The 239355-nt window shown below is 50.1% G+C and overlaps 5 protein-coding genes and 1 long non-coding RNA gene across 12 annotated transcripts; 2 read left to right on the forward strand and 4 right to left on the reverse strand.

Moving 5' to 3' along the window:
• Window positions 1-10882: 10882 nt before the first annotated feature.
• LOC131578310 (uncharacterized) lies at window positions 10883-14529 on the reverse strand. Its single transcript, XR_009277441.1, has 3 exons — window positions 14427-14529; window positions 13708-13818; window positions 10883-11643 (listed from the first exon to the last, which is right to left on the reverse strand). It is a non-coding gene; the product is annotated as an uncharacterized LOC131578310 (long non-coding RNA).
• Window positions 14530-15382: 853 nt separating this feature from the next.
• Window positions 15383-118649, forward strand: RALGAPA2 (Ral GTPase activating protein catalytic subunit alpha 2). 6 transcript variants are annotated; one of them, XR_009277183.1, is made up of 42 exons: window positions 15383-15566; window positions 20863-20973; window positions 21411-21460; window positions 28819-28876; window positions 30122-30165; window positions 32765-32939; window positions 33860-33975; window positions 35448-35586; window positions 35960-36159; window positions 39076-39312; window positions 40580-40756; window positions 41576-41713; window positions 42262-42410; window positions 42578-42689; window positions 43282-43519; window positions 44022-44186; window positions 45258-45398; window positions 46650-46787; window positions 47338-47420; window positions 48967-49051; window positions 49134-49301; window positions 51037-51230; window positions 51736-51834; window positions 52087-52242; window positions 60302-60430; window positions 62100-62228; window positions 62906-62964; window positions 63260-63368; window positions 64310-64420; window positions 64755-64823; window positions 64983-65120; window positions 65571-65757; window positions 66382-67612; window positions 67880-67951; window positions 68917-69040; window positions 69849-70004; window positions 76900-77058; window positions 80959-81086; window positions 105408-105529; window positions 112436-112473; window positions 116039-116159; window positions 116192-118648. XR_009277183.1 is itself a non-coding variant. In XM_058834901.1 (41 exons), the coding sequence occupies exons 1-40, from the start codon at window positions 15461-15463 to the stop codon at window positions 112438-112440; spliced, it is 6207 nt and encodes a 2068-aa protein (XP_058690884.1). In that variant the 5' UTR covers window positions 15383-15460; the 3' UTR covers window positions 112441-112473; window positions 116039-118648. The 6 variants fall into 6 exon arrangements, 5 of the variants coding, with proteins under 5 accessions (XP_058690884.1, XP_058690885.1, XP_058690887.1 ...); XM_058834901.1 differs by having other exon boundaries at window positions 116039-118648; XM_058834902.1 differs by lacking the exon at window positions 105408-105529 and having other exon boundaries at window positions 80959-81155; window positions 116039-118649.
• Window positions 113450-116032, reverse strand: LOC131577265 (histidine-rich protein PFHRP-II-like). Of its 2 annotated transcripts, none has more exons than XM_058834918.1 (2): window positions 115781-116032; window positions 113450-115563 (listed from the first exon to the last, which is right to left on the reverse strand). In XM_058834918.1, exon 2 carries the CDS (start codon window positions 114111-114113, stop codon window positions 113679-113681), a length of 435 nt encoding a protein of 144 aa, XP_058690901.1. In that variant the 5' UTR covers window positions 114114-115563; window positions 115781-116032; the 3' UTR covers window positions 113450-113678. The 2 variants fall into 2 exon arrangements, with proteins under 2 accessions (XP_058690901.1, XP_058690900.1); XM_058834917.1 differs by having other exon boundaries at window positions 113450-115109; window positions 115451-116032.
• Window positions 118650-120417: 1768 nt separating the features above from the next.
• CFAP61 (cilia and flagella associated protein 61) lies at window positions 120418-212399 on the reverse strand. The gene is made up of 27 exons (XM_058834905.1): window positions 212286-212399; window positions 210339-210494; window positions 209538-209688; window positions 207378-207454; window positions 206871-206938; window positions 205708-205849; window positions 200709-200841; window positions 198602-198755; window positions 194897-194988; window positions 194415-194602; window positions 191288-191327; window positions 190015-190154; window positions 186869-186995; window positions 186485-186562; window positions 185207-185413; window positions 183246-183380; window positions 171130-171257; window positions 161129-161227; window positions 157474-157642; window positions 155534-155690; window positions 147615-147916; window positions 144205-144532; window positions 143887-143978; window positions 142116-142321; window positions 130755-130845; window positions 128188-128323; window positions 120418-121143 (listed from the first exon to the last, which is right to left on the reverse strand). Exons 2-27 carry the CDS (start codon window positions 210479-210481, stop codon window positions 121037-121039), a joined length of 3690 nt encoding a protein of 1229 aa, XP_058690888.1. The 5' UTR covers window positions 210482-210494; window positions 212286-212399; the 3' UTR covers window positions 120418-121036.
• INSM1 (INSM transcriptional repressor 1) lies at window positions 125218-126786 on the reverse strand. The gene has a single exon (XM_058834916.1). It carries the CDS (start codon window positions 126784-126786, stop codon window positions 125347-125349), a length of 1440 nt encoding a protein of 479 aa, XP_058690899.1. The 3' UTR covers window positions 125218-125346.
• A 10-nt stretch (window positions 212400-212409) lies between the features above and the next one.
• CRNKL1 (crooked neck pre-mRNA splicing factor 1) lies at window positions 212410-222498 on the forward strand. Its single transcript, XM_058834913.1, is given in 16 exon segments — window positions 212410-212559; window positions 212783-212935; window positions 213486-213577; window positions 213676-213834; window positions 214174-214340; window positions 214829-215007; window positions 215604-215774; window positions 216438-216629; window positions 217340-217399; window positions 218462-218542; window positions 220728-220812; window positions 220815-220847; window positions 220850-220965; window positions 221230-221334; window positions 221806-222054; window positions 222242-222498. Coding segments are annotated over 16 exon segments (2058 nt in total). The 5' UTR covers window positions 212410-212511; the 3' UTR covers window positions 222410-222498.
• Window positions 222499-239355: the final 16857 nt, after the last annotated feature.

The raw sequence follows: 239355 nt of genomic DNA on the forward strand, positions 1-239355 counted from the left end.
GTTTGTCCTGCGCTGAAGGGAACCCTTATGGAGCCGCAGAAAAAGCGATTGTTTCAAATGCAGGGGCTGAAAGCTCGGGGATGCGCTGGCAGTGAGCAGCTCCTGCTCGCCCCTCTGAGGGGCCACACCGGGAAAATCCTGCCTCTGCACTCCTCAGAGAGCCAAAATTAAAGGCATGACTTGTTCCACAGGGAAAAAAAAAAACCCCACACTTCAATGCTTTTTGGGACACAGCACTGGCATTTCAAAGCCTGACGACTACACACAGAAATGTTTAAAACACCAGAGCGGTCAGGGGCAGAACCACCTGCAGCAGGTGGGCAGAGCTGGGTGTGGGAGCTGTGCCTCACACCCCGTGTCCCCTCACACACCCCGTGTCCCCTCACAGTCCCTGTGTCCCCTCACAGTCCCCGTGTCCCCTCACAGTCCCCGTGTCCCCACAGGCCGCCCATGCCCACTCGGCCGCCTCAAGCACCACGCGAGCCGGAGAAGGGATTCAAGTTTTTAAGTAGTTGCTTTTTCAAGCTTCTGGTGTGAACCGAAGTTCAGATCCTTCACAACTGGTAGGAAAAGATATTATTGCCTGGAAGCGTGCCCAGAAATCCTCAAAGGCGAGTTTCCTGCTGCGTGTGCTGGCTGCCAGCCCCGGCGCTCCTCCGTGATGCCATCTGCTGCCTGGGGCAGCACGGCCAGGGCTGCTCCCGGCCAGGGTTTGGGAGATGTTCCGGGGCAATCAGGGCTCCCGGGCAATGAGGGACAGCATTTCCCTGCTGCAGGACTGACAGTGTCCCAGACTGCAGCGGTGTGTCTGAACGGTGACAGCCACACGGGGTTTGGTTGCTGCCTCCCCTGGATGTGGATTTGCAGCGCTGATATCCCTGCTGATGTCCCTGCTGCTGGAGAGCTGTCCTGGCATGGCACACAGCCCTGCAGTGGGCTCCCGTCCCACAGCCACACACCTGCGGTCCTGAAGGGCCTTTCTGAGGAACAAATAAACCAGCTGACTCCATAAAGAGAAGCAGGGGGCCGAGGATCCTCCTTCCCTCAGAGAAATGGGGCTGGTTTTGAGGCAGGTGTGCTTTGGAGGAGCTTCCAGCAGCAGCTTTGTGTGGGGTGTTCCTCTGGCTGTGGCTGGGGCAGGGGGTGGCCGCTGGCCAGCAGGCCCTGTGCTTGGACAGTGGCCACAGGCGAGCTGCTCCGACTGGCCCCATCACCCTGCCAGGATCCCAGCAGCTCCCGGGTCCCTCCCCGTGCCAGGGGCTGCAGCAGGCACGGCTGGACACGAGCTGGCCCTGGGAGAGCCCAGGATTCCCTTGGCTTTAGCCCCTTTGGCCACCTCCATGGCAGCACAACAGGAAACACACTCGGCACCCTTTTGGAGGAAACATCTCGCAGGACACGGCTCCCCAGCAGCCCTGGGGATCATCCAGCCCTGCCACTCGATTTACAGCGGGCAAAGCCAGTCTGTGGCCACCAGCAGCACCCTGCTGCTTGGGCAGCACACCCGGAGGTGCTGCTGCACCCAGGAACGCTCTCCTGCCCTCACCTCACTCCGCAGGCGTTTCCCACCACACACCAGAGCTGGCTGGGTCAGGGGCTGGAGAGCTCCTGCCCCGAGCAGCAGCAATGCTGTGTTCATAAACCAACGCAGGTCCCTGGGGAGGGAAGGGGAAACACGAGGCAAGATGTTTTCCAAACAATCCACGGGGAGCATCTGAGCCTAGAGCAAACACACAAACTTACTGAGGAAATCCACCAGCACGAAACAACGGGGGAGGAGGAGATGTTCACCCCTACAGCTTCTTTTTTTCAGTCCTGGGAAAACAAAGGTACATTTTTTTTTAAATGGAAAAGGTGCTGGGAATGCTGGCGCAGCTCCTGCGGGAGGCCCGGTGTCCATGCAGGCACATCTCAGGGTGAGATGCTGAGCCCCGAGCAGCAGCAGATTTATTTCCTGGTGCACATTGCCACCTCGTGGCTCTCCCCCGCTCCCAGCAGAGGCTGCCGGAGCCAGAGCTGCAGCCGCTGCATGTGGGAAGCTGTTTGGGAACACTCGCATTTGCTCCATCACAGCTCCATCAGCTGCAGGATGGCCAGGCTCTGAAATCACACCGGTTATAGTTATAGAGCTCAGCCTCCACAGCTTTAATTCCACAGCGATGTTCTCCCCGGCTCCGGTTTGTATTGTCTGACACTGTGGCAGGAGATAAAATCAGGCAGCTAAAGAATTTTACATAGAAAAATCATAAATAATTAATTTAAACCCCCAGCAACTGCATCTTCCGCATTTCTCCTGTTCCCCTGCTAATTCCTGGGGAAGTTAAACAGGTATGTTAGCGGCATAATTATTTGTTTGCAGAGGAGGTTGACACTGGTTTACAGAGTACAGACAACCATGTAATTCCTCTGTAGCTACATGGTAATTATTGCACTATTATAGAGTAATTAAACATGCAAATGAGCATTAAACCAAGGGGTCTGTATGGTTGCTGCCAACAACCGTAGGACAGAAAATCAATAGTAAATCAAATTATAGTGTACTACAGGGGTACCAGCTACAGCAGGTAGTTAAGAGTATCATCTTTTACACTGCAAGCCATTTTTGTAGCTTTTCTGTCTGCACAGGTGTCTGGCCTAATGACCCAGGAGAGATCTAATTTTGCAAGTTCTCTGCGTGGGTTAATCATTTTGCCATCCCATTATGCCTCTCCTTTCCCTGAGGATGGGAACAAATCCATGGCTGATTCTGAGGCTGGTACAAACCCTCCAGAGAAGAGTTCTCCAGAGCACCGAGACACACGAGCCTGGCTTTGCCCTGGCTGGTTTCTTTGAGACAAATCTGAATACGAACATACCCCTGTCCAGCTGGGAGCTCACTGCCCTAAACACAAAGTTCTTTGCTGCACATCAAAGCCAAAATGTCCAAAACATCCCTCAGGACGGAGCTGCAACAAGACCCCAGACCGTGTGTAAGGGTAGGACCTGACAAACTGAAACCTCACATTCATTTTTGCCCAGAGATTCTCCCCCTGCCTTTTTTACCTTTGTGAATGTCTGAGCACCCCCTATCCCTAAAATCAGGGGTGTGTGTATGGAAGAGAGATCACAAGACAGGCTGGGACAGAGAAGTTCCCCCAGCAATCCAGCTGTATTTTCACTCCAGGTTTGTGCCCAAGCCCGTGAGCCAGGCAGGCTCAGCAGGACCTGCACCTTTAACATCCTTTCCTGGGGCGGCTCCTGCAGGCACTGAGGGATCTCTGCCCTGTCATGCCTCCTGAAAGGAATATCTGCCCCAAAATAGCAGCTCCCTTCATTTAGTCAGCAATTTCCACTGCAGAGGCATCTCTGCTATGCCCTGGCTCTGCACAGGGATGTGGCTCCTGCACTAGCCCAGGATGCACTAAACCAGACCTGGGGCCAGCTGGCCTGAGCCGTGGCCACTGCACTTTCCATAACCCCTTGACACAGGTGCCAGCCTTTCCCAGCCCTGGCTCTTAACGTCTGACAAAAATAAATGCCACAAACCATTCACACCTAGGGTCAAACCACTGCAGTTTCCATCTCCTTCGTCCCCTCCAGCAGGGGTTTGCAGGGCTCCATCCCACACCTGCTGCAGTCCAGGGAAGCTGTGCCTCCATCCCAGGGGAGCCTGGATCAGGGCCCAGTGCAAGGCAGGAACTAATGAAAGCCATTTCCCATGCACTATTCTGCAGGGCTCCTCACAGCAGCTGCCCCTCCTGCTGCCATCGCCAGGCCACGGGCACCCTTGTTCAGAAAGCCCAGCACAATTTCAGATATTTGTACACATTCATGCCTGGTGGCCAGCTGAAATGGACATGTTTGTTTCGACCACAGGCAGATTACCTTTGAGACGCATGCCAAGGCTCTCCTGACCCTTGGTTGCCTAATTCTGTTTCCAAACCCAGAAATCCTGCGTGGTTTAAAAGCAGGCTCTTATTACCTTTAATGCATATATTTGTGAAGGCAGCACCACAAGCACAGCCACTGCTACCCTTCCCTCGCTCTGCCCCCTCGCTTAGCAACCACACCGAGTGCTGCCAGCATTATTCTTGGCCTGCCAAGGAAACTATTTCTGTCCCCTGAGTTTCATTTCCTAGCAGAGTTTAATTTATATGTCGGTGCTTTCTGGTTGTCATGAAAACCCTCCTTCCCCTGCTAATGTCAAGGTAGGCTGCAGCCTCCTGCTCCCACCCAGCCTCCACCTCCATCCCTGGCACTGCACCCACGGCTTGCTGAGCATCACTCACGTGTGCCAAAAATAACATCATTCCGGATTTCGTCCATTGGTATCTCAAAGGAGACTCCTCAGGAGTTTTCCTGCCTCTCCACTGAGGACAAGCCCATGCAGCCGGAGCTCCCTGCAGAGGGAGCAGGCTCTCCACGCCGGCCACAGCCGGGATGAGAGGGGAAATCTGCTGGCAGACAAACACAGGGCATCCCTCACCCAGCTTACCTGCAGCTCCTCAGGGTGCCCTGCCCTTTGCATGGGAACTAAACACACTAAACACAGCTCCTGACTCGGGCTGCAGCTCCCTCCCTCTGCACCGCTGGCACGGGGCACACCTGCAGACGGGAAACAACTTCCCCAGCCCCGAAACTCTTCTGGAATATTGGCCAAGTCAGTAGCAGTAAGCTGGAAACAAGAGCTTTGGGTCTAGGGACTCGGAGGGGGCCAGAGCATCCCACTGCCCTTCTTAGGGCGCCCTGCTCCAGCACACGCTGGTCCCTGTGGGCACCCGCAGGAGCAGGGAGCTCCTGAAGGCAGGAATTTCACCTCTTATACCCCAGCACAGAGGGACCCCGAGTCAGGACAGGAGTGCAGGGAGCTCCTGAAGGCAGGAATTTCACCTCTCACACCCCAGCACAGGGGACCCCGAGTCAGGACAGGAGTGCAGGGAGCTCCTGAAGGCAGGAATTTCACCTCTCACATCTCCAGCACAGAGGGACCCTCAGTCAGAGCAGGGAGCTCCTGAAGGCAGGTGGGTATTTCACCTCTCACACCCCAGCACAGAGGGACCCCGAGTCAGGGCAGGGAGCTCCTGAAGGCAGGTGGGTATTTCACCTCTCACACTCCAGCACAGAGGGACCCTCAGTCAGGGCAGGAGTACAGGGAGCTCCTGAAGGCAGGTGGGTATTTCACCTCTCACACCCCAGCACAGGGGACCCCGAGTCAGGGCAGGAGTGCAGGGAGCTCCTGAAAGCAGGAATTTCACCTCTCACACCCCAGCACAGGGGACCCTGAGTCAGGACAGGAGTGAAAGAAGCTCCCACACCCTGCAGGCTCCCGTGAGGTTCAGCTCTGTCCTGCTCTCCACAGCTCATGCTGGGTCACTCCCAGGCCGTGCCAGGGGCATCACCACTGATGCCAAGCAGGTGCCAAAGGGATTTACACCTTTCCAGCTGCCAAGGAGAAGGAAACACCTCTGTAAGGCGAGCCCAGCAGGTGCCACATGCGAGAGCTCACAGCCAGCAGCGCTGGGGTGCACGGGCACGGGGCAGGACCTGCTTTTACCGTGTTTTTACCTGCTTTTTACACCAAAGCGCCTCCTCCCAGCACCCCAGGCTTCTCTGCTGCTCCCTGGTGCTTTAGGGCCCTTCAGAGCACACCAGCCCCAGCCTTGGGTTGTGCCCCTCTGTCTCCTGTCCAGGTAAGGAGGGATGCTGGCACAGCCGGGGCAGAGCAGGGGCAGCTGCAGCCCCTTCCCCTCCAACACAGCTCTCCCTACCCGGGCTGCAGCTGGGCAATAATCTGTCAAGCACTGAACTGCAACTGTGGATAAGAATCATGCTTTTTGTACAGAAAATTGAAAATGAAATAGTGCCCAGAACTGCAGCTATTACACAGCACATTATCTTGGAGGGCTTTGGTGTAATTTAGATAAAACACCGTATCTCTGATTTCAGAAATGTCAACATCGTTCTAAATGTACATGTGTTTTTCCATCCCTTTCCCATGAAGACTTAGAACTCCACGAGCCCCTCTCTCTTGTTCTCTCCATCTTCTCTTTAAATTGGCAAATGAGTATTCCATCTTTCAAAATTTCAGGTACATTGTTATATGTGGGAAAAGAGCGTGTTCAGAGATGGCCCCGAATGGCTCCATTATGGATCTCATCAGCTGTGACACGCTTCCTGAAGTAAAATCCATGCATTTGGATGAAACAGAAAAAATTAATACCAGCACAAGGATGAACCGTTTCACTTCCCTCCTGCGCCCCTGATATTCGTGTCGCACTTCATCCCCAGTGCTCCGCTCCTTTTCTTCAAACCTCCTTCTGAGAGGAGAGCACCCACACCGCAGTACAGGAAATTCCATTCAAGCACACAAATCCCCCTCTTTTTGTTTGTCCGCAGGGGCTGTGCAGGCTCCATCCCTGGACATATTCCAGAGGCAGCCGGGCACGGTCCTGAGCTCCCTGCCCTGTCTGTCCCTGCCCCAGCCCATGCTCAGAGGCACCTGCCGGCACCACAGGGCTCCGTTTCACTCCGGCTTCCTCGGAAAATGCGGGCAACCAGCACGAGTGTTATCTGCTTCTTGCCATCTCCAGCCTCCGGTCGGGTTTCGGGAGTGTCTTACACTGTCCTCCGATGTCTCCACGCTGTTCTCCGGGGAGAGGGGACACAGGGCTGGCACAGAGAGCCCCGGGGACACAGGGCTGGAACGGAGAGCCCCGGGGACACAGGGCTGGAACAGAGAGCCTCGGGGACACAGGGCTGGAACAGAGAGCCCCGGGGACACAGGGCTGGAACAGAGAGCCCCGGGGAGAGGGGACACAGGGCTGGAACAGAGAGCCCCGGGGACACAGGGCTGGAACAGAGAGCCCCGGGGAGAGGGGACACAGGGCTGGCACAGAGAGCCCCGGGGAGAGGGGACACAGGGCTGGAACAGAGAGCCCCGGGGACACAGGGCTGGAACAGAGAGCCCCGGGGACACAGGGCTGGCACAGAGAGCCCCGGGGAGAGGGGACACAGGGCTGGAACAGAGAGCCCCGGGGACACAGGGCTGGAACAGAGAGCCCCGGGGACACAGGGCTGGCACAGAGAGCCCCGGGGAGAGGGGACACAGGGCTGGCACAGAGAGCCCCGGGGAGAGGGGACACAGGGCTGGAACAGAGAGCCCCGGGGACACAGGGCTGGAACAGAGAGCCCCGGGGACACAGGGCTGGCACAGAGAGCCCCGGGGAGAGGGGACACAGGGCTGGAACAGAGAGCCCCGGGGAGAGGGGACACAGGGCTGGAACAGAGAGCCCCGGGGACACAGGGCTGGAACAGAGAGCCTCGGGAGAGGGGACACAGGGCTGGAACAGAGAGCCCCGGGGACACAGGGCTGGCACAGAGAGCCCCGGGGATGCGGCTCCTGCAGAGCCAGGAGCGGGGCAGGGGGCTCGGCTGCCGCTCTCCAGCACGGCCGGCTCTGCTCTTCTCCAGCAGCAGCTGGACCAAAGGAACGGGGCTTTCCCCCAGCGCATCCTCATCTCATTCCCACAGCTCCTCCTTTCCCGAGCGGGAGCTGGAGCACACAGCCCAGCTGCGGGCATCCCCTGGCGCTGCGAGGGCCGTGCGCCCTTCTGTCCTGGAGAAAACAGCCTGGGATGGATCCCAGCCCTGGCTGCTTGCTGTGGCACCCCAGCACCCCGAGCACCTGTGTATGGCATCAAGAAATACAGAGTTTCTGATTAGATTAAGGCTGATCAAAAAACACATCATGAATTACCGTTCTTCTTTTTTACAAAGCCCAACACTTTGTGAGACGAATGCCATTGCCATCTGAGCCCTCGGCTCAGCCTTCAGCAACTCAACCACATCAAGCCTTGCCACTTGCCACTTGCCACTGGCCACTTGCCACTCGGCACCTGGCACTTGCCACTTGCCGCTTTCCGAGTGCCGTGGACAGTTCTGGGCACCTTCGCTCAGCGCTCCTGCACACGCCCACGGAATCAACCCAGGGAATGCTTATAGGGATGCGAGCCTGCAGCTTCAATTTACAACTTCATTAACAGTGTCCCTGCAAAGATCAGGTTTTTTTTTTTAATTGGAGCCCTAATTAGCAATGAATTCTCATTATTTTTCATTGAAATCCCAAAGCAGCTTTGGCACATTCTCTTTGTTCTCCTGCAAACGGGGAAGTGGAGAAGCGTGAGGGAGATAAAGACACAGCTGATGATATACTGGGGGGGTGTTTTCTCCTCCAGCCATTCCTCCACTTTAATACATTTGGCAGCAATTTCCCCTATTATTTATGGTTTGCAGAAATATCTATATTCCATAAAGAGCCACCAAGGCCAGTGTGGGCTGCCCCACCGTTCCCAGCAGGACGTGTCCCCAGGAGCCTGTGATGGGGCTGGCTCTTGCTCCTGTGCTCAGGCAAAGCCTCCACCGAGGTTTCCAAGCGTTTTCCAGGGGTGTTTTCCAAGCTCAGGGACACGAACACAGAGCGTGGCCGTGAGGAAGGGCCCGGGAGAGCCGAGCAGGCACGGACAGCAGCTCTGACAGGGAAATGTTAAGCAGGGCACAGCTTTCCAAAGCCCTCACAGCAGGGATGAGGTCAGGGCTGGAGCAGGCAGCTGGCACTGGCACCGTGTCCTGGCAGCTCCCAGCAGCGGCTCAGGCTCCGAGCTGGCCCCGAAGGTGATGGGCTCCAGAGCAATCCCCCCAGATTTACCACGCTGTGCTTGCCAGGCCCTCACCCTCCGTCCTCCAGAGATGTAAAACTGAGTGTCAAGCAACTATACATCTAATTTTCCCTCGGGTTTGAGCTCTTCCGTGGCTCAAGCGCTTTGGAAGGGCCGCAGTAGGAAAAGAATCCAGCCCAGGAAATCTGATCACTCCTTTTGCTGCAGCCAAGAAGCCAATAATGGAACAGAGACACCAGTTTTCCCCAGAGAAGAGCAGTGCAGCACCTGTGGCACCTCTCCCTCACCCAGCCTGCCCTGCATGCATTCCTGGCTGCAGTGGAGCAGCAGCACAGGCACATCTCCTCCTGGCAGGGCACTGAGCAGCGCAGGCACAGCGAGAAATGGGTGCCCTGTGCCCACCCTGGGGACAGACACAACTCAGCTCCCAAAGGAGTCGAGCTCTTGGACCCTGCTGGCTCCAAACCCAGAGACGTTTCGGGCTCTTGGCAAATCCCGATTGTTTCTTGCCAGAGGGATGGATAATCACCACATTGTTTCCACAGTCCTTCTACAAATTATTTTGATAATAAGGGACCTCCTGTGACATTAAGTACATTTTAATTACAACATTGTCTGTAATGCATATATCTAATTGCAAATAATTATTTTATCGTATTTTGTCTGTAGGCCTGTGAGATGCGTCAGATATTATCTTCTGACTCAGTGGTACAGGTTAATTAAAATTTCTCTTTTAATACCGTTTCAAAGCTAACCACATAATTTCATCTGAACACCAGCTGTGTCGGTAAAAATTTATTTTTTATCATTTTATTGTCATGCTCGTCCATGGAGGAAAACCCAAACCGTTCCTGCAGGCTGCAATTACCGCCCTGCTTTCTGCAGTCCTTCATTTGCACAGGAAGAAAAAGAGGAACACGTGGAACATCAGTGGCCAGTGGTTGCTTTGTGTGCTACTGGTTCGTTCTGAAGGATTTTTTGTTCTCCTCCTCATGTACAAAAAGCATTTGAGATCTTCTCTTCAGAAGGAGAAGGGAAGACGCCACACAGGCTGGTTTGTCAGAATAAACTGCACTAAGACAAGCAGAGTGGTCATTCTGGGTGCTAACAAAGCCCAGCTTTAGGGCCATCCCAGTCAGCTGCTTCCTTCCTCATTTATTGCTCCTTGGAGTGATCAAGAGCCAACACAAGACGAGAGAAAAACGAAAGGACGAACACAATGCTCAGCCAAAACCAAACCAAACCAAACCAAGAGGGGTTTAGGTTAAATACATGGCAATATAAACCCAGGAGAGCCGAGGAGGGGACAAGAGGAAAAGAAAGGCTCTTTCTGCAAGGTGTAACTTGCAGGAAGGAGTGAGCCTTGTTTCAGCCTCTGAGCAGCACTGGCTGGGAGCAGAGCGTGTGTGCCTGTCCCTCAGCTGTTCCAGAGGCTCGCAGCCGGCACGGGCAGGGTTAACAGAGTCCCCTGTTAGAGCAGGGGAAGGGGGCTCTGCCTCCCAGGGCCAGAGGGGAACAGCCAGGAGGAAATTGCTGCTGCAGCTCCTCCGAGATCACAGCGACCTTTCCTCTTGGAGAGGGGTGAAGTAAACAACACTTATCTGGGATTTAGTGCGGGTGAGACGAGCAGCGCTTTATCCCTGTCCTGCGCCACCAGGAGCAGGGGAGCACAGCGATGATTTTCCTGATTTTGCCGTGTAAGCCTCCTCTTAGGCCAGTCTGGAGCTGAAACATCTCCTCATGGAAAGATGGTGGCCAGAGCAGAAGGCTATGGGCTTGCACAACGTGCCAGAAACCTCCTCGTGCAGTTCAACCTCTGGCAAAGGCGCTCCCAGCTCTCCTCAGGGCCGATATTTTTACTCCATGAAATTTCCACATCCTCCACACGGTTTCCTTTTGGAAGGTATCAGGGGACATGCAATGGCTGTTCTTTCTATTTTGGATTTTTTTTCCATCCATAGACATAAATCCTTCCCTTTCCCCCTCCGCACAGTTGGAGATTCTGGCAGAAGGAAATCTGAGAGGGTTTTTTGGCAGTGGGTTTCTCCTGTCTATCATTTTTTACTATAAGAATGATGTCTGACCGCCCCACGTGCTGAAATGGGTGGAAATTTTCCACCGGGTTTTTCCTAAGTAAAACTCCACAGGCCACGGGACAGTGAGAACTCCTTTGGGTGCCAGGTGGGGAGAAGAGAAGAGAGAGCCTTTGCTCCCACAGGCTCAGCCAAACTCCAAACCTTTGCAGAGGCTGATCCATGGAGAGGGGATGGCAGGATCCAGACCTGGAGGACATCAGGCACTCAGCAGAGAGCCAGCAGTTCCTGTGTGGTTTGAAGCTGGAGCAGAGCTGGGCAGGAGCAGGGCTCCGTGCCCGCACGCCCTACAGGAACGCTGGATAAAACAACCCCTGGAAGCCGCTGGAAAAATCTTCTGCACAGGCTTAGTCCCAGCAGGGCAGAGAGGGCAGAGCCTCCCCTCCCCAGGCAGCAGGCTGGGCCAGCACAGGGCTCTGCCCTGAGCCAGGGAGCAGCCAGGGAACCCATTCCAACCCCGGAATGAGCGGCTCAGGTGCCTCCATGGACGTGTGGGACCAAGGCTGTGCAGGAGGACACAAACCCAACCTGCCAGACACAGGCTGGAGCTTTTGGTTGGAAGGACAGAAAGGCAGCACCGGCATTCTGCGCTCAGGAAGGCGTGACCTCACCTGCAGGTCGTTCAGGATGCGAGCCTCCCGTGTTTACTTTTCCCCTAGGCTCAGGATAAAGTGTTATATTGACACAAGCAATTGGAGAAGTTCCGTAATTTAATCTGCGCCATTAAAATTTCAGGCTCCACGGGAGAAGCAGCTCTGCCTGTTCATCAGGTCCAGAGAAATTCAGGTGGCAGCCGGTGTCACATTTCCACAAACCCCACAAACTCCACAGCACCGGGCTGCTGCCAGGCTGGGGGCACGGAGGGAAGGAATTCAGGGAGAGCACGCTGGCCCACGCTGCAAACACACATTAATAATTCAGGCCATTCTATTTTGGGCTGGGAATGCACTGCCCCTCACCTGTACTGCTGGAGGCAATGCCCAAAATAGAAACTCCTGTAGGAGGAGTGCTGCAGTGCCAGCAGCCCCAAAGGGCAGTGCCAGTGGCCCCAAAGGCAGTGCCAGCACCCCAAGGGCAGTGCCAGTGGCCCCAAAGGGCAGTGCCAGCACCCCAAGGGCAGTGCCAGTGGCCCCAAAGGGCAGTGCCAGTGGCCCCAAAGGCAGTGCCAATGGCCCCAAGGGCAGTGCCAGTGGCCCCAAAGGCAGTGCCAATGGCCCCAAGGGCAGTGCCAGTGGTCCCAAGGGCAGTGCCAGTGGCCCCAAAGGCAGTGCCAGTGGCCCCAAGGGCAGTGCCAGTGGCCCCAAGGGCAGTGCCAGTGGCCCCAAAGGCAGTGCCAGTGGCCCCAAAGGCAGGGCCAGCACCCCAAGGGCAGTGCCAGTGGCCCCAAAGGGCAGTGCCAGTGGCCCCAAAGGCAGTGCCAGTGGCTATAAAGGCAGTGCCAGTGGCCCCAAAGGCAGTGCCAGCACCCCAAAGGCAGTGCCAGTGGCCCCAAAGGCAGTGCCAGTGGCCCCAGGGGCAGTGCCAGTGGCCCCAAGGGCAGTGCCAGTGGCCCCAGGGGCAGTGCCAGCACCCCAAAGGGCAGTGCCAGTGGCCCCAAAGGCAGTGCCAGTGGCCCCGAAGGCAGTGCCAGCGGCCCCGAAGGCAGTGCCAGCACCCCAAGGACAGTGCCAATGGCCCCAAGGGCAGTGCCAGTGGCCCCAAGGGCAGTGCCAGTGGCCCCAGGGGCTGTGTCAGTGGCCATAAAGGCAGTGCCAGTGGCCCCAGGGGCAGTGCCAGCACCCCAAGGGCAGTGCCAGTGGCCCCAAGGGCAGTGCCAGCACCCCAAGGGCAGTGCCAGCACCCCAAGGGGCCCTGAACAATTGGGTTCTGGCACAGGCCAGCCCTGCACTGTCCCCTGAAGTCACAGCTTTATATAGATTCCACCTCAGATCCTGAAAGGAACAAATCTCTTTCAGGAAATTATTCCGCCTTAAGCACCGGCTTTCGGAAATGCATCATCTGACTTTCTGGGAAACTGCAGGGGTTGTGCTGTCAGAAAACACGAGTGGCAGGACTGTCTTCTCCTGCCCAGGCTGAGGTCACTGCCCCAGGCTGGCTGCCATTCTCTGCCTTGCGCTGTCCTGCGCCAGCTCCCCAGTGAATCCTCTGAAAAACTGCATTTGGTGATGTTTGAACTCGCAGGGAGAGCAAGGGCTGTCCCAGAGCACTGATTCCAGGCACAGCATCTCTCTCCCCTGCAGCTCTCCACAGCAGAGCTCCTGGCACACCCCAAAGGGCCTAGAGCTCTGCAGTGGGGTGCAAGCACCACGGCTGCTCCTCACACGGGTTATCTGATAACACAGGTTATCAGACACCAGAGCAGCTGTGTCTCCACAATCCCTGCATCTGCAGCAGCTCCTTTCTAACACAGCAGAACACGACCTGGAACGGTCAGAAACCGCCAGAAGAGACAAACCGGGAGCTGTTAGCTTTGTAAAACAATTAAAATAAAAGGGAAGGGAAGGAAAAAAACCCAACAAGGGCAAGCCAAGACGTCAGCCATGTGCTCCCTCAGCCAAGTGCTGAGATCAATTTGTGGCAATGCAAGGGGAGAGCCAGAACAGCCCAATCCAATCTCCTCAGGAAGCTGCAGATGCTGAAATGGCACCATTTGAGACACCTGCTGCAGAACAATGACTGCTCCTGAAGGAGACAGGGTGGCATGGTGTGATGGGAAAGGTGCGCCAAGGGAATTACCTGGGATGGGAAAGGTGTGCAGCAGGAATTACCTGGGATGGGAAAGGTGTGCAGCAGGAATTACCTGGGATGGGAAAGGTGTGCAGCAGGAATTACCTGGGATGGGAAAGGTGTGCAGCAGGAATTACCTGGGATGGGAAAGGTGTGCAGCAGGAATTACCTGGGATGGGAAAGGTGTGCAGCAGGAATTACCTGGGATGGGAAAGGTGTGCAGCAGGAATTACCTGGGATGGGAAAGGTGTGCAACAGGAGTTACTGTAAGCCTGAGTCAGGCTCCAAGGCCAGGGATGATGTGACAGCAGCCAATTTTCTGTGGCTGACTCCAAGCATTCAGCCTTTCCGTGTAAGAAAAGGGATTAATCAGTTTTTTCGTTTTCAATGCTGTGCACCGTCACTCCCCATCCTCCTGACTCCAACAATGACTTGTCACTTGTCAGCAGGGTCTGGTGGCACAGGCAGCCCTGGCTCTGTCCCAGCTGTGCCACGCTCACACGCAGGGTGTGCAGGAGCACTGCCCCCTCCTCCAGCCTCATTTATGTGTTTGTTTGTGCACTGCACCTTCCCCCAGAGCCCCTGCTGCTCCTGCGGGCTCGGGGCCATCCCAGGAGGGATGGAGGAGCTGGGGCTGCCCTGTCCCCAGTGGGATGGATGTGGCCAAGCCTTGGTGACCTGTTGCTCCAGTGACCTCAGGCCTCTGTAGCAGAAACCATCCCTGAGAGGGCTCAGAGGAAGTGAGATGTGGCAGCGCTGTGTTTTCTGCTTCTAGCAACAGTAATTCTCGTGACATTTGATTTTCTGTGCTGATTCGTGGCTGAGAAAATAATTTCTATGTGATGTGTAAACTGGTTTTTAAGTACTTTTGTTAAAAACTAAGAAGTGTACGTGCAAGTTATTTCCCTGAAACCACTTGTGTTCGTTTTAGGACCACAGCCTGCTTGAAAACTTACTCCAGTTTGCTTTTCCACCCAGGAATTTTACTGAGAGCATCTGATGGCCTTTAGCTGAAACCCTGCTGGCTTCTGCTTCTGTGCTGGATTGTGCTTTGCTGTGTACCTACGAGCGTGCTCTTTTACCTTCCCGTGCACAAAGACAGCACGCATTGTCCACACACTCACATATTTATACCCTTACAAACCCTGAGTGTTTTCTGGAGGAGATCTGCACCGAGTACCGGGGGAACTCTCTCCCTGGGAGGGTGGGGTGGCCCTGGCACAGCTTGGCAGAGCAGCTGCGGCTGCTCCATCCCTGGCAGTGCCCAGGGCCGGGCTGGAGCAGCCTGGCACGGCGGGAGGTGCCGCTGCCGGGGCACTGGAGGGGCTTTGAGCTCCTTCCCACCCAAACCTGGGGTTCAGCGCCTCCGGTCCGGCTGCCCTGCCCGGGCCATTCCCGCCGCTCTCCCGGGAATCTCCGCTGCGCTTCGCGGGGCTCCCGGGGCGGGTCCCGGGGATGGTCCCGGCGGGCTCGGGGGGTCCCGGGGGTGGTCCCGGCGGGTCCCGGCGGGGGGTCCCGGGGGTCCCGGCGGGTTCGGGGGTTCCGAGGAGAGTCCCGGGGGGGGTCCCGAGGGGGGTGTCCCTAGGGTCCCGGCGGGTTCGGGGGTTCCCGGAGGGGGTCCCGGCGGGTTCGGGGGTTCCCGGAGGGGGTCCCGGCGGGTTCGGGGGGTCCCGAGGAGAGTCCCGGGGGGGGTCCCGAGGGGGGTGTCCCTGGGGTCCCGGCGGGTTCGGAGGTTCCCGGGGGTGGTCCCGGGGGTCCCGGCGGGTTCGGAGGTTCCCGGGGGTGTGTCCCGGGGGTCCCGGTGGGTTCGGGGGTTCCCGGCGGCTCCCGCGCTCCCGCCCCGGTGACGTCAGCGCAGCGGCGGTGACGTCAGGCGGGGGGCGGCGCTCCCGGCGCTCCCCGCGCAGGGCGGGGGCGGGAGCGGCGGCGGCGGCGCGGGCAGCGAGCGCTCCGGGGCTGCGCCTCCATCCCCGCCGCCCCGCCGGCATGTTCTCCAGGAAGAGCCACGCCGACGTCAGGAAATCCACGCAGAAGGCGCTGGACCCCAAGCGGGACGTGCTGACCCGCCTGAAGCACCTCCGGGCGCTGCTGGGTGAGCGGGGCTGGGCGCGGGGGGAGCCGGCCCCGGGGCCCCGAGCCCCCGCGGGGAGCCGGGCACGGCCCCGGCCGGGGCTGCGGCTGCTGCACGGGCAGGGGCAGCGAGCCCGGGGGAGCAGCTGCCCGTGCTGCAGGCACAGAGCCTCCCCGGGCTCCTCCGGGCGGCTCCCCGGGCTCCTCCGGGCGGCTCCCCGGGGCTCCTCCGGGCGGCTCCCCGGGCTCCTCCGGGCGGCTCCCCGGGCTCCTCCGGGCGGCTCCCGGGGCTCCCTCCCGGGCGGCTCCCCGGGCTGTGTGTCGGGAGTGTGGCTCTGGTGGAAGTCCCGGCACGGTGTCGGTGTGTGTGTGTCGGTGTCGGTGCCGGGGTGTCGGTGTCGGTGCCGGGGTGTCGGTGGCTCCGGGCCAGGGCTGCAGGCGTCCCGGGGCTCCCGGTACCGTGGGAAGCGGCAGCTGCGAGCGGCGCTCCGGAGGCTGGGCTGAGCCTGGGCTCGCTGTGTGCCCGCCCGGTGCCCTGCGGATCGCCAGGTGATGCTGCTCAGCCCCATCGCCGGCCTGCTCACCTGTTCCTTGTGAGCTGCTGATCTGCTCACCTGTTCCTTGAGCTGCTGATCTGCTCACCTGTTCCTCGTTATCTGCTGCTCTGCTCACCTGTTCCTTGTGAGCTGCTGATGTGCTCACCTGTTCCCTGTGAGCTGCTGATCTGCTCACCTGTTCCTTGTGAGCTGCTGATCTGCTCACCTGTTCCTCGTTATCTGCTGATGTGCTCACCTGTTCCTCGTTATCTGCTGCTCTTACGGAGCCGCCCGGGGCTGCTGGCGGTCGGAGCAGGGTTGTGGTTTTTGATGCAGGGTGTTTGTGGTGTGGTTGTGGTTTTTGATGCAGGGTGTTTGTGGCGCTGGTGCCAGGTGAGCGCTGCTCGGGGCCCGGGGCTGTGCCGTGTCCGGCTGCAGGTGGGTGCAGGCGCTGTCCCCGCTGTGTCCCCGCTGTGTCCCCGCCTGTCTGCTCCCGGCAGCACCGCTGGAAGCATGCCAGAGCGGCTTCTGGAAGATGCTCTCTCTCTCTCTCGATGCCCTTGCCAGGGTGTCTTCCGTGCTCCTGTTTGAAGACTCCACACGTGGGAAGAGCCTTTCCAGCAGGTAAAGCTTTGGGTATAAAGGCTCAAAAGTAGCTGGATTTCTTTTCTTCTGGGTAGGAATGTGTTACTCCTGCTTCCCTCGGGCCGCGGTGCCACACGTTCCCCAAATCGCTGCTCCTGCTCTCGTGTTTCCTTGGGAGATGCCAACTCCTCTTCCTTTGTTAGTTTAACTCTGGGAGTTTAGTTGTAAACAAAGCCTCAGTTACTCCTCTGTGACCCCAGCGGTGCAGGAGGATACAGATCAGAGTGAAAGGAATGTGTGTTTCCATAAATAAGGGCTCCTGTGAGCTTTGGATTGCTTCAGGTCCCTTGCTGGCACCTGTGCAGGTTTGTCCAGAGGGAAAGAAAAGGTTCCTCTTGAGCTGGTGTTGGTTGTGACATCTCTCGAGGCTCCAGCGGCCTTTAGGCTCCGAGTTCCTGCTCTGTCCTCATGGCAGGACCAAACTCTACCCAGAGCAGCAGCAGGGCTTCAAAGTGGCTGTTCAGTGCCTTTGAGAAACCAGCAGGACAGTTCCCTTATTTCTCTGTTCCTATGGGGATGCACTCATGGCCAGAACTTCTGTTAACTTAGAGTTCTAAATACAGTTTGTGGAAGTGCCAGTGGTGTGGTTTTGGTTTTGGGTTGTTTTTTTGTTGTTCTGTTTTTAAGATAGACTTAAAAAGTAACAGCCTGAGTGGTGGGGGATGTACAGATGTGGCTCTTCCCCTCTGCCTGGCCACAAATGAAGCCTCTGCTCCTTCCCAGAGTGCTTTCTGTGGGACTTCTGTAGCGCAAAAACGGATCTCTGCGCCTTAAGAATTCTCTTCTGTGGCTCTTTTTGGGTAAAAATATTCTTTTTATGTTGTAATATCTCTTTCAATGGTGTTTCCTCCTCGGGCACAATTTAAGTACTCAGGAGTGCTGCTGCAAACAGATGTGGGATGCTGCTTTATGCAGAGCTTCCAGCCTTTTCCCTGATGAGTAGTGGGAGCCACACAGAGTCCAGTCAAGGCTGAATATGACATTTGTGAGGTTCCCTGGTGCTCTCCCTGATGGGGTCTTTAAGGCCAGTGCTTTTGGGGGAAGCGCCTTGCTCGGGGCTGGGGCTGACAGAGGAGGGTGCCCGGGGCTCGGTTCTGGGTGCCCGGGGCTCGGTTCTGGGTGCCCGGGGCTCGGTTCTGGGTGCCCGGGGCTCGGTTCTGGGTGCCCGGGGCTCGGTTCTGGGTGCCCGGGGCTCGGTTCTGGGTGCCCGGGGCTCGGTTCTGGGTGCCCGGGGCTCGGTTCTGTGTGCCCGGGCCTCGGTTCTGTGTGCCCGGGCCTCGGTTCTGTGTGCCCGGGCCTCGGTTCTGTGTGCCCGGGGCTCGGTTCTGTGAGCCCGGGGCTCGGTTCTGTGTGCCCGGGGCTCGGTTCTGTGTGCCCGGGGCTCGGTTCTGTGTGCCCGGGGCTCGGTTCTGTGTGCCCGGGGCTCGGTTCTGTGTGCCCGGGGCTCGGTTCTGTGTGCCCGGGGCTCGGTTCTGTGTGCCCGGGGCTCGGTTCTGTGTGCCCGGGCTCGGTTCTGGGTTCCAGGAGCACTGCTGGCTGCCTTGGGCTCGGTTCCGGCTGCCTTGGGCTCGGTTCCGGCTGCCGGGCTGGGCTCGGTTCTGGCTGCCTGGGGCTCGGTTCTGGCTGCCTGGGGCTCGGTTCTGGCTGCCTGGGGCTCGGTTCTGGCTGCCTGGGGCTCGGTTCTGGGTTCCAGGAGCACTGCTGGCTCCCCGGGCTCGGTTCTGGCTGCCTTGGGCTCGGTTCTGGCTGCCTTGGGCTCGGTTCTGGCTGCCTTGGGCTCGGTTCTGGCTGCCTTGGGCTCGGTTCTGGCTGCCTTGGGCTCGGTTCTGGCTGCCTTGGGCTCGGTTCTGGCTGCCTGGGGCTCGGTTCTGGGTTCCAGGAGCACTGCTGGCTCCCCGGGCTCGGTTCCGGCTGCCTTGGGCTCGGTTCTGGCTGCCTTGGGCTCGGTTCTGGCTCCCCGGAGCTCCGCAGGATCCTCCGGTGGCGCACGGGCAGCCGGGGATGGGTGATGTCCTGCCGGGGCTGGCTGTCCGTCCGTCCTGCCGGGGCTGGCTGTCCGTCCGTCCTGCCGGGGCTGGCTGTCCGTCCGTCCTGCCGGGGCCGGCTGTCCGTCCGTCCTGCCGGGGCTGTCTGTCCGTCCGTCCGTCCTGCCGGGGATGGCTGTCTGTCCGTCCGTCCCGCCGGGGATGTCCGTCCGTCCGTCCCGCCGGGGATGGCTGTCCGTCCGTCCCGCCGGGGATGGCTGTCCGTCCGTCCCGCCGGGGATGTGTGTCCGTCCGTCCTGCCGGGGATGTGTGTCCGTCCGTCCTGCCGGGGATGGCTGTCCGTCCGTCCTGCCGGGGATGTGTGTCCGTCCGTCCTGCCGGGGATGGCTGTCTGTCCGTCCTGCCGGGGATGTGTGCCGGCTCCTGCCGCTCTCAGAGCCGCTCCCCGCGGTTCCCCGGCCTGGCTTTCAAACCCCTATTTTCCAAATAATGTTGACATTAATTTGGGGCTGTTCCGGTAACGGGCTCTTTCCCGCTGACATACTTCTTGTGAAGATAAGCGAGAATTGTACATTATTTCTGGGGTGAAGGCTGCTGGTAAAAGTTTATCATTAACCGGGGTGTGGCTGCGAAATTGTCTTCGTCTCCTTTAATTTTTCAAGCGCTTGAGGATTAAGGGAGCTTTGAGAAAATGGCATGGAGTGACTTTGGGAGTTGGGGGAGTGAAGGGGGGATTTCTTGCAGGTGACTCTGATAATTTGGCAATTAAGAGGAAAACAGGAGGCGGGTCCATGTGCTAAGGACAGGCTCGGTGGCCCCTTGGGGTTTGTTTTAGTGTGAGGAAGAGCAGTGGGAGTTGGGCAAATAGACTCGGGCTCTTACTGGGTGTTACCCTAAATTTTAAATATTCCCGAGGCACAGGGAAGTGTCCTGGTGAGAAGGCAGCAGGAAGGAGCCCTGCAGTGAAACATCTGTGGGACAGGGCTGTAGGGATGCAGCTCACATCACTCTCACCCCTGAGTCACCACCGATGTGCCACATCCAGCAAAAAGGAGAATTTGCTTTCTTGGTGAGGCAGTTCCTTTCTCCTCCCTTCGCAATTTAAGAGGGAAAGTTTCCTTTTTGTTTAGATTTTAATGACCTCATTCCCTCATATGAAATCCCAGTAAATGAAAGCCTTGTTTTCCCCTGGAGTTGTGTTTAACAGGACGCATTCATGGAGGGGAATAATTGCACTTAGCTTGCAAATTCAGGAGCAGGAAACAAATATCACGTTAAAGAGTTTCCCTGCTCTAATTGTTTCCATAGCACAAGCAGCCAAGCAGAGCCTTGCTGCTGGAAAGGTATTAATTTAAATTAAAATCAACTTGTCCAGGGCTGAAGTTATCCTTTCTTCCATAGTCCTGGGATATAATTGAGCCTCCTAGCTGGAATCAGCTTTGTTTTGGGTAATGAATGGCTGTCCTGCAAGGTGAGGCTTCCATGAGGAGATGTTCATTTCAGCCCTTCACTCTCCTCTGAGCAAAATCACCCAACTTTCCTTCCCCAAATGGGTGGCAGTAAGGACCAAAGGGAGGAAATTAACCTTTATTAATGTTTGGCCAGCGTCAGGCTGAGAAAACATCGGACTTTTTCCTTTGTAGAAAATAAACTTATTTCAAATTTCAGACCCAAGGTAGCACTTAGGAAAGTGCTACGTGCTCGGGTTGCCATTATTCCAAGAAATGAAATGGGAATATGCTGGTTTTTGGTCTGCTTGCCAGATGAAGACAAGAACTGAATTTGCATCCAAAAGCCATTGCTGGTGTTTTTCTCCAGCAGTACCTGTTAGTTTTGATTGGTGCAGAAGCCATTTGGTTCCACAGCCAAGACTCTCCTCGTTTTTTATATTTTTTTAAATTTCTTTTTATTTTTTTTATTTTTTATTTTTTAATGGAAAGCAAGCAAACCAAAGCCCTGCTGCAGACTCTGATAAATTCGGTGAAATTCCTTGCAAGGATGAACCCAGTGTATTTAGTACAGAATACTCAGTGACCTCGTTGAAATAGTTTTGTATTGCATTTATTTCATTCTCTACTGCTAAACTTGCAGAATGCCTGAAATTCTTGTCTTTCTGCTCTTGTGTAATTGTTCTGTTTGTTCCTCTTTTCAGATCTCGTGGATGGAAGTGACCTGAAGCAGTTTTTTGACAACAATTACTCTCAAATTTATTTTATATTCTATGAAAACTTCATAACACTGGAAAACAGCTTGAAGCAAAAAGGTGAGTTCTGGGGTTTTCCCAGCAGCTGTTGGCCAGTGTCCCATAACCGTGCAGGGGTTTGGATTCCATTAGAGCCCATCCTCAGTTATCTGGATTTTCCTGCAGTGCGGGGTTGGTATCATCACCCTAACGTGGTGCTGGCAGGAGAGATGAGCATGGCACGTCCCTCTCTGGACTGAGAGCACAGCTGGCACATTTCTGGGTTTCTTTCAGCATTTACCCAGCTGTGCCCTCACCCTGCAGGGCTCCTGCAGCTCCACGAGGGTGGGCACTGCAGCCTGGGCACTGCAGCCTGGGCACAGCCCGCCCCTGGCACCCTTACCTGGGCTGAGAAATAAACTGAGCAGCACCTCTGGCTTCAGCTGAGCAGCACCAGCCCCACTCTGCTGTCTCCTGTCCCCTGTTTCTGGCAAGCAATCTTGTTTTGTGTCTTGCAGGGAATAAATCGCAAAGGGAGGAGCTGGACTCCATCCTCTTTCTCTTTGAAGTAAGTTTTCCATGCCATGAGAGCTGATTTGTGTTTTAAATGTCGCTGTCACTCCGTGCTTGCTCAGGGCTTTGTGGTGAGGGGTGAGGCCGTGTGTCAGCCACCTGAGCCTGGAGATGTTTCCAGAATGCCTTGGGAATGCAGCAGGAACACCTCTGTGCTGGGGAGTGATGCTCTGAGAACGAGCCAGGGCTTTCTGTGGAATCTGGGGGCTCTACTGCAGCCTTGAGTCTGTTAGGCTTCCCCACAGCCTGCTTTGTGTTGTTTCTCTGGTGTTTTGATTGAACAGGAGTTTGCTGTTGTGTTTTGTGGAGGAGAGCAGCCCGTTCCCCCTCTCTCTCAGTGTTTATTTCACAGCAGGAGCTGGGCTCTGCTCCCCTCACAGCAGCACCCGTTCCCATCTCCCAAAGGACAGGAGCTGGCAGCTGCTGCCCATCAGCTGCAGTCTGTGAAATGCTGATTTCTTTGGGGTTTTTTTGTTCAGTGGAATATCTCTCACTTCCAGAGGTGCATCCTTCCCTCCTTGCCAGCACTGGCCGTGTCTGGGGAGGAAATGTTACCTCGTTAACTTTTGCACAACCAAATCAGGATTGGTTTAATTGCAACGAGACTGGTCTGGGATAGGTTGTTTTCCAAGGTACCCCTTTGACTGGAGTTGTTACCTAAATGTGTTTGGATGTGAGAAAATATCACTGGACCAGATGAAAGCCTGACACATAAAATGTTCTTACAATGCACACCAAAATTCTCTGTTTAAACTCTGCCTGTCTCTAGTCAGAAAGCACTGGCACCTTTAAATGTTATTATTTTAACAGTTGATTAGGTAAATAATTGGCCAGATTTCTCTCTTAAGGTTAAACACACATATCATCCTCTGCTCATTTCTTTCTCTTTATTTCTTTCTCTGTTGCTCCCACTACTAACTTTTTACCTGAGTATTGCATCATAGAAATGTCATTTTTGTTTATATTTTGGGGTTTTTTGGTAGGAAAAAACCCCTTAAACTTTCAGTGGGACTCTAGAAATTGAAGCTAAAACAAAGACTAATTGTTGTCAACTCCCCTCACTCCCCCAGCCCCTCAGAAGTGTGTGGCTGCATGGTTGTGCATTAATGAGTAGCTGCTGGTTGGAATGGGATTTATGGTGACAAGAAGAATGATGCTGTTTAGCCTAATGTGCCTGGAGTGGGAAAAATGGCCATGACAATGGTGACATGGGATCCTGGGGTTTTGTGATCTGGAATTCTCCCTTTGCTGGTTCCCCCCCTCCAGGAGACGGCGTGTTCCCTCTGAAACCCGAGGTGAATTCCTGCTCCTTGTGACATTAGCAGGGCTCTGCTCTGGGGCCGTGCCAGCACCAGCTCAGGGACCTGCCAGGGCTGTTTGGGGCAGGAGAAACACCTCCTCCTCCTCCTCCTCCTCCTCCTCCTGCTGCTGGGTGCCCAGCCCAGCAGAGAAGGTGTCACTGGTGACATTTCTGTGCCTGGGCCATGAATGGGGAACAGCCAAGGCTTGCTCACCTGGGCAGAGGGGAGAGCTGGGCATTGCCAGGGCTTGGAAAGGGGTGCCCAAGCACCACCCCATAATGCTCCCTAAAAGAGGAGGGGGAATGTGCTGTGTGAGGGAGGAAAAGCCCCAGGTTGTGTCTGAAGGGCTGCTCGGGCTCCTGGTGGAGGAGAGAGAGCTGTGCCCCAGGCTGCTCACCCTGGGGACAGGAGATCCCTGTGGGGTTTGTTTGGGGTGATTCCCTTGGTGCTGGGGATCCCTGTGGGGTTTGTTTGGGTTTGGGGTGATTCCCTTGGTGCTGGGGATCCCTGTGGGGTTTGTTTGGGGTGATTCCCTTGGTGCTGGGGATCCCTGTGGGGTTTGTTTGGGGTGATTCCCTTGGTGCTGGGGATCCCTGTGGGGTTTGTTTGGGGTGATTCCCTTGGTGCTGGGGATCCCTGTGGGGTTGGTTTGGGGTGATTCCCTTGGTGCTGGGGATGTGCAGCCCATGGGTGGCTGTCCCTGGCTGGGAGCAGCCCGGGAGCCCCAGCCCAGGGAGTCAGGAGTGCCAGGGGATGAGACATGGTGCTGTTTTCCATGGGAAACACAACTAATTGATTGTTAAGCTCCCCATATTTAATGTGATGTCAGCGGGAGCCGGGGGGATGCTGCATTTTCTGCTAATTAGCTAGCTAGGTAGTTACTCAGGATTAACAAATCCGGAGTCCCCGTGCTGAGGGTTAACAGTTTAAGCACCAATACAAATATTTATGAGGGAATTGCCTTTGCTGGCGGTTCGGTGGCACTGTGCTGCTGTTGTGGAGTGACACCTAGTGTGTGTGCTGGGCAGCAAAGGCTTTTCCCACAAATCCTCTGCAAACTGCCTGAGCAATGGATGGAGGTTCTCATTTTGCACATCAGCTGCACGGCTGGGCTGCATGGCAGCAGCTTCTGGCAGCCTGTTGCTCAGAGAAGAAGTGATACCCAGCAGGGAGGAATGTGAAGGGTTAACTGTTGCAATTAACACTGCAAAATGCTTGGCTCTAGCTCTGTGGGGCGTTTTGGCTTTCCCCAGGTAGATAAGTGTGAAGTGATATGGCAGTGGTACTGTTATTTTATCCCTGTTGCAGCTGAAAGCCCCAAATTGTGTGGCACACAATTCTTTTTCTGCTAAGCTTGTAATTTATTTTTTTTTCTCTATTTGCAGAGCAGGTGACTGCTGTTCCCTGTGTCCCTGCTCCCTTTTGAGGGGCAGCCCAAGAGCTCAGCTCTGAGTGCTGTGTGTCACAGAGCTCCAGGAGTGCACTGTGCTGTTTATGTGCTCCACTCACAGCTCTGTGCCATCAGCTGGTTGGGAGAGTTTGGGGTGGGTTTTGTTAATAATAAAGCATTTTATCTTTCTTGCAGCACCAGGCAGCAATTCCTCTGACGCTGTGGTGTTTAATCTCTAATGAAGTAAAAGCAGGTTGATGGTTTTGAAATCCATGGATCGATTTCTTCCCATTCTCTATAATTTTCCTTCGTTATTTAAGAGCAACTACATCTGTCTTGCTGATGGTGTCATAAATTTCATTCCACTGATGTAACAAGTTCACTGGATGAGATGTTTTAAACTCAGAACTTTTCAGATGTAGAAAAGCTTTCCCAATTCTACGTTTTGTGTGGAGTTTGTGGTTCCTTGAGCCCGGTGCAGCTGTGAACGCTGGGGCTCCAGCTCAGTAAAGTAACAAAGGGGCTTTTTTGTTTGTAGCAGTAAAAGTGCTTTTAGCTCTGCTTTTCTCCACACAGAAGATGACTTTTGGAACCCTTTAGAGTCGCTCTGCCATAACTCCAGTAACAATGCTGCTGTTCTTTCAGCATTCTGGGGTCCATTCTAGCTATTTGTTCCACATCTTTCACTTCAGAGGTCTGCCTGTTCCTTGGTGTGCCTGGGGCAGTGCTGAGCGCCCTGTGTGCTTTGGGCAGGCGTTTTCCCTCAGCTCATGACTGTAAATAATTGATCAGTGCAGTAAGTGGAGTGTCCCTCTGTTGAGGCTGAGCTGCTGTGGGCACGCTGCCTCCTTTGGCCTCTTGGCTCGTCTGACCCCGTGAGCAGGAGCTGGAAAATTCCTGGATTGCTGCAGGTTCTGGTGGTGGAGCAGCCTGAAACCAGCTGAGCCCAGAGGCCTGGGAGAGCTCTTCCTCTTGGCTTGGCTTGATGTGGATCCCCCTGCTCTGCCTGCTGGGGATGCAGGGTTTGCTGAGCCCTTTGGGGTGGCTGTCCTTGGTCTGACACCAGCCCTGCACATCCCAGCGCTGCTGTTCCCCTGGGGCTGGGGAACACCCCTGGGACGTGTCCTGCAGCTGGCACACGGGCACAGAGCTGCCAGGCACGGCAGGATGCAGCCTGGGGGGGACAGCAGAGGGCTTTTCACGAGAAATGGCAGTTTTGGTTGAGTCAGTCTGTCGAAATCCAAACCTCGGTGGTTTTTGTTTTGCTTCGGCGAGAGAGAGACGCAGCATCCTGTGTAAACTAAGATTGAAACTTAACATTATTCCTAGTCATGCAGGAAGTCCAAACGAAAAAGAACTATGGATAATCAGTTAAAAGAACTGACAGATACCCTGATGTGTTGATCAGTAGTAATACCTAATTTCTATTTCAAGTGTGCTATAATGGATTACCATATAGATGCAGCAAAGCACTAAGCATTAAATAGATCTATGTGTTTTCTGAGAAAGCAATATTATTTCGCACTGTGGGGTTTCTTAAGATATTTCTTATTAGTGTAGTGTGAAACTAGGAAGAGGATGTCAATAGCCAGCTCGGATTCCCAGCGGTGTGGCTGCCGGGCTGGGCTGGGGGGGAGAGGCTCTCATTTGTTGTGCAGCAGCAGCAGTGCAGGTTCTGCAGGACACCTGGGGTGGGGAGGGTGTGCAGAGTGTGGCTGGAGATGTGAAGGGAGCAGGTGGAGCTGGGCTTGTGCAGTCCCGTGTGTCTGTGACACCGTGGGTGCGGGATGGGGCAGCAATCACCAGCAGGAGGTTCTGCTGCTGGGGCTCAGCTCAGAACCCTCAGAGCTGATATTGCTGCTGCATCCCTTGGCCCTGGGTGTCCCTTCTGCAGGGCAGGGGCAGGGGTGGGCTGGGCTGTGTGCCTGCAGCCCTGTGAGCAGCCCTGCCCAGCCCTGCACGGCGCAGGAGGGGATGTGGCTGCTGCCCAGGAACCCCAAACTCTGTGGGACAGCAGAGCCCCTGGGCTGGCACATCCCTGCCTCTCCTCACAGTGCATCTACTCACTGTTTAACCTGGATTGGACATGCTGGAGAGGGGAAGTGACTGAAGTGTCTCTGCTTTTGCTGTGTGAGGAGATTTTGGGATGTGGGAGCTTTTCTCAGATGGGAACTTCTGTCCTCTTACTGCTGGCTTAAACCCTGGGATTGTTTTTATCCACTCACCTGACAAGCGTGCTGGAGTCTGTGTTTTGTGGAAAGAGCAGTGAGGGTGGTGTTTTGTGCAGTTCAGAATTTAGGCTTGGTTTCCCCTCTCGTTGAGCTGAGCATTTGTTTTCCTGGATACAACCTGCAGTTTGCTGAGACTTGGATGTGAAAATTGTTACCAAGTTCTTTTTCAAATGGGTCCTTCCTATGGAGCTTTGCACCTTCCCAGCTCACTCAGCTCACACCTCCTCACTTTCCAGAAGGGAACTTCAAATTTAGGTGAAGCTGTGTAACAGACTGGAGCAAACAAATCCCCTGTGCTTCTGTCTGGTTTTCCATGATAAACGTGCCAATGTGTGGAGCTCCCTCCCTGCAGTGACACCTGAGTCCAGCCCAGTTCTCCTTGCTGCTTTGCCGTGGGGTTTTGTTTCCTGGAGCTGTTCCTCACACTCCTCAGGCACACAGCTCGTGGTGAGCCTGGGCACAGACCCAGCTCCCACGCACAGCTCCTGCCTTGGGTGAGGCTGGAAGTGCTCCTGGCTTGGGTGAGGCTGGAGGTGCTCCTGGCTTAGGTGAGGTAAAAAGTGCTCCTGGGTTACCTTAGGTGAGGCTGGAGGTGCTCCTGGCTTAGGTGAGGTCAGAAGTGTTCCTGGCTCAGCATAGGTGAGGCTGGAAATGCTCCTGGCTTGGGTGAGGCTGGAAGTGTTCCTGGCTCGGCTTAGGTGAGGTTAAAGGTGCTCCTGGGTTACCTTAGGTGAGGTTAAAGGTGCTCCTGGGTTACCTTAGGTGAGGTTGGAGGTGCTCCTGGCTTAGTTTAGGTGAGGTTAAAAGTGCTTCTGGTTTGGGTGAGGTTAAAAGTGCTCCTGGGTTACCTTAGGTGAGGTTAGAGGTGCTCCTGGCTTAGTTTAGGTGAGGTTGGAAGTGCTCCTGGTTTGGGTGAGGCTGGAAGTGCTCCTGGCTTGGCTTAGGTGAGGTTGGAGGTGTTCCTGGCTCAGCATAGGTGAGGTTAGAGGTGCTCCTGGCTTAGTTTAGGTGAGGTTAAAAGTGCTCCTGGGTTACCTTAGGTGAGGTTAAAGGTGCTCCTGGCTTGGCTTAGGTGAGGCTGGAAGTGCTTGTGGCTTAGGTGAGGTCAGAAGTGTTCCTGACTCAGCATAGGTGAGGTTAGAGGTGCCCCTGTCTTAGTTTAGGTGAGGTCAGAAGTGCTCCTGGCTTAGTTTAGGTGAGGTTAAAGGTGCTCCTGGCTTGGTTTAGGTGAGGTTAAAGGTGCTCCTGGCTTAGTTTAGGTGAGGTTAAAGGTGCTCCTGGCTTGGTTTAGGACTCCTTTCTGCCCCATGCCAAGTTAAGTAATGATGAATGCCAGAAGCAGTCTGGAGGAGTGGTGGGCTGCCAGTGTCTGAATGTTTAGATGGATAACAATAACTCTTTGTCCATGGCTCCTGCAGTCTGCTTGGCAGAAGCCTGGTGCTTGGCTAACAGGTAAAGCCCCTGTGTGAGCCATGGCCTGGTTTTTAGCCAGTCAGATCCCTCATCCAAGCATTCCTGCTGCCCACGGACAGGGAGCTCGACCTCTGGACCCTCTGCTCCTGGGGTCCTGCTGCCACCACGTGCTGGGAGGGAGCTGGGGGAGTGACACTGGAACAAAACACGGAAAGGACGTGCCTGGTTTGCATTTTCATTCTGGTTAACCTTCCAGAAATGCTAAATGCAGTGTGGGGAGCACACGCTGTGGTGAAGCTGTGGAGGAGGACCAGCCTGTCTGTGAGCCGAGGTCCAGCTCCCTATGCCCACCAACGTGTCGTGACTTCCATCCTCTGCCGTGGAGAAGGGGATGTTCCATGTCCAGAAAGACTGTTCTGAGTGTTGGACCGAGTTTCTGAAGCCCTTTACTGTCCAAAGGCAGAGGCCTGTCCTGCCCCATGCCTGGAGCACACGCTCTGGCAGCGGGGCTGGCTCTGGCCCCCCGTGCCAGCTGCTCTCTGGGCTGTGATGCTTCGGGTTTTTCTTGTGAGCTGCTGTGTGCAGAGCACCCTGGAACGGGCCAGTGTTGCAGAAGTGAGCTGCCATCCCCTTGCACCCTGCATGTGGCATTGCTGAGAGCCTGGAGGTGTTTGTTGAGCAGAATCCGTGCCGCTCCTTTCCTCCCGTAACCGCACGGAGCTCTGGGTGCCGGTCACCCACAGCATCGTTCAGTTCCATTTGCTTTCCAAACTGAACTCTTCTAAACTGCTTTCCCAGTTAAATGGCTCTCCCTAATTTCTTGTTTCAATGGCTGGAGTGTGGTAAGGTGGAGATGTTTCTGTGTGGAGCCCTGCTCTGCCACACCTGCAGCCAGTCCTTCAGAAAGAAACTGTGTACATTCCTCCCCGTCTCATCTGTGTGCTGTGAGTCTGTTTCTCTGTATCCCCTGGTGAGCCACTTTCATTACAGAAAACCTGACTAGTTTTGTTTCCTGCAGAAAATACTGCAGCTGCTGCCCGAGAGGATTTTTTATCGATGGCATTTTCGCAGTATAGGTAAGAAGAAACGGTTTAAAACAAAAAAAAAAGAACTTTTTTAGTAGCTTTTTTAAGATCAGTTTTTCGTTTAATGAGTGATAAGTGAGTAGAGTGATGAATACATGGTATTTGTACACGTTTGGCCCCAGCTCTTTCCCAGATTCTCAGGAAAAGGAGGATTTTCCCAGGGTCCTGTTAGAACATGGCCATGGCAGACACAAGATACCCATGGGTGGCTGCCTCAGAGCAGGACTGTTCTTTCCCTACACCCTGCTGGCACTGGGGCTTCTGGAGGAAGGGAGGGAATGGCAGGAGGCTGGCAGGGAGCAGCCTTGGGATGGTGAAGTGATTTAACCCCATCATTTCCTCTGAATCAAATCCCTGCACTCGTCACTGCTGCTCAAATTCCTCTCCCACCAGTGTGGCACCCAAGGGTTTTTATGCTTCTGGTTGGAATTTTATGGGGGACTCCATTCCTCCCAAGGTGGAGTTGTTTGTTGGGGCTGTTGTGCAGCACTGTCACACCAGCTGCCATTCTTGTCATCAGAGCAAGGAATTGCTGCTGCACAGCAACAATGGGCGGAAGTTAAAGGTCAAGGGAAGGGCTCTTGTCACATTTCCACTCAGCACTGACAAAAACAAGAGGAGACATCTGCCTGGCCACTTCAGCTGAGCTAGTCCAGACCAAATTGGCTCCAGTTGGTTGCTCCGTAGCTGATATTATTATTATTATTATTATTATTATTATTATTATTATTATTATTATTATTATTATTAATGTTTCTAGTGCGTGGTCACAGTGGTGTAATGTTTTATCCGTGTCCAAAAAATGATGTACAGAATTTGGCAGAGCATTTATTTAACACCTCTGCCGTGTGGTTTCCTTCTGCTTAACGTTCCTGTGCCTTCATGTGCATTTCCTAATAATTTTATTATTCATCTCATTTCTGTTTCATCTTGTGAAATGGTGAGATCTGGAGGGAAGGAGCCCATTCAAGGAATGTGTATCATTCACAGATGCTCCTATTAATGGCAATAATTTGAGGCTTGGTCCTCAGAGGGCCTCACTGGGGAGATCCATCCATCCCAGTTAGTCCTGGCTGCTGGTGGCTGTGGCTGCCTTCAGATGGGGGTTCCCCCCACGCTTGCCTCAGAGCCCAGCACAGTGGCCCCAGATAAATGAAAGCAGGCTTCCATGGGGCATTTCTGAGAACACCGTGCTGGGAAGTGGCTGATGGTGTCTGCTTCATTTTCCTCACCCAGGGTCGATTCTGAAGAAGCTTTTGCACACTGGAAATTCTCTCAAGGTATGGCATCACTGTTTTTGTGTTCCTTTTCACTTGAATTCCTGTGGAGTATGCTGCTCTGCAGCTTTCCAATAGCAGTGTTTCCCAGATTGCTTTGGAATTTTTCTTTATTCACCTTTTAATCCTAAATTTTATTATTGTGACCCTTGGTTACTTTCATACGTGTTCTCAGTCATTTTCCTGCTGCTCTAATGACCTTTGTGCAGCTTCCTGGAGAATTGCCAGATACCTGATTTTCTGAGCTTCCCATGGCATTGGGATTATCCAAACCCTGGGAATCCTCTGGGTAGGGAGGCAGGGCTGGGATTATCCAAACTCTGGGAATCTCCTGGGTGGGGAGGCAGGGCTGGGATTATCCAAACCTGGGGAATCTCCTGGGTGGGGAGGCAGGGCTGGGATTATCCAAACCCTGGGCACCCCCTGTGTCCCTGGCAGGTTTTTGGGGTGCAGCCTGTCAGAGCTGTGTCCCTGCAGGGTTTTTGGGGTGCAGTGTGTCAGAGCTGTGTCCCTGCAGGGTTTTTGGGGTGCAGGCTGTCAGAGCTGTGTCCCTGCAGGGTTTTTGGGGTGCAGCCTGTCAGAGCTGTGTCCCTGCAGGGTTTTTGGGGGTGCAGCCTGTCAGAGCTGTGTCCCTGCAGGGTTTTTGGGGGTGCAGCCTGTCAGAGCTGTGTCCCTGCAGGGTTTTGGGGTGCAGGCTGTCAGAGCTGTGTCCCTGCAGGGTTTTTGGGGGTGCAGCCTGTCAGAGCTGTGTCCCTGCAGGGTTTTTGGGGTGCAGTGTGTCAGAGCTGTGTCCCTGCAGGGTTTTTGGGGTGCAGTGTGTCAGAGCTGTGTCCCTGCAGGGTTTTGGGGTGCAGCCTGTCAGAGCTGTGTCCCTGCAGGGTTTTTGGGGTGCAGGCTGTCAGAGCTGTGTCCCTGCAGGGTTTTTGGGGTGCAGTGTGTCAGAGCTGTGTCCCTGCAGGGTTTTTGGGGTGCAGTGTGTCAGAGCTGTGTCCCTGCAGGGTTTTTGGGGTGCAGGCTGTCAGAGCTGTGTCCCTGCAGGGTTTTTGGGGTGCAGTGTGTCAGAGCTGTGTCCCTGCAGGGTTTTTGGGGTGCAGTGTGTCAGAGCTGTGTCCCTGCAGGGTTTTTGGGGTGCAGTGTGTCAGAGCTGTGTCCCTGCAGGGTTTTGGGGTGCAGCCTGTCAGAGCTGTGTCCCTGCAGGGTTTTTGGGGTGCAGTGTGTCAGAGCTGTGTCCCTGCAGGGTTTTGGGGTGCAGCCTGTCAGAGCTGTGTCTCTGGCAGGGTTTTTGGGGTGCAGTGTGTCAGAGCTGTGTCCCTGCAGGGTTTTGGGGTGCAGCCTGTCAGAGCTGTGTCCCTGCAGGGTTTTTGGGGTGCAGTGTGTCAGAGCTGTGTCCCTGCAGGGTTTTGGGGTGCAGCCTGTCAGAGCTGTGTCCCTGCAGGGTTTTGGGGTGCAGCCTGTCAGAGCTGTGTCCCTGCAGGTTTTTGGGGTGCAGCCTGTCAGAGCTGTGTCCCTGCAGGTTTTTGGGGTGCAGCCTGTCAGAGCTGTGTCCCTGCAGGGTTTTTGGGGTGCAGCCTGTCAGAGCTGTGTCTCTGGCAGGTTTTTGGGGTGCAGCCTGTCAGAGCTGTGTCCCTGCAGGGTTTTTGGGGTGCAGTGTGTCAGAGCTGTGTCCCTGCAGGGTTTTTGGGGTGCAGCCTGTCAGAGCTGTGTCTCTGGCAGGGTTTTTGGGGTGCAGCCTGTCAGAGCTGTGTCTCTGGCAGGATTTTGGGGTGCAGGCTGTCAGAGCTGTGTCCCTGCAGGGTTTTTGGGGTGCAGGCTGTCAGAGCTGTGTCCCTGCAGGGTTTTTGGGGTGCAGGCTGTCAGAGCTGTGTCCCTGCAGGGTTTTTGGGGTGCAGTGTGTCAGAGCTGTGTCCCTGCAGGGTTTTTGGGGTGCAGGCTGTCAGAGCTGTGTCCCTGCAGGGTTTTTGGGGGTGCAGTGTGTCAGAGCTGTGTCCCTGCAGGGTTTTTGGGGTGCAGCCTGTCAGAGCTGTGTCCCTGCAGGGTTTTTGGGGGTGCAGTGTGTCAGAGCTGTGTCCCTGCAGGGTTTTTGGGGGTGCAGCCTGTCAGAGCTGTGTCCCTGCAGGGTTTTTGGGGTGCAGGCTGTCAGAGCTGTGTCCCTGCAGGGTTTTGGGGTTCAGGCTGTCAGAGCTGTGTCTCTGGCAGGGTTTTTGGGGTGCAGTCTGTCAGAGCTGTGTCCCTGCAGGGTTTTTGGGGTGCAGGCTGTCAGAGCTGTGTCCCTGCAGGGTTTTGGGGTGCAGTGTGTCAGAGCTGTGTCCCTGCAGGGTTTTGGGTTGCAGTGTGTCAGAGCTGTGTCCCTGCAGGGTTTTGGGGTGCAGTGTGTCAGAGCTGTGTCCCTGCAGGGTTTTTGGGGTGCAGGCTGTCAGAGCTGTGTCTCTGGCAGGATTTTGGGGTGCAGCCTGTCAGAGCTGTGTCTCTGGCAGGGTTTTTGGGGTGCAGCCTGTCAGAGCTGTGTCCCTGCAGGGTTTTTGGGGTGCAGTGTGTCAGAGCTGTGTCCCTGCAGGGTTTTGGGGTGCAGGCTGTCAGAGCTGTGTCCCTGTCTCCCCTGCAGCTGCGGTGTGAGGGGATGAGGCTGTTCCTGCTGTGGCTGCAGGCCCTGCAGTCCAACTGTGGCGAGGAGCAGGTGCTGCTGTTTGCCTGCCTGGTGCCTGGGTTCCCCCCGCTGCCGTCCCCCCGCGGGCCCTGCACGCTGGACAGCCTGCTCAGCCCCCCGGCCCCGCCCGACGGTGAGCCTTCATCATCATCATCATCATCCTCCTCCTCATCCCCCTCCTGTGTGAGCCTTCATCATCCTCCTCATCCCCCTCCTGTGTGAGCCTTCATCATCCCCCCTGGGAGCCTTCATCATCCTCCCCATCCCACTCCTGTGTGAGCCTTCATCTCTCCTGTGAGCCTTCATCATCCCCCTGTGAGCCTTCATCATCCTCATTCTCCTGTGTGAGCCTTCATCCTCCTGTGAGCCTTCATCTTCCTCATCCTCCTCCTGTGTGAGCCTTCATCCTCCTCATCCTGTGTGAGCCTTCATCCTCCTCATCCTGTGTGAGCCTTCATCCCCTCTGTGTGAGCCTTCATCCCTTGTGTGTGAGCCTTCATCCTCCTCTTCATCCTCCTCCTGTGTGAGCCTTCATCCTCCTCCTGTGTGAGCCTTCATCCCCTCTGTGTGAGCCTTCATCCCCTCTGTGAGCCTTCCTCCTCCTCCTCCTGTGTGACCCTTCATCCTCCTCCTCCTCCTCCTGGGTGATCCTTCCTCCTCCTCCTCCTGTGTGACCCTTCATCCTCCTCCTCCTCCTCCTGGGTGAGCCTTCCTCCTCCTCCTCCTGGGTGAGCCTTCCTCCTCCTCCTCCTGGGTGAGCCTTCCTCCTCCTCCTCCTGGGTGAGCCTTCCTCCTCCTCCTCCTGGGTGAGCCTTCCTCCTCCTCCTCCTCCTGTCTGAGCCTTCCTCTTCCTGGGTGAGCCTTTCTCCTCCTCCTCCTGAGCCTTCCTCCTCCTCCTCCTCCTCCCCTGTGTGTGAGGAGCTGGGGCGGCCGAGCAGCTGCTGGGCAGTCCCAGTTTGGTGTCTCCCCGCTGGCTTTTGCCCCTCAGTCCTTCCCAGGTGTTCTGTGTTCCATTTCCCTCTTGTCACCCGTGCTGTGCCCGTTTGGTTGTAGCCAAGGTGTTCCCGGAGGAAATCACCCCGCTGGTGCCGGCTGTCCCTGGGGAGAAACCTGCCGAGGAGCAGACCTGCTACTTCCTGCAGCTGCTGCTGAAATACATGGTCACCCAGGTGAGGAGGGACAGAAATACATGGGCACCCAGGTGAGGAGAGACAGAAATACATGGGCACCCAGGTGAGGAGGGACATAAATACATGGGCACCCAGGTGAGGAGGGACATACATGGGCACCCAGGTGAGGAGGGGAATACATGGTCACCCAGGTGAGGAGGGGAATAAATACATGGTCACCCAGGTGAGGAGGGACATACATGGTCACCCAGGTGAATACATGGTCACCCAGGTGAAGAGGGACATACATGGTCACCCAGGTGAGGAGGGGGATACATGGGCACCCAGGTGAGGAGGGGAATACATGGTCACCCAGGTGAATACATGGTCACCTAGGTGAGGAGGGGAATAAATACATGGTCACCCAGGTGAGGAGGGTGTGTGCTTGAAACTGCTCCTCTTTGGAGGGAGCATTTGTGGTAGAAAATTAATCCTGCACCACATCTGTGCACAGCTGGGTTTTTACCCTGCCCCAGCCCTTTTTCATCTCTCCTTTTCAAATGGAAAATCACCCCAAAGGTGTTTCCTCCTGCCAGTTTTGGTGAAAATAAGAAGTTTGTCGCACTTTTGTGGTAAGAATTAATGTTACCCAGACTTGGGGAATGACTGACTGCTTTATGTACTTGTGGCTGCATTTAGAAAATTGATGTGGGGTAAAGATTGAGTTTGTTCTCTTTGGACACACAGCTAGATGAAAAGGAATGTAAAGGACCACTGGAGGAAGAGATAAAGAGAGATGGCTTCTGTGATGTTTTTAAAAGGATGCAAGTAACAAGTACATAAAATTTAATTAGAAGTAGATCAGATGAATCTGCACAGGAAATAAATTAAGATAATGTATATTTTTAAAAAGTACAAATTAGGCAACATTTGAAATAAAGTGGAAGCTGTGCAGACAATGAACATTAAAGAGCCTTGTTATTAAAAAAAGATAAATTATAATTAAATACTTTGAGATACACTTTCTAGTATGAAAAGGCAAGACCAAAATAATATTTGGAAAGCGTTTTGTCATCTTGAACAAATGCTTTATTTTAAAAAGTGGCTGTATGAAATTATCAGCTTCCTCCACAGCACCCTTTGTTTTGCATATCAGAGTCTCACACCACTCCAGTCAAAACCAAAAGTGTGTCCCTCTTCTCTTTGTGCTCTTGTTACCTGTGTGGGATCCAAACAAAGCTGCCTGGGCTGCAGATCCCATTGCACAGCAGTTCTGATGTTTGTTTATTGTGCTGAAGAAAGTATTTCTAATTAAAGTGAGAAGCAAATTCATGGAGAGCAGCACAAATACACTGGCTTTGGGGGGCTGACCTAGTCTTACTTTCCCTTCTTACTGCACTTTGTAAAGCTGGTTTTGGGGCTGTGCTACTTCTTCTTCTCTTGCTGAAGGGTGTTTGCCTGTTTTTTGTGTTAGAATTGTCAGTATAACACGTTAACTTAAAGCTTTTTGTCTGTTCCTCTCTGTGACGAAGGCTGCCAGCTTGGAGTGGAAGAACAAGGAGAACCAAGACACTGGATTTAAGTTTCTCTTTGCTTTGTTCAGAAAATACTATCTTCCCCACTTGTTCCCATCTTTCACAAGGCTGACCAACCTCTACAAGCCTGTGCTTGGTGAGTAGTGGGTTTTGCCTTTGGAGCAGAAAAAGCCAGAGCTGGCTCTCAGCAGCATCTCTGTTACCTGCTGGTGTATCACTACATGTGCTGTAAAATTCACTTGCACTCTAGCAGGGCTGGCTCTTCCTTCCTTTTTGCAGCCCTCCTCTTCTGCTTTCATTTCTTTGAGGGATGCAAGGATAACCTCAGGGAAGAGCTGTCCCGTTCTCCTGAGGAGCCGTAAGGCTGGCGCAGAGTACAAGTGTCAGTGAAATGAGAGCAGTCATTGCATCTGTTATTTCTTGGCTGAGGTGTTCAGTGTGTTTAGCCAGCATTGGGGGGCAATTAGGAGGATCCCACTCTGTGTCTCTGTTCCCTCCTGTCCCTGCAGACATTCCTGATGTCAGGCCAAGGCCGGTGTACGTGGCTGCAACACGCAACAACGAGAGCGTCTACTGCACTAAAATCCCCTACATGGCAGCTCGCGTGGTGTTCATCAAGTGGCTGGTTACCTTCTTCCTGGAAAAGAAGTATTTAACTGCTGCTCAGAACACAAAAAATGGAGGAGAAATGCTCCCTAAAATTATTCAGGTGGGCTTTAAAGTTTACCTCTCTCCTTGTGTACGTGCTGGCCTGGTGGGTGATGGCGCTGCGCCGGCAGCTGAAGCACACAGAAATGCTCCCAATAGTGAATAAATGATGTGGCTGGTTGGCTGATTTTCTTCCATGGAGGAGGGAGTTTCTGAGCAAAACCCTCCAGTAATTCACTAGAAGGTTTTTTTTCCCCTCATAACTTGTTGCATTACCAGTTCAGCAGTATTTTATTTAGGCTTTTGGAATTTACTCTGTAAACTGTCATACTCGGTGGTTCCATGGACCATTTCCCAGCGACATCAAAGGCTGCTTTGTTTTCCTCTCAGTTACAGCAGCTGTTTACAATAAGATATTGGAGAAATATTTCATTTATAAACTCGTGGTTGAGATTTCTCTAGCATGAGATGCCTCACAGTGAATTGTATAAATCGATGCTTTTGGGAGACTCTCCAGCTTCCTGTTAGGAATTTAGCATCAGTCTCAGCTTGTGTTCGGTCTTGGACTGCAAACATCCCCACTATTAATATCCATTAATAAAAATGGGTGTCAGCTGTGGGCTCTGCAGAGAAACAGCACAGTTTGAGAGCTTTTCAGAGCAAAGATTGGCAAAAAGGTGTTGGGCATAATAACCTGTGGTGCTGCCATCCATCTCCTCCCCAAGGCAGAGGGACTTGGGGATTCCTCTGCACCGTGTCTGCGCCTTCCTTTACGCTCCTAATGTGGAGTGGACAATTGTCAGTTGTTGTGTGCTGTGCAGAGGTGTCCAGTTTGTAAAGACCAAATTCCTTCTTGGGTGGAGTGCTAGACTGAAATTTGCTGTGCCTGCCTGGATGGCAGTGCTATCCCAGCCAGGGAATCCTGAAATCCTGAGCTCTCCACAGGGATCCCAGAGTGTGGTGTGTGCTGTGCCTGCCTGGATGGCAGTGTTATCCCAGCCAGGGAATCCTGAAATCCTGAGCTCTCTGTGGGGATCTCTGAGTGTGCTGTTCCTGCCTGGATGGCAGTGTTATCCTGGCCAGGGAATCCTGAGCTCTCCATGAGGATCCCTGAGTGCAGTGGGTGCTGTGCCTGTCTGGATTGCAGTGCTGTCCCAGAGATGTGTGTTTTGGGGGCTGTTTGGCAGTGCTGTCCCAGAGGTGTGTGTGTGTTTGGGGTGCTGATGGGCTGTGCTGTGCCCTGTTTGGCAGTGTTACCCCAGAGATGTGTGTTTGGGGTGCTGATGGGCTGTGCTGTGCCCCTGTTTGGCAGTGTTACCCCAGAGATGTGTGTGTGTTTGGGGTGCTGATGGGCTGTGCTGTGCCCCTGTTTGGCAGTGTTACCCCAGAGATGTGTGTGTGTTTGGGGTGCTGATGGGCTGTGCTGTGCCCCTGTTTGGCAGTGTTACCCCAGGGCTGTGTGTTTTGGGGGGCTGATGGGCTGTGCTGTCCCAGAGATGTGTGTTTGGGGGGCTGATGGGCTGTGCTGTCCCAGAGATGTGTGTTTTGGGGTGCTGATGGGCTGTGCTGTGCCTGTCTGGATGGCAGTATTACCCCAGGGCTGTGTGTTTTTGGGGCTGATGGGCTGTGCTGTCCCAGAGATGTGTGTTTTGGGGGGCTGATGGGCTGTGCTGTCCCAGAGATGTGTGTTTGGGGGGCTGATGGGCTGTGCTGTCCCAGAGATGTGTGTCTGGGGGGCTGATGGGCTGTGCTGTGCCCTGTTTGGCAGTGTTACCCCAGAGATGTGTGTTTGGGGGGCTGATGGGCTGTGCTGTGCCCTGTTTGGCAGTGTTACCCCAGAGATGTGTGTTTGGGGGGCTGATGGGCTGTGCTGTCCCAGAGATGTGTTTTGGGGGGCTGATGGGCTGTGCTGTCCCAGAGATGTGTGTTTGGGGGGCTGATGGGCTGTGCTGTCCCAGAGATGTGTTTTGGGGGGCTGATGGGCTGTGCTGTGCCTGTCTGGATTGCAGTGCTGTCCCAGAGGTGGGTGTGTGTTTGGGGGGCTGATGGGCTGTGCTGTCCCAGAGATGTGTGTGTGTTTGGGGTGCTGATGGGCTGTGCTGTCCCAGAGATGTGTGTTTTGGGGTGCTGATGGGCTGTGCTGTGCCCTGTTTGGCAGTGTTACCCCAGAGATGTGTGTGTGTTTGGGGTGCTGATGGGCTGTGCTGTGCCCCTGTTTGGCAGTGTTACCCCAGAGATGTGTGTGTGTTTGGGGTGCTGATGGGCTGTGCTGTGCCCTGTTTGGCAGTGTTACCCCAGAGATGTGTTTTTGGGGTGCTGATGGGCTGTGCTGTGCCCCTGTTTGGCAGTGTTACCCCAGAGATGTGTGTTTGGGGGGCTGATGGGCTGTGCTGTCCCAGAGATGTGTGTTTGGGGGGCTGATGGGCTGTGCTGTCCCAGAGATGTGTGTTTTGGGGTGCTGATGGGCTGTGCTGTGCCTGTCTGGATGGCAGTATTACCCCAGGGCTGTGTGTTTTTGGGGCTGATGGGCTGTGCTGTCCCAGAGATGTGTGTTTGGGGGGCTGATGGGCTGTGCTGTGCCCTGTTTGGCAGTGTTACCCCAGAGATGTGTGTTTGGGGGGCTGATGGGCTGTGCTGTCCCAGAGATGTGTTTTGGGGGGCTGATGGGCTGTGCTGTCCCAGAGATGTGTGTTTGGGGGGCTGATGGGCTGTGCTGTCCCAGAGATGTGTTTTGGGGGGCTGATGGGCTGTGCTGTGCCTGTCTGGATTGCAGTGCTGTCCCAGAGGTGGGTGTGTGTTTGGGGGGCTGATGGGCTGTGCTGTCCCAGAGATGTGTGTGTGTTTGGGGTGCTGATGGGCTGTGCTGTCCCAGAGATGTGTGTTTTGGGGGGCTGATGGGCTGTGCTGTGCCCTGTTTGGCAGTGTTACCCCAGAGATGTGTGTTTTGGGGGGCTGATGGGCTGTGCTGTGCCCGCAGACAGCCGCCGTGGGCCAGGAGAAGGGCGCGGAGCCGGAGGGCAGCGCGGCAGCGGCGGGCGAGCAGGAGCGAGGGCACTGCAGCAGCAGCAGCAGCAGCAGCCTGGGGGACAGGAGGCTCAGCAGCTGCAGCCTGTGCAGCGTGGAGGAGCAGCACCGCAGCGTCTACCAGATGGTGCAGGGCATCCTGCTCTCCACGCGTGGATACGTCAACTTCGTCCACGAGGTGTTCCGCCAGGTCACTGCCCGTGCTGCCCTGAGCTGGGGGAGAGGAGTGACGGGCACCCGGGGCTGGGAGAGCTCGGGGCTGGGAGCTGCGTGCCCAAGAGGTCACTGGGCAAGCTGGGGGCTGGTCACTGGGCGAGCTGGGGACTGGTCACTGGGCGAGCTGGGGGCTGTGAGCTGCGTGCCCAAGTGGTCACTGGGCGAGCTGGGGGCTGGTCACTGGGCGAGCTGGGGGCTGGTCACTGGGCGAGCTGGGGGCTGGTCACTGGGTGCCCAAGTGGTCACTGGGCGACCTGGGGGCTGTGAGCTGCGTGCCCAAGTGGTCACTGGGTGAGCTCAGGGCTGTGAGCTGTGTGCCCAAAAGGTCACTGGGTGAGCTGGGGGCTGGTCACTGCGTGCCCAAGTGGTCACTGGGCGAGCTGGGGGCTGGTCACTGGGCAAGCTGGGGGCTGCTCACTGGGTGCCCAAGTGGTCACTGGGCAAGCCTGGGACTGATCCCTGGGTGCCCAAGTGGTCACTGGGCGAGCTGGGGGCTGATCCCTGGGTGCCCAAGTGGTCACTGGGCGAGCTGGGGGCTGATCCCTGGGTGCCCAAGTGGTCACTGGGCGAGCTGGGGGCTGATCCCTGGGTGCCCAAGTGGTCACTGGGTGACCTGGGGGCTGATCCCTGGGTGCCCAAGTGGTCACTGGGCGAGCTGGGGGCTGATCCCTGGGTGCCCAAGTGGTCACTGGGTGAGCGGGCGGCTGGTCACTGGGTGCCCAAGTGGTCACTGGGCAAGCTGGGGGCTGGTCACTGGTGCCCAAGTGGTCACTGGGCGAGCTGGGGACTGATCCCTGGGTGCCCAAGTGGTCACTGGGCAAGCTGGGGACTGATCCCTGGGTGCCCAAGTGGTCACTGGGTGAGCTGGGGACTGATCCCTGGGTGCCCAAGTGGTCACTGGGTGAGCTGGGGACTGATCCCTGGGTGCCCAAGTGGTCACTGGGTGAGCTTGGTGTCCAAGTGGTCACTGGGCGAGCTGGGGGCTGATCCCTGGGTGCCCAAGTGGTCACTGGGCGAGCTGGGGGCTGGTCACTGGGTGCCCAAGTGGTCACTGGGTGAGCTGGGGGCTGCTCACAGCAGCAGCCTTGGAGGTCAGGCTCCTTCCTAGGTCTGTTTAAGGATCAGATCACGGAGCTGTTGTGGGAACTGAAGCTTGCTGCTTCCAGTGGCGGTGTGGGTGTGTTTGTGTGCACCACTTCTGCCTCCTGTGGGGAGTGAAATCTGTGAATTTCCCATTCCAGGCTTTCCTGTTGCCGCCCTCTGATATATCGGCGACACGGAAGGTGGTGAAGGTGTACCAGAAGTGGATCCTGCAGGAGAAACCCGTGTTCATGGAGGAGCCAGACAAGAGGGAGGAGGAGAGCCAGGATGCTGCTGCTCCCTTGGAAGACTCCTCAGTGCAAACAGACGGTAAACATGTATGGCATCTCTGTTCCTTACTTTGTCCTCTGCCCTATGGGGCTGTTCACCTCACTCTGTAGAGGAGTAACAATTTCAAATGTGTGGGGAATGGGGCTTAAGAAATGCTTTTATTCAAAGGCTCACAGTTGAAATAGTTGCTGAGTAGTACTTGGAGTGCAGGGCAGGGTTGCAGCTGGTTTGAGAGACATCATTTGTGGTTATTCCCCGTGTGTAAATATGACAGCAGGAACTTCATGGAATGAACACTGATGGGTTCTGCAGTGCTAAAATTGGCTGTCTGCTGGCCTAAGGCATGGAGAGCTGTTTCCTTTTGGTGGTGCCTAAAAATTGGACAATATGCATTAATCTGTGTCTACTGTAACTGGGCACCTTAATCTAGACAATTTAACTGCAGATACGGTTCCTGTGCATCCCTTTCATTACCCTGTTCTGAACCATCAGTAAAAGTGCACTGTTGACACGGTGACACTGTTGAAAGGGGAGTTTTCTAGTACTGAGTAAGAGGTTTGATCTGTAAAACAGCGAGAATTACAAGGTTTTTACTTTGTTTGGCAGAGAATTTATAGTTTTGCCAGACTTAAATTCAAGGGCTGCTACAATCAGTGACTAGGAAAAGCGGTGTAAAATATTTTAAATAATATACCTTGTAAAACTTTTACGAGCCTGCAAGTTTGGAAATGAAGAAAGGACAGGCAGGAATTCCCTGTGGGAATGAGTGTGTGCCACAGCAGTTGCCTGGCTTTTGCTGCTGGGCCAGGGGTGGCCGGTGTGAGTCTGGAGCTGTGCCCTGTGGCTAACCAGGCTGTGTTTGGCAGCTCTCCTCGGAGCCCTGCGGCCACAAGCGCTCCTCCAGCTGGGGCAGGACCTACTCCTTCAGCAGCGCTGTCAGCAGGGGCTGTGTGCTGGAGGATGAGGACAGGGATGTGAAGGCTGGAGCTCAGGCTGCGCTGCAGGTGAGCTGCTGGAGGGGCACACCTGGGGCTGCCCTGCCCTGCCCTGCCTGCTCAGGTGGGTCACTTCTTGTGCTGCACGGTCTCTCACCAGCCCTGAGGTGCAGGGGAACCCGGGCTTGGTTGGCTTTGTAAGGCACAGTTTGGACTCCATGTGTCACTCTGAAGCACATCTATTAACCCAGGTGACCGTGTCTCAGAGCCAGAGATCTGTGTTCTAACACACAAGGGTAATTCCTCTCCTCCTGTGGGTACGAGGGATTGATCAGAACCATGCATTTACTTTTGCTGAACTTCACTTCTTGAAAATGCTGCTGGCTGTTTGAGCATATGATGGCAGGAAATGAGTGGCTGGAGGAATGTCCACAAACAGCCACAAACCCTGCACGGAGCCTTGGTGGGTCTGTGGCTGGAGCAACACAGGAAAATCAAGTGATGGGGAAGCATGAGACCCCCTGGAAGGAAAGGGCAGGGTTTAACTGAGGCAGCAGGAGTATTTTGCTGTATTTCTTGCCTGTGTCCATTCCTTGCACACGGCCTGTCAATGCCAGGTGTTCCTGACCAACTCAGCCAACGTTTTCCTGCTGGAGCCGTGCACTGAGGTCCCTGTGCTGCTGAAGGAGCAGGTGGATGCTTGCAAAGCCGTTCTCAGCATCTTCAGGCGCATGATAATGGAGCTGTCCATGAACAGAAAGACGTGGTAAGGGAAACACAGCGTCACTGGGGAGGAAAAGCTGCTGCAGCCCACAGCCAAGCAGGCTGTTTCACAGATGATGCGAGGTGTGACCGCATCCTCAGGAGATGAGGCTGTGCTGCAGCATTAATGGGCAGCTACAGCTAACAGAACACCTTCTGTTTTGGCATCAGGGAGCAGATGCTGCAGGTACTCCTCAGGATAACAGAAGCTGTGATGCAGAAGCCGAAGGAGGGCCAGACGAAGGACACGTTTGCTCAGAGCATGGCAGGGCTGCTGTTCAGGGTGAGTGAGTGAGTGAGTGGGGATGCTTGCTTTGCTCTGTCACAGCTGCCCACAGCTTTGGTTGAGTCCTGTGAAACCTGCTTGCATTCCTGTGCAGAGGGGTTCACTCCTGTTCTGCCAGCAATTGTTTTGTAAACTGTTTCTGGCAGAGGGGAGAGCTGGGTTTGCCCTGTCCTTCAGGGCTCTCTCACAAACTGTGGTGGCACAGACAGGATGTTTTCAGTGAGTGTGTCTCTAAAGTGTAGAATTCAAGTGCCTGTTTTTCTAAGTCCAGCAGAGAAGTCAAAACTGAGTCAGGCTGAGTGAGAGAGACATTTCTGCTTCCTACTGTCCTTCCACTGGGGAGTGTGGCTGGGTGTGTAGAGCTGCCCCAGAGCTCAGCTGCTGCAGTTCTGTGGGTGTGGGACACCCCTTAACACCCAGCCTGAGATTTCCCTGCATTTCCTTCATCAGGGGGGTGTTTTTGAGGGAAGGTAGCGCTGCACATCAGCTGTGCCTGACCAGGCTCCCGTGCTGCTGTAGAGTCGGAGCTGTGGGTTGTGCTTGGAGCTCTGAGCTCCTCAGCCCTGCCCGAGCTGGCCCTGTTCCCCAGACCCTGCTGGTGGCTTGGATCAGAGGCAGCCTGAGCGTGTTCATCTCCCGGGAGCTGTGGGACGAGCTGCTGAGCGTGCTGTCCGCCCTGACCCACTGGGAGGAGCTGGTCACAGAGTGGGCCAGCATCATGGACTCGCTGACAGCCGTGCTGGCCAGGACTGTGTACGGCGTGGAGATGACAAACCTGCCCCTGGACAAGCTCAGCGAGCAGAAGGAAAAAAAGCAGAGAGGCAAAGGTTTGTCTTTGTGCTTCGGTGCTCTCCGTGTCAAACCGGTTAAATATTGAGGCTTAACCTTAAAAATTAAATTAATGTTGAACACGACTTCATCTGGTGTAAGAACCTGTTTAATCAGATGGGAAGCACTTGGGGTTTGTGTGTTGTCATCCTTCAGCAGGGAGGAGAGCTGGTTGGGGTCTGCACCTACAGCCAGGGGTTTTTGGGTAGCAGAGGTGAAATGTGGTTTCCTGTGCTGTTGGCTGGCACTGGCAACTCTATAAAAATGCCTTTCCCTGTGTTTTTAGTGCAGTTTCTAATTGAGAGTGTTTTAGCTGCATTTCCATGCCACCCTGAAATCGATGCACGTAGCTCGATGTACCAGCTGGTTTTTATTAATAGCAAAAGTTAACTTGTGTTGTTTAAAGTGTTCATATTTGCCATGTGTGAGTCCACTCGTGCTTCAGTGAAAATACATGCCAAAGCACCCTGTGACAGAAAGTTTTGTGTCCTTTGTCCTAAGGTGGTGTTTTAGAGCCCCAGAAGACAGCTGTGGTGGGAAGATCTTTTTCCTTAAGCTGGAAAAGTCACCCTGAAGTTGTGGAGCCGATGAGGTTCAGAAGTGCCACGACCTCTGGGGCCCCAGGAGTGGAGAAGGCGAGGAGCATTGTCCGTCAGAGAGCCACAGGTGAGAGCACAGCCCAGTGCTTTGGTAGCCAGACACTCACAAACACTCAGCCCAGTCTGCCTCTGAGGGGGGCTGCTGCCAAAAGCAGCTCAGTAATGAACTGCCCCAGCAGAGAGCTTGCATGGCCATGGCTGGATGTCCTGGCCAGTGTGAATCACAGGGTATTTTGGGACATTCTCTAAAAGCTTTTAGTTGCAGGACGTTATTGTGAGTTAAACCTGTGCAGGTGAGGGGTTTTTCTGGAGAGGTGCACTGCTATCTTTATTGGTTCCTAAGAAAGCATTTATTACTGTCAGGCAGGTAACAGATATTGATACAGCTATTCCCTGGGAGTGCAGGGTAAACCAGGTGTTCAGTAAATGATGTTATTGCTTTATGTGCTCTCTTTCCCTTGGCCTGGGGAGGTTTTCCTCTTCTGGGAAGAGGAGAGCAGGAGGGTGAGTGGGGTGAGGGCTGCTGGGGCAGCCCCCAGGCATGGAGCAGGTGCTGGTTTGTGCAGGCATTTCAGCAACCTGCCTGTCCTTTATTCCATGTCAGTGTGTGTCCCTGTGCCCGTTCTGGGCCAGGCTCCCGTGGCCATGCCCTGCTTGGGGCAGGAGCTGCTGGGAGGATGCTCAGGGTGTTTTGTGGCTCTGTGGCTGAGCCTCAGCCTCCAGCCTGGGTCACTCTGGCAGCAGAGCCTCTTCAGTCTGAGTTTTATTTCTGAGTTCAGGGAGTCCTGTGTGTGCTGCAGTGGAGGATTCTCTCTACTGCTGCAGCGTTTTCCCCTTTGACACCCTGCCAGAGCAGCAGGGAGAGCCTGGAGTTGTTGATCCAGGGCTTTTCTTGTTTGTGTGTGTTTGGATTAAAGGCCCTTCCACACTTGCTGTGGATCAGAAATCCCTGATTATTGCCCTTTCAGTGTGAGAGAGTGTTGTACAGTATTAACTTACATCTCAGGGGCTAAACCCCTGGGCTTGCTGCTGTAGAGCTTTGTCCCAAAACATGGGGCTTTGTTGTGTTGTGACACTCAGAACTGCAATGTTTCACTGTGCTCCTGATGTAATTATTGCTCTATTTTTTTCCTGGAAGCTAAGCGAAGCCAGTCTATCAGCAACTGTGTCCATCTCTATGAGGCTTTGCCAACCACTAAAAGTGTTCCTCTTCTGCTTCACACTGTGAGCTCTCTCTTCCCTGGTATCTCTTACACTTCTTGCTCTCACAGACTGTCAGGTACTGTACTTTAAAGTCATCTTTGATATCAATGTCCCTTATATTTTTAAACTGCTCTCTGTCTGTTCCCTTTCTCTCTGGTGGGTTCGTCTCAGGATGTTTGCAGCACCGTGGGCAAAGCGGTTTTCATTCACTTTGGTATTAAAGATTGCCAGAAATTGCAATTAGATCTACATTGCCTTGTAGCTAAAGTAAAAATTCCCACCTTTCACTCCCTGGGAGGGATTTGTGATTCCTGAGTCCTGCCCAGAGTCATGACCTGCAGCAGCAAGGGAAAGGAGAGTTCTGGACGTGGTGCTCTTTGGCCCCGTGGGGATTCCTGCTCAGTGGAACATCTTTGGAGTGTTTCCATCTCCAGTTATCTTGGGGGGAGAGCTGAAATTGTTCCAGTTAGTGAATTGCATTGAATGTTCTATTTTATTGCATTTGTAAGACACTGGAAGTCATTAACACCAGAAATGCTAGTTTTTGTGCACGTGCTCCTGAGATAACTTCCTGAAACACCTACAGTGCTTATTAAGCAGTAAAGCAATAGTAAAACTTACACACTGCTGGATGGAAATGCTGGAGTGCTACTAGCTTTTTTTTGGGGTATTTTTTTCCCAAATGCTAAGAGAAATGCGTTTCTAAAAGCTCTGTGCTGCTCTGCAATCTCAACAGTTCCCATTGCTCCTTCCCCAGCGTGTCACTTTGCTTCCCCTTGGGAATTTTCATGCCTCTCTCTCTCCTCCTTTTCTTTCTCATCTGCACTTACAGCCAAACCAAAAGCTGCCTGCTTGGGTTTGTCCTCACAAGCCAAACCCAGGTTATACCCAGCTGTAACCCAAGTAGCTCAGAGGTTTTTTTCCCTCTGAGTTTTTGCCTTTTTTCCTCCTCCCTTCCCCTCTCTCTTGGAGGTGCCTTCTCCCCACGCTGCATTCAAGGGAATTTTGTTGCCTCTGCTCTTTATCTCCAGAATGAACAGGGGTCTCCAGCACTGAAAACCCAGCTTGGTTCCTGGCACCTCCTCCTTTCTGTTAACTCCCAAAATCACTTATTTTTAGACCTTTTATGCTGCTCATGCATTTCCCCCTAAACTTTACCGTTTTTCTAAGGATATTTTATAGAATTTAAATTAAAACTTGTGAATTTTACCCTGGGAATTTTAAATACTTGCCAGGGTCACTTTTTCATGGAGCTTTCTTAGGCAAGGAGTTCACAGATGTACACACGAGCTCCTGCAAATGTTTTGTGTTGCAATTAAATCGACAGAAGTTGAAGAATCTCAACAGCTGGAAAATTCAGAAGGAGCAGAAGCTGCAGGCCCATTTGCAGACCAAGAGCAGCAGCTAACTCGAAGCAGCAGCACTTCAGATATTGCAGATCAGATTCCATCTGAGTTTTTTCAAGGTAATTTTAATAAAATACAGCAATACTGTGTTTTTCAAGGAAAAGTGTTGAGGCTTGTTCAGCCTCACAAACGCTGCTCTTACTTACTTTGATTTCCAGCTCTCCTCTAAAACGTTTATCTCATTTTCTTAGTCTCTCATAGTTGGTGAGTTCTTGAAAGAACTTTCTTTTAAGGAGTTAGACCCCACTAATGCAGGATGAGACCTTTTCTACAGCAGGGAGGCCAGAAATGAATCCTGGAATGTGTGTGTGAATCCTGGCATTTTGTGTGTAACTCTTGACTTTTTTTACACCTGACTTCCATTTGAATTGGGTGTGTTGAAGCTACTGTTGGAGTTCAGTTCCTCTCCTGTATCTTACGCTTCCAGAGGACTTTCCAAAGCCTCTTGTGTCCCACTGAAGTGTTGTATGGCCCTTAACTATAAATATGAATATAAATATGAACTATAAATATAAATAGTGTCAGCATCGCTGACGTTTACATGAGGCTTGCTGTGTGCTTTGGTCCCGCAGATGTTTACAGTTCTTGTTTCCTTTCTGAAACTTCCAGGTAAAACTGCTGGAAATTCAGCTTCAGACTCCAGATCACTTCAGGAAAATAGGGGATGTGCAAAGGAGCAGGAAGCCGAGCAAGTAAGGCAAAGGCAAAAGTCATTTCTGATAGGGTCCTAACAGTGTTTTCTTTCTAATCAGACACCTTTCAGCATTCAGGAACTCGAGGAGGGGAAAGTGTGGGCAGTGATTAATCCCATTTCTGGTGTGCAATGTGGAAGTGAGCTGTGGCAGGGTATTGTCCTGCTGGGTGTGATCAGTCTGTGTCTCCTCATCAGCTGCTTCTGCAGGTGTGTCTGTTCTGGGCTTACACAAGGCTTTGGTCCTTTCTTGAAATATTAAACATCAACAAGAAGTTTGTAACTTTTAAAAGATGAATAATTCATGGCTATTACAGAGCTGCAGTAGACTGGAATAAATGTTTGATGGTTTAAAGCACTGATGAAAATGCTTCTCTTCAGCACAGTTCCTCTCACCAGCCGTGCATGGCAGATGTTAGTGTGAGTTGACATTAGCACAGGCAAACTTCATGCATTTTTAATGGCAACTTTTCAGCAAAGAGTTGAAACAATAAATGACTCAGCCTGATCATCTCTGTAAAACATGAAGGCTGAAAGATGATTTTATTTTTTTTTTAATACCTTAAATTATTTCAGGCGTGTTTGAAAAACAGAGGTAAAAAATCCTGGTTGTTGGTGTGAAAACGGAGGGAGGGGAGGGTAAAGGGTGAAATGGGACACCTGATGTGTTCCTGGGGACACTGACAAGCCCTTGGGTAGTGTGAATATTGATGAGGATGTCGTGGCTGGGCTGGCGTTGGTCTCTGATGAGGGTGGGTGTGAGATGTGCCGGGATGTGCTGTGGTGCTGAAGGCTGGATGAGCCGAGGTGAAGGGTGTGGGATGATGTTGGGATGATGTTGGGATGATGTTGGGATGAGCTGGGATGAGCTGGGATGAGCTGGGATGTGCTGGGATGTGCTGGGATGTGCTGGGATGTGCTGTGGTGCTGAAGGCAGGGTGAGCAGAGGTGAAGGATGTGCTGGGATGTGCTGGGATGTGCTGTGGTGCTGAAGGCTGGATGAGCCGAGGTGAAGGGTGTGGGACGTGCTGGGACGTGCTGGGACGTGCTGGGACGTGCTGGGACGTGCTGGGACGTGCTGGGACGTGCTGGGACGTGCTGGGACGTGCTGGGACGTGCTGGGACGTGCTGGGATGAGCTGGGATGTGCTGGGATGTGCTGTGGTGCTGAAGGCTGGATGAGCAGAGGTGAAGGGTGTGCTGGGATGTGCTGGGATGTGCTGGGATGTGCTGGGATGTGCTGGGATGTGCTGGGATGAGCTGGGATGAGCTGGGATGTGCTGGGATGTGCTGGGATGTGCTGTGGTGCTGAAGGCAGGGTGAGCAGAGGTGAAGGATGTGCTGGGATGTGCTGGGATGTGCTGGGAAGAGCAGGGATGTGCTGGGATGGGCTGGGATGGGCTGGGATGTGCTGGGATGTGCTGGGATGTGCTGGGATGTGCTGGGATGTGCTGGGATGTGCTGGGATGTGCTGGGATGTGCTGGGATGTGCTGGGATGTGCTGTGGTGCTGAAGGCAGGGTGAGCAGAGGTGGATTTTTCCCCACAGGTGCCGATGTGGAGGAGCAGCAGCACGGCCGAGCTGGGTGATGCGAGGGCAGACTCGCAGGGCTGTTACAGAGACAGGGAGAAAAGTGAGTGCTGCTGTGTTTGTGTGGAGCCCAGCGCTGTGCTGCTGTTCTGGGGCGTGCTGTGAGCAGGCTGTGCTGTTTGCAGGTGAGAGCCTCAGCAGTGACACGTCCCTGGGCTGTGCCACCGACGTGGACGCGGCTCTGGTGGCCTGGCAGGCGGCCGAGGACGAGCCCGAGGCTGGGACAGGTGTGGATCCTGCAGCACCACGCTGGCTCCAGCTCAGCCCCTCACAGGAGCCTGCCAACCTCACAGGTACCCTGCAACCAAGCTCACAGGTGTACAGGTACCCCTCAACCTCACAGGTACCCCCCAGATACCCTCCAACCTCACAGGTACCCCCCAGATACCCTGCAACCAAGCTCACAGGTACCCTCCAGGTACCCTCCAAGCTCACAGGTACCCTCCAAGCTCACAGGTACCACTGCACCCCACCCCAGAGAGGAGCTCTGCTCCCCACTTGGCTTGTGGGACACCCCAAACGTGTCCCCCCAAACGCTTCTGCAGGCCTGGGGCAGAAGGGACCTGGACCATCAGGTGATCTGCTGGTAAATGATGGTCCAGAGAGCCACCTGAAAACAGCAGGGCTGCTCCCAGTGCCCAGGCAGTGCTGGGTGCTCCCAGTGCCCCCAGTGCTGAGGTGCAGCACACTGACTGGTGTCTGAAGTGACCAGGTTCTGTTCCATGGTCTGAGGAAATGCCTTACTGTGGTTTTTGGCTGATGGGAAGTACAGGGTTCATTCTTTGCCATCTGTAAAGGTCTGGTGATGTGAGGCAGACACTGGGTCAGGAACTGAAGGCTGTACTGTAGGAATATCTCACAGGCTGCTTTCCTAATGGATACACCATTCCAAGGGTACTTTTTCATGTCAACTTTTCCTTTGAAATGTCTGCTTTGGTGAACCAGCACAGCCAGTCCAAGCAGGGGGCTGCTGCTTGGAGAAGGTGACGCTGGCAGTGGTGAGGGTGTGAGGTTTGATAAATGGAGTGTTTGTGGCTGTGGTGCAGGACAAAGCCACACGTGCTGGGCTGGCAGGGGTGGTGTCCTGGCCCAGCAGAGCCTCTCAGGCAGTCCCAGCTCCCTGTGCTGTCGTGGGCTGAGGCAGAGCAGCCCTGGCAGCACCTCTGAGCTGCAGAGCTGCCCCTGCCCTGAGCACAGGGCTGCAGGAGGTTATTCCAATGTGCTTAATGAGTAACATCTGCTTCAGCACCTCGGGACTTTGTAATGCTACAACAGTGAAACAGGAAAAAAGAACTCCCAAAGCTGTTTTGTAAATACATTCAGACATAAAAGCACCTGGAATGCCTTTTATTTCACTAACCTTCCTTGAGTCCTGAGAGGACAGGAGGACATTATTTCCTGTGCAGGGTTTCCTGCAGGCTCCCTGCACACCTGGGACAGGAGAGCAGCTGCCAGCTCTTGTCACTGAAATCTGCACTCCAGAGAGCCTTTGGACTGTTTAATATCGACTCCATTCCCCTGGCTGCCTTCTCCAAGCCCTGCTCTCTGTGCTCTCTGCTCTCTCAGGAGCTGCTCTGGCTGAGTGCTGATGCCTGAGCACATTTCTCAAGGCTCTTCAGCTCTGGGTTTTTATTCCTTTGTCCACTTGCATTGCCAGGTCTCACTACACTGTGTAATCTTAAACCAAGAAAGAAAGGACTTTTATAAACATAGAAATGTTACCTGTAAGAGCCAGTTATTGATGGAATAGATCCCTCAGGCACCTGAAGGTTGCTTTTAGGTGCATTTGCCTCCCTGCTGAGAAGCCCTGGGTGTGCTGTGCCCTGAGGCTCTGTCACCTTTGCCTGTGTTTGCTGCCCTGGTTTTCTTTGACTCAGAAGCAGCTCCAGCAATGAAAGAGATTTGGGGGAGAGAATTCTTGTGGGATGGAAGATGGTTGGGAGGAGTAATGACCAGATTTTGTTGAACAAATTCGTGCTTAGGCTGCATTTCTAACTTGTGGAAATGGACCTAAATTGGAATTTGCAGACAGCAGTGAGTTCCTGGCTGATGACTGCAGTATAATTGCTGGTGGAAGCCTTGTTGGTTGGCATCCTGATTCTGCTGCCGTGCTCTGGAGGAGGATCCTGGGAATTCTTGGGGATGTGAACAACATACAGTCACCCAAAATCCATGCAAAAGTTTTTGGCTACCTTTACGAGCTGTGGTATAAACTTGCCAAGGTATGTGGTACTTCCAGCTAACGATAATGACGCTGTCATTAGCATTTCTTTGGTTGTGGAAATGATCATTAAAGGGGATTCTGTGTTAGCACCTGGAGCATAAGCAAGGTGTGGGAGGGCTGTGTCATAAAGGAAGCTTTGTCTTGTCTGGTTTCCAGCAGCTAGCTCCAGCAGAGAACCCTGTGCAATGACAAGAGCATTGAAATGGTAGCAAAGAACAAGGTAGTGCAGACATTGTGTTTGTGTAAGGGCCTCAGTGTGACTCAAGCAGGTGATGTTTGCTCTGGATGGGGAGCAGCAGCACAGAACGAGCTCTCCTGGTGGCTTTGGCTGCGGTGTGGACTCGGTGTAGCCCAGGCTGCTGTGCCCGAATGTAAATAAAGTAAAATTAAAACATAACCGTGCAAGGAAAAGGAGCATTAACAAAAATCCTGATTTATTAACAAAAATCCTGATTTATTAACAGAAATCCTGATTTATTAACGCTCTTCTTTAACCCCATCAGATCCGGGACAACCTCGCTATCAGCGTGGACAATCAGTCAACTCCCTCTCCTCCCGTGCTCATCCCTCCCCTCAGGATATTTGCATCCTGGCTGTTCAAGGTCAGTCCTGGGGCTGACACAGGAGCTGCAGGGCCGGGTGTGGAGCTGCAGGGCTGTGCATGGAGCTGCAGGGCTCTGCAGGGCCGGGCGTGGAGCTGCCTCTGTGTGCCTCGCTCTTTGTGCCACTGCTGGCCAGGACAGTGGTGCCTCTGGCTGGAATGCGAGGCAGGAGCTGCAGGGGCTGGGATCCAGGGGAGGCTGCAGGGGATGCAGGGGTGCTGCAGGGGTGCTGCAGCTGTGCTGTCGTTGCAGGCTGCCACGCTGCCCAGCGAGTACAAGGAGGGGAAGCTGCAGGCCTTCAGGCTGCTCTGTGCCATGATGAGCCGGCGCCAGGACCTGCTGCCCAACTCCGACTTCCTGGTGCATTTCTACTTGGTGCTGCGCCTGGGGCTGACCAGCGAGGACCAGGTACGGGCTGGGCTCCTGCTGCTGCTGCTGCTGCTGCTGCTGGTGCTGCTGCTGCTGCCAGCACCCAGCACAGCTGCGGGCACTGTGCCTGCCCTGCGCCCCCCTGGCCTCGGTGCCAGGCGAGGGAAAGGCTTCACCAGGCTCTGAGGTGATGATGGCTGTCCCACAGAAATGGCCCGCTGCTCGTGGGAACCTGAGGAAATAATCTTTGTACAAATTCAAGACTTATCTGTGAGCACTCCCAGGTTTTTATCGCTGTAGGAACCAGAGCAAGGGCTGCAGCTGTGCTGGGGGTGGCAGCAAGGAAAGTCTGGGAGTTACTGGTGGTGCCTTTAGGAAATCAGCCAGGTTGGATTGTTTGAGATGGAAGAGGGAAAGAAGGAATTGTTACCAGGCTCCTGCCCCTCAGTTTCCCTCCTGGAAAGTTAGAGCATTTGGAAAACACTCCTTTTAAACAGGTAGGAATAGAGGCAGGGGTTTTCTTCTGGGAGATCCCAGAAATCCTGCTGCAGCTGCACATCCCTCTGTATTTCCCTGGATATTTCCATACTGCAATCCCTCCATGGTTTCCCTGGGTATTTCCAGCCCCACACTGCACTCCCTCCATGGTTTCCCTGGATGTTTCCAGCCCCACACTGCAATCCCTCTGTATTTCCCTGGATGTTTCCAGCCCCACACTGCAATCCCTCTGTATTTCCCTGGATGTTTCCAGCCCCACACTGCAATCCCTCTGTATTTCCCTGGATGTTTCCAGCCCCACACTGCACTCCCTCCGTATCTCCCTGGATGTTTCCAGCCCCACACTGCACTCCCTCCGTGTCTCCCTGGATGTTTCCAGCCCCACACTGCACTCCCTCCGTGTCTCCCTGGATGTTTTGCAGACTCTGCTGCTGCTCTTTGTTCTTGCTCTCCACTCTGGTGGCTGTGTTTGCCTCTTGGTGGCACACTTGACCGCAGGTTGGCTGCTGTGTGTGTGTGAGTGTGTCCTTCCCTGAGCTGTGGAACATGGTGAGGTGTTAACTGGAGGTGCCTTGGAGCCAGGTGATGATGGGAAGCAGGGTCCTTATTCCTGCTCCTGTATTTGCAGGGCCATGGGCTCAGGGTGCTCGCTGGCTGCTCAGAGTGCCAGCCTTTTTGTCACAGGATACTGGAACAGGGATCCTAGCGTGCTTTCTAGGATTTCAGAGATAAAATAAACTTGGGGGTGGCCTTTTTAGCACAAAATGGCAAATTTTGGCACAATTTGTCTGCTAGGCACTGGCATAAATGTCTCCCTTGTAAGGAATGTTCACAGAAGGAAGGGTGGGAGCTGTCCCATGGAGGAATTTTCCTTCTGTGTGGGTCACTAGTTGCAACTTGTAGCATTTATGTGGGAAAGCCACAGAAAGACAGCCCAGCTCCAGGAAATCACCTTGGCTGCTTCAGAAGAGCTTTTTAGGTGGTTGCATAATTAGTAGAAGTATTACAGTGAGGAACATCTTTGACCTGAATGGTTTTCAGTATTTTGGTTTGCATGACAGGTGTTTTTATTGGAACTGCATTTCTCTTTTCACTCCTCGCTCACTTAAGGATGTGAGAATAGGAAATTGCTGCTGTGTTGTGTAGCTTTCAGGGCTGCTAGAAAAACAAAACAATCAGGTTTTGAATATGCTATCCAAGAGTGCAGTGTCATTCCAGCTTTGCAGCAGGGTCTCGGGGGTGCATAAAAGAGCAGTGTGAGGGTGGATTTTATGGGAGGCTCCCGTGGCTGAGCCCGGGATGGAGCAATTAGCTCAGCAGAGGAGACAGCAGGGTAATGAGCTGCAGCTAATTTGTGCTTGTGGAAGTGTCTGACAGCAGCCATCCCTGGAGGAGTGAACAACTCTCTGCAAGGCTTGCATCACCTCTCCAGGTGGGAGAAGCGCTGGCAGCGGCGGCCAGGGAGCACAGGAGGGGTCAGGGGCCGAGGGAGGTGTGTGGGAGCCTTCCTCCTGCTCTGCTGCAGCCCTGGCACTGCTCCTGCACTGCTGCAGCCCTGGCACTGCACTGCTGCCCTGCCCTTTCTCCCTGGCCCTTTCTGAGCAGGGTTCTTTGGGGCTCACAGCCTCCCCTCCCTGGCCTCCAGCGAGAAGGGAAGGAGCTGGGACGTTCCCTACCCAGCTGGGGCTTAGGGAAGGTGCTGCACCAAGCTCAGGGGCTTTGGAAATCAGGAAATGTTCCTGGGGTGGTTTGTAGGGATGCTGGGGATAACCTGCTGCACTCTGGCTGGGCATAGCTGCCTTCTGCTGCCAGCTGAGGCTGGTGCTCAGAGCACTCCTGTCCAGCAGCTGCAGCCAGGCATGTCTTTTGGTTTGGGTGATAAATGCAGCTTCTTAACCCAGAATCACACTGCAGTGCACAGGTTTTACAAATAGCCAGGGAAAGAAATGTATTGTTATTATTGCTGCTTACTGTAACAGTGCTTTTTGCTTCATTCACCTGAAAAAGTCAATAAGCATCTTCTTGCTCCACATCCTCCTCCTTTTTGCTGAATAACAAAAGTACCAAAACACAATCCCAAAAAGCTACAAACACTTCTCAGAAAATCAACTGTTGGCATAATTGGGATTCTTTAGCTCAGGTCGTTCTGGCACTTAAAACCTTTGAGTTTGCTGGTGGTTGTCTCCTAAGAATTAATTCTGTGGACTTTTGTATCTTATTTCTGTCTGAATTTCTGCTCATAGTCTGAGGGGAGGAGGCTGTGCAGGTGAGGTGCTCACCTCGTGGGACACTGTAAAAAGAGGCAGGTTTTTAATCCTTTTTTGGGTTTCTACTCTCCCCTCCCCTGTTGTTTTTTAGCCAGTCTCACCCTGTCACCAGGTGAGCATCAGGTGCTGTGCCTGGTGTCACCTGGCACTCAGGTTACCTGCAAAGGGAGCAAGGGAGTCTCCTGTATTCCTGACTTTGGAGTGAGTTTAACAGATTTAATTGAGGTATGACCATAGTTACTTGCCAGAGGACCTCTGGAGTGGGATACTTGAGTTTTTGGAGCACACAGTCAAAGGTGGAGTCTCCAGAGGTTCTCTGTGGAAAGGACAGTGGACAGCCAAGGAAGGAGACTCTGCTGGTGCCTTTGTCAGTTCAGTGATACGAAGAGCAGAGCAAACTTTAAATATGGAATAAGAGGGAAGTCCCAGCAGTCCAGCTGAGCTGGCAGATGTCCTGGGTGATTAAATGTCAGCACAAGCAGCAGGCCTGCCCTGGAGCACAGGCTGCCTGCAGCCAGGGCACTCAGCAGCTTTGCTGTAGCTCAGTTCCTTGGAGCAGTGCTGGGATGGATCAGCAGCTCTGTCTGTGCCCATTGTCCATAAACCTCTTCATTTGTTCCAAAGGCCCTGGAGGTGATGATGGCAAGGGGGCTGCAGCAGCTCTGAGCTCTGTAGAAACACCCACTGGAGCTCTGTGTGTGTGTGGGAAATGGCTCATTTGCAGTAGGAAGCATTTTTCAGCAGAGCTGCTGCCAGAGGAGTCATTAATTACCTGTTTGTATTAACACTGCTCTGACATTCAGAGAACCCCAGCATCTGTGGATCTTTGGGTGCAGTGCTCACTCAGCAGCTGTGCAAAGGTACAATAAATGAGTAGTTTTGCTTTTGTCCCGTGAAACGGGTGCTGCTTGCCTGGATTTCTGCCCGATGGTGTTGCACTTGAGGGCCCTTGGTTGTACAGGAACCATCGTGCTGTTTAGATTCTTTCCCAGGCTGCCATTTAAAAGGAAATAACCTCAATGTAGTCTATTAAGGCTTGGATTCCCCTATTTTAGCTTCTCGAGACTTCTTTCCACTGGCTCCCTCTCTTAATCCCCCCCTTATCTCATTTTCTGTAGAAGATTTGCCTGTGTGCCCCCATGATGTGCTGTGAAAAAGTGTTCACAGACAGCACATTTCCAGTAGGGACAAACAAAAGTCCAAATGCCAGGGTCTCACAGGAACCCTGACATCCCCTGTGAGTGGGAAGAGTGAAGAGCTGGGAGATTCTGGCAGCGAGGGGGAGCCAGGTGCTGCCAGCTGCAGGAGCTGTGCCTTCAGCAGTGCTTTTGCTGGTTTTGTTCTGTTTGTTTCCCTTCCTCAGTTGCATCCACGCTCCCCAGTTTTGCTGGTTTTGGTCAGGGCTCTGTCTGAAGTGACTGCAGGGCTGTGCACCCACAGCCTGCTCGGGGAGTGCCCTGTGCAGCCACAAACCTAAATATTAAATGTTTATTCCAGTCCTTTATCCCAGTGCTCTCCCCACTTGTGAAAGTATCAGATGTGCTCCAAAATGGGAGAAATCTAAAAAAAACTCCTCCTGTTGTATTCCAGCCTCCAGGGACTTGGGCTACAAAATGTACCTGTTCTGGGGTTAGGTTTTACCTGGCACCTTGAAATGGAGCTTTTTGATAAATTAACCCTCAGTCTCCCAGGGCTGCCAAAATACTTCATAAATTTGTGTTGGAACTTTATTTTTGACAAATTAACTCTTGCCTAAAACGTCACGGTAGGTAGGTAGGAAAACTTGGCACAAGTAACTGGAAGCATTTGTTCCTTTAAAGTAGAAAAGGCAAGTCTTAAATCTTCTGTAAATAAATGATCTTCCCCGTGCCGTAGATCTCAGCTGCCGGTGAGGAACAGAGTGAACTTTGAGTGAGAAATCCGTGTTGTTCCTGTCGAGGGACAGTTGGGAACGTGAGGAAGGCAGCTGGCAGGCTATTTGGTTACACCTGTAATCTGCAAAAGCTCGAACAAAAATTAGGTAAAGAATATTTTTGCAATTGACCTTTTGGTGAACTTGCATAAATTTATTTTGCTTACTCGGTGGATGTTTACGACCTTATAATTGGAATGACTAGATTAAGCTATGCTGAAATATGATGCCGTTTATAGGGTTAATGCATTTGAGAGGGACATGCATGCGATTGCCCCCTCCTCTTCCCCAGCTTTAACACCACAGAGCATCATTCTGAATTGAAATAGTCCATAATGGTCCCCGTTTTCACTTTTCTTTAACAACATGAACGCTAAATTATAGCTGTGCAATTATGTAAACAATGGAAATGCTTCCAGAATGAATACTTCCTTTTAAATTTTCATTTTGTGTAATTGCTGAAAGGTTTGGAGCCATAATAAACCAAAATTATTTTACACATTTATCGTTCTAAAGGTCAATTATGAAAGAAGTAAAGCAACAACAGTGTGTGGAATGAGTAAACCAATTTCCACGGCCATCACCATATGTTTTTCTTGTGGCTTGTGTTTTCCAGTTGCTGTGTACACAGCATTCAATTAGAGTGATTCATTGGCCGGGCTGGGAGCTGCTGCCCGCAGTTTACGTTTGCAGGGAGGGCAGGAAGCGGGGCTGTGTTTGAGTTACCTGATTTTGCCCTGTTGCTGATAGCACAGATGGCCTGGTTCCCTGTGCTCCCACGAGCCTCTCGCTGCTGAGCAGCTCTGGGAGCCCCTGGGCCCAGGGTGAGAGGTGCTCAGTGCCCAGGGTGAGATGGTGAGTGCCCAGGGTGAGGTGTTGAGTGCCCAGGGTGAGATGGTGAGTGCCCAGGGTGAGATGGTGAGTGCCCAGGTGAGATGCTCACTGTTCAGTGCCCAGGTGAGATGTTCAGTGCCCAGGTGAGATGCTCAGTGCCCAGGTGAGATGCTCAGTGCCCAGGTGAGATGTTCAGTGCCCAGGTGAGATGTTCAGTGCCCAGGTGAGATGTTCAGTGCCCAGGTGAGATGTTCAGTGCCCAGGTGAGATGTTCAGTGCCCAGGTGAGATGTTCAGTGCCCAGGTGAGATGTTCAGTGCCCAGGTGAGATGCTCAGTGCCCAGGTGAGATGCTCAGTGCCCAGGTGAGATGTTCAGTGCCCAGGTGAGATGTTCAGTGCCCAGGTGAGATGTTCACTGTTCAGTGCCCAGGTGGATGTTCACTGTTCAGTGCCCAGGTGAGATGCTCAGTGCCCAGGTGAGATGCTTGGTGCCAAGGTGAGATGTTCACTGTTCAGTGCCCAGGTGAGATGCTCAGTGCCCAGGTGAGCTGGTGAGTGCCCAGGGTGAGCTGGTGAGTGCCCAGGGTGAGCTGGTGAGTGCCCAGGGTGAGATGTTCGGTGCCCAGGTGAGATGGTGAGTGCCCAGGTGGGATGTTCACTGTTCAGTGCCCAGGTGAGATGTTCACTGTCCAGGTGCCCAGGTGAGATGTTCAGTGCCCAGGTGAGATGTTCACTGTTCAGTGCCCAGGTGAGATGCTCAGTGCCCAGGTGAGATGCTTGGTGCCCAGGTGAGGTGCTCACTGCTCGGTGCCCGGGGTGAGCCCAGCCGAGAAGGTTGTGTCAGGAGGTGGTTCCTGGGTCAGATGTTCACTGCAACCAGCAGCCCATGCTGGGAGTTCAAAGGGAAGCCAAGGACCCCTTCAAGAGCTTTCCAAAGGGAATTTCTGGCAGGTTTCTCACTATGGAAAATGGTTTATTTTCAGTAGCACTGCATCTCAGAACCGGCGAGTCGGTCCCTGCAGCCTTTGGGGCCGTGAGTGCCATCATGGTGCTCCAGCATGGCAGGAGCTGTGCTGTGGCTCTTCCTTGCCCTGCCATGGGAGTGTTGAGCACAGGAGAGGGGCTGGGGCCCTGCTGTGTGACGGGTGGGAGCCCTGGGTGAGCCCTGGGTGAGCCCAGGGCTTGGTGCAGCAGCTCCCTGCGCTGCCACCGCCTCCCCGGCCAGGTGAGCCCGGGCTCCTTGGCGGTGGCACGTGTCAGCAGCAGCCTGCTCCCATCTGCTGCCCTGCTCAGAGGCCAGCCCAGCCCTCACTGGCCCTGTGTACAGGTGTGCTGTGCCTTAATCAGCCCCTCCTTATAACGAGCTGCCTCCTTTGTTCTGCGCCGAGCCGGAGCGTACCGCCCGCTTTATGAGCGGCTGCATCCATCTGCTCTGCTTCTCAGTGTTTGCACTGACCCATATTGACTCAAAATGTATGAAAGGAAGTGATTAAAACAAGTTTAAACATTAACTTGAGTGGCATTTTAGCTTATTCAGGAAAGTGAAAGCATTATCTGCTACTATGTTAAAAAGGAATACTGTTTATTTGAATGTGCAGCAGTTATTGCATGGGATGCTGGTGTTGCAGACAGTGCAGCACTGGGTAAGGGCTGTGCAGGTGTTGAGCAGGGCTCTGAGAAAATAGTGCTGGTGTTAAAGCATCTCTTTGTGGAGAGAAAATTGGATTCATCAGCTTTAGCTTCTACTGTAGGGACTGAGCACATGGACACGTTCTGGGGGTCTCTGGTTCAGGCTGTCTTTGACACATCGTGAAACCAGTAAGGATGGACATGGAAAAGGGTTTTCCTGTGCAACTTTTCAAAACTTTACTGAATGGAAAATAATTACCTTCTCGGTACAGAAATAGCTTGATGTAAGTCTTCAGCAAATACAGTGTCACTGGTGAGGATTATATAGATTTTTGTGCCTAATTTTAAACCTGCTGAAAGCTTGCAGGGAAGAAATCTTAAATATAGGAACTTCGCTATGGTTTGGAGAGACTGTGAAGACTTGAAATGTGGAAGGATTAAAGATGGAATTCTCTATGTACTCTGTACCACAGGGTGATGGCAAGCCAAGCTGGGGCTGCTGGTCTGTTCCTTCAGGGAGCAGGCCTGGGGGACAGCTCGTGTTCTTGTGGCATGGAATTCTGAGAGACTGGAGGAACTGGCTCCTCTGGGCTGCTGCAGCGCTTCATCTTAAATCCATTATGTGTTTGCATGGTTGGGTCCAAGGTCTTGTTCAACAGAATGGCTGTGCTTAGGCACAGAGACAGGAATGGTGGTGTGGCCTTTGAACAGGAATTTAGGGGTCCAAATGTTACCAAAATACCAAATGCACTTTGGCTGCTCCACACCCCTGAAGTGGGAGGTGGTGATGATGTGTAGGTCAGCTGGCACACGGAGCTCTGGGAGTGTGCACCTCCATCAGTGTGGGACTGGGGAACCTCAGAGATAAATCTTGTCCAAGCTCAGAGATAAATCTTCTCCAGCTCTCCCTTTTGCTTTTGGGCTTGCTGGCTTTGCTGACAGCTGCCTTCTCTTGCAGGACATCCTGAACACTGTCATAAAGCACTGCCCACCGTGGTTCTTCTTCCTGGGGCTGCCTGGCTTCACGATGCTGATCGGGGACTTCCTCGGCGCGGCGGCGCGCGTGCTGAGCACGGACACGCCGGAGGTGAGCACGGCACAGCCCGCTGGCCAGGCCCTCGGGGTGACACTGGGGGTGTCGGGGGCTGGGAATCCCTGGGATGAGGCCACCAGGTGCTGCAGGGGTGTTTGATCCCAGAGGAAAGCGTGTCCCGGCTGTGGCCAGTGAACGGCGAGAGCGGGGAACCCTCTGGGTGACGCAGCGTCCCTGGATAAATGTCAGCACTAACAGAAATGTGGCTCCAAACGATCAAATTATCCAAGGATGAGTAAAACAGCAAATCAATGAAGGGTTGCCAAAATAAAGTTAAAGGTCTGGCGGTCCTGGGAGAAACAGGGGAGCTGAGCTGCGTGTGAAACAGCAGCTCGGGGGAGACCTTTCTGTCTGTTCTGGCTCAGCGCTTCTGCTGCTGCTGCTCTTGACATTTGTGTGGCTGAGCAGGTGGCCCTGTGCCGGGCCACAGCCCTCTCCTGTTTCAGCAGAGCTGGGATGGGGAGCCAGCCACGCCTCTTCTCTTCCCTCAGCTCTCAGAGCTTGGTCAGCCTCACTGTTCAGCCAAAGCTTAAATGCTAATAAGAAATGGATGCTGGGTTTTCCATGGAAAGAAAACAAACCAAAACACCCCCTTCCATTTCTCCTGCATGCATAAAACCAACGTTGCACAGCAGTTAGTGTTTGTAGCTCGTGCCCTGGTGCTTTTCCTGGAGCAGGATCTCTCTGCACATTGGTGTCACCTGTGCAGCCAGCATGAGTGGGTTCTGTGCCACGGGACCAACCCATAGCACTGCTGCCTTGCTGCTTCACCCCCTCACTCAGCTCTTCTTCAGGGGCTTCTGTGCTTTCTGGTGGCATCAAATGCCTGATTTTCAGCTTGGGTAATGAGGGGAAGCATTAAAGATGTAGATGAGCTCAGGAGTGGGGCCAGGTGCCAGTGGAGGGGCAGCTCAGCCTCACCAGGGGAACAGAGCAGCACAGCAGAGAAAGCACGGGCAGGAAGGTGTGTGTTAGGTACTGCTGGCACCCAGCTTGTGCTGGAGCTGCAGAGGAAAAACTGCTGGGATGTGTTCCTTGGGGTGGCTGGGTGCTGGGATGTGCTCCTGGGGGTGCTGGGTGCTGGGATGTGCTCCTGGGGGTGCTGGGTGCTGGGATGTGCTCCTGGGGGTGCTGGGATGTGTTCCTGGTGCAGCTGGGTGCTGGGATGTGCTCCTGGGGGTGCTGGGATGTGCTCCTGGGGGTGCTGGGATGTGCTCCTGGTGCTGGGATGTGCTCCTGGGTGTTCTGGGATGTGCTCCTGGTGCAGCTGGGTGCTGGGATGTGCTCCTGGGGGTGCTGGGATGTGCTCCTGGGGGTGCTGGGATGTGCTCCTGGGGGTGCTGGGATGTGTTCCTGGGGGTGCTGGGATGTGCTCCTGGTGCAGCTGGGTGCTGGGATGTGCTCCTGGGGGTGCTGGGATGTGCTCCTGGGGGTGCTGGGATGTGCTCCTGGGGGTGCTGGGATGTGCTCCTGGGGGTGCTGGGATGTGTTCCTGGGGGTGCTGGGATGTGCTCCTGGTGCAGCTGGGTGCTGGGATGTGAATCCAGCAGGCTGAGTACAGCAGTGTTCCCTGGAGCTGGGGACATCTCCAGTGTGAAGGGTTTTCTGTGAGTATTTTAGTGAATTTTTTAGTGACTGTTTCTGCCTGCTTGCCCTTGGCCAGGCTCCCCGCTGTGAAGCTCACACCATCCTTGGTGCTCTTGTGTGCTTTCCAAACACCTATCAAGGAATCCCGTGGGTGGGACCCGTCTCAGAAGGCAGTGAGAGCATCACAGGGAGTGCAGATATGAAGGTAAAGTCACATTTATTGTAAATCCTTAGGTAACCTAACCTGGTTTCACTGTGCAGTGACTTCATTTCTGCCCAAGTGGTTGCCCTGGCACAAGCCTCTGTTGCTTTTGATAAACTTGAGGCACTGCAGTGATGCCCTGCTCAAAATTCGGGGTGGCTGGGGAGGAATCTCTGAGTTCCTCACGTGGCCTGAGCAGGCAGGACCAGAGAGGATGCAGAAATCCCTTCACACGCTTGGCTCCTGTTCTTGCTTCTTCATCAGGCCTTGGACAGTCACTGGAGGTGTCTTCCTTCTACAGTTAAGACAGTTCTGTCTTTTCTGTACTAAACAATACACTAAATTTTTTCATAGCATGTTTTGGTTAGAACCTAAACACTACATAGAGTATGGTGTGGAGTGACCAGCACTTGTTGTTTGTAACTGCCCACTGTAAAAGAATTGATTTCCTCTCGCTGCCTGTACATGAGTTGTAAGCTGATTTGATTTCTCCACCAGGGCCTGTATATTTGAGTTGTAATTGGTGCTTCTCCCTTGACAAAATGCAACTGGCGTGACGTAAAGATGCTTTAGCAACAGATGGAGAATTAGTGACTTCACCTGTAACTATGTCAAAATGAAACAACTTTAAAGTAGATGTATGAGAAAGATTCTTATTCTAATTTATTTTGTTATTTTAGTATTGCCTCATAAATATTTTATTGAAGAATGCTACAGAGGAGCCAAGTGAAGCTGCAAGGTAAAATACTGAGTAAGAGAAATGGGAAAATATCATAGAATAGGTTGGAAAAGACCTCTAACATTATCGAGGCCAACCATTTATGGGTTGGAAAAGTCTCTCTTGCTGCTTATCTGCTGCTGCTGCCTTGTGGTTTGGTCCTGTGAAAGTTGAGCCTTACTCTGCACCGTGACGGTGCTGGCCTGTCGTGTTGGAGGGGAAAGAGAGATCTCATCTTTGTGCATTTTTTTCCTTTTTTTCCCCCCTGAATATTCCTGTGAATCTCCTGACCCTCTCTGTTTCCCTCTGCCCAAAGATGCATAGCCATCTGTGGCCTGGGCGTGTGGATCTGCGAGGAGCTGACGCAGCGCAGCAGCCACCCCCACGTGAAGAGAGCCATCAATGTCATAGGTGTGACACTGAAGGTATTGCTGTGCCGGGCTCTGGTCAGCCAGCTCCGGGGCAAAAAAGGCATTTTGGCTTTGCAGACAGTCCCTGATGATCTGAGGCACAGGCTGCAGCTGTGCAAGCCTGCAGGGTGTTTGCAGAAACAGCCCCTGTGCCTGCAGACCCCTTCCCTGTCTCGTTTGGGACTTTTGGATTTGGGTTCTTTTTCCCTTTGAACTGAAGATTGACGAGAGGGAGGCAGTTTTCTCTTGTTGGGTCTCAGTTGTTTATTCTTTTCTTATCAGCATTACAAGGTACAAGGAGCTATGTGCACTATGATGGAAAAGGGGTAAAATGGCTCACAAAGATCTTCTTCAAGGTCTTTTATATGTCCATTTACCCAATTAACAGATGCCAACTAAATTATTTTTCTTAGTGACCCAATGACCCAACACCTGTGTGCTGCACTGTGACATTTTCTACCCAATCACCTACTACTACCCAAACACCTCTAGGAGAAGAACATGAAGAAGAAAGAAGAAGGACAAGAGACAACACCCTAAATCCTCCATCTTGTCTCTTGTTCTCTAAACTACTTTTTCACCCAGTGATTTAAGAAACTTTCTAATCTACACACTTACACTTTTAGCTTTTTTCATCTAACTTTAACATTTGTTTTCATGTATCACCATGAAAACATGCTCATGAATTTCATGTCATATGAAATTCAGTGTTTCCTTGAATCCTAGAACTAAGTATTAGAAACAAGGGCACACAGTCTGTATCTCAGACTCCAACACTTTCCCAGCAAACTCACCCAAGAGATCACATAGGTCGTGTCCGACCTGCTGGTTCCTGATGCCAGCAGTGTGATTGCACAGCACTAACCTTGTTTATTGTCTGCAAAGATGCAAAAGCTGAATGCAGTGTATTGGAGCTGGACACTTTATTTGGCTCTTAATCACCTTTTTTCTTCCAGTTTTCCAACAAGCTGGTAGCTCATGTCGCCTGTGATGTCCTTCAGCTGCTGGTGTCGTACTGGCAGAAGCTCCAGGAATACGAATCCTCCCTGTGCCGGAAAATTACTGAAGTACGTCAGATTCTTTAAAGTGTTTGTATGGAAATCATGTGAAAAGTTGTCTGAATCCCCTCCTTGGGCTGCTGTGATTTTGCCAACTCCTGCTTTTTTGTATTGTTAGGGGGGTACTTGCTGCACTCCCTGGAGCAGTGTAGGTCCCTCGTTTGTAGGGACTTGTTTGCAAAATGCCCAGGAAAACGTTTTCTTTCGCTGGGATGTTGATTGTCACGGGCAGCTGGATGCTCCTGGGAGAACCTGACCTGTTCCACAGCCTGTGCAGTGAAGGTCTGTCTCTGCAGAGGAAGAAGCTGAGTGCCTTTCTGACTCTTGGTTTGTTTGGCTGCAGATCCTGGTGGCCACCATCGCGTTTCTCCTGCCCGGTGCCGAACACTCCTCCCTGGAAGCGGATAAGAAGGTGTGTCGCTGAAAAGAGCCCTCTCCATTCCTCGTGCTGTCTGAGGGGGATTTAAATCAGCTTGCTCCCAACCAGAGTTGAATTTTAAGCTTTCCAGCTCATGCCCTAGAGTCTGGGTGAATTTAACAGAACGTTCCTAAATGCCGTGTTCTCGTTCAGTTCATAGTTTCTCTGCTGCTTTGTCTGCTGGACTGGTGCATGGCACTGCCCATGAAGATGCTGCTGGAGCCCGTGTCTGCAGCTGCTGTGGAGGATCAGCATGCATCCAGAGCTCCTCTGCTGGATTATATTTACAGAGTGAGTAGGGGGAAGGAAGGTGATTTACTCTGCCTGGCTGTTTAAAGATGCCTTTCACACACCCTGAAGGCACAGAAGCAGCTTTGTCAAGCTCTGGAAAATCATCTCATCCAGGTGAGAAGTTACAAATGCAGAACGTTAAGAAGGTGAGATTAGAGATGTAGAACAGACAGGGGATGGTGAAGACAAAGGTAAAATACTTAAAACAACGAGCTGGGGAAATAATCTTTGCAGGGATATTTGGATTATTTGCAGTGGGCGGTTAGGATACAGAAGAAGCATGAAGCGAGCTGCTGAGGTACAGAATGGGTGCAGATGGAGATGGTTAATCTGGAACACTGAATTTGGGCCTGGGTGGGCTGTGTGGTGTGTCAGAACCGGGCTCTGCTGGCTGGGTGTGTTGGGATTACGGGATCTGCCCGGGGTTGCTCACTGCTCCGTGTCCTGCAGGTCCTGCACTGCTGCGTCAACGGCTCCAGCACCTACAGCCAGCAAAGCCACTACGTGCTGAGCCTGGCCGACCTCTCCTGCTCTGACTACGACCCCTTCCTGCCCCTGGGGAACGTCAGGAGCTCCTCAGAGCCAGCCCAGTGCCCTTCCTCCACCGACCTGGGGAACCTGCTCACCGTGGCTGAAGGTGAGGTGTGCCCAGGGCTGGGCCAGCCTGTGTGTGCAGCACTGGGAACTGTCCCAGGCTCTGTCTCTGTGACAGGATGCTTGAGCTCCTTCCCAACGCTGCTCCATAGAACAAATTTACCTTTAGAAGATGTGAAAGGAAAGGAAACACTAAACCAAAGAGAAATAGTTTTACACTGAATATGAAAAAACCCAGAAGTTAGGGGGTTTCTGGCTGTAAGAGGAGTAGCATTCCCGTGGGAGAAGTGGAGGTACAGCAGAAGCTCACGAGCACAGTCACTTGATGAAATAGCTGATGGATGTGCCTGTGCTGAGGGGACCATCTGGGCATCCAGGAAGTCTCTCCCTGCCTCACCCGAGACCTTCCCACCTGCCAGGGACAGAGCAGCATTTATTTGCAGTCACATCTCTGGTCTGCCTTGGCTTTTCTGCTGATGGCTGTGGGGATGTGGTGAAGTCAAATAAAGCTGCGGGGCAGGTAGGATCTCTGGGAAAGCTGTTGGAAATATTTCTGTGAACAGGAAGGATCAGCAGGTCACCGTGGGGCAAGAAATCTGCACGTGCTCCCTCTGTATTGCCTCTTGCTGCTCCTGCTGATCCGCTGTGTTTTTCTCGGTGGTTCCAGAGAAGAGGAGGAGGAATTTGGAGCTGATCCCTCTCACGGCGCGGATGGTCATGACTCACCTGGTGAATCACCTGAGCCACTACCCGCTGAGCGGGGGCCCCGCCATCCTGCACAGCCTCCTGAGCGAGAACCACGACAATTCCTACGTGGAGTCCTCCGAGCTGTGCTCGGAAGTGTTCCGCAGCCCCAACCTGCAGCTCTTCGTGTTCAACGACAGCACCCTCATCTCCTACCTCCAGATCCCCGCCGAGCACAGGCCGGGCGCCGAGCCGGCCGCGGCGCCCTCGGACGTGCGGGTCATCGTCAGGGACATCTCGGGGAAGTACTCGTGGGACGGCCACGTGCTCTACGGGCCCCTGGAGGGCCGCCCGCCTCAGTGTGGCACTGCCACCGTCACCGGTGAGGCGCGGCAGCTCGGCCTGTGCCAGGACACCTTCACCGGTGAGGCGCGGCGGCTCGGCCCGTGCCAGGACAGCGAGGTGCAGCAGCTGGGCCTATGCCAGGATGGCTTCACCGGTGAGGCGCGGCAGCTCGGCCTGTGCCAGGATGGCTTCATCGGTGAGGCGCGGCAGCTGGGCCCGTGCAAGGAGAGCTTTGCTGGTGAGGCACGGCAGCTGGGCCCGAGCCAGGATGGCTTCACCGGTGAGGCACAGCAGCTCGGCCTGTGCCAGGACGGCTTCACCGGTGAGGTGCGGCAGCTGGGCCTGTGCCAGGATGGCTTCACCGGTGAGGTGCGGCAGCTGGGCCTGTGCCAGGATGGCTTCACCGGTGAGGCACGGCAGCTGGGCCCGAGCCAGGACAGTGACACACGGCAGCTCGGCCCGAGCCAGAACACCTTCACTGGTGAGGCATGGCAGCCCGGCCCGAGCCAGGACAGTGACACGCGGCAGCTGGGCCCGTGTCAGGACGGGGCGGAGGAGGGCGAGGACGCGCTGGACCAGCTGCTGGAGCGCATCGGGAGCAGCAGCCCCGAGTGCCTGCCGCACCCGCAGCGCAGGCTGAACGAGCCCGCGCCGCCGCCCCGCGGCCTCAGCGCCGAGCAGGAGCGCGCCCTCAGCGAGGCCCTGCTGCGGCAGAGCGCCCGCGAAAGGGACTTCGTGCTGAGCTGCGGCTCCCGGCGCCGCCTGAGCCTGGCCTGCCAGCAGCCACCGCCGCCAGCACAGCCACAGGCCTCCTTCTACTTCTGCCGGCTGCTGCTGGACGACTTGGGAATGAACTCCTGGGACAGAAGGTAGGAAGAGAGAGCAGCCAGAACGTGCTTAGGGTGCTCGTCTCAGGTTTTAAACCCAAATGTGCTTAAGGAAGCGAGGATCGCGTAGCTGAGGTGAGAGCGGAGCTCTGAACCTCAGTGATTATTTGAAAGAGATGTCAATGGATTGTGTAGAGCAGTAACTCTGGGAAATCATACTGGGTTAATTCTCTTAGCTATTTGGATGATGAAATACCGTGTCTGCGCTGTGTTGCGTTTGCCTTCAAACCCTTCTTTATTTATTTTCAGAAAAAGCTTTCATCTGCTGAAGAAAAATTCAAAGTTACTGCGAGAACTGAAAAATCTGGATTCCCGCCAATGGTAGGTGATGTGTACTCAACACAGCATTGATAAGGTTTGTGTGTCCCAAGGAGGAACGAGTCACCAGAGCCAAAACTTCATTCCTGTTGAGTCCAAGTACTGGTATGGCAATTGGACTGGTTGTTTCTCCGGAGTTCTGTAGCCTGAATGGAGAAGCCGCCTGTGCTGGCACATTCTCTGTGTACAGAGAGCTCCAAATCACTGGCAAATAATAAAACAGATTTTTCTCAAGTTTGCTTTAGCTGAGAGGAGAGCAAATCAAATTGCTAGTGACCTGGGTTCAGCTGACGGGGTTTCCTGCAGGGTGATCCCTGTGTCAGGAGCTGTACTTTGAGGGCTGATCTACCCAGATCTGCTCCCCAGCCAGGAAGAGGCAGAACGGAGTTCTGAATGCTGCGTTTTATTTCTCATTGCTTGACACAGAGCTGCTTGAAAAACATCTGCAGCATTGCAGAGTTCTGAGTTCCTTCTGTCCCAACAATTTCCACATCCAGTGCGCTCTCCGTGTTTCCAGAGAAGCCAACTGTCCCTGTCAGCCTTGTAAAACTCTGCCCAGGGTCTCAAAGCCAGTAATGTTTCTTCTGCCTTGTATGTCATCACCCTGTAATTAAAATTCTGTAGGTCAAATTATGCTCCCGTTAACACCTGTGCCACCTTGCTGTCTGTGCAGGGCTGCACAGAGCAGAGTCATTAACCCTGTCATTGGAATTTGGGCACCAGTTGTGTTGTGTGGCTGGTGCACAGGAGGACAGGGCTTGACGCTGCTCTCGGAACCGGGGTGTCCCTGCAGTGAGGTTTTGGTGGCAGAACAACGGGGGGAGGTCTGAAAGCGAGCGATGTGTTTGTGCAGGAAATGGACATATGGGGCTGGCTGTGGCACCTGGCCATAGGTTTGGAGTGCAGGGGGACCTGGAAAATAATTCTGAGCTGGTTTAACCTCGGTTTCCTTTTCCATCCCGTGGCAGCCGTGAGACGCACAAGATCGCTGTGTTCTACATCGCCGAGGGACAGGAGGACAAGTGCTCCATCCTGGCCAACGCCAGGGGAAGCCAGGCCTACGAAGATTTTGTGGCTGGGCTGGGCTGGGAGGTAAGAGCCATAATTTAGATAACTTCTCATGTTGCTGGTGGCACTGCACAGTTTTTAATTCACACACACACAGAACAACCCCCGCTGCACACCGATGCTCGTAGCTTTTAGCTCCCGAGTGTGAGCACACACTCAGCACAGGTGTTCTTTATGACATGTGTGGATTTAATTTGCTTTGTCAGAATGGTGTGTCATAATCTAAATGCCACGAGCACTTTGGTGTTTGGGAAATCCAGAGTAGCTTCATGTCATATTTAAGCATCCAAGTGCTGCAGGGGGATGCAGCATCCTCAGACTGGTGCTGTTGGGAAAGCAAATGAGCCTTTGGACTCAGCCTTGACTTCAGAGAGGTGTTTCCTCAGAATAAGCTTCTGGAATAATTTCTTCTACGGTTTTTATTTCTGTCCAAATCTTCGGTTTCTTGTGCAGTTTTTCTGGTTCTCTTTCTCTCTGCCAGTTGTGATGCTCCTGGCAGTGGGAGCTGTGAGCCCCACAGAGCCCTGAGTCACAGAACGTGTGGCAGTTGTTTCCTTGCTGCTGTTTGCAGGAGGAAGGTAAAATAGCTGGGCAGATAATGACTCAGGAGCTAGTTCAGAGAGATTTACTTGTAGTGAATGTCAGCTACAGGAACGGGAAAGACAAATCTAACAGAAGGATTGCAGAGCTGTAGGGGAAGGCTGCTTTTTCTCTGGGATGGATGGCTGTGGGAACCTGGGGTGGTGATTTCATTCATCTTGGTACAGAAGCAGGTGCTGGTAGCACATCAGTGTTTTCAGCTGGCTGCCGTTCGTGCCTTTGGCTCCCTCAGGTCGACCTGTCCACGCACTGCGGGTTCATGGGCGGCCTGCAGCGCAACGGCAGCACGGGGCAGACCGCGCCCTACTACGCCACCTCCACCGTGGAGATCATCTTCCACGTGTCCACCAGGATGCCCTCCGACTCCGACGACTCCCTGACCAAAAAGGTAAAGGCTCTGCAGGCTGCTGCAGGCACTGCTCCCGTGGAAGAATGAAGCGAAAGCGGCTTTTGCTGGCTGTCCCTGCGGTGCCACGTGGTGCTCTGCAGCTGGGTTAGCTGAATTAAATGGCATCTAAATTCTGGGTTCTGAAACACAATTAACATTTCCATGGTAGCCTCAAATGCCACCGTGAGTAATAATATTAGCAATAATTTCATTTGTACGTTGTCTGCCTGCCAAAACTGCTGTAGGTTGGTAGAACAAAGCAACCAAAGGCAGCGTGGTAAAACCTTGGGTAGGGCTCGTCCCGTGTGGAGCAGCAGGGAGAAAGGGGGCTGGAACCCAAGCAGCCAGCTCTGAGTTCAGGCCAGTGGCCAGCTGGGCACCAGTGTGACAAGCAGCCTCTGCCTCAGACAGCCAGAGCCCAGCCCAGAGTTCTGCTGGTACCGCTGCTTCATTGTTTGCCTTTCCTAACGAGGAGCTGTTTCTGATGATGCTGTTTGCCAGCTGCTGCTTAGACTCAGAGAAGGTTTTTGGGGCATACCAAATCTCTGTCTTTTCAATTGGGATTGGCAGCTTGTCCTGCAGAGGTTGTTAGCATGCATCAGTAATGCTGCAGCAGCCATGCAGTGCAGCGGGGGCTCTGCTCTGAGTGCTGGCTGTACCTCTGTCCCTCAGTGTTTGGTGCCCAGTTGGTTTCGGAGGGATGTGTGCTTTTCTTTCAAATATAAAGGTGGAATCTCTGATTACTGGTTCTGAAAAATTGCCCAGTGTTCCACACTGAAGTCTTTTTTTATCTTGTCTTTTTTTTATTGTGATATCTGTCATTTAAGAAAAAGTCAGCAAAATGGCATGTTCCTCTTCCTGTGTGTAACTCTGTACCTTCATAGGCACAAGGCTATAGAAAGAAGTACTCTGAGTGCTTCAGAGGGGGACAGTGGTGTTGTAGGACAGGGCTGTAGAGTCTCTGTGACCACACCAGGGTAGGACTGTCTGTATTTTTGCAGTTCCTGACCAGTATTTGTCCAGCTGCTAGACCAAAACTCCAGTGATGAATGATTTACAGTTTCCCTAGGCAACATACTCCGTATTCCTATGCTCCACTTCATGTACCATGAAGAAAATCTCTGGTAGTGCCTACTTGGCTTCAGTTTATGCCCATTGATTCATATTTCACATGGATAGGAGGGGCAGGTTGTTTTGCAGCACACTTATGCATGTCTGAGAACGGCTGCCACATCTTTCCCAGACTTCCTTTTCCTACACCAAGTGTGGCCATTTATTTAGTGTCACCTTCCCTTTTAAGCCCTGGGTTTTGTGGGAGCCTGGCAGAGACACTGGGCTATGGTCTGGCTGTTGAGTAATTCATCACCTGGGAGGAGAGCACGGTGTGGCAGAGCTACCACAAGGGGAAAAACGGGGTTTAGCTGCAAACAGTCCACTTATTCTGCTAATTCTCATCTATGTTAGGGGTTATCACAGACCCTGAGGGTCTGGTTATTGTGTTTGCTCCAAGAGAATTCTCTGTGAGAAACAGAAACCAAAAGCATTTAGTAGCTGTCAGTCTCCAAGTTGTGTAGTGCCAGGAAACCAGGCCAGCTTCAGCATACGCTGTCTACAGAAAATAACTGCAAAGGAATTGCTCTAGGACCTTCTCAAAAAACCTGAGATCTGCTCTGGGAATGGGGCCCTGCAGGGATCAGTCTGGGAATTCTGGTGAAGGACAAGTGTCTGAGCAAGCTCATGGACCCGAGGAGCTGCAAGCAGTGGCTCCAGGTGACTTCCAGAGGGCTTCTCAGTGTGTGCTCGTCCATGGTTCCACACACAACAGTTTCATTCAGTTTGTCACAGCTCTGTTGGGAGCAAACATGCAGTTCTGTGCAGATCAGCACAGATTGTTGACAGATTTTACAGAACTGCAGCTGTGAGTGCAGAAAAGGTGCATTTCAGAAGCACTGAACTTTCTGGAAGGTGGACAACTCTCTGGGCTTAGGTCCTTGCCTCACATTGTTGGGGCAGAATGTCCAGGTTAGAAGGATTATTTGATATTTATTACTTCTTGCCATCAATGCTTTTGTTCGTGGGAGTGTGGGAGAGAAAGATGGAAGCCCTTGGCATTCATTCTGTTCCTGCTCCGTACCTGGTGATACAGGAGAGTGGTGCTGGGAGGGGAAAACTTCATCAGGATGCAATGGGGGCCCACAGCTCCTTTTTTCCTGCCCTCCCTCTGGGGTCTGAGGTCCTGCTAATCTCTGAAATCTTTGTGATTGCTGGGTTTTTTCTCTGCTTATTTTGCCTCTGACCAAGAGAGGCTTCATCCCTGTCAGCACGCTCCCAGCTGAGCAGGACTGACCACCTGCTGGCCTGGGGGACCAGAGCAAGGCCGTAAATTCTGGGGGCTGGGGATTCAGCAGATGCAGTAATTTTACTTAAATATGTTATTATGGTTCTTTATTTTTACTGAGCACAAGGATAAATTAAGTTCTGGTATGAATTCCCCAGAATAAGTGTGTTTCCACTGGGGATGAACCTGGCCCCTTGTCTTTGTGCAGTAGAGCTGTCATTTGCAGTCTGCATTTATTAATTTGAAGTATATGCTGACATTATGTTGTTAATTCAGGTGGGAAGAAAGGGGGAAAAAAAGAAAGAAAGAAAAACCCCTCTCCAAATAAGTCTTGGCCCTGACAGAAATCTTTTCTAGTGAAGTAAACAAAATTCAGCTGATCTCTTTTGCTGCTGTAGGGTTCAGCATCACTGGTTCCAAACTTTATCTGCCTGTCTTGTGGCAAGAGTGAAAATCAATCCCAGGAATGGCATCCTACCGTCCCTGTCTCGTTCTGCTCAAATTGTGCTTAACGGTTTAAAGATGTGCTGTCGAATTTCTCAGTGATTTATTCCATCCTCTCCATTGTCAGAGCAGAACTTTTTCAATTCAGAAATCTGGTTGCAACCCCATACTGAACTCTTGCTCCTTTGCTGCAGAAATTTGTTAGCTGGGGCTAGATTAGATTTTTAGCAGCTAATCTGACTGCTGTAGGGGTTTGCAGAGTGGGGACAGAGCTGTGCTATTGGATTTGTCCAATTCATTTGACTCCAGGACTATAATTGCACTTATGTCTTACAAGGCTTTTATGGCCTCAGGCTGGCGAGCAGCAGAAAAACAAATTGGCAGTGATACAGTGAGAGTGAAAGGGAATGAAAGGCACACATTATCAGTCTCCAGGCAGCCCTGCTCTGGCAGGAAGTTTCTCGGTTAATTTACAAATAAAACTTAGATTTTAGGATGGGCGCACAGTCAGCCAGACAATGGGGATGTCAGGCCCCACTGTTACTTAGCAAAAGTAGCAGCCATGGCTCCCCAAAAGCAGGAATTCTTCAGTCAAACAGACGACTCCTCTCTGGAGCCAGCTGGCTGTGTAATGCAATTAGCAGGGAAAGGAGGTCATGCCGGAGGTGTGCACCGTGACCAGCGCTGCCCGCCGGCCCAGGGATGGGGATGTGGGGCTGGGGATATGGGGCTGGAGCTTTGGGGCTCTGGGGATATGGGGCTGGAGCTTTGGGGCTCTGGGGATGGGGCTGGAGCTCTGGGGACGGGGCTGGGGCTCTGGGGATGTGGGACTCTGGGGCTGGATCTGGGGATGTGGGGCTGAGGCTCTGGGGATGTGGGGCTGGGGATATGGGGCTGGAGCTTTGGGGCTCTGGGGATGGGGTTGGAGCTGGGGCTCTGGGGATGGGGTTGGATTTGAGGCTGGAGGTCTGGGGATGGGGTTGGATTTGAGGCTGGAGGTCTGGGGATGGGGCTGGGGCTGGAGCACTGGGGCTGGGGCTCTGGGGATGGGGCTGGGGCTCTGGGGATGGGTTTGGAGCTCTGGGGATGGGTTTGGATCTGGGGCTGGAGCTCTGGAGTTGGGTTTGGATCTGGGGCTGGAGTTCTGGGGATGGGGCTGGAGCTCTGGGGATGGGTTTGGAGCTCTGGGGATGGGTTTGGATCTGGGGCTGGAGCTCTGGGGATGGGGCTGGAGCTCTGGGGATGGGGCTGGAGCTCTGGGGATGGGGTTGGATTTGAGGCTGGAGCTCTGGGGATGGGGCTGGAGCTCTGGGGTTGGGTTTGGATCTGGGGCTGGAGCTCTGGGGATGGGGCTGGAGCTCTGGGGATGGGTTTGGATCTGGGGCTGGAGCTCTGGGGATGGGTTTGGAGCTCTGGAGCAGCACAGTGGGGCTGGCTCAGGCCTGGGGCAGTGTCCCAGCCCCGTTAGCCAAGCCCCAGCTCCCGTGGGGCGGGGAGGACACGCTGCAGTGCACGGCTGCCTTCCCTCGCAGCGGGTGCAGAGCCATCGCCCCAGACCGCTGTCAGGGTTTGCTCTTAAAACCAATCTGATTTCCTGGCTGCTGTGGCATTTTTTAATGCAGCTTTTTTCTTTATTCCACCCACCCCTAAACTGGGAGGAGAGCACAGCCTGGAGCTCTGGCTCCGCACGCCTCGTCCGTGGGGCTTTGGACATTTCAGCACAACTTGCTGAAGTCCTTTGGGGCACTGAGTCTGCCCCACAGCTGCTGTTCTGAATAAAAAACACAGGGAAATAGCAGCTGGCTTATTGTCACTGATGAGATTATCCTAACGGCTTCTTATCAATGGAGTTATCTCTCAATAACAAATATTTTTGATTAATGCCAATTTTTCCTTTGTAACGTTATACCTCCTAAGTGTGCTGCTTAAGGATGTGTGGCTTCAGAACAGGGGCAGTAACTCAAGCTCTGAAACAAGTCTGGCACACGCTGGGGATTGTGGCAGGCTCGTGAGCACAGCAAGTGTTGGTTCAGCTAAGTGCCCTTCTTCACTGAATTTTGTTCTGAAGGGAGGGTGCAAGATCAATACAGAGTGTTTGATTATCATCAGAACAGCTCCTTGGGATTTTAACAAGGGTCCCTGGAGCAGTATTTGGGCATATTTTGATGAGTGTTTCTGTAGCAGCATGTGCTGTTTCTCACCCCAGAAGCCACAGGAGGCATGGCAGCAGCACAGAGCCTTTCCTTGAGGAGCTGGGCTGGGTTTGTGAGTGGCCTCTGCCTCGTGGAATTCCATCTCCACAATGATTTCTTGGGCTTCCTGCAGCAGAGGCTGCCGGGTGCCACCACCGTGGGCTCTCTGTGCTGGACCAGAGCTGGCACTGGTGGGCACTCCCCAATGCCTGGTGGGGCTTCCTGGGGCTGGGCTGGGCTGATCCTGCCGTGGGACAGCCTGGCCAGGCACCCCCAGCACCCAGGACCTGCTGGGCACAAATCCTGCTAAAACAGATGGGTTTCAGGCTGTGTAAGACTAAACTTGACATCTCGCTTCTGATGGCTTTGGAGGTGACCTGGCTGCACCTGGTCACGGAGAGCGAGGTCAGGGTTTTGTCCTGTGTGTAAATTCCTGCTGCCTTTGGTGCCTGTCAGTTCGTGGTGGCATTCCCAAGGTGAGTGTTTTCCTTTGTGCTGCTTGGTTTTTACTGAGCTTCTGCACAGATATCAGGGTGGCCAGAAGAACAGCAATTTCTGCTTGCTTTGTACATGTGAGAAGCTCTGCTAATAGTATTGTTAGTGTTCCTGTGTTTTTCCAAGACAAAAATGGTTCATGTTTCCTTCAAACAGAGCTAAAATTACCTTTTATTCATGGGTGTAAATAAATCACAATTATTATCTTCTGTTTTGTTTAAAATAAACTGAGAATCTCAGTCCTTCTGAGATCTGAGCTTTACTTCACTCTGCTGGAACATGAACTGTTACACCCAAGTTCACAGCTGTAACTTCTTTTTTATTTTTCACAAGGTGTTGGTTTTGCCACATTTCTCGTGACTGAGGGGGTCCAGTTTGCCACCAATATGTAGGAGTGAAAGTTTTTCCTGGTTCTGAATAGGGAAGATTCATCAGCACAGTGTGGGCTGATCCAAAGCGTGTTGGGGTTAGTTGTTATTTACCAGTGAAAATCACCACCTTCTTCTCCCTTTTTTCTCTCCCCCCACACAGAGTGAAGTAGCAGAGCTTCATTTTGGCTTCTTTGTTCGGTCTATTGTGCACATTGTTCCAGGGGTAGCACCAAATTGGAGGGTGGGGGGTGTCTTTTAAGCTTTAAGTGGGACTTAAATTCTCTTTATGCTCGGAGCTGGCATTCTGCGTGTGGATTACATTTTAACTTTAAAGCTTACAGTTGAAACCATTGTGTGAGGCTTGTACGTGATTGCCAAATAGTTTTTGCCATCTGTTAGATCACCTCCAGCTCCTCCAGCAGCAGAGCAAACACACACACACACACACAGGCTCTCGGATGCTTTCTGTGTGTTCATGTTTCAATTTTATCTGTATTTCATGCAGCTCTGCTCCAAAGGGAAAGGTGTAACTCCCACAGTATCTCCCATTCTAATGTACTTCACGCTGCCCAGATATTTTGCTGACGTTTCAGGCAGGAGCCCCCTCCAGACACAGTCAGAGAGGAGATGTTTGTGGATAATAAATTCAGTTATAGTGGCTCACGACAGGCAGTTTCTTGTCGTTCTGAGTCAAGGCATTTCATATTTCTGTGACAGCTGCCTTATTTTAGCTGGAATACGATGCTCCGTTGGTTAATGCTTTGTTCCAGTAATTCAGTTTTCCATCTTAAATCACTGTAGGTAATGTACATTTACATATCGTGCTAATGGCTAGTTTGATAATGACTTAATTAAGCCATCAGACAACAATGAGTTCTAAATGAAGCAAATTATTGAGCTGATGCTTTCATGAGCAACTGGAGAAAAACAATATTTTAACTTTTCTGTAATGAAATATTCCTGCTATCGAGCATTGTAATTCAATTTGCGAGCCGTGACCCCTCGCGCGGCGCGGTTATCGCGCGGATTAATAAAGAGCCAATTTGCCCTTGCAGCTCCGTCACTTGGGAAACGACGAGGTTCACATCGTGTGGTCCGAGCACACCCGCAACTACCGCCGGGGCATCATCCCCACCGACTTCGGGGACGTGCTCATCGTCATCTACCCCATGAAGAACCACATGTTCTTCATCGAGATCATGAAGAAGCCCGAGGTGGGTCCTGGCTGCCTCTCTGGGGCTGCGCGGGGAGCGGCGGCTCTGGTGCTTTAAGCCAGGCCCGGTGGTTTCGTTTGGGGGTTGTTTTTTCCCCAGTGAGAAGGAAATCAGGCTGTCCCTCTGGGCTGGAAAATGAGCTGAGCCGTGAGTTAACTCTAAATCTGGAGTTCCTGGGGGTGATCAGAGTGAGCGCTCATTCGTTTTGTAGCCATCCTTGGCGCTGAGAGAAACAGCTCAGAATTCCCAGCCCGCAGAAGTTACGGGGCAAAGAGCAGCATTTGAAGCCTTGTGAGTTTCCTCTGAGGCACTGCAAGCAGAGCACTCGTGATCTGAGTTCCTCTGGTGGTGTTGGGTCACTGCTGTGCCCATGGCATGAGCAGAGCCTCACACGTCCGTGGGGCTGCCACCATCACCTGAGTGCTGGGATGATGCAGGCATTGCACATCCTGTCATCAAACAAACCATGGGAGCTTCACACTCGAGATGTTTTTTGGAAAAAAAACACATTTCTTCTGCAAAATGTCAGAGGTGTGTGTACGTACATCTGTGCTTGTGTGCGAAAAAGCCGCTTCAGTAAATGCTTGTCTGGTACATTATGGATGCAAAAATATGCATAAAATATACTTTGTGAAAGTAATCAGTGTGATAAATACCTTTTGCCTTATGGGAGGGACACTGTTTGTCCAAGGGAGTGGCCAGCTGTGGTAAATGCCTCCATCATATCCCATATTGACCAGCTGTAGACACTTTTTGAGTTGTGAATGATGGAGCTGTTGGATATTGACACCCAGTGCTTTGTCAGTTGACGTTTCAAACTTGAAAATTTTCTAATAGTGGGTCATTGGTTTTGTTTATTTTTTTTAGGCTTGGTGTTGAGCTGTGCAGTTTGGTGTTCTCACATTTTAGCTTTTAATGTTCCATCAGGGAAATGAGAATTTAGCGCTAGGAACACGCTTGAGACTTCTCTGGAGCGATGGAGAAAAGCTGTGTCATCTTACATATTAGTCAAAACCCCCCAACGGGCAGCCAGAATAAGAGCTAACTGGAAATTTAGTGTTATCCCTACATTTAAAGTACAAACCATTACAATGTAATAAAATTAATCCAGACATTTCCAGGGCAAGTGTGGCTGACCTTTTGTTCACCAGCTACTGACCCCAGGGTGAATGAACGAGCCTTGCAGAGAGAAATGTCTGTTGTTTGGCTTCAGTCCCTGGCATTTAAATTGCATTCCCTAATCGAATGAAAAGGCTGTCCTCTCTATCAGGTTACAGAATCCATGGCAACATTTGGCCTTTTATATCCATAATGTTAGCCTTTTTGTTTGCAGCCAAGTAGAGACACCTGGAGCAATGTTAACATTAACCGCTTTAGCATTAATAGCTTCATTATAGAAGAATTTCTGATCAGATAGCTGTTACTTTTGTTATGTTGCTTCAGCTTGTATTGTTTTCATTTTTGATCTCCCTGCTTGGCAACCGGGCAATGATTTGCAAATTTTTTTTGTCTTGATTAATTAAGCAATATAATTATCAGGAACCGTGCTGCAGTCTTTGCCCGACAAAGCTTGGGAGGGAAGACAATAGTAAGTCTGTTAGTGTGAATGCATTCCACGCGTCACAGATGCACGAGGATATTGGGAACAATGAGAGGAAAAGCTGCCTGCGAGAGGGGACAAAGCATGCCAGGCAGGCTCCGCACTGCACATACCGCCAGGGACATGCTGCGGGTTCCCTGGGACACAGATGCCTCGTTAGATTGCAGCTCGTCATCAGAGATTAATTCTCAGCCATTTGGTACAATAATTTACCCATTCCCCACTCTTTTAACTAGTGCTGCTCGCTGTAGAGGGGGAGTCTTTGTGCTCCCAAGGTTTATTTAACCTTGCCTACTTTTACTGCGAGCAACAGAAATAATGATTTTGCTGTCGGAAATTGGAACGAAGCAGGTGTTTGCAGTGGGCCGAATATTCATTTTTGCTTCACGGATAACTTGCAGTGACATTTGGAGTGCTCACAGAAGGGGATTTTTCCCTCTATGTATTTTTTTAATGATTCCTGTCAGAGCAGGCTGTTTGTTTGTGGTGGCTGCCGAAGCCCTGTTCTCCCGGGCTGGGTGATGGGTGCCGGGTGCGGAGCCGGGTGCGGGGCTCCCCCGGCCCTGACTGGGGCAGAACCCCGTGGGAATGAGTGAAGCTGGCTGGGTGCAGCTCCCCTGGCTGGGTGCAGCTCCCCTGGCTGGGTGCAGCTCCCCTGGCTGGGTGCAGCTCCCCTGGCTGGGTGCAGTGACCCTCAGCAGGCCCTGGGTGAGCTGGGGAATGGCTCATCCCCACTGCTGCTCTCCCAGGCTGGGACACACGTGGGTTAAATGTGTGAATCCTCTGGTGACACAGCCTGCCCCGCTCCCCAGCTCCTGCCGGGTGTGAAACCCTGACTGCAAGTGCTGTAAGCAAAACCCACTTGTCCAAAAAGGCCAGCAGGGAATTTCCCTGCCCCAGCAGCATCTGCTGATCTGACTTTACATTTCTGGTATTTGTGTGGTGGTCTCACTTTAGGACACGCTCAGCCTCCTTATCTGTACTTTTACATCGTTTTCTCTTGCCGTCAATGCTTCTAGACAGTGAATGGGATGAAAATTTCACTTAAAAACGTTACTGCCTAAAGAGGCAAAAACTTGATGCTCCATAACATTATCATTTTGGTGGCGTAGATTTTCCTCTGTCCCCTTCCCTTCCAACTTCTCTTCCTGGATAGTAATGCCAGCAGTAAATAAACAAACTGAAAAGAAGGCAAAACCACTATGGAAACATATTACACTTTTCTGGGTTTTTTTGGGGGGTGGGTAATTATTTTAAGTAAAGGAATGACAGAATAAGTGTGTGCAGAGACAGCTGTCATTTGCAGATGTTACATTAAACCCAAATTTCTTCTGTAATTCATTGCCACTTCTAATTAGAGGAATTCCCTAGATGCAGGGGATTTATATTATTCCCTTTGTCCATTTATTGAATGACTGTCACAGTCACCCACAAGCAGTTGGAGAAGAATAATAGAGGGTATTTATTTATGTGATAAGCCTCTGTACAGATGGAAAAAATCCATAGCTTAAATATTAATAATTGCTGCTGGCTTCTGTCTAGGGCTTTAGCTGGGGGGTTGGTTTCTTCACTTTGAGTCTGTGAGAGGGAAATGAATTTGAGTACTTGTAAGTACTGAAAGTTATGTATTTAAACATCAGCATTTTCTGGGTCTGCAGTTGTGGACATGGTTTACTTTTAGGAAGTGTCTCTTGTACCTAGTGCAGTCTTTATCTGCAGAGCCTTAGGTCACCAGAGGATGTCACACAGGGGTTTCCTGTGGAGGTGGCCCTGAAGGAGCAGCATTTGGGCACCTTGACCTGCTGGGCTGGGCCCTTTGTGCCTGTCCCAGCCCTGCTCTCTGCCATCCCCTTTGCCTCCTTATCCTGGACCAGCTCAAGGCTTTTTTCTCTCCTGTGAAGTCCACGGGAGGAGTTTATAGAGGATTATCTGAAGTAAATACGTCTTTGAAAAACCTCCTGCCAATGTTGGAGTCAGGCAGTGAATCAGGGTCTCCTGTTGGGATCCCAGATGGGAAGCAGCTCTTAATATCCCCTGCCAAGGGCATATTGATTGCAGATTCAGAGATGGCCTCAGTTTTTAGGTGTACCAAGCTCTTGCTTAGCCAGCAGAATGTTCTGAGACGTGTGTGTGTCCGTGTAGCGTGCTGAGGGCAGTCATGGGCGATTTCAACGCTCACCAGCATGGGGGATGAATGTCTCAGTGTGGGAAGCAATGTGGTCACGCTCTTTGGTGTGAAAATGCTGTACCAGTCTCCTGCCGTGGTTCTGAAGCCTGCTTTTCTGTTTTGGGGTGCCCAGGTGCCGTTTTTCGGTCCCCTCTTCGACGGCGCCATCGTGACCGCGAAGCTGCTGCCCAGCCTGGTCTGTGCCACGTGCATCAACGCCAGCAGAGCCGTCAAGTCCCTCATCCCCCTCTACCAGAGCTTGTATCCTTTCTCCACGGGGCAAGGCCCCCCTTGGCAGGGCCCTCACTTGGAGCATCGTCCTGCAGAGAGGTAGGCTGGCATGGAAACCCTTCCTGTTTGATTTCACTGGCAAAGCTCGGGGCTTTCTTGGCGTCCAGCTCGATGTTTTTGGTGGTTCGCACCCAGCCGCTGTCCGGTGTTTTCCAAATGGAATGGAAATGTCCCAGGAGTCTCCCTCCAGTGGCTTCCATCTCCCTGCTGCTGGGCTGGGGCTCAGCACTGCTGCTTTGCTCTGTGAGAGGTGGTATCTCCTGTCAGTGGGAAAGCAAGCTGGAGGTTGTGGGCTGTGCCTGCCAGGCTGGTAGCCAGAGCTCAGCCGTGCTCTTATCCATTCCAATTAACCTCACTCGGACTCATTGCATTAATAAGACAGGTGGGATTTGTCCTCAGATACAGATGTTGCAGGTCCCAAATTCCAGTTTCGCTCCAGCCACGCCTGTGTTTGGGCATTTTGAAAAGCAGTTTTGCAGCAGTGTCTGGAAGGTGGCTGGAGGATGTGCTTCTCTGGGACAGGAGTTGTGACACCGACACAGACCCACGGTTTGCACCCATGCTGGGGTCTTCTCATAATGCCATGGTGCATTTATTCCATAGCTTCTGCTGCTAACCTCATCACCTACCCCAGGACAAACACTCACCACACTTTGCTTTCTCTGGGGAGTGCCTGATTTCAGTGTTTTTCTAATTGTGTGACTTTGAGAAAGAGGCTGTGACATGTTTTGATCTTTGAAAGAAGACTGAGGAATCAGTTTGAGATGCACATTTTTAAAACAGGATATCCTCAAACTACTCGTTAGGGGTTTTTTAAAGGCTAAATTTTATCCAGTGTACTTTGCAAAAGTCCTCAGAAATTAAAACTAGGATTGAGGTTACATAGATTTGTGTTAATAACTAATTATTTACTCATTGTAATGGTAGCGGTTGTGCAAACTGTGGTAATGCCTGGCAGGTGAGTCAAGGCTTGTTATGTTTTCTTCTGTTTCTTGAGAGAAATCTAACAAATTCCTGGAACAGAATTCAGCTTGGTCTGTTTCTCAGTGTTGAATACTGGAGTAACAGTGCAGTGAAATGGCCTGAGCAGCAGCAGTTGGAAGAAGGGAGCTGTCGTGGCCCCTCACTCCTCCTGTGTTTTGGCCTTGAGCATTTCGTGTGTGAGCAGCGCTCCTCAGCTGGCCGTGTCCCTGAGGGTCCCAGGGGTGTCCCTGAGGGTCCCAGGAGTGTCCCTGAGGGTCCCAGGGGTGTCCCAGGGGTGTCCCAGGGGTGTCCCTGCGGGTCCCAGGGTGCAGAGCTGCACAGACACCGCAGCACAGGGCTCTGCCCCGTGCAGCTCAGAGCTCATCTGGCCCCGCATTCTCATCTGCCTTTTTCTGCATCTGCTTTTGCACCAGTGCTGTCCGTAGTGAATCCACTGCCACTTGTCTGTCTGATAAATGAAAGTGGACTGGGAAACTCCTGAGGTGGTACAAAGGGGATGTGGTGGGCAGATCCCATCGGGGCGATGCTGGAGCAGGGCAGAAAGCGATCTGTAATTCATTCATGGACAATGCAGACTGTGGCACACTGAGGCCAGCGGTTGCAGTGTGAGTGTGTGGATGTGTAAAGGTGATGCTTGGGCCTGTCCAGGGCAGATCCCAGGGTCTGTGACGCTCACCCTGTCACAGGGTGAGTGCCTCAGGTCCGGTGTTTGCTGTGCCAGCTGCTGCGAGCAGGACAGGAGGCAAGCAGACCCAGCAGTGCAAGTGAAGTAAATGAAAGTGCCTTGATCGGACCAGAGGTGGAAATAGCTCAAAAAATGTCAGTGGGAGGGAGAAATAGAAGGCAATGTTCCTGGCCAAGTGAGGGATGGTGTTTGGTACACACCAGTCTTGACTGTGGTTGGGATGAGAGCTTCTCTTTGACACGTGGGTCATGTTAAAAGGCAGCATCCCTCCGGGGGTCGGTAGCTGAAGAGGTTTGGATCAAACACTCCCTCTGGTGCCTGTGGTTCTGTGGGGAGCAGTGCTGGAGCCCTGGCAGGCTGTGAAGAGCCTGCAGGGACTCACCCCTGCTCTGCTCTGCCCTGCGTGCTGCTGGGGAGCCAGCAGCGTCCTGCCAGCAGTGACAGCTGAAGTCACTTGTTGGAAAGTCTGGAAACTCCGGCTACAGCTGCACTTGTCAGGGGCTGTAAGGGAAGTGTAATCAGCCACAGAGATTAATTTGCATCTCAATTAGGAAAGAGTCAGGAGGAAGCTGTAGGGTCTGTTGCTGGAAGGTTGTGGAAGAAATCTCATCAGGCACAAAAGGCTCCCGACTTGGTGCTCCAGCGAGCGGAGGACAATATCCGAGTCCGGTTTCCATGGGGACCGGGAGCGCAGAGCCGCGGGAGCATCGCGCTGCCCGCAGCCGCCTGCTCGTGATGACACAAATTCCACTGCCCAGCCCAAATACAGCTTGCTGGTGGAAATCTCCTCCAAAATCTAGAAGGTAACTACGGCAGACCACATCAGACTTTTTCAATCTCTTTTTTTACGTTTCCATAACGTTTGTGGTTTTAAGGAATTCACTAGGGCAAGAGTTTTAATTAAAAAACAATTAACTATTTTTAAACTTCAGTTTAGAGCCGTTCTGGCTGCAGGTTCTTTGTGTCCTGCAGTCTGCAGGAGCCAGCCCAGGGTGCTGCAAGCACAGCACAGCTGTCTCTGGAGCAGCGCTTCCATGGGCGGTGATGATTGTGCGTCAGTTTGTTCCAAATTCCCATTTTATTCCTCCTTGGTGCCACGGGGCACTGAGGCTGAGCGCTGCAGCCCTGCTAACTGGGACTCTTGCCATCCTTGAGTACCTGCTGAGCATGAGGCAGTGTGCTCCAGCAGCCAGCAGGCTGCTTGTACAGGCACTATCTGAACCTTAAATGTGACTGGGACTTACAGAAATCATAACTAATAAAGGTGACCTAAATTTTACAAGAATGTAAAATAATATTTAAGCTTCCTACAGTTGTTGTATTGAAAGGAATATATTTATGCAGGTATTGAGCACATCCAAGCCTCCTTTGCATGTGCTGAGGAAAGGAAAGAACAACCTCTCTTGCAAATGAATTATTACATGTCATAACTAAGCAAGGGTCTGTTCTGGTTCCAGCAATGCTGATTTTTACAAAAACTGCTGGGAGTGGGGCTGTAAAAGTGCATCTCTGCACGCTCTTCTGGCTTGTGCACAACAAGCTGTGTGCTGGGAAGGATTTCTGAACACTTGTGTAATCTGGAGTGCCCCTGCAGCACAGCTCCTCTCTGGAAGCTGCTCCTGTCCGAGGATGAGTACTGGGGGAAACCAGGGTTTGGATAGAAGTGTTACAGGTCTGATTGATTGGCAGCTGCTCTCTAAGCTGACAGTTTGTAAGCTCAGGTGCTAGTCAACCTTCAGACATGAAAATGTAGCTAGTTTGGCAGGTGTCAGGCACTTTAGTTGGCTTGTAATTCAATCCCAGTCTCCAGAAAGACTTGGAGATTTGGGGATGTCTGATCAAGAAGCTCCTCTTAGATTCCCTAGAGAAATGCAGTTCTCACTGCCCAGGTTATCTTTCCAAATGGAGCTGTTTCTTTTTTCCTTGGATTGAATTGGCTTAATTTAAAATTCGTTTTGGTGTTATTTCTAGTATTTTACCACTTTGGGTTTTTTTTTCCTCCACCATTGAAAATAACTCTTGTACTCTCAGTCCTTCCTGACTGGGATGCCAACTGAATTTAGAGAAAAGCACAAAAGATCCCAATGTGTCTGAAACGTTACCTCAGCTTTGAAGAGCTCTTTGTAATCTGCCTTGCAGAGGGTGGAACCTGTCCCATGTGCCAGCACCACTGGACTTCTTCCCTGTGTTTTTCAGTGATTTCTGGTAGTCTTTAAATTATGTTCTTAGCAATTCAAGCTACTGCATGTACTTCCTGTGAATGAGTAAGTGGGGAGCTAGTTCTTGCTGGGGTTTAATAACACACTGATTATAGAATGATGTCTGTGCACAGTCTCACTTTTGGGATGAGTTGGTTTGCAGAGGGGTCTGATCTGGCTGTGCCTGTCGCCTCCTGCCCTGGTTTGCTGTGGCATCGGGCGCTGCGGGTGTCTGTCCATCGGAACAAGCACAAAGGAGCACGGCGGGGATGAGAACTCCGTGCGTAATATCTGAGCACTGGATGTCACCATTTCCCAGCTCACAGTTGGCACTCCTTTTTGTGGGACTGAGGAAAACACAGCCCTTACGCTGGAGAAGTAATTTGATACATGAGTAACTCTCTCACTCCTTTCTCCGCTGTAATGGCAGTGGTGTGCCTGCTGACCTGTGCCAGCCAGCAGCTCGGCAGGCTAAAGCCAAAACTCCATCTAAACACTGAACAAAAAAGACATCCATAACTTTAATTCATTGCATCTCATCCGGATATTGACACACTAATATATCCTAGATGTGTTAATATCTGGAACCAAGAAGATTAAGCAAAGAACATCAGCTTCAAATTCTGAATTAAATCCCTTTCTTGGCTTAAGCCAATTTCTGATTAACCTAATAGAGAGTGCCTGATCTGCTTACCTGCTTTATCTGTGAAAGAAAGGTATTTGCTACGATGGACTTAATTGTGTGAATGGCTGTCAGATGTTGCGGAGGCTCGTGTGGTGTCGGGCGTGTTTTGTGTCCCTCTCAGTGTGTGTTTTGTGGCACTGGCATTTGGAGCTCTGCTGTGGCTACGAGGCAGTGTTTGATCCTGCCGGGAAAATGATATGGAAAGCCTGTTACTCCTTTCAGAGAGGGTTCACAGTTTGTCCCCTTTATTTCATCCCCAGAAGCGGTGCCCTCCAGCTGTATCGGTGCTGATAGAAGCGGCTGTGAAATTCTAAAGCGCGTGTCCCAGGAGCTGTGGCCGTTTCTGTGACACGGCACCTGACGCTGTTCTGCGGGCAGCCAGCCCTGGCTGGCACGAGCTCCTGTCCGTGGCCAGCGGCCGTGGGGAGCAGCAGGTCCAGGGGTGGCCAGAGCCGAGGGCCCGGGGCTCTGCCCTTCATCCCCCGCCGCAGCCGATCGATGGCCGGGCTGTCTGTCTCCTGTGCCTTCCCTGCTCACAGCCAGAACCTTCTCCAGGCAGCGATCGATGCCTCTAATCTGCTGCAGCCTGTAATAAGTCATGCGAGGCAAAGCTTTTAGGTGGCATTACACGGGATTGTGGAGGCGGCTCCTCAGCTCTCATTCATAGAGCTCTTCATGGACTCGCAGAGAATCCACTGCGTCCCGCCGGTGCATATCTAAAGAGTATAGAATGCTTCTGCAGGTCCCAGCTCCGCACTCTGCTGCGCTGTGCGGGCACAATGGGATCACATTTCCCTGGTTTCTGTTTCGTGTCCATCCCTGAGCCTGCTGCAGGCCCTCGCTACACACACAGCTCGTGCCCGCCTTGCTGGGTGGTGGGGAGCAGCCAGGGAGGCTGCAGGGCAGCACTGCAGTTCATTCTGGCTCTGTAACACCAGGCACCACTGTCCTCCCCCATGGCAGGGAGCAGCCAGGGAGGCTGCAGGGCAGCACTGCAGTTCATTCTGGCTCTGTAACACCAGGCACCACTGTCCTCCCCCATGGCAGGGAGCAGCCAGGGAGGCTGCAGGGCAGCACTGCAGTTCATTCTGGCACCATAACACCAGGCACCACTGTTCTCCCCCATGGCAGGGAGCAGCCAGGGAGGCTGCAGGGCAGCACTGCAGTTCATTCTGGCACTAGAACACCAGGCACCACTGTTCTCCCCCGTAGCTGGGAGCTGCCAGGTTCGCTGAGGGCTGCTGAGAGAGTCCCAGGCTGATTCTGACACACACTTTTAAACTGCTGATCTCTGGGCTGCATCTGTGCTCTTCGGTAGCACTAAATAAATGCCAGCAGTAGTAGAGGCTCTTTCTCTGCTGGCTGATGCAATGGAGAGTTCCAAAAACAAACCTGGAGTGGCATCAAGAATATAACATGGTTTTAAGTGAAAAGTGAATTGACTGTGTGATATGTGTCAGGAAAAACATCCCCAAAAAACCCCCTCAGTCTTGGATTTCTAAATGACATGTCTACTAGTGTGTGTGTACTGGTTGCAAGCAAGGGTCCTAAAACAGCCAGCCACAGCTCTTTAAGCTTTGCCAGAGATGGGGAAGTTCTGATCTTGCTGGAAGTAGTGTGGTTTGTGTGGTGTAATGGTGCCCTGCCAAGGCACTGCCCAGGATGAGGGGTGCCTCGCTGGCAGGGGCACGCGGTGCGGTACAGGGCTTTGTTTATGAGCAGTGAACATCCCTTTCCTGGGAAGGAAGGTGTACACAGAGGTGCAGACACCTGTCCTGCGGTGCTTAATGTTTTCTCCTGGATTACACAAAGAGCCCCCAGCTTGTGTTTCATGAGAGGCACTCGCTCGTTCTTTGGTTCTCTGACAGAAGCAAAATCGGTATATTCGGGTTACTAATGAGTACTTCATCCCATCTTGTTTGTGGTGGTTCTTGCAGGTTTGCAAGGGCTTCACGTTCCATGGCTTTTCAAAGTAATGTTGGATGATTTTGCTGTTTCCCCCCATTAACTTTGAAGGGATGTGCATAGCTAAAGCTCCATTGCATCTTTCGGAAACTTTGCTGTGAATTTCCACTCACAGGGTTGTTTTTGTTTGCGTTTTGTTGCAGACGGGTCAGTGAACAGCAAAGGGAGTTGGGTTTCTGTGGCTGGGCTGTGCATGAGTAAGGCTGGCAGAGCAGGGAAGGCAGTGCCATTCCCTGTTCCCCTCACTGTTCCATTCCCTGTTCCCCTCACTGTTCCATTCCCTGTTCCACTGGCGGTGCCAGTCCCCGTTCCCATTCCCCGTTCCCATTCCCCATCCCCGTTCCATTCCCGTTCCCCGTTCCCGTTCCCCGTTCCCATTCCCCGTTCCCGTTCCCCATTCCCATTCCCCGTTCCCCTGCTCCGTTCCCCTGCCCCGTTCCTGTTCCCCATTCCCATTCCCCGTTCCCAATCCCCATTCCCAATTCCCATTCCCCGTTCCCATTCCCTTCCCCATTCCCCATTCCCCGTTCCCGTTCCCTGTTCTCCGTTCCCATTCCCCTGCCCCGTTCCCCTGCCCTGTTCCCCTGCCCCGTTCCCATTCCCCGTTCCCGTTCCCCGTTCCCGTTCCCATTCCCCGTTCCCATTCCCCATTCCCATTCCCCGTTCCCATTCCCCGTTCCCATTCCCCGTTCCCTTCCTCGTTCCCATTCCCCGTTCCCGTTCCATTCCCATTCCCGTTCCCCATTCCCATTCCCCGTTCCCCTGCTCCGTTCCCCTGCCCCGTTTCCGTTCCCCATTCCCATTCCCCGTTCCCTGTTCTCCGTTCCCCTGCCCCGTTCCCGTTCCCCATTCCCATTTCCCGTTCCCGTTCCCCGTTCCCCTGCTCCGTTCCCGTTCCCCATTCCCATTCCCCGTTCCCCTGCTCCATTCCTCTGCCCCATTCCCGTTCCCCATTCCCCATTCCCCGTTCCTGGTCCCATCCCCGTGCGGGGCGCGGGCCGAGCCCTGGCCCGTCTCCCCCGTGTTCGGGGTCGCTCCCCCGGGCTGGGGGCTTTGTGGGGCCGGGCTGGGGGATCATTAGCATGCGGCCCGGGCTGGGGGCTCTGCTGGCTCACCAGCTGTTCCTGCTGCTCCCGACAATGTCCGGCGCTTCGGGCCGGCCGCGCTCCGCCAGCCTTTCCGCTGGGGATGCCCACGTGGCAGCGCAGCGCCGGCCGGCCCCGCATGGCATATGGTGTCTGGATTCATACAAGATGCAAAACTATTCTGCCGCTAATGCACAATGACTCATAGCATTGCTAATTTTTCCAACAAAAGCACGCTTCCACACCCACACTTTTAACCCCTCAGGCTAAAAAGCCTCTTCTTTAGTTTCAAAGCCATGGAAATGTAAGGAGGTGGGTTCTGGATCAATATCTGAAACCCTATATTTATTTAAAGCATATGCACGCTTATTTTAAATTTCAGCGAAAGCCGGTTTGCAGATCGCCGCTCCGTCCTGCGGCAGGTTTTTGTGCTCCAAAGTGGATTCGTTGTCAAATGCTGGGATTTTAAAATTTTGCGGTAGTTAACGTATTAAAAAAAATAATCGGAAGTTGCCACCACAGAAAATAAAGAGTTATTTTCATTTAAGAGGAAATAAATCCGAGTGTTGTAGCCAGTGGATCCACGAGGATTATGTATTCCGGCGCGAGTTCCCAAGCCGCTCGGTGTAAGCAGCTTGTAATATTTGGGGATCTTTGCTATTTACTGGCTCTTCAGGGACAATAATAATGCACTTTCCAACTAGAGGGAGCTGCTGGTATCCCTGACGCTGATTCTTAACCTTCCAGTCTAATTCCTTTGTGCGACCGTTCCGACGTTTTAATAAAATCAAGTTAAATTACCCCGAGTCATTTAGATTAAAAGGATGCGTCTCAGTCCTCGCAGCGTAATCATCAAATTAAACTGCAGAATTCGGGGGGAAGCGAAGCAGCTCGCGGCTGCTTTCTGTGGAATTCTGTAGGTGATGAAAAGGCTGGCTAGGAGGGAGTGAGGAGCGGGGGCTCCGAGACAAAAAGCGGGTGGGAGGCAGGAGCGGGCCAGCAGCGGGGAGCTCCGGCTCCCTCCGCGCAACAAAGGAACAAAGGGACCTGTGGCCAGCTCCGTGGTGGCCCAGCTCGGGCTCCCCGGGAGCCTCTTGTGCTGGGGACCCCGGGCAGCGCTGCAGCAGCTGAAGGCTCCTGCCAGCAGGGATTTGGGGAGAGCCTCTCCCAGGGATGGTGGAGGGCTCCTGGGGGTGGGTCTGCTGGGACGCCCCGTGTCCTCGCCAAGGCCCGGCTGCCAGCCCTGGAAGGGCACTTTCCATCCAGCAGGGCTGTTCTCTCCTCCCAAAAACGGGGTGGGAAGGCACAAAAGCTGCAGGAGAGCAGAGCCACGCGTGGGCACTTCCACAGGTACTTCCCCAGCGCTCCAGGCACTGGTGCCAATGCACACATGCAATCGCCAGTACAGGCTTAGGTCATTTTTCAAACTTCTCTTTCTCTCTCTTGGAGAGGTCCTTACATCACTGTGTGATTTCCATGAGCTATACATGCTGAAATTGCTTAATTAAAAGTTAAGGAATAAGTTTCTAAGCAGGAAAAAAGGTTTTTAGGCTTAGAGTTGGATTTTCTTTATGACTTTGTTTCTCGGTTATTGAAAATGAGTGGCTGAGTTGAGCGCTGGCCATGCTTTGAGGAGATGAGACAGATCTGACTCTGCTTCAGCCTCACCAGCTCCGTGCAGCTGGCACCAAAAGGGGGGAGGCACAGAAATTTTTGTGCCCCTCATATAAAAGATACTTTGATGGGCAGCACCATAGTCTTACATGGTCCTTTAGAGAGGAAAGGCTTCCCCTCTACCTGCATTTGAAAAGCTCTGAAAGCCATCCTGTTACTGGGGACATGAACATGGTGACATCAAGTGAGAGGAATAGGAGAAAGCTGCTTTTTGTCGCAGGTTTTCTGGCTGGCATATTGAATTTGTGGGGTTTTCTTCCTCAGCATCGTAATTCTGTGTGTACTTCCCAGTGCTTTGAACTGTCAGGGTTCTGCTGTATGAAGAGCAGCAGATGGTTTCTGATGATTTCTTAAATCTAATGGTTAGTAACAATCTAGTGCATGTACAGTATTTCCTGTTAGACAATGTCTCAGGTAACTTTCTGGGTTTTAATACTTCCCTGAACTGCCCTGGGCCAGTTTTTGTGGAGAACAGTAACTTGTGCCGAGCAGCTGGGTTTGTGGCACGTCCTCAGGGTCATCCACCTGGCTGATTTTCACCTGTGAGACACTCTGGGTTATCCAACATCTTGCTGGCCTTGTGGCTTCCTGAAGCAAAACCGGCCTTCCCCTGCACACCTTGCAGCTGGCAGGGCTGGAGGGCTGCTCAGTTATCTCACTGATATCTCAGTGTTACCTGTGTAACAAACCTGGGGCTAGCTCAGCATCTCTGCAGAGCCTCCACACCAAGGATGCACCGTGGCAGCCAGGGACAGAGCTCCAGCTCCCGGCCCCTTTGCTTTCCTGGCTTGCTCAGGCTCTTTCCTGAGCTGCTGCTGTCCCTGTGACCCTGCTTGGCTTCTTGGTGTTGGGAGGGGGCTGGTGAGGGCTGTGCTTGCCAGCCTGGCACCCTGCAGGCAGTGTGGCACAGAGCACCTTGGAGAGCGAGCCCTGGAGCTGATGCTCACACACTCCCCAGCTCACACATCAATGGGGCTCTGCACTTGGAATTTCTGTGTCCAGCCCACCACTGCAGTCCTCTCCTCACTGCCAGCCTCCCTCAAAGCTGGGAGATTTGAGGCTCTGAAAAGGCAGCTCCAGTGGTGAGAGTGGAAGGTTTTTCTGTGCTTAGCTGTTGAATACCCGTCTGTGTTGTGGGCAGGTTTTGAATTGCAGGAATAGCAGTTGCAGCCACACATGGCAGGCTGAGCAATGCCCTGCCCTGCACCCTTGGAGGGCTGGAGTGGGGACAGCACAGCCCTCACCATCAGCTCCTGAGCCTGGCAGGAGGGAGGCACTGCTCCAGGCCGGGACAACTGCTCCAATTCAGAAACCTTTCCTTTCTAGGCTTCTGCAGAACCTGTGGGGTTTTGTGCTCCCGTGTTTTATGACTTGTTGCCATGATAATTCAGCTCATCTTACAGGTTTCTCTAATTGTGATTGATGTGTAATCATTCATTTTATTGAACCTCATTAAGGTCTGTGAACCTCTGTCCCAACTTACAGTAATTAGAGCCCAGATAGCCATTCCATCTGTTCCCAAGCACTGGTTAATTAATGAACTTTTAACGTGTTCTTTGCCTTGTAAAAGCCCTCAGTATTCTCAAGTTGCTGAATAGGATTTGCATGCCAGCATTTCCGTTTGTTTTAAATGCCACAGCAACGTGCAGTTTGGAATCCCAAAAGTCAACACACAAAGTCCTGGGATCTCAGAAAGCAAAGTGGAGAGATTTTACTTTCTGTTCCCACTTTGTGCATCAATTACAGTATCTGTGAAACTGGGGTTTGCAAACAAACGCCTCACAGGGTCTCCAGCGTTCTTTCCTGCCCAAACCTACGGGTTTGGATCTTCCCTTGTTTTGCTAAAGAAAACACACAGAGATCAGTAAACCAAATGTTTCATTTTTCATGTTAGTACTTACTGGGAGAAGATTAGAAACACGATACCTGCAGACACACATTTTCCTGCCCTCAGATTTCATCCTTTTGTTACATCTGGAGCGTCAGGCCTGAGACAGCTCTGTTAGTTTTATGTAGCATTCACTGCAAGGAGGTTTTTAGGATGGAGCAGACTCCACCACTGCTGCTGGAGTTGTCAGGGAGAATTGTTGTGGTCCAGGACTGGGAGAAATCAGCAGGAGCCAAGCTCTTGAGTATTGAGACTTTCTCTGCTTCACCTTTGTGCATTCTGCCTGTGCAGTAACATGCTGAGTCAGTGATGTGTGCAGGCAATAAATCACTGCGTTTTTTAAAAATGCATTCAATTTCTGTTTGCCGGGCAGAGGGGAGAGGCAGCATTTCCAGTGGCAGGAGTTTAAAGGAAACCTTGGGGTTTTTTGCATTGTTGCATTTGTGATCTGCTGCTGGTTTTTGCGCACAGCGTGGTGGTGTGGGGCTGTAGCTGTGCTCTGCCTCCTTTGGATTGATCTGTGTTTACCTCCAATGTTCAGGACAAGAATTAAGTCATACTACTCAACTCCCTGAAAATCCCTTTCAGCATCCAAAGGCCGACCATCTGTCCGGTCCAGCCATTCTTTCCTCCCCCAGTATGCGTTTTAGCCGGGGCTTTGAGCAAGGCTGTATCCTGGAGAAGCAAAATATGAAGGGAAATAAAGGTCTTGGGCCTGGGGCCATGTTTAGCAACGCAAACCCTGTAAATTGCAGATGGTTTTTGTGAAACGAGTGCAGAGAGCCCCTGGTTCTGTGGTATTTCAGTGTGCTGGTCTGTGGCACTGTGGGTGTCCAAGGCACAGACAGGCTTCTCTGCGGAGAGATTTCCAAAACAGCTACTTTTAATTCCTTTTCCAATATTTATGTGTGCCAGTTCATCATCTCACCACTGAGCCCACACTTCAAACAGCCCACTTGGCAAATCCACGCGTGCTCCCCTGCTTCTTTTTGGGACTGAAGCGTTTTAAGTTTCTGGCAGATCTGCAAGAAAAATTGATTTTTTTCTCGAGCATTTTGGAAGTGCAGCAGTTTTGTCTGGAAATGTGCTGGTTTGTGTGCAGTGTCAGGTGTGTGGGGCTCAGCACGGTGCTGCCTCTTCTCCATTGCTGATGCTCTGCAAGTCCAAGGCTGGGATCTTGTTGAAGTTCTTCCAAGATGTTGTTCCACCAGCTGAGATTGACTTAGGAACAAATCCATTCAGCATTTACTAGGGCATGTTAGTAAATCATGCCTCCCCATTACAGCTGATATTTAGGGGGTGCAGTTCTGTTTACAGGAAGAACCCTGGGATGTTCTCCCTGGGCAGTCCCTCTCCTGCTCTCTGTACAATAATAATACATCTGTATTTGCACTCTGTTATCAGATTAAAAAACCTGCAGATGTTCTTGGTGAGGCCTGAGTAGCAATCAGGGCATTCTGGTGAGGGAATGAGAGGAGGGACCAGACTCTTGCCCCTCTCTGCTGGGATCGTGCTGTTGCCTGTACTGTGGTTTTCTGCATGTGCAGAGATGTCCCCAGTGTTTGCTCCTCGGGGCTGATGGATGTGAGTGCTCCCAGTGTGAGGAGACCTACAGGCACAGATCTCTGCCTTCATGCAACAGAGTGAGTTCAGATGCTGCGCATTTTAGCAGTATTTTCCTTTAAACTGTAAGCAGGGGTTGCATTCCACCCTTAGCTAGCTAAATGGGAGTGTTAATTAAGGGAATTACACTTAAGGCTGTTCTCTGTCAGGTTTTACACTGTCAGATTTCATACAATAGGCATTTACGTTAAGATTTCAATATTGCCTGTATTTTGTTTAATAGTAACTTATTTTTATTTTTAGATTAAAATATTTTTAGCAGCCTTTCTGTAGGTTGCCTGTAAAATGTTTGATGTTATTTGGGTTTATTAAGAGAGATAAGAGGGATGTTGTTCTATCAGCTGTTAAATATTATTGCATGTTAATCCATATTTTAAAAGTTCAAAGCCTGTGCTAGCTCGTGTTTCTCTGTTCTTGTTGCTGTTGGTACAGACGTGCTCTTCCCATTTGTGTGAAAAACAGAATTCAGCTCAGGCCATGCATAGATTGTCAGAAAGATTAAAGTGTGCATCGTGCAATTTTTCCTCTTTGAGCAAGGGGCCTTTGATGTGCTAATGTTCACTTTCTCTCTTTCATGGCGAAGTGCTGGGCATTGTTTCGGGCTGCAGAGCAGTGTCTGCTTCAGAGGCAGAGCCAGGCCCAAGGTAGCAGCATGTGCAGGGACACTGCTGCCACCGGCCAGGGGATCAGATAGCAGTGTGCCTGCACAGATAAACACCAGGGCAGGCTCTCAGGAGAGCTGCTGCCAGGAAAGCCAAATATTTAATATCCAATATCCCACTGGTGTGTGCCAGTGTTCCTGCAGTTGCACTGAGTCACACGCTGCAGGTCCAAAGCGGGAAGCTTGGCAGTGCAAGAGGCGCTCGCTGTAGGCTCTGAAATCGCACCCAAACACAAGGCTCTCATGTATTTCCAAAGTTAATTGGCAAGTGAAATTATCTGGATGGGCTCATCTTGGGTTGCAGTGGGCATTTTCCAGCTAATGGATAAAATTGTGCAGGCTGCTCGCAGGACTAGCTTGAGCTGACGTAGCAGGGGCCTGATGTGGGTGGTGACAGGCACAGTGACAAAAGTGTGTGGAGAATGAGCAGCTATGAGCAGCCTTTCTTATGCCAAAAGACACCAGTTCTCCTTTTGTAACTGACTGGGAAAGAATGGTTTCCTGAGTTCCTCAGAAGTATGGGAAGAGACAGTGTGTAACTGGGCAGGAGTGAGTGGAGCGCTGGTTGTGTTCTGCAGAAGACGGATTAGTTGGTAATTGAATGATAAAAGCCTTCCTTTTCAAACTGGGTGACATTTGAGACAGAAAATGAAACAAAACCTGGAATAAAACTTGAACACAGGAGAACCTGACAGCAGCACGCAGTGTCCCTGCTGTGTAGCTTCTTCCCCGGGTCCTTGTCCCTGCATATTCCCCCTTCTCCTTTTCCTCCAACTGTGATGCTTCATTAAAAATTCATCCTGCTCCGTGCCTTCTCTTTGGGATGCTCGAGGTCTCCTTTCATTCCCGACGTGACTCAGCAGTTAAGGATGTCAAAGGACTTGAGCAGTTCAGCTCCAAGGGCGCTGGCTGGAAGCGGCAGTGAGGACGCTGAGGAAGTGAAGAAGATTCCTGGGGGTTGTGCTCAGGCTGTGTGTCCTGGGCAGCAGGATGGAGCTGCTGGGCACACAGGCTCCCTTGGCTCCTTTCGGTGCTTTAGGCGCGTGCCGGGGAAGGGTTGGCCGGTCCGGTGGCCAGTGGTCACCTCACCAAGGAGCCCCTGCGCTGGCTGAGCGTGAGCTGAGTCTCAAGGGCCTGGCAGCGAGCAGCTGGAAGGGGCTGTGTGGGGCAGAGGGTGCAGGGCTGTCGCTGGGGCCTTCGGGGCAGGTTTTTGGTGGCCTTGGAGAAAGGACCGGAGCAGCTGGCGTGTTACTGCCACCCCTCCTGCCTGTGCCGGCTCGCGGGCACCGGAGACTCTCCTGCAGGACTCCCCCTCTCCCAGCACAGCTGCCTCTGCAGCAGCACTGCCTTGCTCCTTTGCCATCTCAAATCAGATTAATTGTCTGTTTAACAAAGTGCTGGCGCTCTGCGAGTCGGCCGTAATCTCATCGCGGTGGAAGTGGGTGCTCCATAACCCAGACACCTCGGGGATCAGGAGCGCACGGCCGCCGTGTGTGCACAGCACAGCTGCTCACTGCTGCTCTGCCCTGGTCTGCCTGCGTGCCCCCAGCTGGGACGGGCTCCAGCAGCACCTCAGCTGTCCCTTGGGACCACCTCGTGTTTTGTCACTCCTTGTTCCTGTCACATTTATTCCTATAGGCAGTTTTCCTTTTGCACTGTTCTGGGGTTCAGCACTTCTGTTCCCATTCCCCATGCACTGATAGCTGTGTAAAATATACATCTGTATGCAGTATGTGCCTGTACACATTAGCCTGGTTTCTGCTCTCATTCTCACTCCCTTTCAGAGCTGGTTTCAACCTGGCCAGTCCTGGTGCTAAAGCTTGGCTGTGCAGCCAGCCCAGCAGCTCTCCCACTGCTCTGTCTCCACTTCCACCATCATTTCTCTTGTGCTTGGGTTTAGAATTTGGTTGTTTAATAGTGTATTGTACCACTGACTCAGGAACTTGTCCTGTAATTAATTGTAACGATAAGACTTCATGGCCACCCTCAGTTACTTGAAACTTACGGGGTAATGTTTTCAGAAACAGTAGAACATTTAGAAGTTGTTAACAGCAGTGAAACCAATGCATTGACTTGCCCTTTTGTGAAGGAGTCACTTATATTTTCAGTTTTGCTCGCTCTCCACTCGCACATCCCAACTCATAAGTTAAAAAGAGCAGATTTCATAAATATGCAGCAGAATTTTAATCTACTTCTCTGGGGGAAATGGGGAGCCATCACAGCATCCACACTGGCTGAGCTGTGCTGTGGAAGTGGAATCCAGTTCACCTAGTGGGAAGTCACTTTCAGGGGGAAAAAACCTGTGATTTTAAATGCTGACTTAATCATCTGCTGCTGGGGCCGAGGCGGCCAGCAGCGAGCGCTGCTCTACCTGTTGAAAGGCTATGTTCATTTAATGGATTTTAAGCAACATTATTCTAAGATCCACAAAAGGCATTCTGCGTTATATGAATAAAAGATTTGCCCGTGCTCCTCGTTAACCCTACAATGCCAGGCAGTGTGACTGAAGTGCAGCCACCTGGCAGGGAGCTCCGGGCTCAGCTGCCGCAGCGCGGCCGGAGGCAGCGCCAGGTGCTGCGGGGCCGGGGGGACCCGCTCGGGGACACAGGTACAGCGTGGAAAGGGACACCGAGAGATGGAGCCCCTCCAGAGCTCCCTCACACCCACGAGCTGTTTGTCCCCATGTGCCACCCACAGCCCCGGGCAGCCCACGCTCAGTCCCCGCTTTGGAATATCCTCAAAGCTGCCAGGTGATCATTTTAAACCTCCGTCCTCCTTAGAGTGGTTTCAGTTTAAAGCGGGGATATCCCCGCTGGTTTCTTGCTGGGCTTTCTCTAATTTGTTCTTCCTTCCCACCCTCCAACATCCAGCAGTTTCCCAGCCTGTCTGACCGAAGCAACAAGTCTGTTTCGTGTTAAGCATCTTGCAAATGGTGTCACTCATAATGGATGTGATAATAAGCCCCAGTTACCTGCCCCTGATTGTAATAAATGTAAATTACCAGCTATAATAGACCTGAAACTGAGCCATTTAGTGTTAGACCCAGAAATAATGAAAATATCTGTAATAAACTGGAAGGGGCAAAATTACTTTGTGTAATTATATTTTGTTCTGCTTGTAGCTGCCAGATCATCATACTCTTATCAAACTGACAGGGTTTGGTAACATTTAGTAGGTGAGAAACTATATTTATAAATTGAAAAGACTTGTTGAGTCAAACTCACTTAATGAGTGAGTTTGACAGTCCATCGGTTATATCCAAAGCACAGAGGTGCCCCTTTCTGAGATATCATTCCACTGGCTGTGATTCAGTTAGAACTAAATGAATTGAGCTCTTTTAGGAACAAATTCATTTGGCATGTGCATTTATATTCCATATAGTTCCAGGAATCCTTCTGTGTGCTGCTCAGCTCCGTGCCGCTGGTCCCCTGAGCACACAAAGCCACCTCAGTGTCAGTGCAGTTGTTCCATGGGGTGGGAATCACAAATCATTTTTTTCGTTCCTCTGTCTCTGGCGGTGTAGGTTCAAAGCTGGGCATTGCAGAGGCTGGCACCTTCGGGTTTTCAGTGGTTTGGAGTGTGGCATTATCCCAGGAGATTCCCAAATGTACCTTGGCCTGGGTACTGCTGTGATGGAGCTTGAGCTGTCCCTTGTCTCCAGGTGCACTGTGGAGCAGATCTCTTGTGGCATGTGAATTCTTTCAGTGACATTTCTGGCTTTAGAATATCTTGTGTTTGGGCAGGGGAGTAGCATCAAGTGCAGGAATGTTAAATGCACGTGCCTGTCAAACTGGAGACACTGCAGGTCTGTGTGTTTGTGTATGTGCAGTGACCAAAGCATAGCAGCACCAGTTCAGAAACCTTTATAACCCACCTTGGTTTGGTTTCTTTTTAATTGTAAAATTTTAAGATATAAGGGAATACCAACAGCATTTTGTCATTAGCTGGTATAATTCATAAAATAAACTCGCAAACCTTGTTGGGAGGTCTGCACCTTTCCTACCTGCCTGGGACAGGAGAGGAAGGTGCAGCTGGCCCAGCATCCCCCTGCCAGCAGCTCCTCTTCATTGATGGTGGGAGAATCTCACTGCCCAGCTGTCCTGGCTGCACCACCTTGGGGTCTGGAGTTTGGCTGGGTCCCTGGGAGCTCCACCTGGAATTTCACAGGGGAGGGAGGTAGTGTGGACCCTGGCTGAGTGCTCACTGTGCTGCCAGCATGGGCCCTTGCTCTCCCCAGTGCCTCAGGAGAGGGGAGCTCCCCATCACTGCTCTGGGGCACTGGGAAGGTGGCTTTCAATTAGACCTGAGAAACTCCCGTCCCTTTATCTCTCAGGACTGAGTAGGGAACTGTATGGCCACCTCCAGAGAAAGTATATCTGGGGGCAATCACGCCCCACTGATTTGCTGGTGAAAACCTTGTGCCCAGGTGTCACAATACAGAACTTTTGATAGCAGCCTCTGGGTGGTTAGAGCTCGGTGTGCCCTGCGGCTCTGAACTGGTAACAGGCCATCCTGTCATCATTGTAATTGAAATACTTCCATCCAAGCCGTGTTAGGTCAGTGGTAAGCATGGAATGGAGAGGCCAGCTGCACCTTGGATGGGCAGAGGGCTGGTTGCACCATGCAAAATAGACAGTGCCATGTTTTGGGCACAGTTGTGTGTGGTTTGTCACCTCTGTAGCGCATGAGGAACGTGCTGAATGGGAAAAAAGTCAATAAAGGGGATGAGGCAGAGGCCTGGCTCTTTTCTCAACAGAACAGGTCTGTGTGCAAAGAGGAGCAGTTGGGAGGAGAGCATTGCAGGGACTGTGGCAGCATTACAGAGCTTTGGGTGGGGATGAGCTGGAGTGCTGTCAGGGTTCAGAGTGCTGCGGGAGCAGCGGTGTGAGCGCTGCGGAGCGCTCGGTCTGTAATGGTACGTGTGTCTGCCCCCGGAGGCTTCCCGCCTGCCTGAGCGCTCAGAAATTAAGATGAAAGCTTGTTTTCTGCCTTATTCATAATAAATGCAAGATTCTCCCCTGAAGCACTTGGCATGACTAATGTGCCACATATTCTTGCTATCCCAGAGCAGCAGGCGAGTGCCTCTGCCAGACGGGTGCTCACAGCACACCTTGGGCCACGCGCAGCGGTGGGAGCCACCGAAGCCTTTGCCTCAGGGCACCTTCAGAATGGCTTTGCTGTTACACTGCTTGATTTCCACAGAGATGCTTTGAAACAGTGTGAAACGTGTTTCTGTTGTTGTTTTACTGCACTTTCCCCTTTAAAGCAATTACTGGCGACCGTCTGCGCGGAGCCGCCGTATCGCACCGTGCGCGCGGGGAGATGCCGTGGCAGCGTGCCCTGGGACTCGCAGCACTCCCAGGCTCTCGGGGACCTGAGGCCCATCTCCATCAGTCAGCACCGAGGTTCTTTTGTGATCCTGTGAGGGACCCGGGCCCCGCTGCGGGGAGGGAGGTGGCAGAGCTCCAGCCGTGGTGCCGAGGCGCTGGGCAAACGCTGTGCACAGGAGGGATCCCTTTGCAGACCTCCCGGTACCTGTCGGTGTCAGGGAGAGCCGTGTCCCTTCCACACCAGGGTGTTGTGGGCTCCAGCCATCCCCCCGGCACAGAGGGCTGCCTGTCAGTGCAATTGGTGGCGCAGCAGCAGAAAATTATGCCGCAGAGAGGATGAGCTCTTGGTTTTGGCAGCAGAGGACGGTGTGCCTGTTCTGGATAAGGAGGAGGAACAGCAGCCCTGGCACAGGCTGGGAGCCCTGGCTCTCGTGGCTGCGGCGTGGGCAGATGGCTGTGACGGGGGCTGGCCGTGGGGACAGGGGCCCACAGAGCCCGGCGGCCGCACGCGCGTCTCACACGTTACACGGAGCGATTCAGGCGCCGCTGGAGTTTCCATCCTGCACGCTTTGGTTTATAAAAAGCACCTAAGTCTGGGGTGGCTGACAAGTACAGTTTAATTGCACCTGTTTAGTGAAGGATATATGTTACCAAAATTCCCCCGAAAGTTCTGGGTGAAATTCGTGCGGCGTTGGCGGTCACTAGACCGTAAATGATGGCGAGCCCAATCAAGCAGATTGAGTTTCACACCAAAGCTGCCTAACACCACATTTTAAAAGCACAGTAACTCCATCCTCTTCAGAGCTGGGGAGGACAATTAGGTGCAGAAAGGTCATCAGCCAACACATCTCTGCTAACCTCGGTTTTATGGTCCTGGCTTTATTCTGCTTTGGTAAGTCCCAAACATTCATGTTCTCGTTTGTTTTCCAAACTGCTGTCACAGTTTCAGGAGCAAACCCTTTTTGTGAACCATCTTTGGGCCCTACGATACAATCAGGATGAAACTGAAATAGATGTTTCTTGCACTGAACAGTAAATTCAAAGATTTTCTGCAGGTGTCCCTAATTGGGTAGAGAAAGAATTGGTATGTGGACATGTAGCCAGCCTTAGTGTCCAACGGGCTGGAAAGAACTGTCTCCCTCTGTGCTTTGAGCCTCTCCACTGGCCCGGTGCCCCAGAAGCCTTCTCTGCACGTGGCAGATGGGAGCTGCAGCAGGTCCCTGCCAGCATCAGGGTCCCTTTGGAGCCGCAGGAACAGGCTGCACTGCTGCAGCGAGTGCTCTCCGTGGGCCCTGGCGGTGTCCTGGGTGCCAGTCGTGGCCCTGTGCTGTTGGCACGGCCCGTGGAGAGCAGCCAGGCACTTCTCCCCAGCCTGGCCACAAACCCACAAACACTCCTGTTTTTATTTGCCAACTGCGTCAGCAGAGCGCATTGTTCATTCCGTGTAGCGGTGACGGTATATAAATGCTGCATGAATGTTTTTATTTTCAAACAGTAGCGTGGGGCAGGAGGGGCTGGCCATTGCCATCAGCAGGAGTGGGGCCCTGAGATTGAGGGTAGCAAGGAGTTAAGATTAATAAGCCAAAGTTCTGTATTTTCAGGATCTGCTTGAGTCACCATCTTCTATATTCCCTTGTTTCTCAGCAGGGCAGCTTGATGTGGTTTAGTCATGTGTGTGTGTGTGTGTGTGTGTGTGTGCAGGGAGGGAAACAGTGGGCAGGTCTGGTCCTGGGATGGCTCAGGGCACCTGCAGAACCCAGATGATGAGGACTTTGAAGGGTTTTCAAGGTCATTATGTTTTGAAAGCGGCTCCATGTTGTAGAGGTTAAACATAGAAGTGATGCTGGTGGGTGAGAGCCAAGTGCTGGCTGGTACCCACCTCTGGTGAATTTTCAAAAGCTTCTGCCTTTTGTCTTTTGCATCCTCCATCTGGAAGGATGTCCTGTGTGTTTCACTCTGCAGGTCATCCTGCTGCTGCAATAAGTTTCTGTGGTTTATTGCAAATAGCTGATGTTCACATTTTAATGTATTGGGGTTTTTTTCAAACTGCCTTCATTGTGTGGTTGACATGTTAAAGTAATTGGTATGCTGATAAAACACTACTAGAAGCTCATAATACTCCAGTATTGAGATTTGTTGGTTGTATTCAAATAGGACCTAAATTCCTGCTCTCCCACAGTTTTATATATGTTCACGATCTATAATTCACACCTTGTCATGGCCCTCCATGTCATTATTTCATATGAAATGAAAAAAAATAAACCCGTTTGTGTCTGTCTAAAATATTTTGCTCTGGAGTTCTGCCTTGGCAGAAGCAAAATGTAAAATAATGCAGCCGTGGAGGGGTGGGTCAAATTGCCGTACGTATTAAAAGAGGAGCTTTTGATCAGCTCCTTGGAGGGTCTGGTGTAAGTGCATTTATCTGCAGATCTCAGGGGATGCCCCAGGCCCCCAGCTAACTGGGGGTTTGGTTAATCAGGGCTGCCAGCTGTCCAGCTTTGCGCTGGGGTAGGGTTCAAGCTCCCAGCCCATCCTCTGCAGCCAGGCCTGCCGCAGCAGTGCATTTGTGTGCTCCCTGCAGCGCTCCAGCCCTGAGGCTGCTCCAGGAAAGCCAGCCAGGCACTCGGGGCTCCCTCCCAGCCCTGCTCAGAGCCCAGAGCTGATCCATGCTTGCGTTTTTAAACCAGTAGTTTATGTGGCACATCTAAATTCTGCTTGGTGTTGGGGGCACCTTGGTGTCAGGTGGGCTCTGCCCAAAGCTCACAGGAGGGCTGTGACACAAAGGTCAGGTTAAAGAGGTTTGGTGTGAGGTTCTGATGTGTGAAACTCGGTGATATTTCGTGGTTGGCTCTTAGGCTGAAGGCACAGCACATTTTTCCATGGGGCAGCTCTGACAGAAGTATTGCTCCAGGGATTGTCGGGACAGACGCGTTCCTACAGGGCAATAAATAGAAAAGCTCGTCATGCTTTTTTTACAGGATGGAGGTGTTTTTTGGAGGGTTCTCTTCCAGATTGTTCACAATGCTTCCACATTGAGATTCCTAAACTTCAGCAAAATTTTAGTTGACTTCTTCTTTTTTTAATGAATCCCAACTGTTCTCCCAAATGTGCATATGTACTGAGACAGAGGTAGCAGGGAGTTTAATTTCAGTTCGCTGGAGTCACTCGGTTCTGTTGTGATTAAGCTGTGAGTACAAACGAGCTGGCTGTCCCCACGGCAGGAGCAGGAGCTGCTGTGTCCCCGCTGCTGTGCTCGGGGAGCACCGATAGGAGCTGGCTGCTGGTGGAGCTGGGCTGTGCAGCCCCGGCCTGCCTGCGCTGGGCTCCTCTCTGCCCGATCTGCGGGGCTCTCCACACCTTGCCCTGTTCTCCCTCAGCTGCCTCTCCTGCTCAGCCGCTTGTCCGGGCGGGTTTTCCCGGTGTTTTGTGTGCTGAGCAGCATCCTCCGGCTCCTCAGCGGGATTTTACCGGCGGCAGAGCAAAGCCGGGCGGCGTTTCCGTGCGGCTGCTGCTGCTCCTGAGCTGTCCGGAGCCGCTCGGGACCCGGCAGGGCATTCTCGGGCAAGCCTGAGGAGCCTTTGCTCGTCCCCCGGGCCTGGGTGGAAGCCCAGGAGCAGCCGGGGCCGGGGCCGGGGCCGGGGGGTGGATGGAGCAGGCTCAGGTGCTCGGCAGCCCCCGGTGTCACCGAGCCCTTTGAGCCATTTGTCACGGCCGGGGCCGCTCCCGCTGCGGCAGCACGTGCCGGCTCCAGAGGGCTCAGCCCCGGGAGCACCGGGAGCCACGGGAACCACGGGAGCTCCAGGAGCCCCGGCAGCCCCGGCCCGCACGGCCCTGGCAGGAGCCGAGCGCCCGGGAATCGCCATGTCCATAATGAGCGCTGAATGGCATCCGTCAGTCCCTTGCCGGTCGGGCCCGGGCGTGTGGCTCCTCTCGGAGAAGTTTGGCAGCCGTTCATTCATCAGCCGGAGTCACCGGGAGTTCAGCCCATGGAGGGAGGGAGGCAGCAGCCCCGCGCTGCCGGGAGCGCGTTCTCCCGGCCAGGGCAGGCAAACCGAGCAAATAACGCTGTCAGCAGCTGCAAACGCTGAAATGCTGCCTATTGATTTCCTTTCTGCAGGCTTCCACGGGAAGTTTAGAAGAAGATTTATCATGTATCAGTCGTTCTCTATGAGCGTTAAACGCAAAATTCTTCCTTTCTTTCTCTTCCCTTTGTTGCCACCGTGCCCGCAGGAACTCGCGTGCGATGAAGACGTGCTTTGCTTATTCCCTTCGAGGTCGACACCAGACCGTCGTCTTCTGGCTTTAAGCGCTGCTTTTATCTGATTTATTTTTTTTTTTTTAAAGTAGTGTTTCAGAGTGGTTTTGTTAATGTACTGCAAGTCACAAATGGCACTTCAATATTAATTAGTAATGCTTTTCAATTCTAAATACCCTCACCTGCATTCTGTTGTCACTGGTGTTATTCTCCTGCTCCTAATTTCTAAATTCAGCTTGGCCTTTGCTCCCACCGAACAGCCTTGCAGAGCTCGAGTGCATTTCCCCATAACAGAAACACAATGAGGCGCTGAAAACTTTTGTTTTCGCTGAGGAAACGGAGAATGAGATGTCATCCTGGCTCCTGCGAGCCCTAATTCATAAAGTCATACGTGAGGCTCTCCAGCCCATTGTAGGTTTGTCCCAGGCGTTATCCTGTTATTGGAAGTGTATGATTCACCTTCTGAGCAGACAGAAGCTGCACACAAAAGGGGAAGATTTGCTTTCTCCGCTGTGAAAGGCTGCCGCAAGCAGGGGTCCTATTAAGACAGCTGGAAAGTTGCTTCAGCTTGTTACGCTTGTAAGTTTTATTGGTGACTGGTTTTTGATTACACATTTGAATGCTGTGTGTTCCAGGTTGCCGAGTTTTAATTAAAAGGCAATAGTCTCGATGTTAGCTCGCTTTGTTGCCTGCATTATTCAGGCCATAATGCATGCAAGTTGTGGGCTGGGTTCGTCCACTGTGCATCGTTTATTTGGGATACATAAGGTTGCACCTTCCAGCACCTGCCCTAAATATAACCGTCACGCTTTTGCAATTGGTTTATTGTGCTTAATTTTGTCTAAGAAGTCCAGTAATCAAATGAATGGGGAGGGGGGGGAGGTGTATCCCTCTGTCCTGTAGGTTTTTTCCTCCAATCTATTACTTTTCTGGCCATTGGAACAGGAATATTGCGTGCCAGGAGCTTCCCATAGTGCCACAGCCTGTGCATGACGGTGGGTTTTGATCTGGGGCTTTTGCTCCTGTGCTCAGCAGCTCCCAGGTCACAGCTTAGTCAGGAAGCTCAAAAGGTGTTACCCTGAATTTCCAGGCCTGAATGTATCTATCCCCTCTTTGTTGCCCCCATTCAGAACCCTTGGGCAGTTCTGGGCCAGTTCCCTGCCCGTTCCAGCCCGGTCAGCGGATCTGGGGCTGCTGCTCGGGGATGCCGTGACAGCCTCGAGTTCTGCACACACCTTTCCTTAACGGGGCCTCACAGCTACGAGGAGAGAGCTCTGTACCTCGAAGCCATCATCCAGAACCACAAAGAAGTGATGACGTTTGAGGATTTTGCCGCTCAGGTCTTCTCTCCCTCTCCCAGCTACTCCCTCGGTGGAACTGGTGAGTCTCTGCACATTATTCTTCTCTGTAGCTCCAAGAAGCACTTGAGCAGCAGATGTACACCTGTTTTTTGTAGATAAATGCTTGCAAATTTAAGAAGACTATTCTTCCCCTGAATCAACTAATGAATATCAAAAGGAATGATGACATTCATTTTAATTTGTTTTGCATCAGAGCTATTCACACTGCTCCTTTCTTCAGCTATCCTGTTAACCCCCAACTCCGGCGAGGTTAATGAACTTTCTCGCAGTGATGGGCTCGGGCTCATTCAGGACTCCGGGTTCTTGCTGAGCCGGGAATATTGTGTTCAAAAGCGAGGCCTGAATCGGGGCTCACTTATCAGAAATAGTTCCTCGCAGGGGAAGCTGCTGCTAATGCTAAATGGGGATTATGCTGCTGAGCTACCAGGGTCAGGGATTAATGCACAAGAGCCGCAGGAACGGGGTGCCGTCAGGGACCGGCAGCGGCGCGCGCGATGCGGCGCGTCCCTTCAATGCCGGCGAGCTGCCCTGCAGCACCTGGCCCGCAGCCTCTGCGGGGTCTGTGATGGGTGTGTGGGGTGTGTGTGTGTGTGCACACGTCAGTGCTCATCAGTCATCGTCCTGCTGAGAGCTGACACTGTGCCCAACTCCGGGAATTCATCCCTTGTGTGCCGTGTGGAGGGTTAGCTTAGTGTGCAGTCACAATCGCTGTCTGGCGGCTTCCACTGAGTTTAAGTGAACCTCTCCTGAAAGGGAACTTTGGCTCTGAAATGCACATTTCTAGTGCCTTCAAAATGTGGTTTTTTCCAGCATCCAGAAAGTATCTGGTCACCGTGTGCTGGACTCCGTAACAAAGATTCCTTAATCCGTCGTTGACACTCCGAGGGTGACACTGGCACTTTCTAATGATTCCCTGCTTCTCTTTTGGATTGTTGAATAGATTATTTCCAACCTGTATAAACGTTGCAGGACATCTGCTCTATTTCTCTTTAGCCCTACTCGTTAGCAGATATCTTCCATCTAAACTGAAACACTGAGGGAAGAAATTGAATTTGCTCACATAAATCACTTAGGAATAGAAGCAGGCGCGCAGCATTGTCTGGCGTTGCTGGCTCCGATCCTGGCGTGCTCGGAGCTTTGTGAGGAGATAAGAGGCCCGTGCTGGCCGGGCAGTGGTGGCCAGGAGCAGCAGGCAGAAGGCTTTGGAGATAAGCGCTGGCAGGAGGGGGAGGAAGCCGGGGGCATTTACATAATCGCGCCTCTGCGTCCTGGAGAGGCGTCAGGGAACACGGGATGGATCTATTGATCTCTGCTGAACTGGAATACTAAACAATGCTAGGAAAGCTTATAACTTAAAGCTTTGATTAATGTTTCCTACATTAAAAAGTAGAACAGCTGTGCATTAAATTCTTTTATACACTCTGCCAAAAGTCTGAGACAAAAAAATTGCCCATTTCAATAGCAGCGCGGCGCGTGCCCAGGGCTGGTCGTTAGCACTTGAATCGTTTATCTGTCCACATATCAGCAAATAGGAATGTGGATCTAGAGATCTGTTTTAAACGCTTTGCTCGGTGTTTCATCTTCACTTGTTCTTAGCGCACAGTGTTGTGTCAGAGCCCTCGGCAGCCCCACTTTCCGAAGGATAAGCTGTGTATGCCAAACACATTTAAAAAAAAAATAAAAAAAATAAAGTGTTTCCCAGCAGCTGAGGATTTCAAAACACTGTGAAATCAGGAGTACCTGGGTATGATTTCATTATTTTAATTGCTTGTAAGTGCAAAGCCTCCCCCAGTCCGGTCCCAATTTTCAGACTTCTGAGCCTCAGAATTAATTTCCCGCTCATGAACTGGAGGCTGGCCATGACTTCTGGTGTCAGAATCTCCGCTTCAGAGAGTCTCTTCACATTACCTGCTGATTCTCCTGCATATTCAGTGAGTGATGAGCAGGGCCAGTGTCAGCTGTGGCCATGGGGATGTGTTTTCCATCAGATGCCCCTCGGCAGTCGCAGGGATGCTGCACACAGCCCCGGCAGCTCCGCTGTTCCCCAGCCAGCCCTGCTCCAGACACAGATCCACCCACACTGCAGGAATCACCTGTCTGCCAGCCAGCAATACAGGGGGCATTTCTCTCTTCTGAAACAGAAAAAGGGAGTCAGGGAGCAGTAAATGAAGCACTTCTCCCTGAAGGAGTGGTCAGGCACAGGCTGCCCAGGGAGGCACTGGTTCCCCGTATCTGGAAGTGTTCAGGATGCGTTAGGATCTGATCTTGTGGTGATGATGGTTGGTGCTGGATTGGCCACTGGACTTGTTGATCTCTTCCAGCCTTGATTCTGTGGGATGTATGGAGCTGGCACAGGTGGCAATAGAAGCCAGCTGGTTCTGCTGAGCATAAACTGCTCAGGGAAATGTAAGATGAATTCTCATGTGATGTGATTGTTATAATGCCCCTCAGGTGTGATCCTGCGAATACCTGTGTGCAGCAGAGAGGGGCAGGGAGTGAGGGTGCTGCTCATCACAGTGCAGCACGTTCTCAGGAGTGATGTCTCCCACAGCGTGGGGAGAAATCAAGCACAGCTCTCGGTGATGCCTTACTGAGGTGTCACTGGCTATGAGATAATTATTGGAACTGGATGTTTTTGTGTTTTCTGATGCTGCCCCCGGGGGTGCATCCCCAGACTCACGTGGGGTGTGGTTTTCCTGGCCTGGCTTAGTCTCCCTGTCACCAGTCTTGCAGGTGCTGCATTTTCTGTAGGAAAATTGTCCAGTTGATCTCCTTTGCTGTTTTGAGGAACAGAGCCTTAAACTCCCTGTATGGATCACAGATAGCCCCGATATCTTCAGCATTGAAAATGCAGCCTCACAGGCAGAATGGCCATCCCCAAACTCATTTAGGGGATGTGCAGATTAGGAACAAAAGCTGGGAATACGGCCCTTTGTTGTTAAACTGGTGCATTACATGCTGTATTTTAATTAGGCAGGGTTTGAGAGGCAGCCCAGGAAATCCTCCATAATCCAACACTATTGAATTATTCTCATTCTTTCCCTCTGCAGATTTCTCTCCTTTTAGTGGATAGGCTTTAAGCTGCTGTTCTCGCTCCTTCAGCCAAAACCAGAAATAGTTATTCAACAAAATACTGGTGTGTTCTTTAAAATAATTGGTGAAGCTGAAGTGGGAAGAGCAGCGCCCCAACTTCAGCCACCTCTGTGGCTCATGAGGGTTCCCTGAGGCTTTGGGCTGTTTCTGTGGCAGGTCAGCAGCAGAAGCACGGTGTTAACCTTGGGAAGTGGAAGGGGCTGCTGGATATTGCAGAACAACTCTGCAGTCACAGCTTTCCCAAGGATTCTGTCTGAGGGGTTTGTGTTTGCCCTGGCAGGTTCCTGCTTTCCAGGGAACCCCCTGTGCAGCAGTGCCGCTGGCGCCTCAGGGGTTAATGGCAACGGGCACACTTGACTGCTGAGAGGACTGATCTAATCACTGCCATATCCAAGTGCATCTGTTCACCATGAGGTCATTCTTGTGCATGCTAATGACTTGGAAAATAAAGCACAATGCTCAGCGTTATCAGGGAAGATATAGTGTAAATCTTGGCTTTTTTAGTTGCTAATGGATGGTGTGGAGTGGGCAGAGAAAGCATCTCAGGTTCCTGTGTTCCAGCTTAACGTTTTTAAAGCATCCTTTTCAGTAGAGCAGCAGAAAAACTGCTGGAAAACTTGGACATGTGGTATCTGTTGATAAATGGATTCTTTAATGAATATTATGGCATTGCCCAGGAGCAACACTTGAGTCGAGGAACTATTGAGGTTTTCAGCATTCCCTGGTTTTAAAGCCTCGGGAGCTGTGCCTGCTCATTTACATAAAACCGAGATTTTGCAACCTTTTTGTTGCAAAGGTGACACATGCTTTTCTTTTGTGTCTGGACTTTTACATGCCCAAAGTTCTTGTAGAAAACATTTGAATGTACAGTGAACAAGATATGGTTTATTTTAAACCACTTTTTGTTCAGTGCTGGGCTTTATCTTTTCCACTTTAAAGCAAAAGGATTATCTGAATTGGGCATGCAGATTTAAAATATTTTTTTGACAGAAACAAAACCAAACCCAGACTAATTCTTGTTTTAAACAGGACTGATGCTTTTTGTAACAGTGTTTGAGCCAAGGATACCTTTTGTTTTGGTTTGATTTTTCTGGGGTTTTTATACTACTTTGGGGGTTTTGTCCTTTTGTCTTTTTCCTTGAAGCTCTGTAGGGTGTTCTTTCAGATCTGTGTCTGGATTCTCTCTCTATATATATTTTATTTTTGCCTGTTTTCCTGGGAATATTGAAATCACACACATCTGAAACTGAGTAACTGCCACTGTATGGGAGCACATGCGGCGTGTGCCAAGGGTTGGGTTTGATCGGTGTGTCAGTGTTGCCTGAAACTGAACAATTTGTTTCTAATCTATGGGATCTAGGAAATTGCTGAGTGTCCTGGTTACTCGTGGGACAGGGAATTGTTGCTCTGCTGGGCACGGTGCTCAGCAGGTGAGGTGGACACTGTGCAGCCCTCGCTGCAGCTTGTCCAGCAGTGAACAAAGAGGAAAAGCTGAGGGCAGTGGAGCAGAGGTGCCAGGACAGTTAGCACAGGAGGCAGGACTCAAGGGCTTCCTCTTCTCCCTCCTTCCCTGTTAGGACTATTCAGGATGAGGCACAAGGAGCTGTCTGGCTTCCCCTGTCCAACCCAGGTTGTTCCTCATCCTCAGCAGACTGGAGCCTGCCGCAGCTGGGCTGCCCTTGGGGAGTTCCTGCAGTGGCACCAGCGGAGGCAGGAGCTGCTCCTTGCCCGTGTGCTCTTGGTTTTCAGTGCTCTGCCCATAGTTTCCCTGCCCTTTTGGCAGGGCTGCTGCCCACGTGTCCCTGTGAGGGTCAGGAATGGTCTGGCATTAGCAGGGCAGGGTCAGAGGTACCTCCACGTGTTGGGGGCAGCAGCTCTGTCCCCGCTCCAGCTCCTGTGGCCGAACAGGCTGATGAAGGGATCTGCCCAGGAGCCCAGGCCTGGCTCCAGAGGGTCCAGATCCCTGAGGAAGTGGCCACCTCTGCACAGTGTGCTGGGGCTGTCCCTTGGGCCACCACTGGGGGTGGACAGTCCAAACTTGTCCTCTGAGGCTGGGCAGGTGCTGGGACTGCTTTCCCCTGGAGCCTGGTGTTCCCCTTGGGATCCCAGCAGTGGAGGGGGTGAGAGGCACATCAGGGCTCTCAGCCTGGCCCCTGCCTTTGCCATGGCTGGCTCAGAGGGCACTCCCCTCTGTGCTGTCCTGGAGAGGAGGTGGGGAGGGACAGCAATCCCAGCTCTTGGCATGGGTGAAGATGATAGGAGCTCGATGGGCTGTGTCCTCTGCCGGGTGACAGCTCCAGCTGCTCGAGCTGACGGAGAAAGCTCCAGGCACTGAGGCCCCTTTGCATTTTCCCTCTGCACTGAGGTGCCAGCAGAGAGCCAGGGCAGAGCAGAACCGGGCCAGAACCGTCCTGCAGCTGCGTGCAGAGGGCTTGGGCTGCCCTACCTGTGACACCCACATAACCCCCAGCACCTGCTGGGGTCCCTGGCTGAGGCTGAGCCTTGCAGAACTCATCAGCAGCTTCTCCAACTTGTGAGTAATTAAACTTCATTGTGTACTTTTCAGGCTTATTTCTGAGGCCCTCAAACTGTGAAGGCCCTCAGTGGTGCCAGGCACTCCCATCTGAGCTGTGGGTGCTGTTTGAGGGTCAGTTCTGCCCCGGTTAACAGGTACTGTCAGAGTCTCTTTACTGTGTCACAGCTTTCCAGGCACTGCAGGACGTGATTAACCCAGCTTTAGTTATCCATGGGTTCTTCCACGCAGGCTCAGGATGCTGCTTACAGTGCACTTGGAGTATGAATTTGGGAGCTGGAAACAGGAATGCTGTGCAGATTTACTACAGTGATTCTATCTGGAATTTTATTACCTTTGCATTTTCTAGGAAGGAAAACAAAGATTTCCACAGATGTGGATGAAAGGTTAATGGGGGGCTGGAATAGGTCACAGCCCATGTGAAAACTTACTGGTTCTTCTCAAGTACCTGTCTTCAGGATCCTCACAGGCCATGGTCTTACCCACCCTTGCTGTCAGGGGTGTTCAGCTGCTTCACGAGCAGTGGCTAAAAGGCCATTCCCAGAGCACGTGCCCTGGGGAAGAAACCAGGTTTGTTCTGTGGACTGGATTTAAGATGCAGTACACCATCTCTCTCTGGCTTCCTGCAAGGTAACCCTGCATTTAAAATGCTTTCATCTATATTTTGTTTTTAGTCCCTCCTGCAAGAAATGTGTTTTAAAAGCTTAGTGCTCTCTAAGCAGCCTCAGCTGTGAGAGGCCCTCCAGGGTGTGTGGGTGTGTGTCTCATCTGAGTGCAGGTGTGTGTCTGCTCATGGACAGGTTTTATGCACTCAAGGACTTCTTTCCTCCTCTGGGAAGTTTATGTGGCACCAGGATCACTACGCTGCTCACTTCCTGGAGTTTTAACCTGGCTATAGTGTCACAGAGGTTTTGGTCTCCATGAAGCCTCAAATTTTAGCTGGTTTGAAATGGTGTGGCCAGCAACAGTGCTGGACGTGGAGCTGAGGTGTGAAGCAGCTGCATGCCACCACTGCACAGCAGCAGGTTTGGCAGAAGATGAAGCACCATGAATAATCATTCCAGCTTTTGCCAGCGTTCCCTCCCTGGTTTGTTTCAGTCCTCAGACCCCAGGAGGAAGTGCACGGGTCCGTCCGTGTGTCCGCAGGTCCCTGAGGGAAGCTCCCCTCCCGCCTTTAGCAGGGTGTGCTGTGTTGGGCTGGTGCAAGCGCAGCAGTCACAGGGTACAGCTCCTGCACTGACTCGGTTTTGTTCCCCTCCTTTGCTCCTGCACTGACTGGGTTTTGTTCTCTCCCTTTAGATTAGAGTGTTAATGCTCTCGCTACAGTAACGGCACAGGTAAGAGTGACGCTTCCCACTGGCCGCTCTGCTGCTGTGGTTCATCACTAACAGCTCTCCTTCCCCTCCTGCTCCTCCTCCTCCTCCCTCGCTGCCTCTGCTCCATGTTCAGCTCTGCCTGCCGTGCTCCACGTTTGCCTCACGCCTGCTCTGCCTCCCATGCTCTGTGTGTGCCTCATGCCCCCATACTCGGTGTGCAGCTCTGCCGCCTCCGCTCTTCTGCCTCTCACACTCCTGCACTCCACACGTGGTTCTGCCTCTAGGGCACACTTCTGCCTCCTGGAAACACGGCACTAAAGGCTCCCGTGTGCAGGAAAGGCTCCAGTGTGCACTAAAGGCTCTGTGCACTAAAGGCTCCAGTGTGCACTAAAGGCTCCTGTGTGCACTAAAGGCTCCAGTGTGCACTAAAGGCTCCAAGTGTGCACTAAAGGCTCCAGTGTGCAGTGAAGGCTCCAGTGTGCAGTAACATCTCCAGTGTGCACTAAAGGCTCCAGTGTGCACTAAAGGCTCCTGTGTGCACTAAAGGCTCCAGTGTGCAGTAACATCTCCAGTGTGCACTAAAGGCTCCAGTGTGCACTAAAGGCTCCCGTGTGCACTAAAGGCTCCAGTGTGCAGTAACATCTCCAGTGTGCACTAAAGGCTCCAGTGTGCAGTAACATCTCCAGTGTGCACTAAAGGCTCCAGTGTGCAGTAACATCTCCAGTGTGCACTAAAGGCTCCAGTGTGCAGTAACATCTCCAGTGTGCACTAAAGGCTCCAGTGTGCAGTAACATCTCCAGTGTGCACTAAAGGCTCCAGTGTGCAGTAACATCTCCAGTGTGCACTAAAGGCTCCAGTGTGCACTAAAGGCTCCAGTGTGCACTAAAGGCTCCAGTGTGCACTAAAGGCTCCAGTGTGCACTAAAGGCTCCTGCGTGCACTAAAGGCTCCAGTGTGCAGTAACATCTCCTGTGTGCAGTAAAGGCTCCAGTGTGCACTAAAGGCTCCAGTGTGCAGTAACATCTCCTGTGTGCAGTAAAGGCTCCAGTGTGCACTAAAGGCTCCAGTGTGCACTAAAGGCTCCTGTGTGCACTAAAGGCTCCCGTGTGCACTAAAGGCTCCTGCAAGCCGCGTGGGCTAATGCCCTCTGGCTGTGGCGTGGAGTCCTGTGATGTGTACACTAATGACATGATAATGGTTTCCATGATCCACATAAAACAATGCCACTCACATGTGCCCAGCAATGATTCCCGCAATCCGCGCGCGGTGAACGATTCCCGCGATCCGCACGTGGTGAATGATTCCCGCGATCCGCACGTGGTGAACGATTCCCGCGATCCGCGCGCGGTGAACGATTCCCGCCATCCGCGCGCGGTGAACGATTCCCGCCATCCGCGCGCGGTGAACGATTCCCACGATCTGCGCGCTGTGAACGATTCCCGCGATCCGCGCGCGGTGAACGATTCCCGCCATCCGCGCGCGGTGAACGATTCCCGCCATCCGCGCGCGGTGAACAATTCCCGCCATCCGCGCGCGGTGAACGATTCCCGCCATCCGCGCGTGGTGAACGATTCCCGCCATCCGCGCGCGGTGAACGATTCCCATGATCCGCGCGCGGTGAACGATTCCCGCCATCCGCGCGTGGTGAACGATTCCCGCCATCCGCGCGTGGTAATGGTAACGGATTCCCGCGATCCGCGCGCGGTGCACGATTCCCGCGATCCGCGCGCGGTGAACGATTCCTGCGATCCGCGTATTTTTTATTTTTATTTTTTTTTTAATTTTACTTCTTTATTTTCCTTTTCCCCTCTCTCTCTGAGTTGCCTCAGCTTGTCCATTTGGAGAAACCTGCATTATTTTGACCATCTGCCATCCTGCCTCACTGCAGGCATGCCAAGCACAACACCTCCCTCACAGCCCTTCCCTCCCCCGTGCCTTTCAACACAGTTAATAGCACTACAGGTTTTGTTTTAATCCAAAATTGACAGTTCTGCATTTTTCACAGAAAATGCCTTTACAGGCTAAGTCACACTTTCCACCTTTTCAAAATGTGCAATTTCCCCTCAGTCAGTTTCCTCAAAGGCCCAATCTGCTCAGGGCTGTGGCTGGGATGCAAACGCACGGCTGCAGCAGGCCGGGGGGGTTCACACTCGGGGCTGCTCTGCTGCTGTTCCGCTCCTGCTTTCAGTCACTCAGACACTCTGAGCTGCTCAAGCACAGGTTACACCTCACCTTGGGAGTGCAGTCCAGAGCCAGGGTGGCTCTTTGTCCTCAGACAGCAGCTGAGGGCTCATCCTGCTGCCACACTGACCCAAGGCCATGTCCCCACCTGTCCTGCAAGGACAGTCCCCTGCTCACCTGTGCCTCAAGGGACAGCTCAGCCACGGGCAGCTTCAGCCAAGGCCCTGGCCGCCCTCTGGGGCATTCTGCACACATTTGAGATTCACCTGGGCTAGGAAGGTGAAGGGAGGATTGAAGAGCTGTGGCCTGGCCAGGCACAGCTAGGAATGGAGTCAGTTGTTGCACTGGAAGTAGGTCTTGCTACTACACCCCCATCCCTCAGGAGGTTCAGAGCAGGTGCCACTGGTGTGCCAGCCTTCTGAGAGGGGTCGGAACTTGCTCTCCCTGCCTGGCTGTGAGGCTGTTCCTCCCTCCCACCTGTAATAAAAACTTATGTTTACACTTGAGGAGAGAATTGCAACACAGTTTAAAAATACTGTTTCCTGAGGGAGCTGATGAAACGCTGTTCCCCTGGGAAATGCTTTGGGAAGAGCAGGGAGGGCGAGTCCCTCACAGCAGCTGCAGCTGGTTTTGGTCATTAGTGTCTCATTTAATGACCATGTGCTCACCTGTTCCCCCTCAGCCAGCCTGGGCAGACCTGGCCTCTGGGGAATGACCAGCAGGTGACTCCACTCAACAACAAAGTGTAACCCCCCTTACCCACAGCCCCCCAAGACCCTTCCCCAGTGGTGACCATAAGCCAACAGTAACAAGGGTACCTGTAATATAGTGTAAGAAATCATGATTCTTTAGGATTCTTCCAGAGGTTAAGGCACCTTCCAGGGAGAGTTCTGTGCCAGCCCTCACACTGGGGATGCTCATTTCCAGCTCTCTGTAACAGGCCAAATATACAAGAGCAGTTTAATGGCACACAGCAAAAACCAGTTGTGTATCACCCACAGAGAACTATTTTATGTTGGAGCTTCAAGTGAGCACGATGGGAGCTTCCTGCCTCCCTCCCATGGGACTGTTGGGGCCCTGAGAGCCGTGGGGAGCTGCAGGGGCTGTGCAGACCAAAAGGGGGTGATGGTGGGGGGCTCAGTGCTCACCTGGACACTGACAGCCTCACTGCTCCTCACTTCTGGGAGCTGGCAAAGAGAAATCCCTGATTTCTCTGGGAAGCACAGTATGGCAGTTCTTCAGCAGCTGCAGCAAACTCCTCCTCTGGTGGTCAAGCTCACCTGAGTGATGCCCAGGAGAGGCTGGGAAGAGGCAAAGGGGAAGGGCTGTGCTGTGCCACGTGGTTATTCTGAGGACACAGGCTGTTTCGTGCTGACTGGGGTTTCCCTGCTCACTCTGTCTTCCAGGCTGCCTCACCACAAGTGCAAGCACTGACCTCACTGACACCGCTGGAATCGAGCTGGCAGAGCCACCCTCAGCCCCACTGCCACGTGCCTCCAGGAGCAGGGTCTCTGGGGAGCTCCACCAGTGCCCTCAGCCCCACTGCCACGTGCCTCCAGGAGCAGGGTCTCAGCAAGGCGTCCACCTGAGGCCCTGGAGCTCAGAGCTGTGGCCAGGGCAGCCCACGGCACCTGAGCACAGATCACAACAGGCAGCTCTGGGTGAACACGTCTTGAAGAGCCTGGGTGAGGAGTTTGCTCTGTGAAATGGCCTTTCTCCAGTCTGGACAGACATAGCTGGGGACTGGATGTCACCTGTGTCACTGTCACCACTGCGCTGGCACCATGTGAGCCAAGCCCCTGGGCGCAGGTGCCGCAGCCAGAGGTCATGAACCAGCTCTGAGACCAGTTATTTAATGTATTTAGTGTACTAGAGCACTGCTTTAGTCATTCCAGGCAGCACTTACCTGTGCATTAGGGAATTTCTGCTAAAGAGAGGTTTTCCTGTGACTAGCCCGGTAGCAAACGTTCCCTGCTGGAGCACAGGTGGATGAGGGATGTCCCAGTGCGGGAATTCCGTGGCTTTTCTGCGGTGTGTGTGATGGCTGTGCACTGGAACTGCTCCCTAGAGAAACAAAAATAAGCAAATCACTTTTAGAAGAGCAAATGCCACACACCTGCCATGACCCCTTTCCGGCACAGCGTGAAGAACTGAGTAACCCCCTCACCTTGTCCCAGCAGGGACCTGTCTCTAGCCAGAGGACAACTCAGCTAAAGGTTTCTGAGGACTTAATTCCTCCTGGCACCTGCTGTCGTGAGCAGAGCTCGTGTTGGCAGTAGCTGAGGTGTTTTGGTCTACAGGTGTCATAGGTTGATGGGGTTAAATATCAGGTATTTTAAAGCAACAGAACTCTGAGCTCAGCAGCCCCAGAGCCCTGTCCTGCTGCTGCTTGGTTGCTCCTGGGCACACACAGGCACACCTCCCAACAGAATGGGAGTTGTTTTGAGCAAAGGGACTGCGTTTTTTGGGAAAGGCCCCGTTGGGCCCCCGTGTTTGTTTCTGCACTTGCACTTGGTATTGCAGCTGTCTGTCCATCTGAGTGCCAGCACCTGCCCAGGGGCCACCCAGTGCCTGTGGGGCACATTCCAGCCATGGCCAGTGATGCTGAGGTGGCCCTTGGGCTCTGCCTGTGCTCTGTGCCTGAGGGGCAGCAGCTCAGCCTCAGTGCCTGGCAGGAACTCACCTGGTGCAGCTGCAGGAAGGAACCTCTATCACTGAGAGCTTGGGCAAACCGGTTTGATTTTCTGCTTCACAGCTGGGTTTTGCTTTCTATTGATTTTCTGTCAGTGAAGGAACCTGGGAAATAAAACATGTATTTTAATTTATTTTACATTCAGGGCTGGACAGGCAAGGGTGTCTGGCACATAGTTATCCAATAGCTGGTCTGAAAGAATTTCAAAGGCATCCTTCTGAGTAAGGAGCCTTTTCTCCTTAGAGCAATATGTACCTCTAATTCAGGGAAGAATTAAGACATCAATGAAAATCGTGTTTTCCTGATGTCAAAAAACTATTAATTTGTATAAACTCCGCTGTGGTTTTGCACCCTGAACTGGATGACAAAGCCACTCTGTTACCCCTCACAAAATTAATAAATCTTTGCTCACAATAAAGTTTCTCCCCAGAGCAATAAAAGGTGGTACCTGTGGTGTGTGTGGCGGTGGGAGGGAGGTGCCTGGGCTGGAACTCCGATGCTGCTGCGGGTGCCGTGGGTGTGCAGGGCTGGCTCCCAGGGGACAGGGACAGTCCCTGCTGGATGTGGCTTCAGTCCCTCTGGGCTGCGGAGCAGGCAGCGGCGTTCCCAGCCCGGAGAGCTCTCGAGGACTCCACACCGCGCCGTGACTGACACGGAGCCACCTTTGTCACGCACTGCGGCCCCACATGGCGGCAGTGCCCTTGGCCACCCTGCAGGGTGGCACCTCCTGCCAGCCCGGCCCTGCCCGTGGCACCAAGCACAGTGACAGCCCTTTGGGGCCCCCAGAAACCACTGGGCAATTCCCTGCAATGCCTCGTGGTCCAAGCAGCAGTGTTAAAAATAAGAGGTTTGTAATGGTGATTTTCTCCTCTACAGAGGAGCATTCCTAGAGCAAATGCAGGGGGCTGCACTCAGCTGTAATGATGTCTGAAAAGACAAAGGAAATCTCCCTTCCTTTGCTGAAGAGCCACACCAAAGTCCTCTCCTAAATTGCTTTCAGGTGCTCTAACTAGAAATGGAGAGTTAATCCAGCTAGCTCCAGATAAGATACTTACTTTGCAGAAGTGAATGTGCACACACTAAGGAGCTGTTGGGAACCCGGATTCCACCTGCCTTTCCCAGCACCAGCACCCTGGAGCGGGTGGGGAGCAGGCTGTGCTCACCGCTCAGGGGCTGTGCTGGCAGCGCTCTGAGCCGGCAGTGCCCGCCCCAGGGCTGGCACAGCTGCTGTCCCCGCTGCCCTGGCAGCAGCAGGTGCATGTGGGACAGGCTCCAGACAGAGGGCAGGCAGCTCCCACACAGCTGAGAGCCTGGCACCGGCACCATGGGACTGGGGGCACCCATGGGACCAGGGACACCACAGGACCAGGGACACCATGGGGCTGGGGGCACCCACGGGACCAGGGACACCACGGGACCAGGGGCACCCAGGGGACCAGGGACACCACGGGACCAGGGACACCCAGGGGACACCCACGGGGCCAGGGGCACATGGCCCCACCAGGCAGGACACAGCCCCAGCCACGGGGCTGCAGCAGAGCTGGCAGAGCCAGCCCAGCACGGGGCAGGAACGTGAACCCAAGGCACCCCCAGCCCAGCACCTGTGGCTGCAGGCATAGAAATGGCATGAAAAATAATGTACTAAATGAAATAAAATATAGACTAGTTTATACTTACCATGGAGTGCCAGAATGGATTGTGTTGGAAAGGAACTTAAAGCTCATCTCATCCCACCTTTGCCACGGGCAGGGACACCTTCCACCATCCCAGGTTGCTCCAAACCCTGCCCAACCTGCCTTGGAACACTTCCAGGAACGGGGCAGCCACAGCTTCTCTGGAAACCTGTGCCCTGCCACCCTCACAGCCAAGAATTTCCTCCAAATATCACCTCTAATTAATTGTACCTTCATCCAGCTTTAAAAGGCTGCCTAACATTTTTTACAAACATTTGTATAGGTATTATCTTATTCCTATGCCTATTAATATGATCTCTTTAACTATAGAAAACACATTAGGGATTATATATTATATATATATATATATATAATATACATATATATATCTTATGTTCTATATATTACATGCTACAGTATTTCAAATTGCATATCTAATATTTGATGTTATGCATGTCTGTATGTTTCTATTAGCTAGAGCATATGTTATATGCATTAAATACAGATACAATGAGTATATATTATTACATTAAGGAAAATATATGCAATCTGTGATCTGTAATTTAGGTATAATACAAGCTATATAATGTGATATGCATTATATAGTTTACAATGTATTATATAATATATGCACTATATATTTTATCTTATTAATACCTTGTTTTGAATATTAAATAATGACTATAAAGGTAATAATTCTATTCAAAAATTGGTTATAGGTTAATACAACATAGTACCTTTATATTATACAGGTGTATCTACATGAGCACATATCATCCTTGGTATATATTCTAGCTATATGTACATATGACATAAACTATAACATTACTTTGCTAACTGTAATACTGTGTGCATATATGTGCAGTACACTTTTATTTAAAAATGTATATAAGAAAAGTATATAAAATCATATCAGTGATGTATGAATTCTGTATAACATGATATAATGAACATGCAATATTTGGCACATATATGATGTGCATCATGAAATATTCAGTGCAGTATATAGATACAAAACCTGTATTTCAGACCATGTATGTACAGTGGATATGCACACATATGAGCACCTACACTGTCCTCCACAGCACACAAATCCTGGCTGCAGAGCTGACAAAACCTCCTGTTTTCATTCAAGAGTGTTTCATTACATCAACATTGGTGATGTATCAGTAATTATGTATAATGCATATATGATATTATGTGCTGTAGATAATATATTTAATATGCATTGTCTAAGTGGCAATATTTAACAGACATATATTAGTATCTATTGTATAATATAATATGCTTTGATATAATACAAGTAATATACACGATCTACATATTCTGAATTCTACTTATGTAGATCATCTATATAGAATATACTGCTATAAAAGGAATATATTTTTAACATTTCTTTTATCACAGAATCCTAGAATAGTTTGGGTTGGAAGGGAGCAATAAAGTTCATCTCATTGCAGCCCCTTGCTGTGGGCACCTTCCACTATCCCAAGTTGCTCTGAACCCCATCCAACCTGGCCTTGGACACTTCCAGGGACCCACGGGCAAATGCAAAATAGAATTTATTGTATGTAATAAATTCTGATTTTCTTCTGTGTGTGTAACTAAACCAAAACCTCCCAGCTCAGATGCCCCCAGCTGTACATCATTTTCCTCACATTTGTCACTGAACTGGTATTGCACTACAGGCAATTTCCCTCTAAAACACTGTAAAATGAGCCAATAAACACAGCACGGTCCCACACCCTGAGAAAGCAGAACTGTTTTAACCTGCAGCTGAGCCATGCTCCCTCTGTGCCCCGGCCCAGTGCCCGCAGCAGCAGAGCCTTTGCTCTGGTTAAATCCTCCCCATCACTCACCTTCCCCACTCCCTGAGGAAGGCTGGAAAGCCTCAGCAGGCAGAGTGCACAGCACAGGAGCTGGGCTCTGCATGCCCTCGCCTCCAGAGCTGCCAGGGGACTCGATTAGACCTTTCAAAGAGCGCTTTATTTCTGAGAGGAACAGGTGGTTTAAGCAGCCCTGGCTGCTGCAAATCCCAATTACCGTGTCGGGAGGATGCGCTCCTGGGAGGGTCCCTGTGCCGCTGCGGGGCTCCGGCTGCTGCCGCTGTGCCCGGCTCTGCCCGGCCTCGGCCCCTGGCTGCCTGCTGAGGAGAAAACAGCACGGTCAGAGCAGCTCTGCGGGCAGCCCAGCACCTGCACCCCATGGCACAGCTAGGAACCAAGCCTGCTGGTGGCTGCTGTGGAGCCAGTACCACAGGACAGCCCACGCCTGGCATGTCCCATCTCAATGATCGGTGCATCCAATGTTGCCAGAGGCAGACCTTTGTTATGTGGGACCGTAAATGACATTTTATTAAAACCATTTATAGCCCCAATGAGGCTTCTTACCTGCATGGAAGGATCTGAGGTGTTTAATGCCACATGCAGGATGTACCTGCACACCTGGATCCTTCACCGAGGGGAGCTGCCTGGGTGCTTCAGGGAACTGCTGTCCCACCCAGCCCAAAACACCCCGCAACCCAGCACCCCTGAGCCGGGAGCGATGGGGGTGTGTTAGCAGCAGCAAACCACAGCGCCCTGTGGCACCCTGCAGGCACTGCACGCCCCAGAGAAACATCCGTGACTCCACCAGCCATTCCCCAGCTCATCAACAGCAATGCCGCTTTTTAAACAGGCTTGTCTTGTGGGAGGAAGAGTCTGAAATCCAAGGCAAAAGCCCATCTTTGTCCTGTTTCCAGGCTTGCCCCAATCCCATGGATACCTCGCAGCTGCCCACCCTAAAAACAGACCGGGAGGTGCTGGGCAGGTCCCCACAGCCTTCCCCTGTGGACGGGAGCAGCTCTGAGCTCTGGGGCAGGGATGGTGTCCATGCTGCATTTCTCAGGAGCCGGCAGCTTCCTCTATCTCATCTCCCAGTTTCTTTCCCTGTGCTCACAACACTCGGTCCCAGAACACACCTTTGGCTCTCGGTGTGCTCAGAGAGGAGGAAGGCCCCGAACGCACAGAGCGTGAGCAGCCTGTGTGCCAGCTACCTCCACTGCATCACGCTCGGGGCAGGATCGGTGTTTTCCATGGTGCCCAAAGCCGTTCCTGCTGGATGCACCGAGAGCCATCAGCGATTGATCTGTTGGCTGACAGCAGGAGGCTTTGTTTGCGCAGCGCTGGCCGCAGTGCTGCCAGGACCTGGCACCCACCAGGCAACACCTGCATTCCCAGGGGCTGCTGCTGAGAGCGCCCCGGCTCCAGCCGCGCTGCTCGGCCCCCGGGACAGCCACCGAGCCACACCTGGGCTTGGGCTTCACCGGCACAGAGCAGGAGACAGAGCCCAGCACAGGCCCAGTGCCGGGGCTTACAGTGGGATGGCGCAAGGCAGGAACCGGTACGCGGCAGGGACAGATCCACCCCCAAAATGCTGTCCAAAGGATGCTGGTGTGAGTGGGAGGCTTTGTGATCTCTCCCGGCATCTGCAATGCCCTTCACTGCCAGGTGGCAAAACGGGGATGCTGATGGCTCCCTGCAGAACCCCTCGGGCAGTCTCACCCTCACAAGGAACCTCTCCAGAACCCCTCGGGCAGTCAGGGCTGGCCCTCACAAGGAACCTCTCCAGAACCCCTCGGGCAGTCAGGGCTGGCCCTCACAAGGACCCTGCGGTGCAGACGATGGAGAAAGGCTGCAGACACAAAGGCACAGCAGCCCTGGCCAAGCTGCTGCAGCCCCGGGATGCCAAAAGCAAATTACGCCCCTTTTACAGGATGTTTGTGAACAGAGCCGTTTCCAGTGTACTCCACCCTTACTCCTCCCCAACACAGGAGTCTCCACTGATCGCCCTTTCTGCTCGGCGGGACATGCAAGAGTCGGTGCCTGGTTACCAAGAGAGTCCAAAAATCCTGGGGAATTCAGGCCCCCACAAATTCCAACTGGTTCTTAGCAGGACAGGCGTGGATTTATTTGACTGTTAGGAAATGGACAGCGGTATGAAGCTGTCATTTTGTGTCCTGTTGGCGCCACAGGCTTTGAGCACGGATTTCAGCAGGGACACTGCTGTGACAGTGGATGGAGCCATTAGGCTTCTCCAGAGGATGCGGCGGGCACAGCTCTGGAAATGGTGTCCAGTGGCCCCGGAGGACGGCCACATGAGCTGGCAAAGTCCCCTCAGGGAGCGGAAAGCCTGTTCCAAGGACAGCTGCGACACCGTCTGCGACAACCCAGGATCTGGGGCTTTCCAAGGCCAGGGAAGCCAGGAAAGGCAAAACTGAACCTCTTGCCGGGCAGGCTTTGCTGCCTGTGTCTCTCAGACTGTGCTCTTTTCCAGTATATCGATTTACAGCTACAACCACAGCTCTGCCTACGCCTCAAGTCAGCCCTGGCACTACCAGTTTTGTTTCCTAGGAGTCAAGACACCAGGAGCAGACCCATGCACTGGTACTGTTCATCCTGACAGAAGAAGAAAAAAACCAAAGCTTTCTCTAGGAAGATGTTCTCTCTCTACAAACTTTGCTTTATCATAGGATACTCAGCCAGTTCCTGGGAAACTTTTCTCCAGGAAGCTCCACCACCTGCCCTTCCCACAGTGAATCAGGGTTAGGAGCCTTTAGGTGAGAGGAGATGGCAGAAACAGGCTGGAAATCTCTTCCAGGGAGCCAAAGCCTCAAAGGCATTGCCACCCCAGGACAGAGCAGCCTCTGTGCTCACACCAAGCCCTCACAGCCCCCTGGCCCGTCATTCACCAGAGTCTGGGAACAGGGATTTGCTCTTGGGACTGCCAAGCAGATTTGCATGCCATGAAGTTGGCTCCGTACCTGCTCCTGCTGGCAAAGGGGGAGGATTATACAGGTGCATACAACACCTGTCTGTGAGAGGGGTTTCACAAACCCAGCACACACCATCCCCACTTACACAGATTTTACTACAATTCTGACCAAACCCATCAGATCCCCACGTACAAACACGAGCCCTGGAGATGGATCTATCTGCACAGATACGTACATATCTATATACAGTTACTGAAGGATGCTGCAGAAACCCCACTGCAGGGCACAAGGACCAGGCGGGAGCCGGCTCCAGCCCTACCAGGAGACAGAGAAATGCCTGCCCTTCCTTGCACCAGGCTCACAGCCGACAGCCAAAGCAGGACGCTGCTGCTCTGCTGAGCCCCACACCTCAGCGCCAAGCACACGCAGCAGCCACCCAGCAAACAGCACAGCCCTCCTAGGCAGGGATTTCTACCAGCTCTCCGCTCACAGCTGCTGCCTCTCCTCGAGCCTTCCCTGCAGCACCTTCCAGGGAAGGTCCTGGCAGCTCTCGCCAGCAGCAGAGCACAGGGCAGGCTGTGCCCGGTGCCGGGCTGGGGTTCCAGCCCACGGCCAGGGGACCCCTTTTTGCTCCGAGGGCAGCCTTCCCCCCGAGCAGCCACGCCGCACCCTGCTCTTCTCCTCCCTTTAATTCCTTTTTAATTAATCTTGTCAAGCGGCGCAGAGCAGGCTGGTGCCTACGGAGGCACCCTGCCAGCTGCAGTGCGGAGCCGGGTGCCAGCCCCCCCAGCCCCCAGGGCCAGCCCGGCACAGAGAAGCACAAGAGGTGGGGGCACGCTTGAATTTGAAAATATTTTATTTGAATAGTAAATAATTATACAGTTGAAACAGTTCTATCGAAGCACTCTATAAATAGCTAACAGTTAAGAAAATAATGTGTGTAGAAAAAGAGATTGCATCTAAAAGTAAGAGCTGTTGGTTGCACAGGATAAAATGGTTAAGATCATGTGTTATTCTAGGTATAAAAGTTAAAACCTTTTTAGCAGATCTCTTAAGAAAAAAAGATCTTCTAAAACGCACAGTGAAATGGCAGGTGGGGAGACAAAAAAAGCACTTTAGAATATCTGCAATCAAATAATATCAATCTTCATAATTAATATAAATAAATAACGAATAAATAACATAATTACTCAAACCAACATATACAGATAGACAACGCATGAGCTACCTTAGGGCAAAACGAACAGAAAGTTGGCATGTCACAGTTAAGGCAGTTTCTACAGCATTTTCTGGAGACCATCAACAGCAGAGTCAAGGCATTTGTGGCTACACTAAAGGAAACGCTCGTTTCTCTCGAGCAGTTTGATCTGTTCACATCGATAAAAACCAGAGCGAAGAAACAAAATTTAAAAAAAAAAGCAAAAAAAGAAAACAAAACAAAAAACAAAACAAAAAAAAGAAAAAAGAAAAAAGAAGAGAGAGACCCCGGGAAGGTAAGTGTAAAGCCAGATTCCAGCAGGTCACAAGCCGTATTAAAGCTAATCGTGTGGCTGCCCCGGGGGAGCGGCGCGGGGCGGCGGGGAAGGCACGGGCGGCTCAGCAGGCGGGGCGCAGCGGCACCTGGAGCAGGATGACCTGCCGGTTCTCCGAGGGGTGGCACTTGTTGATGTGCCGGGTGAGGCCGGGAGAGCTGTAGAAGGTGGCCGGGCAGTACTTGCAGGGGAAGACCTGGGCGGCGTGCAGGAGGCGCAGGTGCCGCTCCTGGCTGCTCTTGCTGGGGAAGGTCTCCCCACAGACGGGGCAGAGGCGGCACTCGGCGGCAGGCAGCTCCTCGGCGCTGGGTTCCGGGGCCGGGGCGGGTGCCGGGGCCGGTGCCGGTGCCGGTGCGGCGTGCCCCAGCAGGTGCTTGCGCAGGTAGGCTTGCCGGCGGAACCGCTTGGCGCAGCGGGGACACTCGAAGAGCCCCTCCTCGGAGCCCGCCTCCGAGGCTCCGCCAGGGCTCGGCGTGTCCCGCTCGCTGCCGCTGCCGCCGCTCGCCTCCTTCGGCGTCTCCTCCGCCGGGGCCGAGCCCGGGCCCGCGGCCGGTGCCCGGCCCGCCTCGGGGCCGCTCTTGGTCGTGGGCGGACGCGGTTTGTGCCAGCGCCGGTGGGAGGCGAGGTTGGCGGGGCAGGAGAAGACCTTGTCGCACTCGGGGCAGCGGTACTCCACCCGGACGATACGGGAGCAGCGATGCTGCGCCAGCGCGAAGGGGTCCCCGTACTCCTCCTTGCAGAGCTGGCAGATGAACTCGCCCAGCGGACGGGCGCAGCCGCCCCGTGCCTTGGCCGGCGCCTCCACCGGACCCTCCTTGATGCGCAGCCCCAGCACGGGAGAGGTGGTCACTTCGTCCTCGAAGGTCAGCTTGCGGATCGCCTTCGTCTTCTTGCTGGACGGAGCCTTCTGCCGCCCGGCTTCGGACGCGCCCGGCGGGCGCTTGGCGGGCAGCGGGCGGCCCGAGGCTGGCGGCGCGGCCGGGGCGGGCGGCGCGGGGGCTCCACCGGGGCCGGGGTGGGCGGCGGGCGGCTCGGCGTGGCCAGCAGCGGCCCAGAGCTTGAGGTCAGCCGGGGCGAAGAGGATCGGGTCCATGGTGCCGGGCACGGCCGGCGCGGGGAAGGACTCGGCCGAGACGGGCGAGCCCAGGCTGAAGCCGCGCTCCAGGTACTTGTCCCTGCTGACGGGCCGCGTGGGGCTGTACAGCGCCTGCACGGCGGCATCGGGCGTCCCGAACGGCACCGGCGGCGGCGAGTCCCGCGGCGGGGGCGGCGGCGCGGCGGGGCAGGCGGGCGGCGGGGCGGCGCCGGCCGGGAGCGGCGGGCCGGCGGCGGCCTCGCGGCAGCAGCGCGCCCGGTAGGACACGGGGGTGGGCCGCCGGCTGCGCTTCACCAGGAAGCCCCGGGGCATCTTCGCGCCGGCTCCGGGCCGGCGGCGGCCGCGACGGAGGGCTCCTCGCTCTGCCCGCGGCGCGGCCGCCGCCGCCTTTAAGCGGGCCGGGGCCATTGTTCGGGCCGGCGGCGGCGGCACGGGCCAATCAGCGGCGGCGGCGGCGGCGCGGCCGCACCTGAGCCCGGAGCGGCACACGCCCGGCCCCGCCCCCGCGCCCGCCCGGCACGCGCGGCCTTTGTGTGCCGCCCCCCGCGCCGCCAGCGGGGCGGGCAGCGGGGCCGCCGGCAGCCTCGGCACCGAGCACCGTCCGCTCCCGGCCCGGGAGCGCGCTGCTCGCGGGGGCGGCCGGCACCGGGGTGCGGGGAGAGGGGAGCTCGGCGCAGGAGGAGGCGAAAGTGGCGCTCGTGACGGCGGCGGCACAGAGCGGAGCGGTGCTGCCCGCCGGGGGTGATGGCCAACGGCGGCAGCAGGTGGCCAGCGACGCGTTTGTCCGAGCGGGAGAAATAACGAACGGGTCATCGGGGCACGGCCCAGCCCGGTAACCCTGCGAACGGAACGGCTCCGCGCTACTGCGGGGTCGGAAGCAGGCGGAGCGACAGCCCCGGCCCGGTGGTAACCGAACCTGTTACTCTTAACTCTAACCCTAACGGGTCCGGCCCGGTTCCCGGAACGGGCGAGGGACGGCGACGGCGGCGCTCGGTTTCAGTCCCAAACGCTGCGCGTGGGGCAGAGGGTGCCCGCTCCCCGCTCCCCGCGCTTGCGGCGCTCGGTGTCTCGGCGAGCCCCGAGGATGCGGCAGGTGCAGCCGCGGCGGGGCCGGCCCCGGGCCGGGCCCTTTGTCCGCGGCGGCGCGCGGGGGCTCGCGGGGCCGCCCGCAGGTGGCGGGAGCGGGGCGCGCGCGGGCAGCGCCCCCCGCCCCCCCCGGGCCCTTTGTGGGGGGCGCGGGGCACGCGGGCGGCACGCGAGCGAGCGGGGCCCCCCCGCGCGCGCCTTTGTGCGCGCCATTAGCATAAAGCTGCGCGACCCTCGGCACAAAGGGCGGCGAGCGGGGGGCGCCGGGGGCCGCCGCTCCCCCGGACACCCCCCCGCCGGGCCGGGCCGGGCGGCGGAGGGGGGTCGAGGGGCCGCCCCGCCCGCCCGCTGGGACAGGCGTGCGGCGGGGCGGGGCCGCGGGACATTAGCATACAGCTGCGGGCCCGCGGGCACGCGCCGCCGCCCCCCCGCCGGGGCTGTGCACCGAGACCCTTCCTCACTGCGGGGCTGAACACCGAGACCCTTCCTCACTGCGGGGCTGTGCACCGAGACCCTTCCTCACTGCGGGGCTGAGCACCGAGACCCTTCCTCACTGCACGGTTCCACACCGAGACCCCTCCTCACTGCGGGGCTGTGCACCGAGACCCTTCCTCACTCCAGAGTTCCACACCGAGACCCCTCCTCACCGCACGGCTCCACACCGAGACCCCTCCTCCCTGCACAGTCCCCCCCAGGCCCGAGGCTCCCCGCCGTGTCTCTTACCTGCAGCCGGCAGTCTGTGGCGGTCTGTCGGGCCGTACATGGGCAGCTGGGCGCGGTGCTGGCGCAGGTAGCGCAGGACGGGCTCCCGAAGCGCCGGCTTTGGGCCGGGTTTGTGCTCGGGGCTGTGGCCGGGCACCTGCGGGACAGAGCGGTCAGACAGGCCGCGGCACCCGGGCCGCAGTGCGGGGGCACGGAGCGGACAGCGGGCTCTGGAAACACGCCGGGGCCGGGACACGGGGGCACCGGGGCACGGAGCGGGGTCACACCGGGGCACACTGCGGCCAGTGGCGCTCCACTGCTTGTTATCCTCTCCCTCCCTCACCACCCGCCACGGGTGCGAGGGCTGTGTGGAACGAGCCCGTGTGGAGCCCCCGGCTGTCCCGACACGGGCTGCCACAGGGGTTCCGCCAGAGGAATTCCCCCGCTCCCTGGCCGGTATTTACCGTGCCTTTTAACCGAGCCTCGGCACGGCCCAGCTGTGGCCGGAGCAGCAGGCCATCCATCCATCCATCCATTATCCTGCCGGACGCCAAGCGCTGTTCCGGAAGGTCTGGCACGGCTCGTGTGCCCCCGGCGTGCGGCAGCATCCAGCAGCTGATGGAGGTGCAGCCCCAGCCCTGCCATCTGCGTGTTTGCACCGCCGCAGCAAACACAAGGCTGCGATCCCCGAGGGGTAAACACGGCCCGCGCCAGCGGCCCTGCCGGAGCCACCGCAGCCTCGGGTGACAATTCCAGCACGGGCTGAGCGCCCCGGAACATAACCGGCTTCTCTGTGCCGTTAGTGCTTCCATCAGCAAACATTTCTGTAAATACCACCCGTGTGTGCAGGACACTCGTTTCCACTTTCTCTGGAAACTGACCGGAAATATCTGACTTCTCTGCGCTTACACCCACAGCTCTTAAGCATCTCTACCCCTCATTTTTACACTTCATTAGTAATTTTTCTGCATGCTGAAATGAGCTAGAATATGAGCAACAAGAGGCAAAGATAGTAGGTCTCTTAATTCAAATAGAAATACAGCCAGTCCTGAGGCATTTAAGAGGCACTGCATGAGCACATGGTACCTACCCTGGATCTGGCAATGTGCACAGAAGTAACACCCAGTGAAAACATAAAAAGTGACATTTTGCAAATATAGTTAAAATAATTTTTAGTAAATCTAGTTGAAATCACCGTGAAAAAAAATAAAAGTCCAAAATGCCAAATTTTCATTCAAATGCAGATACCATCACCTGTGTCCATAGGAACAATCCTGACTCACACAGAGCTGCTCCCAGTCCATGCAGGGAGACTGACTGTGTCAGGACTGCTGCCACAAAGACAGGGTAAGGCAAGTGAGTCCTTCATTTTTAGGGCACAAATTCCCCTCTCACTCAAGCTGTTCAAACTTACAGCATGAGAAATATGTTTGAATGACGACAAGAAAAACACTTCAAATCAGGCCACTCATTCTGCACAGAACTTAATTTTGTAAGCTCCTTTGGAGATGTCTTCCAAGAGAACCCAAATCAAAGTGCACCAAGGCCCTTTCTGGGTCAGGACAACAGGAGGCAAACTGCTCTGAGCCCTTCAGGGAGGAGGCAGGGCTGAGCACCCGTGGCTGCAGCCAGGATGTGGCAGCGTAGGGCCCTGGAGATGGGTGAACCACGGGCTCCATAACCTCTCTCCCTTCCTCCTGCCACCCTGCCTCCATCTACACGCAATTCTGTTTGTTTTCCACGCAGTCAAAAACTCCATGAGCGCATGTTTAAAAGCCAGTGCCACCATCTGGAACCACACGGGGTTAAACAAAGGCAGCAGCAGTGTGAGCAGGGGCAGGGTGAACTGATCCCAGGTAGTGGGTTGGAGCCGAGATCATACCACAAACTCGGTTTGGGATCGGCCACAGGTTCCTCAGGGTGTGAGGGAGGCAGCTTTGGGGGCTGCTGGACACCTGCTGTTATTAGTTCTCCCCATGGAGCACAGTGACTTTGGATTTTGGGCAGGCAGTTCCAGGCTGCTGAGCCTTTATGCCTCTGTCTGTGGTGCTAGGGCCAAAGCTATAAACAGCATTAGCAAACATTTTCATTTCACCCTTATTCAGGAAATCCACTTATCGCTGAAAAAGCCAGTTGCTTTCACCCTTTGGATTACAAAAGCCATGCCCTGTGGGTAGGTGTTGAAAAATCTACCCACAGGCTCAGCTGAGACAGGTGTAGGATGGCCCATAGCGTGTTCCTATTAGGGAACACTCCTAAACCCAAGGGGATACATGGACAAGCCAGGCTCCAGATTCCACTGGGTACTTGTACTAAATTGCAGCTATAATGCAAAAATGCAGTGAAGGACAATAGAGTGAGTTCAAGTTTACTGGCAGATTTGAGAATATGCCCAAACAAGAAAACTCAACACTGTGCTGTACGTGGTGACCCCCTCTGTGAGGTACACAGTGCTGCTCAGGCTTCCCCGAAGAGAGAGGTAAACAGAAACACAAAGCTTCAGGAAAAAGATGGGAGAAGAAACCAAAGTGAACAACACTAACAAATTACCTAAATAATAAAATGCACTCGCCAGTCGTTCTTCTTACCTGTTCTGACATCAGGGTTTGGCGCAGTTCCTTCTGCAGATCAATAAACCGATCGTGATAGATGGCCATGGACCAAGGTTCCCTGAAGTAGCTGGGAAAAAAAAAGAAGAAATTTAGTTATCTTGTGAACCTCTCATTAACCACTAATAAAGTATTTACCTGCTTTTTTGCCTTTATAAATTACAGTTCTGGACCCATCGTGATCGTTTGTTCATAAAATGCCTCCTTGTAACAGCATGGTCAATCAATTCTTTTAATGGATGTTCCTGATGTACAGCCAGCTTCAGTAATTACATTTAAAGTGGCTTAATTCAGAGCTGTGGCAAGACCCAGTGAAGAATCCTGATTTTATCAGAATTTAAAAGCCTGAAGACCTGTAAAGAACGGTGTCTCCATTATCTGTCCTCATTTGAGAAAAGCAGATTGCAGGATTAACTGAACTGCTGCATAAACAAATTAAATTTGTGTAGACAATGACACAAATGTTGTTCATCATTAAGGTTTCTGGATTAATAAAAGCCAGAAAAACAGGCCACCACAGCGCTGCAATATGTTCTTTGCACTAGTGTGACGAAGCTAAATAGAACCGATTTGAGGAGGAAGCTCTTGTAACTTTTTCTTTCAGTGACAGCATTCACAGCAGCATTCTTCCATGAAAAAGGAAGAAAAAGATGCAGAGGACACTGCTCCCTGTAGAACCTCCTGGCTGTAAATGTAACCGAGGGCAGCCAGATTACAAAGCTGTAATTTACTTCTCTTTATAATGAAAGATCATTTTTCCAGCTCGGGTGAGATGCTCCGAGTGTAATTCTTGTTAATGCTCGCTGCGGTCAGGAGGTGCCCCCGCTCATCCTCGTAATGACCGAGCAGATGTCAGCGGGCTCACCCGGGAGCTTGGGAGAGGGGGGCATTTGTGTGCCTGCCACCAACCCTCACGCCTTGGGAACGGCAGCAGGACCCTGGCACTGCCCTCACCAGCACAGGAACTTTCTCACCTGCTTCAGCTGTGGGGCCTTTAAGGGAGCACCTGCATAAGGCAATTTAAACACGCTCCACAGATTTAATCATCCTGAGATACCTGTCCACAGACAACTAATGTGCAGTTTCCTCTCTGCAGATTTTACTTCCTCCATGTCCAAGGGCAGGATTTCCCCCTCCTGCTCTGAAAGACACCTCAGTTCTCCCTTCACACCCATTGAAATAAATGCTCTGTGCACCCGGCTGGATGTCCCTGTGCTTGGCCCCTCTCTGCCTCGGCACCCCGTTCCCCTGTGCATGCCAGGCTGGCTGGGGCTGTCTCCAGCACAGCAGGGCTCTCTCCCACACACCTTTTCACAGTATCAGTATTTATGGACACCATTCCAAGCACCACATCCTTGCTGTAGCAAGTGCCCAGCCCAGGAGTTTCTGGGACTGACGCTTGCCTGCTCATTCAGATATGCCGGTTAGAAAGGATGAGCTCAGCTTTAAGGATCCTTGTTTCAGTAACTGCACACCCCAACGGTGTGCAGAGAGCTGGAGAAAAACACAATGTCCCATAATATTTTAAACCCCTTCAATTTCAGAAGAAAAACCCCACCCAACACAAACCTTTAACTCACTGTTGATAATAAACAGCAAAGAGAGAGAAAAGGAAGTGTTATACAAGAATACATTAAGGTAATTAAGGACTCTGTCTTTCCTGATATGCTCTGGTAAAAGCTGTGTTCCACTGGCCAAATGTTTTGTCTTCAAGCTGGCGTCTTAATTTTGACTACAACCCTGAGCAGATGATTTCCTCTCTCATCTGAGGTGCAGCCTTCCCAACTGCCTTACCTCAGTTAAGGGGCTCACCTGCCTCACCAAGGTGTTGCACTTAACGCTCTTTATAAATGTTTCAGGGGCACTACATATTCCTGTTATTGTCACCAGCTCCATCTATAACCACAACTTTACTGTTCCTGTCCATATCCACAGATTTGGAGCTCAAAACCTGAAATGTGCCACCCAGTTTGGAATCTTTAATGCCAATAAAATGCCTGGTTTTGGGAGCAGAGAATGCCTTGCCCATATTTTCTAGACAGACTGCCAGAAGGAGCTCCTAGTAACCAACATTTACTCCCAGACTTCCTTCACTTCCCTTCACCTGAAGAACACCAAGGGCCATTTGGAGATTCAGCTCACACAAGCAATTCACTTTCTTTGCTGGCTCTGTGCTTCCATTTATCTTTTCAGTTCAAATCACCTTTCTCCGGGGGAACACGGTATTTTTGACAGAGCAGCTCTACATATGGCTGCTAAAGGGAAGCTTAATAATGAAAAACCCCATTTGAAACCAACAAGTTGACTTTCTGAGGCTCATTCTGAATTTTATTACCACTTCAGCAGCAGTCCCTCAGGGCAAGCCGTGGAAGGCTTCAAAGTATAAAGCTCTTCAGTGTACGAGACAGAGCTGGCACGCTCCCAACAGGGGCTCAGCGCTCCTCTGCCATCACGAGGACGGCATCTGCCACATGTGTTTGCACCATTTAGTCTTTCATAACCTGCCAGAGCGATCAGGCTAAATATGTACAAGATGACAGTGTCTGCCAGCAGCAGAAGGGGTGTGCAAACTTGGTCACTTCCTAGCGGGGATCCCTGCTGGAACAGCCTTCATGGCAGTGGCAGCCACCGTGGGAAGGCTGGCTGGGATGGAATGGGCTCCTGCAGGAGACAATGAACAACATCCTTCACACTGCTAAGGAGCTGGTCTCACCTTTCACTGACAAACAACATTTCAAGTCTGTTCTGCCTCACTTGTGAGGTGTAGCCTACATTAGATGAGAGGCAAGGAGGAAGCAAATAGTGGTGTCCTGTACAGAAGGCACAGAATCCTTCCTTTTGCAAGAAATAAAAATAAAATGGACAGAGTTGGGCACTGCTAGCAAGCAAAAATGGAGCATGCACATGGCTGTCCATCTGAGAGCTGCCTAGAGTTACCCTCCATTGCCTGTGCACCACGTTGGGATAAAAAGCCCCTGTCCCTGTGGAATATGGTTCTATGTCCTGGCAGCAAGGACCCAACACTGAGCTGCCATCTGAGTCAGGTCTGGTGGCACGGGCTATAGCACTGGCAGCAAGGTGTGAAGCCAGAAAATCTAAAAACCTAATGAAAAACCTTCACAATAACCCCCTTGTTTTGTACAAGGACAAAACAAAAAGCAAGTTATAAAGATAAAAAAAGAGATGAGTAATTTCAGCTGTGTGGTACATCTCCTGCCTTCAGGGGAGTTTGTCCATGCCCAGTGCCCTGTGCTCCTCTGGCCCAGGGTCAGTTCCAGGGATCAGCTGTGATCCCTGAGCTGTGCTGCTGCTCTGCTGCCTTCTCGCTGCAAGGAGCCTGGGATCAGGAGAGGATTTTCCACTGCTCAAAGGGCAGGTGGCACCCCGTGATGGTGCCTTTGAAAAATCCCTCTGCAGACTGGCAGTGAGCACAGGTTGGGAGGATGATGTGGCTGTGGCTGTTCTTACACTGCTTTGACTCCTCACATCCCTCCTAGCCCTGTTCTCCCACCAACACACACATGCTCAGGGGAAGTTCAGAAACTCAGCTTATGATGTGGGTCGAGTCTGCAGCTCTCAGTTGACATCTCTAAGCAATCCTGGACACAGATCTCCTGAAATCCCCTTTGTTTCTTCCCAAAGCCATGCACGAGTCACCGGTGCCGTGCCCTCGGTGCCACTAAGCCCGGAGGCCCTCTGGTGCTGGCTGTGTCCTCAGCACCAGCACTGTGAGCACACAGAGCAGCTTTTAGTACAAGCACCGTGGCTTTTAGCACACAATACAGGCACAGTCACTGATCAACCTAAGCTCCTGGTAATCTGTGAGGAGTGGAGGATCTCCTCTCCTCTCTGGAGCTTCCTGAGCTTTGTACAATGTGGGGAATTTTTAAGATAGATGTTCACTTTCCTAGGTTGAAATTTCTTTTCTAAGAAGAAATGTAATGCTTGAAATGGAAAATTCTCCAGGATGTACCAGCTGCATCTGGAAGCCACTCTGTCCCTTCTCAAATCCTCAGACCTCAAGACATACAAAGTCTTTCTCCAGCACGTGTGGATGGCTCTGGTGGACTCTGGAAGCCGAGTCTCAGCGGAGCCTTTGGCACACGATGGCCAAAGCTCCAGTGCTGAGAGCCCAGCCAGGCAGAGAAAGGCTGCTGCTCACACATCCCAGGAATCACCCCAGCACAACAGGCAGAGAGGAGATGGAAGCCATTCAGCTGACACGGGCTCAAGTGGAACACAATTATGCCAGGAGTGCCTACACAGGGACTTCCACTTCTCAAGAGTGGGAAGAGTAAAGTATTGTGGAGGGACAGGATGCAATGCAATTTTAATTTTCAGGCCATCCTGATAATACTCCCCCACCACAGCTTGCAGATGAACAAAAGTCTTTTCTCTGACACAAGCACACAAGATGGAACATCCCATCTTGCCAGGAAAATTCAAAATGTGTTGTTTTGAGAACAATATATGCATGTCTTTAAGACTCTTAATTATGAAGATATGGTAATACCAGCAAAAGATACAAAATATTTCCTGATATACCTTGGAGAGCCGGACCAGGAATAATAGTATGTTAATTTGAAGACAATATAAATAAATGAGCATTTCCTGCGTTCATCTGACCGATAATTTCAAAAGATAGCTTGTTTACATAGGTAAAAAGCAAGACCAGTTTGTGTAAAATCCCCTGGAGCACCACCTGACAGCATTGTTCTTCAGCACAAAGGACATAACATATTCCCTGACCTGCAATTTCTTGACATTCACCTACAACTGCTGAACAGCAAATGTGAACCAACAGCAAGAAGGGTCTTTATGTCCTTGCTCTGCAGCTCTGCTCCCTGAACACCTGCTTGTCCAGGTGTTTGAATATCTTCTGTTAAATTCAGCGATCCAGGACTCTGATACTGCTCTGACCTGGTAATTAGTGAAGTGAAGTGAAATAAAACAGCCTTATAGACAACCAATCTCTGAGCGAATCCACTAAACAGTTCACAAAGTCACAACAGTGCTCACAAATTCACAAGCTGACATTTCTTTTGTCCCTTTTGAGAAGCAAACCCTGGACAGGAAGCCTGTGCTCTTTTACCTCTTCTCACAGAACCTGCAATGTCTTGTCTTTGGAAGATGACTGGTTTAAACCCCGTGGTTTACAATCCCCTTTTGAACACAGCTGCAATGGCAAACCAGAGCAAAGGACAACTGCTTTACAATTCTTGTTCTGTAAAAATGGCCACTAGACTCCAGGCCTCCTTGAGGGTGCTGCTGCTCCTGCTGGCCCCCGGGGCTGCTGCAGGGACCTGCCGATGGCAGGGGGTGACACTGCAGCACTCACCAGCATCCTCCCTTCCAACACACCAGTGATCCATCACCACTGATAAATCAGCTCTGCTTGCTGCAGTTTTAATATCCTGGAAATGTTACAGCACTGTACCCAGAGGCACCTTCAGAAAGCAGATGCTGGTTTTGAGATAATGCAGCCCTTTCCTGTTCTCCTAAGTGTCCTCAGGAGAGACTCTGTGATTTCAGCACTGGCATTTGGTGAGGTTTAGACACCTCAGTAGATCACAGCAGTTGTGTTCTACTGACTCTCACTGAACTGCTCTCTGAACTTTCTAACCTCTGCTCTCTTTAAAGCTGCCACAGAAGCACTGCTGTCTGTGCTCTCTCTATGAGCACTTTGTGGCTCACCCTGAAATCTGGCTTCCTGCATTTTTTTCACATAGTACCATTTCACACATAATGCATTATGGAAAACAATTTAAAGGAAATTAAACCCGAGGCACAAAATCATCAAACAGGTTGTGTGCAGGGGTATGATTGCTTTTCTGCAATTGTTTATGGATTCAGAGTTCAGCCATTCATAATGGTTTGCATAAGAACTAATACGAATCAGCGAGGTTCAGCTGCAAATTAATGTGGCAGTGCTCAGCCGACAAGCTTTAACTTACTAATTTGAACGTGGGGTTTCTTAGTAACATGTCTGTTCATTGGTGAGTTAGCTGCTCCTTTAAAACTACATTAATATCTGGAAATCTCCAGCCATTTGTATCGATTTGCTCTGGAAGTGCAGCTGTAGCAGTGCAGCGCGGGGTTAGCGGCACACAGCTAATTCTGGAGAGAAAAAGCCGTTAGTGCTTTGATATCCCTTCAACATCTTCCTCTTCCCTTACCCTGTCTCTCTCTTCAGGAAAAGCACACATTTCCCACTAATTAGGCTGCAGAACGTACAGAGCAGCACTAGTCCCTCTCAGTCGTGCTCACAACCTGCTACAGTTCCTTTCTGGTCTTTTTTAACTCTGCAGAAAAAACATCTCACCGTCTGCCTGATGAAAAACAGCCTAAGGTGGAATCCCTCACATGTAATCCCAGTGTGCTAATGGTGTGGGATCCAGCAGATTCCAGCCAGCAGCAGGGCATTCTAGTGCTCCTCTTAACAAACAACCACTCCTCATTTCACAAGGCCTGGGTTAAAACCAGCTTTTCTATGTAGCATACATTTCATGTTTAAATAATCACTGATTATCCAGCCTGTAGGTAATGAAGTTCTCTCTACCTTTTAACAGTAATGCTGAAAACACAAAATGTTCTTCTTTTCCTTAATGCATCTGTTACATTGTGAGCTTTATTAGCGTTGAGTCAATAAACAGTCCAGTGTGGTGTTTCTGCTTAACAGTCTCACTGAACGACACTGCTTAACACATCACCTTCAGCCTAATGTTAACAGCACCAGGATGTGGGAATTGAACTTCAGTGGAAAATCCTAAATGGTTACTTCAAAATAAGTGAATGTTGTTCATGCAGCTCAAAGTGCTTTCGAGCATTTAGCTTGTACAGCCAATATGAAAACACAATGTGAAAATAAAAGGGTTTGAAGAGAGCAGCCAAGGAAACATCCGGCGCTGTTATCCATGTTTACAGTGTCTGGGCAGAATTTCCAAAGCCTGTCAGGAAAGGGAGCCTGAGTCCTTTCACATATTCCTGCTGCATGTTTGGCAGCCTCGTGCTCTGTGGGCACTTGGTGTCATTCTCTTCAGGGTGCCCAGCTCCTGGACAGCAGCACACAGGCACGTGTGCTGAGAATCCATGCCTGGATTGCCTATTCCCTTCCCCAGTCAACACTGAATCCTACCTGCATTCTGGCACTGGGAAAAACATCCCTTTGTGACTATAATTCACCTAAACCCACGCACAAGCGCTGCCATAAAACCCACTCTCCCAACTCCCTGCCCAAAAGCTCTGGTCACGTCTTCTGGGGGCTTCTCCCCACTCATGGTGCCCAAGACCCCTTGCAGAGCAAGCAAATTGTCCTTAAAATGCTGGAAACAAAGCTTTTGAAACAAAAAATGACAAATAACAGTGCCTGGATGCCAGTGCCTGTGAGGTTTGTCTGCTCCTCGCTCATTAAAACGTGCCCTGCCTTTGTGCACTGCTCCCCAGGCCTGACCCCGCGCCCCTGCCCGTGCTGCCACTGCCCCACGACTGAGACACAAGCAGCGACTTCTGCAGCCCCTGGCTCACACTGAGCTCATTAATACACAATTACAAAAGCACAAGTAAAAGCCTCTCACACCTCATTTGCAAAATGGGCTCCTTAAGTATTTTAGAAACTAGTGGGTCAGATTTTTATGCATTTATGTTAGATTTGATTTTCATTAATGCCAAATGAAGCTTACATCAAGCACTTCCACCTCATATTAAAGGCATGATGCCAGTGAGCATTCGTTTGGTTGCCAAGTACCAGGAGACCCCTCTAATTATCTGGTTTGTACTTAAGATGCAGCAGAGGGAGATTCCAGTGCTCAGAGGAGATGTTCCATAACTTGGCAACTGCCTTGCAGCTGCCATCAGCGCAGGAGGACACAAAAGGGGGTCACTAGCTGCTTGCATTCCTCCTCTGTGAAGCAGTGTGGAGGACTCATGACCAGTAAATCTATAAACTTAAAAAGGAAAGAGAAAAAGCTTCAGACCTTTCTCCCCACCCCTCTCTTTTATCTGCTGCTAGGGCAATAATAATGGAAATAATCTGAAGGCCTTTCAGCAAGCGAGGGGGGCAGGAGCATGGCACACAGCACGGGCTGTACATCCCTTCAGGGCACACCACTGGAATTTGCTTCCTTTTTCCTTCAGGAGAAGACTCTCCACAAGAAAGAGCCTTGCTCTTGGGGACTCAAATTCTAGTTGACTTTTTGAGATGCAGCCTGATGGGAAATGAATAAAAATTGCAGAAACTCCTTCCTGAAGTGGATTCCAAATCCAGTGAGTAATGCCTTTCAACTCACAGGTGCCGAGTCTTTGGCTCCTACGTGTTTTCCTGGCCTGGCACAGAAGAACTGCAGTGTCAGGCCCCTGTGCTCAGGAAGGCACTGGCTGCAGGCCCAGGGGCAGGGAGAGCACCCTGCATGGCACGGGGTGACAGGGAGAGGGGGCAATGTGTGCCCACTGCTCCACCTCCTCCAACAGCCAGCTACTGGGGCAGAGCAGCAAAGCTTCCTTTGCTTGTGGGTCAAGTCCTGCAGCTCTTAACCCCACTGAACTCATACCCAAATCAATGGAACTTTTCTCCAGACAAAAGGAAATGTTGTTTCTCTCGTTATTCCCATTAGCTGTGGCTCCAGGCACACGACAGGAAGGGGTGACTTTGTCAAGTTTGCTGGATCTCGGGGGCCTGTTGTTAAAGCTAATTTGAGAATGGCTCTGGCACATTCTGGCCAGGAAATCCGGTACCATGGGGTTAACTTTCAGCTCTTACACTGAACACAAATCAGTGAGGAAATTCACTGCTAGGTGAAGTCTCTAATTATTTAAAAGATAATTTGCATGCTACACAGAAATAAATTAGCTCCCAGGTGACAGCTGTTCCACTGTGTCCATTCCTGGAACGAGATGCCACGCTGGGAAATCTAAATGCAGACCAAAAGATTAAAACACTGCACTTTCTTTCCTCGCAGGAAGGCTCTTCCCAAAAGAGAGGCATAAAGAAGAGAGGAGGGGAACAGATGTTTCAAACTATCAAGTTTACAAGCTTAACTAGCACACCACATTTTCACAGTCTATATTTTCTTTTCACTAAGGGCACTTCACATCTTACCAGTAGACGTGGATGCAAGCGTAACATACTAGTTTAAAAAGAAGGTTTTGAAAGTCAAAGAGAGGAACTCAGTCCTAACATCAGGTTTGTACTCATGTGGGATCCTTACAGACCACACAAACAAGGCCCAAAACAGTTGTTCTTTTACCACACACACAGGAATCAGTGAATGCATTTTCCTATTCTGCACCAAAAGCCAACCACTTTTTCTCTACATAGAAGTCTCGGGACAACTCACAAGAGATGCTGAACCATTTTTCAGTGTAATGGTTTTCTAACAGTCTTCTCATGGCTTGCTTTTAACAGTGTCTATTGCACCCTGCACACATGTGTGTGCATTTTATGTGACACTGTGCTGTGGGGATGTAGATGTGATATATGATGAGAATACATTACACTGCCAGCCTTCCTCTGCTGCTCCACGTCCTCCTGAAAGCAGCAAATTCCTGTGCCAGCTTGCTGTGTTCCAGGACTGCTCCATGGGGATGCCAGGCAGTTTACCTGTTACACCTGCTGGAGAATGCTCCCTCCTCACAGGATGGACATGTGTAACAGGAGCACCAAGCTCTGTGTGTGTGTGAAAGTGGATTAAAGAGCAGCATATGTTCACTGCTGCAGAGCAACATATGGGATTTCATTCATATGACCAAAGAGCAAGGAGAGAAGGAACAAACCTATCTAAAGATAAGGTAGAAAGAAGACTGAAAACGACTGGAGGCAATAAAACAACCAGATAAGAAAAACCTGGCAACTGTAATTCAGGAATTCTGCCACAGTCTAATGAGAGGTAAGATAAAATAATGAGGCAAAAGGTCCCAAACAACATCACTGTCTAAAGGCTGTAAAAGACAAGTCCAAAATTGGTTCATCATCCCTAATTAAGGAGAGCTGAAGGGATGTGATGAGGCCCTGATAGGTGGTGTCCCTCCGTGCAGCACCAGTGATCCTTTGGTCAAGGTCAGGAAAATACTGCTATCTGTGCTGCAGGCTGAAATCCCAAAGCAGGATGATTTATTCCTCCAGATGCTGCGACTGGTGTGAAACTTGCTGGTGCATTCAGCAAGGTGCCCTGACCACAGCTCAGTGTGGTTCACAGAAAAGGTGAGCTCACAACCTGTAATGCCCCAGGAAAGGACTGATGGCACCTGGCCACAACCTGCCTAGGGAGTTCTTCCAGAGCTCCAGATGTCTGATCACCCTGAGCTGTGACAAGGAGATGGAATCACCTTCTGTCTCAGCCCATCTCCCCTGCACTTGTGTCACCCTCCGGAACACTCACTGGCAGAGGGCTGTTCAGGTGAACTTCACTTCTGCTGTGCCCCATTCCTCTCTTGCAAAACAGCCCCAACATTTGCTAGAAATGGTAATCAAGCCCTTTGGCAGCAATAATTCACAAGCATCTTCTGGACCATAGCACACCCTTCACAACAAACTTTTACAAACTGTTACCTAAATGATGTTTAATCTGAAAAATTGGCTACCATTTGTGCCTTTCTTCTAATCACTTCTAAACAGAACAAAATCAAAGCTGGAAATGTTTCAGACACCACTGTCAGCTTTGTATCACAATAAAAACTGATCATTTGTTCCTGAGCCTGGCTTTCTGTCTCTACCCAGCTGATGTAAAGCAGCACTTCACTCCTCCATCTGTGACAGTTTATGTTCCAACACACCATTCGTGTGAGATTTCTTTAAATGAAAATCAAAAGCAATGAAGCATTCTCTCAGAGGAGATGGCACATGACTAGGACTAACCAAGCCCCCTTCAGTCTCTCTCATCAGATCAAAGTAGGCAAGTTGTTGAGCATGACTATCACCATGAGTTATTTAAAATCTCCCTACAAACCTTTGGCTTAAAAACTTGATTCAAAGCAACAAAAATACTTTTAAAAAGCAACTTTTGAACACGAGTCTTCAGTAATAAAGGATTGTTCAGCTTAATGATTAACCTACTGAATATTCTAAACAAAAGTGACAAAGACACTGAAATGCTCATTCAGATAAAAGATAGTCAAATAAAACACTGCTCCTCCTCTAAGTAAATCTCAAACACACAGCTCTTTCCAGGAAGGTCTCCAGGACTTGCATTTTTACCAAGAATTTTGCTAAGTAATGGAAAATATTTTAAATTCTGTTTTTCTACCTCTTTGTTCCACGGGAAAACAGCCAAAAGACAAAGCATAATAAGGCAAACTTTAACTTGTGGCAGAAGGTAGATTTTGTGCACGAGGACGAGCTCCTCTCACCTGTAGAGGTCTGAGAGCTGCCCAGCCCTCCAGCGGTAGCACAGGTCATTGAGCAGGCGCTCGTGCTGGCCGTACAAGCACAGGTAGTTGGAGACAGGGAAGGGTTCCTTGGCAAAGCAGGTGATGCTGTCCACCATCCTGTACCTGCTCAAGTGCACCCTGAAGTAATTCCCGTCAGCAGCCTCCCCGGTCACCATCTCCACGCCCTGGAACAGAGAACAGCAGCAAAGCTGGGGGATGGAGGTGCTGACCTGGCACACACCCGGAGCTCTCACTGCTCCAGCCGAGGGCCATGGGGCACACCGCTGAGCCTGGGACACAGACTGTGCCTCCTGCCCCACTGCAGACACCTGGGGAGCGTGACACCGGATCCACGGGGACCTGTGACCTCCAGGAACAGCAGCTGGAGGCAGGAGAGAGCCCTGGGGCATCCCAAACAACACTGGACAGCTCTGATGGGTGACTCAGTTGAACTCTGTTCAGCCTCCTGTATGACACGGAGCACACACACGGCGATCACGTCTCATGTCAATAAAAGAGCACCAAGATTGCATGTTCATGCTCAAACTGCAGCGTTTAGCTTCAGATACTGAAATCAATCACTTAGACAAAAATGTAAAAATTTGCTTCAAACCTCACATTACTGTGAGATGATCAGATAGCTTGAAGCTATTTTTTCTAGCTGTATTCCTGTCACAGTTTTATACATTTCTACAACCTGTTGCTAAGCTACAGGAACCTTTAGTATTTCCACATCTAAGCCAGTACCTTTCACTAGCTTCTCTTCTTCCTTAGAAAATTCTTTTAGGATTTATATGAAGTTTCTGGAGTGGCTTTAAAAATATGGTCCCTTTTCAGGTAATCAGCAGGTAATCAGAGTGGCAGCAAAAGAATTCTAATCCTATTCTAGCAATTTGGAGTAACAAAACCAATTCCTCTCTCTGATAGTCTTTTCTGCTCTCCACTACATGCTGCTTTAGATGGATCATCCTGGATCTGAAAAGCAAGGTGAGCCATGCTTTGATTCTTCTCCCTAAACCCTTTTCTTTTTTAAAAACCCATTTGTTTCATTGCTGTTCAGGTTTTAAAATCAACACTGAAGTGGCGTTTTAAAAGCTGCTCTTTAAATCAACTGCAAAAGTGGGCTTGATGCAGAAATTCCCAAGGAAGAAGGTACAATCTGTGTGAAAGAGGATCTGGCCTAGGTGGAAAGTCCTCTCTGGCTTTAAAAGACATTAATCTAGTCCTTTTCTTGCCTCGAGTCAGGCTCTCCAGTGAGAGAAACACCTTCACATTTGTATCCTGGGACAATCTCCCACGTAGCCCAGTATGGGGAGTGCTTCCCCATGCCCTGTTCCAGGACAACTCTCACACTTGCTGTTTTCTAGCAGCACAGAGCATCTCTTCCACAGTACTTCCTGCTCCTGTAGAAACCAGCTGAATTTCCCTGCCAGACCCCCATCGTCTGCATGCCCCTGCAGCACCACACCTGGGGCAGCAAAGAGGCTCATCACAAAGACTGAAAGCTGAAATCCTGCTAACACTGTCCTGTGTCCTCTGCATGGAAACCAGGTGTCTTTGGAGAAAGCCAAGTACCAGGAGTGTGGAAAGGAACAGCCAAGAGGTGCAGTTAGCTCCGTGACTGCTCCTGGTGCTCTCTCCAGCTGTACCTGGTGTGCATGGTCCCTCCAGGCCCAGCTGTCCTAAACAGGAACATCTTTTCAAACAAACAGGGGGGATGAAACAAGAAAAGTACCATTATTTAACTTACATGATCACACGGGTCATGTTCTACATCCAAGGGCATAGGGATTCCAGGCTTGGAAATATGCAAGTAGTGATAACCTCCAGGAAGAACACCACCTGCCATCAATGAAAATATGAGATTTATGAAATCATTAACAATGAAGAAAATAATGTTATTTATTTGTCTTCCTTCTGTCATCGTCTTTTTCCAGTACATAAGGAGTTTTGAATGCTGTACCACCATGAGATGGCACCTGAGGCAAGAGGGACCTGCCTGTACTACAGCAGAACAACCTGTACCTGAGAGGGGATGGAAGTGTGGCAGAAATCCAGCTGGACATACCTTGAACTTTACACCTTCTGTATACGGGGATGAGTCTGTCTGAGCCTTCTGGTGCCTCACAACTGGGCTGAGGGGTTGGATCAAAGAGACTCAGCATGGAAGCAGCAAGCTCAAAGCCAATCTCCTTGGAGTTGAAGTTGCTGTGTGTCACATCATCCCTAAAGTATCTCCTGGAGAACTTTGTCAGAGGACCTGCTGCCCTGATGCTGGCATCATTGGTGTGGAATTTGGCATCAATCACAAGTCTTCCATCAAAAACAAGGCAAGCATCACTGATGGCCTTAAAGGTTTCATAATCCAGTGTCCTGTAGGCAAAGCTAAAAAATGCCTAAAAAGAGATGTAAATAAGAGAAGGTAACTGTATATTAATTACTGGCTGATTCCATATATCAAAACCCAGACTTTATTCTGAATGTTATTTTAAAAAACAAGAATGTGAAACACAGTGTGATTTTAGCAACACTGTCACAGCAGAGAGATCCTTCTGATCCAGCATTTACAGCTACCAAAGTTAAAACTAAGACAGCAGAATGGGGAATTACTAAACTAGACTCAGCTGGTCCTGGTTATTAGATATTATAAAAACTCCAACATTTGCCACATCAAACAGCCTGAATGTCTGTGCTTATTTTCTGTGTTAGTCCAAGCATGGAACATAGACCTAAACCTCTTGTGAAGTTTGTTTTCTTTCAAATGTTCAAGCCAACATGAAACTCCAAGGAACAGAAAATCACAATGTAGTTGGAATTTAGCAAGATAATTGTGCATTACAAGTGTTTTCCCAACTGTTGAGCCTGTTTACTCACAAAATGAGTTACTTTGGCTAACTGGCACAGGGACAGTCAATGAAATGGAAAGATCAGAAATTAAATTTGTTTAATGATGAAATGTCATCCTCATTCCAGCTATAGCAATGGAATTTCAGTCAGTGGAAGCTGCAAAGGCCAAGGACCCATAATCCATAAATTCCTGTTTTAAGTCCCAAAGAGAAAATCAAGCAATAATTCTCTTCTTTTGTCCTTTCATGGCACGGGCACAGTCCTTCTCCTGAGGCACAGGGAAGCAGAAGCTGGGGCAGCAGGAGCAGCACTGCAAGGCAGGCAGAGCTGGGAGCAGCCAGCAGACGTGGGGGAAGCAACAACCATGAGCAGCGTCCTCGAAGCTTCCTCTGGCCAAGGATAAAGCAAGAGCTGGCAGAACACGGTCCCCAAAGGAGGGTAAGACAAGAGTGCCCACTGGACATGGAAGGGTGGAAGGAATAACAATGACAAGGTCCAGAGATGTTTTGAACAAGACCACAGTCGGCCAAGGGCCCAGGTGAAGACTGAATCTCATTGCTCCAAGGGTTTGTGAAGCCCCAGAGCCCTCACACAGCTTTCCCCACCATCAGTGTCCTCAGTTTTTAAAACCATCAGACAATAAGTTGCTGCCCCTTCAGCAAGAAATATTCCTTTACGGGCAGAGGAGAGGGTGCAAGGGTCTCAGAGGAGCACATCTTCCCTTGCTGCCTTCATCCTCAACAGCCCAAGACTAAATTGTTAGGCCAAAGCAGCATCTGTGATCTGTCCTTCCCTTAGCACCAGCTCAGGACAAACCTGTGATGGGGGTAAAGGGGTTACCCAGCTGAGAGCTTTCCTGGGGACCAAGGGCAGGTGTCAGATACTCCAGTAGCTGAAAGGAGAGGCGCAGGGAGCTGGACATTTCAGCAACGCTGGCGCAAGCAGGGATGCGGCAGTTGAGGAGCCAGAGCCCCTGGGCTTGTTCGTAGATAAACTGATGAGCTATGCACAGCTAAGGGAATTTTGATCATCTCAGAGATCCAAACATCCAGGAAGCTCTGGCCACGAGGGCAAGAGGACCACACAGCCCCACATCCCGCCGGCTGACAGGCAGGACAGTGTCACAGGAGGGGAGGGGAGGGCTGCAACCTCCAGGCGGGAGCCATCTGTCAGCCCAGGCAGGAGGGAGGGAGGAGGGAGGCTGCTGCTGCTTTAGGGAAAGAAGAGATTTTCTCCTGTTGTTTTTATCCTGCAGGACTCAACAAATTAAGTCCCCAAGAACTGCCAATCAACAGTTGATACTGGCTGAAATCCCAGAGCTGCTGCAGAGACGATTCCTGCAGAGCCTGGTCTCTCGTGAGTGCAGCTGCCTTCCTGGTGGAGCTGCTCTCCAGAGCCCTCTGCTCCTCTGAGTCTGATTCTGGAGGCAGATACAGGAGCCTTGCACGGCAGCTGAACTGGGTTTGGAGAACACAAAGCCCTTGACATCACAAGTAATTGCAGTCTTTCATCTTAGAGGCTGTGAAAGAGAGACCTCCACAGGGAAGGACTGTGGATGGAGGAAGGATGAGCATGGGGCAGAATGAGCAGGAGAAAGAAACCCCAAGGCAAGGGGCATCTGAAGGAACAGTGCAGGCCTCACAGACACAGTGGTGGGGAAAAGACAGGGGGCTGAAGGGGAGCTGGTCAGTGGATACCAAGTTGCAAAAACAAGAATCATATTGAGATCTTTTTGGAAGGATGAAAATAGAGTGATGACAAGGAAAAAGGAGAGAACTTATAAAGCTGCATACAAGGGGAGAGCAGGATGAACATCACTACTATCACTACTGATAGGGAGTCAGGAGACTGCTACAGATAAAAGTGCTGTGTGAGGTCTTCACCCGATGATGAAGGGTTTAACCATCCCTGTGTGAAAAAGGACAGGGCTGCAGGGAGCCCACACCTGGGGAGCTCTCTGGGAGCAGCACAGGGCTCACCCTCTCCACAGTTAACCCCAGCAGCTGCACAGAGCAGGGCAGCACAGCAGGAGTACAGGGGGGCTTGGTGGCTCCCTAGGGATGCAGGTCTGGAAGTGACTCACTCCTATGGATTATCCCAGTAAAGGGAAACACAACTATGCTGACCCTTAGGGAAGGCTAGAACCTGCCCCCAGTCTCAGAGCAGAGCCACACCTCTGACATGACAGCTTCCATGAGATATTGGTACTGGAAGTGAAAAAAACTGCAATCATTGATGTAGAGGGAAAGGAACCTGCTTAAAATATATTTTCATTAAGTTACAAACTATCCCAGTGTTTTTGGCTTCTACTATGACAATCAAATGCACATAACTATAGACAGGAGTAATTGCACATTTAAATAAGAAAAGTATTTCTGGAATTACTTCAGAAATGAATTAAGAGTATTTGTCACTCGGCAGTGAACAATTACTTGTGTGTCAGGTGACTTAAATACATTTTAATCCAAATCAGTCAGGGCATTAACAATAGGTTTATTTGGATTTTTTAAAAACCAGTTGTTGAGACTGAGGGATGTTCAGTCTCAGAGAGGCCGTGAGGAAGCAGATCAGTGTGTGAGGGAGCAGGTAAATTGATGTTTTGTGCTGAGGGCCATTGGAAGGGGCACTCACCGAGCAGGGCAGGCACAGCGGCTCTGCGGCTGCGCTCTCGAGCGGTTTGAAGGCAGCCCAGGCGATGTGGCCGTGCTCATCCTGGCCCCACTCTGCCAGGACACTCTCAGGGTACACGGCCACCCCAGCCTGTGCCAGGGCATCCCCCACCACACGCTCCAGGGCGGCGTCCCCGAGGCACGGACCGGCAGAGCTGAGCGGAGCCCGCACGAGATGGATGCAGGAGCCATCAATCCCAAGGGATAAGAGGGTTTCTACCGTGGTGTAAATGTCAATTGTATTCCCATACACAATGACGTTCCCTAAGAGGAAAAAAAAGGGGGGAAAGATTTCTAAGACACACAATGAAAACCTTATTAGTATAACTCAGATGATAATAACATGGAATTGCTCTCTTTGACCCTCTAATTTCTCTGATGCTATGAAGCAAACAATGTTACCTAGCAACAGCAGCTAAGATAATTTAGTGAAGAATCTGTACAAAACATCCCACAAAGTAGGCAAGTACTTAACACAGAAGTATGATATTCATCCCGACCCCATAATCTGAAATTATTTTGATTGAAAAGCCTCTAGGGGAAATAAATAAAGAAATCACCATTTTTATTTTGTTCTCCCCTCTCTCCCTAATTTTGCTCATTCAAAGGACGGATGGAGTGGGGAGCGAACAGAATCAAATTCAATACATCATGCAGAAAACCCCCACAAAGCACAGAAAGGCCAAGGCATAGAAAAACAAGCCCTTGTGCCACACGCAGGTCACCAGTGCCACCGCTCCCTTCTGCCAGAGCCTGATCTCCAGAGAATGGGGATGGCCCTGCAGAGGGACCTGTCCCTGCTGGTGGGGAGAGCTCAGCACCACTCTGAAGGCAGCTGCACATGGCACAATGCCCAGCCCAGAGCCAGTTCCATCCCTGCCCACTGCTGGGAGCTCAGCGAGCTGCAGGCATCCATCCATCATCCATCCATCCATCCATCCATCCATCCACCCATCCATCCATCATCCATCATCCATCATCCATCCATCATCCATCAAACCATCATCCATCATCCATCATCCATCCATCCATCATCCATCAATCATCCATCCATCATCCATCCATCATCCATCCGTCCATCCGTCCATCCATCCATCCATCCATCACCCATCCATCATCCATCATCCATCCATCACCCATCCATCACCCATCCATCATCCATCATCCATCCATCATCCATCCATCATCCATCCATCATCCATCCGTCCATCCGTCCATCCATCATCCATCCATCATCCATCAATCCATCCATCATCCATCATCCATCCATCCATCCATCATCCATCCATCATCAATCCATCATCCATCCATCCATCCATCATCCATCCATCATCCATCCATCATCCATCCATCCATCCATCCATCCATCATCCATCATCCATCCATCCATCCATCATCCATCATCCATCCATCATCCATCCATCCATCATCCATCCATCATCCATCCATCCATCATCCATCATCCATCATCCATCCATCATCCATCCATCATCCATCCATCATCCATCATCCATCCATCATCCATCCATCATCCATCCATCCATCATCCATCCATCCATCATCCATCCATCATCCATCCATCCATCATCCATCCATCCATCATCCATCATCCATCCATCCATCATCCATCCATCCATCCATCCATCATCCATCCATCATCCATCCATCATCCATCCATCCATCATCCATCCATCCATCCATCATCCATCCATCATCCATCCATCATCCATCATCCATCATCCATCCATCCATCATCCATCATCCATCATCCATCCATCATCCATCCATCCATCATCCATCATCCATCATCCATCATCCATCCATCATCCATCATCCATCCATCCACCATCTATCCATCATCCATCCATCCATCCATCATCCATCCATCCATCATCCATCCATCCATCATCCATCCATCATCCATCCATCCATCCATCATCCATCCATCCATCCGTCCATCCATCATCCATCATCCATCCATCATCCATCCATCATCCATCCATCCATCATCCATCATCCATCCATCATCCATCCATCCATCATCAATCCATCATCCATCCATCCATCATCCATCATCCATCATCCATCCATCATCCATCCATCATCCATCCATCATCCATCATCCATCCATCATCCATCCATCATCCATCCATCCATCATCCATCATCCATCCATCCATCCATCATCCATCCATCATCCATCCATCCATCATCCATCCATCCATCATCCATCATCCATCCATCCATCATCCATCCATCCATCCATCCATCATCCATCCATCATCCATCCATCATCCATCCATCCATCATCCATCCATCCATCATCCATCCATCATCCATCCATCATCCATCATCCATCCATCATCCATCATCCATCCATCCATCATCCATCATCCATCATCCATCCATCATCCATCCATCCATCATCCATCATCCATCATCCATCATCCATCCATCATCCATCATCCATCCATCCACCATCTATCCATCATCCATCCATCCATCCATCATCCATCCATCCATCATCCATCCATCCATCATCCATCCATCATCCATCCATCCATCCATCATCCATCCATCCATCCGTCCATCCATCATCCATCATCCATCCATCATCCATCCATCATCCATCCATCCATCATCCATCCATCATCCATCCATCATCCATCATCCATCCATCCATCATCCATCCATCATCCATCATCCATCATCCATCATCCATCATCCATCATCCATCCATCCATCCATCATCCATCCATCATCCATCCATCATCCATCCATCATCCATCCATCCATCATCCATCCATCATCCATCAATCCATCCATCATCCATCCATCCATCATCCATCCATCATCCATCCATCATCCATCCATCATCCATCCATCATCCATCATCCATCCATCATCCATCATCCATCCATCATCCATCCATCCATCCATCCATCCATCCATCCATCCATCCATCCATCCATCCATCCATCCATCCATCCATCATCCATCCATCCAAGCAGCTGCTGTGACAGCAGCATGTAGGAACTGCTGCTCCTTCTGCAGAGCATCAGCACCAGCACAGAAACCACTCCTGAATCCAGCTCCAGCCTCCTACCCTGGGCAAAGGGAGCTCAGACCTGACCCACCCCTCCTGCCTGGCACTGCAGAGCTGCAGGGCAGGGCCCTGCTCATTCTCCTCCTGATCTGGTGCCACTTCAAATGGCACAGTCAGAGCTAAGCAGGAACACGCGGAGGGGACAGGGTCTGCTCTGTGTGAGCATAACAGGACTCTCCAGTCTAAGGGCTAAAGTCCTCCTGGCAATAAGAGAGGCAGAGCTGGGAGGCAGCAGTGCAGCTCTGTGTTTTATCTCAGGATGGTTTCATATAAAACACATCAACATTCCTCTGAGCAGGACTGAGACTTGCTCCTTCTCCTCCCCATTCCCTGTGCCCCCTTTTGGAACAGCAAGCATTTGTCTGCTGTGTGATCCACTCAGGCTTTGAGCAGCCCAGGTGCAGCTGGCACAGGGAGCTCCTCTCTGGGGCTAAGGACCCTCACCCCAGGGCAGAGCCCAGCCCTGCAGGCTCTGTGCACACCACACACCCCACAGCCATGCCACACTCAGCTGCCCCAGCCCCGTGTCCACATCAGCTTCTGTGTTTCAGATCTGACCTGGCAGCACAGGATGCCTCAAAAGCACCTTCCCAGTGTTTTCATGTTCCTCACCTGGGCAGTGCTGCCAACAACTCGCATGTTTATCTAGAGTGGCATTTCTGCCTCGCCACAAGTGACAGCATCCCCTGTGCCCTGAACTGTTTTATTTCATGGGCTAAACTAATCTCACTGGACCATGTTTTGCTGCATGAGATGCAGGGCAATACCAAATTGAGCATGAACACAGCCCCAGCTCCCAAGAATATTAATGATAAAAACGTTAACAGATGTTCTACTATTCCCCTTTGACTACAAGGTTATTTTATTCGTCCCCATCAGTTTGGCTACTTGTAGCTGCCAAAGAAACATCTCTCTTCATAGCTGCCAGAGAAAAGATTTGCCCCATGAGTACGCTGCATGTCAGTGACAGAATACATGTTTTTGCTGTTCACAGCAATGACCCAAGGGACAGAACCATTTTACCTGCAAATCTATCAACTTGAACACAAAAGAAGCAAGAGATCTTCCTACTTCCATAAATATCATATAGCATCCAGGAATGCTGCAGTGTGTCCATCACTGAGCAGACTTCCTAAGCCAGAAGAACCTGTCCCACAGCTTGTGCCTGCAGCTGCACTGGCCTCAGGACAGTGCCAGAGGAGAAGACAGGTGTACACCTGATTGTTTTTTCCCCACTGCAGCAGGGTGTAATGCAAGAAGAGCCCAGCAGAAGCCGTGGGTAGGTAAAGGCCAGCTTTGCTATACTCATTTTTATTAAAGCCAGGTGCTGACAGTGCAGGCCAGGATGTGGTGTGCAGGTGCTGACACCTCATGCTACATTTACACGTTTTCAATTTGCAGGGAGTGAAATGTATGAGGATTGAAGAGGATGCCGTGGCTGTGGCTGGAAAAGGAGGATGAGGAGGGCTTCCCTGAGGCAAAGCTCCATTCTGACTGCAGGGCAAGGCTGGGCTGAGACCCTTCACCCTTGGGCAGCACAGCCCCCTCAGAGAGAAGCTCAGTTCCTGCATTAGACACTGGCATTTAGAGATGGATAAGATCAGATGAGAGCCCTACATTTCTCAAGGAAAATTAAAATTCTGTTTTATATGGTAATATTAAATACAACTGCATTAGATCAGGGAAAACAATGCTCCTTTATTGACCCCTTGTAAATCAACAATTTACTGCTTCTGCTTATTACAATATTAGTGGCTTTTTAGACGACAGTGCTAGTAGTCTAGGAACTGCAGATATTCATTATGGACTGAAATTATGCCTACTGAACAGAGAGCAGTTCCTCAGGATGCTTTTATTATTTAACTTCATGAAAATGTATGTATCTGTGAGTAAACATAATAACGTTCTCCAGAAAAAAACAGCCATCAATAAAGATCATTACAGTAGTTTTATCGTTTATTACCTGAATGTCAGTGTCCTGCTGCAGAGCAGACTCATTAATTTTCCACAAGTAGAAGCACAAGATTTCGGTGACCCTAAAGTGACCTGAATCTTTGCAGTTTGCAAAAGCTAAAGGAGAAACCCAGTATGAGCTAAAGCATTGGTGGCTCCAGTCAGTGATTCATGCATTGGAATTTTAATGCAAGAGTATTCCTACAAACACGCTTTTAATAAGGCAGTAAACTATGCTTAGGTGAAGAGAAAAAAAATAATTGCTCCATTTTGGGCCATTAAAGCATTTTTGTTCCTTACTTTACTTCCATCCTACTTTTATTTTCATGGAAAGTGCAGAGCTAATAGGAGATGAGTTTCAATTAGTCCCAATTACAGCTGTAATAGGTTCCATGCATTAGGTGGCTGGGTTTCATCAGTGAAGCCACAGAGGCAGCCACGGGGCCAGTGCTCGCCCTGCTCCCAGAAGCAGCAGAAAGCCCTCCCAGAGCCCTGGCACAACTGCCAAGAGTGAAGGAATGATGTTTGAAAGAAACACAGCTGGAGAAAGAAGCAGAGTGAGGAATAAGAGAACCTGAGATCAGTGGAGGAAGACCTCTCCAGCTGGGCACTCTGCACAGCAGCAGAGAACTTCATGGAAGAGCAAGAGGAGGGACCTGAAGCCAGAGCAGGGGGAAAGGGGATGGTGTCACATCTCTCCTTGACCACATCTCCAGAAGTTCCCCCAGAGCAGCCTCACAGGTGGTGTGAATTCACCTTCTCTAGGCATGAAGCCATGCCAGGGCCTCACTGAGAGAGGCAGCTGCAGCCTGGAGCCAAGGCCAGCAGCAGTGCCAAGTGAGGATGACCAAACCCTGAGTTCAGCCTCGTGCCAAGGCAGGTGAGACACGGCGGCTGTGCCGTGTGCTGCGGGGTGACCGATCCCTGGCACGTCCCTGAGCAGGGAGCACCTGCCAGGATGGGCACACAGGGCACACATCAAGCACCAGCTGCAGCAAAAGGGAAAGCCAGCACCCTCGTGTCTGTGCAAAGCCAGCTGCTGTGGCAGCCACACACCAGCTACGGGCAGGGCTGGCACCAGGGAGGACAGGACAGGCAGGGCTGGCACCAGGGAGGACAGGACAGGCAGGGCTGGCACCAGGGAGGACAGGACAGGCAGAGCTGGCAGCAGGGAGGACAGGACAGGCAGAGCTGGCACCAGGGAGGACAGGACAGGCAGAGCTGGCACCAGGGAGGACAGGACAGGCAGAGCTGGCACCAGGGAGGACAGGACAGGCAGGGCTGGCACCAGGGAGGACAGGACAGGCAGGGCTGGCACCAGGGAGGACAGGCAGGGCTGGCACCAGGGAGGACAGGCAGGGCTGGCACCAGGGAGGACAGGACAGGCAGAGCTGGCACCAGGGAGGACAGGCAGAGCTGGCACCAGGGAGGACAGGACAGGCAGAGCTGGCACCAGGGAGGACAGGCAGAGCTGGCACCAGGGAGGACAGGACAGGCAGAGCTGGCACCAGGGAGGACAGGCAGAGCTGGCACCAGGGAGGACAGGCAGAGCTGGCACCAGGGAGGACAGGACAGGCAGGGCTGGCACCAGGGAGGACAGGACAGGCAGGGCTGGCACCAGGGAGGACAGGACAGGCAGGGCTGGCACCAGGGAGGACAGGACAGGCAGGGCTGGCACCAGGGAGGACAGGACAGGCAGAGCTGGCACCAGGGAGGACAGGACAGGCAGAGCTGGCACCAGGGAGGACAGGACAGGCAGAGCTGGCACCAGGGAGGACAGGACAGGCAGGGCTGGCACCAGGGAGGACAGGACAGGCAGGGCTGGCACCAGGGAGGACAGGACAGGCAGGGCTGGCACCAGGGAGGACAGGACAGGCAGAGCTGGCACCAGGGAGGACAGACAGAGCTGGACTGCTCTGAGGCCAGGGAGCTGGCTGAGAAACACTGCCACCTTTATCACAGCAAGACCTGCAGGATGCTAAAGGAATTTCCAGTGTTTTTAGAAGTTCCCTCAAGGACTGCCAAGCAGATGTGAACCTTGCACCACACCGAATCACTGCCAATTCCCATGACACTCCACAAACACATCCTCAGGAGAGTCCTGCTCTTGCACTCTGCCAGCAGCAATTCCCCACAAAGACAGCTTTCCTGCTCTGAACTGTCCTGGCTCAGACACAGCAGGAACTGACACCTGATCAACTCACTGACCCTGCTCTCTGTTTCTCTAGTTCAAAGTTGGCTCAGGAAGCTGGATGGTGCTGAGTGTCCTCCACAGCGCATGCACAGTGGATGAACCAGAGAACAAACGAACAGAGCACACACAACAAGGCTGAGGAAACACAGGGATGGTGCACATTGGCATAAACCTCTGATTTTAAGGGTTAAAAAGTACCAGGAACTTGCAGTCCTGTGTGAAAATCTGATGCAACTGAATACAATGCTGACAGACACTTCCTAATTTAGACTTATTTTCTTTCTGTTATGCCACAAATCTAGATATCTTTCTATACAGCAGAAAACCACATCCAGTAATTAAATTATTATTTCATTGGCTAATTAATGACTCTGGACAGATTTGCATTTGGGACTCATTCAGTTTTATATAATAACTGCAGATAATTAATCTATCTCAAACCTTTCTTTCCCAGCTAAGCATGCTGGGTATCAAAAATAACAAAAAATTGTAAATTAATCTGGAAAACAAAGCACAGCAGATGAAAGACTTTGTTAGAATTCATCAGGCACCAATTATAGCAGGGAAGAGAGGAACTAATAAGCCTAAGAAGCATTTCTGTAAGTGCAGGTACTAAGGGAGCCCCTCACCTCTGGAGCTGACGAGGTTTTCCTGCAGCCAGCGTGCTGCCTCCAGGCAGTCCTGGGCGCTGTTGAGAGTGAAGTGGTTGGAAGGGACTTTCTCTGTGAATCTCTGTGGCCACTGACTCGTGACTTCAGTGCTGTCTGCTCCTGTGGGGGCCAAGGCCTGCAGGAATGAGGCAGTGAGTGGATATAAGGCACGGACCTTGGAGATGGTAAAACACACTCTCACTTTGGCTACCCCAGGGCTGCTGTTCTGGCACATCCCAGGGTCACTCTCAGCAGCAGCAAACACACCCATGGGCACAGGGAACACTGATCCCACTGATCTGAGTGTCCACTCAGAGCATGTGCTCCCTGTTTCCTGCGGGATGTGGCTCCAAACAGCGCTGCCAGGGCAAGTGGAGGCACATGGCAAACAGCACAAATGTCCCAACACTCAGCAGGGGATCCCAGCAGCTCTCTGAATAACAGATCACTTAAAATGGCCCTTGGAAAGTCTTTGTGAAGCACACTGCCTCCACCTTTTGTCAGCAAAAATCAGCCTTCTAAAATGACTGATTTTGTCCCAGAGAAAGGGATCAAAACCTGCTTGATGGTTCAAACGTGAAGATTCAGTAACACAATCACTGTGTAATGCTGCTCTACAATAACAAACTGGGTCTGAGCTGTACAAAGCAAAAAGGGAATCTTGTCTCTGACTTCCTCAGCACCACTGAGCCACATCCTGAACCCTGTTCTCACTGCCAGCCAGATCAACTGAAATACTGCTGGGTCGTGTAAAACCAGGCGTGACACCAAAAGATCTTACTCAACAAGTAAATCTCTAAATCATAACACATAATGTTTTACTAAGCATTAATTTGACTGCTTACCAAATAGGGAACAGCTTATAAAAAAGGATGGACTAGAGCTCTGTGTAATAAAACAGAAGCCACTAATTTCTTATCCTTTTGTATAGCTTGAAAGTGAGAACAGATGATGATGAGATTTCTTCTCAAAGGCATATAAAACCTGCCTTTTCCCTTGCCATCTTTATCTTTTCTCCCCCCGTGCAGTTACTTGACATAAATTATTTTGCAAGTCAGAGCTACCTCTGAACACCTTTTCCTAGGAGCACTTTTCCAGCCCACACTTTGGCTTTTGTTTCATCCCTGCTGAGCAGTGCCCATGGGCTGCTGTTTAAGCATGGCTGTGCCCTGAGAAGGCTCCCAGGCACACAGGCAGCCAGACACCGCTCTGGGATGTGCTACAGCCCTGCAAAGCTGCAGACACTGCTCACACCCATCTCCTGATTTCAAAGGCAAAATGCCTTGCTCCCAACTCCCACCCCAAACCAGCCAGGTAAGGCAAAGCCCTGCAGCAAGGGGGCTGCATCAAGCTGCCTGTTTGGCTGTATCCCCTGATGGCCTCGTGGGGATACAGGAGCCAAAAGCCACCCTGCCCAGGGAGTCTGAGTGGAAGCTGACTCCAACATCTTACATGCAGCTAAGGGTCTGCTTCAATCTCACTGCAAACTCAGCTGTGTGCTGAGCACCGTGGATGTGCCTAGGCATGGCCATCACGTGAGATGAGTAATTAATTTGATAAGGAATTCTCTCCATTTCCAAAACTAGGTCAAATGGTGATGGACCAGCTGGAGTTAAGTCTCCTGTGGCTGGGACCACATGTCAGCTGAGCCTGCTCCTTAGCAGGTTTAATGGTTATGGTGGCAAAAACACTGGCAGCTTTTCCTCCTGGCCAACCCTGAGCAGTAACTGCTGGTGGGAAACTCTGCCTGACCCTCCTTTCCTCTCCTCCAGCAGCAGCACAGCCCAACCAGCTGCACTACAGGGCTGCAAACTGCTGCTGCTGCCCTGCTGAGGCTGCTTTGCCTAACCTCAGGAACACCACTCCCTGTGGAAAACCTGGGAACAATCCTGTGCTGCTTCCCTCTGCACACAGCTCACCTGGTAGCTCTGGCCCGTGCACAGAACCAGGTAGTCGTAAGGCACTTTCTTCTCCTTGGAAACAACAACGTATTTGGCACTGCGGTTTATGCTCGTCATTTTCCCAACCACAACATTAACCCAGGAACAAAGTGACATCTGTGCATAATCGTCATCATTAAAAGAGTGGCTGCGAAAGAAGAATATCTGTAAGTGACATTTCGGCAGCTGACAGCAGGCATTAATTAGACATCTGGTGAGCTGGGCTCGGGCCCCCAGTGGTTCCCCCTGCTCCCTTGCTGGGAGTTTAGGGCAGTCTACGGTAAAAGATTAGGCATTAGGAGATACTCAGTTACAAATTGACAACTTTCTGCTGAAACCAAACAAGCCCTTCCGGCACTGGGCCTTACAATCACATAATTTAACAACAAAGTCAGAAACTACGCTTTACTCTGCTTTTCCTTTGCAGGCTCATACGAGGTAGAAGCTTTTGAACCTGCAAAGAAAATAATTCAATAGTCCAATTCTTTCTCCAAGATTTCCTTATTCAGCTGTTCCCCAAGTTTCCTTCCTTTGCTATTCAGCTTCACCAGTCACAGCTAAGGTGAGACATAAACACAGGGAATGCACTCTACCATTTTAGCATCCCTATTCCAAAATATTAGTCCAGAAAATTTAAAAATAAATAGAAAGCTAGGAAAATGGTTGTCAGAGCTTTAAGTCTCCTGTTGGTGACCCTCTTCTGAAAGAACTTTTCCAAAATGCAAGAATGACAAATACTGCACACTAAACCTGTCCTGAGTGGAGTGCTCCAGGATGTTTGGGGTGTGCACGGAGCACACATCACAAGCAACGTGCTCTGACAGTGTGAATTCCATGTCAGTACCCTAAAATCACGCCTTGGCTTTGACAGTCTCAGACAAGGTTTGCTTTTCTCATGTTTTAGGGGTGTTACAGCTTGTTCCAAGTAAAAAGCACACCCCAATGTGTGAGAGAAGTATCAAAGATCTGGAAGCTGCTATTTTAAAAAGCCAGTTTTAAAGCAAAATCCAAATGGAACAAAACCTCTTTTATTGCCTCAGTAATGAAAATTACAATTATTTCCAAAGGTCTTTTAAGGCTTGGAGTGTGCCCCCACCAAGTATGTCTGACCAGGTAAATACCAGGACATCTACTTATTACTGCATTTGTACCACCCTCTCTGTTTAACAAGAGCCTCTGCAAAGACAAAGACTCCTGGAGATAAAACACTTTTATACAGACATGCGACATCGCTACAAAACGTGAGGAGAAGCAGAGAGAGAACATTCCCAGCCAGGTCCATGGTGGCCCCTGAATGTCACTAAGCCCAGCAGTGACCCAGCAGGAAACGCACGAGAGGTCACTGGCCACTGCGCAGATCCAGCTGGGCTCAACCCCATCCCTCCCCAACACTGAGAACCTGCACCAGCCAAAGCCTGGTCACTCAGCTTCTTTCCATACAACTGGACAAACACATTGCACAGCAATAAACCCACAGGCTCCAGTGAAAAAGAATGCAACAGATTTAAAACGAGCAAAAAAAAGAAGGGCTCACCAGCCCTTCCCACAGGTGTCTGGTTTTGTGAGACCACAGCAGCACAGCAAGAAAAAACACTGAACAAACTACTGAAAGGAGCAGAGTCTCACCCCTGCCAGGATCTCAGGAGGGGAATGGCCAGTACAGAGACCCTGGGCTTCAGCCAGGCTGTCAGCTCAAGCCACCACAGAAAATACATTCCACCTGTAAAACTAAGCTCGTGGCCTTTTCGAGAGCCAAAACTTGACTTTCTAGGTACACTTAGCAATGAAAACTATTCCACTTTCTCCCACAGGCCTCCAAGTGATTAAACAGAAGGTGCTGGGCCATTCTCAAGCATTGGATGCATTTCTGTGGCAGCAGCAGCTGCAGCAGAGAGCGCAGGCAGAGACCAGCACTGACAGCTGCTGCTTTGCCATTAACACCAAGCCACGCATCCCCGCAATGTGCTCCTGGTTCCACGTTAATCCTCGCTACCAAACTCCCAAAACTGACAGTCAGGATGCCACAGGAACAAACACAGGTTGATTTCACAAACCAGGGGAATTTCAGGATTGAATTGCCAGGCTTTCTGTGATACCCTGCATCCTCTGTACTCGCAGATACCAGAGGAAAATAAATAAGGCAAGAAAACCACTGCCAATTCTGAGCTGTAATAATGCAGAGATCTATAAATAAAATGGACATTAAGGACAGAGGAAGGTTTTCAAAAGCACCTCTATAATTGAGGTGCACAGCTCCCAGGAGACTGACACTGAAAATCACAGGGATGCTTTCAGAAATCATACCCTGCAGAGTTCAATTTTCACTCTTAATCTGCTTTCAGATTTTAACAGCTAAATCTGGTGAGGCAGCTCTGAACTGCAACTTTCTGTCAAGGAGGATGCTTTGTTAGTACAACTCTTTTCTACAGTGAACTTGGGAAAAAGACTTTGTGCATTTATGTGAGAATGTAATTCCTTCATTTGCCACATTTGCACTTGAACACACCCTTTCTACAGTACAAAAAGTAATACAGGTAACTACTTACACAAAATCCCTTGTCAGGGCAAAATTCCAAATGAGATCAGAGAGTTTTAAACAGGTTCCCACTAGACTATTTTCACATCTTTGTGGAGATTTCATTTGTAAGGTTCAGCAAGCAGACGTGGAGCTGTTTTGTCATTTAAAGAGCTAGCCCTTTAGTGCACTGCAGCTCACTGAGGAAAAGTTTTGGTAAAATACAATGTGAAGGCTCCAAAGAGTCACATGCCAAATCTAAATAACTTATACTAAGTTCATTCCCCAACTGTTCAGAATAACTGATCCATTTTAATTCTATGCTTCTCAATGTTCAAAACAACCATGATCAAGTCCACGGTGATGATTTATTCCAAAATAAAACCCACAAATATTGTACTTAAATGAGAATTACACACTGTGAATTTTAAAGAGATAAGATTTTCTCTGACTAAATGGAAGCTATTGTATTTATTGGCAAACAAGGAAGCCCTAAAAGTGTTTGACAGTCCCTAGACAAGGCTCTTCCACCATTTCCCTTCAGCTGTACCCAGCGCTGTGCCTGGGACTGAGGGCAGACTGGCACGAGCAGACCATGAGCAGCAGGACTGATGCAGAACAGCTCTGCCAAACTCATCAACAGCAACAGCAAAATCCCCACCACCACTGCTGGGCTCTGCCTCCCACCACATGCTGCTCTGAGTCAGTCTCTGCCACGTTACCAACATTAACTCTTGTATGCTCTTTGGTTCAGCATTATTTACAACAAAACTCATGGAAGCTAAAAGCCAAACAAGATTTAAAAAGCAAGCAGACATCTTGTGTCATTTGTCATCAACCTGGAAATTGAAACAATCTAAAAAGCCTCAGAAAACAGAGCCCAGGTACTGTCCAGGTGTAACACAGGGGATTGCTGTCCTGAAGTCACTGCTTTGGCGCTGTTTCCCTACTCAGAATTCTGTCTGTCTCCTCCTGTAGGTGAGAGCACCCAGGATAGACAGACTGCAGTATTCCGGGGCTCTCTACGGATGTATCTAAAATTTAGGACAAGTTCACAAGAATTACAAAGTGTGATGTTTTCTGCAGGAGCTACGGAAGTGTTTAGATGTGAAGTCAAACCTGTTAATTAAAAATCTTCTATACTTGGAGCTCTGTGGGTCTTTTCCTGGAAGGCCATGAATGGAAATCAAGGTCAGGTTGTTGAACTTCAGACGTGGCCTGTGGGAAGAAAAACAAACAGCCCCAGTTGGAAAAAATTTGGAGGGCATGTCAGTGGAATGGCATAGCTCAGAATTCCATGTTCAGAAGGATACAGAGAGCAATTCCTTTACACAGGGACAGAGTGTTTCACTCTGCTCAGGTGCAGGTGTCTCTGGATACAAAGAGAAGAACAATTTCCACCACAGTTTCAGTGATGCCGGGGCGAGGAGGGGGACAAGACTGACAGGATGTTGAACTAAATGTGATCTGACATTTGAAAACAAATAAATATTATGAGTGATTAAGCCTTCTAATCTTCAAGGCTTTCTCTAAGTTAAGGATGGACCGATGCAAATGGTACAAAGGAATCAGAATGTTTTTTATCAACCAATGTTAATTTGTTATTCATACATTTAAAAAATATATTCAAACAAAGTTAAAGGTCATACTTAAACCAAGGAATTTCAAGGTTATGGCTGCCCCTCTCAAAATGCATATTAATAGTTTAATTCTGGATTATGGATTATCTGTGGTAAATCTCCATGCATACTCAAGCCAAGCACAAAGTAATAAATAACCTTAATGTAACAGAGTGCATATATTTATACAGATTATGGGCCTGATTCTCATTTAAATTAAGGTCACTCTGCAGAGGTGGATGTAAATAGAATTTGCTTTTCATTTATGGCCACCTTATGCTGCCTGAGTGATACAAAATGGTCTTTAATGTAAATGAGAGTGAGCCTGATCCAGGAAGCTGAAAGCAGAGTGTACGAGTGATGCCATCTGCACACCGGGAGCGCCACGCATGGGGTGTGAACAACAACTACAGGAACCTCACACACCCACAGAGCACAGCTCCCTGGCACTCCTTTACCTGGGATAAATGACAAACATCCTACACGTCCTCCCATCCTCATAGCAAGGAGATTGCCTTGCAGGGTGGAGCTGAAGTCATCTGTACACACTGCATGGCCTCTGGCCAACAGGTGCTGGAATCCAGGGGCTACAGTAACATCATGTTTAAATATTACTGTTTAGGATGGAAACCTTGTGAGCCAGCATCACAAACACGGCAGAATCCAAGTTCTAGGCACCATGAATGTGCCTCTTTTGCATGAGTGCACGATGATGCACTTTATTGATCTGGTCACATGCCATTTTCCCCTGCAGATGCTCTAGCTCTATTGAGTCCACACGCAGGCATCCAGGATTTCCCCAGTCATATGGTATTTGTTCCCTTCTTCCCCACTGAGCAGCAGGCTTCAATCAGACCTTGCAGTCAGTACCATTTACTGACGAATGACTTACTTCTACCTCAGCGCTCCCACGGCATCCCCATATGCCCCAGACATTAATTCACGTTTCCCACTCATCAAAATGTGGATTAGCATCTCCTTGGCTGCAAGGAGACGAAACCAGTCGTACCTTTGCTTTTCCCTTCAGCCAGAGGAGCAGCAAGGCCTGGAGCAGGGGGGCTGGCATTCCCAGGGCAGGGCTGGTGCCCAGGCACAGCTCCCGGCACAGCGCCGTGGCCACGCGCGGTGCCACAGCTCAGGCAGGGTTTGAGCACAGGCTGCCGGGATTTGTGCAAATTATCGGAATCTTTACCTAAGTAACAAATGCTGTGTGTTGTGTTACAAAGGCCTGGCTCCAGAAGCGTGGCTGGCACGCGTAACCGCGGGATTTAAAATGCATTTACACGCACAGAGTCGCTCCAGAGGGGAGCTGAGGCTCCTGCTGGCACCAGCACAGCCACCACGGGGAGACAGGTGGGGGATTCTGAGCTTTATTATTTCTAGGTTAACAAAAGGATGGCTCATTTACTACAGCTTTTGACTCCTTGCTGGTGCCGAAAAGCTCTTGACTGAAGAAGCACCAAGGTCCTGGGATGAGGGCAGTGCTGTCAGGACAGGGGCTGACTCAGATGCTGCTGATAAATACAAAAATGCCCGACATGAAACAGGGCAAAGTGGAGTTTGGCAAACGGGAGGTTCCCGCTTGGTGAAAAAAGTCCTCAAGTTAAGAGCCTGAAGCAGTGCTAAACAAGTGCACCTGCATTTTAGAAGCAAATAATTCCAGCAGGGATTCACGTTGCTGTGGATACAGAGGGAAGAACAGCTCAAAGATACTGGTAAAGCAGGGAGGGATTAGAGTATCTAGGGAAATAAGTAAAAGGTGTTGGGTTTCAGTGCACAGCTCTAGAGGATGGCTACAAAAAGAGTCTCAACACCCTTGTCCTCAAAATAAAACAGGGTTACCAATTTACTGAGCATAATCAAAAGGACACAGAAAAGTTTTAGTCCAGTTTTCACATATATCCTGGTGGTTGTGAATCTGTTAAAGTATTCCTTGCTCATTTTGCTGGATGTTTTTGCCTGATTTCTTGCTACCTTTTTTTTTCCTTTCCTTCTGTGTGTGGCGTAATGATGGAGGCTTAGAGATGGTGGAAAATTGCCTGAACAAATAATTTAATTAATTGCTTTCATTAAACTACTCATTATCACAAGTCAAATCACTTTTGATACAAAAAAAAGTGCAGTGAAGTAGTCTCCATGAACCTGAGCATTTCAATTTATTTCAATTTATTTGCATTTCTTTGCATTTTTATTTTTTGTTTGCAAATCTTACATTTAAGATTATTTTCCCAGTCATCAATAAAAACTATAATAAAGGAGTGACAGAAGATGATGCTTTATCTGCCTCCTAAAATTGCTAACTATATGAACTGTTCTCTTGTGTACATAATCTTTAAACAATAATATCTGAAATTATAACCTATCCAAAAGTAAAGTCTTAGTGACACTGGATCCTCAGCCTCACTACAGCAAAGCCCTTATAAAAATGGCTGCTTAAGATCATTCTGAAAATGGTAAAAAAAAAACAAGAAATCTGATTTCAGCCCTAAATGCTGAAAAGTAGGATGTGATAGTCTTGCATTAACACAACTTTTAAATCAGAAAAATCTCTGTCCTGAAACAAAGGAGGAACACTGAGATTTTTGTGGGGAGGAAGGAGCCCAGAAGCAGAGATGATGATCAAAGAGTCCCAACAGGCTCTAACCTGTGTTCAAGGCACAGGAACTCGCGTGTCCAGGTGTCACTCTTGTACAAGGCAGATGGAGACAAGTTCTCCTTTCCACTGAAAATGTAACAATTTATCCATTTTAAGGAATCATTTCAAGAAAACAGCAGTCAGGACACAACTTGCAGAGGAGACTTCTCCAAGAGGAAAAGGTATTCCAAGAGATTTCCCAGCTCCACACCAAGCTGCAGCTAGAAATGCCCAGCTTCACAAAGGCTGCCCATTTGAGTAACTAGAAAGAAACCATGCTCACCCAAGCTGTCCCTCCAGGATAAATGTGCTGCTCAGCACCACAGCCGGGCTCAGATCTCCTTTCCAAGAAGCAATGTCGCTCCCATGCTGTCTCTCCACCCAATTCCTTCCCCAGCCCCAGCTCCTTCCTTTCCCTCTGCTGCCTGTGCCTCCCCAGACAGCCGTCCCTGGCTGCAGCAGCAGCACAAGGGTTTGTTGTTCATATCAACACCTACCAGAAGCACCTCTTCTCCAGAACCTTCTCTGAGGGCATCAATTACAGCCCCCAGAGCAGGATGCCAGATTCACTGCTGACCAACAGATGTCCATCTCCAAGTTATCCCTCTCCAATTACCAGTAAACAGAGATTAGCCAGTTCTCCCTTGGATCAACCTTAGGAAAAAGTGTTAAGATTGTGAATGAATTTGCTCAACAAAGGAAGGGATAACAGCACAGTGTTTACTGGGACACTTGTCAATGCAGGGCTCAAGGAGGGGCTTTCCACACAGCCTGCTCCACCACAACTCTTCCTCTCTCAGCAAAATATTTCATCATGCTCCAGTTGCTTCCTTCTGCTATTAAAATAACAAGGTCTCTTTTAAAACTTCTATTTTGATAAAACAGTGCTTAGTGAGGTTTTTTTTATTGGTTTGTTTTGGTTTTGTTTTTTTGTTTTGTTTTGGGTTGGTTTTTTGTTTTTGTTTTTTGTTTTCAGAAACTTCCTGCCAGGTTTATTGATAATTTTATCAGATGCTGTCATCCTAAGAAGAGCAACCTCTAAGCCCAGGCCACTGTCACCATTTTTAACATCTTAGCAAGAATCCATTAAGGAGCTAAAGAACATTTCCTTCACCCTTTGGCTAACACCCTTGAAGGATGCTGGGAGTGCTTCTCTCTCCTCCACTGGTAGCTGGGTCTCTCACCGAACTTTGAACTTGATGGTTCACTATTTAGTAACAATTACATCAGTGAGTTTTCAACAGTATTCTCATACTCAGTCCAAACACAGCTGCTAGAAAGAAAATTAACTCAATCCCAGCCAAACCCAGGGCAATCCTGCTCAGAAGCTGTTCCTCTCCAGTTAAATTTGGATTATCCTTCTAGGTTATATGAACTACTCTTCTCACTCTTCCCCCTTCAAGTGATTTCCTTCTCTGTGGTTATTTTACTGTGCTTATATTGCTTGTCTCTCATCCTCTGTGCTGATCCACTTCCTAGAAATGTAATTAAACACACCAGCAACTCTGACTCTGTTGCTTTCCAATTCCTTTACTAATGCCTAGCTTTTTGGGTGGCTTTACATCAGTCTACAATCTTGATTTCTCACTGAACATTGCCAAACATGTCTTGTTCCAGTTTCTTCTTTTGAACTCCCATCCACCTTAAAACTCATTGCTCTGAAACACCTCAGCCCCCTCCTATGGCTGCCACCATTTTTGTCCCTTCCAGTCACCTCTCACTTCCCAGCAACTGATTTTGCTTACAAAAACTAGTGCATCCACTCAAGATCTGTGGCATTCTCAAATCTAGGTTACTAAAATCAACATAGCAAGGTTCCTACAGTATGAATTGTTCTGTAACTGGGCAAGGAAATCTAAAGAGCTTTTTTCCTTGCCCACTCACAGAGCTAAATCAGACCCATCCATATCCTTCCACAGCTACAGCACTCACAAGGGCACTCCTGCCATCCCAAATCTAAGTTAGCTTTGAGTCTAATCAAAGCACCATCCAACCACTGCTTCAGTGAGAGCACTTCCTTCCTGAAATTCCAATTTCCATTCCACAAGTGCTCCAGCATTTCATTTTCTTCAAAAACGACAATTATTTTTCTAGACAGAAAATGAGGGATATCTGATGATGGCCTTGGTACTTACAGCCTCTTGCTGTTTAATGACCTTGCAAATTCCAAATCACAGCTGAGAGACATCAACACCATTTTCCACAAATAAAGGTACTATAAACTGGACAGTAAAACTAAAGTGTGGTAGAAACTTCACTGCTTTGCCCACTGCTGTGTGAGTGCCTCAGTGAGTAACACACAGTGCAGACACCAGCTTGTTAATAGGACATTTTCAATATTATTGGCCAATTATCCATGTTTAAAGCTAAGGTGGTGGGGGTTTATGGCTGTATACTAGACTTCAATTTTCCAAACTATTACAGAGGAGAAAAGTATTCTGCCTTCATGATGTAGCCTGGTACAAATCTGGCAATGCTGCCTTCAGAGTGGGTACCCTTGAAATGTTCCCAGATGCCACCAGGCAGACCGCCCTTAAACCAGGCAGGTTTGAGCTTTAACCACATGTGCTCATCCTACCAGCAGGAGAACACAAAACTCATCAAAGTTACACGTTCTGAGGCATCCCCCCAGTGCCAGGTCCTCACAATGTAAGTCCTGGCAGCCCAGGAAGAACAGGGACACAGCTGGCAGAGGAGTCAGCTGGGCCAAAACTACTGATGCCAAACATCCATCCTTCAACTAGCGACCTCCACACGTCAGTACCCTGACTCTGACCCTCAGCATACACACACACACACACACAAACAGGAATCAAATCCACGCTAATCACTAGTGGGAAGGATCACAGCTTAGCCACACAAGTCATTTTTTCTCCACTGCAGCAGCCTGCTCAGTCTGCTGTGCTTCCAAGCCGACCCTCAGGCGGCCTGAGACTGCTCTGGAGGGCTCAGCACTGCACCTCTGGGAACAAACTTCAAACCACGCTAAATATGAACACAAGAGGAAGGGGTGACATCTCCTCCATGGCTTTAGCAGAGAGCTGGAGACTTGGAATGCTGCTGTGTCTGCTCTGAAGTGCATCCAGCAGGGGTAGCAGGTTACAGGCTCAGAGCTGTGCATGTCCTGCTGAGTCACCAGGAGGGGATGACGGATGCAGCCCAGCATTCTATAAAACCCCTCGTGACTCATTCTGCTTCTGAGCAGGCTTTCTATGAGAAAACAACTATTTCCAAGATCAGCTTTAACACTCACCAAGAAGTTAGGAGTATTCAAGCATTTCAAGAGAAAATCTACAAATACCTACAAATTTCAAGTGTGAAAGAACAGTTTGGGTTCAGAGAAGTGTTTGCATATGTTCAAAGGGAAAGTATTTCAAGTTGAAATAATCTTCTTTTGAACTGCAGAGAGTCTCAAAAGCAAGACTGTAACTATGAAATAAGCCCATATTGATGCTAATTGAGTCTCATTTTCTGGCAGAGGCTGTTGGAAGGCTGATCCTGACCCACAGCCTCTCCCCTGTTTACATCTGGTATCAGTCACTGCCAGCCTTCATTGTGATGCCGATCTCTGTCACAGCCTGAGCTGCGCTCACCGGAGGCGATGGAAGGCAGCAGTGAGCGAGGGACACGGTGACACCGAGCACACGGCCCGGGCTCGCCTGGCTCTGCAGGGATGGCACAGGGAAGCACACGTGTGTCAGCTCATGTGGCACAGACAGATAGGACACAACAATGGCCATCCCTAACCCATTCATTGCGTGTTAGCTCTGTCATCAGCAAGTAAGCACTAACTATTTAATTAGTCAACTAATTAGTGACAGGCAACGTGGAAGGCTTCAGATGTTCCCAGACAAATGCAAAGATAAAAAGCCTAATTAAGCAGCAAGCATTACACTAACTAGAGCCAAACAGGCCAGATGTGCAGGATATTGTGTGCCCCGGTGCTGGCAGATAAAGGGCTCGACAGGAACCCTGTTCAAACCCTGCACCTCGGAGCTGATCCTGGCTAGTCCGAGCTCCCCGTGGGAGACACCGTCCTGCAGCCAACAATGCAGGCTTACTGTGCTGGATTCCAATCCTACTTGGAGAAAAAAATTCACAGCTCTGACAAAAATGTACTTTAATCCATCTGGTTCTTAAATGCAATCATTATTTTAATGCGCCCACAGGGAGAAGGAAATAGATTTCATAACAGTTTCATGTGCAATATTGTGATTTTAGGCACCATTCATTTATGGCTATCTCATGTAGCATGTTATGTCTATTCCAGCATCCTCAGAGAACAAGTCATTGTTTACATCAGGGCTTGGATTAAGGAGGTTTTCAAAACCACGGATTGAAAACGGTTTTCCCTATAATCGAAGACAATAGTGATTTCCACAGCTATATGCAAAGAAGTAAATAAAAGCCAATGGGTTCCTTGCACTGGAACCAGTGACAGGACACTGCTGGTAGCAAGCTCCAAGATCCTTAAACCCAACTTCCATCCCTGCTGCCTGGGTTTGCATTCTGCTCCAGGAACCAGCCCCTGGGATTAACTGGAAACTGGGGTTTGTAATCCTGTGTCCTTCTGGTCTAACCCTGCTGCCCTGCCCATCCCTTTGAAACCAACAAAGGAATGAAGAAAAAACAAACCCAAACCAACCAACCAAATAAGAACCCACCCACTGTCACCCCTGCACCCCCAGAGCCACTGTCACACTCCCAGCTGGCCAGGCACCAGGCTCTGCCCCTGCAGCAGCCACCCGGCCCTCCGCTAGAGAAACCAAAAAACCCCTGTGCATCCTGGGGAAAAGCAGCTCTGCAGCTGAAAACGTGTACCTTGACACATGAAAAACCTCTGTGCATCCTGGGGAAAAGCAGCTCTGCAGCTGAAAACGTGTACCTTGACACATGAAAAACCCCTGTGCATCCTGGGGAACAGCAGCTCTGCAGCTGAAAACGTGTACCTTGACACATGAAAAACCCCTGTGCATCCTGGGGAACAGCAGCTCTGCAGCTGAAAACGTGTACCTTGACACATGAAAAACCCCTGTGCATCCTGGGGAACAGCAGCTCTGCAGCTGAAAACCTGTACCTGCAGACCCTGCCCGAGCAGCATGGAGAGGGCTAGAGCTCCTTTGGGGTTTGGTGGGTGAGCAGCGGTGCCACGGCAGCTCCGGGATGCGCTGCCCACCCACAGCACTCACTGCCAGGTCATTTCTCTGCTTAAGGAAACATGTGTCTCTTCGGGCTCAAAGAAGTTGAAAACACTTGCAAGATCCAGTTCAAATAATTGTCACATCGGTAAGTGAATTACATTTGTGTGTTTCCATGGTGACTGGTAATGTAAAATAATTAAGTATGAAGAATAACGATGAGAAAATTACTTCCTCTTTTTAAGGATTAGGGCTCACAAATTGATTCAATCCAGCTATTTTTAGTGCATGTAACCTTTACAGGGAATATTAGAAAATTATGAGTAAATTAAACTAAATTGTTTTAAAAGGCCTTCACATTGATCAGAAGGCTATTTGCTGCTGATGTGAAAATTAAAAACTAATCTTTCCCAAATTTATACCTCTATTAATATAAATTCTGTGACACTGCACTAAGTGCTGCCTGCTGGCTCGGTGGGTCTCTGAGCAGCACCCCATGTCTGAGGCTGGTGCCAGGACAGGCTCAAGGAGGACATTTCCTCCAGCAGCTCTGCCAGAGTTTGGTTCAAAGTCAAGCCCTGCAGAGGCTCGGCCGAGGGAGCTCCGAGGGCAGCTCACTCCAGACAGACTCAGCTGGCACACCTGGAGCACAAACACGCTTCTGCTTCCCCACAGGGATTTAGAATGAAATAGCAGCAACCAACAGCACGGGGTGAGCAGCAAGAAATGGCTTAGAAGCTCTAAAGGACAGGTTTGACTGAATTTGGGGTGGAACTGAAAGCCTAAAGGGTGCTGAGAAGAGGAAGATGAGAGGAAACTATTTACTCTGATATTTACTCTGGGATGCTTTACGGGAAGTCAAGAACTAAGAGAAGGGCAAGAAGCAGAAATTTTCTTCTGCACTGCTCCAGCAATACAACATCTATAATGCACTTCAACTTATTCCTCTCCTGATGTATTGAAAATATCATTTGTGATGTTATCAATGGTTGTTGTAGAAATACAAACTCCTGGCTTAACTGAGACAAGAAAAAAAGGTGGAATTTTCCATTCTCCACCCCCCCTAAAAGCACCAGACTCTCTCAGTTCTTGTTGCACCTTGTAAGAATCATGTTCAGCTTTTGAATTTTATATTCATTTCTGCAAAGTCTTTCATGACATTTCTAGTAAGTGTGATAAAACTGCATCAAGGGAACTGCACTCTGACAGTCTGACTCCCCAGTAAGCCCCTGGGGAGTAACAGAGTGAGACATCAGGGAGAGCACCTTGTCCTCGTGCTGGGAAGGCTGTTCCACAGCAGAGCTCATCCACAGCTTTCCCTGCCCTACACTCAGGGAAGGGGGGATTCAGAGAGGTTTGGGAACCCACCAGGGACGACTGGATTTAGAGGTGATCACTGCTGGGGAACACACACCAAGGGCCACTGACTCCACCTCTCCCCACATGACTGTGCTTGAAGAACCATGGCCAAAGCGTCTTTAGGTGTTTTCAATTCTCACTTTCAGTGTGCCTTCACCTTAAGGATCCACGTGCAGCTGGGAGCTGCTTGGAATCCTGTGAGTCCCAGGATGCACCCAGGATGCCAGCACCCATCCCTCCATCTGCAGGTACTCAGGTATTTAACACATTGAGACAGACCCAGGGAACGCTTTAAATGCAAGAAACAGCCCCCTTCATACAAGAGGGAACATGTTCTTTTCAGCAAAGGAAATAAAATTAAAAACTTACCAAAAAACCAGCGTTTCCAGAAAAGAGATTCCAACATCAGATGCACCAACCACCACAATTCTACTGTTGATACACACTTTTGATTCCAGAACCAGTTTTCGATTTGTGTGGTTCAAAGAATATTTCAGCTGTAAGACACAGAAATACATTAAAAACAATAGTCAAAGCCTGTTAGGAACCAAAATCTCAGTGATGCATTACCTTGCATTCACACAAAACTTCTTATGGTCACTGACATGACTAATACCATTTTTCTGTGCATGGCACCAGGTAAGTTGTACTAAAATATGTGGAATATGTGCACATTTAATAGGTCACAGAAAATGACAAGAGCTGAATGGTCTGGCTTCTCCAGAGCAAGATGCTCTAGAATCCTTGCAGGAGAAGACCAAACACTGCCTCTGCTATCACTCACTGCCATTTATCAAACACCTCAAGAACTTGTATTTACATACTGCTAAGGCCATTTTTATACCTCCTACAGCAATCTTTACTCTTGCTGGTTTATTTATGGAAATGGTTTTACTTGCAGATTAATTAGGAACATCTATTTCAAGTGGTTTTGTGTGTTTAATTGAAAACTCCCTTTCCAAAAGTTATCCATCTCTTTCCTAAAATACAGAGCAGCTACCTGGAAAGCCAGGCTGCCACATGAGTAAAGCAGTACCTCAATGCCACTGGGACCAGCAGTCCAGCCACAAATCTTACTGCTACATTGGGAATTACTAATTTCAGCTTCCACACCACTTCCTGCACATTCCAACTAGGGGAATAAACTCCATGGTTTTTCTTTCCATTTTTTTTTTCCCCAAACTCCATTTGTTTTTTTTCAATGTGTCTCTAGGTCTCACTACCTAACAGAGATTGTCAAAACAAATATGCAGCTAAGAGACAAGACATATTACTGCACTTGACAGGTTTTTTTTTTTCACCTTAACTATATTTAGCTTTCAAATTTCTGATGAAATTTGAAAAGGAAATACTTTCCATCTCTTTGCATTTTTCCTACTGCTCAGGGTTGCCTACGTTCCCATTTCACAGAATGGGTAACCGAAGGTTCATAAATGCCCTGGGAAGACCAATACAAAATGGAGCTGCTTCTGTTATTTGTCAGACACTTGTATAAATTCCTGCTGTGGCACTTTGGAAGGAAGCAATCTAAGGCTTCTAACAGGTTTTCCTCCACTACAAATAGGAGACAGCACTAATAAAATTAAGTCCTCTAAACTCCTTCTATGGAAGTAGAGTAGAAATATATTCTCTATATATCAGCTGACAGAGTAACTCAACAGATGAAGAGTGAGTACTTACTTTGAAAGCTGTGGGTAATTACATGGGCTTTCTCAATAAGTACATGGCACATTGAGATCCCCAAGAGATCTTTTATGCCATGTCTTTGCAGTGGTGGAGCTCCACAGCTGAGGCTTCAGCACAGCCCCACCACACTGTGGAACTGCAGTACCAGAGTGCTGTCCTGTCCCTTAAGGAAGCATTACAGATCAATTCCCTGCCCAATGGTGCAACTGCACAGCAAGTCATTCAGAATGAGGAAAAATTCAATCTCACCTTTGGCCAGGCAACATTATTTTTTACTGCCAGATAAATGTTCTTTGAGCTGCAGTTCACCACAGTGCAACAATGACATCCAGTGGTGAGCCACATTCATCTCAGGGGCTGGACTGCCCTGGGAAAATTCCAGAAGATATCTCAAAAAGTCTGCCAGCCCAGGGTGGGTGCTTGACAGAGGTCAAGCCCACGGGGAAGAATGCCTGGGTGAGGGACAGAACCACCCACCCTGCTGCTCCAAACCAGGGTTACACAGGACAAAGCCAAGTCCCTGCAGAGAACCTCCAGAATCCCATTCAAGCCCAGTGCTCTGGAAAGGGTTGAACACCCCTTACACAAGGATCTGCCAGCAAAAAGAGTTTTAATCATAAATTAAATCATACAGACTATAACACTTCCACATTTCAGAAACTGAAAAAGCCCCTTGTATTTCCCTGGAAGTGTACATCTTTTGAAGAGATTGTAGGAAATGAGAAGAATACAGTGAATGCAGTGCCAAGTATTACAGACATCCCCCACTACCTCAAATCAAACTCTGACACACTAAATGGTTATACCCCACTGCTCTGCCAATGCTGACACGTGTGGAGCTCTCCCAGTCCCACAGTCAGGTGTGGAATACTCTGTGCCCTCACCTTGGTATTCACATTCCTGGGACTGGCAGACAGCAATTCCAACAGCCTGGGTCTTGCTGCACACACAGACTTGCAACTTTCTAGAAAAGCAATGACTTCTGGAGGAAAAATGATTCAGTGCTGTTTGTGCTGAAATGCAGCTCTTATTCAATTAATAAAATGGTAAAAACCATGAAAAGAAACTACTGGTAATGTACCTAATCAATGAAAATAGGTAGGAATGCCATCAGCATAAACCCAACAGGCCTTAAGGCAATGCCAAGCTCAAACACCTCCTTGTACTGCTGTGCTGGTGGTTTATTTTAATGCACTGCAGCAAAGAAAGCGGGAATACAATTTCCCTGGGAAGAGTTGTGTCTAATTTATGAAATGGCCTCTGTATCAGTGACACAAAAGCAGCCTATGAGCAGAATATAACCCGTTTTGTTCCCCACACAATGGCCCCAGCACCAACAGCTGTCATGCTCCAGAAATCACCTTTCTACAGCTAAGTACACTAAACGGCCCCGGGGAGTGAGGAATTAGGGGGATTGGTCCCATAATGCCACGTATTTTAACAAAATGTCAGGACAAATGACTACCTGTGCTCCCCAGAGGGGTAATCAGACATCATAATTGATAGGTCAATAGCAAACTAACATGTTTATTTTGTATCCAATCTATTAAATAAACCAGCAGTCATTAACTAACACAAGGTAAAAAGCATTAATTGCCATTGGTAGGAAAGGCACATGTAGCCCAGGAAGGAGAATTTTCTTTGGTTATTAAATGGTTATTTGGGGTACTGGCACCCCTGCCCTCCATGCTGTTCCCACCTGGGGGCAGAGGGACAGCAGAGCTGGCAGGGGTGACCCTTTGGCACCAGCCCACGGGGGACAGCCAGTGGCATCACTCAGAGCAGAGCTCATTAAAACACTGACAGCACACACCCTGCACAGAACCACGGCTCTCACTCCCCATCTCAGCACAACGTGGCCACAGAAAGATTTATCTGTGGCATCCAGAACTCACACATCCTTCTGCCCCAAGCAACCAATGGAAAAAGAGTCGTGAAATATCGATTAGCTTTCAGCAAACACAGTATTTCCTTTGCACTTTCCAACCACATACAGCTTCGTGCCCAGCTTTCCTGTTTGCTCTGCACATGCCTTGGGAATGGATTCATGGTACATTTACCCACAACTTTACATTATATGTTGACAGTACAAACTCGCATCCAGAATATTTTAAGGCCCCTTTTAGTTCTGTTTTTAAACATTGGACCCTGGGCTAGCTGTAGGTTTTCTATGTATGTTTATAATAATTGTTCTACAATAGGTCAGGGTTTATAGTAAACATTAGCTTCATTCTAACAAACAAAACCAAGGAAATTGAGCACCCCAAAATGTAAAAAACAAAAATTTGGACTGTGTATTTCAGCACTGACAGGAAGAAAACAGCACTGTGTTCTGAGCACTGCAAAGTCTATCCCAGTAACACTCACTGGTGTGTCAGAGCTGCTGCAGGTTCCACTGGGGCTCCTCATGCAAAGGCTCCCTAAGGCTGCAGAATCTGCAGCATCACAGCATCCTTTCATTTGGAAAAGACTCCTAAGGCCACCAAGTTACCACTGAACTTAGACTTTATTAGACCCTGAGCACTGCTCGGGACAGCTCAGGGAAGTGTTGGCTGCAGTTCAAGCAGCTGGCAGTGGCCCATGTTCAGGAGGGCTGCTGGGGCACTGCATGGCAAACACAGGGCAGCCTCCTTTGTGCTCTTGGCATCTTCACTGATCCCTCACCACCTCCTTGGAGGGGCCCTGCCAGCCCTGGCCTGTGGGATTCTACATCTGCCTGCAATGCTTTTGTTTCACTTCAGCGTTTGTTAGTGAGAAAGCCCAGCAGATAGTTACACCACCTGAACTGTTACTGCAAAAACCATCAGAAGCAGTGACAGCAATTAACAAACCTGTTAGGAGAGGAGTGCTGAGCTCAGCGACAGTGGCAGGCAAACAAGGAGGTGAGCAAACACAGCTATTTTAATTTCAAGCTCCATTTGAACCACAAGTTAAAAAAAGAAACATCAATGTTTACCAAGGTGATATGAACAAAACCGATTGGAAAATGCACGCTTTTTCAGCCTGCATTAGGAATTGTTTTCTAAATACTAGCTGCATTCCAAAAAGCCTCATTAGAAATCTCTGCAAACATGTTTTCAAAAGCTGTTTCCAAGCATTCACAGATTCATACAAACACCAGAAACAGAAGGAAAAGAAAACAGAAAAAGAAACAGTGATGAAGAGTGCAGCCTTAATTGTTTTGTCTTTGTCAAAGAACCCTTCTTTGGGAACTGTGGCTCGGACAGATAATACCTCACCTTTACCGAATATTTTCATCCACAGTTCCCCAAGGTTTTTATGAATGAAGTCAGTATCATTACACCATTATTATGCCTACGTGGGTAAATGCTGATCTTCAGCTGCTAGAAAAAGTCACCTCTATATTCACAAGCAATTGGATGCCAGTCCCTATGGCTCCGTACGAAACCAGGCATTTCTTGTTTAACTCCAACCAGCAGCAGAAGAGCGCAGAGCACGGACACATCTATTTAATTTCCTCTGTTACCATGGTAAAAAGCTGCTCTTTTTCCCTCTGAGCACTGACATTTGGATCCCCAGCCCAGAGAGGGCCGAGCAGTTCACACTCATGTACGGACCTGGCAATTGCTGGCTGCTCTGTTTCAAAGGCCAGAGAAATGAACTCTGAATGGTGCCACTTGCAGACAGCTCAGCTCTCCCCCGTTTTTCTGGGAAGAAAAGGAAGGACAGGAAGGCACAGGAACTCGATCAAAGCATTCAAGCTGGCAAGGGGGTAAGGCACATGGCTGGCTCTAGTCTCTGACAGCAGTCACTGCTGCCCAGGTCATCTGGCCATGGCTTATTCTTCTGGGCAGGAGGAGAGAGCAGCAAATACAAACTGTGCTTTGGCCAGGGACTGAGCCCATAAACTCCACATCCCTGTGAGAGAGGAGCACAGGGAAAGGAGCCCCTGGTCCGAGCACAGGAGAGCAGGCACAGGTCTCTGGGCACCCACCAGCAGCAGGCACAGGCACCTCAGCCACAGACTCAGGGTGACAGAGACAGCCATCCAAACACACCCAAGCCACTGGAAAACATCACACAGGTATAAAGTGACAGAGACAGCCATCCAAACACACCCAACCCACTGGAAAACGTCACACAGGTATAAAGTGACAGAGACAGCCATCCAAACACACCCAACCCACTGGAAAACATCACACAGGTATAAAGTGACAGAGACAGCCATCCAAACACACCCAAGCCACTGGAAAACATCACACAGGTATAAAGTGACAGAGACAGCCATCCAAACACACCCAACCCACTGGAAAACATCACACAGGTATAAAGTGACAGAGACAGCCATCCAAACACACCCAACCCACTGGAAAACGTCACAGAGGTATAAAGTGACAGAGACAGCCATCCAAACACACCCAACCCACTGGAAAACATCACACAGGTATAAAGTTAAAATCTTGAAAAAATATAATAATAATCACTACATTTTATACTGAAAATAATGAACGTGAGATAACAAATAATCATCCAGGATACAAGGGGAAATTGATTTGTAGGGTCAAAGAATTGTGTTCTAGTGAAAGCAGACATCATTCTCCATTTTATAACAGCAAATATTACTTTTCTGTAGCAAAAATATCTGTTCACTCCTTACAAGCTGGAGTTACCAATCTACCAAATGGCTTTGGAAAAGCTTTGAGCCAAGTCTGACCTGTTTGTAAGCAGAAGTGCCTATTTCAGTTTACTGCAAATATCATTAACACCTGTACAGCACTGACACCACGCTTTCAAAACAAAGATAGGTCATCTTACTTTTAATTTCACACATGCACATAAGTGGTAAACATTCCTGTTAATGATGCCATCTGGTGCCTCCCACAACGGTGTGACACTCAGCCTTCCAAACAAAATGTAATGGCAGCATTGCACAAACCCCACTGACATTTACAGTGAGGAAATTTGTTATCAGCCTCACTTCAGAACGCCTGTTTGTGTGTCTGCTGGTGCCATAAAACCATCACCTTCACCAGCCAAGGGCAAGAACAATAAATAATGGATTTTCATCCATGCACATACTACAAAAGCATTAAAAATTCATTACTCGAGCACATGAGCATCTTAAGCAACAGTTACTGCTTTAAAAATTAATACTACTCCCCTGGTTAAGTGAAAACTATCCACACCAAGCCTTTGTTTGTAATTCCACACACAAGCTGTAACATGAAGGAACTCTGCCATTTTAACTTTGATACATGGGGTTGGGTATTTTTAAAATGTGGGGAGCTCTCTTGCCCATCCTCCCTTGGCTCTCTGATGTAATTGCTCTCTCTTAGTAGAGGCCTAATGATGAAAATAAACCCCAAAGCCTGAAAAACCTCCCATATTTTAGCCAAATTCAATACCTTCCAGTGCTTCAACTGAACATAAATAGAACTGAAACTGACGGAATAAACCTTGAATTGCTACAGGTACACACCTGGCTGCAAGGCAGACAGTGAGAGGGTAAAACAGCAGTAACCCCTTCCCCTGAGTGACTCGAGGCTGTTCCAGAAGCAGCTCCAGGAGCAGAGCTGGCTGTTCCTGTGGGCATTCCTGCACACCAGGAGGGGAACAGTCACTGTCCAGGATGGGCACACGCTCCAAAGCAGAGGCTCTGGTGCTCCACAGCACTTGTCCCTCTCCCTCTCCACATTCCTGACAATTCTCTGCGGACAAGGTGACACACCATGCAGTCTGCACTCTCAGCTGCAGTCAGAAGCAAAGATTGTTCTGGGGCAGCCCCTGTGACCAGCCTCTTGCCCATGTTTGAAAATTTAAGTCCTTGTTTTTATTACAACTGAGCTAAAATTTCCAGGCTGTAGCCTGTGGAGCGGCTGGGTCTGGACAGTGAGGTGCTGTTTACAGTCAGTCCATCAGTTCTGAGTCCTTTCTGCTCCTCTGCCTGCACGGGTCAAGGTAAAGCCTGTACTCTTTTAAAGTACTGCAGTTTTATAGTGGACATAAAAAGCTCACAGAATAGAGAATCATCCAGGATGGCTCCTACATTCACAAGTTATTTGAGTATGTAGTTGTGAATATACACTGCAATAGAACAAGTTCTAAGTTGAATCAAAAAGCAAGGATGTGTTTTCTTCTCATGTTCTTATTTTAATTACGATTTTTAACTGCCCTCTGGCTGTTTATTCATAGCCTTTACCATCAGCATCATCATGGAGTCAGACAAACACACAAAAATACCTCCACACTGCACTGGAAACTGTTGAGTTTGCAGTGCCTTGGCCTCCATTTTCTATTTCAACCTCACACTGTACTTACTAAATTTATACAACACTTCATGGGCTTCTGCAACTGTTCTGTCTCTTTATGAGCTGGAGCAGAAAAAACAATTCTAAACTGTGCAATAAAGCCTGACAGCTTGAATGCAGCCATGAAATAAAAATGTAATAAAACCAATAGCATGAATAATAATAAAAGGGCAAAAACAAGGAAATAATTCAACAGATGTGTGACATTTTTGTTCTTCATCGTGGATCAGTTATTCTTGTTAATTATATCACCTATTCTTCCCTTACCATTGATAATTACATGAAGCAGATGGAGAACAGAATGCTCCCAGATGGTGAGAAAGCAAACAAGTTTATAAATTGTTTATTTATGAAGAAATAATTAAAAATTATTTCATTATCTGTAGTTTTCTACTCCACCAATAATGACATGCACCGTGAAGGCCAGCAGCACTTGATAAGATATTCAGGATTCTGTTGTAACCGACTGTTTTTCGTGTAACATGACTGCAATGACTGACAGATGTGCAAACCAGAATAATAATCTGATCTGTTCTAACGCTGAGGGAATTAAGAGTTTGGATCTTTGAATCTCCTGCCAGTTGGCGCTTCAGCACCGGTTGCTGATCCAGAATACAGAAATGAGAGATTTCCTTTTGCTTTGGCACAGCTGTACAGGGTTTGATCAGGTCTGTGCCCTGAACCCCAGGGTGGCAGACGTGTGGCCACTGCAATTCTGAGCCAAGACACGGCACCTCTGCCACAGCTGCTGCTCAACAGGCATCCCAAAGTCTGGACACCTCAGCAACAGATGCAAATCAACAACTGTGCCATTCCAGAGGGCTGCAGTGGGAGACTTAATGGGAGGCAAGCTTAACATCTCCTGCTTTGTGCCTTCTCACTCCAGTCTTACCCAATTTATCCAAATCTCTTCAGCAGAGACTTTGGTAGGAACGGACACACAAAATCAGAAGCAAAATGTATTTCCAATCTCAAAGCAGAAGAAAAAGCAAGGAAGAATTTACAGCCCTTTGGGAAGTGGAGCCACAGGGTTTCTGAGGCAAAGATGAAGCAGCACAGAGCTGTGATTTAAGAGAACAAGTGAGAAAACATGTGATGGCCTTAAAACCTATGGCAAAGCATTCATGAAAAGGATGGCAAATAGGGGAGGAGCAGGGAGAACTCGTAAGCTCTGTAATTCTCTGGAGTCACAGTAATTTTAGCAATAAGCCAGGACACTCACCAAAAGCCTGTCTCAACCCAGAAACAAGACTGAACCAGGGGAAATGCCACAAGGGCCTGGAGAGAACAGGGCAAGCAGAGAACTGCAGGTAAATGGCCACACAGGTAACAGCTGGCTGTGGGGTTATAGGGGGAGCTCCTGGAGTTTAAGAGCACCTTTCTCCAGCTGCCAGAGAGCCCACAGGAGGAAGGATCTGTGCTCCCTTTAAACCATGAGACACAGCTCATGCTCCCTGCACGAGACGGGAGGGAGCAGGCCAGGAATCCATGCGAGGGCATCCCATGGCACTTCCCCTTTGGTGCTTTTTCCTGACACCACAGAAAAACAGAGAGAGTTGACAGAGGGACAACAACAACAAGTTACCACACATTGTGTTCATCTGTCTGTAACAGCTGATGCAGACCTGCAGGAAAAGCACCTCTCCAGCACAGATGAGATCCATCTGGACCAACAGTGCTCAGGAATTAGCTGAGAGCAAAGCTTCTGTGGTTTAGATTGCCCGTTTCTCTTCTGCCTTTGGAAGAAGAAAGCTGGAAAGCCTCCTTGCGTGCCCTGGGTCTGTATCTATGGGTGAATTCCCTTCATGCTCTAAGTAGGCTGGAATGTTCTGGGGAGACACAGACTGAAGGAGCCCCAGGGCTCCCACCCGCACTCGCTGAGATACGGAGACGCTGACAGCCCACAGACATCCACACACAAACCAGGAGCTGTGCCCCCACAGAACGGCTGAGCCGCTCAGCCCCAAGCTCTTCCTTGGAAAAAACACACTCTGCAGCTAGAAAAGGGGAGCAAGAGCTCCAGAAGGGCTGGAATAAGAGGAAAGCAGCTGAAAAAGCAATAGATGAGAGGCAGATGTTGATTTGTTGATTACTAGATATCAAGGGGCATCTTGTGGGTATCAAAGCAAGAATACCACCACAATTATCTCAATTACAAGCAACAGATACTCAAGCAAGCAATTAGAGCAGGCAATCAGCAAAAATTTTACATTTCTGAAATCAACTTGCATTTACAATCCTCATCTGGTAGTTCATGTGACAAATCCTGCCACTACTGCAGAGCACTCCAAAGCAGCAATCACAGTGATAAGGTGCCCTCCAGCTCACGGGAACAAAGCGGGCACGGATTCACCTCTGGAGGAGCTGCTTCCAAACAGGAGAGGGCAAAGCCCCCTCTGTTGAAACCAGCTTGGTGAGCAGGGAGACATGGGATAAAGAAATGAAGAATGGTCTCAAATGCTTGGAATCCCTGCTTGCCCAATCTAAACATCTTACAAGATCCTGCCCTGATCTTGTTTAAAACCACCAAAACAAAGATGATAGGAGACATTTTCTCCTTACTCCTCTGCAGGTGCTGGCCTCAGACATCTTCCCACTAATTCCTACTCCAGACTCTTTGCTGCCTTTCACCTTTCTCCCTCTCTTCTCCACACTTTCCTCACAACATTGTTCTCCCATGTCCTTTTTCCTTCACTTCCCAGTCCTTCAGCACCTTCTACAACCAAAATGTGTTTCACTTTGAGTCACTGTATTTCATAAGGTGACAGTTCTCAGCCTTTCCATTCTGCAGAGCTAGCACATTTATCTCCTTGGTGGGACAGGTTGTCCTCTGCCTCACAGATTGCACCTTACTGTTTACAGAAGGTCTGAGAAGCCTTTTAATCACTACAAAAAGGCAGAAAGATAATATATAATACTGAAACTTGGTCATATTAATTTATAAAATACACCTCAGTTTATTTGTAACATCACGACAAGATTTGGCAGGGTAGTACCAGATTGTTGATGAGGATCAATCTTCCTTTTCAAGGCACCTGAGCAGAGTGAGGGCAAGTGCCCAAAGTCTAAAAGCAGCAGCACCTCTTTACTCAGGAGTACACTCAGCTCCCCGTGGCAGGCTGCTCCTTGTGTTACACAGCTTCCCAACGTATGCTGGCCAAAGGTCGCTGCTTTCACGCAACACAAGAGTCAATTTAGCTTTACATGGTTTCAAGTTCTTGGTATTTCAGAGAAGCCAGCAGCAGCAGCAGACTAGCTTTATCCTCAAGTTACCATGCAGCACTTAGTGCCAGATGTCCATTCTGATAGAGCACAGTCTGTCAAAAATCTATAATTCATGCAGAGGCAGATGCATGGATACTTACACAGCGGCTGGCCTTGAGCTGGGGTTTTTCCAGTAAAACTTCTTAGCAAAAATTTCACCCATTCTGTTAAGTAGAAATTTGAATCTGAGATTTCAAACCATTATGCCAGTACCTACAGAGAAGCTCAGAACACCTCAGGAAGAACATAAGCAGACAAAAGATTTGCAAATCTTTCAAACACAGGAAGCCTGTGATTTTCCAGCTTCAACAAAAATGCCAAGATGAGCTCTTTCAGGAAGAGCACAATCACTTTAAAGATGAAGAAGCAGTTTAAAGAAAAGCATCAGAGTTCATTCTGCAGAGAAAAGAAAGGCAGGGATGTGCATGTGCAGGGAAGGCTGTTGTTGAACAAAGCCAAAGCCAGACCAACAGCCTCAGACATGTTCTGGACTTCGCTTTGCCAGCTGCTGCCTAATTAAGAGTTTTAGGTGCCAAAACCTACTGACTAACTGAGAAAAGGACAGCACTAAAATATTATATGGAAGCCCATCTCAGCCAACTGGAAGTTAGCAGACAGACATAAAGCTCCCTAATTATGTTTCTCCATGAAATTACAACTACCTACTGAGAGAATCCATCACTAATAGTGTTTTTCCTAATATTTCAGCTTCACTAGTTACTCTTTTGAGGAATCACCTTCACATCAAATTTTAGTTACGTTAAAAAATGGAAGAAAATTGAGCGTAAGTTATTTTAAAAATGAAATTTTAAGACACTTTTCATTTAGAACCTCCAGGCTGCACCAGTTCTTTGCGAGTAAAACCGTTTGCTAGTGAAAATAATCTTTTCCTTTGCTGTTAAGTCACTTGGTGTTTTAAGGGTATCTCATGCATGGAAGAAACCTGACTTTGGGACTGAAAAATAAAATGTACTTCAGCAATCTGGACAGAAAGAGTCAAGAGCACGACAGTGTTTTTTCTCCACTCGTGGAGCTCGACACCTAAACAAAGGCAGCAGGAGCAGGGGCTCAGCAGCAGGCAGAGCACGGGCCAGGCGCTGGAGGCCGTGACGGAGCGGGAAGGGCTCTGCTCCGGTGGGCGCCGCGTGCGCCGGGCTGCGGCCGCTGTAATTAAGGAGCAGCCCTGGGAGGGCAATGCCAGCCCATCTGCCAGGCCCTGTGGAGCTGGCACCGTGCCTCCCGCCTGCTGCCGCCGCTGTCACCCACCTGATCCTTGGAGACCTGCTCCGACGGAGCGCTCGCGCCAAGCTCTCGCAGAGGATAGACAATCTGTCGTCTCGGCCGCACGGGAGCCATGTAATGAAGGGCAGATGTCAGGGAATGGGCACGGGGACGCTGCAGCTGAAAGACAGCGATCCATATTTCAGCAGAGAGAATGTCAGAGCAGCGCATCACAGATGTCTGCTGCACGCCTTCGCAAACACACAATTCTTAGCTCTGTTGGCTAAATCTGAGACAAAAATCAGCAAATAAACAAACATACTCAGAGCAGAGGAATGAATTGCAGATAATTCCTGACACTAATGAAGATAATTATGAGAGTAATTACATTACTATCTCTGTGGGAATGACAGATAAACAAGTGGTTTGGTTTATGGGATTTTTCAGCACAAGTATTTTCCCCAGGAGGATATTTTTCTCCATAGTGATCATGAATCAGCTTGATTTGACCTCATTAAGCTGTGTTATCTGCTCACTGCTAACCTTTGCTCGCCTGGCAAGCAACAGAGATGAATTTATATAGAAATTCTATACCAACTGAAATGTCTGGTTCATCCAAGTGATAAATGTTAATAAACTGGCAGAAATTTGAAATGAACAAAACCCTAATGCTCATCTGAGCAGCCTGGATCATTAGAAATAGCTGTATCTGTCTATTACAGCATGACTGGCTCTGGCACAACTTACAACATGAAAGGGAAGAACAGGATTAGAGGAAATACAGAATGAACATTAATGCAAACTAAATTACGCTCAAGTACCATTCCATCCACAAATATTAAAAACTTGGAATTACTATGTTGAGAACTTTGTAAAATATCATACTTACCACTTATTAGACAGTAATATTAGATAAGCTACAGTAACTTAGAGTAACTCTAGCCTGGTAGCCTGGAAACAGTCAAACCTGGAACCACTGGTAAGAGTAAGACTGAGCTTCTCTTCCATCCAGTGCCAGTGAACTGCATTTTTGTGAGTTCCTCTTCAGAATCTGAGAGCCTTGGTTCCTCACAGGAACACTTAGAACTCCACAAAAGTGCACAGGAAAACACATCCTTCTGCAAATGCACCCAAGTCTAACCTGTTAAGAGCTCACACGTGAAAGCCAGTGATGGTTTCAAAAACACCCAGGTCACCAAGGACAGAACCCATCTCAGTGACCATCTAAACACCAGGTGCCCAAGTCCAGCCTGCCAGGCAGAAGCCAGAGCTGGAGATCAGTCTCCAGGGAAAAATTCCATCTGTCTCGAGCCAGGCAGGTACGACCGACAGGTGAACTGCCCTCGCGATGCACTGTGTGTTTCCATCCGTGCTGCCAGCAGCCCAGGTGATTGCCCGGGCCAGACAGCAGCCTCAGATGGCTGCACAGGCTTGGAAACTCTACCTTGTGTTCCCTTTTCTGACATGAGACTGATGACAAAACACATATGCGAGTGTTTCTAAATTCCATTCTTCTCAGAAATGGATTTTCTCCATTGGAAGTTCAGTTCTTACGGTTCTGCCGTGACACTTGCAGGAACACCAGCTCCCCTCCAAAAGCCAATGAGGTGCCCAGGTCCCACTGACTTTTGGTGAAACACAGTCTAGAGTACCTGAATCCCTTTGGAAGAGTTTCTGTGAGCCACCTGGAGGTGTTTAGGATGATCCCCTTGCATTTACTCAGGCTACATGACCCTTGTGCTGGGAAAGGAGCTAAGACCAAGGCCACTTCCACTCTCTGCTCCCCACCACACTTCCTGAAGACACTGGTGGACACCACAGATTGGCCCTGCTTTGCAAGAGCTGTGTCCATGGGTCCAGAATATGTCAGGAAGGAAGAAAAGTGCAGTTTGCTGCAGACTGACAAGAAAATCCCTGTATGCAGTCGTTCATGGAAGCAAAGAAAAAATAAAGCGAGAAAATGTGGCAACATTTGATACAAGAAATACAAATTACTTTCTCCTTACCTGGGCCTCCACGTATTCTGGATAAATAGGGTAGTAAAGAGAAGATTTGTGACCCAAGCGAAGAATCTCCTTTAGAAAATATTTTGTATAGCGATGAAATGCAGGATTCAAGACAAAGTGGCAAAGATGTCCATGTTCCTCTTGCTGGTGGTGATTAAAATGAATGAATTCCTCAATGTTGTAATGTGATCTAATATACTCAATATCCTGGAAAATTAGGAATTTGTGAGTCAGCAGTGGTCAGCAGCTACCTTGACAGGATTTTAGCAAATACCAACCAATGAGTCACTTTCTATCCATCAAGGAACGACACCTGAACACTGAAATCAAGTGTCTTTGAGAGATGTCCTCAATTGAAGGGCACTGACTGAACAGATTTTTCTCAAAAATCTTTTCATTGTATCAAAACCTCTCCTCACAGCTTGCCCTTATTTACACAGAATGCACACCCAACCCTTTCCCCACAATGCCTGATAAAAAGGTTAACAGACATTCAAGGGGAAGGAAAAACCTCCCACCTGTTTTTCTGTGTTCAAGGCACAGAAGCCCAGGCTGTCCTTCTCACCAAACTCCAGCTGAAAAGAGGAATTCCACAGAGCAGAGCTGTGTAAGAAATGCCCTCCAACAAGTCTTCCCTGTTGAAGTGATAAGCTGATATTTTTGCACATTTATTCACTCAATCTATCCTCTTAACTCTTAATATAATCAAGAGAATTACTCTCAGGAGTGACTGTTCTATTGTAAAAACTCAGCATTAGAACTCTGAACAACCTAAAATCCACCTTTTCAGTCCTAGAAGAATGCCACAAAAGTAAGACTTGGAGAATGTTTACTTGTCTTTTTTTACTCCAGCAAGGAATAGGCTTTTGTTTTCAAGTGCATGATTCACAATCACTTAGACTCCACTGTTGGAAAAAAGTTATGAAAGCAAATCTAGAAGAATTACTGCTCTTTGCAGGATTTGTGACAAAGCTGCTTATTGACTTGGAAAGTAGAAGGCAAAGAGGTGATTAAACACCTATTTAGAGGCAGAATGCCTTTGTGCTAAAGCACAAAAAAGTGCAGGAGGAAAACTTCCAGGACATGGCAGCAGCTCCTCGAAAGTAACAGGATCATTTTTTTTTATCTGTATGTCAATCATTATCTATGAGCAGAGAAATAATCCAGTGGGCATAAACTAGACACTTTGTTAGGCACACGTACAGTGCCAAGCACAAAACTCAACATTAGTGTGAGGACCAAGCACCACAGAGCTCACGGAACACGAAGTGAATTTACCATTTCATCCCTAGTGACAGAAACACCAACGATTTGATCCAAAACTTCTGCTACGAAAGCCTGCACTGGCATCCCATCCTGCAAGGTAAAGGCAACAGATGCACATTTCCTGTTGCAGCAGAATCTCTTTCTAATGGTAACAGTATTCCCCCACAGAGTCCCAGTTAAAACACTCTCCTCTCAGTTGAAGCAGCCCCCTCCCCACCAGGGTGCTGTTTGAGCCAGGTTGTGGCTGGACTCTGGACCACACAGACCTTTCCTCACTGACACTTCAGCTTGGCTACAGCTGCTGCAGGAGTGCTGCAAGCTCAGCCACTGCTTCAGCCCTGCCTTCAGTCCTGATCTCAGGACAGAACTGAACACATGCTAGCAACAAATACTCACTGGATCCCTGCGAGCCTCAGTGAATATCTTTGAGTCGTTCCATATCTTTTCATTCAAGCTAAGAGTTTCAACAAGCATTTTGACACCCTCTAAGTCACTGGTTGTTGCTTTTCTTACATTAAATGACCTAAAAAAGGACAAAAAAAAAAATATTAAAGTTGACTCTGTGACAAAATAAGGACAATTGTCAAACTCAAGACAACACACCCTTGACAAGTACCAACCACACTGTTCAGGAATTGTAACTGATTGCTAAATGACACTTGTTCCAAAGGCAGATATGAATTTATTGCACGGTAATAGCAAAAATCAGAGCATCTACTGGAGACAACTCCAGAATCCTGCTTTATCTGCTATTAAACACCCAGCCCAATCTATGAGCCCAGGTATCACCTGTCTTCAAATGAGTAAAAGTCAGCAATAAAGGGAGGCTAAGAACCATAAAATGAACGTGGAATCTGTAGCTGAACACTGTGGCATATGAGGAAAAGAGCAAGATAAAAACAGGGAAAGGCAAGAAAAAATGAGAAAAGGACAGAGAAAAATAAAAAGGAGCCAGCTGTCATGGTACCAAGTAAAGCAGGAACATCAATTTCTTCGAGAACAAAGTACTAATTTTTGCTTTAAGCATTGGTGCCTCAAGCAGTGACACATGAGGATAAACTTCCATGACTGCAGTGCCTGTGCTAAGCGTGGAGTGGCTGTCAGTACTGACACAGCAGTGACGTGGTACCAGAATGCCAGTGCCACACATGGAACACCTTACCTACAGACAGCAGTGACCTGGCACTTGGCTCATTTACAGACTGTTAGCAAACATCCTACCTACTAGTGAGGAAGAAAATTCACTTCACACCGACTGTCTACAGAGCTGAGGAGCTCTCCCAGTGTCTTTCAAAGGCAGCAACCCCTTCCTGGTTACACACAGCTCATGCAACCAACACTTGTGGAGTGCTGTTTGAGAGGCTGAACCACAGCTTCAGTTCCAAGAAACGAGTTCCTTCACCCACAGATAAAAAGTTGTGATTCACGTAGTATAATTTCTTTATTCCCGTTCTTCTCGCTTTCAATTTAAAAGTGGATGTGCTATTCTTCAGCCTCAGTCACACTGAGAGGCATCTTGTGGAATATCTTGTGGAATATGGGTTTAATGAATAGCACTGCACCTTAAAAAACACAAATCTACCAAGATTCTGGTATGAGAAATTTCACAGCTGAATTCACTGACCATTTTTGAGTGCTGAAAAGCACACATTTGATTACTGAATTACAAACTAATGCTGGCCTTGTAAGCAAGCATCAGCTGAGTTTCCTCAGCCTCTGGCACGTTTCCCCTGTTGACTGCAAGAGCCAGCAGTGCTGAGGACTGCGGCTCACTCTGCCACAGCAGGATTGTGCCCTCCTCAGCCCAGCCATGCCCAGGAGGCAGCTGCGCCTGCAGGGACCTGCATCTCAAACGTGACTAAAACAGAACATGGGAAAAGTTGGAACTGCCTGATCCACCTGCTCCACTGGGAGTATGGAAGAGAAGGAAGGATATCCAAGGTCTGTACTCGTTTCTCTCCCAGCAATGAATTAACTCATTCTAGATGCTCGAGTCCTTTGACTGCTCAGAGACAAGGACACTATTATTATTATTATGCTTTTTAGTGAAAATTGAGGCAAAGTACCCATTAAGAACCTCAGCCTATGCCTTGTCATCTGTTATTTTTTTCTCCTGCACTGTTAAGTAGCAGACTCACAGTTCCATTTGCTGCACTCTTGCTTTTTGTGTACTTAACACTTTTTCTTATTCCTTTTACTACCTGTGCTAATCAGGAGCTCATTTTGTGCCTGTGCCTCTTCTGACTTTGCCCTTTCATGTCTTCGTATTCCCCTCCTCTTACCCTGTTTTTCTTTTAGTCCATTTTCTGTGACTTCCTTTTCACTTCCATGCTTTTGAAAGCCGTAGGTGCAAGTACAATGTGTTGATCTTCCACTTTCACAGATTTTGGTTATTTCCAAGAGAGTATCTGCTGTTGCACCCTGTGGGTTTTGTTCTGCAGAAACTTTCCAAAAGCTTACTCTGGTTTCTCCCAAAGCTTTTCTGACCCTGAACCTCAGTGAGCAGCTATTTTGCCATACTTTCCTGCAAAGCTGCAGGTGGATTAGGAAAATGCTACTGATGATCCTATTTTGTTTTTATGAGAGGACTGGTGTCATTTGGAACATGCACAATGTAATCAGGATGGTAACTTTTTTTTAAAGAGCCTTGATAACAACTTGAATTTTGCCCAAAATTGCAAGAGGACATATGACTCCCACCCCTGCTGGAGGATTACTGAGCAGCTGGACCTGAGATTACCAGGAATTACTCCAGCAGCTCTCTCTCCAGCCAGCTGGATTTTCACTCAGGACCCAGAAGCAAAAAGCTTCTGCCTAGGTCCAAGAGTGGCTGGCCAGTTCCTGCATGAAGTACTTGTGTACCACCAAAGGTGATCAGGTACACAATTAAACCTAGAAGTATTTTGCTAAAACCACACTGTGTATTTAGGTACATTAGGACCAAAACCAAAAAAAGGAAAATCTCTAACTATGCCACAATTTAAGCTTGGTGTTTGGGCCAGAATAGGTTTAATACACAAGTAAAGCACTCATTGCACGTAACAGAGGTCACAGCAAGAAAGGTTTGGTGTTCCAGTTCATTGATATCTCACCCTACAGAAGTGTCCAGAGCATTGCAGAAAGTGAAGGCATAAAATAAATATTCAACACCAAAAGTAAAATAGAAATTATATAGAACAGACACTCAATGACGTTCCTGCTGTGATCTGTATGTCCCAGAAACACATGACTACAGTTCTCTTCAGAAAGCTATAGCATATTTCCAAGAATTAAGCCGACACCAGGCTATCAGGTGCCAGTGTCACACAGCCTGACCTGCATCCCCAAGGCCAAACACAGCACCACATTTCTCTGCTGGCCTTGGCCTACAACCAGGGAACTTGGAGCTGCTGGTCTGTACCGATGTCCATCTTCACTCCCCTCGTTGTACCCACAAATCCCAACTGAATCCTCTCCCTGTGCCTGGGTGTCCCTGAGAGGACATGCCCTACAGGGGCTGGCAGGTGTGTCCCACAGCAGGGCTGTCCCAAAGCACGACTCACGTGAGCAATCCCGCCCGGTGGAACACGTACAGCTCCCGACCCAGCCTGGACGTGCAGGAAGGGACAGCCCGAACAAAGCTCTGGAGCAGAGGGAACTCTGGCACGTGATGTGGCACCAGGATGACACACAAGTCTCTGTCCTGAAAGACATTGGCAGACAGTAAAAGCATTCTCTAAGCTTTACCCAAGGCCAGAACATGGGCTTACACTGCCCACCTCCAAGCACTGCTCTGCCTGGGCACCACCAAGGAACTGACAGCTCTGAAATGGCTTCGTTTTAAGCAAACTATGGGATGAATCTTCCTTACTATGTCTGGTGATTCCATCACAACACTTCATTTCAAAGACTGACATTGCTGGATGAATAAACTATGTAAATTTTAACTGCTTCCTGAGTCTGCTCTCTCTAGGAAATTGCTTTGGTGGTAAGCAGTGTTTCTGAGTGCTGGTTCTTAGGGCCAAACCAGTCTCTGGTACCCAGGGCCTATCTCTAAGGCACACTGTCATGCAGTTATTTGTAACATAACTTTACAACACTCTGGTGTGCATTAACAAAGTCTCAGAAAGTGGACTTTGTTACCTCAGACAGTGATCACACAGGGCATGAGTAAGAAATAGCTACTGCACTCTGAATCCACAGTGCCACTGTTCAGTCTGTAGGCAAATACTATGAATCTCCCTAATACCACTGTTTTTATAGGTGTTAACTCCATCTCCTTTAATAAATTTTGCTCATTTTGTTTTTAATTTAGGTACAGTCTGGATCTGTCCATGGTTTTAAAGAAATCTGAAGCGTTTTATCAACTAGGGAGACTACAAGAGCACGCAGTGCCAGGGAAATGCCTTCACACTGACAAAGAGTAGGTTTAGATTACATGGTATGAAAAAATTCTTCCCTGTGAGGGTGGGAAGTCTCTGGCACAGGTTGCCCAGAGCAGCTGTGGCTGCTCCATTACTGGAAGTATCCAAGGCCAGGTTGGACAAGGCTCAGAGGAACCTGGTCTAGTGGAAGGTGTCCTGCCTATGGCAGGGGTAGAACTAGATGATCTTCAAGTTCCCTTCCAGCCCAAACCTTTGCAGGATTCTAGGACAAACAGAGGACTTAGGTAAGCATTCCATGCAGCCCAGCCAAGGAGGGGAGCAGCTCAGCCCAGGGTAACCAGGCCCAGCACACCCGGGACAGACTGACTGGAGCAGCAGACCCACATCCCCTGGCTGCCAGCTGCACTGCTGTCCCACCACACAAAACAATTCCAACTTCTGTTATACTCACTGGGAAAACGCTGAAAGCATACTGCAAAAAATCCAGTGACCTGCAACCAAGAGCAAATATTGGCAAATAAAGCACATACCAGCATGATCTGATACACTGCCATATTGACATCCCTACAAGTGCAGGAACATTTATTCGGAGCAGATCAGAATATCCCAATAGATCACCAACAATCAACTGCTGATGATGCATGCTGCACAGCAATTTCTGACTTCTAGTGCTGAAAGCATCATTATTAACAAGAATAACCAGGATGTTTGACATAACACATAAGCTCCTCACTAAAAGGGCAGGGGGGAGGAACAAACAAAACATTAGATCTCGTGTTGTTGACTCCAGCCTCTTCAGAAGCCATTCCTGGCCTATCACAGCAGCATTAGTATACAGCAAATATTACTTCAGGTTACAAACAGTTGTTGCTATGTTCCACAGTATTTTCAGCCAGCACCAAGGGCTCTGTGACTGTGCACTCAGGAAAACCTGCCCAGTGTGCTCTGACAGACTAACAGGAACATCAATACTTGGAATTGGTTTTGAACACTTCTTTCCACTTCTCACCCACTGACTTAGAGCTATCCCAGTCTCTTTTCCATGGTGACAGCAAATTGTGACATTTCAGTTTAAAAAGACCTAAGAAATCTCACCAAAGCCCTGCTGTTTCTCCCATGTGTAAGGATATCAAAGAGCTCAAAACCCAGTTAAGCTCAAGTTTCATAAAACACTTTTCCACCACACAAGATGTATCTTTTGAAGAAATTCATACAGATATACATTACCTATAAATACTGATAAATCCTCTCCTCATTTCAGAACTGTAATTAAGCTCCCTTTAATTGCCTCTTTAATAATATTACTTAAAAGAGAAATAATTCCTAATTGCAATATCTATGCTTGAATGTAAACTTAAAGCTGCAAGTACAGATCAGGATCGGGGTATAATATATTCACTTATATAATACATAACTAAGACTAGTCAACAGAATAGCTAATCAGGGGAAAGGAAAATGCCATTGCAACTATATTGTGTTTTAATTTTCTCTCTGGTATCCAGGACCTTGTTGGCAGCAAGGACCACAAGAATTGAGGTGGGAGATTTTTCAGGGGGCTTAGAAAAGTATCAGATATCAACAGACAAGCCAGCAGTTCAGTTCCTTCACATTTCACTCTCAGTGCACTAACAAGCCACGTCTCAGGTCTGGGTTTTAGGAGATGGAAACATTCAGCAGCTTTAGGGGGTAACAAGTCCCAAGGAGCAAACTTCCCTCGGGGCTGAGATGCAATCACACCTACAACTTCAGGCAGCTGCTATTTCTGGGTCTGTGCAGTGCAAGGCCAGCAGGAGCTCCCTCAGGACAAGACTCCAGGCTGCAGCCAGTATCACCTCATGCCCTCCTCTACAGATATTTGCTTTGCTAATACTTCTTGAACAGGCAGGTGAATCAAGCAAAGCCAGACAAGCATACAAGCAAAATGTTCGAAAACACCAAGATCTACAGATTCCTCAACTCTGCATGAGGTAATCTTAGGAAAAGCCTTCAGACAGGAATGCTATCTCCTCCAGATACCCATCTTGGAATCCATACTGCTCTGCAGATATCTCCAGGTAAAAAAGACTGGGAGCACAACATTGAATGATAAAGGCAGTGAGAAATGTCTTGAACAGAAACAACAAATAAAGCACAGAGCTCAGAACAGGGCAAAAAAGGGACAGATCCTTATCCTAAGCAGGAAACTATGAGCAGAGAACTCAAGAAGTCTACAGTCAGATTATTTCCTAGATAAATGTCTATTACAGCTCTGAACTGCTGTTTCAGTATAATGGAGTCATTCCAGAGCAAGCCCCTCTGATATTTTAGAATAAAGCTTTCTTATTCTGCAATAATTATCTTGCTTGAATTTTTACACTAGATTGTCCCTCAACTGTTCCAGAAGAGCCTCTCTGCAGTGCAATTGTTATCAGACATTAGTTGGTCAATGTTTCTAAGTGCACCACAGATCTTCTGGGTTGACTTCCTACATTTCATTAATTAAACTAGCTCTTAATAAACTTCAGCTATGTTACTGGGTATATCACTTGGGAAACATGTACACAAAAGGCAATGTCTTTGCTTTGTTTTGGTAACTTTGGATATTTGCATTTGCAGCAGATTCAGTGTTCAATCCCCTTGGGTAGGTGTCCTCCTTAATCAAGAAACAGCTCAATAAATAGAACCAATTTTCAAGGAATTCTCATTTTTCTTCTCAGTGAAGTTTACTCTTACACATCCTTTAAGCCAGAGAGTTCAGAAGTGGCTACTCACCAATGACTACTACTACAAGTAGACAAATGTTTTTTCTAACTGTAGTACACATGTTCAACTTATCTATCAAATCCTTACTCCTGATGCCTGATGTCTGCAGACATGACATGGGTTTTAAAGTATGGAAGATCCTGGGTATGCCCAGCTGTTTCATCTATTCTGCATCTTCCTTTCTAACAAAAGGAAGATTGAAAAGGGAAAAAAGTTCCTGGAGAAGTTTCTGATGATGTGGTCAAATACAGGTTTGCTCTTCAAGCATGGAGAGAAATTTTGGAAAAAAAAAAAGTCTAAACACCATTTATAGCCTTATTCTAATCCACCAGGATCTAAGAGTGCAAGGTCAGTAGCAGCAACTGTGTTAAGAGAAAATCCCTTTGTCTCTCCCAACTGTACACAATTCCAGAAAATAAAATCATTTTTTTCAGTGGCTGGAGACAGTGTTTAGAATGGGAACATTTAGCTGCAGAGCTAAGAACAGCTTTATTGCCCCATGCAGTGAGATGAGAACTACTGTAACACGTAGGTCCTCTTGCAGCTAGCCAGATTCAGAATGAGTATCTCCATAGAAGGAAGAAGCAGCCTTTTCCCACATTTCTTCCAACGAAAATTAATTCTCGACATTTTCCCCCATAGATCTGTCAGAGCCAGGAAGCTGCAAGAGGAGGTTGAAACAATATTACTGAAAGTCAAAGAAGGAGACAAAAAAGAGGTCAGCAAAAAAATCCCATCTAACCATTGCAGGTGCTGTCACTTTCTGATTTGTCCTGAAAACATAACCTTGACAATGGTTATTAACGGCAAAGCAGTGACTCTTCCTCTACACTTACCTAGTTTCATACTTCTCATTGATAAAGAACAGACGGATACAGAAGACATTTGGGTCTCCTCTGTACACGGGGTGTAAATCCCCCTCCTCATCAGTCTCCAGGAGAGGTGCTGCTGAGCCTTTAGAGCCTGTGCTGCTGACATCACCCACTGGCACTTCAGCCTGGGAAAGGGCCACTGCTCCGTCCTTCTGCAACAATAACAGGGAGGGCTCACTTACAGCACTTGACAAAGTGTTTTCATGAGTTAAGCCCTATCCTTTCTCTCCTTTTCTTCCCACCCTGCTGGCTGCTCGTGGGGAACTGGATGGGCAGACTCACCCTGACCATTAACTCTGACCCCCTCCCTCCAGACCCCAGGCAGAGCAGCTTCCAGCCCACGTCCCACAGGAGGGGATCTCAGCGGTGCTTGCTCATCCTCATCCCTGCCAGCCTTGCTCCACATCAGCTGAGAGCCATGGGCACTGCTGGGGCAGCAGCGTTACCTGCACAGCTGCATCTGCACCAGGAACATGTTCCAGGTCCTGAGAAGAAATGGGCTCTGCCTTTGAACTTGTTTGGTCACTTTCATCTTTATCTGAGTACAGTAAAAGAGAAAGTGCATAAGGTTTTATGACATCAGCTTTACCCTCAGAACCACAGCAACAGCTGGAGTGGGCCAGGCTACCTCTACCAAAAGGTTTCATTTTAACAAGCACAGTTAAAACAGACCCTCCTTGTGTTACTTGGCTGGAGCTTCATTAGACTAATTGATTTCAAAGCAAAAAAAAAATCCAGGGAATTGGTTCTAAAATAAGACCTGAACAAGACAGTTTGGTCTGTGTGTATCCTTATGCCAAATCTTTACCCTGTCTGAACTGAAAAACAGGAGTCAGTGTATTGACTGGTATCTTAAAGCCTGTGTGCTGCTAATTTGCTTTCTGGTGATTACAAGGACAAGCAAGGGCTCTTCATTCTCAGATTAGTTCTCCTAAAAGAACTGAAATCCAGGTTAAATCCCAGTCAAGCCAGAGCTCTTACTGTGCAGTAAGAGACAAGAAATAAGGGTTATAATTCCTTTATAAATTTTACACATTGAACTCTTGAGGTATACGTGTTGCTGCTGAAGAAAACACATCAAGCAAGGACATCCTTGCATTTGGAAGATCCAGTAACATTAAGGAAGTCAAGGTTTCTGAGTTCCAAGAAAAATACAAAATAGGCTTCAGAAAACAACAGAATTCATCCCTTCTCCCTCAGAACTCTGCCTTGGGACACCCACGTAAGCCACATTCACAGACAGAAGCATTTCCTCACACAGTAATGGGCACTTTTTAAAAAAAATACCTCCAAAGTTTAAAATAATTTAGCCAGAAGTATTTAGAAAAATAACTTATGTCAAAACTTGTTTCTCTGCCAATAAAAGAGTGCAGATGCAATGTGCAGGGCAAGAAGAAATGTGGGGGGTAGGAATCACGGGTTCTCTGGGGGTATCACAGATGTGAGCCTTCACAGAAATGATCAAATGTCATCTTGATTAACCAGCTCCATTTCTCATTACCAACAGCCTTGCAGGTGTCAGAAGTTAATTAATACAAGTCTCCTGTTGTCATGTAAATATTGATATGTTGTTTCTGACTTTATAGTAAAATGCAAATCCTCCACCATCCACTCCTGTCAGACATGGCTGCATTGCTGTTTACAGACACGCTGTACACGAGTGATATGAAGAACTGCAATATTGTCACTAAATCACGTAAAGACCACAAACAAAGAAAATTAAAATAATTCTGTGATTGCTGGGTTGTTAGCTGAGGTACAGTCAGCAGGATCAAGAAGCCAGTTCACCATGAGGCCTGATGAAAAGCCCTTGAATCATTCCCACTGCATCATGTTTTCTAGCAACTAATTCATGACACCATATAGAGTAACAACCAAATTACTGTAATTACCCTGAAACCTAAGTGGCATATCAGTACAGACTGTCGTACACTCTTTCATTATTATTCAGCATTACATTTTGAAAGGAAAAAAATATCAACCTGTGGTCTCTACTTAAAAGCTAAAGAGCTTGAAAAAATAACCTTTTTATATTGGAACGTAAAATTACAAAGGAGTGCAGCTTGCATTTTAAAATTTCCAGCCTTCAGATTCCATAAAGCCAAGTCCAGATCTTGTATTGATGTCAGGTCACTGAGCCTGCTCTGCCCTCCCAGCAGGGCACGGTCCAGCAGCAAGTTTTCAATGCAGTCCCTACAGCAGCCTTCATGAACGGGCATGGCTTTGCAATATCCACAAACACAAACTAAATGGGACTAACACCACAACAGATTTCAAGGACGTGGGCTGGCCCTTATGTTGGAAAGGCTTAACATTGGACTACTGGGATGCAACTCTTCTATTCCAAAATGTGCAAAGCTACAACAAAAATTTTAACTATTATTCCGTGATAACAGAATTTATGTGCCTGAGCAGCAAACAGACAACTTTGATATTAGGTTTCTAGTCACTCCTCTAGGAATGGCACCAGAGTCAGGCTCTCATCTTATGGTACTCAAGTTTCTCCTCATATGTCCAAGATCATTAATGACTTGCACTCAAGCTACCTAAAAGTCTATAAATACTTATTTTTCCCCAGAGCTGCCCTTGTCATTCCAAATAAAGAGATACTACTACTTTAAAAAGTCTTACTGAAGGCAACCCACAGGACTGCAACTACTACCAAAACTAATAAAGTTTTTAAATGAAGAGAGAAAAGAAGGGAGACAGATTCACAGGACTGCTAACCATGCTGATTAAAACATTTACAAAAAGCACCCAGACGCCAGATTCTCAAGAAACTGAACTGAACAGCTGCTCATGCTAAATTTTAACACTTAAAACAAGTCCTGTAGATCTCCCAAATGATAAAAAACATGTAACATCTGTATTCTCAAACCCTGGAACCACATACTCACTGAAAAGCTGAGCAGCACAGAATTTGCCACAAAACAGACCTACAGCTTGCAGTCTCTGCAGAAGGAGAGAGGACACCAGAAGCAGGAACAGCCCTGGGATGGGTGAGGCTGGCAGAGAGCCCTGCTGCTCAGTCACCCTGCCCATCCCCTGCTCCAGCAGGGTGACCCAGAGCAGACAGCCCAGGACTGGGCTCGGGCCAGAGCCATCTCTCTCCCTCTTCAGTCTCATTCCTCCTGCTCCCCATGTCTGTCACCTCTTCTGAACTAATGCTCCTGGAGCTGCAGGAGCCCAGGATCTAACAGGAGACAGGCAGCTTCCTCCATCTCCTATGTGCAAGATGCTTCCTTGCAGGGGAGAGGAAGTCCATGGGAGCAGCTACCAGACCTGTTTCTCTCCCTTTTCTGTTCTGTGACTGACAGCTTCGAGGTACCAGCTGGTGACAGCCCTGCAGCTCCCCGGTTGCCTTTTTTGTCTGCTGCTTTGTGTTCAGAAAAGCAGATACGTAACAACCTAATGGTGGAGGGGTTTTTTTCCACTACTGATAATTACTAGATAGCAAATTGTTGCCCTTCTGCACAAAAAGAAAGCCCTTTGACACTGAAAACTAAAGACAACAACTGTAAATCATTCACATGACACTTCTGCTCTACAAACAGGTGACATATCTGTGCTACTGGTTTTTATCACTCACAGGAAGGCGGCTTGCACATGTGTTGCTGTATCACGCTCAATATAAAAGCAGAATAAAGAGACTGTCCCTGATCTCCCAAAATCTTGTAACCCAGGAGACTGCAAACAATAAGCAAAGAGCAGAAGCTGAACCACAAGGAAAAAAGATGACATGAGTCAACAGGACAACATAACAGGCACAGTTAGCCAGCTGCTCAGCTACTGACAGACCTCACCTCACCGCTAGATTCCACAATCACATCTTCCTTTAACAGCACAGCTGTATCTGATAGACAGTGTACCTCACGCCACAGCTTTCTGAAACATGAAGCCCACATTCATCCCACAGCTGGTACAGGCCAGCTCCCCACAAACAACAGCTGCTTCTGAGTCAGAGACTAGGGCTATCAAAATTCCCCCCCTCAATTAAAAAACACCAGGCATCCTACTTCAAATACAGGTATGTTAATTTGTGTTTTCTTGCTAGTAAACCTACATATCCTCTTCCAACCCCCTGCAGAACCTACCCAGATGCTAGACACAAACACACCTTGAATTTATTTAGCACTTTAGAATAGAGATACCTCCTTGAACGCTTGGCTTCCGTGGCACTTTGAGAATATCCTCTGGATGTGGTTTACAGAGTCCATGGAAAGGCCCTAAGTCAAAACACTCTTGAAACAAGGAAATATTCACGTGAGAACATAAGCTCATGAATCCTACAGCAGTGCCATCAACCTGGAAGATAAAAGCCATGTCAGACAAACCTGTCATTCTACATCAGGACAAAGAAAAAGGAAACAAAAAATTTCTGAAATATCAACTTTTATGTTCCATCTGTGAATAATGGAAAATTATAAAGGAACTATTTCAGCAAAAGTCAAAGATCCTCTTTTATTTTTTCTTTTTAACATATGTGTTAGGACCCCTACAATAGATATTCTAATTATTTTTTTTTAGCTATGACTTGCAAGAGTATTAGATTTAGATATTTGGGCCAAATAATGATCTGGAGTTTCAGTAAAACATTTGTTATGGCAAATACACAACATACTTCCAAAAACAGATCATTGTGTTTAAAGTTACAGTGCAGCTGAAGTAGAACCTGCATCCAGTTAGCTGTAATAGTTGACTCATTACTGGACACTGATTTGGACCCAAATTGGGCTTAAACTGAAGAGTGTATTTTATTCTCCTAAGTAATTAACAATTCGAGAAATTAATTATGTATAATATAGGGAGCACCTAATGCAATATGTATTATTTGCAGCACTTTCAAGCTCCACATAATTCTGTGCTCAGAAAAAGTCCATGAGCTAGTGTTAAAACCCAAATGCCCTGTCAAACATGAAAGTGATGGGATCCCTGCAATGCTGGCACCAATGGTACACCGGATGCCTGATTGCTGCTGGAGCTCTCAGCAAGCTGCAGCCCTCAGCAAGACACACACACTGGAACCAGGGAGAGCTGGCATGCTGGAGAGCTTCTGCCTTTAACCTGAGACGAGTCTAGAAGAAGGAAGCTCTTAAATTCTTAGTAGTGTATGCAACTTTCTGGTGAAACACATCATCTTTCCTCCTCGATACACATAATGAAAGCCTTTATAAACCTAATGAAAACTCAAAGGCTGGATTTGTACAGCTGTTTTATCAGGCCATCAGCACTTCAATAAAGACTTTAGAAAGTGTGACGTTTAATTTTTCTGCCCTCAAACAACAAGTGATTGTTTGTTTGCCTTGTTTGCGTAACCAACAAAGCCGGGGCGCCGCGGTTGCCTGGCTGCTGTGTAATTTCAGGCCCAAGGCTCAGCAGAGGCTGATTAACCAATCCATCTACCATATGTGCAAAAAGAGGCTGCCAGCTTCCTTCTCCACAGGGAAAGTTGGCATCCATCACGGTTTGCATGGAGGTGCCTTCCCAAGCCGCCGCGGCAGCTCGGATAAACTGAGGGCCTGGAACACCTTTTGCTGGTCTCACATCCAGCTCTGAACGCGCCACTGCAATGTATTATTTACAGCAATGGCCCTCTGCAATGTGCCATTACACTAATGGTGCATTGTTTCCCATTTGGCTCCCAATGGCAGTGATTACATGTTGCAATCTTACAAAATGATCTGCCACAAAAAGCAGACTTCAGGAATTAAGGAGGTTATATCGCCCAGCAGCTTGCACTGCCATGCACAATTACCAACACATGAAAATCTTAACAGGAATTTTCAGCAGGCTAACTATTACCACTCCTTTCTTATTTAAATTAATTCCTGGCTTTGTCTTCATTTCAGCAAAAAAACTGTTTGAACCAAGAGAAAGAAAAATTATCTACAGGACTTTTAAACTGTGAAAGGATTGCTGCCTTCTCATATGCAGTATTACCTTCCACTGGGAATGAAAAGAAGTCACCTATAACGCAAATGTCTAAAATGACAACATGGCTTCATCAAGATGATCTGTCCAAATTACTTGAAAATAGTCTGCACAAGAACTGGGAATTGCTGCTTCATTTCTGAACTGGAAACATCACTCCTGAGAACAGACACAAACTACATTGACAGGGGCACTGTGTGGGTATAGAGGAAGAATTCTGCCTTCCACAGGAGGGCTGCTGATTTTATTCCCTCAGCTGAAGTGAGCTGTCACACAGGACATCATTAAGGCTACAATCAGACAAAACTGGAGCTCATGAAGACTGACCTCACAAACAGCTGCCTGATTTTCTTCACCTTCACGTTCTATGAGATCAACAAGGAGATATTCACCATAGGTTTCCTTCAGAGTCTCACTTTGAGGCGTCCAGATTAGCATGAGATCATCATAATCTTCCATCCTACAAAAAAGAGATTAGGTAACATCCTAAGGCTCTGCCATTAATAGGCCCAGATACTTCTGTTCCACTCCGTTAACATATGGAAAAATATTACAAATACTTGTTCCAAAGCCTGCACCCACAAATCACTTCACCTATGACACATCCCCAGTGCACACTCAAGTGTCAGCACCAGAGAGACAACCACACCCAAAAGGCAGCAGAACCCACCAAAATCTGCACCGAGCAGTGAAGATGCTTCTTTCCCTAAGAAAATACATGGGAATCCCAGTACAAAAATTCTCCTGCCTCACTCTCTTATGACTGTGGTGGAGCACTCATACAGGTCCCAACCTACATGGATTTTTATTTAAACAGGCAACAGAGACTCCTTCCCACTAGACTTCTATTTATAGCCAGGATCAATGGAACTCTGAATAAGAAAATCCAGCACTTTTACCAGAACAGTGGTAGAATTCAGTCACCCATGCTGAGACTGTGGTACAAAGGTGGGCGGCAAACCAGCTCTAACACTCAACTGCTATCAGTAACATGAAGCCACTTGAGTTTATCTCTTGGAAAAACGCCGGAATTGTGCGGTGCAACCAAGAGCAGCATAGAGGAAACTGGGGCTGCCAGAAGGAACAACTGAAACGAACTGCAGGGGAAACCCTCCCCGCTCCGGGCAGGGAGCAGGCGGCTGTCCCGGCGATCACACCAACACCCGGCACGACCAAACGCCCGTGCTGGACCGTCCCGACGAGCCCGTCCCGGTGACACCGGAGCTGCCGGAGCCTGGAGGAGCCTGCCGCGGTCTCTGCCGCCACCCCGCGGCCCCGCCGGGCACGGCCGCGGCTCCTCCGGCATCTCCCGGGATGGAAAATCCTCCTGCTCGGGCACCGGGACCGGCCCGCGGCTCCTCCGGCATCTCCCGGGATGGATAATCCTCCTGCTCGGACACCGGGACCGGCCCGCGGCTCCTCCGGCATCTCCCGGGATGGATAATCCTCCTGCTCGGACACCGGGACCGGCCCGCGGCTCCTCCGGCATCTCCCGGGATGGATAATCCTCCTGCTCGGACACCGGGACCGGCCCGCGGCTCCTCCGGCATCTCCCGGGATGGAAAATCCTCCTGCTCGGACACCGGGACCGGCCCGCGGCTCCTCCGGCATCTCCCGGGATGGATAATCCTCCTGCTCGGACACCGGGACCGGCCCGCGGCTCCTCCGGCATCTCCCGGGATGGAAAATCCTCCTGCTCGGACACCGGGACCGGCCCAAGACAATAAATAGATTCTCAGTGCCGCTCTTTATGTGTTTCTGGATTTGGCAGGAGCCTTAAAGAAAAGGCAGCTGGGCAAAAGAGGTTGTTCCTCATTGTATCAAACACCGTCTGAGTTCCCAAGCACAGGAGAGGTGGCCAGGGGGGTCTCTGGTGCTTCTCCTGCACTCCAGAATGGATGTGACCACCTTTTCAAGCAAGGCTAGGGACCCCTGGGATTCTGACCCTGTTCCTGCTTTTTATTTTACTCCCCCCCCCCCCCCCCTCAATTAAAATGAGGCTCCAGCAACAATAAAAACTCCATAAAAACTTAGAGTAACTCATTCTTTATCCCTCAAACCAAAATGGTTACCTTCATTTCCTTCACAGGAAGTATCCCAAGGGGAAATTTGCAGTGAGGTTTTCTATTATCTGAACCTCATCACTTAAGCACAACTAATTAGTACAGCAGATCTGTTAATAAGCTATCAAACCTCAAACAAACCAAATGAAGAGGGGTATCAGAATATGACTGTAAGCTAACTGACCCTGTTATTTTGTGGGGTCTGTAGCAGACACACACCTCCTCCAAACACGTCGTGCCAAGTGCTTGGAGTGCCCTGCATCACTCCGCTCTGTGGGACACGGGACAAGGCCACACACAAAGGTGCAGATGGCAACTCCTGGAGACTGACCCTGTGACAGTCAGTGGGACCCTGCACACGCCCATTCATCTCCCTGCACACTACACTGCAGCAACACAACCATTTCAACTTTTTTATTTTGCTTTACTATCTTCCACCAGTACCACAGTATTTTAAAAAGTAAAGAAACCCTCCAAACCCCAGTAAGCTTTCCATTATAAAAACACTACAAAATTCCTCTACTGTGAGAACAAGCACAGAGCTGCAAATCTGACTTTTGCCTACAGGGTACAAACCTAAGAATGGCAGGATCCAGCCAAGACACCAGCAAGAACCTTAAACATCAAAGCTTAGTGGGGGCTGCATTTTGGCACACTGCTGACAGCCCAGGCTTCGGGATGGTTAAACCAACTATCAGTTTACAGCTGCTTTTCCCCTCTGTAAGCAGGGAAGAGGGGACAGAGATTAGGGTAATCGCCTCTCACTGCCCCAGAAGATGTTGCTAGGCAGGTGGCTGCGCTCAGCATCCACAGAGCAGTCTCTAAGGGCTCCACTCACTGTTACTATGGATGCCAGAGAAGCACAGAGGCGAATGCAGAGGGAAGGGAAAGGCAGAGCTCCTTCTGCAAACAGAAATTAGCCTTACCCGTTATCTACTGATAGACAACACTGAAGTATGAATTTTATATCACCACTGTGTAATTTCAGAGGAAAATCAGTTTCCCAGTTAATTTTCTAGTAATAACAAAGCTAAAGAAATTTTTACTTTTTATAACAAAGTACTGAAATCCCAGACAAAATGGTAGCTCTCACCAGGAATATTGCTATGGCCTAAGTGACATTTCCAGTCATGCAAAAGAACGTTTCTATTGACAATATCCAATGGCCATTAAAAAAAAATAGTTTAAACTTTAAAAGAGGACAAATATGATAGTCTGAACCAAGACATATTGAAACACCTTAAATCTTCAGGCATTAACTCACCTACTGATACCTTCTCTGTATAAAAGTCCATTCACTTAGTGATAGGTGGTTGACAACCCAAAAGAAACACTCAAAAAACCTAACAACTGTACAAGTGAGTACAAAAGAGTTTTTTAACACATTGAAATATCCAGAGCTACAGCAGGAAGATGAGAACTGGCAAAGGTCAGGCCTCATTCTTAAAATGCTCAAAAGTCAAGCAACAGGAGGAACACAAGCTGCAGGTTTGCTTCAGACCCATGTGATAAAATTCAATACAGGCAATAAAACACCTCTCAGAGACAGGCTTCTGTCTGAATGCAGCCCAAGCTGGCAGCATCAATCAGCCCATAAACAAACGGCGTGGCTTTACCCAGCAGACACACTCAAGGTGGCATCATCATCCCTGAGCACCGGTCAGTACAGACCACTCACACCACACTCACAGCATGTGATAGTGTCCAAGGAAAATGCTTCTCCCTAAACTCCAGCCCTCACTGCAGGCATCAGAAATGCTAATTTAATCACCACTCTGCTACCTAGCCACAGAGCAACACTTACGACATGCAAAAACACCTCCAGAATAAATCAGAGTTAAATCAAACTACTTCATCATAAAACATTACCCTACCAGCAGTCTTCTCATCGTGAAGAGGACAATAAACCCAAAATTTGATGGATACATGTTCTGTTTCAACCACACTACACTACACACTACAGCATCTCCACAGCAACACCAACAGGAAAATCTCCAGGGCCCTGGGTCAGAAACTCGGCATTTCTCATGTCCTGGCCACAACACTGGCACAGAACACATGTGGCAGGAAAAACCAAGAGTGGCAACAGTCACTGCACAGGTAGACAGAAGCTGCAGGGAAGTGCACGTCTGCCTCCCACACTGCAGGCAGCTGTGCTGAGGGGAAAGAAGAAAAATAATTCAGTTTCACATTTATAACGACACTTATGACTAGGATCCCACAGCAAGACCAAAGCTCTGCTGAAAGCACTGTGTGGGGATGTCATATCTTTGCTCCAAACTGGGCCCAGAAAAAGGTAACACAATGGAAAGAGAATTGTGTTACCCCATGATTTTCTTCAGCTCCTTCAGCAAGGCCAAGGAGGCTGCTGCCCCAAAACACAGTCAAAGCTTAGGCAAGCAGCCCTGTCGCACTCTATTGGGAACGGCGAGAAGCACAACACGGACTCTCTTGTGAGTTGAACAGGAGAGAGTGAGGTTTATTACCCCAGATCATCTTTTATAGACCCATATGCAAAGGTCTGGAAAGGTAAAACCCTTCTGGTCAGTGAACTAACACAGCACCATCATTGGTCAGTGGGGTACACCACCCTCAACCTTCTCTTGCAAGAAAACAAGGAACAGACAAACAGCACCTGCAAGGCTGTGTTCTGTCTCTGAGGATTGTTTTAATTCCTCCTTATGATTTCCCAGGCCACTTTCCCAGGCAAGACTGAGAAAGTTATGCAGCCTGCTTTTCCACAGACACTGTGCTCCCTGCTTGCCTTTAGCATCCATAGAGAACTTCCACAGGAAAAACTGTGCAGAACACAATTACTTTTCATGTCTGAAAGATTACTGGAAGTAGGGATTCTCTGGTCTTATTTACTTCTTTTAGGTAACAGGCTTTGCTATTCAAGCTTTGCTTGACTGTTCAGCATGAGAAAATGAGAAAACTAAAAACATGTTGGAAGAGGCTACAAGAAACCCGGAAACCACATGCACTCCCTAAAATATGCAGTGGTCTAATTCAGCCAGCAGACCACAGAATAAACATCACTGACAGAAAACAGTCTTCCTGCATAGCTAAAGAGTGTTCAAAAAAATATTTCATCTGGTGATGAAATAGAACAAAATCATCACAATCCTAGAACTACCGAGTTTGGTTAGCACAGAAAGTCAGAGCAGTCAAGCTAAGCTCCTGCTGCTGCAAGCCAAAGAAGGGAAATGCTGCAGTTTCCCCCAGGCAGATGTGCTATTAGCAGAAGCGAGGAGCTGCCTTACCTTGCTTGGCGCACGTACAGCTGGGGGTGACACCGATGCCTGGGGCAGACCAGCAAGGTGAAACCTCTCTCCATGCGTGAGCCAGGAACAGGCATCATCCTTTCAAACACATTCCCCATGGCCAGCTCTGAATGACTAAAACCTGGCAGGGGCAACAGAGAATCTTCATTATGCAAGCTTTAAATCAGCAGCAAAACTGTCTGAGGAAAATGGAGTTTCAAAATTAAACCACAAAATGCCCCAAATCTTTTAAATTAGGCAATGAGGCTGAAATGACAGCAGTATAAACATGTGAGAATCCTCACCAAAGTAATCTAATTAATCTAGCATTCCAAATCTGAATGAGCCTCAAAGCAGTCAGAAATCGGTAGAATCCAATCCCTATAAAAATAATACAGACAATTCTCTGTGACTCTGAAGAACCTCTGTCAGCACTCCCAATGCTCAAGGAAAGCTGATGTTGGTTGCCAGGATGGATTTGACAAAACCCTTCATTCAAGCCCTGTTTTCTGTAGTTGACACATCACTATAGTCTTTCAGTGTGACTTGGAACCAACCTGTTTAGAAGCTGGCTTATCAAAAGAGTTCCAGCTCCTTTCTCAGCTCAGTTAAGTGATGCTTGGTTTATTAGTCTGAATTCAGGACCAAAATTCCAAGTCTGGCGCTGTTCTCTGATTAATATGTATATTCTCCACCTTTGTACCTCTGTTCTAAAAGAAATAATCCGAGTTTCCTTCCATCTCTCCAGCAGCCCCTTTGAGTCTCACCAAGGAGTCCTCTTCCAATCTGTACTGGCTTGACTATGTAAGATAAAGTGCCAAATTTCAAATCTCTTGGCTCTATTCAACCAGAAATCTTCACACACTTGTAGAGATTGATTTTTGAGATCTTTACTGTTTTTTTGATGTCCTGTTTCTGGCAAATTTAAAGATTGCAGGGAATGGACAGACTGCTGAATGGCTGCTGGAGTGAGCATGGAACCACAGGTACCTCTTGCACATGGGATCTTCAAAAGAAGATACTTTTAGATCATTTTCCACATGTCTACAAACTGATAACTGTTCTCAGTATTAAAAAAAGAACACCACAACAACCTCACAGGCCATATTTATTAGGTTTGCAATTGCTCTCACTTCAAAAATAAAACAGCATTAAACTCTTACCTAACCTCTCCTCAGATGGTATAAAGAGGAGTATAAACTGCAGTTCTGGTAGTAAGATGAAAGCTCTCCTGGACAAATAACAAACATACTACATATGTATATATAATATTACATATTATAACAAACATTGACCCATCAATGACAGACAGAAGCTAGTTTTTTAATATATACATTTTTTTTTTCTCCAGTGCCTTTAACCTTCTTTCATATTCCAAATGGCTCAACAATTAAAACATCTGTGATAAACAGTATCATGTGAAATTCATCCGGGTAAATTTTTTTGCTGCTTTGACTGTTTTTTCCTACCTCGTTTATTTCATATTTCCCAGTCTTTACATTTCAAACAGCCTCTTGTTTATAGCAGTTTCCCAGTGGTGAGGTATTTAAGATAGCAGGCCTCTGCTGGCAGATCTCTGGCATGGCATCTGGATGAGATGCCTTGACAAACGTGACTTGACAGCAGGAGAGGGCACATGCTTCACTAGCCAAGGCTGCAGAGGAACTCACCTAACAATTTCTTGGGAACATCCAGCTGCATATTCTTCCTTTGCCACAAAGAGATGCACAAAGAGAGTGTTCAAAGGCTACAAAACAAGGAGTGAAAGTCTATACACCATGCAGCTCATGTTTATTCCATCAGCCTAAGTATTAGTATGCATATGCATTTCCAACATACATGATCTGCACTCAAGGAACAACAAAATATACATTAGTGACTTCAAAGCATGTGTGGGTAAAGTTAAGTGACTAAAGTGCTTTATATCATTTTGTACTTCTGCAATATTTTTTCTTTCCACTCAGTTTACTATTGTTTGCCTGCAATATACACTATACATTTCATATTGAACAGCATTAATTCTCGACTGACAACATTCAACCACATTAAACACTCAACATGTGTCTGACAAAGACATTCTTCTTAGGTTTAAAAAAAGCCTCAAACCAAAAGCTCACATGCTTCTCATAATCCTAAAGTGGTTTTTCTTTAAAGATAGTACAAAAATTACAAATTTTAAGATGACATCATTAGACAAATACCAGACAGAGAAACAGGCCAGACTAGCAGACAGCTTTATCTTATGCATCTGCAGTGTACATGGAAAAGCCCTGTGCTGGAATGGTAAGGGCTATTAAATCAGTTATTCTCTGGCATATTTATTAGAAGTGCTGGGTCACTGAAGGTCTGCTGGTAGATAAAAATACTTTAAATGGAAAACCTGAGATCTTCTGAATAGTATTTATTGTTTATATATTGTTTATATTAGATTAAAACGCCATAGCTAGAGGCACCAATAAACTTCAACAATTTAAAAGCAAGAACAATTTCAACAGAGGCTGCAGTACATGGACCAGCATCAGGACAACCAGCTACTGTAGCAAACATCTAAAGACATCCCTAAAAATCAGGCTGTTTGTTTTTTAGAAGCAAAAGGAAGAAACAAAACAAAAGAAGTATTACTGGTTCAGGTCCAAGAGGACACCAAGTAAACCAGACTTGACTGTAACTCTTTCTGAATAGTGCTGGTAACCAGACAATCCAGTAAAGCATCCTCACTTATTCCTTTCTGCACAAGTCAACTCCCACTTCAGACCCTGAAATTACTTCTGTGCTCTAGGGAAAAGACAGGTCAACTAAACTTCACAGAAATCCTATGTTCAGATGAACTCAGTTTTGGAAAGCACACCTGCATGGATTTAACCTGGAGTTTACCAACGACATCTCAAAGTTATACCCCAGAAAACGTTCAGGGCTTCTGCCAATGCAGAAGCACAAAACACTCAACCTTCTACACCTACTTTAGCAAATAAACTATATTCTAGAAAAATAAGAGCTCTGCTGTCTGTTTCAAGGTATTTTTCACTACTGGTTCTGAGCAGTAATTTATTTTTCTTGTCTTTTCTCTGTAGGCCCCTGCAGCAGATCCTATGGAGCCACCAGACAGCCCAAAGGAGGTCAGGGCACAGCAGAACCCCCAGAGCAGCTGCAGCTGTACCCTGAATGAAGTGGCTGTGCCTGCCCACAAAGTGCCACTCCAGGGACAAACAAAGTCCATTACAAAGAAATCCCAGGTCCTTTTTGTACACTCCCTTTGGCTGTTTCCTCCAAGAGCACACGTTTTCAGATGCTGCTTTGGTCAGTTTAGCTCCAAGCCATTGCTTAACATCACAGAAGACCCTGGAGCACTGATGAGCACAATGCCCAGAGGTAACTGCAGCACTGTTTATATTATATAAACATTATATTATATAATTTATATTATAGCACGTGCTGCTATATGAGAGCCTGGAGTTTAACATTTTCTGTATGTTCTCAACAATCACACAGTTCCCAGGTGGGCTCGGTGATGGGGGAGCTTTTGAGTGCTAAACTTGTAAGGGCCTGTTTCAAGTCCGTAGCTCCTACCAGAAATTCACAAGCTCACCCAAGGAGCCTGTGTGAAAGTCACCAGCACACAAAGCAAAGAGCAACAGTCTCCCCACCTGCACCAAACAAGATCACTGCCAAAACAATGAGCCCGTGTCAGCACAAGGGTTTCACCAGGAATCCATCACCTCCTGCATCCCAAATGCCTCAAATCTACCAGAAATAGACTGTAGATGCCCATGTGTATTTCCCATACCTGAGCCTTAAATGAAAACTCAACTAAAATCACACCATTTACTTACAGTGCACTTATTGTTAGCATAGTTTTCATGCAGGAATGCTTCCCATTCAGCCTGATCAGTGATATTCCAATTCGGATAGTCCAGAAAGGCAGCATGGGCTAGAACCTCATTCTTCTCATTGCAGAGTGTCAAAGCAAGATTTGACAATCCTCTACGAAAACAATTTAATTTTGCACAAGTTAAAGAAACTCTACACAGAAAAGTGACTGACTGTGAATTCAGCCTGCTGGAACAGCAAAATTAGTCACATTCAAGAGAGTTCCCAGGATCAGGCCTTAATAAAACTTCATCGTCCACATGCTAACTTGGTATTGTTGCTTCCACAATATTTGTGTTCTAACACTATAAAAATTCAGGTGGATTTTCAAATACTCAACCATATTAGCAAACTTGAGATGCAAGACATTCCCTTCTGTTTATATGTTTCTCAACACATCTCTTTTTTTTCCCCAAAAGAGCTGTTATCTGAGATCTTTGCTATGAAGGGGGAAAAAACCTAAGTGACCCACCAGTATCTGTCTGTGACACAGACTGTCTGCTGATAGTTTTATCAGGTGCTATTCAACAGCATTTCCTCTGAGCTTTAGCAAAAGGAAGCTAGTATAGAATTAAACCTTCCCCACCATGACAGGGACTGAGGTTTGCACAGTCGTGCATGTAACAGACATGAAAGTGAATTTTCTTTCCTTTTTTAGAAAGGGCACAAAAAGTCATTATGTCACACCATGTCAAAGCTCAAATGTTTTCTGCCATTTTAAGTGTGATGGCCTGAAAGGTGATAACCTAAAATACGTTACTTACAAAAGGTAAGTGACATCAATTCTTCCGAAGAGGTCTTCTGTGACAGGGCTGAAGAGGGTGACAATGTCCGGGACATCGTGTGACTCAGTCCTTCTAGCAGTGACCACCTCTGTATTTCCCCTCCAGGAGGTTACTGTGGCCATCCCACAGGCTGCACTGGAACCAAGGAAAACACTTCTGCTCCAGCCATCCCCTGCCCAACACGCTCACATCAGGGGTTCTCACAACTACTCTAAATTGGGGTAGCTCCTGTGGATTTTGGTGCCTGATTCCTGCATACACACAGATAACACACCGCCTGTACAGTGCACACCTGAAATGCAGCAGGCAATCACTCCTATTGTCTGGAAACAGAGGAAATCAATAGTTTTAATAGGCTACAGCTGCTTTCCTATTTATTGATTTGCATGCTAACCAGCTCATCACCAAGAAATTCAAGCTGCAAAGGCTTTCAGTGGGAGGCTCAGCTGTGGGCAGTCAGGGGAAGGAGGCTGGAGGCTCAGCTGCAAACAATCAGGGTAACAAGGTCCCGATTAAACAGCAGCTTCAGGTGAGTTAACTGTCTTTGGTACAAAACTGCTCCTCGAATTTCTTCTGAGGTCAACAGCAGGGCTTAAACTTCAGAAGGAATTCAAACTTCTGTGGCTATTCAAAGTTCTACTGCTTTCCTAGGTAGAAAAAATAAAAAAAAAAAAAGTGTTTTTTTTGTGGTTCCGCATTTACAGAAGGTGCCAGGCACAAGTGACTTGTTGATTTGCCCAGAACACTCGGGCAGCCGATACTCGGAGCACCTGTGCATGCCCTGGGCTCCAACACCTTCCAGCTGGGTGCCTGCTCAGTCCTGCACGCTGCTGCGACCCAGCCAACAGCCAGGCTGGTGAAACAAAGCGACCCAACAACGGCTTCCCGCAATGCCTTAAATAAAACTACAAAATATAGCAGTACTAACTAAAAAAAAGAGTCTAAAACAACAAACCTAGAGCAGCAGAGCAATTTCACCACTCCGCCAAACACAGCAGCCACTTCTAAGTGACTGCAAACCCAAATGCGACGCTCACTTTCAGGCACCGCATTTCCCAATTCAAATGAAGAACCAAAAGAAACGCAACTTTTCGCACCTTTTAAATACAGATAAAGCCGCATGTACTCTTACATCTTTCACAGACAAACAAGGCATTCCAGCTCCAGCGCGGGGCCCGAAATTAACCTAAAGCAACACATCCTCTGCAAACACGCCTCAGCTTCAAAAGGGAAAACTAAGGCGAACTCTGAAGGGCCATTCATCAGCTGAGGCTCAGCACTACGGGGACTTCAACCGCGGAAAACCATTTGCCACACTTTCACAGTCACTTGTTTTAACTCAAAACTAAAAAACACACATCCATCTCCACCAGCTCCCCTAAACGCTCTCGCAGGGAGCTAAAGCAGCACTTACACAGTAAAAATATACCATTTTCGTAGGGAAACTCGCTGCTCGTACATTCACCCCACGGAGCAGCATCCCAGAGACGGCGGCAGAAGCAGCGGAGAGAGGCGTTCCCTCCCGCCTCCTCACACAAACACTCCCGCAGCACACGCAGGCTCCCACGCGGCGCTTTTTGCTGCTTGTGGCCCAAAAGACACCAAACGCGAACATACCTCGGGAAAGCTGCTGTGGGGAGCCGCTGTGGGCTGCTGCGGGCGGCGACGGACCGGCACCCCCGGGGGCTCGGGAGGGCGGGGCCGGGGGCGGGACTGGGGCCGGGGCGGGGCTGGACACCGGGGGTGTGCACCGGGATTGGGCACCCGGGCTGGGCACCCGCGCTGTCCATGGCCGCATCCGCAGCGGCCTCACGGAGCCGGGGCGCGAGCGACCCCTCAGGCCCGCGGGCCACGCCCACGCACGCGGACAGAGGCACTCCGCCCAGCCGCCAGGGGGCGCCCCGCGGCACAGCGCCGCGCTCTCACCTGCCCTGTCCCCGGCGCGGAGCGGCCACGGAGCGTCCCAAGGACGGGACGGACGGGACAGATGAGCCCGCGGACGAGACAGACCGGTCGGACGGTGCCACGAACGGAGCGGACTGTCCCACCGCCCGCCGGGGACGCGTCGCCGTTACCGCGGCAACGGCGCTGGGGCGGGGCTGCGTGAGGTCAGGGGTGCCGGGGCGGGACCCGCCCACACAGCGGCGGCAAGATGGCGTCTACGGCGGCCGGGAAGCAGCGCATCCCCAAAGTGGCGAAGGTGGGGGGCGAGGAGGGCGGCGGGGACCCCCCGGGACCCCCAGAGAACCCCCCGGACCCCCCGGGAACCCCAGGGACCCCCCGGACCCCCCGGGAACCCCCCGGGACCCCTCGAACCCCGCTCGGCCCGGGCCGGCGGGTCCCGGCGGGCTCCGGCGGAGCGTGGCCGTGGCGGTGCCGCGGTGGGAAACGCGAGCCGAGCCCCCCCTGCGTTTGCCTTGCAGGTGAAAAACAAAGCACCCGCCGAAGTTCAGATCACAGCGGAGCAGCTTCTGCGAGAGGCCAAGGAGAGGGAGCTCGAGCTTCTCCCGCCGCCTCCGCAGCAGAAGATCACAGATGTTGAAGAGCTAAACGACTATAAACTCCGCAAGAGGAAGGTACGGTGAAAAGAAGCCAGGTGTACTCTCGACGCTAGCAAAAAAGCATTAAAATTCCTGTGGTTTTAGCTAAACTAAAGATGTAATCTGTATTCCTCGTGGATTTCCCAGGTGGACACCAATTCTTTAAAACTCCTTTTTTATGCTATCCTTTTGCAGAAGCTGTAATTTACAGATTTGTTGCTTGACAAAATCTGGTAGCAAGCAACATCTCCCCTGTGCCCATGTTCAGAACTCTGAAAGGGTAATTATTTACACAATTAACAGGTGTTTTCTTCATTACCACCAGTATCTAGCCAGCCACTATAGAAGAACACAAAACAGAAAAAACCCCAAAATCTTTACAGTAATGCTGAGTTATAAATCTTCTTTTAAATTAATTGCTTTGCTTGTACAGGTTTTACCCACAGTTTTGCTTGGCTTTTTGCTTTGAAAATGCCTGAGCAAGGCAAGCATATTGCTAATGGTTATAATAATACCCCATAAGCCATTTTTGATGTGAATGGTCTGCAGAAGGATTTCTGACTTACAGATGTCGTTTTCTCCTCAGACTTTTGAAGATAACATAAGAAAGAACAGGACTGTTATCAGTAACTGGATAAAGTACGCACAATGGGAGGAGAGCTTGAAGGAAATCCAGAGGTAACGATGATGCTGCTGCAGGCATCCCTTACGAGCCTCTTCAGACACAGCAGAGCCTGGGAGGCACGTTTTACCTGCCCTGTACTTGTGTTTTCCAGAGCCCGTTCCATTTACGAGCGTGCCCTGGATGTGGACTACAGGAACGTCACCCTCTGGCTGAAATATGCCGAGATGGAGATGAAGAACCGCCAGGTCAACCACGCCCGGAACATCTGGGACCGGGCCATCACCACCCTGCCCAGGGTGAACCAGTTCTGGTACGGTGGCAGAGCAGCGAGATCCGCTTTAGCCCCAAAAAACCCCACAGCATTTGGCTGTCCTGGGGTTATGCAGATCATCCTGTTTCTCTAAGTCTGAAAAAAAAGGAGGACGGCTGAAGTTTTGGAAAGGTTTTGAACTTTTTAAGTGGCAAGAGCCTCGGGGGAGAAGGATGTTTGTGTGCCTGGATGCCACCAGCCACTGCTGTGCCTACAGGCATTTCTGGGGTGTGAGGAAATAGGTGGGGGGAGCTGAGGGATGCTCTTAGGAGGCACTCAGGAATCCCTGAGGGGACGTGTTCACCACGTGAGTGCAGAAGCTCGGTGTCCTTTCCCCAGGTACAAGTACACGTACATGGAGGAGATGCTGGGGAACGTTGCTGGGTCACGCCAGGTGTTCGAGCGGTGGATGGAGTGGCAGCCAGAGGAGCAAGCCTGGCACTCCTACATTAACTTTGAGCTGAGATACCAGGAGGTGGACAGAGCACGAAGCATTTACGAGAGATATATCCTTTTCTGAGCCTTGTGACTCCTGCCTGGGTTAAGGTCTCCGTTCTTTATTTCCTTCCCAAGTATTCAGTGTCCAGCAGTGTCCCTGTGCATTTTCACTGTGGTGTGCTGGGAATGAGCCACCACTCTGGGAGCCAGCAGGAGGTGTTAAAAGCATGTTTAGGGAAAGCCTCCAGACTGAGTGCAGTGGCTGTAGGTCCTGCCACAACAGCGTGTGTTTACCTGCACTACTCATGCACCCCGCTCTTTTGTAGCCATCGTTTGTTCCAGGTTTCTCCTCAGATTTTCCCTGGCCCTTGCCCCTTTTTAAGTTGTCAGTAAGGCAGAAAGCCTTTGCATGCTTAGACCTGTGGGTGTCTTCTTCCCAGCTGCATTTATTGTGTGCCATCCTGGGGGCTGTGTGGTGTGGTCCTTGAGTCCTCCTGGGAGGAGCAGAGCTGGGGATGTGCCACTCAGCCAGCTGTTTCTTTAACAAGAGCTGTACTCGTGCTGGTTCACCCCGAGGTGAAGAACTGGATCAAGTACGCTCGCTTCGAGGAGAAGCACAGCTACTTTGCCCACGCCAGGAAGGTGTACGAGAGGGCGGTGGAGTTCTTCGGGGAGGAGCACATGGATGAGCACCTGTACGTGGCTTTCGCCAAGTTTGAGGAGAACCAGAAAGAGGTAAGGTCTCCTTGGTAACACATCTGAGTCATGCCAGTGTTCCTCCTTCAGTATCAAAACTTAAGGCATTTAACATTTGCTGCAGTGCTCGTCGTTCCCAGCACCTTGTGATTGTAGTTTGAGTTAGAGAGACGGTTTTTTGCTCGCCTCTAGTTGTCTTTTGGTGACATCAATGAAACCTGCTCTAAGGGAGATCTGCCCAGCCCAAGACCAACAGCATTGGCTCAAACCTGTATCCTCAGACTGGAAAGGTTCTGAGAGGTTATAGGCCTGCATGATAGAAAACTGGATGGGTCCAGATGTTTTTCACGCTCTCTAAGGTTCCCAGGCTGTTAGGAAATTGAAGACCTCTTAAATTGGTTTAAATATTCTAAACCTGTAAATGAATAAGAGATGATGGGGACTGACATTTTCAGGTTTATTTTTCCCCCCCTCAGAAGTTTACTCTTCAGAGAGATCTGCGTTAGTCCTGTTCTAAAACAATCACTTACATTGGGATGTTCCACAATTCTATTAAATATTGCCAAAAGCTCATTGAAAAACTATGGGGGAGGACAGAAACTGCTTTGTAAATATTAAATATTTAATGTTTTCAGTTTGAAAGAGTGAGGGTTATCTACAAATACGCCTTGGATAGAATTCCAAAGCAGGATGCCCAGAATCTCTTCAAGAATTACACCATCTTCGAGAAGAAGTTTGGAGACAGGAGAGGAATCGAGGACATCATTGTCAGCAAGAGGAGATTCCAGTATGAGGAGGAGGTGAAGGTACGTGGGACAGGGACCCTCCAGGCTCACTGCACAGCCAGCTGGTGCTTAAGGGACACGAGTATTTTGTGACAGTCAGGGCTGATGAGTTTCACATTACCCTTGAGTCAGTCCAAAAACACACCCAAGGGAATGTTCATTTTAGAGCCAGAATTCCATCCCTGGGGAAGAGAATGATACCTGCATTCACCACTTTTGTTGTTTCTGCTTTCTAATTGGGTTGTGCAGGTTTTGGATTGAACACAAAGCTTGGTACCCTTAGGGATAATGCAGTTTAGCTTGTAGTTACTACTGTAGTTAGGGAATAGCTGTTGCAGGATACCTCACCTGTGCATAAATACCTTTTTGTGACAAAACAGCTGTGCCACACCTGTCTGCTGTTGTGCCACACTGCAAATTTCATCATTCCTCGTCCCTTCTCACACTTTACTTGGATTGCCTTCATTGAGACAATGCTGAGGGCAAAATAAAAACAGGAAAATTTAGAGCAAAGTCACTTATAACCCGAAAGCTCTACCAGAAGCATCCCCAAGACTGACAGTTTTTGTTAATGTTCCAGTGATCTATTTGAAAGGGGAAATTCTGACCAATAAAGGATGAGGCTGTGTTGGTTTTAGTGACTGCAGTTTGTTTGCTGTTGCCCCGCTCCCCTGTCTCTGGAAGGCAAACCCCCACAACTACGACGCGTGGTTCGACTATCTGCGGCTGGTGGAGAGCGACACCGACGCCGAGACCGTGCGGGAGGTGTACGAGAGAGCCATCGCCAACGTGCCCCCCATCCAGGAGAAGCGCCACTGGAAGAGGTACATCTACCTCTGGATTAACTATGCACTCTATGAGGAGCTGGAGGCAAAGGCAAGTGCTGGCAGTTCGGGCGTTTCCCTTTCCAGATAGGAAATTGCTGCTGATATTTCAGTAGGAAAAGCGAGAACTGAGTATTCTTGGTGTTGCTAGTTTTGTGTAACATGCTGCAGGATTTGCTATTTAAATGTAGAGGATTTTTATTCTTCTGGGTTTTCCCTCCTCTGCATAAGGGAGGGAAAAAACCAAACTCATTTTACTCCAATTCATTCAGAACCGCACTGATAACAAAAGCTGGAGTGGGTATTTCTGGTGGCCCCGGCTGAACTGCCCATGGCAGACTGTTACCTGAACTTGTGAAATAGTTTTATATCTACCAGAAACTGTTTGTGAAGCAGCCACGTTGCTGCTATAGTGGCCTTTGAGGCTGTGCAAGCATTTATTCTGTTTCCAGTTGTGGAACACTAGAGCTGCTCTGAGTACAGAGCAGCTTTTTGGTGTCTGTTAAAGGAAAAGAGATATTTTTCCTCCCACACCCGGGACACTCCTTGTTCTATTGTCAGCTTCCTAGCACTAAACCTTGCTTTGAAAAGGTGAGTCTTGCTGATTCAGAACCCATCACCTATGAATTGTGCACACTAAGTAGATAAGCATTCCTGATTCTAACCAGCTTGACTTAGATACTGTTTTGCAGTCATTTCAGGATTCAAATTCAGCAGAATCTTAGCAGTAAACAAAGTATTTAACACTGCCTGTCCTTACAGGATGCAGAGCGAACCAGACAGGTGTACCAGGCATGCCTTGAGCTCCTGCCCCACAAGAAGGTATGGCTCCTTCAGCAGTTTGGCTTGAGTTTTGGGTTAAAATGCCTTAGATAAGATCCTTTAGTTCTCTTCTCCCCCAACATTCAGGGATGTCAGCAGCTCCACACAGCTGCTAGCAGGTTCATGAAGGCTTTGCTTAAAACTTCAACCATCCCTTCCAGTTTCTCAAAACATCCACCTTCCAAAATGGATGGGGAAGTTTTCAAGCTGGAGTGCAGGATGTCTGTCATTTGTATCACAGAGGGAAACTGCAGGGCAAGCACTGGTGTCAGGATTTCCTCGTACACAGGAGACACAAGAGTTTTTTCAGTATTTTCAAATTACAAAGTAGTTGCTAAGTAGACTGTAAGAAGATGAAGTTACAGGTAGTCAGAAAATAGGGAGGACCACTTAGCTTTTGCTTGCTTGCATTCCTCCTCAGGCAGGATGCTGAGTAGCTGCTCACAGCCCAGTCTCTTGCAGTCTCTCTAAGGCACCTGAGGCTCTGTTTAACTGGGTTAACACCTTTTATAGCATCCAGTGGCCTCCATGGTCACCCCTGAGGCCGCTGCGTTGACAAAACAGCTTTCAGGTCTGTCTTCCCCATTGCAGTCAGTCTTCAGGGCTGATTGATTGGGATTTTGTGGGTTTATTTTTTGCTTGTGAACTTTGACCTAAAATATCCATGTGGCCAAACCCCTTACAACTGCATTGCCTTGGAGTGTTCAAAATCCTTGTTCATGTTCTTTTCCTAGTTTTGTCATTCATTGTGTCATCTGTCAGATTAATGTCTCATTATTAAGAGCTAATTAGATATTCATTGATTCACAAATAGCTGATGTTTTGCCAGTTGATGATTGGTTAAAAATTGTTTCCTCCAGTTTAGAGGACTTCTGTCCTGGCCATTTTTCCTTTCACCCCAATATATTGTCCTGTCATAGAGGTTGTTTTAGGTTGAGTTCTAAACCTTTCAGCAGGAAAACACTGAGATCAAATGAGATCACCTGTAGTAGTAGTCATGTCTTGTATAGACAGAATGCTTGACTTTCCAACCTAAATAGCACTTTGTTCTTTTTCTTCCAGTTTACATTTGCCAAAATGTGGCTGCTGTATGCACAGTTTGAAATTCGCCAGAAAAACCTCCCCCTTGCCAGAAGGGCTTTGGTAAGCTTTTGTCAGAGCCATAATTGACTTCACTGACAAATAGTAACACAGGAATGGCATTAGAAGATCTTAAATTGTCCTTTTTTAAATTGGTGGTTTAATCCAGTTAAAATAAAGCATCTGAGGAGTCTGCAGGGGCTAGCATTTACAGTCATCTATGATTTAAAAGGAGATGTAGCTTGTTCTGATGAATTAGCCCCAGGCAGAAATGACAGAGCACTCCTCTGAATGCAGAGCACCCACATCAGCTCAGTGCTCTTACGAGTTCTCTCTGCTGCTGCTGCTGGCTTCCACTGATACTTGTTCTAACAATGGCGTTTTAAAAAGCATTGTAGATGAATGGAGAGGTCTGTGTTGAGGAAGTTAGGACCTTCCAAACTGTGTGCCAGTCCAGCTGCTGACAGAAGCAATCACAGGAGCTTCAGGCAGGCTCAGGAGCTGGTGAGCAGGTTCACTCTGTGAATGTCAGCACATCAAGGACAGCAGGGTGTGATGGGGCAGCAAGAATGGTATCTGTTGAAACTGAAAACTCCCTTTCCTTTTCCCCTTTTCCCCTTTTCCCCTTTTCCCCTTTTCCTACTCCTTTTCCTTTTCCCCTTTTCCCCTTTTCCCCTTTTCCCCCTTTTCCCCTCTTTCCTTTTCCCCTTTTCCTTTTCCCCTTTTCCTTTTCCCCTTTTTCCCTTTTCCCCTTTTCCCCTTCTTCCCCTTTTCCTTTTCCCCCTTTTCCTTTTCCCCCTCTTTCCTTTTCCCCCCCTTTTCCTTTTCCCCTTTTCCTTTTCCCTTTTCCTTTTCCCCTTTTCCTTTCCCCCTTTTCCTTTTCCCCTTTTCCTTTCCCTTTCCTTTTCCCCTTTTCCTTTTCCCCTTTTCCTTTTCCCCTTTTCCTTTTCCCCCTTTTCCTTTTCCCCTTTTCCTTTTCCCCCTTTTCCTTTTCCCCTTTTCCTTTCCCCTTTTCCTTTTCCCCTTTTCCTTTTCCCCCTTTTCCTTTTCCCCTTTTCCTTTTCCCCTTTTCCTTTTCCCCCTTTTCCTTTTCCCCTTTCCTTTTCCCCTTTTCCTTTTCCCTTTTCCTTTTCCCTTTTCCTTTTCCCTTTCCTTTCCTTTCCTTTTCCCCTCCTTTTTCCTTTTCCTTCCTTCCCCTTTTCCTTTTCCTCCTTTTCCTTTTCCTTTCCTTTCTGTCTTGTATTCTTAGTAAGCTAAGGATACCATCATGCATTTTGAGAGAAAGCCAGTGTCGGTAGCAGTTGAGGTGGTTCGACTTTAAAGAGCAAACTGATGGGGTTTCCACTCAACAGTGATGGAGGGCACATGGAGAAGAACTGAGCATATTCTGAAATACCAGTGGCATCTGTAGAGCTGGAGGGCATAACAGTGACCAAACTGACAGTCCCAAGTAGTGGTTTCCTGCATTTTAATAAATTCCAAGGTATTAAACACGTAGGAACAATGTGCAGGAGAACTGTGCTAAGGGAATTCCATCACAAATTACCTCACACTGGCTTGAGGGAGCAAAAACCACATTGCTTAGTAAACAATACTTGTCTGTAGAAGTGACTCCAAGGCCAGGTTTACTACAGCCTGTCTCAGGTATGCCATTGTGAACTCTTGCTGTAAGAGATTCCCAAATTAAGAATCCAGATTCTCTCATTTGCCTCTCACAGCTTGGCTCAGGACAGACAGTTTTCTCAGAGACTGAGGTATATCAGAAAGAAAATACTTTGTAAAGACATTATTCTCCACCTGTCCATTGCTGGCAGCGTGGCTGGGGTGGGCAGCCATTCTCTGTGCCAGGAGGAGCAGTGTGGGGCCCACAGTTTGTTTGTTTGTTTGGTATCGTTTGTTTATGGGATGCTTGGGAGCTGCTTACCTGGCTGGCACTGTGCTTCCTTCAGATGCTCAGCTGATGAACCAGGGTGGGTTCCACTTCCCCTCCGTGGGGAGCCCACATCACGTAAAACAATGACAAGTGACAGATGTTTCTGCTTCCGGCTCTCGGTGTTCACAGATGCACATTTGTTCTGCAAACACGGGTTGATTTGCTACTGGCCCTGAACAAGCTGAATCAACAGTGCAAAACAATGAGTTGTAGTTCAAACACTTAGAAAATCGAGTGGGGGTTTTATTCTACTGCAAGATCATTAAGGGTTTGTTTGTTTGTTTGTTTGTTTGTTGTTTGTTTTTTGCGTAACAGGGGACATCCATAGGTAAATGTCCAAAAAACAAACTGTTTAAAGGTTACATTGAGCTGGAGTTACAGCTGCGTGAGTTTGACCGTTGCGAAAGCTGTATGAGAAATTCCTGGAGTTTGCACCGGAAACTGCACGTCCTGGATCAAGTTTGCTGAGCTGGAGACCATCCTTGGGGACATCGACCGCGCCTGGGCCATCTACGAGCTGGCTATCGGCCAGCCCCGGCTGGACATGCCGGAGGTGAGCGGGAGGGGACTGCCTGAAGGGATTTATTGCACAGTGTGCCTGATGAACACGTGAATAATCCACCAGATAAAACAGGAGGTGGAAGAGGAATGCTTGATGGGCACCAGGTTTGGTGCTGCTCAGCCCTAGTCCCAGCCTGTGCCACCAGTGAACACCCTGATCCCTGAGCCTTTTCTCAGGGAAAGTTCACCTTTATCCGTTCTCTTCCCCCTCCCAGCGTGCTCAGAATGAACATGATGAGGGGCTTCTCTGTTGCAGGTGCTTTGGAAATCCTACATTGACTTTGAGATTGAGCAAGAGGAGTATGAGAAGACCAGGAACCTTTACCGGCGGTTGCTGCAGCAGCGCACGCAGCACGTCAAGGTGTGTGTGGGCACCCAGAACACAGAGCTGGGCCTGAACCTGGCCCGGGGCAGGGGAAGCCTGGGCAGCCTTGGCCCAGATCAGCTCAGGGTCAGGCCTGTGCCTGTGCTCTGAAGGGGAGAGGGAAGTTCCTGAGTTCTGTACAGCAACAGGCCTGTCTCAGGTGAGAGACGCTGTTCTGAGCAGCTCTCCTTGCTGAGCAGCTTTGGGATCTTGGTTGCTGAAACATTGCAAGGAAAAGGGTGATTTTCTAGCTAAACTAAACTCACAGATTTCTCATGGCTTGATCCACGTGCCTCACGTGGATGTTGCATCCCGCTGAAGCGGGGAGATCTCACTCCTGAGGAACAAGGGGATTCTCTGGGCACCTGCTGGCGTTGGCGTTTGCCCTTTCTCTGCTGCTGTGTTGTTTGCAGCCTGTGCCCTGGCCATGGAGGCAGAGCAGGGGCTGGAGCTGTGCTGTGCCCGCAGGTGTGGATCAGCCTGGCGCAGTTCGAGCTGTCGGCGGGGCGCGAGGAGCGGCTGCCGCGCTGCCGCCAGGTCTACGAGGAGGCCAACAAGGCCATGCGCAGCTGCGAGGAGAAGGAGGAGAGGGTCATGCTGCTCGAGTCCTGGAGGAGCTTCGAGGAGGAGTTCGGCACCGATGCCACTAAGGAGAGGATAGATAAACTGATGCCTGAGAAAATAAAGAAGAGGAGGAAGCTGCAGGCCGAAGATGGGGTAAGGAAAAGCGCTGGCAGTGGTGGCTGTGAGCCCTCAGTGCCTTTGTGCTTTATGGGGTCAGCTCTGGGCAGGGGATGGCAAACACCGGCTTGAATTTTCTGTTGTTTCTCTGATTTGTTATTAGCAGCACCTCCTAATAGCTGACATGCACATTAAACTGGCTTTGTGGTGTTTCTCTCTCTAGTCTGATGCTGGATGGGAGGAGTACTACGATTATATTTTCCCAGAAGACACTGCCAACCAGCCCAACCTCAAACTTCTGGCTATGGCAAAGCTCTGGAAGAAGCAGCAGCAGGAGAGCGAAGCTGCAGCCACGGATCCTGACAAGGACATTGATGAAAGCCAGACCTAATGCCTTGCCTTTTCCCATCCCTTTCCTGGGCCATTGTACAGTATTTTCATTGGTGATAAATAAATGTGTTTGGAGGGTTTTGGTATTACTGATGGGAGATGGATTTGGTGTGGAAGACGAGCGCTGCTTCGGGGTCGATTCCCTTTAACAGTCCTGTGGGTGTCCATCACCTAAAGGAGAGGTCCTGGGAGCAGTGCAGGGGTCTGCAGCTGTCACCAGGGACAGGAAAAACTGGGAGAACTGGCTGCTGAGTTTGATTTTACCACAGGCCCCGTCCAAGGCTCCCCCAGCCTATCCCAGCACTGCTCAAGGGCATTCGTGTGCCAGGGCAGCAGACCTGCTGTGAGTGAGAGAGGTCTCCAACCATCATCCCTGATGAATTTAACAGTAATTCTGTTAAATATGAGGGTAGGAGAGTAGTTGAAAACAAAAACCCCTGTTGATCACAACCTGGTCAACTTCCTGTGCAAGGATACTTTTATCCCAGGAAGCTCTGAGGGGAGACACTGCTAGAAGTTCAATAGAGTGGAAATAGTTCCTAGAGGACAAAGCTGTAGACACCAGCACCACACAGTCACTGTGTTTGAGCACTTCCATGTCCTGGCAGACACCAGCAGGGCTGTGTCACTGCTCTGGGCTGGGCACCACTCTGGCCAGAGCAGCCTTTTCCTGCCCCCCTGAGCCTCCAGGAACATGTGCCTGTCCTTCCCTGCCCGCTCATCCCTGAGTGTTCCTGCTGACCTGTACCCCATTGGGCTGTAAATCTCATTTCTGCTTTCCTTCTTTCAATCCCTCCTGCTGCTCTGTGCCTCGCTGCTTTTCACACTTTCTTTTGATGTTTCCCTCTGTCCTACTCCCTATCTCTGTTTTTCCATTCAATTTCATTTAATTCTACTCAGTTAAATTTAATTCAATTTAATTTTAATTTCATTGAATTTGTTACAGAGTTTTCAGAGGTGGTAAGACTCTTGTGTATATTTTGATGAGATTTTTTTGTGGTTTTTATTTTGTGTGTGTGGGGAGAGGTTTGTTTCTTTGCTGTTGTATTGTTTCATTCTCTGAGCACTGCATTATCTCAGGAAATCCTTTTTTGAAGATGGAGCCCTGCCTCTTTTTTTGCCAGCTTTCCTGCATACTATGTAAGTTGGTGATATTTTCTCTCATAATAAGGCCAGTGTTGAGTTGTCAGCAGGGCTCAGGTGAGCATCTTGTCTGTGTCTGCAGAGAGCTTTAGCAGTTCTGCAGAAAGCAGCAGGGCCACGAGGCACAGGGTCTTGCAGGGGAAGAACCATTGTTTCTCCCAGTTAAAAGACCAGACTTTAGGGTTTTCAATTTTTTGGTTGATGATTGTGGGGTGGTTGTTTGTAAGAACAGGATTTGGAATTTTTTTTGCCTTTTCAAACCCTGAAACTCCTGTGAGGAGTGATCTGGGCTGACACCCTGATGGCAGCACTTCCAGGGGTAAAACTGTTCCCCCTTTGGAGCAGCAGTGGGACAGAGTTGAACAGATTTCTCCTGCCACAGCCACATTCCCACCCTCCCTTTACAAGCCCATCTTGAAGAGGGCAAACAAGGTTTTTATTCCCTTACAAGCAAAGCAAAACATATCTGCTAATGTGACTTCTGGGCAGTGAATGGTTCCATGGATGAAGCATTCCTTGGGGAGTGACAGTGAGCACAGATTTCTTCTCTCTTTCCCTTTGGAACGCGTGAGGCACCTGTGAAGCAGAAGCTTTGTGCCAGAGATGCCACACTCTGCAGCAGCACCTGGCCAGACTGTGCCTCTGTTACACCAAGCATGAACCTGAAGTGCTTCTTGAACAATTTCAGCATTAATCTTTTGCACACTTCCAAAATGGGGAAGCCAAGCTCGACAGGGGGGCTCAGTTTTCCAGGGATCTGCAGCAATAGTTTTCCCTCACTCAGATTTTACATTGCTGAACTGAAGAAGGAAGGAATTGCTCCCTGTGAGGATGCTGAGGCTCTGGCACAGGGTGCCCAGAGCAGCTGGGGCTGTCCCTGGATCCCTGGCAAGGCTGGATGGGGTTTGGAGCAGCCTGGGACAGTGGGAGGTGTCCCTGCCATGGCAGGGGTGGCGCTGGATGGGCTTTGAGGCCCCTTCCCACCCAACCCATTCTGGGGTTCTGTCAGTGCTTTGTGCCCTGACCCCCAGCAGCCTCTGTCCTCTCTGAGCTTGTTCTCTGGAGCAGGAGCTGAGATGTTCCTGCCCGGTTGATTCCTGTCCACTCCTCGCTCCTGCAGAGCTGTGGGCTCTCAGGTTCAGGTTATGGAGCCCCAGTGCCCCCCTGGCTCATGCCTGGCCTGCCTGGATTTATCAGCAGCCCAGGAGGAAGAGAAACACTCCTGCTGGGAGCAGAGAGGAGAAGGGGGACTCCCCTCTGGAGAAACGGCACCCCAAGGTTTAGCCCCGGGGCAGCCTGATACCTCAGGGGCTTTGGGAGTATGGCATGCTTTCAGATCCTGCAAAAATCAGGTTTTCATGTGGAAGAGGGAACAGGGAAGGTGGAATTGTGCAGTGGAAAGGTGATCAGTCGACTGCTGCCTGGCAGAGGAGGGTCCACGGGTGGGCAATGGAAAAGATGTTGGGACTTAGGATGCCTTTATTCTGGGATAGCTATTTCAAACCACATTTGTTCATGGAATTGCTTGTTTAAGAGAGGGCTGACTCCATCATTAAGTATGGAGTAAACAGATTTTATGCTCTGGAGCTTGTGTGGCACAACTTAAGCTGTCCCTGTCTCCCACCAAGTGAGCAACAGCTGCTGCTGGACTGGGGTCTGGAAATTAGTGAGTTCACAGGCTGCAAACTCCCTTGGGCTTTAGGGAGCGTATTTTTAATTTCTTGACTCTGTTCTGCACAGTGTATTTTGTGAAGCTACCTTTTCACCTGTTTTTACAAAAAAATATCCTTCTTCGTGCAGATTTAAAGTGTTTGTGTTCATTCCTCTTCTGTAGATACCATCAGTCAATAAAATGCTGCACTTGAATGAAGATAAATGCTTGTCTGTGCTTGGAAGTTGTGTTCTATTAGTGGATGGTTTATCTGCTGCTACAAGAGCTCAGAAGTGAGATGGATCTGACACCACATATGGAAAATATCCTTCCCCAGTGGGAGCTGAGCCCAGTGTGGGTGGGGGCGAGGGTTTCTGTCGCTCTGGAGCCCTCCTTGGTGGCCAGAGGGCAACCTGAGCTGTTTCCTCCTACCTGTGCCACAGGCACGGGGTGGGCAAATCCCTGGTGGACACAAGGACTCCTCATGTCCAGGGAAAGAGGAGGAGCTCAGCAGTGAGGCTGCAGGAGGCACCCCGGCTGAAATCTTCCCTTGAGCTGAAATGGGGAAAACTCTGAGCTGTTTCATGGGAATGTGAGGAAATTGGTTGAACATGTAACGCTGGAAGAGACAGAATTCAGGATAGCATGGGTTGGAGTAGTGCCCCTGTTGTGGCTGGGGGAGAATTCCCAAGAAGTCATCCTCCAGAGAGGGGTCAATCAGAGATTTCTTTTTGCTCCTGGCAAAAAAAGATGTTACAGAAAATGTAACATCTGTGTTAATGGTGTGCAGCAGCTTTGCAGTTCCCAGCATTGCTCTGTGAAGTGGGTGCAGAGAATGCCTTTTGGGAGTCAGGTGTATCCACTGGAAAATCCTGATTTTCATGGAGAAAGGCAGCAGCTGTGGGATGGGAGCTGGATGGAGGCAGAGGCTGCAGCAAATGTCTCTGCTCTGTCCCTGAATGGCCACGTGGTGCCCAGCTAAGGTCAGCTCTGCCCAGGGTGAAGGTTCATTCCTCCCATTTGGGAGTGGTGGAACCTGTCTGGGTTGTGAGCAGCTTGTACCCACCGAGAAGCAGCCAGGAAGAAAGGGGAGAGAGAGAGGTTGATGAGGCTCCTCAGGAAAGTGACATGGTGACATCTGAAAAGAGCAGAAACCTTTGAGAGCATTATGGATAATTATGAAATTCAAATTGGGAATGTTCTGTGCATTTTTCATGTCCCTACCAGGAGGAGTATGGCAGTTCTAATGTTTAATGCATGTACAGTAATAGAAGGCTGAACTGATCTCCACAGGCCCGTTTGTTCCATTACTGTCCAGAAGGAAATAAATTAAATTCTATTAAATTCTAAATTCTATTCTATTCTATTTGGATCCAGATGCTGCAGAGGGGGAGATCAGCAGAAGGAAAGCTGGGCTTTAGAGGGTTGAGGTTTGGGTGATATCAACACAATGTGCCCAAGGTGCAGCTTAGTTAAAACCAACACTGGTGAGTGCTGCTCTCCTCTGGGAGTGTGCACAGGACCCTTAGGCCAGGCTCAAAGCCTAAAGGTTCTTGAGAGGAGCCATTTTATCCATAAGAGGATTTTACATTTGGTTGGACTGACATGCTTGGTGCCCAGCATGCTCCAAGCCCCAGAACTGGAACGATGGGAACATTTTGGAGATAAATGATTCTGCTGCTCAGTCTTGAAAGAGCTTGGTAGAACAAACCTGGGTTTTCTTGTTGGGTGCTGTGACTGAGACTGTCGAGAAGAGTTTGCAGAGTTGTCTGTGGAGTTCTGATCTCAGAACAGGCATCAGCTTGCACAAAGAGACCAGAGGAGATTTTGGACAGCTTGGAGTATTTTAAAGCATGAACTTCTGTGCCAGTTTCTCTGGCCAGACAGAGGATCTTCTCCAAGACAAGCAAATCACCCTTTTATACACACTTGTCTGCCCCATTTTAATCTTTCTTTCCCAGTTATGTAAATAGCACCAGACTAATATTCCCTGTGTACCACTGGTAAGCTGATTCACTCGCTCCACGTTATCAGACACAGAAGCACTGCAGGGCTGGTTTGTAAATTGAGTTGGATTTTTTTTTACATCTGTGTTATTCCAAGCTCTTATGTAAACACTTGGAAAGCAATTTCTATATATACTCAGTTTGTTATGCAACTACCCTGGGCAGTGATGCCTAAGGGATTTAATTTTCTTATCGGTGGTTTTTGGAAGAAGTGATCAAGCATTCTTTCTGTGGAAGGCTCAGGGAGTCATAAAGTGAAAACCAATAATAAATGGAGAAAACAAGGGCAACTACAAAATTAAAAAGAGGGAAAAAATTAAAATGTTCCTGAGTTACAGAATTATTTAGGGGGGATTTCACTGAATGCCTGATTATTGCTCCAGTGTGAGTTGGCTGCCTTTGTTCTTTATGGAAATTATTGAATGGTTCAGTCCATACATCTGTGCTTCAGCCCTGTGTGTGTGCAATCGATGAAATGTCTTATTTAGAGCAGATGTTGTTGGGCTGGCCACTGCTGGCTACTGCTGGCCACTGCTCTCCCAAAATCCCCTTGGAAACCAGAAAACTCCTTCCCATAACTGAAACCCATTTAATTTTGCCATGATTTAATGTGTTGGTGCTGAAAAGAGAACACTGAGGGCAAAACAAGGGCTGAAGCACCGAGTGCTGAGGCTGCAGCATCTGAGCTCCCGGAGCCCCAGAGGACTTTTCTGCCCGTCCTGCAGCCATCCCCACAGGGGCACTGGAGAAAGGCAGCCCTGGTTGCCAGCAGGCTCCTCTGCCAGGTGCAGCCAGCTCCCTCCATGCTCTGCAGCTGCTGCTCTGGAGCAGCTCCCCTGCAGCTGGTTCGGGATGTCCTGTACCCCAGATCCTGCTGCTGCCCAGGAGCACGGCTGGGCTGATCCTGCTGCTGCCCAGGAACACGGCTGGGCTGATCCTGATCCTGATCCTGATCCTGATCCTGAGGAACACAGCTGGGCTGATCCTGATCCTGAGGAACACGGCTGGGCTGATCCTGATCCTGATCCTGATCCTGATCCTGATCCTGAGGAACACGGCTGGGCTGATCCTGATCCTGAGGAACACAGCTGGGCTGATCCTGATCCTGAGGAACACGGCTGGGCTGATCCTGATCCTGATCCTGATCCTGATCCTGATCCTGAGGAACACGGCTGGGCTGATCCTGATCCTGAGGAACACAGCTGGGCTGATCCTGATCCTGATCCTGAGGAACATGGCTGATCCTGATCCTGATCCTGATCCTGAGGAACACGGCTGGGCTGATCCTGATCCTGATCCTGATCCTGATCCTGATCCTGAGGAACACGGCTGGGCTGATCCTGATCCTGAGGAACACGGCTGGGCTGCTCCTGCCGCTGCCTCTGGGCTCCCCGTGGGCTTTGGGCTCCTCCTGGAGCTCAAGGGGACAACGAGGAGACGCTTTCACCAGAAGATGAGCTTTGGCCACTGGCTGATTTAGTTTAGCATCTTCAGGTGGATTTGCACAGCTCCGGGAGCCCAAAGTCCAACACATCCTTTGGCAGAAAAAGCAAATATTACACAAAGTGGATTTTAGAAATAAATGTCCATAGTTTTGCACGTTTCTCTTTTCAAAGTAACCATGCAGCAAAACCCGGGTGTCTTTCACCCCCAGAAGGGGTGGGAAGAGGACAGAGCTGCATCTCCTGCGCCCTGAGGGGTTCTGCCATTTTGGTTCGTGGCTTTTGGGCCTTGTGAAAGCAGCAGAGGCGAATGCAAGAGCTCCTGGGCATTAACCACAGAGATGATCTGACATCTGCTTCATCTGAGCGGGCTCTGCATCCCCGCTGGGAACGATGCTGCAACGCCACGTCACACAATCAGACTTCTTCCCTCTTTTCATTAGGGATGTGCCTCATCCAAATGCTGTTGTGTAAAGCTGGGGGTGCTCCTGGGGTCACTTTATGGCTGTGCAGAACCCATAGCTTATTTCCTGGTTTACATAACGTCTCGGAGTCCCGGGACAATCTCTGCAAACTCACATGTCTAAGTTGCTACAGGCTGTGGGCAGGAAATAAATCTTCTTGCTCCTTCTCCAAGCTGATGTGAATTTCATTCAAATGAGAACTAAAATTATTTCTTTTTAACTTCATTGCTCAGTTAGCAGTTGGACTCTATGGTTTTACATGTCTTTTCCAATTTGAATGGTTCCCTAACTCTATAAATTTCTGTATTTGAAAAAGGAATACATTGCCCTTTTACCACTTAAAAATGCTGTTCCTTCTGCATTTTGCTCTGTTTCAGTAATACAAATAATGGCATTAATTTAATTTTGTATTAATTTTCTCATGCATGTAATGAAATCCGGTTCCCTTGTTAATCCAGCAATTTAAGCAAACACAGTATAGGAGCATTACAGGAGAACACTTAATCCCCTCTCTTGTTCCTCTCTAATGTGCTTTTGACTTTTTTTAAGGGTGAAAGGAGAGTGTTTCTGTGCAGACAAGGCCAGGTATCACCTTTCCACACTTACTACAATTTAAGTTGGTGATGTGTTGCTGATACAGACCCAGGTGCTGGTGCTTTCTGTCTGCACAATTTTGTGTTCAGGTAACCAAGCTCCTGCCAAGGGGCTGGCACATGTGAGTTTCAGACTGGGGAAAAAAACTGCACCCACTTCCCAGAGAATCCTTGTTGGGTTGGGTTTGTTTGCTTTTTTAAAGTTCTGAGCGGTTTTGCAGAAGACAAAGGGATGCTGGAGGTGTCAGGAGGTGACATCGCTGTCCCTGCAGAGATCCTCTCCGAGCGCTGCCAGGCTCCCCACGGCAGCGCCCGGCTCCCGGGGCTCTGTGTTCAAGGTCTTGCCCACTTGCAGGTCCCTTCTGTAGCTCTTAAACTCTGAAATCCACAGCCTTTGTTAGCCCTGCAGAAGCCAGTTTGACCCCGTGGGACCTCCCCCTGCAGATGTCTGCTGGCCCCACAGGGGGTTCCAGCCGTGCTGGGTTTGGGGTGGCTCTGGTGGGAATGGGAGGGATGCAGCAGATCACAGAGACCAGCCAGGCTGCTGGGGTGTCCCAGCACAGCATCCACGGTCCCCTGAGGAGCTGTTGATCCTCAGTGTCCCTGAGCCCCCTGTGCCCCACTGGGGCTCTGAGAAAGGGGGCACAGCTGCAGCTGCCTGGCCCCCCAGCATCACCCCCACCCCACATCCAAAGCACAGCCCTGTACAGCTCATGAGAGGAAAACTACCCCAGCCAAACCCAGGACAATCACAGGAATCATCTCATGGAGCTGTTTTATCGCTGCATGCACTGGGAGCCTGAGCTGCCATTTTTATACAAATGCTAAAATTCATCATTTCTTAAATCTCCTGCGAAGATGTGTTTATTATCTTCTACATTTTCTCCTTCTCTTTTCCTGGTGCATACCTGATGGACCTGAGAAGTGGCAGCAGAGAGGAGAGAAGAGCAGAAGGGAGGGAGTGAGACACATCCCTGGCAAGGGTGACCTCAGCCCAGCAGGAGCAGGTGTCACTCGGCCAGGACACTTGGACAGAGCCCCAGGAATGTGTCTCTCTCCCCCTCTCTGCACTGAGGCAGCACCTGGAGCCTGCAGAGAACTCCCTGGGATGTGCCAGAGGGTGAATTATGACAGTGCTGCTGATTGTGGGCTGGCAGCAGGGCTGGGGCAGCTCCCCTCGCTCTGACATCTCCCTCTGCAGCTCCTGAGTTGGACACCCAGGCACCACATGGGCTTAGTGGGGTTTGGGAGTTTTCCCCCTTCTCCTCCTGACTCAAAACTTTGTTTCCAGGGGTCTGGGCAGAGAGGAGCTCGGGACTCCACGCCCTGGGAAGTGAGCTGAAAAGCCCCTGTACATTCAGCATGTCTCAGGCTATTTTCTCATAAATAGTGAATTGTGTGGATTTGAGGCTTTCTCTCGAATCAGAACATCTAAACCTGGGCACTCAAAATGTGATTTAAACTTCAAATTTGAAGAGCATTCATGCTCCCATCTAATTTTAGATGTTAAACTTGTTCCCACCTGCTCTTTAAAACCAGTGGAGATGCCTGAGTGGCCTCTCCTCTGCTGACCCCAGAGCAAGCCCCGGGGTGGGCTGGAAGCAGGTGCATGACCTCGGGCAGTAAAGGAGAGCTGTGTATTTCAGACACTTTAAAAAGCCTCTCAGCTCCCCGAAGTGGGTGAAAGGAGATCTTCCTTTCCCCTGTTCTTTGCTAACGATGCCCGTGTGTTTCCCCTCATTGGTTCCCTCCTTTGGCATCAGTTCTGCCCGATGACTCATGTCAAAAGCTCACAAAGCCTGCAGTAAACAGCCTCCTGTTCACCAGAGCCATTGGGGAGCTCCTCCTGGGATTGTTCGTGTTCCAGCCCCAGGGGTGTTCCTCTACTGCTGCTTTCAAAACCTTTGGAAATCCTTGGGTGCCCTATATTTTTGTTCCTCAGGTGTCTGAGTGTGATGTTTGGAAATTAAAAACTACACCCCTTTCCTTTCAGAAGCAATTCCTGCCCCCTGAGTCTGGCGTCCTTCGGACTTGAGGTGCCCATGGAATCGTGGCATGGTTTGGGTTCAAAGGGACCCCAAAGCCACCCAATTCCAACCCCCTGTGCTTTCAGGTCCTGGGGACCGAGGGCTCAGGGTTTCTCTCCTCTGTGTCATTCACCTCTCAGCTGGAGCTGAGCTCCACTGAGCTGCTCATCAAACCCTTCCTTCGTATTTCCACTCGTGCAGCTCAGTCTGGGCTGGGATTTACTCATCCCAACATCAAACACCGCTCACAAAGCTGCTGGGAATTTTATTCTTTATTCCTTTTTAAATCCTCCCTGGTGCTCAGAGATGGAGGGGAGGGGGGTTCCTGTTTTTACACAGGGTCCTCTCCTCTACGTGGCATTAATTTGAATGGATTTGCACAAGGTGCTGAGCAGACTTCTGGGCAGGTGAGAACTTGTTCAGATGGAGCTTCAGAAGGAACCAGGACAACTTCCAAGCCTCAGCTCGGAAAACACAGGGAAAAGGCACTGCTGCTCCTCCATGTCTGCTGGGAAAAGAGCGCTGCCATCAATCTCCTCTTCTCAGCTGCATTTGAAAACAGGACGCTGGATGCTTTAGGACTGTGAACTAACAGTTCAGCACTAATTTTCATGCCATGACAATAATATACTTTTTTTCAGCTGAAAGAATCCCATTCCCCCCCTTTTCTGTTGGTTTCTCTGCAGTTCTTTGTCATGCAAAATCCCCAAAGGACCCCTGAAAGGCTGACAGGAGGCCTGGACCCTGCTCCCCTCAGGGCCATTGCCTTGGGAAGAGGATGGAAAATGAGGAAGGAGCAGCAGGGCTGAGAAGGCCAGGCTTTCCCAGGGTGCAGGAATGTCCCAGGCCAGGCTGGGCTGGTGGCTCAGAGCAGCAGGAAGATGTCTGCAGGCAGCTGCTGCTGGGAGAAGAGCTCCTGCTGCATGTGCTCTGCCTCAGACAGAAATCCCAGCTTTTCCTTAAACTTCATTCCGAGCACTGCCAAGGGTTATCGCCCTTACACCTCGTGGGCACCCTGCTCCTTCCACGGGAATCAAGCTGTTGATGGAAAAGGTCAGCTGCCAGTCATCTCTCATGTGAAAAAATCCTTCATTTTGTGAAGGTTTTTAAGGGCCAGAGCAGAGTTCATTCAACAGTGGGTGCCTGCGAGGGCTGCTGTGCATCGCTGGCTGACCCTTGGCAGGTGACAGCGTGGCCAGTGAGGAGCACCAGGGCCCTGATCAGGGATCCAGCAAGTCCTGGGAAGCCATTGGGATGGGCTGGAAAGACGGGTGGCAGGAGGGAGTTGGGTCTTTGCCTTTCTCAGATGTGGTGGGTGGCTCTCTCCTGGCCATGGTGCCTCCTGCAGGCACAGAATGGCTGCAGGATTCCTGGGGATCCACTGCAGGATTCCTGGGGATCCACTGCAGAATTCCTGGGTATTCACTGCAGGATTCCTGGGGATCCACTGCAGAATTCCTGAGGATCCACTGCAGGATTCCTCTGCATCCACTGCAGAATTCCTGGGGATCCACTGCAGGATTCCTGGGTATTCACTGCAGGATTCCTGGGGATCCACTGCAGGATTCCTGGGGATCCACTGCAGGATTCCTGGGGATCCACTGCAGGATTCCTCTGCATCCACTGCAGGATTCCTGGGTATCCACTGCAGGATTCCTGGGGATCCACTGCAGGATTCCCGGGGATCCACTGCAGGATTCCTGGGGATCCACTGCAGGATTCCTGGGGATCCACTGCAGGATTCCTGGGTATTCACTGCGGGATTCCTGGGGATCCACTGCAGGATTCCTGGGGATCCACTGCAGGATTCCTGGGGATCCACTGCAGGATTCCTCTGCATCCACTGCAGGATTCCTGGGGATCGACTGCAGGATTCCTGGGGATCCACTGCAGAATTCCTGGGGATCCACTGCAGGATTCCTGGGGATCCACTGCAGAATTCCTGGGGATCCACTGCAGGATTCCTGGGGATCCACTGCAGAATTCCTGGGGATCCACTGCAGGATTCCTGGGGATCCACTGCAGGATTCCTCTGCATCCACTGCAGGATTCCTGGGGGTACAATGCAGGATTCCTGGGGATCCACTGCAGGATCCCTGGGTATCCCTACACGCTGGGGCCAGGGTGGGGCTGCTGGGCAGTCTGGGCAGTGCTGGCTCCTGGGGCCCTGGAGCAGAGGAGCCCCAGGAGAACACAGGCAGTTGGTCTGGCAACGTAGGAAAGCCAGAAACAAAACTGTTTTTAAAAATGATGAAGCCAATTAGTGTAGTAGAATTATTAGTGGCTCCTGTGCAGTGGGTTGAGGGACATTTTGCAGCTCAGGAAATCCCCAGGTGCTGTGGCTGGGCAAGGCTGAGGTGGGACAGGCTGAGTCCACACCTCGCTCCCTTGGGGAGGAAGCTGAGGCACAGCGGTCACACCTTGGAACGAGTTGAATTCCTCAGGGTTTGCTGTCCTAAATCCACCCGCTCATTGCAGTCATGTGGCTGCAGATCTGGGGATAACTAGGGACCAGGGGCTGCCTTTCCCCTTGAAGCTTTTTGCTTGTAAATTCCCTCGTAAAAGGTCGTTCATAGGGGGCAGGAGAGTTCACAACCACACTGACTCAGCTTTTTAATTCACTGAAATGCAGGTAAAGCTTTGGGAGCCTATGGTGAGTTGTGAAGGGTTTATTTCATCTTGCTTTTCTTGACACCATTTAAAATCTGCCCAGTGCCTGCAGCTCAGCTTGTGTGAAGTCACACCCCAGCTGCAGCCGTGGTTTTTCACCTCCAGGAACAGGGGAAGACAGGAGCAGGGAATATCCCTGCTCTGGTGCCTGCTCCCCGTGGGAGCATCCCTGCCTGGGAACACGCTGGGGACCGGGCTGGTGCTGCCCCAGTTTGTTTGGAACATTTTCTGTTCCACAGCTTCCTTACCCTCTCCTACTGCTGCCAGTGTTGTTATGTAGAGAACAAGCACGAGTGTGGGTTTGCTCCTGCATTTATAAACTTTTGGGGAGGAAATTCACAGGTGTTGGGTCAGTTGCTGCTCCCTCAGCCCCTCTCCAATGGATTCACCCCCTGCCACTGGCAAGGGACACTTTTCACCAGACCAAGCCCTGTCCAGCCTGGCCTTGGACACCTGCAGGGACCCAGGGGCAGCCACAGCTCCTCTGGGCACCCTGTGCCAGTCACCAAAGAAGATTCAGAGCTCGGTGCAAATAATAAATATGCCAAGTGGGGAAAAAGGCGTTTCAGCCCTCCAGCACAGCAGCCCCATTAGTCTGTGGCCTTGCTCCTGCCTTTGGCTGTTTCCAGCTCCCCGTTTTTGGCTGCCCTGGCAGGGGTGTCTGTGAGTCCCAGCGTGCCAGCCCCGCAGTTTTCCTGCTGGAAATGCCCAGCAGTCACCAACACAATGCCAATCTGAATACAAACCTCTTCCAGGGCTTCTGTTAAGTGCTGGAAAACAACAGACTGGCTGCCAATTACTGCTATTGAAATTCACATTCCCATTTGTGCTGGAGCAATTTACTGTAGTTTTCTTTAAAAACTGTTTTTGCTTTCTCAATAGAAAATTCCCCGAGGAAGTCTCCGTGGTAACCAGAGATTATGTTGGGGGTCCTATGAAAATATGCTGCTGGTTTTCATGGACTCTTGGAAGGGAAAATAATCTTACCAGTAAAAAATCCTGATCAGTCGGTGTCTCACAAACGTTTGGGTGCAGGTGCTGGAATGAAGGGCCACTTCCCTCCAGAAAGCAGGAGGGAGGATGGAGTTGGGTCTTTAGGTGTGAGTGTTTGGTCTTTGTTCCCTGAAACAGCCATAAAGAGAAGCCGAGAAGGCAGCATGGGGGAGCAGAACCCTCGGAAGTGTTGATGTTAGCTCAGCCCCAAATGCTGCCAGCCCATCCCTCTGTGCTTCTGGGCTCTGCTTGCAGAACCCTGGCCCATTCAGGCTGGCAGGTGGGTGACTGAGCACCCCCTGCACTGGTGCTGAGGGATGCTCTGGTGGCACTGGGGTCTGCCATCCCTGGGGGCACTCTGGGGACAGGGGCTGTCCAGCCAGGAGCACAGAAATGCCCCAAACCAGGGCAGCCTGGGCAATAAACCCTGCACACACACACAGAGCTCATTTCTGTCTCACCACATGAGAAGTGCCATTTGCCAACAGAGCAGGGCAGCCTGAGCCTCTCTGCTTGAAAATGGATGAAATGAGAACACCTCCCTCAAGTGTTCTGTGACTAAAACTAACTATTAAAATGGTTTGAAGATGCTGTGACGAGGCTTAAATCTCCAGATGCTGCTCAGGGCTTTTTTTTAGTTCTGGTTGGTGTTTCAGTTTTCTTTTTTCCCCTCCTGCTTTGCTCTTTTATCAAACAATTGTCTGAAATCAGTGCTGTTAGTGGAACCTTTTTGGTTGGTCAGACCAGCTTTAAAAGCAGCTTTAGGCTACAGCATCTCTCTAAGCAGCCTGGTCTGGCTCTGGCTGGGGAGCAGGACTCCTCTGATAGTGTGAGAAATGCCCTCTGTACCCCAGCAAGGAATTCTGGCTGGGCATTTACCAGGGAATAGCTACCAGGGAAGATTTTCCTTCATTTCTCTGCCTTTTGCTGGTGTCAGGGAAGAGCCAGGGCATCACCTGTGGATTTTCCCTGGAGGCAGTTTGCTGTCAGGCTGGGTCTGATTCAGGCTCTCTCTGCCTGCACAGGCCTTGTGTCCATCCTGACCCCTCATGTTTGGCTTCTTGGTGTCAAAGTGCAGAGACAGAGCAGTTCAAAGCAGCTTTGGTGACACGCCTCGTCTGAGCAGGGCTGTCTCTGCCCAGGTCCATGTCACAGAACCATGGGATCCTTTCTGCCCAGGCTCAGTCACAGAACCATGGGATCCTTTCTGCCCAGCCTCAGTCACAGAACTGTGGGATCCTTTCTGCCCAGGTCCAGTCACAGAACTGTGGGATCCTTTCTGCCCAGGCTCAGTCACAGAACCATGGGATCCTTTCTGCCCAGGCTGTCACAGAACTGTGGGATCCTTTCTGCCCAGGTCCAGTCACAGAACTGTGGGATCCTTTCTGCCCAGGCTCAGTCACAGAACTGTGGGATCCTTTCTGCCCAGGTCCAGTCACAGAACTGTGGGATCCTTTCTGCCCAGCCTCAGTCACAGAACTGTGGGATCCTTTCTGCCCAGGCTCAGTCACAGAACCATGGGATCCTTTCTGCCCAGGTCCAGTCACAGAACTGTGGGATCCTTTCTGCCCAGGTCCAGTCACAGAACTGTGGGATCCTTTCTGCCCAGGCTCAGTCACAGAACTGTGGGATCCTTTCTGCCCAGGCTCAGTCACAGAACTGTGGGATCCTTTCTGCCCAGGCTGTCACAGAACTGTGGGATCCTTTCTGCCCAGGCTCAGTCACAGAACTGTGGGATCCTTTCTGCCCAGGTCCAGTCACAGAACTGTGGGAACCTTTCTGCCCAGGTCCAGTCACAGAACTGTGGGATCCTTTCTGCCCAGGCTGTCACAGAACTGTGGGATCCTTTCTGCCCAGGCTCAGTCACAGAACTGTGGGATCCTTTCTGCCCAGCCTCAGTCACAGAACTGTGGGATCCTTTCTGCCCAGGCTCAGTCACAGAACTGTGGGATCCTTCCTGCCCAGGTCCAGTCACAGAACTGTGGGATCCTTTCTGCCCAGGCTGTCACAGAACTGTGGGATCCTTTCTGCCCAGGTCCAGTCACAGAACTGTGGGATCCTTTCTGCCCAGGCTCAGTCACAGAACTGTGGGATCCTTTCTGCCCAGGCTCAGTCACAGAACTGTGGGATCCTTTCTGCCCAGGTCCAGTCACAGAACTGTGGGATCCTTTCTGCCCAGGCTGTCACAGAACTGTGGGATCCTTTCTGCCCAGGCTCAGTCACAGAACCATGGGATCCTTTCTGCCCAGCCTCAGTCACAGAACTGTGGGATCCTTTCTGCCCAGGCTGTCACAGAACTGTGGGATCCTTTCTGCCCAGGCTGTCACAGAACTGTGGGATCCTTTCTGCCCAGGCTCAGTCACAGAACTGTGGGATCCTTTCTGCCCAGGCTCAGTCACAGAACTGTGGGATCCTTTCTGCCCAGGCTCAGTCACAGAACTGTGGGATCCTTTCTGCCCAGGCTCAGTCACAGAACTGTGGGATCCTTTCTGCCCAGGCTGTCACAGAACTGTGGGATCCTTTCTGCCCAGCCTCAGTCACAGAACTGTGGGATCCTTTCTGCCCAGCCTCAGTCACAGAACCATGGGATCCTTTCTGCCCAGGCTCAGTCACAGAACCATGGGATCCTTTCTGCCCAGGCTCAGTCACAGAACTGTGGGATCCTTTCTGCCCAGCCTCAGTCACAGAACCATGGGATCCTTTCTGCCCAGGTCCAGTCACAGAACTGTGGGATCCTTTCTGCCCAGGCTCAGTCACAGAACCATGGGATCCTTTCTGCCCAGGTCCAGTCACAGAACCAGTCACTGAGGCTGGGCTCTGACAGAACTCTCAGGGGGCACTGCTGAGGTGAGCAAACACAAATCTCTGCTGCATTCACCCTGTGCCAGGAGGCAGCAGGGCAGCCTCTCCTCTCGCTCTGCCCTCCCCACAAGCTTCTGCAGCCCTCTGAAGGGTGAGATTTACTGTAGGTAAACCACAGAAGCTCTTCAAAGTGTTCTGTGCCTTGTTCCCTTGTTAGCACAAGGAGCAGGCACTCCTGCTGCCTCAGTTATTCCCCTTGCCAGGCTCCAGGGCCACCCAGCTCATTCCCTTGCCAAATTCCAGGCTGCCTCCTTTCCCTCCCTCTCTTCCTCCCCATCACTCCTATCTTGTGTTTTCCTGCACTGGGAACAATGACTGGTGCATGCAGTGAAATCAAGTTGGATTACAGTGATTTGGAGCTGAAGGGCTTTTGGGTGCCTGCTCCAGTTGTTTTGTTTTTGAGGAGGGAACAAACACCAGGGTTCAAACACGGTGGTGGGAGTGAGGGCTGGTGTGCTGGCAAAGCAGAGGGCCATGGAAGCAGCCCTGGAAAGCAATCCATTATCCTGGATCCCAGGGATTTCTGTGTTAATGGGCAGCCATGACTCACTGGACCACCACCACTGCTGTCTAAAAATACCTCAGGAGAGCGTCGTTTCAGATGAATATTGCAAGTGAGTCACTCTTCCCAGGAAAAGGGCCGAAGGAAAAGTTTGTGTACTGATGGAAATGGGTCTCATCTCCAGGGCAGAGGCTTTCAGGGAGCACACAGGCCTTGGTCATCCCTCTACATCCATCCCAGCTGCTCCAGGCTGGCTGCTACCCCGGGGCCTCTGTTCTCGAAGAATGAGAACCCAATTAACATTGAACGTGAAGGGATCAATAACCAGTAGGAAATCAAATATGAAGAACTGTGTAACTTGGGACCAGTGCACATTGAACCAATTAATTTCTCTGGGTTTTGACTGTATGGGTATGGGAAAGATCTGGTACAAACCACGTGTGAAGGAATGATTTTCTCTGCACAACCCGGGCGATGGGCAGAGGAAATTATTCCTGCTGCACATCCTGGCCAGAAGAACATCCTGGACAGAATAAATTAATGCCTTCATTCTCTAACTCTCAGAAATGTTGTTGGAGAGTTTCTGTTTCTGCT

Source organism: Poecile atricapillus, chromosome 3 (assembly GCF_030490865.1).
Source record: "Poecile atricapillus isolate bPoeAtr1 chromosome 3, bPoeAtr1.hap1, whole genome shotgun sequence".
NCBI lineage: Eukaryota > Metazoa > Chordata > Aves > Passeriformes > Paridae > Poecile > Poecile atricapillus.

Coding starts and splice junctions, on each gene's coding strand:
- RALGAPA2 (XM_058834899.1), top strand. CDS start 15,461: ATGTTCTCCAGGAAGAGCCACGCCGACGTCAGGAAATCCACGCAGAAG. Junction 40,757..41,575: donor TGCAAACAGACGGTAAACAT/GTATGGCATCTC, acceptor TGTGTTTGGCAG/CTCTCCTCGGAGCCCTGCGG. Junction 43,520..44,021: donor AAAAAAGCAGAGAGGCAAAG/GTTTGTCTTTGT, acceptor CTTTGTCCTAAG/GTGGTGTTTTAGAGCCCCAG.
- INSM1 (XM_058834916.1), bottom strand. CDS start 126,786: ATGGCCCCGGCCCGCTTAAAGGCGGCGGCGGCCGCGCCGCGGGCAGAG.
- LOC131577265 (XM_058834918.1), bottom strand. CDS start 114,113: ATGGCGGGAATCGTTCACCACGCGCGGATGGCGGGAATCGTTCACCGC.
- CFAP61 (XM_058834905.1), bottom strand. CDS start 210,481: ATGGCCACAGTAACCTCCTGGAGGGGAAATACAGAGGTGGTCACTGCT. Junction 207,455..209,537: donor ATGCTAACAATAAGTGCACT/GTAAGTAAATGG, acceptor CTTGTTTTGTAG/CCTTTGAACACTCTCTTTGT. Junction 198,756..200,708: donor ATCAGGCAGCTGTTTGTGAG/GTCAGTCTTCAT, acceptor TTTATCTTCCAG/GTTGATGGCACTGCTGTAGG.